Source organism: Lepidochelys kempii, chromosome 5 (genome assembly GCF_965140285.1).
Source record: "Lepidochelys kempii isolate rLepKem1 chromosome 5, rLepKem1.hap1, whole genome shotgun sequence".
NCBI classification, from domain to species: domain Eukaryota; kingdom Metazoa; phylum Chordata; order Testudines; family Cheloniidae; genus Lepidochelys; species Lepidochelys kempii.
In genome coordinates this window covers 120,304,384-120,592,741 of record NC_136384.1, presented here as the reverse complement: position 1 = coordinate 120,592,741, position 288,358 = coordinate 120,304,384, and the positions used below count along the sequence as shown (strand labels likewise).

The following is a 288,358-nucleotide window of genomic DNA, read 5'->3' as shown; positions in this document are numbered from 1 at the left end:
TACTTGCATAGGGTCTCCGCCAGGCTCAGACTTGGGGCAGCTAGCCCCTCCCACTAGCCACCGCCAGTACACGAGCTTGACTAGAGAGGGAATGTGTAAGTCTACATGAGCTTGGACTCACACCTCCCAACTGCTGTGTAGACATATCCATCGTCCATTCCCTGTGTAGTTCTGTCTTCGTGCTGAATCAGTACGTCGCCTATCTTCTGAGAGACAGCAACGGTGCACGTGCAGTGATGGTCTTTGTGAAGGCTGGCAAGGAAAAGTTGGTCCGAGTGCAGGAAAAGCAGATGCTCAAGACCCCTTTCATGCACTGGCACAGTGATGTTTTTGTGCTTCCCAGTTGCGATATTCCTGACACACAGCAGCAATGCAGCATAGTTGGAGGCTCCTTTGTCTGTCTGCTGAGCCCCAACTAATATCACAGCTGCATGCTCATCTGGGAGGGTCTTGCAAGGTGCACGCCTACTCATTGAGAACTGGACTGAGACTCTCGGCTCTTTCACACAGGGCACCAGCAGATGGGAATAAATATCAGTGACTGACCCCTTGGCTGAAATTTGAACCGTTGACCTGAGAGTGAGCATTCCTCTGTTCATTTTCATCTCACAGGCTGGCAAGGTGCAAAAGAGTGAAGGGTTGTCTTTTGGAAAAGTTTATGCTTCTCAGTCCCATAATTGTTTACATCATTGTTTTTTAAACATTAGCACATCTTGCAGCAAAACCACCAATGGGGCCTGATTTTGATTCATTAAGATGTTTCCATGCAGGGTGTCAGTTTAAGAGCTTTGCTAAAAGCCTGTTGTCTCTAATGGATTGAAACATTCTCCATCTAACTGTTACTGATTTCCAGTATTAGACATTTTCACTGTAGGTTATTATGAGCCCTTGGGTTCCTGGAGTCCTTAATGCACTTTCCAGTTGCTCTAAGTGATAAGAGTACTACACAGCTAAAACCAAGAGATTGATACAAGTGAGGGCCAAGTTCTTGCAATCAAATCTGTGTGAGAGGACGCCTGAACCAGTCTGTTGACTTCAGTGGGACTCTGCACAAGCACAGGGGTCTGCCTCTGCGGATCCTTTTGCAGAATCAGGGCATAGGATCAGAACAATTATATAGCACTGAAATGTAAATGTCACTAGAATAATATTACTATCTAGGATTTCATTTTCTGAGTTCTTGGTAAGCTCTGGTTAATTAATCCTCCCAGCACCCCAGAGAGATAGGCAAGTATGATTATCCCTGTTTGCCAGAGAAAGGGGTCCATGTCTCAACTGGATGTGGAACTCAGGAGTTCATAGATTTTTAAGGCCAGAAGGCACCAGGATGATTATCTAGTCTGACCTCCTGCATAGCACGGACCATACAATTCCACCCTGCATCAGGCCCACAACTTCCTGCCTTCCAGGTCTGCGCCTCTCTCTCATATTAAGGGCTATAAGCTACAACGTGCAGAAGGGTGTGTGCAAAGGTGCCCAGCTCCTGAAGGCATTGTGTCTGCAGGAGGCGTAGTACCTCTCCTCGGGGGGGAGGGGGGCACACAGCAGTGGTGGCTGCTGCTACACTCTTTTACCGTCTGACGCCATCCCAGCTGCGCTGGTCAGGACAGCAGGTGGGAGGTTCTACCTTTGTCCCACGATCCCTTACGGGATTTCTAGCACTGCTGTAGGCATTCAATTCCCCAGTCCTTGCTTGCACCGTGGGAACACAAGGCCAGAGACTGCACTTTGTCCCCATGCAGGGGCACAAGGAAAGTCAGGTTCATTTTGCACGCTTTCCCCATGTGTCGCCTATGCAGAACTAGGCACAATCTATCCCTAAGTGTTCCCTGGAAGAGAATTCCCCATGAATTCCGGTGGGAGACAGGGAATGCTGGTTCAAATTCAGAAATGGAGAGGACCCGGGAAGACAGTGAGGAGTGAGGATAGCAGCAGGTCTAGCCCCACTGCCCAAGTTTGACAGGACATAGTTTGAAGGAGAGCCAATCTTTTTACTTCCAGAAAGCAAGGTGGTTGTGCCTTTTCTCCTTATAAAAATTACTTGAAGACTCGGAGCATGTGTTTTATGTCCAAAGGATAATATAGGTGTCCCCTCCCCTGGATGTAGATCGTATATCCAGGATGCAATGGGGTGGCTAATGCCTTCCTTTCTAATTCAACACCTGGCCATTTCTGCAAAGAAAAGTAAAAGGGACACTCTATGAACTAGAGTTTCAGCTACACAGGTGTAAATCTTGAGTAACTTCATTAACCTCAATAGAATTGTTCTGGATTTACATTATTGTAACAAAGATCAGACTCTGACCTTGTGGGTTTTCCCCCATGCAATGTCAATTCCAGCACCCCATTCTGGGAGTGGCATGGGATGGCAACACTGTACTTACATGAATGACAGGACTGATCGTTTTGCAAGGTCCGCACCATTTTGCTGAAAAGTCAACAACAACGAGTTTGGAGCCTGCGGCCTTCAAAAAGTCATCAAATTCACTCTGAAATGAACACATTTGCGTGAAAAGGAAGAGTTCATGCATAGGCAGTGGCTAACATTTTAACAGCCTGAATATTGTTGGCAAATGCATGACAAACAAATATTTGCTCTACTGGAATCTTCTACTGTTTCACGAGAGAACTACACTTCAGCCCTGATTAACTTTAATTTGTGTTAAATTAAATTGAATAAATATATAAATACGGGAAGCGTCACAACAACACACTACATAATATGGTCGTGATAATCATAGAAACGCCTTTGTTTTCACAGACCATGGTGCAATGGTACAAGCTATGCTAATATAGATTGCAAACCATTATAAGAATTGGATGTTAGAAAGCCCCACTCATAGCAATGACATCACTGTTCCCATAGTAACTAGTACACTCCAAAGAGGAAAAAGCAGAGGGGGACTGCAAAAGAGGAAAAATATGAATGAAATAAGGCACATACAGCATGAAAATAAAAAGACATGATGGTCTGGGGTATTGCCAAGCTTTCATTGCCACATGTCTGGAAAAATCTATCTAACTTATTCAAAGCTCTTCCCTGTACACATGGCAATAAAGGCATTTTAGCTTTCCATAACCTCAACCAAGGAAAGAACCATATTCTCTGCTAGGGCAAACTGGTGCAATTCCAAAGATTCCAGCACAATTTACATCGGCAGAGAAATTGACTCAAAATCAATATATTAACAATGCATTACATTTTGCATTTCCGAACCATAGTAGGAACATTAACTGATTCAGTCCCACCACATTCATACAGTAAGATGAATCAAGCATTTTTATTCCCCGGAAATTTGGACAGAATGTTTAAGTGCTTTGATGAAGGTCATGCAACACAGCAGCAGCAGAAATTGGATGAGAACCTAGAAGAGCCTTGTCCCATGCCTCAATCTGCATCCCAATTACCAGTGGTCACAAAAAGATCATTTATTAAAGGGGTGGGTCATATGCCTGTTAAAGTCGGTGTTATTTTGCCATGCAAACTACAAATGGACAAACAAAATGGTACTGAACAGTAATATGCAAGTCAAGTTGGTTTTGGGGGGACTATCTCAATAAAAAACAGTTACTCATCTCTTGTAACTGTTGTTCTTCAAGATGAGTTGTTCATGTCCATTCCAATTAGGTGTGTGTGCGCCGCATGCATGGTCGTCGGAAAGTTTTTCCCCTAGCAGCACCCGTTGGGGTTGGCTGTGGAGCCCCCTGGAATGGTGCCTTCATGGCACTCAGTATATGACCCTGCTGACCTGGTGCCCCCTCAGTTCCTTCTTGCTGGTTACTCTGACAGAGGGGAAGGAGGGCAGGTTTGGAATGGGTATGAGCAACGCATCTTGAAGAACAACAGTTATGAGAGGTGAGTAACCGTTTTTTCTTCTTCGAGTGATCGCTCGTATCGATTCCAGTTAGGCGACTCCCAAGCCTTACCTAGGTGGAGGGGTGGGAGTTAAGGAAACGCTGATTGCAGTACTAGTCTGCAGAAAGCCGTGTCGTCTCTGGCGTGCTAGACGATGGTGTAGTACGAGGTGAAGGTATGCACCGAGGACCAAGTTGCTGCCCTGCAGATTTCTTGGATCAGGACTTGGGCCAGGAATGCTGCTGACAAGACCCAGGCCCTCGTGGAGTGTGCCATAAGAGCTGAGACCGGTACTTTGGCCAGCTCATAGCACGTGTGGATGCATGACGTGATCCAGGAGGATATTCTTTGAGATGAGACTGGGATGAGATGAGCCCACCGCTATGAACAACTGGTTCAATTTTCTGAACGGCTTAGAGTGCTCGATGTGGAAAGCTAGTGCTCGCCAAACATCGAGGGAGTGCAGCCTCTGCTCCCAGTTACTGGCATGAGGCTTAGGGTAAAAGACAGGCAGGAAAATGTCCTGGCTGGTGTGGAAGTGCGACACCACCTTGGGGAGAAAGGCTGGGTGTGGCCTGAGTTGCACCTTATTCTTGTGGAAAACCGTGTAAGGTGGATCAGAGGTCAGGGCCTTTAGCTCAGACACCCTCCCGCAGACGTAATGGCGATCAGGAAATCTACCTTCCAAGACAGATACAGGAGGGAGCAAGTTGCCAGTGGTTCAAATGGGGCTCCATGAGCCTGGAGAGGACGAGGTTAAGGTCCCACACAGGGACAGGCTGCTGGATCTGGGGATGTATGCAGTCCAGACCTTTGAGGAAGCAACCAAACCATAGGGTTGGCAAAGATGGATCTACCAGATGCTCCTGGGTGGAAGGCTGAGATAGAAACAAGGTGAACCCTTATGGAGGATGCTGCCAGGCTTTGCAGTTTCAGGTGTAGGAGGTACTCCAAAATGAGGGGTACTGGTGCCTGAGGGGGTGTGTGTATGATGCTGGTCACACCAGCACAAAAATCTCTTCCACTTTGCCAGATATGTGGCTCTAGTGGAGGGCTTCCTGCTGCCGCGGAGGACTTCCTTTACTTTACTTGTTCTGAGCACAGACGTTCCATGGGGTTCAGCCATGAAGCTTCCAAGCCGTGAGGTGGAGGAACCACAGGTTGGGGTGATGCAGGCAACCATGGTCCTGAGTGAGTAAGTTGGGGAGGAGAGGTAACGTGACCGGTCCATCCACCGACAGCTCCAGTAGGGTGGTGTACCAGTGCTGTCGAGGCCACACTGGAGCTATCAGAATTTGCCTACTTTGCCTTTGCCCACTCCCAGTGGACCTTGAGCAGGACCTTGTGCACGAGAGAGAATGGGGGAAAGGCGTAGAGCAGGCGACCTCTCCAGGGTAGCAGGAATGCGTCCGTGAGCGACTGGGCCTGTGACCCTGGAAGGAGCAGATCACTGGGCACTTCCTGTTGCATCAGGTGGCAAATAGGTCGACCTGGGGAAACCCACACCTTTGGAAAATGAGATGTATGACATCCGGCCGGATGGAGCACTCTTGTGTGTGGAAGGACCTGCTGAGGTGGTCTGCCAGCATGTTCTGAACTCCTGGTAGAAAGGATGCTTCCAGGTGAATGGAGTGGGCTCTGCAGAACTCCCACATAGGGGAGAGGAATGGGCTCCACCCTGCTTGTTGTTGTAAAACATGGCGGTGGCGTTGTCCATTAGAACTGCTATGCACTGGGCTTGTAGTCAGGCCTGGCAGGCTAGGCACACTGCCCTCAACTCCTTGATGTTGATATGTAAGGATATCTCATCTTGCAACCACAGGCCCTGTGTCTGGAGGTCCCCTAGATGCGCACGCCATCCCAGAGCCAATGCGTCAGTAACCAGGGACAAGGAAGGTTGAGGGTTGTGGAAGGGGACACCTCTGCACACCACTTGAGGGTTGAGCCACCAGAGGGAAGAGAGGACCTGCCCCGGCACCATGACTACTGAATTCAATCTGTTGTGTCCCGGGCGGTAGGCTGAGGCGAGCCATGCCTGCAAAGATCTGAGCTGCACCCTCGCATGCTGGGTCAAGTATGTGCAAGTAGCCATGTGGCCAAGGAGATTCAGGCACGCCCTTTCTGTTGTGGTTGGGAATTGTGGAGGCTTTGAATTATGTCCACGATGGCTTGGAATCGGGTCTCTGGCAGAAGAGCTCGTGCCTGAACTGAGTTTAACACTGCCCCAATGAATTCTATTCTTCGGGTTGGTTCCAAGGTTGACTTCCCCAAGTTGAGGAGGAGACCCGAACGTTCACCTGACCAAACGGCTTTGGGACTGCACCTGCCCGCTGGTGCGGCCCCTGAGCAGCCAGTTGTCGAGATAGGGGTATACTTGCACCTGCTGTCGATGGAGGAAAGCACCCACTACCAACATGCACTTGGGGGCTATTGGGAGGCTGAATGGTAGGACAGTGAATTGGTAATGCTTGTGGGTGACCACGAAGCATAGGAAGCGCCGGTGTACAGGACAAATCGCTATATGGAAGTACGCATCCTTCATGTTGAGGGCGGTGTACCAGTCTCCTGGATCCAGGGAGGGGATAATAGTGCCTGGGGAGACCATGCAGAATGTCAACTTTACCATGAATTTGTTGAGCCCATGCAGGTCAGGGATGGGTCTGAGACCCCCCTTGGCCTTGGGGATTAGGAAGTACTGGGAATAGAATCTCTTGCCCCTTAACTCCTTAGGAACCTCCTCCACCGCTCCCATGGTGAGGAGCACCTGCACCTCCTGGATAAGGAGTTGCTTGTGAGAGGGGTCGCTAAAGAGGGATGGGGAGGGTAGGAGCAGAACTAGAGAGAATATCCCACTTCCACCTTGCAGAAGACCCAGCGGTCTGAAATTATTTGGGACCAAGCACGGTAGAAGTGGGACAGATGATTAAAAAAAGACGGGGAAGGATCCGGAATCAAGGCTGGTGCACCATCCTTGGGTTCCCCCCCATCAAAAGGCCTGCTTGGAACCTGAAGATGGTTTAGTTGGGTCCTGGCCCTGTCTAGAAGCGGGCGTTGGAAGGCTTCCTTCTGGTGTTCCTGCCACTTCTCCTGTAGAAGTCCTGCCTTGGCCGAGGATAGGAGCGCTGCTGCTGTTGTTGGGGTTTGAAATGTTTGCGTTGGGTTGCCGGGGAGTGCATACCCAAGGATTTCATAGTAGCCCTTGAGTCTTTTAGGCTATGTAGCTGAGAGTCAGTCTGCTCCGTGAACAGGCCTGCTCCATCAAAAGGCGGGTCCTGCATTGTCTGTTGAACCTCAGGCGGAAGGCCTGAGGCCTGCAGCCATGAGCTATGCCTCATGGAGATACCAGAGGACAAGGTGCGCACTGCCACGTCCACAGCATCCAGTGAGGCCTGTTAAGAGGTCCGTGCCACCACTTTGCCCTCCTCCACTATGGCTCCAAACTCCTCCCTGGTCTTGATCAGGACCGCGATGGCCAGGGCGGTGCCGAGTGGAGCTATTGTGACGCCAGAGAGCGGTGCCATGAGGCTGGAGAGTGGTGCCATGACTTGGAGCGGTACTGCCATGTGGAGCTGCATGGGGTGGCTGAGAGGCGCCAGGACCGGTGCTGGGAGCGGGACCTGCTGAGCGACGGGGATTGACGGGCGGATTGGCGTCACGAGCAGGAGCCCTGGTGTGACCTTGAGCGGTGCCATGATTGCGAGTGGTGCTGGAACTCCAAGTGGTGCCGGGATGCTGAGTGGTGCCGCGATTCTATCAGCAGTGCCGAGGGACAGAGCATCGCCAGTTTGCCTTGAGATGGTGCCACACGATGCGGTACCGGAGGCTTGGCGTGAAGGGTGGGTGCCCTCAGCGCTGTCATGGTGATGAGGTCCCTCGCGGCCTCAAAGGTGTCCGGGGTGGATGGCAGTTCCACCTCCTCGATTACCTGGTCTGGGGAGTCCAATGACACGACGGTTCCCTTTGCGGGGGACGAAGTCAACAGTGCCATCTCCGCAGATTTGGGCGCATGGTGCTCCTCTCAAAGACGCGCCCAATTGGCCGGCTCCAGAGCGGTGGACCTCTGGGACAGAGAGCTACTTCTCCCTTGCTTCTGTGCCAGAGAGTGGGAGCGGTGCCAGGTTGATCCCACTGTTTTCAGCACCGGGGAGCGTCAGTACCGCGGGTCTCTGCCAGAGTCCTTCTGCAGTGCCGCTTCCACCACTGTCACCGGGGCACTACGCACCGATGAACTCGGGGCCGGGTCTTGCCACGCCGGCAGAGGCTGAGGTCTAAGGAGCTGCCTGAGGCGAAAGTCTCGCTCCTTTTTGGTTCTGGGGCGAAACCGCTTACAATTCCTGCACTGATCGACTTGGTGAGCCTCCCCCAGACACTTCAGACACATGTCGTGGGGGTCGACTGTTGGCATGGGCTTGCTACAGGACTTGAACCCTTGGGACTTGGGCATGAAAGCCCTCCCAAGAAAAAGCGGTTGGGATGGAGGGTAAACCCCCCAGCCCGACTGCTAACTACCAACTACCAACTAAGAACTAACTAATAAGTAAAGAGAACGCAAACAAACGAAGCTCGGGAAATGTGGTAGAACTTGCTGAGCAAGACGCCACAGTTCCAACGACCGTCACTGGCGGTCAGAAGGGACTGAGGATGTGCCTGGGTCGGCAGGGTCATATACTCAGCGCCATGAAGGCGCCACTCCAGGGAACTCCACAGCTGCCCCGACCGGCGCTGCTAGGGAGAAAACTTTCCGACAGTTGTGTATGCGGTGCGTACACACCGAATTGGAGTCGACATGAGCAACACATTGTGAAGAAGAATCTGTAATTCTGCTGGGGCTGAAAGAAATCGTGACCTCTATTGGAAGTCCATTTAGTTTTTGTTTAGAAAAAACACATGGTGTTAAGCTGTTTCTTTCCATTTTGCCTCTTTGGAATGTACTAATAAACTTGCAAGCCATTGGTTAATCCTCTGTAACCTTATAAAGGACCCTACAGGCAATTAATGGCCTGATCCAGCTACCATTAAAATGAATGGGAGTCTTTCCAGTGACTAAAATGGGAGTTGGATCGAGTCATTAAGACACTGCTGTAGCCCACAAAAGCTTATGCTCTAATAAATGTGTTAGTCTCTAAGGTGCCACAAGTCCTCCTGTTCTTTTTGTGGATACAGACTAACACGGCTGCTACTCTGAAACCTGCTTCTTATTTAAGGGCTCGCTCCAGCTCCCACTGAAACTGGCTAAAAAACTCCCATGGACGAAGTGGGAGCAGGATTATACAATGCTTTGTTCGAAAGACGCCATATAAACATGCATGGTGGCTTGTGTTATATTTGTTTGATTAGTCCTTCTCTTTTTCATGAGGTCTTCTATTCTCTCCATGAACCAGCTGCAGCCATACAGGTCAGATGTGGAATAAGCAACCTATCAGACTAGCTGCAGATATGATCTGTTATTAGGAGCTGTGTAAAGGTACATGATGTTTGACAAAGACATAGGGCCAAATTATGCTCTCATTTACTCTGGATTTACACCAGTATAACCCTATTGGAGTTACTCTGGATTTACATCCGTGCAACAAAGCAGAATATGTTTCATGTACCCAATTTACTACAAACAGAGATGAAACAACCGCCTAGCAATTCAAACACAAATTGATTAGGGGACATCATTGGTGTCGAGATCAAACTGAGACGGGATCGGAAAAGAAATGGGTTTTGTGAGTGGTATCTTCCCATAATTCCAGCAATGCTCTCCCACCAGTCCAGAGATTTGCAGTACAATCACCCGACAGTGTGACCAGAAAATCAAACTGTCCTGTTGCCCTGAGAAGAAAGGTTTTACCTGCTGAAAGCCATGGCTGAGGAGTGATTAGGGTGACCAGCTGTCCCAATTTTATAGGGACAGTCCCGCTTTTGGGGGCTTTTTCTTATATAGGCACCTATTACCCCACACCCCGATTTTTTACACTTGCTGTCTGGTCAACCTAATAGGGATATTTCTTTATTTGGGTTATGGGTTTTTTTAGCTCTAATGAAAGCCCTGGAGAATTTTGACCTTGAGACCACCACTAAACCCCTCACTTGTGGAGTCCCACAAGGATCAATTTTCTCTACTCCTATTCAACATTTACACACAGCCCCTAGATTGGGGTGGGCAAACTACAGACTGTGAGCTGGATCTGCCCCGTGAGCCGTTTTAAGCTGGCCAGCGAGCTCTTGCTGGGGAGTGGGGTCTCGGGCTTGCCCTGCTCCAGCCAGGGCGCAGGGTCTGGGGCTGCACCATGCGGCTCCCGGAAGCTGCGGCATGGCCCCGCTCCGGCTCCTATGCGCTCCAATGGCCCCCTTAAGTGCTCCAGTGGGAGCTGCAGGGGTGGTGCCTGCAGACGGGGCAGAATGTAGAACTGCCTGGCTGTGCCTCAGCAAAGGAGCCAGAGAAGGGACATGCCACTGCTTCCGGGAGCCGCTTGAGGTAAGCGCCGCTCAGAGCCTGCTCCCCGAGCCTCTCCCCATGCCCCAACTCCCTGCCCCAGCCCTGATCCCCCTCCCGCCCTCCAAACCCCTCGATCCCAGCCCAGAGCACTCTCCTGCACCCCAAAACCTCTCATCCCCAGCCCCACCCCAGAGCCCGCACCCCCAACAGGAACCTGCACCCCTTCCCACACCCCTGCCCCAGCCCTGATCCCCCTCCCACCCTCCAAACCCCTTGCTCCCAGCCCAGAGCACCCTCCTAAACCCAAACTCCTCATCCCCAGCCCCACCCCAGAGTCTTCACCCCCTCCTGCACCCCAACCCCAATTCTATGAGCATTCATGGCCTGCCGTACAATTTCTATTCCCCGATGTGGCCCTCGGGCCAAAAAGTTTGCCCACCCCTGCCCTAGATGAACTGGTCAGATGACATAGACTCAAGTGCCAGCAATATGCGGAGGACATACGGCTCTACTTATTCTTCACCACATATGGTCATACCAGTACCACCAAGATGGCCCAGTGCTTGGAGTAGATCAGCCCATGCATAAAGAACAGTGGGTTGAGCTGAACCTGAGCAAGACAGATGTGACACTGGTGGGCAGGGGAAAGCATTTTGAAAAGTCCTCAGCGGCAATTCAGTCTCCTCTGGTTGAAGGCATACACTGAAAATGGATCAATTCAGTGGGAGTTTAGGGGCCCTGCGATATTCCACACTGATGCTAAGCTCTAACATAGCAGCACCCACTAGTAATGCCTTCTACTGTCCCCGTTTGGCTAGGCGACTCTGTAACATCACGACACATGATGAGCTGACCTCAGTTATTCATGGCTTTGTCACCTTTCAGCAGGACTATAGCAAAGCAAAACACCCGGGCACGAAGCTTTCAGTAGCTTACGAAATTCCGACAAGTTCAGAACTACAGTGCTTCTCCTCAGCAACACTGACTACCATGAGTACGTCACAGCTGTCCTCTGCTCGCTACACGGGCTCCCCATAGAAGATAGAATCAAGTTCAAGTTCTCGGTCCTTATCTTCAAGGTACTCAATGGCTGGGGCCCAGTGTCTCTAAAAGATTGACTAAAGCGCCAGGGTGAAGACCGTAGTCGTCAACTCTGTTCCTCTGGCACAATGGAGCTCCCAATAATAAGAGTAAAGTTAATCCATACAGAAGGTTGAGCTTTCTGGTCCGAGACTGTGGAACGAACTCCCCCGGGAACTGTAAGCCATCACAAACCTCACCACCTTCCGCTCCAAGTGCATGGAGCACTTCTTCGCCTTGCCCTCTCTAACATGAACACATAGCAACATGTATATTAATCAGAAAACCAAAAAACCCCACAAAAGCAAAACACTCTACTGCACACACAATTCTCTCCCTGGGGAGAGGATGAGAACAGACCACACGTGAGAGCTGTTAGTCACAATGCTTGATACCTGTCTGGGAGGCACTCAGTTACTACAGAGCATGGTATAAGAACCTATATAGAACAGAACAGAATAGAATAGAATAATCGTGCATTCAGAGAACAGGCAGTACTTATCCTTTATGCTACGTCAGCTATGTGCCTTGACCCAGAGGTAGAGTCCTTCCTACCAGGACTGAAGGGTTATTTCTACTCTTCTCCTCTCCTGAGATTACCCACCAAGTGGTGGTTTGTGTGAGGTGGACACTTGTCCACTAGGAACTGAACTTAACCCACCCAAGGTCGTGCTATTCAGGGGAAAAAGAAATGGCCAGGCCAACAGCTGGTGGAAATGGGTAGCTTTCATAAAAGCAAATGGAGCAACACTGATTCATATCAGCGGAGGATCTGGCCCAAAGGGTTTTAAAAAGAAGCGCTCCTGGCTTTAGCTTCCTACAGCACTTTGCCTTCCTCTTTAAGCCCTTAGCTACTTGCCTGATTTTGTATAGTCTGCAGCATAATGCATGGAAGTGCCTGGGAACCACTGTGGAAAACAAGCTTCAGGTTCCTGCTAGCATCTTCTCTCTTCCCTGCCCCACACAAGATTGTGCAGCTCTGGCCATGATGCTAGGGAGGCTTTGTGACATAGTGAAATGAGTCATCTGAGCTAGGAACAATTTTTATTAACTTATTTCATTTCCCCAGGGGGAGGAGCAGGGATCTTATATTACTTGCTTCATCAGGGAGCGCTGTTTGCCTTCTGCCATGCTGATTGTTGTGATGGGAAACAGCCTCTCACTGCCCCAAGGTCCATCCCTCTGTTTCCTTCAGATTCTCTTTAAAGCATTCGTCTGCCAGGAACCCTATGTTCTTTCCTTATTCTCCTCACTCTGCCTTCCAGTTGACCCACATCTTTGTCTTGTCTACACCAGAAGCCCTTTGGAGCGGAGAACATGTCTTTCTTATAGGGTTTGATTCTGATCTCACATGTGCTGGAGTGAAGCTAGAGTAAGCCTACTGATCTCAAGGCAATCACACTGGTATAAAATTGGTCAGAGATCAGAATTGGAGCCTTGGAGCTCCAATCCTGCAAGCTACTCGACACAGGCAGCTCCCTGGTCCTGTCTGGGTCTCCAATAAAGTCAATGCTGGATTATACTGGCAAAAGATTGGGGGATGGATTTTGGTCTCAGAACAACTTTACTTACGGTAACTTCTTTGACTTCAGTGCAGCTACTCCTCCTTTACACCTGTGTAAGTGAGACCAGAATCATGCCCTGCATAAACACAGAGGGGGATTTTATATGTGTGTGCATGCGAGATTAAGAAACAATATATAACAAATAGCATATGCAGAACATTTCCCTTGGCTTTATATTCTGTGGAAATATTGTGTCACAGAATGTTTTATCCAATTGTATCATTCCACATGAGCACCAGTAAGAGAGATTCAAGATCTGTGATTATCAGAAGGCTTAAAGGCAGCTGAATCCTTTCACACACTGTTTTGCAGCATCTCAGAAAACGTACCCAGGAGCAAGTTCACGTTAACTGCATTTTTCACAAAAAGTATTTTTGTCTTTGTGTTTTTATGAGAACCTTGGGAGTCAAATCTTGCAGCACTTATGCAGGCAAACTGCCACTGAAGAGAAGGCAGTGTGGCTAAGGAAGAAGTGCGTAAAAACAGAGTAAAATCTGACAGCAGGATTTAGCCCAGTGAATGGAAACTCTGTGATCTCTTACTTTCAGCACAGGTGAGATTTTTTATGACCACAGTCTCCCAAATCTTCTTGTTCCAATAGTGAATGCCAGGGGTGAAAGTAACTTAAAGGACTTACCGGTACGCCAGAGTCCTGAGCATGGGGACTGGGCCTCAACCGTAAGGGGGCGGGGCCTCAACCAGAAGAGGCGGGGCCTTTAAAGTGAGATTTAAAGGGCCTGGGGCTCCGGCTGCGGTAGTGGTGGCTGGGAGCCTCGGACCCTTTAAATCACCGCGGGAGCCCCATGGTAGCTGTAGCTGCAGTAGCGGCTGGGAGCCCCAGGGCTCGGACGGCAATTTAAAGGGCCTGGGGCTCCGGCCACTGCTACCGCAGCGGAGCCCTGGGCCCTTTAAATCGCTGGCCTGGGGAAGCTGTCCCCTGCTGATATGGTCGGCTGTGTACCAGCTCTTGCCAGTACGCCGTACCGGTGGTACCTGCTTTCATTGGCCTCTGGTGAATGCTCATATCTCTCTCTCCTTGTGTGTGTAGCACAAATATTTGGTAAGTAACAAGATAAAAAGAAAACATTGGACTAACATGGGGTGGGGGGAAGAGAAGAGAGAGAGAGAGAACAAGTCTTGTGAATGGCCTCTATTGAGCATAGTATAATCATGGCTCAAATGTGGCATCTCTGGGCCTGTCATTGAGTCAATGGAAAAACTTCCATTTACTTTATTGGAATTTGGATCAGGCTCTTGAGGTGCATAAAACTCCTCTTGCCTTGTGTGCGAGTTACATGTGTGAGGCAAGACCAGTCCCTGAGCTTGTTTTTGATGCCTTTTACTAAGCATTTCAATAGAACCAGAAAGGGACCTGAATCAGTGCCTTAGATAATTTCTAATCAGTAATGATACCATCTTCTAAAAGATCAGCTATCTGGATAACAGCCTATTCATTGCTTGCTTCCAGGCTTCTACTTTTCCCTGAATGGACAAACTTCATTTTCATTTAAATCTTTTCTTATGTTCCACCCAAAAAATAGATAAGTATCCATAGATGAAAAATGATGCTAGTTGATAAAAATGAGCCTGTATTAGTCACAGGGACTGATCTGAACTGCAGAGATGTGAGTTCTGGGGGGGGGGGGGGTAGGAAAAAACAAGGGGAAATAGGTTACCTTGCATAATGACTTAGCCACTCCCAGTCTCTATTCAAGCCTAAGTTAATTGTATCCAATTTGCAAATGAATTCCAATTCAGCAGTCTCTCGCTGGAGTCTGGATTTGAAGTTTTTTTGTTGTAATATCACAACTTTCATGTCTGTAATTGCGTGACCAGAGAGATTGAAGTGTTCTCCGACTGGTTTATGAATGTTATAATTCTTGACATCTGATTTGTGTCCATTTATTCTTTTACGTAGAGACTGTCCAGTTTGACCAATGTACATGGCAGAGGGGCATTGCTGCCACATGATGGCATATATCACATCGGTGGATGTGCAGGTGAACGAGCCTCTGATAGTGTGGCTGATGTTATTAGGCCCTGTGACGGTGTCCCCTGAATAGATATGTGGGCACAGTTGGCAACGGGCTTTGTTGCAAGGATAGGTTCCTGGGTTAGTGGTTCTGTTGTGTGGTATGTGGTTGCTGGTGAGTATTTGCTTCAGGCTTGGGGGCTGTCTGTAGGCAAGGACTGGCCTGTCTCCCAAGATTTGTGAGAGTGTCAGGTCATCCTTCAGGATAGGTTGTAGATCCTTAATAATGCGTTGGAGGGGTTTTAGTTGGGGGCTGAAGGTGACGGCTAGTGGCGTTCTGTTATTTTGTTTGTTAGGCCTGTCCTGTAGTAGGTGACTTCTGGGAATCTTCTGGCTCTATCAATCTGTTTCTTCACTTCCGCAGGTAGAGAGTGATCACTTTAGATAAGCTATTACCAGCAGGAGAGTGGGGTGGGGGGAGGTATTTTTTCATGCTTTGTGTGTATAAAAAGATCTTCTACACTTTCCACAGTATGCATCTGATGAAGTGAGCTCTAGCTCACGAAAGCTTATGCTCAAATAAATTGGTTAGTCTCTAAGGTGCCACAAGTACTCCTTTTCTTTTTGTGAATACAGACTAACACGGCTGTTACTCTGAAACCTGTCATTATGCAAGGCACTGCATTTAGCCGTATGCAGTGGAAATCTATCAACTGCATGAAAAAACTTGTACAGATACAGACAGACATCATCATCCTTTCCAAATGCAAACAGATGGACATCGTACCAAAAGGATTGAAGGTAAAAAATCCATTACAATCTACATACCACACAGACTATGCTGACAGCTTGTGCGACACGCTCTCAAAGAAACTGCGGAACCACCTGATCAACATCCTCTACAGCAAACAGGGAAAGATAAAGAATGAGCTCTCAAAACTGGATACTCTCATAAAAAACCAACCTTCCACACAAACTTCCTCATGGCTGGACTTTACTAAAACTAGACAAGCCATTTACAACACATACTTTGCTTCTCTACAAAAGAAAAAGGACACTAAACTTTCTAAACTACTACATGCCACAAGGGGCCACAGCAATGGTTCCCTCAACCCACCCAGCAATATTGTTAACCTATCCAACTATACTCTTAGCCCAGCAGAAGCAGCTGTCCTATCTCGGGGCCTCTCCTTCTGCCCCTCCACCCCCACGAACATGATACAGTTCTGTGGTGACCTAGAATCCTATTTTCAACATCTCCGACTCAAGGAATATTTCCAGCATACCTCTGAACAACATACTAATCCACAGAGACCTCCCTACTAACACTACAAAAAGAAGGATGCTAGGTGGACTCCTCCTGAAGGTCGAGACAGCAGACTGGACTTCTACATCGAGTGCTTCCGCTGACGTGAACGGGCTGAAATTGTGGAAAAGCAGCATCACTTGTCCCATAACCTCAGCCGTGCGGAACACAATGCCATCCACAGCCTCAGAAACAACTCTGACATCATAATCAAAAAGGCTGACAAAGGAGGTGCTGTTGTCATCATGAATAGGTCGGAATATGAACAAGAGGCTGCTTGGCAGCTCTCCAACACCACTTTCTACAAGCCATTACCCTCTGATCCCTCTGAGAGTTACCAAAAGAAACTGCAGCATTTGCTCAAGAAACTCCCTGAAAAAGCACAAGATCAAATCCGCACAGACACACCCCTGGAACCCCGACCTGGGATATTCTGTCTACTACCTAAGATCCATAAACCTGGAAATCCTGGGCGCCCCATCATCTCAGGCATTGGCACCCTGACAGCAGGATTGTCTGGCTATGTAGACTCCCTCCTCAGGCCCTACGCTACCAGCACTCCCAGCTACCTTCAAGACACCACTGACTTCCTGAGGAAACTACAATCCATCGGTGAGCTTCCTGATAACACCATCCTGGCCACTATGGATGTAGAAGCCCTCTACACCAACATTCCACACAAAGATGGACTACAAGCCGTCAAGAACACTATCCCCGATAATGTCACGGCTAACCTGGTGGCTGAACTTTGTGACTTTGTCCTTACCCATAACTATTTTACATTTGGGGACAATGTATACCTTAAAATCAGCAGCACTGCTATGGGTACCCGCATGGCCCCACAGTATGCCAACATTTTTATGGCTGTCTTAGAACAACACTTCCTCAGCTCTCGTCCCCTAACGTCCCTACTCTACTTGCACTATATTGATGACATCTTCATCATCTGGACCCATGGAAAAGAAGCCCTTGAGGAATTCCACCATGATTTCAACAATTTCCATCCCACCATCAACCTCAGCCTGGTTCAGTCCACACAAGAGATCCACTTCCTGGACACTACAGTGCTAATAAATGATGGTCACATAAACACCACCCTATACCGGAAACCTACTGACTGCTATTCCTACCTACATGCCTCCAGCTTTCACCCTGACCACACCACACGATCCATCATCTACAGCCAAGCTCTGCGATACAACCGCATTTGCTCCAACCCCTCAGACAGAGACAAACACCTACAAGATCTCTGTCAAGCTTTCTTACAACTACAATACCCACCTGTGGAAGTGAAGAAACAGATTGATAGAGCCAGAAGAGTTCCCGGAAATCACCTACTACAGGACAGGCCTAACAAAGAAAACAACAGAACGCCACTAGCCGTCACCTTCAGCCCCCAACTAAAACCCCTCCAACGCATTATTAAGGATCTACAACCTATCCTGAAGGATGACCCAACACTCTCACAAATCTTGGGAGACAGGCCAGTCCTTGCCTACAGACAGCCCCCCAACCTGAAGCGAATACTCACCAGCAACCACATACCACACAACAGAACCACTAACCCAGGAACCTATCCTTGCAACAAAGCCCGTTGCCAACTGTGCCCACATATCTATTCAGGGGACACCGTCACAGGGCCTAATAACATCAGCCACACTATCAGAGGCTCGTTCACCTGCACATCCACCGATGTGATATATGCCATCATGTGGCAGCAATGCCCCTCTGCCATGTACATTGGTCAAACTGGACAGTCTCTACGTAAAAGAATAAATGGACACAAATCAGATGTCAAGAATTATAACATTCATAAACCAGTCGGAGAACACTTCAATCTCTCTGGTCACGCGATTACAGACATGAAAGTTGTGATATTACAACAAAAAAACTTCAAATCCAGACTCCAGCGAGAGACTGCTGAATTGGAATTCATTTGCAAATTGGATACAATTAACTTAGGCTTGAATAGAGACTGGGAGTGACTAAGTCATTATGCAAGGTAACCTATTTCCCCTTGTTTTTTCCTATCCCCCCCCCCAGACGTTCTTGTTAAACCCTGGATTTGTGCTGGAAATGGCCCACCTTGATTATCATACACATTGTAAGGAGAGTGGTCACTTTAGATAAGCTATTACCAACAGGAGAGTGGGTTTGTGTGTGGGGGCGGGGGTGGGGGGAAGAAAACCTGGATTTGTGCTGGAAATGGCCCAACTTGATTATCATACACATTGTAAGAAGAGTGATCACTTTAGATAAGCTATTACCAGCAGGAGAGTGGAGTGGGGGGAGGTATTTTTTCATGCTTTGTGTGTATAAAAAGATCTTCTACACTTTCCACAATATGCATCCGATGAAGTGAGCTGTAGGTCACGAAAGCTTATGCTCAAATAAATTGGTTAGTCTCTAAGGTGCCACAAGTACTCCTTTTCTTTTTGTGAATACAGACTAAAACGGCTGTTACTCTGAAACCTGAGAGCACAGTCAACTCCATGTACACAGATAATGAGAGAGAATGCCATGTGTTTGTTTTCAAAGCTAGAACTTCTTGGATTCTCAGGCCTATTATGAATGTAAAGAGATTAGAGCGAGGGACTCTTACATAGAAAACTCCTGGGCTAATACTTCTCTTCACGCGTTCCCAACAAGTTCAATGATAGCTACCCACAAACAGCCCTGGGAAGAATCTGACCCTTAGAATTTACACTGGGCAATTCAGCTTGCTCCACAAAGGTTCCTCACCGCTGACTCACATCCACAATAAGCCAAATAACCACTTCTCTAACTTCAGCTAATCTAAAATGGAAAGACACAGACAGTGTCTCTCTGCAGGAAGCTTTGATTAGTATCAGATGTATTCGGGATCTAGCCGACTTAATCACCAACAAATTAAACTGTCTCAGACGGATCCATGTAGAATTCCTGGAACTTTCCTTTCTGCTAGCAGGGACAGCCCGGGCCTACCAGGGTTTTGGTAACTGTCTTTCTCAGTCACATTTATTAATTCACACAGTGAAATATACTGGAGATAAGCCTAGTCAAAGATGTGGAAATGAGCTTTCTCAAAGCTTGGGGCTGCAGGTGCAGATCTGCAGGTTCAGTTCAGATTTAATCTAATTATAACATGATCATGAATATAAGAATAATATATTCGAGCTGGGTCTATGAAATATTCCACAAATATTCACTTGAATTTAAAAATTTATTGGTTTCATGCCCCTTTTGTATTTAATTTCTCTAAATATTGAGGCAACAGAGTTTTACTCACACAAACAGAAGAGGACAACAGGAGTTTCTGAGGAAGTGAAGGAGCTAGTCCCTAGATACAGATCTACTTACCCAGCTGTGATGGGCAGTGATAGACCAGTTATTGCAGCCCACAAAGGATGTGTCATGATCTATTTCTTGCCCAAAAAGAAAAGGAGTACTAGTGGCACCTTAGAGACTAGCCAATTTATTTGAGCATAAGCTTTCGTGAGCTACAGCTCACTTCATCGGATGCATTCAGTGGAAAATACAGTGAGGAGATTTATATACACACAGAACATGAAAAAATGGGTGTTACCATACACACTGTAAGGAGAGTGATTACTTAAGATGAGCTATTACCAGCAGGAGAGCGGGGGGGAGAAAACCTTCTTCCCATGAATGAAGTGCAAATTGACGGCTGCATTGGAGAAAAGGTTTTAGATCTTGAAGGGCTGCTATTGATCCTGCACAGCATCAGAGAGACTGAAGAGTATTTGGACAGCCAGACTTGGGTAGCACCACCACAGACCCAGCCAGAGAAGGAATTGATTTCAAGAGAACAAAAGAGAATAGAAATCAGAGAAGGACTGGCAATCTGTGACAGAGCAAAGAAAGAGAAGCAGAAGACAACCCCGCAACCTCACAATCACATAAGAAGGTATCTGTATTTTAAAAAGCCATCCTGGTTAAGAGGGGAAGTGGAAGTAGCAATTAAAAACAATATATAAGAAATGGAAAAATGGGGACATTGATAGGAAATACAGACAACTGATAAGGGAAACCAAATACATTAATAAAAAAATCTATAGCTAATAGGCATAAGGACAATAAGAAAGAATTATTTAAATATGCCAGGAACAAATGAATTCCTAACAATAGTATGGGTCTGATTCTAGATAAGGATGGTAAAATTGCCAATCGTGATTTAGAAATGACAGAAGTATGCACTACATATTTCTGTTCTCTATTTAGAAAGAAGCTGGATGATATATTTGTATCTTACAGAGATAAGGAAATATTTTCTATTCCAGCAGTAACATGGGAGGATGTTAAACAGCAACTACAAAAATTAAGCAGGGATATATCAAGTCAGAAGACTGAAGTGGTATTACCTCTGTCTACACCAACAGTGTGACATTCCCTTCTGGCGTTGTCTGGACCAGTGATCTGCTAGGTCATGCCAATCCTTGACTCTGGGAGTCAGCCTTACCCTGCTCTGCTATGAGAACCCCCACTCCTGTGTTGTTCACGCACAGCCTCTGGCATGTAAGCTGCTCCTAGCTACTTGCAAGAGAATGACACTAGCCAATATCTCCAGTCCCAGACACAACCCTAGGAACCTCCATCTTACAGTGTCCAGTTATGCCCGCTGGATGCTGCAAGCTTATATGAGTTCGTCAATTTAACAAAGAAATTGATATGTACCAGGCTTGTTCTCCCAAGGGGAGTCTCTGACACACTTCAAACCAAATGCATTGCTTCATGTAGAATAAACAAACAGATGTATTAACTAGATTTTAAGTGCTTGTAAGTGAAAGCATAACAAGTCAGATTTGGTCAAATGAAATAAAAGCAAAATGCATTCTAAGCTGATCTTAACACTTTCAATGCCCATACAAACGTAGATGTTTCTCACCACAGGCTGGCTGGTTGCTCTTCAGCCAGGCTCTCCCCTTTGATCAGTGCTTCAGTTGCTTGGTGGTGATGTCTGTAGATGGAGGTGGAAGAGAGAGGAAGAGCATGGCAAATGTCTTTCCCTTTTATCATGTCCTTTCTTCTCTCTTGGCTTTGTCGTCGTCCCCTCCCCGCATTCAGAGTCAGGTGAACATTACCTAATCACAGTTCCAAACTGGCCAAAGGAAGGGGGGTGACTCCTTCGAGAGTCCAACCGATTCTTTTGTTGCTGTCTAGGCAAACGTCCTTTGTTCCTGTGAGGCTGGGCTGGGTTTGTCCCATACATGCCCTGATGAGGTGTGAACTGCCTCTCAGCTCTTGGAGAGTTTTTGCCTGGGCTTATTTTAAGCCGTGAGGATAAATTTTCAGCCTCATAACTACATACATGAAATTATAACCTATAACCTTACTATAATATTACTGTAACCACAATGCTCAGTGCATCATGAGCCTTCCGAAGACACCCAACATGACAAACTTTGCATTGGATACCACACAATCATTTTACAAGGATGAACATGGGGGCGCTGGGTGTTCCTCTGAGGTACAGAGCATCACAATCAGTAAGCCTATTACTGGAATGCTGAGTCCAGTTTTGGTGTCCACATATCAAAAGCGATGTTGAAACATTGGAAAGGGTTCAGAAAAGAGCTACATAAATGACTTGAGGTCTGGAAAACATGACCAATTTACGAAGGACGATTTGAGCTTTGGAAAACATGAAAAAGTGAGTTTAGTTTACCCAAGAGTGGGTTAAGAGGAGACTAGATCATGTTCCACAAGTACTTACACGGGGAAGAGATTTTTAATCTAGTTTGCAGAAAAAGACACAATGAAATCCAGTGGTTGGAAACTGAAGCTAGACAAATTCAGACTAGAAATAAGGAGCAATTTTTTAACAGTGAGGGTAGTTAACCATTGGAAAGACTTACCTAGAGATGTGCTGAATTCTCCATTACTTGGAGTCTTTACATAAAGACTGGATATCTTCTGAAAGATCTGCTGTAGCTCACATAGAAGTTACTGGAAATTAGTGAGTGACATTCTGTGACCTATGTCATGTAGCTGGTCAGACTAGATGATTCTGGGCTCCAAATCTTTTAATCTATGGACATGCTCATGGAAAGGAAATGTTAAACTCGTACACATGAGATCGTACATTTTATGTGGGCTGAGACGCACTGTAGTATTATAGAGAGACACATGGTGAACAAACCCTCTAAGCAGCTCCCTGGCACAGGGACAATTCAGTGAGCCAGGCCAGGAACTGATCATGCCTTTCACAGCCAGGTCTGCACATGCTCGTGCAATTGCTGCATCTGTGGGTGTGGTGACAGGAATTAAATTACAGAGCAAGAAATACTATTGATGTCTATAGGATGAGACACCGCTTATTAACACAGCTGGAGGGCAGGGCCTCTGAAGCCTCCCCACTAGAACCCTGACCCAAAAGGGAAGAGATTTATTCCCCAGGTTGGTCCCCCCCGCAAGGCTGCTCCATTGCTCTGCAGAAATGGAAGATTGGGACAGGATCCAAACAAGTCATCACCCAGGTCAGCAGGTGGAGAGTTAATTTGTGGGTGCTTCCCACCTTTGTCAGTAGCCAGCCTTCCCAGGTCTGACCACCCTCAGGATTAGTTGGGCTGGCATGGAACCCCACCCAAAGGAGTAAATGGCTAACCTCTTGCTTGCTTTTGCATTCAAGAAGGAAACGATTGGCCCTGTGGTAAGACGATGTCCCTTGTGTTTCTAAAGCAGCAAGTAAAATCATACGACAGTTGTACAAATACTCTTTTAATTATTTAACTGCGTTTATCGTGGCTTCAGCAATTACATTCATTACATTAAAAAGGTCTACTGCATTGTATGCACTGTACTGAAATATTCATAACTGCACCCACTGATGCTGTAAAAGGCAAGGCTACATTTCACAGCGGTGTTGAAGGGAACAAAAATAAACTGCTTGGAAACTGGGACTTTTCCAGCTGACAGTAGCGAGCTCATTGCTGTCATGCCCATCTCTAGAGCAGATGAAGGCACTGTAATCAGGAGGAATCAGGTCTGTATTCTCAATTACAGTCATCACCCACTGGCTACATTGTGGCTGGCCCTGCCCTACCCAGAACCCTCATTGCACAACTGAAGAATCTAAGCTTTAATTTAAAAGCCAAACCACATTTCCAAACCTCATGGTTGTGGCGAAATGTGAACTGATGCAGTGATGTCCCCCAGAGTCTGCAAACAAACAGCTCAAAACAATAGCTCAGAGACCTGCCCTTCTGGTTGTAATTCTAAAGCCTAATGAAGATGCTTTAAAAGGCAACTTTATTTCACCGTTGATCATGTTAGTAGGTGAGATGAAGAAGGGGATGGGAGTGAAGAACTGAGAGTTGCTACAGGAATGGAAATATAGAAGGGAGAAAAGCAGGAAAATCACAAAGACAGGAAGGAGGAAGAAACAGAGAAAGCAGGATAATAAAGGAAGAAAAGCAAAGGGCAGTGATGGGCCTAAAGGGGAGAGGGCTTTCCCACGGATTGACAGTGGGTGAGACAATAGCAAATAACAGCATAGGGCCTAAATGGATTTGTAGAAGCTGAGCACCTGCAGGTCCTGAGGACTTTGGCTGAAGTCGTGGTCCTCAGCATCACAAAATCAGACCCTTACAAGTTAAATTATTACACAAGGGTGTGCAAATCTCCCATTGGAGATATGCTCTGGGTTGAGAGGAATATGTAGCCTTGAAAGTACATTTCAACCCACAGTTCATAGTTGAGCAGAATTTAGCCCCTTCCACAGAATGAGGTTGACACCCCTGTCCGATACAATCTATATATTCCCAGCATAAAGCCCTCCTGAGAAGGCTGATGCACACGGTTAATGCAACATCCTCCCTAGGGAAGCTGTAGGCTTACGCTGGCAGGCCTCAATGACTAACTCTGTTTTATGAATGGCAATATAATGGTTAATTTTAAGTATAATTTGGCAGGATGGGAAGGTGAATGGAATTTTGGACTTCAGTCAGTTCTGGGCACTAAGGAAGTAGGTGGCGTCATAAATTGTTCCCGATAAAGCTCCAGGTCTCAGGGCAAGTAATTATTTTGACAGGTGAATAAAACCTCATTAGTCTGGAATTATCATCAGCATCGTGGTGAAGGGCAGGCAAGTTATTTCTGGGGTAAATTTGCATGGCAATTTTTCCAAGACTGTGCTAAAATGGCATTGGCTTGCATATGTCTCAAGCCACCTATTTTTCCAGGGGAAACCGCCTGTGCTTTGTGCTGTAATAACAATTAGGTTGTGGTGAGCCAGGAGCTCTGATCAGTGCTATCAGACGTAGCACGTTTAGCACACAAGCTACCCGAGTGCACGACAGGAGAACGAGGCCCAGGGTTGAACCTATATCATGTGTTTCCTCTTCCTAGTTTCCTTTGGCAGTTATTTAGACTTATGTACATTTTTATACTTAACAAACGTCCTTGGTGCATATCTAATAGCACCTTTCATCCCTGGATCTCAAACTGCTACACATTGTCTCCATTTACACAGGCTCAGAAAGGTGACGCATCCTCTCTTATTATTACTCCTCATTTGTATTACAGCAGTGCCTGGGAGCCCCAGTTGTGGACTAGGACCCCATGTGCCAGGTGCTGTACAAACCCAGAACAAATCTGTTAATGATACGGTTGAAACTAGAGTTGGGTGAATACTGCAAAAACATTCTGTGAATTTCTGATTTTTTTAAATGAATTTGGTTTGAGGCAGGCACATGCCCCCTTTTATGGTCACTTCTGAGCAATCCATTTTGATTGCCATGAAGATTTGCAGAAAGTGAACCTTGGAGTCCGGTGAATGAGTAGCCAGAGGAAATCAAATTGGAAATGCGTATTCATAGAATCATAGAATATCAGAGTTGGAAGGGACCGCAGGAGGTCATCTAGTCCAATCCCAAGTATTCTGCCAGAATGGCTTGCTCACTCATCCAGTCAGGGCATATAAACAATGCCATGTGCTCTGTGTGACCCATCACAAGTAAACAACACAGCCTGCCTAGTGGATACTAGCAGATAATCCCTTACAATCAATCTGCAGGGCCATACCAAAATTCACAGATTAATGTTGACCAACAAGTAAATCTCAGGAAACACCAGTCTGCTCCTGGATAGCCTGAGCGCAGAAAGAGAAGCTGAATTCATTGAAAAAAAAAATGATTTGTAAGTAATTACTCACTCAGCTGCACCAGAAACGGTCATAGCAACAACTGTATTTAAACATGATTGTTGTTGGTAGGTTTCTCCCTGGTCACTTTATGTTTGGCCCCAACATTGAACTTTCTCTTTTCCTTGTATATTAAGAGAGCAGGGCTGAGGTTTTCAATTCACCTAGAGGATTTAGACTAACAATTCCCATTTAAACTATTGGGTTTTGGTATCTAATGCTCCTAGCCAGCTTTGAAAATCTCAGCACACTTCTATGTCTCTCCTGCAGGGGCAAATTTCCTCCCATTGTCACCGATGCAGTCCTTGGGCTTTGATTTCTTCCATGCGAGGACCAAGAAGTGCTTCACAGGCATTCACAAATTAAATCAGACAGCATCCCTGTCAGACAGGGATAGATTATCCCCATTTACCCCGAGGAGCGGGGCACAGTGATCCACACACTTGTTGCCTTCCAGCTGGGTTACTGTAATCCTCTGTATCTGAAACTGAATGTGAACACACTTCACAGGCTCTGGTACACTCCCTCCACCCCCACCAGGGTTTAGGCCTCTGTGAGCACATCAAGCTTGTGCCCCCACTTCTCCACTGGCTCCCAGTCAGCTTCCGCTACCATTTAAAGGCCTTAGTATTAATCTTCAAAGCAATTCATGGATCTAGCCCTGCTACATGAAAGACGGAGAGTCAATCTATGGACCACTGACAATCTGCTTCTCTGGGACAATACAGTCACAAAGCTGAGACTGAAACATGGTTTTAGCTTGGAAAGAAGTTATTGACTATTGCTTGGAAAGGAGCAAAGTGAAAAGGGAGAATGCAATGGGTCTGGCGCAGTGCGATCATGGATGAATTGTCTCCATTGCTGAGAAAGGTAAGACAGAAGAGAACACAGCATCCTATCGCTATTCCATAGTTATTCTGAGCAATCACATATTAGTGTTGCTACACCCACAGTCTGGAATATTCCTCCAATTCCCTGCAACCTGGGGTCCAGATCCCCTTCCTACTCCTGATTCCTCTCTCTTCCTCCCCTTTTATCTTTCTACCCACAATGTCTGTGAACTCCTGTGTTCCTCTCCACTTGTGCTCCCTCCTTATAGGAATGCTCTGTAGCTGTGCATAGTCACATCAGTTCTCACCAGCTCTCACTTTCTGCTGAAAGAAAAGGAGTACTTGTGGCACCTTAAACTAACAAATTTATTTGAGCATAAGCTTTCGTGAGCTACAGCTCACTTCATTGGATGCATTCCTTTCTGCTGGTATTTCCTGCACCTCCAGCCTAACCTCTGGGGGTTTTCCAGCTCCCCAGCCTGGATTCCTGGCTAGAGGCAGGAGTCATAAAAGGCAATCAGAAGCGGTTGTTTAAATACATTAGCAGCAAGAGAAAGCCCAAGGAAAGCATAGGTCCTCTACCCAGAGGGAAAGGAGAGCTGGTATCTGATGACTTCAAGGCGTGAGGTGTTTAATGCCTATTTTGCTTCAGTCTTCACTATAAAGGTTAATAATGATGTCATAAATATAAAGGGAAGGGTAAACCCCTTTGAAATCCCTCCTGGCCAGGGGAAAGCTCCTCTCACCTGTAAAGGGTTAAGAAGCTAAAGGTAACCTCGCTGGCACCTGACCAAAATGACCAATGAGGAGACAACATACTTTCAAAAGCTGGGAGGAGGGAGAGAAACAAAGGGTCTGTGTGTCTGTCTATATGCTGGTTTTCTGCCGGGGATAGACCAGGAATGGAGTCTTAGAACTTTTAGTAAGTAATCTAGCTAGGTATGTGTTAGATTATGATTTCTTTAAATGGCTGAGAAAAGAATTGTGCTGAATAGAATAACTATTTCTGTCTGTGTATCTTTTTTGTAACTTAAGGTTTTGCCTAGAGGGGTTCTCTATGTTTTTGAATCTAATTACCCTGTAAGATATCTACCATCCTGATTTTACAGGGGGGATTTCTTTATTTCTATTTACTTCTATTTTTATTAAAAGTCTTCTTGTAAGAAACTGAATGCTTTTTCTTTGTTCTCAGATCCAAGGGTTTGGGTCTGTGGTCACCTATGCAAATTGGTGAGGCTTTTTATCCAACATTTCCCAGGAAAGGGGAGGTGCAAGTGTTGGGAGGATTATTCATTGTTCTTAAGATCCAAGGGTCTGGGTCTGTAGCCACCTAGGCAAATTGGTAAGGCTTTTTACCAAACCTTGTCCAGGAAGTGGGGTGCAAGGTTTTGGGAAGTATTTTGGGGGGAAAGACGCGTCCAAACAACTCTTCCCCAGTAACCAGTATTAGTTTGGTGGTGGTAGCGGCCAATCCAAGGACAACGGGTGGAATATTTTGTACCTTGGGGAAGTTTTGACCTAAGCTGGTAAAGATAAGCTTAGGAGGTTTTTCATGCAGGTCCCCACATCTGTACCCTAGAGTTCAGAGTGGGGGAGGAACCTTGACAAATGATGACCAAATACTCATCACAATATTAAGAACAAGGGGGAAGAAACACTAGCCAGGATAGGGAAAGAACAGGTTAAAGAATTTAGATAAGTTAGATGTATTCAAGTTGGCAGGGGATTTACTCCTCAAGTATTTAAGGACCTAACTGAAGCAATCTCAGATCCGTTAGTGATTATCTTTGAGAACTCATGGAGGACAGGAGAGGTCCCAGAAGACTGGAGAAGGGCAAATATCGTACCTGTCTTTAAAAGGGGGAACAAAGAGGACCCAGGGAAGTATAGACCAATCAGCTTAACTTTGATACCTGGAAAGATACTGGAACAAATTATAAAACAATCAATTTGTGAGCATCTAGAGGATAATAGTGTTATAAGTGAATAGCCAGCATGGTGTTGTCAGAAACAAATCATGCCAAACCATTCTAATTTCCTTCTTTGACAGGATTACTGGTCTAATGGATGGGGGGTGGGGGGGGGGGGAGGGAAGCAGGAGGTGGGATATATCTTGATTTTAATAAGGCTTTTGATATACTTCCATATGACATTCTCATAACCAAATTAGGGAAATGTGGTCTAGATTAAATTACTATAAGGTGGGTGCACAACTGGCTGAAAGGTTGTACTCAAAGAGTATCCATCAATGGTTCACTGTCAAACTAGGAAGGGTATAGCGATTGGTGTTCCACAGGGGTCAGTCTACTAGTCAACATTTTCATTAATGACTTGGAGAAGGCAGTGGAAAGTATGCTTATAAAATGTGTGGATGACACCATGCTGGAAGGGGCAGCAAGCATTTTGGAGGATGGGATTAGAATTCAAAATGCCCTTGACAAACTGGAGAATTGGTCTGAAATCAACAAGATGAAATTTTAAAAAGGCAAGTGCTTCATTTAGGAAGGAAAAATCAAATACAGAACTATAAAATGGGGAATAACTGGCTAGGTGGTGGTACTGCTGAACAGGGTCTGGGGGCTATAGCAGATCACAAACTGATGTAGATGTGAAAAAAGCTAATATCATCCGGGGCTGCATTAACATGAGCATTATATGTAAGAGACAGGAGGTAATTGTCCCACTTTACTCAGTACTGGTGAGACCTCAGCTGGAGTACTGTGTCCACAATTTAGGAAAGATGTGGGCAAATTGGAGAGAGTTCAGATGAGAGCAACACAAATGATCAAAGGCTTAGAAAACCTGAGCTATGAGGAAAGGCTGAAAGAATTGGGTATGTTTAGTTTAGAGACGAGACAGCTGAGGGGGAACATGACAACATCTTCAAATATGTAAAAGGCATTATAAAGATGGTGACCAATTGTTCTCTATGTCCATCGATGGTAGGACAAGACGTAACTGGGTTAGTTTGCAGCAAGGGAGATTTATGCTGGTTATTAGGAAAAACTTTCCAACTATATGGATCATAAAGCACAGGCATAGTTTACCTAGGAAGGTTGTGGAATCCCCGTCATCAAAGGTTTTTAAGAACAGGTTAGACAACATCTGTTAGGGATGGTCTAGATATACTTGGTTCTGCCTAAGTGTAGGGGGCTGGACTAGATGTCATTTTGACGTCCCTTCCAGCCCGACATGTCTATGGTTCTATGAAACTGCACCCTTATACAAACACATTTCACAAGACTTTCTTGAGCCTTGTGCAACCAAAGTGTACATTTAAGGAGTAAGAAAGGGCAGGCAGCATATTTTGGGAATGACTAGCTATAGAATGCCTCAGGCCTGGTGCACGTTCTCTTTTGTCCTTCCCATTTTATTTAAGGGTCAGCTGTATGCCAAGGAGAGATCCACTTTTGGTGGGAGTCATTCAAAAGAAATCGTTTCCCTGAATTGTCCGCATGTCACTTGGGCTATTGCTATAGACAGCACTAAATTCATCCACTGACATTTCAATGGGAACTCTTATGTCCAAGAAACACACAGAAGACTCATTAGATGACTAATGAGCAATTAAAAAACTGTACTGATAGGGGAAAAAACCCTTTAAAATAAAGTTTCTTGCTTTTTAATGCAAACAAGTAAATAAATAAATGCCCCCCTCCCCCCAGAGCTGGGTCCAATCGTGCTCCCATTGAAATCACTTGCAAACTTCCCTCCCCTCATTGATTCCAATAGGAGGATTGGACCCATCTGTCACCATCTCACTTGCCACCCCCGGTGATCAAGGCTCAGGCAACAATAGCGCATCAATAAAATAAAACTGCTGGTGAACAATATTGTGGAGTGGCCTGGGGAGATGGGGGAGTCTTGGGCCCTCTCTCTTCTAGCCACCGGGGGAGCTGTCTGGGGACCTGCTTTTCCTACTGGTCTTGGAGATGACTAGGGTGACCAGACAGCAAGTATGAAAAATTGGGATGGGGGTGGGGTGTAATAGGTGCCTATATAGCACAAGCCCCAAATATCAGGACTGTCCCTATAAAATCGGGACATCTGGTAACCCTCGAGATGACCCCAGCGAATGGAACATGCTGGTCTCCCTCTGCTCAGAGAGATCACTGCCACAGATGAACAGGGCTCATCAGAGTCCATGTTCATCCATGTAAAAAATTTCACAGACCACTGCCCATTTATCTCTGAACACTTCTCTCCTTTGCCAGTCTGTGAGCTGTTCCAGGAACAGATGGGCTTCTATTAATATGGCCTCAACAGACAGCGTGGGAGCTGTTTGTTGCCTATTGATGTAAATTGCTCTTTATTTTCTTGGGCAAAACAAGTAAAAACAAAGAAAGGTCAGGTTTGAGAATGTCCTCTCCCCTCTCTGGCATTTTCCTAGCATGTAGGGAGGAAGAGGGGAAAAAAAAACAGAAACAGAGAAAGGAGAAGGGAAAATATTGCATGGGAATTTTAAAGAGACGTGTGAGAATGTGATGGTGACGAAGCTTAGTTAGAAGAAAGCTAGAAGAGAGACAGTGGGGGAATGTTTTAAAGGCTGGCAAATTGGTGTCACTGCCTGGAGGGGAGGGAGAAGGCAGTTCATGGAACCACAGTGAAAATCCTACCTGTACCCAGCAGCAAGAACCAGCAGAGGAGCATCCACTGTCTCAACCCGCCCGCCCCGCCTGTTTTCCCAGGGAAAAAAACACCTGTGCTTTGTGCTGTAATAACAATTAGGCTGTGGTGAGCCAGGAGCTCTGATCAGTGCTATCAGACGTAGCACGTTTAGGCTATGGGGGAACGACTGAGTACGGTTCTCAAAGAGCCAAAAGTCACTAGACAATCTGAACAGGAAGGACGGTTGGTTGGCTAAAGCCCTGGGGCCCAGGCAAGCTAGTTGTATCACCTGGCCCTGCCCCAGATGCTCTGTGAGACTTCAGGCAAGTCTCATTTTGCTTCTTTGTATGTAAAATGGGGATACTAATTGTGATGGGTTCTGTCACAGAGACCCCCTTGGGACTGTCACCTGATGTGCTGAGACTTCCTCGGAGCCCATTTTCCTTGCCAGCTTGGGACTCCAGAACCCTGCCTTGTTGAGCCAGACACGCTAGCCTGCTGCAACACAGACCCAGGGTCTGAACCACGTCTCCAAAGCTGCAGATTTAACTGAAAACAGCTTAAGAAGTGTTCCTGTCTCCAGCACCCAAACACTTAGCTCCCAATGGGATCCAAACCCCCAAAAAATCCACTTTACTCTGTATAAAGCTTATACAGGGTAAACTGATAAATTGTCCACACTCTATAACACTGATAGAGAGATATGTGTTTGCTCCCCCAGGTATTACTCTGGGTTAATTAATAAATAGAAGTGATTTTATTGAGTATAAAAAGTAGGATTTAAGTGGTTTCAAGTAATAACAGACAGAAGAAAGTAGGTCACCAAGTAAAATAAAGCAAAAACACGCAAGTCTAAGCCTAATACATTAGGAAACTGAATACGGGTAAATCTCACCCTCAGAGATGTTCCAATAAACTTCTTTCACAGACTAGAGTCATTCTTAGTCTGGGCCAAATCCTTTCCCCGATACAGTCCTCATTCCAGCTCAGGTGGTAGCAAGGGGATTTCTCATGACTGCCACCCCTTTGTTCTGTTCCACCCCCTTTTATAGCTTTGGCCTGGTCTACACTACGGGGTTAGGTCAAATTTAGGCACATTAGGTCAATTTAAAAATGACTGTGTCCACACAACCAACCCCGTTCCGTCAACCTAAAGGGCTCTTAAAATCTACTTCTGTACTCTTCCCCGACAAGGGGAGTAGCGCTAAAATTGACCTTGCTGGATCGAATCTGGGGTAGTGCGGACGCAAATCGACGGTATTGGCCTCCGGGAGCTATCCCAGAGTGCTCCATTGTGACCGGTCTGGACAGCACTTTGAACTCAGATGCACTAGCCAAGTACACAGGAAAAGCCTCGGAAACTTTTGAATTTCATTTCCTGTTTGGTCAGCGTGGCGAACTCAGCAGCACAGGTGATCATGCAGTCCTCCCAGAATCACAAACGAGCTCCAGCATGGACCAAAAGGGAGACACTGGATCTGATTGCTGTATGGGGAGAAGCATCTGTGCAGGCTGAACTCTGATCAAAAAGAAGAAATGCAAGTATATTTGCCAAAATCTCACAGGGCATGATGGAGAGAGGCTACACCAGGGACACACAGCAGTGTCGCATGAAAGTTAAGGAGCTCAGGCAAGCCTACCAAAAGACAAAGGAGGCAAATGGTTGCTCTGGGTCAGAGCCCTATACATGCTGCTTCTATGATCAGCTGCATGGCATTCAAGGCAGGGACCCTACCACTACCCCACCACTGTCCATGGACACCTGCAATGGGGGTGTCTCACACAATATGGAGGAGGATTGTGTGGATGAGGAAGAGGAAAAGGAGGAGGAGGAGAATGCGCAGCAGGCAAGCAGTGAATCCATTCTCCCTGGCAGCCACGACCTTTTCATCACCCTGGAGCCAATACCCTCCCAAGATGGGATCCCCGACCCTGAAGCTGGAAAAGGCACCTCTGGTGAGTGCACATTTGTAACTAGAGTACAGGGTTTAAAATCAATTGTGTTTAATGTTTGATTTGCCCTGAAGAATTGGGATGCTCTCCTGGAGGTACTCTGAAAGACTTTGCAGAAGGTTTCTGGGGAGGGCTGCCTTATTTCGTCCTCCACGGTAGGACACTTAACGTAGCTATGATGGATCCAGGAACCTTTACCTGCAAAGGAGTGGTGGCAGATGTTGGGAGTAATGTTTGTGGCTGTAAGGCATTGTTGGTATTTATACTTGCCTACAAGCACAGGTTCCAGCCTCTGGAATAAACCCACCCCACCACTTTACTTCACATTCCCAAGAATACATTTTGCAACTTTTTTTCTGCCAGTGTACAATGCTCCGTCTTTGCCATCAAGGCCAATTCTCAGTGTCTTTTGCAGTCAGGAATCCTTGGATTTTGGTAGTTTTAGCAGAGCAGGCGTTTCTTCTTTTTTTTTTTTTGGGAACAGTCATGGTTTTGCATTATACAGGGGAGAGGTTACTAGCACGTCACCCTGTAGTGCTTTGTTGTTTTTTTTTTTTTTAGCAAATACTGAATGCAGGTTAGCTTTGTCAGTGGACAAGGGAGAGGTTACTAGCACTTCACCTTGGTTTTTTTTTTTTTGCTGTTCAAAAGGAGGAAAGAAAAAAAAAAAACCCAGAAGGAGGGACAGGCTGATCAGTAGTCGAAGTGAAGTCATCTCGAGGTGGAGGGGTCTTTTTGCAGTAAGAAGCATGGGTCTAGGCAGTTAGTCCTTGGCACTTCACAGCGGTGTTGGTAGTTAGCAGGACTTAATAAGGGCCTTTTCAGCATGGGGCCAGAGTAGTCTTTTGTTGATGGACCTTTATGTAGACCCAGTCACCTGGTTTTAACAAATGGCAGGTTTGCTCAGGATTCTTGAAGCAGGACTTCTTTTACCTGTAAATACAGAGACCTAACACATTTCATTAATGTCTGGCAGTGTGTTGCAGATCTCACAGCTGCTTGGGCACATTTAAGCCCCCCTCTTTCTTGGCTATTAGCCAAATCCTAGCTGTGAGTGGTGTCCTTGGGCTGGCCAGTGTCTTATCTTTGGACCGAGCCTGCCAGCTACAGCTTTGAATTAGCTTGTCCTCCGTTTTATTTTTTTTTCCTTCTTGGCTTTTATTAACCTGCAAAGGAAACTTTTACTTTTTACTTATACACCTTTGTTTAAAAAGGAGCACATGTACATTGCCCATTATACAGCACTTTAGTCTTATTGTATAATGTATGCCACATACACCCTTTTAGGAAAATGACTTTATTACAGAGCTTTGGAGCAACAAACCAGGACAAGCACACCCACTTTTGAGGAGTCCACTTGGTACAACCTCTGGTGTTCAATAGCTTTCTTCCCTTCCCAGCCCTCTGGCTAGAAATGTGAGGTAGCCAGAAGGATCTCATGTATAATATGGGGAGTGGGTTAACCTTTCATGTCCTTGCTTTCAAAGACTGTTGGTGTGCAAATTTTAACAACAACTTTTTCAATTAAAAGATCTGGCCAATGAAATTTTTTTTTTTTACTTAAGCAAATGTATTAAAATTTTAGTATATCACATTTTTTGATATTATCCAAACACTTTGTATTCCAAGTTGAATAAAACAAGTATCTGCATTTTGATTTAACCCTTCTATTTAGTTTTAAACTAAACTGTTCTATGAAAAATTAAACACAGCAATTTTGGCCACAAGACAAACACCACAAGACAGGACATAGAACACAGAACAGAATTCCTATTGTGCCAGTAAATTCATGAGATGTTGAATTGCTTTTCAGCTGGCATCAGTTTTTTTTGATTTTCTGAAAGACAAAAAAAACCAAAAAACACAGATCTACCCCTTTTGGGCAGCCAGTCATTGCTTAAAATATTTCCGTTTTATACAAATACCTTTGTTAATTGCAGGCAAAACAGAGGAATTACCCATATTTTCTTGTATTTGTTTTATAGGCAGCCCAGGTTTCAGTGGCCTCTAGCTTATCAGTTAGGTAATTTACATTAAAACAAATGCTTTCTGGCTTGCTTTTGGATTCACAGATTAAAGATTCTTACTTTAAAAAGGGCACAATAAACTTTACCAGACTTTTGATTGCCTTTTACTTTTAACTCCTACTGTCAAACACACAGCGACCTGAAAAGGAAGACACCACCTATTGTAGCCCCTGGGAACCTAATAAGATATTAATTAAGTAGCACTGTATAATTGCATTTCTTTGGAAAAGGGCCCATTTTTTTTCCAAAATGGCTGCAAAGAAACCAAGAATTCTTTTTCTTTCCAGTATTTCACAAAGTTCAACTGCTTAATTCTTTCCAGCAACTAAAGAGTTAACTTCTTACTTTCCTTTCTTAAATCACTTGCTTATTTCCCAAAACGACACCCAATTAACTTAGATTTTACCATTTCAAGTATTATTCCGGGATTTACGTTTTCCATTCCTGTAATTATTTACTCCTCTTTTTTTACTATGACCTTCAAGTTTCCAACCTGTTTTCCAATCTCTTTATCTGTTGCCTGCCCGCTTGGGCCCGATTCTGTTTTTTTTTCTCTGAACTGTCCCTTCCATGAGCACCGGCTTTGTTTCACTACCAAATTAACAAGGAGGGTGGGCTTCTTAACTAACCCCCAGCCCTCCTGGTCTCTTTTCTTAAATATTTTCACTTACAAGGGCTACCTGAGTCCTCCCCACATGAGGCTTGTCACCTGGACAGAAAGCATGGCTAATTGGCAAGCAAGGAGGTGACGGGCATAAGTCAGAAAGCCAAAGGTAAGCCGGAGGAGGGGCAGAAGCAGGCATAGCACAGAGCGGGGCTGGAGACCCCTGAGATGAATAAGAAAAGGAGGAGGAAAGAGGATGTCCTTTCGCATGCGCATAAGCCCAGTTGTCCCATACATACCAATAATCCATCTGGGCTGGAGCTTTGTCCTCCAGCCTCCTAAGCACTGTTAATGTATCCCCAGCAAAGGACCCATCCGGTGGCCATTTAACAGATGTTTGAGTTGTTAGTGCTGGCCACTCAACCTTACATAAAATAACAGCTTTCTTCCTACCTAACCCATGGGTGCCAGAAATATTCCCCCAATTCTTGAGAATTTCAGCCAAAGGGGTCCCCTTACTTACACTCTGCCCAGAACCCATAATGGGCTACCAAAAGAACACAAAATGTGCCACCTTATCGCCTAAGCGATGGCTCATCCCCCCCGCCCTCGGAGTTCTCAAAGGTGAACTCACCCTGTGCCGGCTGGAGCTGTCCAAAAGGAGGAGTGTAGTCTCGCTTGTTGGGGCGAGCCTAGAGTCCCTTCGTGGTCGCCAAAACTGTTACGAATTACACCTGGTAGGACACGCATACAACTGCTGCGAATTATACCTTGTAGGACACGCACACAAATGCTACGAATTACACCTGGTAGGACACGCACACAAATGCTACGAATTACACCTGGTAGGACAAGCACACCAGTGCTATGAATTACACCTGATAGGACACGCACACCAATGCTACGAATTACACCTGATAGGACACGCACAGTTCGAATCTAGGCTGAGGCACAGAAACAAAGTCCACAACTGCAGAGTTCCCAAAAGACACTAAGTTTATTATGCTCGAGCGTGGTGCCCCCCTGCTAGCCAGGGGGAGACCCTGAATACAGATTATACAAAGGTTATATACTTTTTAGCAAAGCATGTTGCCCTCGTGCATCAGAAACCTTAGCCAATAAACAAACCCTTGTCTTATCTACCACCTATCCCTGCTTGGTGCATTCCTCGTGCTATACCAGTATGTTAATTACACAGCATGGTCCTAAAGCCATGCATCAGTAACTTTTATTATCAGAATGGGAGGCCTCACATCAAGGCCAAGAGACAGGGAGTTAGAGACTGACAAAAACCAGATACTGGGAGTCAAGGCAGGCTGGAGACAAGGAGGAGGATTTTCACAGGGATTCAGTATCTAAGAATCACTCCTCCTGGTGTATGATGTGCTGGCATTTAAACAATGGTGGGCCCCAAACCAAAATGGAGTCACATGTGCTAACTTTTCCTTAACAATGCCCAAGAACATGGAGGGGGAGGCTCCGGGCATCCAGCCACTCCACTCCAGAGGATGGCCCAAGCAACAGAAGGCTGTCATTCAAACAGTTTGATTTTTAGTGTGGCTACAATAAACAATGTGGCCTTGTCCTTTCCTCCTCCCCCACCCCACCTGGGCTACCTTGTCCATTATCTCATTTTTTTTTAATTAATAAAGAAAGAATGCATGGTTTCAAAACAACAGTTACTTTATTTTGAAGGGGGGAGGGTGGTTGGCTTACAGGCAATTAAAATCAACAAAAGGGGCAGGTTTGCATAAAGGAGAAACAGACGCAACTGTCACACCAAAGCCTGGCCAGTCATGAAACTGGTTTTCAAAGCCTCTCTGACGCGCAGCACGCCTTGCTGTGCTCTTCTAATTGCCCTGGTGTCTAGTTGCTCAAAATCGGATGCCAGGTGATTTGCCTCAACCTCCCACCCAGCCATAAACGTCTCCCCCTTACTCTCACAGATATTATGGAGCACACTGCAAGCAGCAATAACAATGGGAATGTTGGCTGTGCTGAGGTCTGACCTAGTCAGCAAGCAGCACCAGCGAGCTTTTAAACATCCAAATGCACATACTACCACCATTCTGCACTTGCTCAGCCTATAGTTGAACTGCTCCTTATTTACTGCCTGTGTAAGGCTTCATGAATCATGGGAGCAAGGGGTAGGCTGGGTCCCCAAGGATAACTATTGGCATTTCAGCATCCCCTATAGTAATTTTCTGGTCTGGGAAGTAAGTCCCTTCTTGCAGCTGCTTGAACAGGCCAGAGTTCCTAAATATGCGAATGTCATGCACCTTTCCTGGCCATCCCACATTGATGTCGGTGAAACGTCCCTTGTGACCCACCGGTGCTTGCAGCACCATTGAGAAGTACCGCTTGTGATTCACATACTGGTTGGCAAGGTGGTCCGGTGCCAAGATGGGGATATGCATTCTGTCTATCGCCCCTCCACAGTTAGGGAACCCCACTGCAGCAAAGCCATCCACTATGACCTGCACATTTCCCAGAGTCACTACCCTTGATAACAGAATGTCAATGATTGCATTGGCTGCTTGGATCACAGCAGCCCCCACAGTAGACTTGCCCACTCCAAACTGATTCCTGACTGACCGGTAGTCAAGCACTGCAAGCTTCCACAGGGCTATCACCACTCACTTCTCAACTGTCAGGGCAGCTCTCATCTTGGTATTCCTGCACTTCAGGGTGGGGGAAAGCAACTCGCAGAGTTCCAGGGAAGTGGCTTTATGCATGGAAAAGTTTTGCAGCCACTGTGACTCATTCCATACCTGCAACACTATGCAGTCCCACCAGTCTGTGCTTGTTTGCCTGGCCCAGAATCGGTGTTCCACTGTATCAACCAGCCCCACTGCCACCATGATGTCCCAATTGCCACAGCCCGTGCTTTCAGGAATGTCTGTGTCCATGTCCTCATCAAAATCCTCCTCATGCTGGCATCTCTTAGCCCGGTTCTGCATATGCTCCAGGATAATGCGTGAGGTGTTTACAATGCTCACAACAGCAGTGGTGTCGGTGAGCTGAGTGGGCTCCATGCTTGCTGTGGTATGGCGTTTGCATGGGTAACCCAGGAAAAAAGGCGCGAAACGATTGTCTGCCGTTGCTTTCACAGAGGGAGGGGCAACTGACGACATGTACCCGAAACCACCCGTGACAATATTTTTCACCCATCAGGCATTGGGAGCTTAATCCAGAATTCCAATGGGCAGTGAAGACTGTGGGAACTGTGGGATAGCTACCCACAGTGCACCACTCTGTAAGTCGATGCTAGCCACAGTAGTGAGGATGCACTCTGCCGGCTTAATGAGCTTAATGGGGACATATGCAATTGACTGTATAAAATCAATTTCTAAAAATCGACTTCTATAAAATTGACCTAATTTCGAGGTGTAGACATACCCTTTGGCGAGAATCCTTTGTCTCCCTCTGGGTTCTCCCCCCTACTTCTTAATGGAAAAGCACCAGGTTAAAGATGGATTCCAATTCAGGTGACATGATCACATGTCCTGTGAGACTTCATTACCCACTCACTGGCACACATGTATACAGGAAGTCTTACAAGTAACCAGAGCCATTTACAATCAGTTGTCCTGGTTAATGGGAGCCATCAAGAGTCCAAACCACCATTAACGGCTCACACTTTGCATAATTACAATAGGACCTCAGAGTTATATTTCATATTCCTAGTTTCAGATAAAAGAATGATACATTCACACAAATAGGATGACCACACTCAGTAGATTATAAGCTTTGTAATGATACCTTACAAGTGTCAAAGTTTGACTCAGACTCACAATTTATCAGACCACTCTGTTTTATTAGCAAAGCTGCTCTGCTAATACATTTAGAAGTGAGCCCCACGAGTGGGGCTTGTGTCTTTTAATTTATACAGTTTTTGGAGAACAAGTTACAGAGAAGTTACAGACAAAAGAAGAAAAAGATTTTAGTCACCACTCTTCGAGATCCCTGAGACCAGTCACGTATCTTCAATTACCTGCCACCCTTAACAATCTCCTTTAACAGCTTCCAGTTAACTTAACTAATTGCCCTTCACACCTTCCATTCTGATGCCTGCTTCTTAGACGTGCTGGCTCTATCTTAATTGCTTCTCCATTCAAAAGCTAACTGTCCCTACGTGTGCTCCCTCAGATACTTTGTAACATGTTTTGGCATGCCCTCTCATATACAATGTATCCAGCATGTCCCCTTATACAGTGTTATACTTCCACAATCCCCCCTTTTGGTCAAGGCTACGCCCATGACCAATGATTTACTGGATTCCATACATCAATTGTTCTTTTTCATTACTTTCACTGGTGACATTTAACAACATTAGATTAGCACTCTGGTTAGGGGTAACCTGATGGATACAACAAGAAATCAATTGAAAACACACAAAGATTATTAGAATTCCAAATAGGATAGTCAGGATTCCTTGAAACAACCAGTTTCCCAGACTAGAGAAATTGAATAAGTTACTTATCCATTTCCACAAAGAACTTGGTTCTTCGTGGGGAAGGTATGCAATTTGCTCCAGATGGCTAGCACGATTTATTACCTCATTAGTATTATCAGGTATTACACAGCATTCTGTTCCAATTAGAGCACAGGTCCCTCCTTTGGCTGTCAGTATTATATTTAATGTCTGACGGTTTTGGAGGGCCACTTGTCGGACCGCTCCTGCTTCTTTGGCTAGAGCTTTTAAGCTCTCTCCTGTTTCATTGGCCATGATCTCAACCACCGCTTGTAACCTTAAAAGCCTTTTTGCATGGTGGATTACCCCCCCTACTGGGACTAAAGAAATGCCAACAGCTTCTTCCCAAGTTAGGGGGCTTATGTTATCCACATACCATTTAGCATCTGGCAAGTCCCTCCTTTTTCGCCTGAAATTACGGAGGCGATTTCATGGGAGGGATTGAAGCACCCGGAATTGTGGGAAAAGCTGAGCAGGATAACAGATACCTGACCAATTTGTTGGTAACACAGTGTAAGCATTTTCCCCACAAACCCAATGATGTCCCATTAAAGCTGGGAAGGGTTGACTGCAACCCTTTGACATGTAAGAATTTACAAAGGAGGAATAGTATCCCCCAAAGGGCACAGGATGATTTTCACTGGGAGAAGAGGTAGCATTCACATGACATTTGTAGATGGTGCTGTTTTTCTCAGGGAGGCTGTAGGGGGAGCAAGAGATTGAATCTTTGGTTTGATCCCAGGCTGAGAGGAAGTTTATCTTTCCATACCTGGTTCGCCATTCTCCAACCTTGTTTGAATAGTCCCATACACCATGGGACACGATGTATTGGAGACAGCTGCTCCTCCCTAGATTCAGCCCTGTCCCATTACACACCCAGCACCAGTGGCCCTTTCCTTTCACCACACTTATAAGTTTAGGAACATATGTTTTTTCCCAGCCCCCAAGTGTCATTTTCCTTCCATGTCCTTTTAAGTGGATAGGGTTCTCCAGCAAGCTCTGAGGAATTCAAAGGGATTGCCATGGTGGGGATACTAGCTTGTGAGTGAGCTGGGATGTGGCTGCAGACTCAGCAATTAGAAATATTCAGGATCTGGGCTATCTGCACCTGTTGTTGGATGAAAGAATTGTCACTGTCACTCTGGATTCCCCAGACCCTCAGGACATAGTAGCTGAGGATTAAGCTTCTCAAAGGACACATGTTGGAAGCAGGACCCTTTCTGGTTCCGACAACCCCTTTCGAGGGAACCGCAGTCACGGTTTTACGTCCACCAGGCAGCAGGCGCTCGGCTCACTACTGCTTCTTGTTTGTTGGGTCCTGCTGTCTGCTTACCCTCTGCTTCTGGCAACCCTTATGAGAGCGCAGATTGTGAGGTATTGCAGGCTGTTCCTCTTTGTCTTCTGGGGTTGAAGCTGGTTCTGCGTGGTCTTGCAGAGGTGCTTGGTCCCCTTGAGGTGGCGTTGGCTTACACTGCGAGGCGTGGATCCAAGCAGCGATGCCGGATAATTTCACTGCTGTCTGGGTGGTGAGCAGTACCTGGTATGGACCCTCCCACCGGGGTTCCAAGGCGTGCTTCCGAAGGTGGTGCCGCAGGCAGACCCACTCACCAGGCTCAGGGGTGTGACAGGCAGCAGAGGTGGGTTCCGTCGGCCAAGCTGCTCGCACCTGCGAACGGAAGGAGCTCACAGCTTGCATTAACCCTTTGCAGTACTGGAGGAGCGTGCTGTGAGTTAGGTTTAGGTCTGGGGCTGGGGTAATAGTAGCCATTGTTCACATAGGGCATCCCATGATGATTTCAAGTGGACTCAATTTGTGTCTCTGGATGGGGATGACCGAATTTTCATAAGGGCCGGTGGTAAAGCAGCTGGCCAGTTTAACCCTGTGGAACTACAGATTTTTGCCAGCTTATTTTTAAGCACACCATTTCACCTTTCAACTGCCCCTGCACTCTGTGGATGGTAAGGGCAGTGCAACAGGTGGGTGACATGTAACACCTGGTTTAGATGTTGAACAATTTTTCCAGTAAAATGTGTTCCCCGGTCACTAGACAAAGTGGCAGGAATTCCCTTGGTAGGGATAATGTGGTTTAACAGACATTTTGCAACGGACAATGAATCAGCTTTGCGACAGGGAAAGGCTTCAATCCAACCCGAAAACAGACATATTATAACTAAAATGAATTCATATTTCTGACACTTTGGCATTTGTACAAAATCAAGTTGCCAGTGTAGGAAAGGTGCTTGAGGCAAACCCCGGAACCCTTGTGTTACTTTTACAGATTTGCCTACATTGTGGCTTTGACAAGTAACACAAGCGGCACAGTGGCGGGTTGTAAAGGAGCTGAAATGGGGAGCCCACCACCCCGCCTTACTCATAGCAGAGACCATCCCCTCCTTGCCGACATGCGAAACACCATGTAGCAGGGCGGCTAGAGACGGGTAGAGTGAGAGGGGGGCTACAAAGGTACCGGTGGGCGATCGCCAAAGGGAATCAGAATGCAAAGAGCAACCCAAAGCACTCCAGGAGTCTCTCTCTGTTTCTGGGGCAGAATCCTGGAGCTGAGTGAGATGAGACAGGGATGGTGGCATTACAGAGACAGAGAGGGGACCAAGAAACACTTCTGGTGAAGGTTTTATAGTGGCGGCATGTTTTGCAGCAGCATCAGCAAGTGCATTACCTTTTGCCACCTTGGTGTCTGCTGCTGAGTGGACAGTACACTTAACAATTGCCAAGGCAGACAGTAGTAAAACTGCATACAGGAGGGCGGCAATGTAGGGGCCATTCTTGATAGGGGTACCAGTAGAGGTAAGAAAATCTTGAGCTTGCCAGAGGGTGCCAAAGTCATGCACAACCCCAAAGGCATACCGAGAATCAGTAAAAATAGTGGCAGAGAGCCCCTCGGCTAGAAAGCAGGCACGGGTTAGAGCAATCAGTTCAGCCACCTGGGCAGAGGTCACAGAGGGTAAGGGTGCAGCTTCTATGGTCTCAGAGAGAGAGAGACCACAGCGTACCCTGCAAGAAGGTGGCCTTGGTCATTTCTATAACAGGACCCATCAGTGAATAATACCAGCTCAGAGTTAGGGAGAGGTACATCTGAAAGGTCGGGGCGCAGGACAGTGATAGCGGAGACAGTTGCAAGGCAGTAAGGAACCTGAGAGATTAGGTGCTCTAGGGACGGAGTTAAGGGACAGCAAGGGACTGGAGTGGAGAGGGAAGTTTCAGACAGCAGGGAGGCTACAGAATCACATAAGGAAGACTGAGGGATTTGCAGATAGACACCATCTGGGGAGCAGTAAATAGAACAGTCAAGTTTGCATAGCAAGTCCCGTCCCAGAAGGTTTGCAGGGATGGAATCAGAGAGGAGGAATGCATGCTCCTCAGAGAGGGGACCGACCTGAACAGACAAAGGTTTTGAGAGGGGAAAAGAGGTAGGGATCCCTGTAATGCCAACAGCAGACACAGATTTTCCAGATCGGGGAACCTCAGGCAAGTCAGTGGTGCGGATTGTAGAAAGAGAAGCTCCAGTATCAACAAGGAAAGGGAGAGAGAGATCATTTACAGTCAGGACACATTCTCCAGTAGGGGACAGAGGTAATAAGGGAGCTAAAACTTTGTGAGGTTCCCCAGCATCCCATCATTGTTGGGGTGAAAAATAGGGTTGGGGATCAGCTGGAGGAACCAGCGGGGGGTTCACTTGATTTCCCATACAATTATTAGGTCGTCTTGGACACTCTTTTTTCCAATGTCCAGGCTGTTTACAGTAGTTACAAACCCCAGTTAATCCAGCCCCCCGCCCCCTTCCGCAACCCCGTCCCTGTCCCCGGTGTGGTCTGCTTAGTCCTGAATAATGCTGTATCTGCAGAGCCATTAACTTTTGGGAGGACTGTTCCTCCTTTCCTTTTAAAGTGCGGTGGCAATGCTCTGCTACTGCCAGCAATTTGTCCATGGTTTCAGTCTCCCATCCCACACTTATTCGTTTTAACATGCTGCCTGTGGCAGGGAGAAGACCATCAACAAATGCATGTGCCAAGGCCCCCTGCCCATTTACATCAGGCTCTTGTATTCCTGAATGTTGTAGGAAAATATCAGTTAGCCGGGACCTAGAGTTGCCTGGGCTTTCTCCTTGCCCTTGCTTACAGCAACGTATTGCTGTCCAGTTTGTTTTAGGAGACCACACTTTGGGAATGGCTTGATGCAGGTGCTTCCAAAGAGCCATACACCGGTATCTGTATGCCGAATCTGGGCCAGTACTTTTTATGGTTGAGTGGCGTGCCTCAGCTGGCCAGTCTGTGGCAGCCAACCATTTTTCATAATAACTGGCAGGAGCTAACAATTTACACAGTTGGAGGAGATCTGTCTCAGAGGGTTCATAGGTTTCACAGATTAACAGAAACTCCTCAGCAAATTTGACAGAGTTTTCCTGTGGTTTGGGAAAACTTTTAACTATAGATAAAAGTTCCGTATGAGTCCAGGGCTTATAATCCCATATGAACTCACTTTCTCCCATTTTAAGGACTCGTAAGGGTGCCACAACAGTTTGATCAGAGTCTCTCATTAACCTCCCATCAGGTTCTCTTTTCCAAGAAGAGATGTCAATAGAATCTTTGCAGTCTGCTTTGGATTTCTTCTTCATAATATTTTGCAGAGCTGCGAGGCCAATGAGGGTATCTTCTTCACTTTCATTATCTGTAGTCACTGAAGATTTTTCCTTTTCTGATTTCTTATTTGCGCAGGAGTATGGTGGGGGTCGGGTTTGATCCGGATCATTGCACAGGACTGGGCAAAGGGGAGCGCTCAGACTAGTGGTGGGAGAGACTGCATCCAATTGAACTGTTAGTTTTTTGATAGAATTTTTAAGAGAGGTGAGTTTTGACTCAGTCCATCTACGATTTGCCTCTTCCCACCACTGCATGAAGCAGTCTACTTCTCCTCTCTCCAATTTGGTTTTTGGGAGGAGGAGTTTGCTTTTTAAAGCATCCACTCGATCCTTGTCCCAAGAACCTAACAGTGGCCACTGTAATTTGGGGTTCTCTAGAGCTAATTTGGACCATTTTTCAAGAAACCTACAAGAGTCCGGACCCCTCCTAAAATACATAAAATAAGCTGGAGTTCCCTTAGGGAACTGTTCTACCTTAGACTTCTGATTACCCATCCAGGAGGACTTCACATAGCACTCACACAAGAAGGAAATTCGGGCTCAGCAGAGCGGTACCCGGTGCAACTCACAGAAAGGAGCCCACAGGCTACTGCCTCAACTGCCCTTGCTTTCACACCAGGGGTTATACCCAAGGCGTGGTGCGGCTGCAGCTGTGCAGATTCCACTTATTCAGACTGTGGGGATGGGGACCCCTTGGTCAGCCAGTCTCCGGACAGAGATGGCTCCCAGATTCACACACACACCACGGGGAAGACGGATAGACACAAAGACAAGACAGTCCTCAAACCGGTTAAAGCACAAAAATAATAATTACCTGAGACGTCTGATTCCAGAAGCTGGATCCAAAGACCCCTACCCGAACAGAGTGGGAACCAACAAGTTCAATGGTGTAGACTGCGCTGCTGCTGTGTACCTTTGTGTCTTGTGGAGGATCGCTTGGACTAAGCGTCCAGGCGCCGGCTGCCACGATCGTCCTGCAAGGCAGTCAGGGATCACACAGCCTCAGTGAAGCCACTTGCCATCTCGGTGGAACCTCCAAATTGTCAAAGTTTGACTCAGACTCACAATTTATCAGACCACTCTGTTTTATTAGCAAAGCTGCTCTGCTAATACATTTAGAAGTGAGCCCCACGAGTGGGGCTTGTGTCTTTTAATTTATACAGTTTTTGGAGAACAAGTTACAGAGAAGTTACAGACAAAAGAAGAAAAAGATTTTAGTCACCACTCTTCGAGATCCCTGAGACCAGTCACGTATCTTCAATTACCTGCCACCCTTAACAATCTCCTTTAACAGCTTCCAGTTAACTTAACTAATTGCCCTTCACACCTTCCATTCTGATGCCTGCTTCTTAGACGTGCTGGCTCTATCTTAATTGCTTCTCCATTCAAAAGCTAACTGTCCCTACGTGTGCTCCCTCAGATACTTTGTAACATGTTTTGGCATGCCCTCTCGTATACAATGTATCCAGCATGTCCCCTTATACAATGTTATACTTCCACACAAGAGACCTTTTGCATAAAGCATATTCCAGTAACATCATAGCCACACTGATAAACATATTTGTATAAAAATATGGAGTGCAACGTCACACTAATATTTCCCCCATCCTCCAAGTCATGTGGTTAAACTCAAGGATGCTGAGCCCCTCTGAGGGAAGGTGTTCTTGGGGGTTGAGGGAATTGCTGTGATCACTACTTTCCCTTCCTGTTAATAGAATGGTGTGTCTGTGCTCAACGTGGGTAGGCAATGAATCCTGGCAGCTATTCCACAGGGCCTTGGCAGGAGACAGAGTGCCCGGAGGACACACACGCGGAGCAATGCTCAACAACACGTGAAGCACTGCAGTCTGGGATGACTACCTGAACAGCTCTAGTTCAAAGTTGTCACGCTGGCTGGGTCACAGGGCCAGCATGCTGCTGGCACGTGGATTATTGTCTAAATTCTGGTTTGTCCAGCTATGAGGCCAGCTGTCCCAGAATTCCCTTGTTTTATCACCATATATAAACCCCACCATTTTGCTGTGGAAAGCAAGGGGACTTTCACTTCTTCCTCACAATGGAAGTTTTGCAGGCAGGGTCCTGGGGGAGAAAGGAAATGGGCTTTTGGGCCTGGATCCTGTCCCACTGAAGTCAGAGGCAAAACTCCCACTGACTTCAACAGGTGCAGAAGCAGGGCCTCTAAGGAACGTTCGGCACAGGACAGCGAGAAGGCAATTTGAAATCTCACCTCTTCACTGCCCCGAGAGCCAAGTTTGATGGTGGACCGGCGTGGCAGGTGCCTGTGTGCTTTGTCTGTTGCTGCAAACATCCCGGGGGAGCTGGGTATTTGAGACAGCTGCCATGGAGATTCAGGCTTCCCAGGTGCTGAGGAATTAAACAGAAGGTTTAGACTTAGACCTAGGGGTTGATGCAAGAGATTGTAACTCCAGCTGAGCATCTCAGAGGGGACTTGGTTAAAATAGCAACAACCAAATAATAATAATACAATGTCACTGTAATACGAGAGCAAGGATCCCAGCAGGAATCCTCCCGGTGCCAACCCGCAAAGCCCTTTGTCAGGCTAACGTGAGCCCCTGTAGCACCAAGCTGCCAGCTTACAGCACAAAGCCAAGTCCCCACCTCTGCACAAGTACAGTGCTGGTTCAGTCAGAGATGAGGCCACATGCAAAGCCATCTGACTGGGCCCTGGCTGCAAGGCCCCCCACCCCCCCAGGATTCAGCGGACAATCTTCTCTCCTTGCCCCAAGCTGTTCTCCATGCTAGATGGGGAAGGCCAGTCTAATGGGCCATAACAGGAAGCATATGATGTGCCCCAGCCAGGGCAGTGATAAATGGGAAGTTAGCTAGATTCTCTTTGGGGACTCAATTGCGTATCACTCCACTGCTCAGCCACCATGGAGCAGCTTGTCCTCCAAAGCACGTGGGAGAGGTGCATGAGCAGTACACTTCACAGTGGCCCTTCAGGCCGTCCTGGGTGGGCTGGCGCCCTATGGATTGGGGGGACATGCCACTGCACGGTTGGGTGTATTGGCTCCATCAGCCCTGCAGCAGGACAAATGAGCTGCACCTACCATGTGAGTTTGAATGTAACCTTGCACCAGAATCACGCTATTGACGTCAGCGGGGTTAGTCCTGATCTATAAACTGACTTAAGTGAGCTTACATTTGGGCCCATATTTGTTGGAAGCCAGTGGATCAGCAGCCAGTTTAATGACACAACTCATGCTGTGCACCTTGCGGTCTCCTGCCTGCTGTCACATGGGAGTGTAGCATTATAGCTAGAGATGAGTGGAGAAAGACAGGTTTGGACTGGGATCCAGATTAGGATTAGGTTTGGAGTCAGGGTTAGGGTCCAGAATCCAGGGCACCGAAATTTCATAAATTTGTCTCCTTTGGTCAAATTTGACCAAATGGTCAAAATCCTGCAGGATCAGCTGGTCTCCAGAGATTTCCACCATCCATAAATTAGAGAAAGCCTACAGTGCCCAGTGTAATTAGCTAGCAACCATTGGTGTGTTGTGTGACTGGGGGTTGTGTCACAGGGGATGCAGAGCAGCACCGTCAGTGAGAGCTCCAAAAGTCATCATGCTACGGAGGCACTATTTCTCCCTGAACTCCCTGGTGCGCGGGGTAGCAGAGTACTTGCTGCATGCTCTTTGGATGGCCAGCCCCATAGACTTGTGCAGAGAGGGTAGGGCGATGGTCTCATGGTTTCCTTGCACTTGGGTGAGTGTGAGGACTATACACGTGACTGGCATCCTTGGGGATGCACAAGAAAACTCCTGGTGTCCTTCCCTGCTTGTGCACTGGCCACTTAGCAAATGTCCTGCTAAAACATGGACCAGGTTGTAAGTGGGGAAAATCAGAGGGCATCTAATGAAGCTTGAGGGCAGGGGAGAGAGAATGTGACCAGCTTCTTCTAACATGGGTGCCTAAAGTTAGGCAGCTCACTCCATATTTTGGACACCTAAATAAATGACAATGGTCAGAGGTGCTAAGCTTTCAGGAACCAGATGTACAAATTTTGCCCTGTGTCACCTCTATTTCGGATACTTAATGTGTGTTCTGTGGCTCAGGGGATTAATAAGAGGAAAAAAGGGCCTTTTACCTCCAGTCATTGCTTTGACTGTGGTGCAGGTTGGTTGTTAGTAAATGTTGTTACCATCTGAGTCTTCATGTGGCTAGGTGGGAGGAAGTGGGTTTAGTCTGACAAGGACATCTTCTCTGAAAAGGAGGGCACAAGGCATCTGATATAGGTTCTGTGTTGTCTGGAATGACCTATTGAAACAAACCTAGAAAGACTTTAAAGACTGGTTTCTCCAGCAGCTGTCTTCTCTAGCAGTGGTTACCAAGTTTCCTTGATTGTGATTCTTCCCTTCAGGTTGCAGCAGCATCACAAAACCAGCACACAGTGTGGCCGACTCAGCATGTCAAGGGAATGCTGAAGTGTGTAACATTTGGGCGTTGGCGGGCACTTCATGTCGTTCCGACCAGTTTTTTGAGCAGGTTGTTGCATGTTTTGACCTCAGTTGCTGTCTTTGTAAGATGGTTATGATATGTGAGAGTTCTATCCAATGTGATGCCTAGATCGACCGGGTGTGAATCATGCTTTATTCACTGATCATTGAGAACTAAGTTCAGTTCTCTGACCACTTGCGCATGATGTAAGTGGAAGACTTGCAACGACATGGTCTTACTTCCACTTGGTATTGGGTACCACCAACAACAATAATTGGCCATAGCTGCCATATCTGTGTTCAGAACACTATCAAGTGTGTCAAAGGAGTGTGATTGGGTGCCGAGGCATATGTCATCTGCATAAACAAACTTGTGAGACCCAGTATATGGTAGGTGATTGGAATATAAATTGAATAACATTGGAGATAATAGTGATCCTTGCATGAGGCCGTTTTTCTGGTGCCTCCAAACACTTGTTCTATCACCAATATGCACACGGAAATGGCAATTTCTCAAAAACAGAGCATTTGCACATACTAATCAACTTGGCAGAGTTCTAGATAATTTCACCAAAAGGCCTGTGTGCCAAACCATATTGTATGTCACGGTCAGGTCAAGGAAAATGGAACCAGTCTTCAAATTATGGTGCAATCCATTTTCGATGGAAGTTGTAAGTGCCTTTACTTGATCACATGCAGCAAAAACCAGCGTGCTCTGGTGCCAGCATGCCTTCCACCAGTGGTGAAATTCTTTGTGAAATCAGATGCTCAAGCACCTTAAAGCAGATGCTTAGAAGTGAAATTGGTCTGTAGCTTGAAGGCAAGTGTGGGTCTTTCCCAGGTTTCAGCAGGCAATGACCTTCGCTTGGAGCCAGATTCTAGGCAGTCTGGATTCCCGCAGAACTCCATTGAAAAACTGAAAGAGCCATTCCCGAGCACAAGAACCCAGATGTTTAATGAATTCCGGTGCAATTCTATCATATCTGGGAGCTGTACCCATTTTTAAATCATTTGGCACTTCATCCAATTCCAGATTAGTGAATGGCTCCACTCTGCTCAGGAAATGCGGCCACTCCCCAAGTACCTGTTGTTTGACAATGGCAGCAGGAACTTTGGCAACCTTCAACGGATGACTGGCAATCTGATTTGGAATAACTGCCAGGCTGCTTTGTGCGCATGGACATTGAACCACACCTAGTTGAAGAGTTAAGGAAGTATTTGGGAGGAGAGGCTTGAAAGCTCCCACCTATGGCTGCAGCCTTTGAAGCTTTGCCCTGAAGGGAGGACCTTTTGTCTGGGTGATTACCTGTTACCAGAGTGACTCACATCATCACGAGTGTGCTTGTTCTATGGAATTATGACCACAGGAAAACACCTTGGCTGGGGTTTGAAGGACTGTTCACCAGCCAGATCTCTGGTAAGCTTAGTCGTGTGTGGTCAGTTCTTTTATTGTTTTCTCTGTTGTGGTTTTACCATAAGACAAAATGTGCTTGTAATCTAAAAGCATGGGCAATCACAACAGTGTGTAACCTCTGATGAGAAAGCAAAGGGATGCTGGCCTGTTTAGGCAGTCTGACTCGCTAGGGAATAATACAGTGTGGGCAGGGAACTGTTCAACCTGGAAAAACCCCTGTCAGGAGGGAGAGAGATGTGGGTCTCCCCCAAGAGAGGGGACAGGGGTGGAGCCGGGAGCCTAGGGTGGATGCCCTTGCTAGACCGTGGAGGGAGAATACAGGTGCAGTTGCTCTGAGCTGTGACAAATGGAGTTCTTTCCTTCCTGTCCAATTATAGGGAACCTTGCTTATGTTCTCTGTGCCCTGGGGATGTAATGGCTGTGCAAGTGCCAATAAAGGAAATCAATCAAACCCATCAGTTGGAATGCAGATAATTAAGCACTCGTGGGGCTGAGGCCAACTCCCTTAGAGGATGTCTGCACAGCAAAGAAAACTCCTGGCCCGTGCCAGCTGGGCTCGTGGGGCGTGGGCTGCGGGGCTTTTTCATTGCTGTGTAGACTTCTGGGCTGGGGCTGGAATCCAGGCTCTGAGACCTCCTACCCTGCAGGGTCCTAGAGCCCAGGCTAAGTAGCCAGCACTCGGTTGACAGAAGAATTCTTCTGTCAACTTAGCTACCACCTACTGGGTAGGTGGATTACCTCCTCTGATCGCAGAATCCCTCCTGTAACATAATGCTGCTGTAACATTTTAAGTGTAGGTAAGCCCTGAAACGTTACTAAAATCACAAAGGTCTAAGCCAAAATCTCAGCTCTGAATACCCACTAACTCTGGAATGGTTTGGACCCAGTTCTGGATCTGAATGTAGTAATCAGAACCTTCCTGATGACAGGCCCAAAGCAAAACACCAAGTCTGATCAGTTTTTAACCGTGAGAAAGTTCTGATCCAGTTTTGGATCAGAACTGAAGTCTCGGGCCAGCACTAGTAAAATCAAGATAAAGTATAAATCTAGTTCGCTCAATTTCTCCTTTTACTTGTACCCATACTGTACATGAATCCCAATTCCTGACTTCCGCATGATCGCAGGGGAAGAGAGGCTGCAGCTACTTCTCATCCTATGCACAAGAACTGCCTTTAAAAAGATGGCACTGCCCAGAGTGACACCAATGGAGCTAGTCAAAACTCGGATTTTCCATTTTGCGGGAAATGTCGCCATTTCATAATTTCCTCTTGTTCCGATTCAGAACGAAAACAGATTTTCAGCAGTTCCCATGAAATGGAATATCCAACAAAAAAAGGTAACTCACCTTCTCGTCACTGTTGTTCTTCGAGCTGTGTTGTTCGTGTTCATTCCAAGCACACCCGCCAGAAGATTTTTCCCTTAGCAGCATCGGTAGGGTCGGCCTGGGTGCCCCCTGGAGTCGCACCTTCATGGCGCCCAATATAGCGCCCTGCCGACCTGCTACCCCCTCAGTTCCTTCTTGCCAGCTGCTCTGACAGAGGGGTAGGAGGGTGGGTATTGGAATGGACATGAACAACACATCTCGAAGAACAGTTACGAGAAGGTGAATAACCGTTTTTTCTTCTTCGAGTGCTTGTTCATGTCCATTCCAATCAGGTGACTCACAAGCCCAAGTTCAGGAGGTGGGGTTGGAGCTGTCCACCGATTAGAGCACAGCTCTTCTGAAGGCTGCATCATCTCTGGCCTGCTGGGTAATTGCATAGTGCGCATGGAAGTATGTATTGTGGACCACGTTGTTGCTTTGCAGATTTCCTGGGTGGGAACCTGTGGCAGGAATGCTGCTGAGGAGGCCCGAGTCCTGATGGAGCGTGTGGTGATCGGTGGACCGGGCACCTTTGCCAAGTTGTAGCACTCCCGAAGGCATGGCGTGATCCATGACGAGATACATTGGAGAGGAGACAGGAAGACCTTTCATTCTGTCTGCCACTGCCACAAATAACTGGACAGACTTTCGGAACGTCTTCGTTCTCTTGATATAGAAGGCTAGCGCCCTGCAGATATCCAATGAGTGAAGCCTTTGCTCCCTGGAGCGTGGCTGGAGTGAGGCTTAGGGTAGAATACCGGTAGGAAGATGTCCTGGTTGATGTGAAATTGGGAGACAACCTTTGGGAGAAAAGCTGAGTGAGGCCTGAGTTGAACCTTGGCTTTATGGACTATGGTGTAAGGGGGCTCTGATGTGAGGGCCCTGAGCTCAGACCCCCTCCTAGCTGAGGTTATTGCTACCAGAAACGTCACCTTGTATGAGAGATAGAGCAGGGAGCATGTCGCCAAAGGCTCAAATGGTGATCCTGTAAACCTGGAAAGGACCAGATTGAGGTTCCAAGCCGGGATAGGCTGTTGGACCTGCAGGTATAGCCTGTCGAGACCTTTAAGGAAACAGCTGACCATCGGATTCGCAAAGATCAAGCAGCCCTCTGCGCTGGGGTGGAAGGCGGAGATGGCGGCCAAGTGAACCCTGATTAACAACATGGACAGCCCCTGCTGCTTGAGATGGAGAAGATAGTCCAGTGTAAGTGGCACTGAGGAAAGCGTCGGGGATGGGAGGTGCTGCTCCGACCAGATTGAAAATCTCTTCTACTTGGCAAGGTATGTAGCTCTTGTGGGGGGTTTCCTGCTGCCAAGGAGAACTTGTCAGAGCAAGAGAGCAGCACTGCATTCAGCCACGGAGCTTCCACACTATGAGGTGGAGCGACATGAGGTTCGGATGCCAGAGGTGGCCATGATCCTGCATTATTAAGTCTGGGAAGACTGGCAGGGTGACTGGGGTTTCCATGGACATGTCCAGAAGTGATGTGTACCAGTGCTGGTGTGGCCAGGCCGGAGCTATCAATATCACCAAAGCTCGCTCCCTGCGAATCTTGAGGAGCACCTTGTGAACGAGAGGAACTGTCGGGAACACGTACAGGAGATGGCCTCCCCATGGGAGGAGGAATGCATCCACCATGGAGCCCGGGCTGTGACTCAGGAAGGAGCAGAATCGCTGACACTTCCTGTTGTGTTGTGTGGCAACCTAGTCTATTTGGGGAAAGCCCCAGTGTTGGAAGATTGAGTTTACTACGTCCGGGCGAAGAGACCACTCGTGGCTGTGAAAAGACCTGCTGAGATGGTCCGCCAGCTCGTTCTGTACCCCAGGGAGGTATGATGCCTGCAGGTGTATCGCGTGCTCTGCACAGAAGCCTCACTGCATGAGGAAAAGGAGGACTTGTGGCACCTTAGAGACTAACAAATTTATTTGAGCATGAGCTTTCGTGAGCTACAGCTCACTTCATCGGACGCATGTGTAACCCTTCTGCCTGTCAGAGTTGGCAGCAACAAGGGCCGGTTCAGTATCTAGGGGTTCCATTCCAATAACACAATGCAAACCGGCTCGAGCCCCCACCCAGTGACCTGGGACAAATATATACCACCCCCGCTGGGCGCCTCCAAGAGGCAATACTTCCCCTCTCGCAAGCACCTAGTCTGAGTGTAACAAAAAGCCTTTTAATAACAGAGAGAAACAATGTGGCATTATGTTGGGGAAACACCACCAACAGGATTCATAACACAACCCATGAGCAAAAGCCCACCCCAAGCAAATTGGGGCATGTCCTTTCCCTTTGGTTCTTGAGTCCAGCAACCCAAAATCACCCAAAGTCCCAAAAGTCTAACGACCCAAAAGTCTCTGTCCCTGATCAGGGCAGCCCCAGAGTCCAAAAGTTTATCTGCAGAGTTTTACTCCCCAGTCTGGATAAAAATGTGCCTGTGGGGAGAGGGGAAGAGGTAAGGGGCACCTTACGTGACCTGAAGCTGACTACCCCACAGCTCCACAGGGCTCCGCTCCGCTGTCTCACGAACGGCTTCGCTCCGCTCCACTCCGCTCCACACGGGATGGCTCTGCTCTCTCACGAACGGCTCTGCTCGCCGTCCCACGAACAGCTCCGCTCTGCTCCGCTCGCCGTCCCGCACACTGCCCCACCATATATTTCCAGGCTCCCCCACTACTTAACACAACACTCAGTGATTTCAGCTCTTAGTCAGTTCATGTATGTTGGTGAATTCAGCTCGTAGTAGGGGAGCCTCAGTGCTGGTGCACCCTTAGCCCAAAAAGAAAAGGAGTACTTGTGGCACCTTAGAGACTAACCAATTTATTTGAGCATGAGCTTTCGTGAGCTACAGCTCACTTCATCAGATGTTTACCGTGGAAACTGCAGCAGACTTTATATACACACAGAAATCATGAAACAATACCTCCTCCCACCCCACTGTCCTGCTGGTAATAGCTTATCTAAAGTGATCAACAGGTGGGCCATTTCCAGCACAAATCCAGGTTTTCTCACCCTCCACCCCCCCACACAAATTCACTCTCCTGCTGGTGCTAGCCCATCCAAAGTGACAACTCTTTACATAATCAAGTCGGGCTATTTCTTGCATAGATCAAGGTTTTCTCACATCCCCCCCACCCCCATACACACACAAACTCACTCTCCTGCTGGTAATAGCTCATCTAAACTGACCATTCTCCAGGTTTAAATCCAAGTTAAACCAGAACATCTGGGGGGGGGGGGGTAGGAAAAAACAAGAGGAAACAGGCTACCTTGCATAATGACTTAGCCACTCCCAGTCTCTATTTAAGCCTAAATTAATAGTATCCAATTTGCAAATGAATTCCAATTCAGCAGTTTCTCGCTGGAGTCTGGATTTGAAGTTTTTTTGTTTTAAGATAGCGACCTTCATGTCTGTGATTGCGTGACCAGAGAGATTGAAGTGTTCTCCGACTGGTTTATGAATGTTATAATTCTTGACATCTGATTTGTGTCCATTTATTCTTTTACGTAGAGACTGTCCAGTTTGACCAATGTACATGGCAGAGGGGCATTGCTGGCACATGATGGCATAGATCACATTGGTGGATGTGCAGGTGAACGAGCCTCTGATAGTGTGGCTGATGTTATTAGGCCCTGTGATGGTGTCCCCTGAATAGATATGTGGGCACAATTGGCAACGGGCTTTGTTGCAAGGATAAGTTCCTGGGTTAGTGGTTCTGTTGTGTGGTATGTGGTTGTTGGTGAGTATTTGCTTCAGGTTGCGGGGCTGTCTGTAGGCAAGGACTGGCCTGTCTCCCAAGACTTGTGAGAGTGTTGGGTCATCCTTTAGGATAGGTTGTAGATCCTTAATAATGCGTTGGAGGGGTTTTAGTTGGGGGCTGAAGGTGACGGCTAGTGGCGTTCTGTTATTTTCTTTGTTAGGCCTGTCCTGTAGTAGGTAACTTCTGGGAACTCTTCTGGCTCTATCAATCTGTTTCTTTACTTCTGCAGGTGGGTATTGTAGTTGTAAGAAAGCTTGACAGTGAGCTCAGCAGCCTGTAACTAGACTCCTAATGAAATCAAAATTAGCTCTGATATTCCACAGTGGAGAGAGGAGGAAGTGCAATTAGCATATAAGGCCCTCACCAGGGGGCCCATGCCACCAAGTATTAATACTTGTCCCCAGCCTCTCTCCATTCACAGAGTTTTGGAACCCATGTCCCTTGCCTAGATGTGCGAAAGAGATGACGAGAGAGCGTCTCGCTCTCGTGGTCATCTTAACGAACAGGGCAGGTGCTCAGAAACCACCTGGCGGGGTGCAGAGAGAGAACCTAGGCAGGAAGTGTAGCTAACAGAGGAACATTCATCTCAGTTACCTGCTCTGTAAAGCAGAGATGACAATGCAGAGGTCAGATAGGCGGCTACTGCCCACCAGTCCTTGAGGCTGCTGTGACACAGGCAGCATGACCTGGGTTCTGTTCTCATTGTGGCCGCAGGTGACTTTGGGCAAGTCATTTCCCAGCTCCCTTGCCTCAGTTTCCCCATCTGTAAAACAAGGACATATGATACTGGCCTTTGCAAAGTGATTTGAGATCCCTGGATGGAAAGTGCTATACAAGACCTGTTATGTTCTTGCAACCACAAGCTACAGACACTTCTACATATGCAGCAGCCCTGTAAAATCAGAAGTAAAAGTACGGGCAGTATGCAGGAGCTCACACAATCTGCATGATTCTTTCTGCAGATAAGAAGGTGATATAAAATTCCAGGGCTGTTGATTTAGCAGCTCATACCAGCGTTACATTCTCTAAAATCTAAAGGGAAAAAAACCTATAGGAAACAGCACCGGATTAAGGCACTGATGCTGTAAATCCATACCTGAAGAATCAGCTGCTGGAGTCATGTGATTACATCCACATCTCAGCTTTCATTTAAAAACAAGTCGGTGTTTATCCCTTGTGTTTGCATGAGGCAAATTAATGGATGGCTCTAAGTCTGCAGACAAGCTGAAACTCTTGCCCTGGTAGGGGTGACCTGCACCCCATGCACCTCGAGGAGTGCTAACTCCCCCTCCTCTGGGGGCCACCTGCAACACTACCTACCTCAGGACTCTTTGTCAGGAGGAGGAGAGTGTTGCAAGCCCAGCCCCTGCGCAGATACATCCCAGCTGCTGGGGTAAGTATTGGGGGTTCCCCTTGCTCCTGGTAGAGTTGGGGGAGAAGATGGCCCCCATGCTGCTTCCCCAGCCATCACCACTCCAAGTGGGGGTGGGGACGTAGATTGCCTGATGGGACATAACATTATGCATGGATGATATGAAAAGCACTATGGGACCCTCCCTCAGGGGCCCTGCTCCTGTTACTTTCCATGGAAGCAGGATCAGGCCCTCTCCTGTAGTAGCATCCCACTGTAAGAACATGAACAAGCAGATCCTAGAGTTCAAGTAGGGAACGGATTTGAGAACAGTGCACTGACCGGGAGGAGAGAGTTGCAATTGCTTTTGACACCCTGCAGTAAAAATTCAAAGGGCAGAAGGGTGAATCTAGGTGGGGCTGGTAACAGAAGGGTCAGGGCAGATGGCTCCTATTGCGAAGAAAGATGAATAGCCAGATGGGAATGGCAATGTTGTGCGTGGGTGGAGGGGTGTGCGTGTGTATGAAAAGGTTAATCGTCATCAAGGACACAGTCCTCTAGGCGAAATGGTGACCTTTCACTTTCAGTGTGGAAATGGTCTCTCTCTGGATGCTTTGGCCAATCCTCCCATTTAGTAATAATACTTCACTCATACTCTCATTTCCACCTGCAGAGCTCAAAACACTTCACAAAAGGAGGTTCGGCTCATTATCCTGGTTTTACAGATGGGGTTGCAAAGAGATGAAGGAACTTGCTCCAATCACCCAGCACTAGAATTCCAGGCTCTAGATAAAAAAGGGATGCAAAAGTGACCATACCCAGGAAGTTTAACAGCAAGGGTTGCCAGAAAACCTGCCGCAAACAAGCGCGATTGGTCTAAAAACGGATGGAAAAGGCAAGAAATAAGTGGGGAAAGGGATTGTATCTGTAGGTCATGCCACAGGGCACAGTTTGTGTCACAAGGCCATGTGGCTGGGCAGAGTTTGCATCACGATGCCATGCTGCTGGGTGGAGTTTGAGGAAAAAAAAACAGCATAGGGCATAATCCCCTTCCCCCCTAAAAAGCAGACTCCAGAGACAAGCAGAAAAAAACAGGCCACCACTGCATGAAAACAGCCGCTCAATACCACCAAACAAGCCAAATAATAAGCCCCATAATAAGCTTTCATCAAATCCAGTGCAATTTCTCATGTGACCTGCAACCAGTGGTGTGGTTTGCAAAAGATCGTTTGGCTGACCTGTTCTATACTTCCCTTGCATGGAATAGTGGTAACATCGGTTGTTGGGAATATCTTCTATTCTATCATATCTTCCATAATTTACTGGGATTTTCAAGAGAGTCTAAGGGAGTTTAGCTCCCAGCTCCCCTTCACTAGGGACCTGGATATCTTTGAAAATCCCCTCAGGGCTCCTCTGAAAATTATGCACTTACTCTCAGTGCATAATGCAAGGAGTCCAGATGAGCAGTTTGGGACAAATCCAGCTTGGTCACACGTAGCAAAGAGCAGATGTTGACTTTAATAGAGTTGTACTTGTTTACACCAGGCCTGAGTTTGGCCCACTCGCTTTTAACGTATCTTCAACCAGAGGAGAGGATTTTAAAAACACTGCTAATTGCACCTGCATCTAAAGCATGAAGTTTGGATGTACTGGATTAGTCCTTCAGAATGATTATTAATTATTTAAGTGGAGATCCACGTCTCTTAACAACCTGAAATCCTACATCAGGCCATGAAGAGCTGGGAGGAAACACAGGAAGCTGTTGTCAGGCATTAATGAAAGAGCGCAAAATTGTATTTACAGGTACTAAATAGGGTGCAACTTTATTTACAGTGTAAAGTGCATCACACAGAAGTCATTTAATACACACAACAAGCAGTGACATAAATGACAATACAGTATTTGCAAAAAGATTGTTCATCTGAGACTATATTATTGTAAATAGCAAAAGATCATTAACTAGAACAGCCTTTGTGCCTTGCCAGCAGCTCTGCTAATGACATGTTTTTTCCAGACTGGTCTTTGAGTCTTGTCTAACTCTTCATCCATGTGAATTTCCAGTGCTAGAGGCAGGCCATGTGGCTGTGCGGCTCCTCTTAAGCAGTCTCTTATCAACACAGAGTGCCTCCATACACAACATTGTTCTACTCCAAAGAGAGCATCAGGGCAAGACAGAATCAGGGCATCACGAGGAGAGAAAGTGCACACACTATACAGACACAGTAGAAAAGATACGGTTTGGTTTTTGTAAAGAAACAAGAACAATATATATATATATGTATGTATGTGTGTGTATATATATATGTGTGTGTGTATATATAAAAAGATAGCTCGGTTTTCTCCATCTACCCACTCCCTCTCCTGCAGTTTCTTGGTGGTGTACTGAAAACAGGTCATATGGACCAGAAAGCCTCCAGTAACACTCTGTGTGGGACAGCTAAGGCCCTTTGTTTTCAGTTTTACCAGATTTTTACTGAAAAATTCTTGGGTTTTAAAAAAGCAATTGTTCAGTTTTTACTGCTTTTCACCCAAATTTTGGACTCTCAAGTCCATGAAAATACGGATTGTGTTAAGCAAACCCAAGACATGACATTAGGTAGATGTGTTTATGTTAATAATGTTTGTCTAAGTGTAAATGTTAGGCTGCCTGTTAAAATAAGGTAACGTAGTGGAAGATACACTCATATGCAGATATGTAAGTGTTATTAATGTACAGTTCATGAAATTAACCACAGCATCAAAAAGCGTTTACTCTTCTCTATTTGTTGCTTTTTTCCTCCTATCCTCCCATCCCTCAGTATTTACCCACACAATTGTGAAGTTAATTTGTTGCACTGATTTTTACCAGTTTTTAAATGTTTGTAATAAACACTGCTAAATTCCCAGGACATTTTAAACAAAATAAAAAATGAAAATGAAGAGTTTTGCTGATAGCAAAGAGAAAGGCAAATTAAATGCGTATTGATAAATGGTGGTGACTCATTCCCCAGGACAGTATTTATTGACAGCATGCGCGCAACTATTTGGTGCAAACCTCTCCCAGACCTAAATTGCTATATCATTATTTCTTTCGGGGGAATTATAGTTCAGCACAATGTTATCATATTCTGATATTTTAGCAGTAATGATTAAATCAAAATGGTAAAGGAAACTCACTGTAGTGGAGTTGGGTGCTACAGTATAGTTGCCCTGTACTACCTCAGCTTGATAGGAAGAGAAGCTCCTTAACTCTTCTAATTGCTTTTGTTCAATTATAGCATGCTACAATCTGAATGGAAATCTCTATCAATTGGTTGCTGTGGTTGCAGGCTGAAGGCTGGAATTGAATTTGCATTAGAACTGAGATAAGAAAAGAAGACTCCGTTTTACAAAATTCCCTCCTTTTCTTCTCCAAGCCATGTTTTTTTTTTTTAAATTGACAGTTGCTACCCTTACAGAATCCACTTGTCATTTTTCTCTGCCTCTATAGTTGGCACCATAATAAATCAGATGTTTTCCTTTCACTGGTGCCCACAGCACACACATCATTAACTCCTCTTTGTTTCTGACTACATTTCCCTGGATGCGTTCCTAAGGGATACCTAAACATACAAGGGAAGGGTGGGGAACCAGAGTGTGCACACAGAGTGGTTTAAGAGTAAATAAAGCTCCATGAAATAAATTATTTCCTTCCTCTTCTTTCCTGACATTGATATTAATTTTACTTTATTACGTGAGCATTTTAACCTAGCAAGCACAGTGTTTGTAGAAAGGTGTGTCAGATAAGGTTTCTAAGCCAAATTCTTATACAGTAACTCCTTTCATACATCAGACGTTTGCTCTCTAATGCTAATACCAAACACACTCCGTCCCCCCCAAACATTCCTTTCACCCCCTGCTTTTACTTAGCAAGAGGTAAGCATCAGTGTCTTGAATCCCTAGTGTAAAATACTGAGGGGCATTTTTAACAAGGGCACTCAGGTGCATGTTTCGTAAGACGCTAATAAGTTCAGCAATAGGCGTGTCTGAGAGCACGCAACAGACTTTACGCATGACTTGGAATAGCTCACTCCTATGCAGATTGTGCACTTTGTAAGTTCTTAGTTGGCAAGGTGTATGTGTGTGAGAGCGACTATTTTTCTGGTTCACCGATGGTTCTGCATACTACAAATATCACCTGTTTCCATGGATGTGGCTACTGGAGTTGTCTGTCTATTTCATTCTGAGCTACACAACATTCTCCCACCTAGTCTACACTTTTGACTATTTCCCAAGTAAATCTATGGTAAATTTAACACAAACACCCTCTCAATAAAACATTTTCAAAGAAAATTAATTCCTTAGGGCAAAAACTATAGGGCTTGATTCTCCTCCTTCACCAGTTTGACACTGGTATAACTCCATTTTAGCAGAGCGTCAGCAGGTTGAGATTGATGTTAGTCAAATTACTCCCAGTTCTCATAGGTGTAAGTGAGATCAGGTGCAAAGTATCATGGAATGCTTCACAGCTCAGTTTAGCCTGCAGTAACTATTGTCTACAGTTTAATTGCTGAATTACAAAAAGAAAAGGAGTACTTGTGGCACCTTAGAGACTAACCAATTTATTAGAGCATAAGCTTTCGTGAGCTACAGCTCACTTCCTCAGACCAAGTACTCCTTTTCTTTTTGCAAATACAGACTAACACGGCTGTTACTCTGAAACCTGCTGAATTACAGTAAGGCTTTGGCAACTAGTACCCAGAAGTGCAACATCCTGTTTACTCTTGACTGGCAGTAAAGTGTATTTTAATTAACCAGTTGTATTCAAGGAATGGCAAGGACCAAAATGTACACAAGCTATTTCCTCACTGGACAGCAGAATTTGTAAATTTGTGTGTGTGTAGCAGCATATATTTGTTATACTTTTGTATATGAAAAAATACAGATGGTTTCTTTAAAAATGGAAAAGTAGAGGAAAAATATATCACAAAATAAAATACAAAGCAAAAACATCCTCCAGGGGAATAAAAGCACAGGGTTTGATTTACAATGCATTAGGTTTCAAGCCCCAGTGGCTATGCTGACGAAATATTTTCTTCTTATAAAATGGTTCCTCTGCTGTTAAAAGGGATAGAATCCAGCCTTCCTTTTCCTGCATTTACAAACAAACAAAACAACATTAGTGTTCTAGAATATGCAGAATGAACCAGCAGGGTGAGGCATCTCAAAATGAAAGCAGAAGTGATTACAGCCAGCAGGGCCGTCCCTAGACATTGTGGTGCCCTACGCAGCTCCCACAGGCTTCTGCAGGGAGTGGTGGGGGGTGTCTTTGCCCAAGGTCTGTGGGGGGCAGGCCAGGAGCAGGCTTGGGGCAAAACCGCCCCCCAGCACAAGCCGGTGGAGAGGAGCGCGTTAGAGCCGGGTCGTTCCACGTCCTGCTGCCCCATGAGTGCAGGGCGCGCCTGACCCCTGTCGCAGTCCCCTGGGCCGTAGCTCAGGGGAAGGGGTGGAGTGGGGGCGGGGTGCGAGCAGGGGCAGCTTTTTATTTAACTTTACCTTCCATTTAATGAGATCGTTAGAGTCAGACACAAACCTGATGTGAAAGACGGTTTGCCAGCACTTACCTCGTGCAGTCATGTCCAGTCCATGATGCGGGGCAATGGCACCGATTTGGTCGTATACATTTCCCACCATTTAAGCAGGGAGACTGGCACACAGCTGCATTCAAATACACACATGTATACATATGTACTCCAGTAGGGCTAGAATAGTTTTCATCTGGGAGATTAAGTTTTGAAAATCCATTTAGCCCTGTATGTATCATTCTGTTAGTCACAGAATGAGCCCAGTTAACCCCACCCAGCCATACTGAACCCAATAACCTGGTTTAGACAAAAGTACTAAAGCTCTTAGGAGACTAACCTCTTGTGTGCCACGGGCAGAGAACAGGAGGGGCCAAGGTGTTACATTTCCTTTTCTTAAAACCATAACATGAACCCCCACACAACCCTGAAAATGTGTTTGGATATGATTTGCTCTGGAAAGAATAAGCTCAGAAGTGGATCTTTGCTAAGTGTGAAGCCACCCTCTTCGCTATTTTTGCTAGCTGCTGTGATATGCCTAGCAGCATGAAACAGTCAATGAAATACTTTATGTTGGCTTTAAAACATGCGTTACTGCTCCAAGCTCAGGCAAGCAAAGTGGAAAGCAAATATAAGCAGTAGGAGGAGTTAACGTAGCACATCAAAGAGATCAATAGGAAAGAAGGCCTCATTTTCAGAGATGAAACAAGAGGTTTGCTCGGAATGGGAGACACAAATAACATCCAGAACTGAGTGTAGAAAAGCAGAAACTCAACATGGTCAGAAGTGGGGAAATACACCCGATGAAAAGGAGAAAGTGATGACAAAAGAGCCACTTAAAAACTAACTTCTGATGAGGAGTAATTCTCGGTAAAGCAACAGCTGAACATGGAAACGGGGGAAGCAGAGAATGACAACAGCTTCCTGAAAGAAACTTCACAGCCATGAGGTGTGTAAGTGAACGACACAGGGCACTTCAAGTCGTGAAGAAACACCAAGCCTATTTGGTGGAGTAGTGTCAGGACAGCATGATGCAGCTGCAGTTACTCTGCTGTGTCAGCCAAATGGACATCAGGCAAACAGAGAGAAAAAGACAAAACCCCAAGTCTTCCTGTCCACCCTGAGGCCATGAGATGAAGGGCGATACGATTACTAGGGTAGACTAGAAGACACAGTTAATGAGCTTCGTCTAATGGAAGAAATTTATAGCACAGGACAGCTGCAAAATGTGAAGTCTCTTAGGCAGGCGATACAGTCTTGGTGAGGAAAAGCAAACCACAGGGAGCAAGACAGCAGCTGGGGACAATACTTAGGCACCAAGAATGCCCCCCTATTCAGAAACCGATTAAAAAATGGAGCCACAGAAGACAGAAAGGGACTGCTTGGCAGGAATCGGCAAAAGCAGCTGGTGTTACACTACCCCAGTCCATTTAAAGGGAGGGATGGGGGTCAATACAGCACCAAAATTATGTCAGATGGTCACAGAAATGGACCATTCTCGGCACATTAAATATCATGAATGACATCACGCTGAAAACTACTTTAGATTCTTTAAAAAAATCCATGTAACTGTATTTAATTCTCTCTTTATCCACAGCACAGGTACAGTCAGGGCAGCGGTGGTACATACCGCCCCACACCTGACCTCACGTCACCCATGTGCCTCAAAACTCCAACCTTAACAGACTACTGAAAAGTGAGAGGCGAGTTCCGTATCTCCATAACGAATCTAACACTGGCCTTTCTGCTGAAAATGCCAATGAGGATGCCAGTTCTGATGATGGACTTTGTGATGGGCAGACCTGTCCACTAAAAATGACATATGGGTTGCAGAACAACCATTAGGTGATAACAATTTTGGGTTATTTCCAATCTGGCATGGATTCAAATGGCTGAAGAGAAATGCTGTGTATCCTGTCTCCAATCTCCTGAGTCATCCAGACATAACAGCAATAATTCCCACTGTGCTTTGTAAACTATCAGAGGGAATATTACTGCATACTGTCATACACAAATATCTCTTCAGAAAACATTACTTTTTTTTACTCTTAGATGTGTTGGAAATTTTTTACTTTAGCATCTTGATTTTCAGAAGAATGCTTAGGCCTGCAGCATATCACACGGCAATTCCCTCATATTTGCTGACCTGCTCTATTTATTAATTAATGGCGAAACACTGACTCTGACTTCCACCAGCACAAATTAGAGTAATGCTACTGCAGTCAGTCCAATTAACTGGTGTAACTATGTGGGGGCAGAATCAGGCCCTCTACTCCATTAAACTGTGTCACACTTAAGATTCCATTTAAAACCGTTTATAAAGGGATAAGTCATGATTAATACATCTTTTATTACAGGGCTAGTTGAGTGTTATCCAGTCCATCAAGTTACTTATAACCATCTATTACACCTTAAACTGATGATACTATAAACATTTACAACACATTCTGCTCACGTCTGCATTGTGTTCATGACAGCTCTCGTTTATTAAGCTTGGATAAATCATTTGTAAATAGAACATTCATATAAAGTGTGATCAACATGGCTATACAAACTGGGCCTGATTCTCCTTTCACTTACACTATTGGGTAACTCCACTGAAGTCTGAGTAATTATATCTAATTTACACCAGAGGGAGGGGATCGTCAGACTCACAATTCTTTAAAGTATTTCAAAAGTAGCAGTGCAGCTCAGTGAATCCAAGACATAGATTCCCCACCCCCTGAGCCGTTTGGAGGTTTAAAAATAGGGCCACTATTCTGTCCTTCGGATTGTCTAAACTAGATATTATGGGCTGGGATTCCGGGTATCCCTGCATGGGCACAAGCAAGGAGAGAAGCTGCAGGCGATGCTGCCTTCCTCTTGACACTCGCACAGGGCAGCCAGGATGGTAGCACGTATGCTCCTTGGATGACAGCGCAGGGGAGAGTGAGCAAGACCTGAGCTGCTGCACTCTAGAAGTACTCCAGAAGGCAAAGCTGGGGATATGGCCTGGTCCCAATACCATCCAAGCACCTCACTAGTGGCACAAGCTGAGGGGAGCTCATACTACATCATTTTAAAGAGGGCAGTTGTAGAGGTTTGTGCATATTGCTCCTCTGGGAAGGACTCTGACCTGAGCACCTAGCACACTGTTTGCATAATGAATAATAATTCAGTCTGCCTCTCTCCTCTGCCTTCCGAAGACAGAATGCCTCTGGCAACGTGCTGGACCTCTGCAGAGCACCGTTCGCTATCACAGCCAGAACACTGCTAAACATACCTTGGCCTACATACAGAACATGTAGTTAACACAGCTTACACCGAGAGGTGGGGATGGATGCTCAAGTATTCCAAAGGAATAAATAAACAAGAAGCAATAAGTATTGAAGGTCTGAGCTCTCTACTAATGTATTGTACACAAGGCACAAACTGCATCACTTGTGTTTAGAGTGTCTAACATACTAAGACACCCATCTCTTTTTCCCCAGACTCTTCTCCATGCTGTTAGTAGTCACCCACAAGTGACTACTGAATACTAAGTAACATGAAGGTCTTTAAAGGACCGAAACAACGAGGAGTCCGGTGGCACCTTAAAGACTAACAGATTTATTTGGGCATAAGCTTTCGTGGGTAAAACCTCACTTCTTCAGATGCAAAAATCTGTTAGTCTTTAAGGTGCCACCGGACTCCTCGTTGTTTTTGTGGATACAGACTAACACGGCGACCCCTCTGATTTAAAGGGCAGGTTCAAATTCTGCTCATAATTATTTGTTCTAGGTACAGTTTTCCTCACAAATGAACACTGGGCAGTGGGATAAATCAAAGTGACAAACACAAATGCAAAGGTTGGTGTTCACACAGATGTCTCAGCTAAAAGAGACGTGGAACACCAGCAGCCCCACGGAAGTCAGCGTGACCTGTGGATGCTCAGCAACTCTTACGCTCAGGCAATAGTTCAGATGCATGCTTTCTGCTCGTTCCTCGCTTGGGTGATATTGTAATATTACTTTCCTTGGAAATGGGCCGTGGGAATCCTCTCTTTTATCTGCATGTCCTTAACAGAAAGCTCCCTTGATAATGCTACATAATACTTTACGGGAGCAGGCTGCTTTGCAGACTAATCAAGAATAAGATTACTCTGAAAATGGCCGGCAGCAGTGGAGATCAAACCCTCCAGGAATATTAAGTAATTTTGTTTTTCCTGAGCCAGTCAGTGATTACCATAGAGCCCTGGGTAATGCCTCTATATTGCCTTGCTTGGCGCTGATGACAACAAACTCTGGAAAAGGAAACATAGGTGAGTAAAAGTAGTTTTACCCGTATGACAGCGTGATCCAGTCCACCCAGTTGGGCAATCACATTGGTATGGGGCCACACAGCGACCTCCGTTCAGGCAAGGCAGGATGCATATCGCTAAGAAAAAATAAAGGGAGAGGAAGGACAAAGAAGAAAACCATCAGTGCCAGAGAAGGAGGGAGGGAAGTTGCGATGAGCTGAACAAAACCTTCATTCCACCAAAAGCTCAGCTCATCTATTGTTTTGTACCCGCTATCAGGAGGTTTGCGTGTGGTCTGCTTACAAGGAGAATAAAACTCATCCATTGGCGGCAAATCTGCATTTGGCCTAACAGTGGGGAGTAAATCAAATACATCAGACCTATACTGGATCTTTCTTATCCTGTCCCCGCTGCAGGTTGCATTTGTGCACTGTGCACGGGAGGCCAAACGGAGTCAAAGAAATGTCGGACTGGAAGGGACCTCAGGAGGTCATCTAGTCCAGTCCCCTACGCTGAGGCAGGACCAAGTATTATCTAGACCATCCCTGACAGGTGTTTGTTTAACCCAGGGCTGGGCAAACTTTTTGGCCCGAGGGCCACATCTCAGTATGGAAATTGTATGGAGGGCTGGCTGGGGCAGGGGCGCGGGGGAGAAGGGGCATGAGGGCTCCGGCTGGGGCTGCAGACTCTGAGGTGGAGCTGGGGATGAGGGGTTTGGGGTGCAGGAGGGTGCTCTGGGCTGGGATCCCAGCCAATGGACGCTGCAGAGCTGGAGCTTGGGGCAGGGGCAGCATGCGTAACCCCGACTGCCCCTGCTTCTGGGAACTGCATGGAGTGAAGCACGGCAAGCCCCTGATCCCGCTCCCCGGTTGAAGCACCGGAGTGGGGAAAGCTCCTAACCCCGCTCCCTGGCAGGAGTTTGAGAGCTGGATTAAAAGGTCCAATGGGTGGATGCAGCCCGCGGGCAGTAGTTTGCCCACACCTGGTCTAACCCGTTCTTAAAAACCTCCAGTGATGGGGATTCCACAACCTCCCTAGGCAAGTACTTCCAGTGCTTAACTGCCCTTACTGTTAGGAAGTTTTCCCTAATGCCTAACCTAAATCTCCCTTGTTGTAATTTAAGCCCCTTGCTTCTTGTCCTGTCCTCAGTGGATAAGCTGAACAATTTATCACACTTCTCTTTATGTACCTTTTACATACTTGAAGACTATTACGTACAAGGGGAAGTGGGGAGAAGATGAGAGTGGAGGAGGAAGAGTAAAGGAGAAGGAAAAAACCTGAAGTAACAGTGGATAGATTAAAACAACAGATAGAGAGTGCTTTATGGAAAAACCTTTTGGTGATCAAGAGACACTGTATCTACACCTGCATACCACGGTGATAAGAAATAGATGATCGATCTATTATTGATCATCTATCCATTATCTTTTGAATGGTAGGTTGGTAGAAAGATACTGTCTGACATTATATCTATATACATATATCTACATCTATATGCAAGGGAAATTGCGGAAAATAATATGTACTTGTAACCATATACATATTAATAAAATATACACAATACAAGCTCCAAACCATAAAACAACAAACTAACCTGAAACCCCCAGTTTGGTTCAAGGGGAGTACACTCTAACAGCTGTCAGTGTGGTTTAAATCTCAGTTTGCTTGCTAATATCATGAGAGTAATATGAATGTCAGCAGAAGCAATTCAAGATGATGACTTTTAGGCAAAACCTGTGTTTGTTTGCAATTGTCCAAAAAACGTTTTGCAAAAACGTGTTTGTTGCAGTTGTCCAAATAAGACACAGCAGAGAGCTGTATTTTGATGACAAATAGTCTGAATCCTTGGAGTGTGCATTAAAAACCGGACTGGATTCCCTGCCCCACTACTGTAAGCAAGTCTGCCGCTGTTGTGCCAACTTTTACTCACACCGCCAAGCACTTACGCACATGAGTAATGCCATTACAATCCTTGCACGAGTGCTCACCAACGGGGTAAAGACTATAATGAGGCCCCAAATAAAGTCCTGCTCTACAGACCCCTTGAGGAGGAGAGCTCTGCAAAATGTCCCTAACAATGGGAATTCCTGTGTCCTAACTGGGTGAAGATTGGAACTCAGCAAACGCTGGTCAGAGATTTTACGAAAAGAAAGATTTAAGGCACATTTTCAGAGATTCAGCAGGCGATGCATGTTTATGGGCACTGGAGGGGAAAGCTGATGGCAGAAGAACACGAGGCAGCAAAAGAAGATCTTGGATGGATGATGTGGATCAAAAGGACTACTCATACACAAAGAGATTAGCAGAGGATTGTAGAGAATGGACTACCATGCTTGCAAACCTCCACTAATGGAGATGCCACAAGAGAAGAAGAACTGGGTGAAACCTGGTGGGCTTGGCTGCTGTAAGGCTTCTCAGTTGGTTCGGACGACAAACCCAGTGAAACTCTGTGGTGGACACTTAATTGTAACACATTGAAATTAACAGGTCAAATTCAGCAGTTCTTCAGCTTTGGTGGCATTCTCAACCGGGTGCTATCCCTGAAGAGGGAGCCAAGTGCCCTATCTGGGGGCTGAAAGGTCTGATCCCGTGTCCTTTACTGCATAGCAGAAGCAAAGCTGAAAATAGGCATGAGAAGGAATGGGAATTCCATGCTGCCATTGGATTACTCTTTTGTTTATACGGTTAAATTAGGGTCCCTCCACATTTCTCAGGGCAGCAGAGCTAGTCTCAGGAGGCAGGGCCAGTCACGCTATAAGCTTTTTCCGCCCCTTGAGTCAAATGTACCATGAAATATTAGGTGAGTGAATCCTGTCACAAGTGAATCTTGTAACCTCAGTTTTGTAACCGTGAGAGGTGGCTCAGCACTGGCATCTGTTGCTGAAGCTGAGGGGAGGTGCAGGTACTCAGCACCGATCAAGATTAGGTCCTTATGTATTAATTACTGACTCTCTTTATATGGCAAACAATGCCACAAAATGAGGTAAGACCGTTTAAAACCCATTGTATGTGGCTCCCCCTTCAGTTACTGTTTTTGTATAAACAAGAGAGAGGGCGCATGTATGTGTGGGAACTCTAATCTAACTAGTCAGCGGTCCGTTCCTTTGTGTATACAGGGAGACTGGCTATGAATTGGGATGGCAGATCAAAATGACCAGGAGCCTAACATTAGTCTTCCAAAGCTGAGGACTGGGTTAAGCATCGTTGTTACCAGGAAGGTAAGGAAATCATTTCTGACGTTTCATCGATTTTGCAAGGTACTGGGCACACTCACCTCACCCTGAATCTCTGGAGTAGAGGAAGTAAGTGTGTGTGTGTGTCGGAAGGGACACAGAGATTGCAGAAGAGAGACAACGTTACGTATGAAGGCACTATTCAGCTGGAGTTTATAACACCGAAGGCCAAACCATTTGTTTGCCAAATTTCTTCTCCTCACTTTCATGTAGCCAATTTGGTGGTGCCCAGCCCAGGCAGAGACTTAGCAGCAGCAGCTGCAGGAAGTAAGTGGATTTCATAGATTGTTTTTAAACATGGTGTACAGGCCATGACAAACAATATTCATACTTTAATCAAATTCACCTCTGTTAACTGTAAAGGGATCTGCCATTCTTTTCCATGGGTCTCCACTTACATGCAACACTCCTAAGTACAGTGACAATGTAATAACTAGAGATGGTCTCAAGCAGCAGGACTCAGATTGGGATTTCAAAACCCTGATGTCTGAGGGCGTTTGCCCTGGTTCAGGCTCATCTCTGAGTACTAACTGTAGATGGAAATATTTGCCTTTCTATCTATCCAGATATCTATGTATTCATGCAAAAAGAAAAGGAGGACTTGTGGCACCTTAGAGACTAACCAATTTATTTGAGCATAAGCTCAAAATGGGTGATTATCACTACAAAAGGTTTTCTCTCCCCCTACCCCACTCTCCTGCTGGTAATAGCTTATGTAAAGTGATTGTAAGGAGAGTGATCACTTTACATAAAATAGCTTATGTAAAGTGATTGTAAGGAGAGTGATCACTACCTTTTGTAGTGATAATCACCCATTTTTTCATGGTTTGTGCGTATAAAAACGTCTTCTGTACTTTCCACAGTATGCATCCGATGAAGTGAGCTGTAGCTCAGGAAAGCTTATGCTCAAATAAATTGGTTAGTCTCTAAGGTGCCACAAGTACTCCTTTTCTTTTTGCAAATACAGACTAACACGGCTGTTACTCTGAAACCTATGTATTTGTGGGCTCCAGAACTGTGTGTTTATCCTCCCAACACCCTTGTGAGGTTAGGCCGTGCTATTATCCCCATTTTACAGATGGGATACTGAGGCACGGAGAGACTAAGGCCCAGATCCACGAAGATATTAGGCTTCTAACTTCTACTGATTTTAATGGAAGTTAGGACCCTAAACACCTTTGTGGATCTGGGCCTAACTGACTTTCCCAAGGTCACACAGGGCATGTGTGGCAGATCCAAAATTCGAACCCAGCCCCTGTCCAGCCCCTTACTCACAAAATGATCCTTTGTACCTATAGGGGAAATCCAGCACCAGCTCCCTTGGGCGTAGGGCATGGCAGGCTGCAGAAAATCAGGACGTGGGTGTGGGTGGCAAAGGAGCCAGAGAGTCATCGCTTTATTATCCGACCACCAACATCTAACTATGCAAACTACTTGATATATTCTGTGAGTATATTAGTAAATAAAGGTGTGCGCATAATCCAAAGCATAAATCTCAGTCTTTTACGGTTGTAACTCCAGCTCTTCCCACAACACACCCACTACTCCTGGGGGTTTACTGCTATCCCACACTGAGTCATGTTGAAATTAGCCTGTAAACCTCCTGGGGCAGCGATCTGTCTGTTTTCTGTGTCTGTATAGCACCATGCACACTCTATGACCCTGTATAAATAATAATTACGGACAAAGTCCTAAAATCCCTATGTAGCTTTTATTCAGTATTGTATTTGGGCAAAACTCTCATAGAGTCGCTAGGAATTATGCCTCACAATCTGTGGGTGCTCCGGGGCTGGAGCACCCACAGGGGAAAAATGGTGGGTCCTGAGCACCCATTGGCAGCCCCCCTATCAGCCCCTCCCTCCCTCCCTTCCCCAGCACCTTCTGCCTACCCTGCCGATCAGTGCCTCCCGCTCCCTCCCTCCCTGTGTCTCTCACCATCTGTGATCAGCTCTTTTGTGCCATGCAAGGGGCTCTGGGGGGAGAGGAGGCGGAATGGGAATGGCTGGGGGGGGAGAGGAGGCGGAATGCTAGCTTTCCATTGCCTACTGCGGATATAAATAAAGGACGCAGATCTCCATGGCCTTGTGCAGCTGTTTACACCCAGACAAAATGAGAAAAAACTGGGTTTTTGCTGCAACCAAATCAGAATGGCAGAATTTTAAACCTATTTTTCACAGGTGTATATGACTACACCAGCTGCAAGATACTGAAGAATTAGGTCCAAAATTTCCTCCAATGGCAAGATGAACTTTCATGACCTAGGGGCTAATCCGGACAGGTGCTGGGCCCTCACAACTTTCAAAGTCAGTTGGAGTTGTGGGTGCTTAGTAACTCTCAGTATACTAGGGCTTGTTTGCATGCAGACTTGCGCTGGTTTAATGTCAGGAGTGATTTTAAACCAATGGAGTTAAACTGGTGCAAAAGGTTGTGTGGACATACTTATTCTGGTTTGGATCAGGCATATTTCCTTTTACGAGGAAGGTTTAAATTAAACTGAAACGAGACCTTCTTAAACCAAAACGAGAGACTGTGCAAATAGCGCTTTACATTGGTTCAACTAAACCAGTGCACGTTTGTGTGTAGATTTGTCCCCTGGATCTACACTTGCATGTTGCTGTTTTCTGTTTGGAACACTTTTATTCCACACAACCGAGCAAGATCATTTATGTCCTCTGTTGCAGTTCATATCTAATTTGCCAAACAGAACAGGTTATGGCCTTTGCCATTTTGAAACTTTAAGTCAATAACTGTCCCAGCACATCCATTGTGACATCCTGTAAATCCACATCTCTTATCTACTGCATATCTTCAAGCTACATTGTGAGATCATGTACATACGCTCTTCGCAGAGACGGCCCATCCAGCCTTCTGGACAGGAGCATGCGTTTGGTCGCTCACAGACTCCACCATTCTGACACGGGAATCGACAAATGGCTGGAAAATAATAACACAGTCCAGTCAGGGTCAGTTAGTATTCAGAAACTGTTCTGCCCAGAGCTCTGCATCTTACACAGTCCTTGTTATTAAGACAAATGAATTCAGCAAAACTCAAAGACAAGCTTTGCCTTGATTGCAAGGAATATATAGTGAGCTTGTGTGTGTATAATACTGCCCCTCTAATAGATGACTTGTTCAAGTTATTAAGGACTGCAATTATTTTAAATTATTATATTTATACTGAGGTGTTAAACCAACCAGCCTTGCAAAATTTTACTTGCTCAAATGTCTGGGTCAAATATGATTTTTGACACGAGAGTAAAATATTTTTTTCCACTGTCATTATCATGGTAAGAATGGGTAAGTAAATTTTTTGCCGAAGCTGGTAATTTTTTTTTTTTTTTTTACAATTTTGCAAGATGTCTCTCACCTGAATTTTCCTTCTCATTTCGTAAAACAAAAACCGAACAGTTCCCCATCCCCTCACTCCTGTAAAAAAAATTAAGTCCAATACACGGGGAAAAGGAAAATCAAGTTTGGCATAAAAACAAGGCAAAGCTGTCAGGTATAATCTACCTTCTGTCACTAAAATAAGATAAAACAAAATAGCAGCACCAATGATTTATTGCAGGAACACGACAGAAGAATGAAGAGTACTTTGTGATAATTTGGGATAATCTGTTGTAACACTGTACCATGTGTCTGTCTATTTACAAACACCACTGTCTGCAAAACTGTGTAACAAAGTAAATATAAGTCACTTAGACTGTAAGTTCTTCAGGGCAGAGACTGTTTTTATCATGTGTGTGAACAACACCTACCATAGTGGGGCCCCAATCGGAGATCAAGGCCTGTGGGTATTACTACAATGCAAATACAGAATCACAAGAAATTTTAATTAGTGGCAATTATAAGCACACAATGCATTGTAAATGTATCTCATATTTAACCACTATTAGAGCAAGTGAAATGTAGGTTTCGGGTTGAGAGAGCCCCAGATCTGGTTCGTTATTAGTCTAAATATGACGAACCATTAAATATATTAAAATACTTATGCGTTGCATGTTTCAACCAATCCAAAACTACCACTGAAATAGTCAAGTTTAACCAGGTTTTGCTGCAAGTTTTACAGTTTCAATGTGAAACCACAGTTTGGACTCATAGGTGCTGGAACTAGGGCTGCTGCCGTACCTCTTGGCTTGAAGTGGTTTCCATTGTACACAGGGTTTACAGTTTGGTTCAATGGCTCTCAGCACCCCCACTTTACAAATTGTTCCAGCAGCGCTGTTTGGATTCCCCTGAAACTGGGCCAAACGTTGTAAACCTTTAGAGTCAAACCCTGAACTGCCTGTTGCGTTTCTGAAGAAACCTGAATCAGAGTGTTGCACAACCTGGGATCTCGTGAAAAAAAGTTTCACACAGCTATGGTTCTAAGGAAGTTAACAACACAGTGATTCACCACTGTGTGTATATTATTGTGAAACAACAGGCAACCTCCATTTTCTGAATACTAGTTAAGTTATAGTACTAGTATGAGGCAGCATAAACAAAAAACATTTAAAAACTGGGGCACAATTTTTTAAGGATTGTAACTAAAGCGTAAAGCTTTGAAACTGCCTGTGATCCACACTTCGCCTGAGCGATGTCCCAGGTGTATATCCTATGAGCAGGTAAATAAAATAGGATGACATAAACAAGGCTGGCTTTATGCTACCAGGAGTTCCAAACTACCAGTAAGAGTTGGCTATGAGACGTGTCCCCACTCTGCCACTGGAAAAGGAGATAAAGTTGGTCTGTGAAATAAAGAGCTTGTTTGGTATGCAATGCCCCAGGTAAGCTCTGCAATTCAGGGCCCCAAGTAGAGGTTTCCTTTTCTTGTTCCTGTGGCCAGCCCTGATTGTGAAATTCTATATGCACAATAAGACAGTATTATTCCCATGTGGACTTGTTATATATAGCTCCAGGGAATGAGAGACTGTGTGCCTATGGCCTGGGAGATTACTGAACAGTAGAGCAGGCAAGAGAAGAGAAAGGTAGTCTTGAGCTTCAGAGATGGGGCTGGATGTTAGAAGACCTACAGCTTTATTCTCCTTTCACACTAGTGTAAATGAGGACTAACTCCATTGAAGTCAAAGAAGTTATCCTGGTGTAAAGCTAATATAAATAAGAAGAGAGCTGGGGGCTTCTGGCTTCTCTTCTCAGCTCTGCCACAGACTTACCATGTGACCTTGAGCAAGCCACTTACCCTCTTTTTGCCTCAGATTTGACACCACGTAATGTTTTTGTTAGCTGGCTGGGTACAAACTGTTTGGCAGCTCTGCACCCAGGGATGAGCCCAGTCCAAAAGTCTTGTGCAGAGGGGGCCAAATTCACTGCACAGCTTTTTAAAAAGAAACACAACATTTCTCCATGTACTTATACAGTCAGTTAAGCAGAATTAGTAAAATTATCTGTAACAATGCTATCGGGTGACTCCCAGTAATGTTATGACTGTGAAACTGGGATAATGCATTGAGATCACGGAAGTAACGGAATCTGTGACTTCCAGAGACCTCTGTGACTTGAGCCCGCAGCCCCTGGGAGCTGCAGGGTTCCTCCATCACTTGTGGTGGCTGAGAACTGTGGGGCCTCGAGCTGCCTACCAGCCACTGCGGGCAGGGGAGGGAGTGCCTCGGGCGCCCAGGAGCTCGGAGCTGCCGTGGGCGGGGCACCTGGGAGCTCAGAGCCAAGGCAGGCGGCCGGGTGCCCGGGAGTTGCCATGAGCGCCTGGGGTGCCCCACATCTCCTAGCTTGGCCCCCCAGGAGTGGTGTGGGGACCCTGCAGCTTCCCATTTTGTCATGCATATTTTTAGCAAAAGTCATGGAGAGGTCACCGGCTTCCGTGATTTTTTTCTTTGCTGCCCGTGACCTGTCTGTGAATTCTACTAGAAGTTTGCGTGACAAAATCTTAGCCTTCACTATTGCTAATCAAAAGTGATATGTAAATGCAAAATGTTATGAGGCTACAGAACGTAAGAGATACTACAGTGATGAGCACGGTACAAGATGCAGAACAGAACAGACTACAACGATAGCTCTCCACGACCTTTTTGAAAGAAGTCCCTTTCTTTAGAGCCAAAGGAAGCTCTAAACCACATATTTTTGGTGTTCTCATTGTTTTCTTGCAAATTAGTTGCATGAGAAATGCTCGCGAGAAAAACAAAAGATACGTAACATTGTTTTTTGCTCAGGAAAATCAGCCCATGTCCTTTAAAACGACATGCAGTGCCCTCTGGTTTTTCTTTTGGCTCTCCTACCGGCTCTTTGTCCTACATTTGGTGGTGGGCAGATCGTAAGCTCCATGGATACTGTCGCTGGCTTCCCAACTGGGAGCTTGACTGTGATCTCACTCACATTAGTTTATGCTGGTGTAACTCCACTGAATTCAATGGAGTTACTCCAGATTTACACCAGCGTCACTGAGATCAGAACCAGGAGTGTGATCTTTAACTAGATACAGTTCAGACAAGCGCAGCTGTGCACTCCCAATTAATATGCAGTCTGTATTTTTAATTATAATATTCACATTAATTACTTTGTTTAGTTGGGTTAGACATTTCTTGCAGGCTTGGGAGATTAATAACTAACCACTGGTGTCAAAAGCTACGTGACTCATTATGCTTCTTGCTTTCATGTTGCTTCTGATGTAGATCACAAAGCTTTAGATACTGTAGGCCTTTTGTTAGGAAAATATTCTGCCTTGTTTATAAAGCAGTTCTAAAAGATCACTTTCACATATATCAGGGAAACATAGGCCTTTTCTCTCATGAACATCTTTGGTCCTTTTTATTCTCATTTTAGGGGAAGGAGGCAGGAAACTATTAACATACGGCATTAATATCTAGGGTTGCCAGGTCTGGGATAGTGCTTTGTGCGTTAGTACATTAACCCCCTCATCTCCAAGACCACCTCAAGCCACTGGTATTTGGAGAAGGGAGGGAAGGAAAGCTGAGAGGCAGGGGACTGCTAAACAGTGAGCTGTAGAGATCCATATTCTTCTGAAGCAGGACTTCTAGGCTTTATTTTTTTAAAATGTCGGAATGTATGTGGTTTACATTACATTAGAACCATTAACATTTATTAAAAAAAAAAAAAGCAGAATCACGGAACTAACAAAGTGCGTGTCAGCCAGTATTGTTCAATATCTGGTTTCGTTATTATATCCCTTTCCTCATCCTTTGACTTTCAATGAAACTGAGCCCGTGTCTACACTACACAGCTGCTACAGTGGCACAGCCATGGTGGTGGAGCTGTACCAGTGTAGCACAGAAGGTAGATGTTTTCCACATCAACTGACGGGGTTTTCCTGTTGTAGTTAGTTCACCTCTCTGAGAGGCTGTAGCTAGGTCAATGGAACACCTAGCTGCATCACTCAGTGGGGATTAGGGTTTTCACATCCCTGAGTGAGGACACAGCTGGATTGATCTAATTTTTCAGGGTAGATGAGGCCTCTGGCTCCTACGGCCAAGCCCACTTTTTAAAATGCATTGTAAACTTCTCAGTCACTGAGGCCTTTTGGAAAATTTTACCCATAGTGCTTCTGGCTATGAACAGTCCCAGCAACTTCAGGGAGACTACTCATGGTAGTAAGTGCCATGAGCCTCATCCAAAGCCTATTCAAGCCAATGCAAAGTGTCCACTTGCAGGGGCCTCTGGATCAGGCTGCACATTTGGTCGTAGAATGCAGAATCAGACCCTCAGGCTGTAAGCTCTTTGTGGTAAGGACCTGCCATATCAGACACCTCCAAAGCCTTAACACACTTCAGGGCTGTGTGTAAATAGCAAACATTAAAGAAGAATGAAAAGTAATAACAGCTTGCAGCACTACACTACAATCAGGCTAGAACCCAAAGCTTTTGTGACAGATCAACAGTAAGATGTTAACACCACAAACTTACCCAAAACATCTTTGCTAGTTGATTCCCTAACTAATTCCAGAAACCACACACAGAGATCACTTCTACATCCTCACACCCACAATGATGGCGTTAATGTGATAGTGGGAAAAATTCTCAAAAAAAAGCGCCTCAGTGACTTAGAAGCCTAAATCTTTTATTGGGACTTGGGCTCCTAAGTCATGTAAGGCACCTTGGAAAAGTCACCCATCATCTTCACTTTGCTGTTGAGTCCTCCACTCTAGCAACCGTGATGGTGCTCCATTGCGATCACAAGGCAGCATTGTGATCTACATGGAAGCCCAGGAGTGGCTTTTTTAATCTGTGAAGTGCTTAGAAGTCACAAACCTTTTAGATTTGGACCTTGTCAAAGTGCTCTATCTAGGGTGACCATGGCAAACCATTACTGGAGAGCAGGGCAACATGACTTTTCAAGGGCCTTGACTCATAAGATTCACCATCACTGACAGGAGTTTTTGTATTACATTAGTGACTAGAGGTCACAGCAGAAATTGAGGCCCCATGGGGTTTGGCATTGTACAGAATCCCTGCCCCACAGTGCTTGCAGTCTAAACAGAAAAGGATTGTGAGGAATATTTTACAGACGGGGAATGAGTTACTTAAGGTCTCATAGAAAGAGCTGGGAACAGAACTCACGTCTCTGGTGTCCCAGACCAGTACATTAGCAACTGTAGGATTCATGCAGGGTTCATGCACTTGGCAACATTCAGGGCACACCCCGAGTGTTGTGCAGGAGCAGTGCACACACGGCTCCTCTCAAGGGCATGAACCTTGGAAACTCACCCAGATGACATGAACCGTGGGAAGCCTCCCAGGACTGGGCTCAAGGCCCAAGAGCAAGGAATGCGGTAGATAGAAATTGGTAAATAAGAATATTAAACGAAGCCAGTGTATTCCTTTTATCTGTTGGAGTATGTAATGCGCAGGAGGAGGGAGAGAAATAAAAGAGAGGGTGGAAAGCTGACAGGCAGACCAGCCCGTCAGCAGACCAGCCTGCTTGCTTGCTTAAAGCCTTGTTCTGTCTTGTATTTGAACCGCAACAAGCAACAAAACTGTTCTTCCCTGTGATGCAGGAGCGCTTGGGTAACCCACACACCTTCTGGGTGTGGTGTTCTCTCCCATCTAGTGGCACTGAGACCATTTAAAGAGAGAGATAAAATGAGTCTGCTCAACAGCCAGTTGGCTTTTAGCTCATCCGGTAGAGGCTCATGCACTGAGCTCCAGAGGTTTGATCCCGCCCGCTGACAACCGGGGTCTGTCAGCGTTACACTTGTGCCTTGAGACCTGCACTGTTTGTGACTGTCAGTGGATGTGCCTCCAGCCTTTTTCTTTTAATAAATAAACCTCTAAATAACATAGCACTAGTTGTTCTGATGTATTGCTTGCTGCTCTGTATCCAGCTACAGAATCTGAGACAGGCTGAACTGGGCTTGCTAACTGTCAACATAAACGGCCTGATTCAGGTCTCCGTTATAGTCGTGTCCATCAGGATTAGTTCCATTGAGGTAAGAGGAGCCAAACTGGTGTATAAACTCGGGGCACTGAGATCATAATCAACGCCATAATTTTGAAATGGCAGGAGGTAGTGCCCTGCCCACTGTGGCCCTACGCTTTTGGATATGTCTGCCCCTGGGCTTTCTGCTATACTTCATCTCTGGCATTAAGAAAGTCCAGCAGAATCCCTCTTTATATCTTATTTTTAATGGTTTAGTTTACTGCTGTTTTTGTGTTTTGTGGGTGTTTTCCTCCCCTGTCTGCTCCAGATTTTTGGTTATTTGGCTGTTTTGGCTGAGTTGTTGATTTTGTAATACAGTCTTTGAGAATGTGGCACTCCAAACCAAAATGAACAGTATTTCTAATGCCTAGTAGATCACGGCTGTCTGGAGGTGTGCTTCGTCGATATACAGGATACATGTATAAGATAAACAATGTATCCCAGAATTGCAGACTACCTTGTGGAGAGCTGGATGCAGGCAAGTTAGTAGGGGAGAAACAACAGCTGGGAACCATCTGGCGGCAGAAGAAGAGCTATAGAAGTCCGGCCTGGAGAAGAGCATCCTGTCACATCTGGGAAGCTCAGCCTTTGGGCTGACGGAGGAGAAGCTACATTTTCAAAATGTGACATACTAGTTGCTCCTGCAACTAATAAACTGCATGCACAGATATGTACCTACACCTGCTAAACACACAGATGCCCAGATAAACAACTGCCTGTACTTGCAACTACCAGTCTGGGGTGCACAGGTGAGAGTTTGTGCACATGCATATTTTTCAGGAGCAATTTTGGTGCAGAGATGTGAAAAATTAGCATTCAAGATTCTACAGGAATTCCATCCAGCGAAGACTTGTTACAACCAAAATAGCACACATTGCCAAACCACATCATCATTTGTACTGCTATGTCAGGCTGCAGTAGTTTATATACACTTAGTGCTAGACATAAATACATACACTCACAAGCACAGTGATTGCCAATGAAGTATCAACATTTGCTAATAGCCACAACGCAGTTATTTCCATTCTAAATAAAGGGAAGAACCGTGACATCTCACGTACCACTTTGTAGTAATTGCTGGTGAAAGCTAGCTTTTCAGTGGTGACATACTTTTTGATGTATATATGTTTATATTGTATACACATCTCTCTCTCTCTCTCTCTCACACACACACACTCTGACAAGATAGCTCTGAGACCCTGTTTATCTTCAAAACCACTTCTCCGGCCATTTAGGGACAGGTTTAAAAATAGAGAGGGAGCAAGAAACAGACACACACAGACTCTAGGTCTACATGCAAAATATGTGAGTTTGTGCACCCATGTATGTATGATTAATCACTGCAATTGTTGTGCAAATGGATGCATAGGTGTTTAAATACTAACTTTCATATTTGCTACAATTAGGATATATTTCCATGCAAATGCAGCTATGTAAATACATGCCCATTTGTCAATCAAATCTTGGGGATTTTAGAAAAATATCAATCTAGTCTTTACAGTTCTGTACTTAAACTGGCTAACACAGATGCTGTGATGCTTCCTCAGTGTGTATTACTTCAGTACAGCTGTATCAGTTTATCTCTGCACATCTTACCGCAGACAGTTGTTTTCAGCAACACACAGAAGCTAAACAACGACAGAATAAGCACCAGTTGTATCAGCCACCTTCCTTTCCTGTCGTGCTCTGTCTTAACAGTAAAAAGCTAAATTTCTTTAAGCATACGAATGTAACAGGCTGGTAGTATTTGTTTAGCGGGTGTTGTTCTGCCTGGGAAAGGATTAAGTGTATTCTGTAGATTCATAACGGTAGGAAACTTGTTCCCCCTGCTGATTATAACTGATGTGTGAATGACTCTCTGGAGAGAGGGGATCTAGGGCAGGAGTTCTCACAATACATTTTTTGGTGGTCTCAGAGTGCGGCTACCAACTCTTGCTGGTGGCCGCGCTCACATTTTTTCCTAAAATACTTACTTAACTTTAGGAAAAACAAATAAATATGCCCATATACATGTCCAAATCATTGTAATTTATTTATGTAGGATTTTTTCAGACTCAATAATAAAAATAATGTACAGTTGTCTCTATTCTTTAGTGGACCTAAACAGAACAGAAACATAAATCAGGTGCTTTGCATGTTCTTATCTTTTTGTTGTTATTTCTTTTGCTTTTTTTTGGTTGCTTTTAAAAAAAATTGCTAGCTAGTAAGTCTGCTGCTGTGAAAAGTGATATTTGTATGTTTGTTAATAACACTTTTCACAGCAGACTTACTCAGCCCCAGCAAGCCCTGGGATAAATTAAGCCCTGGATGGGGAGGTGGCCAGGGAAGCGGTGGGATCCAGGAATGATGGCGGGGGTGATGAGCCTGGGACCAGAGCCTGGAAACAGAGCCTGCTACCACGGGGATGGAACCCGAAGCCCCACAGCCACCAAAGCCTGCTGCCCCATCCCTGGGAAAGCGTGGAATTCACCAGCTGCTGACACCTCCAACATTTGTATCTCCGGAGAGGGGCAGGGACCTGGGGCCACTGCTTCTCCCCCTTCCCCCCGATCACAGGAGGCTGTGGCTGCAAGAAAAGCCCCTGGTGGCCACATTTGAGAAATGCTGATCTAGGGTATGAGACATGTAGCCTTTGAAAGAGGAACCCTAGAAGCAGCCAAGGTTAGGGAGAAGGTTTAAGCTAGTCTTTATTTGTTTGTTTGTTTGGGTGTTTGTTTATTTTAAAGCAGAAAGGGCGTGAGTTTGTACTTTATGTGCTATGGGTTAAATTGTGGCTACAGTGAAGTCATATGGGAACTTCTCCTTGTGTGTTTGTACAGCAGGTTAGGAAAAGCACCAGCGCACAGTTAAGAAAATGACTCTGACCTTTGCAGGCAGGTGGTTTTGTCCAGGTTCCATTTTCTAAACACACACTTCTCAGCGACCCCTCCAGCACGTACCCGCTGTAGCACGAGTAGGTGATCATGTCTCCGTACTGATAAAATGTGCCACGGGCCAAGGCGTTTTCGATGTGAGCAGGGGGCCCACAAGAAATCTCTAAAGAAAAAGAAGAAGCCACCATGGGCTGATAAGCTGCAGCATCTGGGAACTCGTTGACAATACAGTACATAATGTCCCTGTCTGTTTAGGGGGCGAGCCTGCAGGATGCTGAGCACTGCCAAGAAGAGTGTGGGGAGCAAAGCTCTGCAGAGAGAGGCTTCTGCATGGTGAAAAGAAACGCACACAGTGTCCAGCAATGAAGACAGACCTCGCCACTAGCACCAAGTTTAACACTGGTGAGAAGGGGGAAACTCGGCATGATGGGGACAGAGAAAGGGGGTGACCAGGAGATAGGGCTTAATTGTAGCAGACACAACATTGTGCATAGCAAATCAAAGAATGAATGTGCATAACGTGCATGGCAGCCATTTCCAGGGCATTCCCCACACTCCTCTCCAACTGCCAGCCAGGGGCAATGGCGTACGTATTGGTGCTTAAAAGTTGTAAGTAGAAGAGAGTGACATTAGGCCTTGTTGTTAGGGCTGCCCACCAACAAAGAAATATGCTGGAAGGGTATAAGAACACGGTGCATCTCCCAGCCATCTTCTCACAACGGCCGCCCTGAATTCAGTTTGTACACTTACTTTCACATTTAGCTCTTGCTGGTGTCCAAGTCTCGTCAGGGTTACAGGTCATTGCAGCTTGTCCTTTAAGTTGATAGCCCTCCCTGCACTTGATTGATACTTTCTGGCCAACATAAAATTCTGTCTCAGACAGGCGGGCATTCTCTGGGATTATGAAAGGCACAGGACAAGGATTTGCTGTTCAAGTGGGGGAGAGGGGAGAAAAAATATTTGTAAAGCATGTCTGCAAACTCTCTCCTCTTTTCATCATCAAATTGCAAAACCAGCAGAAGGAATGGACTGATTGATCCCAATTTTAATCTTTAAACAGGTGTAAAGTTGTGAGGCTTGGGGTCACAAAATAAAGATAATGGGCCTGATTCTCATTTATACTAATGTTACTTTACACCATGTTCTGGGGATGAAAACCTGGCTCTGCTGAAACCAATGGCAAAACTCCCATTGCCCTCCATGGGTTCAGGATTTCACCCTGGCTGCAGAAGCGGGCATTGAAGAGGATGTCAATGTAATTTACGTTGCTTTAAGATCCCCTTCCACTGCTAGAGCAACGTGAAGAGGTTTTAGTGTAAACAAGAAGCAGAGCCTTTGGGTTCAGTCGGATTTACAGCGGCTTAACGGCTCCGGAACAGGGTAAAGAAGCAGCAGAGTGCCAGGAAATCTGTCCCTAAGGGTGTGCACCGTGAAGAGTATTAATATTCAACAATTTACAGGTTACCTATTGTTCCTGCACACTGTAATTTTGTGCTAAACCCTCCTGGCCTTCCTCATGGGAGCATTTCCATTGATTTAAATAGGACGGGTTGCATGACAAATGTGATGAGGATACAGCACGATGTGTACACCAGCAGAGGGGAGGCTTCTTCTATGAAGCTAGAGACACACTTGTCTCTTGTTTAAAAAAAAGAGATGATCCACCTAGTGCAATGCAAGACAGATCTAAGATCAGTTACAGCCAAATAAGATTAAATTGGGGGTAGAGGGGCAGATTTAAATCCTTTTAAAGCCCTTTTCCAAATAAAGTCACCTGCTACTGAACAGTTTAGTCTCTCATTTTCACAAACATTTGTAGGCGGATGTTGTTATTTTTAATGTGCCTCAGTACTACTCAGTTCTTTCCCATGCACATAGGTGTCTCCCAGAACCCGCAGAATAGCGGAAGATTAAATTTCGCTATGCAAGGGAAGTTTCACTTAAGTTACAGAATTTCACTAAGTGAGGAAAAACTGGGATAGGCAAATATATTTGATTTTGAACTTGACCAATTCTGCTCAGTCACACCAGTATAAAGCTGGGTTGGCTCCAGCAAAGCCAATGGATTTACTCTCAATTAACAATGGTTTAAACAAAGAGCAGGACGTGTCCTTTAATGCTTAAAAATCTTCCTTATCGACCAAACACTCACGTTTGCACAGCGGTATCGGGTGACTCCAGCTTCCAGTTCCTGTGCACTCTGCTATGGGCTCCCCTTCCAAGCTGTACCCTCTGTCGCAGTAATACGCGGCTCGGCTGCCAACTGTATCATTTTCATACAGAGCCTTCCCATTTGCCAAGGAAACCAGAGCTTTGCATCTGGTCTCTGCAAGGAAATAAAGTCATTAATTTAAACTATATTAAGCCCATACCTTATTCTTTGATTATCGTGATGCGGTGTTTATAATAGCAACTGGAGAACAATAAAACCTAGTAAGCAGTAACAGAAAAATCGGTAGCTGGGTTGGTGGCTGAACTCCTCCTAGTGATGGAGAAAGGGCGAACATCCAGGCATGTTTTTAACAAATCACAGAGAGTTTAACAATGTTGGCCCTGGGGCTTTGGACCCCGGTTAGTTGCAGGGGATTGAGCTTCAGTGGTTCCTTCCTTTCCACTTAGAGAGATCCCAGAGCGTACTGTTCTGCCTCCGCAACAGCGGGTACTCGCCAGATGGGATACTGGACTAGAGGCATCACCGGCCTGATGGGGTGTGACCATTCCTGGCTCCCAAACGGCACACAGCCAGTGGGAGAAGCTGTCAGATGATCTGGGCTGCGCTGCCATCACTACTCAAATGACAGGCAGCCGCATGTCTCACCTTCCATTTGATTCAGATGGTGCAGCTTCCCTGCTACCCAAGAGTCTAGATGAGCTAGAGGCCTGGACAAGAGAAAGTTGATGGGACCTTAAGCCACGTAAGACAGAGGTGATGCCAGCTGACAGGCAGGAGAGAGCATCTAGAGCGGTGGTAGGGTTCATGTGGATACAGTAATATCTACTCCGTTACTGAGGGGCTATGCCCACTCTCTGTCAAGGAGGTTTGCAATTTTGGGGTGGTTCCGGGCCCTTGATTGTTCTTGCACTTTGTTCATCTCCATCTGGCTAGATGCCTGTGATCTTTTCTTTCTGATGTGGGTCATCCAGATCCCAGGCCAAATTATCACAATATGCTCCGCAAGTCACTACCCTTGAGATCTGTGGGATGGATGGTTGCTAATGCAGCATCTGAATATCTTTTCCACCTGCCAATGAGCTGAAGGTCCTACTTCCTGTGCCTCAGGATGATCTGCCTGCAGCGGGGCTGTGAAGTGATCTCTCGGCCCTGCCCCTTCACACGGAAGGGAGTCACTGGCATGCCCTGAAGGCTTACCCTCCAGGTGCTGCTGTTTCACTGGCTCTGGGGAGGGCAGTCCCACACCGGTCTGAGTGGCAGACCATCAGCCTTGGCAGCCAAGTGAAACTCGTAGTCCTGTTGTGACACTGACCCCTGGGGATTGTGCCGCTGGGTGTGGAAAGGCATCAAAGAGATCAGTTAGCAAACTGCCCTGGCTGCACTGCTGACACCTCCCTCTCTCATCTCCTCTGCCCTGTGTACACTAGCTGGCCTCTCTGTTCTGCTCCGCACCCAAGTATTCCTGGTGCAGCTGTGAAGGGGTCAGATCCTCCCTAAATCTGTGTGAGAGGCTGGATGTAGGGAAACTGTAATTTCCACTTCACAGGCGGGGAGGGTGAATGAGGATGTCAGCAGCAAATAATGAGGGTAAAGGCGGCTGAAGGGTGCTAGGGTCCAGTACAGAGGACAAAGGGTATCTGTGTCAGGGGCAGGAACTGTATGAAAAGAAGTGTCGGGGCAGGAACTGAGCTCAAGAGTGCGCCTCTGTGTGCGTCATGAGAAGGCGCTAAGGACACAAAGAGGCCAGAAAACACAGAGGGGCTTTTCCAAGGAAAAGAGGAGTACGGAAAGGGGAAAGTTTATATTTAAAGTTTAATGCACATTATAAAGTTTATAATGTACTTTTGTTTGATCTACTCCCATGTATGCTGATTTTGGCCAGTGTCATCTGAGGGAAAAAAACTGTATGTCCATACATATTTGGAATCTTGTCAATTACTTGTTCCCCTTTTTTGTTTACAGCTCTGCCTCCTGGTTATAAACACAAACAATTCATGCTTATAATTTATTCTGGTTTGGGGCAGGAATAACAGGACATATTTAAGCAGTCTTTGAATTGAGTAATTTGCAGAAAGGTGGTGTGTGTAAGCTAAATTTGTTGTGACAATTATTTTTAAGTTCTTACTGCGTGGTACCAACCTGACTAAAATAATAAAAAATAATTAATAAATAAACAAATAAATTAATAATAATTAAAAATGGCTCTTCAAATGGATTTTCTGAGCCACTGGGAGAAAAGTCATTTATTCTCATTGTCCATAGTCTTTGGTAAAATGGTGAGTGCCCTTAGCTCTCATTGATGTTTATAAAGCTATCATGGTATCTTGCAGATTCAGACCCTAAAGGAAAATCCTTCCTGTCTGATAAGCCTTCTGGTCTTAATAGCAACTCTCTACTCTAGGAACCATTTCCTGTAATACTTTTAGCTGATTGGGTACCAGTTACATAGCAATATAAAAAGAACTACTGCACCTCATTGTTCCATGGAAGAACATTTCCAGAAAGAGGTTTGATTCTCTGGCTGTAGGATATACATACTGGTATGCCAACAAGAACGATAACGATTGCTTTTCCTATATCAATAGGTATTGGGGCATAAAACTTAACAGTTACCTTCACATGATGGGAGGGGTTTACTCCAGGTCCCATTGGCAAGACATGTGATATTCTGGGGCCCAACGAGATGGTATCCAAAATTGCATACATAGGTAACGTTACTTCTGTAAGCACTTCCTGAGGTCACGGACACTGCATTTTCTATAGAGGGATGTGGCTCGCAAGTTATCCCTAGAAGAGAAGTCTCTGAGTTTATCATCTTTACAGTATTTATACAAAGCTGTTTGTTTTTATTTCTTCTCTTTTGTACACAGTATCATACCCTACTTCATAAAATGAGTTAAAGGAGGACAAAGGGGAGGAAACGGAGGCTGCAAAAGCAAGATAGAAAGAAACGTGACTATGTCTCAGAGGGAGAGAATCACAGATAGGTGGGGCAGCATTAGAGGACAGGCATTCACTCATTTTGTACAGTGGTGAAGTGGAAAGGGGACCTAAAAATTAGCACACATTGCAGCAGCGCAATGTGGAGGTAGAGGAGTAAAAAGTGAGGGAGAAAGGCTGGACAGAATTCCTTGCAAGAGGCTATGATGCCCCTAGAACACGTTTATGAAATGCACAAAGCAATTACGTCTACTTTGTCCCCCACCCCAAAACAAGTCACACCTCACTGCTCTGACAGCAAAACAACCAGCCTGCAGTGATTTGAGTTCCACACCCTCAAACAACCCAGCTGGGTCAGCATTGGCACCCTTACGACAAATCACTGCAGTGTGATATTCAATGATACAATAAAATTCAGACATTACAGGCCAAGCTTTCCCGTCATTTACCCCTGGGCAGCCACAAGTCATGCCATTTCCATATGCAACTGGGTGGAGAATTTGCTGCAGCATCTTTCAGACCAAAGCCTCCATCAGAGTCAAAGAGGAAACGCAAACTATAACTCCTCATTTAGGCTTTGTCTGCAGTGGCATTTTCCCTGATATTTCCCACCAATGCGCTCCTGCTGGTGCAGCTCCACGGGTGGCAGCACTGGGGGAGCGCTTGCGTAAACCACCAGTGGCTTTTTACCCCTAGGTGGTCTAGCCCTGCTCTAGAATGGCACTCACCTTGCTCTGGTCTGTACTTACGCATGCACGAAGGGGCTGAGGGACTCCACCGTCTGTTAACATGACAGATTCTTCGGCTGGGTCCCTGTAGTTCAAAGCCTTGATTACAGCTGTAGAGAACTTCATCCCCAAATAGGAACTCCTCCCCATGAACGGATCCATTCTCTATCGATTCTGGTGGTCCACAGGAGATCCCTATACCACAAAATATGCTGTTTTAATCAGATGCCTTTACAAACTGCCTGTCTCAGCCACAAGCCCTTCTCAATCTTCTCCTGAGAGTCCCCAGCAGAGCAATTAGAATGGAGGAAATGTAATTTTCATATATGCAGTATGTATGCAAATATTCCCAGATTATTCCATTCACTGGCAAAGACATCCTATAACAGCTAGCCCAGAATGCTGTCTGGGGCTTGCCAGGTACCCCTAAAAACAAATCTGATGTAGGTTGGCTTTAGCTGAAGGCATTAGAAAATCTTTTTATAGCCACATGAATGATGTTAAACTTGAAAAGGAAAACAAAAAGCAAAATTAAGATTCAGGGTAAGTGTCTCAGGGTTGGTTTACACTTAAAAGTTATGTCAGCATAGCTACATCAGTCAGGGATGTGAAAAAACCCACACCTTTGACTAATACAGCTATGCCAACAAAACCGCCAGTGTTCACACAGCTATGCGGATAGAAGAGTTGATGTAGCTAACTCTGTTTGGGAGGTGGTGTTCCTCCACTACCAGACAAACTCCTTCGGTTGGTGTATGCTGTATCTACAACAGGTAGCTACTAGGACTGTCAAATGATTAAAAAAAATAATTGTGAGAGATTAAAAAATAGTCACTGGTAATCACAGTTTTAATCGCACTGTTAAACAATAACAGACTGCCATTTATTGAAATATTTTTGGATGTCTTCTACATTTTCAAATATATTGATTTCAATTACAACACAGAATACGAAGTGCTCAGTGCTCACTTTATATTATTATTTTTGATTACAAATATTTGCACTGTAAAAAAGATAAACAAAAGAAATAGTATTTTTCAATTCACCTCATAAAACTTTATCGTGAAAGTGCAACTTACAAACATAGATTTTTTTCATAACTTTTTTATTTTTGAGTGCAATGTAAAACTTTAGAGCCTACCAGTCCACTCAGTCCTACTTCTTGTTCAGTCAATCACTAAGACAAACAAGTTTGTTCACATTTATGGGAGATAAAACTGCCTGCTTCTTCTTTACAATGTCACCTGAAAGTGAGAACAGGCATTCTCATGGCATCTTTGTAGCCGGCATTGCAAGGTATTTACATACCAGATATGCTAAACATTTGTATGCCCCTTCATGCTTTGACCATCATTGCAGAGCCCATGCTTCCATGCTGAAGACGGGTTCCACTCAATAACAATCGGAAGCAGTGCAGCCTGAAGCATGTTCATTTTCATCATCTGAGTCATGTCATCACCAGAAGGTTGATTTTCTTTTTTGGTGGTTCGGGTTCTGTAGTTTCCACGTTGGAGTGTTGCTCTTTTAAGACTGCTGACAGCATGTTCCACACCTCATCCCTCTCAGATTTTGGAAGGCACTTCAGATTCTTAAACCTTGGGTCGAGAGCTGTAGCTATCTTTAGAAATCTCACACTGGTACCTTCTCTGTGTTTTGTCAAATCTGCAGTGAAAGTGTTCTTAAAATGAACAACATGTGCTGTATCATCATCCGAGACTGCTATAACATGAAATATATGACTATGGAGCAGGAGACATACAATTCTCCTCCAAGGAGTTTAGTCACAAATTTAATTAACACATTTTTTTTTAAACAAGCGTTATCAGCGTGGAAGCATGTCTTCCAGAATGGTGGTCAAAGCATGAAGGGACAAATGAATGGTTAACATATCTGTCATGTAAATACCTTGCAATGCCAGCTATAACAGTGCCATGCGAACACCTGTTCTCACTTTCAGGTGACAATGTAAATAAGAAAGGGACAGCATTATCTCTTGTAAATGTAAACAAACTTGTTTGTCTTAGCGATTCACTGAACAAGAAGTAGGACTGAGTGGAATTGTAGGTGCTAAAGTTTTACATTGTTTTGGTTTTGAGTGCAGTTATGTAAAAAAAATAATTCTACGTTTGTAAGTTGCACTTTCTCGATAAAAAGTTAGCACTCCAGTACTTGTATGAGGTGAAATAAATAATACTATTTATTTTGTTTATCTTTTTTACAGTGCAAATATTTGCAATAAAAAATAATAATATAAAGCGAGCAGTGTACATTTTGTATGCTGTGTTGTAACTGAAATCAATATATTTGAAAATGTAGAAAAACATCCAAAAATATTTATAATAAATTTAAACTGGTATTCTATTATTGTTTAACAGTGCGATTAAAAGTGGGATTAATCACAACTAATTTTTTTAATCTAGTTAATTTGTTTTGCGTTAATCGCTTGAGTTAACTGAGACTAATTGATAGCCCTAGTAGCTAACTACAATAGTACAACAGCTATGCCGACACAGGCTCAGTAATGTAGACATAACCTTTGTAAATGAAAGACATTCAGGGCCTAATTTTCACACTGCTGAGCACCCACAATTCCCATTGACTTCATGTGACGCCACGAGGTCAGCAACTGCCCTGAATGTTGCCTTAAATTGTAAAAGTGTTTACGTTTGGGGCGTGCCCTTAAGATTGAACAGTTTCTGGTTACATTAACCCAAGCTTTATCCAAGCACACTGGTCTTCCTATCTATGATTGGATATCTTTTTCTTGGAGTTTTAGAAAGGGCCCTGGACTGGTCTCACGGTTAAATAATAGGTTTCAGAGTAACAGCCGTGTTAGTCTGTATTCGCAAAAAGAAAAGGAGTATTTGTGGCACCTTAGAGACTAACCAATTTATTTGAGCATGAGCTTTCGTGAGCTACAGCTCACTTCATTGGATACATACCGTGGAAACTGCAGCAGACTTTATATACACACAGAGATCATGAAACAATACCTCCTCCCACCCCACTGACCTGCTGGTAATAGCTTATCTAAAGTGATCATCAAGTTGGGCCATTTCCAGCACAAATCCAGGTTTTCTCACCCTCCACCCCCCCACACAAATTCACTCTCCTGCTGGTGATAGCCCATCCAAAGTGACAACTCTCTACACAATGTGCATGATAATCAAGTTGGGCCATTTCCTGCACAAATCCAGGTTCTCTCATCCTCTCACCCCCATACACACACAAACTCACTCTCCTTAAATAATAAATAATAGTTAAATAATAGTTACCCAAAGCTTCACTCAGTTAAACTGCAGAGAGGAGGTGTCAAAATATAACAATCAGGTCCCATTAACCAAACAAACCCTTTAAGGTGTCTCAAGTTGGGAACCCAAAAATTAAGGCACCAAAAATCACTGGTCACCTTTTGAAAAGCTTTGTCCAGAAGTACTGTTTTCTTGGAGAAAACAACCTCCTTATCTTCAGACGATAGCAATTTTGCAAGGAGATGTGTCATAATAGTCGCATTAAAGTTTTATGTGCGTTGTAACAGTTTAAGTAACAGACAAAGCAAACTGAACATTAATACTTATCTGCCATATAAAAATATTCCCAAGCCACACTAGACATATAACACACTAATTTAGAACTCACTTCTGCACACTGGTGCGGCTCCACTCCATAGTTTGTTTCCTTGGCAGATACGTTCTGCATCACCCTATCACACAAAAGGAAAAGGATCATGAAACAGCATAAAATCATTAGGATTATGTCATTACTGCACTGCAGGAGAAGAGCATCAAAGCTGCTCTCATTTTTTCAGGTTTCAGAGTAGCAGCCATGTTAGTCTGTATTCGCAAAAAGAAAAGGAGGACTTGTGGCACCTTAGAAACTAACATTTTTTTGAGCCTAAGCTTTCGTGAGCTACAGCTCACTTCATCAGATGCATTCAGTGTAAAATACAGTGGGGAGATTTATATACATAGAGAACATGAAACAATGGGTGTTACCATACACACTGTAACGAGAGTGATCACTTAAGGTGAGCTATTACCAGCAGGAGAGCGGGGGGAAGGAGGGGAGGAAGTGAAACCTTTTGTAGTGATAATCAAGGTGGGCCATTTTCAGCAGTTGACAAGAACGTCTGAGGAACAGTAGGGGGTGGTGGGGGGGAATAAACATGGGGAAATAGTTTTACTTTGTATAATGACCCATCCACTCCCAGTCTTTATTCAAGCCTAAGTTAATTGTATCCAGTTTGCAAATTAATTCCAATTCAGCAGTCTCTCGTTGGAGTCTGTTTTTGAAGTTTTTTGTTGAAGAATTGCCACTTTTAGGTCTGTAATCGAGTGACCAAAGAGATTGAAGTGTTCTCTGACTGGTTTTTGAATGTTATAATTCTTGATGTCTGATTTGTGTCCATTTATTCTTTTACGTAGAGGCTGTCCAGTCTGACCAATGTACATGGCAGAGGGGCATTGCTGGCACACGATGGCATATATCACACTGGTAGATGTGCAGGTGAACGAGCCTCTGATAGTGTGGCTGATGTGATTAGGCCCTGTGACGGTGTCCCCTGAATAGATGTGTGGTCTATTTTTTCATGACCAGTCTTGACTCCTTTATTCTGCTATCCCTGTACATGTTCCCTCCTATAGAAATCTGTGTACCGAGGGAGAGCAGAATGCTTTAAAATCTTTGTGCCTTGCTGCGACCCCTTGACTGCTCTACGCTTGCACTAGTTTGTCACCGTCCTCAAGGGGAAGAAATGGGGAAAAACAAATGTGCCATGACATTCTCAGCCCTGGAGAGAGGAATTCAGAAGGTCAGCGGATGTTGCATCACTACCACCACCCGCCATGAACTGGGTAGGAATGCAGGATTTAGGGTGGGATCCAATATAGCTCCCACAGAAAGAAGCAGGTGAAATCCAATGAGCTGAGCATCCTGTGCACGTTCCGGGGTTCAGACCTTGGTAGATGAGAAGGGGCAGCAAGCACTTAGATTCCTGGGTTTCTTACGTCTAATAATTACAAAATAATTACAAAATACTACTTAGCACGTTAAAGCACTTTTCATCTTCAAAGCACTTTACAAACGTTCACTAATTAACTCTCACAAGACCCCTTAGAGCCAGGTCAGAATCTCCACTGTACGGATGGGGGAAACAGAGGCAGGGGATAAGTGTCTTTCTCAAATCCGTAGAGTGAGTCAATGTCAAAGACAGGATCAGGATTTAGTGTCTGATGTCTCCCAGACATGTACTGTGAGCAGTGGATAGTGTCCTGCTCTGTAGAGGTTATTTATGGTGAAAGAAACAAACTAGGAGAGTAAAATTGCCAGGTTGGTGGGCCTGAGTCTCTGCTCACACACACCTCATTTTACATCTGTGCTACTCTATTGAGTCCAGTGGACTTTCTCCTGGTTTACATCAGTGCAGCTGTGGTGAGAATCTGTGCCACAGTGTAGTCATTGCACCGGCTTCTCTCCCATTTTCACTCATTTTTGTGTAAATCAGGAGTAACTCCACTGAAGTTGATGGAACCACATTGGTGTAAAACCAGAGTGTCTGAGGGGAAAATCAGACCCTGTGAGTTCAGTCAGTCACTAGAAATTGGGGCAGACTCTACTCAGTTATACCAGCGTAAATTGGGAGTGACTCCAGTGGAATCAATGGAATTAATCCAGATTTGCACTTGTAACTGAGAGCAGACTTTGGCCCACACAGCTCTGGTTAAGGTCTTTAATAAAAAAGCACTGACCGAGATTGTATCTGTAATTGTTTATAAGCATTCCAACAGTGTTTATCGCCGTAGCAGCATTCCACAAACACTGACATAGTTAGCCAGCCAGCACCCCTGTGAAGCAGGGAAATGGTGTCCCCATTTTGCAGCGGAGGAAACTGGAGAACAGAGAGGTCAAATGACTTGCCCATGGCTACACAGGAAGTCAGTGGGAGAGCTAAAGTGAGACTCTAGATCTCTTGATTCCCAGTCCTGTGGTCTTTGTGCTCTAAACACAGGGTTGGGAATCCAAGACCATTCTGCATTCTCCTTGCCAGCAGTGTCTCACCTGTTTCCAAGAAGGTTTAGATGGGTCCTCACTCCAATACTCATTTTATGATGCAGGAAAAATGGCCTAACTTACTCCTTTCAAAAGCAGCTGGGCAGAGGTGAGCGCTGCAATTAAATAATACTGTACTTCTATCCCATCCCATTCACGTGTTCTAGGCTATGTCACTTGTCCTCTTGCCTACATACTGTAGTACACTCTAATAGTTACGAGCACTTTTTCAGGACATGGCAATTAAACAGTCTCTTTGGTCACAGGACATTAAGTCCACCCTCTAGGTTTGGGTTTTATTTCTTTCACAAGTTATGTCCATATGAACAGCCCCTATTACCAAGGGCAGGTGTTTACTTTAAAGTATGCTTGTAGTTAGGGCATCATGCCACGGCAGAGCATTTCAGAGGAGTGTAGGGGACTTCTGTTTTAACAGCAGGGAGGCAAGACTGACACTAGGGGGTGTCGGTGGAATAATTCCTAGGAGCTGTACTATTTTTCATTTGGAAGAATTTTACAGTGGGTTTCTTCTGTCTCTGTCAGAGAGGTAGCCTCTGTCTTAAAATCAGTCCATTACTGCAGTTTGATCCAACTATCACCATAAAATATGCCTTCAGTATTTACACGTTGTTATTGTAGGGTTCCATTTTTTGCTAGCCTCACAATATCTTGAACAGATTTACAAAAGCATCCTTGTCTATCTTCTCCAGATCAATGAGACTACTCACATCCTTAACGTAAAGCAGGTGTGTAAATATTTGGCTGGGGCAGGACTAGAATATTCAGCACCTTGCAGGATTGAGCCCTAGCAGGCTGACTTAAATATTGTATTATTTTCATCATTATTATTTGTATTGCAGTAAAGCCTAGGACCAGGACCCCTCTGTGCTAGGCGCTGTACAAATACAGAATGACGACGAAAAGGTCACTGCCTCACAACGTTCACAATCTAAGTATTTTCTGTTTCAGAACTGTTCCCTACCTTACCTTCGCTGTTCCTCACGTTACCATCACAACACCTGCCAGGCTCAGTGCAGGATTGGGCAAGGTTAAAAGGCCACTTTTCATAATTTATGGAAGAATCAGAAGGAGGTAAGTTTTCTAACTTGTGATAGGTTAAGACTTGCAATTATCTTTTCAGTAACTGTTCCTTTGTTAAGACAGAATGGGCTAATTATAAAAGCACAGGACAGAGCCAGAAGCATTGGACTCTGTGCCCTACCCTGCCCCGCCCCGAAGTAAATCCGAGCAAGCTGCTGCAACCACTTTGTCTTAGTTTCCTTATCTGTAAAACTGAGATACTATTTATCTCCATTGAGGAATATCTGAGGCTGAGATCACTAATGTTTGTGAAGTGCTTTGAGATAGTCAGGTGGAAGGTGCACGAAGGGAGCTGTGGAGTCATAGCAGGAGTGCTGAACTGAGCTGGGGTTGAGGAATCTGAGAAATAAGTCTATGCTTTCACTCAGTAGATCCAAGGGTGAGAAAATAACTCTCCATTCTGGTTTCTCTTTGCAACACCTTAATAGAATCCACCGATTAATAAAAAGCTGCATTTGCTGAGGGCCAAAACAAACTTGTCTTCTTACAACTCCCTCCCCTCCCTCCACCCACTTCTTGCATATGAATTGCTGACCAGTATTTTATATTTGTCTGAATTGTAACCTGCTCAAGAAAGGGCAGTGGTCTTTTGAAGTGTTTTGTAAAGCCCCATCCATATGTGCACCATTCTATAGGCAACAGCACCAACAGCAAGAAAAAGGCATAAATGTTCAGCAGAAGTTAAGAAAATAATCAGTAAGGAACTGCCATAATACATTCTACTAAACAAAGCGTATAAGCAAGAATAATAAAGATGATAATACAAGGGCTAAACTTAATAGTATTGGTACATATACTGTGGATTCAGTTGATTTACCTGTAATTCATAGCCAGCATTGCATTGATAAAGAACCGCATCCTTGTAGCTGTAACTAGCACCAACCACAGTTCCATGTTCTGGGGTTTCTGGTTTCCCACAAGACACAGGAACACAGATATCATCAGAAAATGATGGCGCCCAGCTGCCATTGTGCTAAAAAGCAAGAGAAAAAATATTTGTAGAGCTTGTTAGCAAATGTAAAAATAATGAAAAGAATTTATCATTTTATACGAGAAATAACTATTAAATGAGCAAATCAGAGAACATGTGGGAGAGAGATCTACCAGTACAGAGATGGGCAATAACTCTCATTTATTATTATTTGCACTAATGTAACGTTCAGAGGCCCCAACCTAAACTGGGGACCCATTGTGCTAGGCACTGAACGCTCACATAGAGGTGCTTACAGAGAAAGGGCAGAAGGGGAAACAAGCTCAGCGAGGTGTGAAGGGAATTGCTCAAAGTCGCACAGCAGGTCTGTGACTGAACCAGGAATGGAACCCAGCTCTTTAGACTCCTAATCCAATGCACTACCCGCTAGACAACAATGCTGCCTCTCCAATGTACCGATCAACAGCTTCAGCTACGCATCTGAATGCCCAAAGAACTGTTCAGCAAACAGAGGGGAGTAGAATTGTTTTTTTCACCCGTTTACATTTTTATGTTAAGTTTTTGTCTGTTGTGGGATGGAAAGCAGGAGCGAATGGACCCTGCAAACTGACTCAACAGAAATACAAAAAAATAGCACAAGCAGGGAGAGTTTATAAATTCTTCCAGTTTTAACTCTGGAAGGCCCTGAACTTACACATGCCTGTAGGCATGCTGACCTTGGCTCACATGAGTAGTCTCCCTGACTCTAATGGAACTACTCCCAAGCCTGAAGTTAAACAGATGGGCAGATACTTGCAGGATTGAGGCCTGAGGTGTTATTGGCAACATAACTGAAGAAGTTTGTTTTTTACAAATACACCAAGGCTTGAGGCTTTTAAAGGTGCCAAGGGATTAAGATGCATGATCCCCATTAATTTCAGTGGGAGCTGAAACAGAATTAAGAGTTAAAACAGAATCAAGTAAGTGAAAAATAATGTTTAGTCACAGTACAGTACTGTGGTTAAGTAGTAATAGGAGAGGACTGTTTCCCAAATCTGGAAGTCTGTGTCTTTTTCTTAAGGGAGGAGCAGGACCTGCTGTATATTTTACAGTGCATTACACCTGTATTGTGTGCAATCAGGAAGCAGGGCCACATTCTACCCACAGATGAGTACACACCTCCAAGGATAGGGTTCTGCACCTATAAGAAAAGAAAAGGCCAACACTCTTTACCTGGCATGTAGATGTGCTTGCTCCCGACAAAGTAAAGCCTTCTGTGCATGACAACGTGATGCTCTTATTCACAGTAAACTCATCACCAGAAATAATTACATTGGTTATATTTGTGGGCACGGGACATTTTGTGAGGCAACAGGAAATGCTCTTCGGAGACCAGTGTCCATCTTCCTGACAAGTGCATGTATCCATTTCTGTTTCCATCACGTAGCCCTCCAGACATCTGCAATGTATCAGAATCACTGGACAGCTATGGTACACACGCGGACGATGTTTTAATCCTCAAGGTACAAAACCTATCATGTGGCTCAATAGTCAATATTTGTTTCTTATTAGCAGTGTTCTAGACTTCTGTATCAGTTCAGGGCATCCTGCTGTGATAGGGTTGAGGCATTTTTGTTGTGTGTTTATAAATCTGGTGGCAGAAGTTTGAATGCTCTGGCCAGATCCTGAGTCCATCCCTGGCTGCGTCACCCTGCTCCAGCAGGACAACGTAAACGGGGTGGATTCATCACCCTGATGATTCCTTGTGCCTAGGGGAATCCCCATGTGATATAAAGCCACAGGAACAGCTCCTACAGTTTGGGCAGAGAGAGTATGGCTGGGTGAAAGGGGTATGGTCACAGTGTTATGTTCTGGGGATTGCCAGCTGCTGGATCTGTCCCTGGGGGCCATTGGCAACCTTAGGGCTGCTCTTGCTTGCACCAGGAATTGGGCAAATCCCAGGCAGACCCCAAGATTGGGAGACTGCAAAGCTAACTTAAAGACATATTTGCTTTACCCCACACAGTCCTGCATTGAGTGCAATCCAATTGGACTGGAGAATTTGGCCCTCCATGGGGTCTGTCTGTATGTACACATGCACACAAACATACACACACCAGTTAAGTGTGCTTAAGTGAAAATCCATCCACCCAAACTCTTAAAAGTAGGGAAGCGACCTGTTCAGGTACCTTCATTTACACGCTGTCCCACCCACCCATCCGTCCCTCATTTTAGCCACTCTCACTGATCGAATCCACCCCTCTGCTAATACACTCACTTCAGCCTCATAGAAACACAGACACACACATACCTGGAAACTGTAACACAAAGTTTTTACCACAACCTCAATAATATTAACGTATACTGTGCACTCTCCATGGCTTAAATGCATGATAGGCTATGTGTTTGCGGGTAAAGTATGAGGCTGGAGTGAGGCGTTACATGGCAGCAGGAACCCCAAGAGTGTGTGTTAACCTCCCCGTGAGGTCCGCTCCACAGCCTTTCACTAATTGAATTTATTTGTTTGCTTTAAAGGTCCTCATAGACTTTAAGGTAGAAGGGACCATTTTGATCATCTAGTCTGACCTCCTGCACAACGCAGGCCACAGAATCTCACCCACCAACTCCTGCAATAAACCTCTCACCTATGTCTGAGCTACTGAAGTCCTCAAATCATGGTTTAAAGACTTCAAGGTGCAGAGAATCCTCCAGCAGGTGACCCATGTCCCACGCTGCAGGGGAAGGCGAAACCCCCCCCAGGGCCTCTACCAATCTGCCCTGGAGGAAAATTCCTTCCTGACTCCAAATATGGCGATCAGCTGAACCCTGAGCATGTGGGCAGACTCACCAGCCAGATACCCAGGAAAGAATTCTCTGTAGTAACTCAGATCCCACCCCATCTTCCTATGTTCATTCCATTGACATTTCAGGGAGATGTAATTACAGCAGCCTTCTTACCTGTACTGGACTCTGCTTCCATAGGTATGGGCCTCTCCGACAGCCACTGCATTAGGAATGGAAGGTGGGGGTCCACAGGACAACTGCTCGCAGAGTGGATACGGCTCACTCCAAACGCCCTTATCTGTACAAGTCAGCTCTGGCTTCCCTTGTATGACAAAGCCCGTTATGCAGTTATATATTACAGCGTTCTCATCCACAGAGCTGCTTCCACTGATAAAGGCATTGGGGATTGTTGGTGGGGAGCCACATGAAATCCCCCTGCAGTGTGGAAAAGCAGAACTCCATTTGCCGGCTGCCTCACAGGAGAGTTCAGAAGGTCCTAGCAGTTTAAAGCCCTCCAAGCACTGAAATTGTGCACTTTTCCCACAGCGGAAATCTTGCCCAATAACAACCCCGTTCTGGATCAGTGGCGTGGGGCATTCACAGGGGAGGCAAGAGGGGAGGCTTCCCCCCCATGAGCCGTTGGACAAACACTGCCGCAGTGGATTTCCACGTAACTCATAACCGGGAAAACACACGTACTGTGTGTATTCCCCATAACTGAAACCTGAACTATTCAGGAAGCCATGAGAGATGTCTTCTGGGGGTCCGCAATTGACTGGCTCACAGTATGGAGCTTCTCTATCCCAGGTGCCATCAGCCTGACAGGTAAGTATGGATGCTCCATGCAACGTGTAGCCTTCACTGCAGCGATACTGAATTTCCTTCCCAACGCCATATTCTGATCCAATAATTTCCCCATTGGGAAGAGGTAGTGGTATTGTGCACTTGATGGATTTACAAACTGGACTGATTCCACTCCAGCTTCCATTTGCAAGGCAGACTCTGCTCCTGTCCCCATGCAGCTGGAAACCTTCATTACAGCTGTACTCCATGTGTTTTTGGAATGTGTATTCGTCTCCAGACACTTGGCCATTTTCTAAAACTGCTGGTTGCCCACAAGAAACGGGGATGCAAATAGGCTCATTCCCATCCCATTTTTGGTTATCCTGGCATGTCCTCTTATCTGAGCCATTTAACTGGTACCCAGGATCACATTCATAATGGACCACACTCCTGTAAGTGTAGTTTTCTCCCTTTATATTTCCATTCATGAGTTTGTTAGGTGTGGTACACAATACCACCTCACAATATGGAGCAGCATTACTCCACTGTCGGTTAGGCAAACACAGCCTTGTGTCGGAACCAATTAGCTTATACCCTGGTTTACAGGCATATTGCACTACGCTACCAAGTGTATTCTCAGTAAAATGTAAAAAGCCATTCTCTAGGGGTGAGAGTAAGTCACATTCTATTGATATGCAGACAGGGGCACTACCATTCCACGTCCCATCCTCTTGGCAAGCTAGTATGGGGTTTCCCAATAGCTCATAACCAGAGCAGCATGTGTACATAACTGTGGTTCCATATAAAAAGTTTGTTAACTGTACTGCATTAGTTTCCTTCAAAGGACTTTTTATCTCTTTCCAGTTACTACCAACTAACGTGTGGGAAAGAGGAGGGCTCTCAGTAAGATGTATTCTTTCTTGGTCAAAATGTCCTTCTTCGCTTCTAACCTGCACATATTCCCCAAAGTCAATATGGGGAGGCAGGCCACAGTCTGTTGGTAGGCAGACTGGAGTAAAGCTAGACCATCCCAACTCTTCACAAGTCTGCATGGCAAGACCAGCCAGCTGGAAACCTGGAAAGCAGCTATAGATGATCATAGCACCATAGCTGTAGTCTGCACCTTCCACAAAACCGTTCTCAATGGGCCGAGGGGGGTCACAGTTTATGGCTTTGCAAGACGGAACATCGGCGTCCCAGTCTCCTGTCTCTAAGCAGCTCAGTACATTCAGCCCTTTGAGCTGGAATCCTCTGTCACACGAATATGTAACAGTATGCCCATAATGAAAGTTTGTGTATGAATATTTGCCATTCTGAATCTCCTTCGGTTTTGGGCATTCAACAGGCTTGCAAGCTGGCTTTCCACCTAGCCAATGACCATCTTCTCCACAGAGAATAGTCGTGTTCCCCAGTAATTCAAAGCCTGGTTTACAAGTGTACAGTGCTGTGCTGAGGTAAGTAAGACCCTGCACATCTACAATGCCATTCTGAATTTCTTCAGGCTGGGGGCATTCTACTGGAATACATTCTGGCAATGGAAAGCTCCAGGAGCCATCAGCTTGGCATCCAATTGTAGATTCTCCCTTCAGTAAAAACCCATCCATGCAGGTGTATGTCACGGTGCTACCAAAATGAAGAGATGATGCCACAGGCTCACCAAAGGGAATGTATGGAGGCCCATGGCACAGTACAACCTTGCAGACTGGAAAGGAATCATTCCACTGTTGTGATGGCAAACATTTCAGCACCGAGGAACCATGCAAGACATAGCCCTCTTTGCAGGAAAACTGTACAACGCCTACTTGGTGAACCATCTCTTTCAAGACGAGCTGATTTTCAATCAGTGGTGGTTCTGGGCACTTTGTTGGCACACACTTTTGGCTTTGTTTTTTGTTCCACTTCCCAGACTTCTGGCACGTCCAAGAGGCATCTCCCATCAGCTCATAGCCCTCATTGCAGAAAAACTCAACCTTGGATCCCACATCAAAGCTTTCTCCCTTGGCATATCCGTGCTGGATAGGAGGTGGTTTGCCACAACTGAGAGGAACACAAGAAGGTGGCGATTCACTATGCCACTGACGATTTGCTTGGCAGACTGCAACTGAACTGCCAACTAGCTTGTAGCCAGCATTACACTGGTAGTACACCTCGTTCTCAAAGAAACGGCCAGTCGTACTCTGTAAAATGGGTGAGACAAATGGTAAGTAGAATGTAAAAACTCTTGACCCTGGCAAATGAATTTTGATTTTATTAGTCCTTCTGTATCTAACTGCGAACCAGACACAAGGATTGATTGCAAAGAAATAAATGTCTGCACTAGAAATATAGGGGGGCAAGTTCTGCCTTGACTTGCACCCGCTGAAGTCAATGGAGTTGCACTGAATGAAACATTAAAAAGTTTTAAAACTTAATGTTCAAAATTTAAAGATAGAAAATCTTTTCCTGGCCATATATGCAAAAAAATCTGTACACAAAAAGGGAGAAGAGCAACAGAAGGTTGGAAGTAGCCAGAGGCGACCTCTGCAAATGACATGGCTCTTTAATTGAAAGCTTTATCCAGTGTAGAGCAGTGGTTCTCAAACTTTTTTTTCCCGCAGACCACTTGAAAATTGCTGAGGGTCTCGGTGGACCACTTAATAATCTTTCCAAATGTTGTTTGTACTGTTAGCTAACTATTGTAAAGTGCTTTGGATAAAATAATAACCATAATAATTAACACAGTCTGAGAACCTCTGCTGTAGAGCTAGAACACCTGAGATTGCAAGTACAATACTGCAAAGAAAACTTTATAGGTACAATGAATACTTATGATAGAAAAACAGTATACATGATAATACATAATAATAATTGAGCAAACGGAAATAAGAATGCACTAGTGAGGGAGTTTCATTTTTTCAGCTGATTTAGCCACTCTCTATAACTGGCCTTCATAAGAGAAAGAAAACAAGTAATTATAATAAGAAGAGTTTGTTCCCTTAAGGAAGCAGTTAAAATGGCTCCAGGTACATTATGCACTCTCAACTTCTCCTAGTGGAACTGTCCTACCATTATCAACCTAATTACATGGGAGCCACTGTGTTACAATCATAGTTCAGGGGTAAAAGGCAGTTTCATGTTTGGTTTCACTCTTGGAATCTTGAATCCCACACTTGGAATCCCACTCTTCCTATAACTTATTACTGCAGCCTCACCCCTCGAGAGAGGATGTTTGTTCCCCCTCTGGCCTCAATTCTAATTGAAGCTAGACCTTTAAAATAAAAAATAAATTTGATCTCGCCTCTCCCCTCCATACCCCATGAAGTTTAGCATGAAAACATTTCTTTGTACAGCAGAGTAGAGCACGGGTCCAGCAATAAGAGAAAAGCTGCATTCATTACACCTTTTAGCTCTGATGATGTTATTGACTTCTAGCTTTTATTCATTTCAATTTAATTCGACAGTTTGGCCAAATTCTACCCTCAGCGGGAGCGGTGTGTACAAGGAAGAATTCATCCCAGAGTTATCTGTTTATTTCAGATCAGACGTTTCTGGTAGTATGCACAAAAAGAGTAAGGTTTATGAGCTAGCTGTAGCAGCTGGATAGATCTCTAGGGAGCAGTGGGAACTGGCCCACAGACTGGAGAGGACAAACATGTAGCGAGACATTAGGAAAAGCAATTGGCAGAGTCTCCTACATCAAATCCTTGCTCATAATAGGAAATTCTGTTAATGGGCTTGTGTTTTTGAGAAGCCTAAGTCACAAGATACAAGGCCATCCCCATCATCCTTTTGATTATCAGTTCTAGTTGCATCCTACTTCAACTTTAGTGGGCTAGCCAGTTGGAATCTTTAAGACACCTCAACTTTGCCAGCGCAGCAAGCAGCTTGGAAAACCCTTATCATACCTCAATGACTCCATTTTCAAGCTTGGGTGGTTCTCCACAAGACACCGGATGGCAGGTAGGTAGGGTACCGCTCCAGTCTCCTGTGGCCTCACATGTCCTTTTCTTTTCTCCTTTGATATAGAACCCTTTGTTGCAGCTGTAAGCCACCACTGCTCCAAACCTGTAGTTGGCTCCACTCTTATAGCCATTTCTAATACTCGGCGGTTCCCCACAGCGAACTGGGATGCATTGGATGGTCAAAGGAGACGGAGTCCACTGGCCACCTCTGTTGCACTCAATCTTAGCAGATGTGTTTAGGACAAAACCTTCCATACACTTGAAGCTCACGGCTGAACCAGCAGGAAACTTTACTTTATTAACTGATTCCAGGATGGTGTACGACACCGTGGGCGGCCTCTCACAAAAATCAGCGACGCAGTGGGGCATCTTCATGCCAGCAGGAGGCACCCACTTCCCTTGAGCATTGCAAAACAGCTTGGAATTGTCCTCCAAGCTGTAGCCATCTGAGCAGTAGTAATAAGCTATATCGCCAAACAACCGATGGGCGCTCTCTGGAGAAGCATGTTCCACATGGGGAGGTTCATCACAGGAAACAGCCAGGCACTGCTGGCGACTCATGCTCCACTCACCACTGGCTAAGCATTCTACCGTGTCAGGGCCACTTAACGTGTAGCTGTGGATCAGGAAAAAACCAACGACATATGGAGTTAGACTGATAACTGAAGTGTTAAGCCACCCCACATCCCCCGGACAACTCTACAAGTGGAGCTTCCTAGAACGGTGAAGCGTCCACTTTAGACAATAGTCACAACTCTCGTGTGACTGTTTACTGCTTAGATACTATGCCAAAGGCTGCTATAGAAAAACCTATTATCTATGGAGAAACAGGTTAGGTAGTCTGGCTCTCTGGACACACAGCAAGACTTTACCTTTTGGTAAAGCTTTTCCACCACAGTCAGAACAACATTTACAATAACAATCAACCTTCCGCACCAAATGGAAACAAACCACAAACTTCTACCCAAAGCAGAGCTGCTTATAACTAGAGAAGGAAGAAGAGTTGAAGACTCTATGAAATCCAGTGGGTTTGCTATGCCAATCTAATTGACCTATGAAGTACTCAGATACTATGGAAAGAGATATCAGTACAAAATCCTAAGCTAGTTAGCTAAAAATATTGTTGTTAATGGATATATTGTCATTTGGTAATGACTCCTCCATAAGAAACCACCAACATATATAAAAAGAAATACTTTTAAAATTCAGTATGACATGTAATTTGTTCCCAATCCTTCACAAATACTGCAATTTTAATATGTAGTCAGTGGGTAATATTATATTTAGCAAATCTGTCTCTGGGATTTGATCATAAGCAGCACGTCATGCTGCCAAATATCCCACTTAAACTGCAGTTGTTTCAACACAAAATGTGTTGTCTGTTTATTTAAAGCCTTACATTTTCTGTGGTGTGTTCATACAAAAAGACAATGAACAACAACCCACTGTGAAAGTCTCTGATGAATCTTTGCAGCTGAGGGCTGGAAATGAACTGTTTAGATTTTGTTGGCCACATCTGTAAAAGTACTCTTGACTTTCTGCAGTATTTATTTTCAGACACTGTTGGCTGGGATTCCATGAAAAAAAAGCATATATAAGTGCCAGTTTTTAATATGACCCATCATTAGATTCATTGCTATAGAGGTGACAGCTGTTTTCTCCAAATGCTTTTAAGCCGACCTGTTTAAAATACTTGTACCATAAGTACCAAAGCATTTTGAGTCGAAGCACATTTAAGAAAACGAAGAATTTAATGTAATGATATCAGACACAATGTTGAAGATTTCAGCTTGGAAGGAGAATGATTGTACATTTATTTTGTTCCTTTCATCAGGAAGGAGAACAAAATGCTTTATGAACTTAGACCCTGACCTTGCAAAGACTTAACGTGTGTGCTTAACTTTATGCACTGAGTAGCTCTAATGACTTCCGCAGGACTACTCCCAGTGTGTAAAATTAAGCAAGTGTGAGAACGTCTTTGCAGGACTTTGCAACCTCCTCTGGGATGAAATATGGCGTAAAGTACAGACCCCTTTACGCGCGAAGCCGCTTAATGTGCAGTAGTGCCAGGCCTCCCTGTGCTACCTATTTAACATGTGAGACTCGTTAACACACAGTACAGGAACTTGCTCTGTTGTGCTACAGATTTGCTCACTAACTCGCTGACATAGAAATCAACGGGAAGTGCGGAGTGGAAACATGTTGTACGTCTTTTCCGCCGATGGTGGGGGAAGGGGCAGCACTGTTAAAGCGCTGCTGCGGCAAGGGACTGTCCTTTAACGTTGCTGCCCCTTTCCCCCGGCGGCCCTGCCGGTAGGGACCCTGCCAGCAGGCTGCCGACGTGGCAGGTAGCGCTTTAAGGATGGTCCTTTGCCGCGGCAGAGCTGGACCACTGACGGGGGGACACAGCAACGTTAACGCACTGCCACAGCAAAGGAGCCTGCAGCACTTTAAGGTCCCTGCCCCTTTTGCCCCCCCATGGCGGCCGACGGGTGGGGGGGTGGGTGGGGCGCCGGCGACCTAAAACGGCCCGGGGCTCCGGACGCCGCTACCACAGCAGCAGCATCCAGAGCTCTGGGCCCTTTAAATTGCCACGGGAACCCCGGGTGGTGCAGACCAGGCGGCCTGGAAGGGCTGGCTGGGGCGTGCTGACCCCCCTAGCCCCACCCCTTCCGGGGGCCAGAGCCACCCCAGCCCTGTACTGGTAAGTGTCGAGTTACTTTCACCCCTGTGTAGTAATAATAATGTTTGATTAGATTACACATTTGAATTGATATTCTTGCAAAGCGCCGTTAACAGATAGGCCTGCAGTATTTGGGACACTGTGAATACGTATGTAATCCTAGATAATTATACATGTATATATAGATATCTTAAGATATTTCAGCATGGCCCTCTTAACCTGCAGTCCGTTAACACGCGGTCCTGATGGCTTGATTCCTAACATCTGCGCGCAAACAGGTCTGTACTGTATGTTTAAAAATGCACAGAAGTACTACACAGACAGAAAATGAAGGACACTGCATAGCTGAAACTGCAGATAGATGTTCATGAAGGCAGAATGTAATTCACCCAAATTAGAATCTGGCCTTGACACCAGGATTAATATCTCTGTTCTCTAGTGGGAGGAAGGAGGTCCAGTGGTTAGGGCACAGCCTAGGATGTGGGAGACCTGAGTACAATTCCCTGCTCCACCATGGACTTCCTGTGTGACTTTGGGCAAGTCACTTAGCATCTCTGAGCCTCAGTTCCCCATCTGTTAAATGAGGACAATAGCACTGCCCTGCCTCCCAGGGTGTTGAGAGGATAAACACATTAAAAGATTGTGAAGCGCCTTGAGATCTACTGATGAAATAGTCACTATTCATTTTATTATTACTCTAATGAAAAGAGCCATGGGATCCTTGATTTTACAAAATGTCTCCTCTCAAATATGGCACGGCCAGCATCACACCATGCTGGGGCTCTGTTTCAACAGTGACTAGAGGGAAAGGGGCTCCAATTGAATTATCAGTATCACTGCCTTCAGCAACTGGACTTCCCTGTAGCTCTCCCATTCAAGTATGTATCCCATCTAACTTTAGCTGGCTTGTGAAACCTGACAAATGGCCTGGGGAAATGGGCTATTTGTAACATATACAAACTTTCCATGTCACAAAAACTGTCAAATCACCTTTCATTTCCATCTAGTTACAACCGAACCAATAATTAATGATTGAGCATCAACAAAACAGTCATGTTCTTACGAGCATGTGACATCAAAGCATAGCATTAAGACACAGCCTTACAGCGAGCGAGCGGCTGTGTGGCTTGACAATTTTCACTCATCGTGGGCTTTATTCTAATCGTGCTAATGTACATACCCTTCCTTACACGTGTAAGTGACTGTGCTGCCGAAAGTAAAGTTATTCCCACTGATCATGGCATCTTTGATGGCAGGAGGGGATCCACAAGAGACAATTTTGCAGACTGGTGGTGTGCTGTTCCAGTTAGCCGAAGCTTCACACACAAGTACTGGGGGACCCTGTAGGCTAAGAGAATTAAAGGTTATTATTAATCTGTAACCACAGTTTGTATGGGGGTGGGGACAGAAGCTGGGAGCTCCTTGAAAATACCTTCTAGCTATAATCCTAGCCCCAGTGAAGTCATGGGGAAGTTTGCCATTAATTTAATTGGGGCCAGGATTTTACCCTCTGTTCACAAAATATATGGCTAACTTCGTCAGAACAGCAGTTGATCAGAACTACTAGAGGAGAAAGCTGACAGAGTCTGTTCTGGCCTAGATCGCTCTACTGACCCATATAAAACTCCCATTGAAGAAAATGGAACTTTTGCCCACCTATGGACTGCAAGATTGGGCCATCAGTGTTTGAATTAGGTTATTCATTTATACACCACCACAATGTGCATCTGTAGAACTCTGAAACTTGATTCACCCAAAAGGCTAAGGGACATGTTGATGTTTAGATTACTTTTCAAAAAGTCATTCATTCCCTGTAGGATGTTAAAGGTTTTTGCTGGCTGAGGAAAGGCCTAAGCTATTAGAAGTTAGCTGATCTTTTGGTTTCTTTAGCTACAGTGACACCAAGGGATATGCACAAAATGGCAGGGTATAATTCACCGGTGAAAGGCCATCTCCAGTGCTGAGCCATGGCACATAAGGGATGTGGCACTGCCAAGGAGGTGGGCTCTGCACGGGCTTGGAACATGCCGGTGTGAAAAAGAGCATGTGGGGTGGACTACAGAAGGGACTGGATCCATGCTTGCACAGATGCCACGACACTCAGCGGAGTGGTGACTACCAAAAGGGATGGTGGAGTTCATCTCCCAAACATCCAGGGAGGATGGCCCCAAAAAGCTCAATTATTTAGGCATTGTGCAGGAATTAAAAAAAAAAAAAAATTAACCCATACTATTCAAAAGAGCCTTCAAAATACATTGATGCAACTGGTATTTGTGAAACAACACTATACATTAACTGTAATTTTCATGTAATAGATTTCATCTATAAAAGAAGCCATGATCTATATGATATGTATTGTCTGGTTGGCCTAATTCTGCAGTCGTACACAAAGCTTCCATTTACTTTAGTAGGAATTATGCCCAAATTAGGAGTGCAGGATTGAGCCTGGACTGTAGCTATAGGGCCCAATTCAACCCTGCCTTGTAGTTTAAGTAGTCATTTACACCAATTGAAAGTGAGCACAAAGTATGTGTAAAAACACTACTAAATCAGAATCCTCCATTCACTTACACCTGTGTTATCATTTCACACCGCTTTGCGCTCATTTGGACAGATGTGAATAATTGCACAAGGTAAACGGCAGAGGAGAATTAGGCCTAGAGTATGTATATATGTCAGTATAGGTGTGTGTTTGCAATGGATATAGATAATATTAAGGATTTTTTAATTTGCACAGTAGGTAACATGATTAAAACTATTTCTTTTAATATAATGGGGGTTATTTATTTTTAATTGTCTGCTAAAAATCTGTTTACAAAAGGCTCAATCCACAAATGTAAAATGAAAACGCCAGCTTAAAATAAATCACTATTTTACTGATTTTATTCATTCATTAGAATGGCTATAAAGGTCACTTTAATTTACAGAACATCCTTTTTAGCTGGCATTTTAAGAGCACTGCAAAATAATAATAAAAATAATTTTGCATAAACAGATAAAAGCTAATTAAGTGTACTGCAGCCTTTCAGATGTAAAGAAGAACTTTTAAATATGGTTCTGATATTGGGTTAATTTCCATATGTTTGAAATGTGCTTCACAGCTTGGTGATAAAGAGAATGAATTAAACATTAATAGGATGACTGATGCTACATGAGCGCCCCCCAAATGTTGGCATGTTGTGTGAAACACAGAAAGTATCTCAAAGATGAAAAAAATCCTTAAATCTATTATTGTGTTCCTCTGACACTCTCTACATCAGATATGAATTAGCCATTCCAGCAAGTCTTTACGTTTTATCAGCATCTTCACAGCACTTAAGAGTGCCTGTGACTTGATTCTACAGCTTTTACCTGTATCCACTGTTACATTTATATGATGCAGTAGAAAGGTATGTCATGCCGCTCAGTGTGTATTTTCCATTGTTTATGTCCTGTGGGCTAGGACATGTTACTATTTCACAGGCAGGAGGAGCATGATTCCAAGCACCACTAGCAAGGCACGATGTTTCCTTTTCACCCATCAGATTGTATCCTTTGTTACATCTGCATTAAAAGAAGAAAATCAGTATAAAATACATACATCTTGTTTGTATAGGATTCTCCCCAAGCAACCCTTTCATCCCCCCCACCCACATACATTACAGAGTGCACAGGATTAGTGCCATTACAAAAATTTGGCTCCACTGATGAACAGCCAAGTTTTCACCAGATTTATGCAAAGGAGAATACTTGTGGCTTCAACTTAAATATTCTCAGAGATCTAAAACGGCTTTGTAGGCTCAGGATTTCTCGCCCCCCTGTAGCTAGGGAAATGCTCTCTCACCCCACTAAAAATCAATGCGATTCCGAGGCATCAAATTTTCAACAGCACCTAAGTGACTTAGGAGCCCAAGTCCCATTTACAAAAGTGACCGAGACACTGAGGAGCCCAAGTCCCATATGCTTCCAATGAGATTTAGGCTCTGAAGTGCTCAGCTCATTTTTCAAAATAGGACTTAGACTCCTAAGTCGCCTGGCCTCTTTTGAGAAATTGAGCCTAGGTCCGTTAGGTCAGGTAGGCTCAGGCCTGAACAGAATGCAAAGGCCAAAACCACAGAGGGACATTGTGGCTTCAGTCTTTAACTAGCCCCTATGTTGTGGATGTGTCCTCAAGTCCCTTCACCATCCTTCTGGCCAGTGGGTGGAAGGATAGAGTTATACTGCATACCCCAGGAGACAGTATGGATGGAATAGTATTTGAGCTAGGGCTGAATATTTTATTCAGAATTTGAAGAAATGCCAAACAAAGAGATTTCACTAAAAAAAGCTGTTTCTTTGGGAAAACAGAAAAAATTTACCTGGGCCCAACTTGCCAAATTTTCACAAAAAATGTAGGTTTTTGTACCCAGCTCTGCAAAGCAAAAGGGACTATTCCACAGGTCTGGTTAGTATTTATGTGTCTTTTACAGTATGCACAGTGGACACCATTAAAAACGCAACATTTCCTACTCTGCAGTGACTTCTGTGATATCCTGGCTATTCAAAGACCCTCTTAAACTCTTCTTTGACATGATGCTGAGAAAATACTTGGCAATCATTAGGCAGCTAGTGTGCTGAGACCACAGCCTATCATGCTGGCTAGTATTGTCTCGTTGTTTCCTCTTGCTCTCCCATCTGTCTGACTGTATTCACCTGTCGATTTTTGTCTTATACTTAGACTATAAGCACTTTGAGGCAGGGCCCTATTTTTGTTCGGTGTTTGTACTGCACCTAGAGCAATGAGGTCTAGGTCTGTGACCAGGGATCATAGGTGCTACCTCGATACATATAAAAATAATAATACAGGCTGATACCGGGGTAACTGGGTTTTTGGGGTGATGAATGGGGAGAGAGTAATAGGCCCACTACACTGTACTAGCATTATTTCAAGGGTTTTGTTAATATACAGCCCATTACGTGGAATAAGTAAAACATCATATGCTAACTACAGAATGATTGTCCAGGTACAGTGCTCTGCAATATTCGTTTTCTACCCTGTATATTAAAATAAATGCAACCTAGTATTGTATAATTTGTGAACCCATGAAAGGATTAATGGGTGAGGTTTTGGGTGGATTCTGTTCATTGTTCCATTACTTTCCCCCCACTTTGTGCAGGTCAATTACTCTCTTATTAAATCCAGTTGTTGTTTTTCTCATTTGCTTCCAGACTCTTACTACAGTACTGCTCCAAATACAATGAATCTCCTACCTGTACAGCACCTTCTTGCCATATGTAAAATTTGAGCCCTCAATGGCACCATTTTCTGGAATAACTGGACTACCACAGGATACAGCTTTAAAAAGAGAACATCAAAAATAATTGTTTAGACAGCACAGGTCCAAGTTGCAAACAAGAAAATTCCGTTTTCTGTGGAAATGCCAACTAGGGCTGAATCCCGTTGGCCTTACTCACACAAGTACTTGCAATGAGGACATAGTGGGGACTTGCCTGAGTCAGGGAAGCGGGATTTGCTCTTCCAGGAGTAACTGATTTTGCTACAGCTTTATTTGTTAATTATTGGAAACATCTTGGTTGCTTTCATGTCGCACTTTTCTCCTAATTGAGGAACAAGGAGCTGGGAGGACCTTTGTCGTCCTATGAGAAGATATCATCTAGGCAAGCAGATGCTTCATTGCCTAAAATGGAACCTTGCTATGTGCTACTGTCCAGAGTGTCTGCTTTGGCACACTAACAGACTTTTGTAGTCAGCAGTTTGGGCGACAATTCAGAAAAGCACTTTGTCTCTATTAAGCAAAATGCTTACACATGTGCTTAACTTCAAATACATGCTCTGCCGGATAAGGATGGGACTAATCAGCTGCTTAAAGTTAATACATGCTTACATGCTTTGCTGAATTAGGGCCCTAGTATCTGTGAAACGTCTGATCAAGATAAATTATTTTTAAAAGGGTAAATCTTTTGTGTCAAGGGGCACGATCGCTTAACAATGAAACTGCACATCCCTTTACCGATTTTACTAATATCACTGTCTAGTATAACAGGTGAGAGAATTTTAGACTGTCTACTCTACTCATCACTATTTATGCTCTTTGAGTTTTGGACAGCTTGGACAATGAAAATCAATGAAGTCAGTTTCACCTTTGTTTATAGTTAGTTTCATGCAGAGGTTTTCAGGGTTAGGATTAGGGTTAAAAGCACTGCAGGGGAATGTTCATTTAAAGACAGCCATTTCCACTGGATTTTTTATTTTATTTTAAAATTTGCATCAAATTCAATTTGACAATGTCGTTTTACAAAACAACATTTCAGAAAAAGTAGCAAGCCCTTAGGGATGTGGAAGCAGAGGAGGAATGGTACACGGATGCTTCACATTGCTCAAGAGGTCCCTTGGATAAAGGTAAAGCACTGATGGGCTTCTTTGTGCTAGTTGGTCACTGCGCCACGGGACCTCCAGGAGTACAGTGTGGGGGTGGGGGTTAAAACAAGGGAAAAAATGACCAGAAAAGCAGGCATCTTTTCATAGAAGCTTTGTGCCTACTGTGTCATAACGAGCTTGCTCTTTTGTTGAAATAGGGGGGTAATTGCCATTTTAGCAACCAGAAGAAGATGGTTAGTAGTTGCCAAAGTTTCTGCACCTCTGTAAATCCAATATGATTATGCTGTACTACAATTCTGGACCAATATATGATCCAGCTCCTTCCACATCCAGCCATCATTGTATATCCAGGTTTCCCAATGGATGTCCCAGTGCTTGAACCAACTGCCAGTGATGGTCATATTATGAGAAGCACAACAGGAGAGAAATATAACAGAGCTATCATTACTGTTCCAGAGCAAAATAGCCTGAGAATAAGCTCAAAGCCATTTCTGGGACAACTTGGTGTGGCATCCATATCTGAAAGTATAATTTCATTGTGTGGCAGAACAGATTGCATCTCTGCTGCTAGGTGCTGAGAAAATGTGTCTTTATTAGCATCTGTTGTTTCCTCAGTGGGAGTGTAGGCTACAGCGATGCACAGTTGCCCATGGCAATGCATCAGCCTTGCATATAGTGGTCGATCAGAAATATGGAGCCACATTGTGAGTGCACATGGCGTTCTCCTGGATAATGTAGAATAAACTTGGACTGTCATAAGTACAGTCATTTGAGAAGCCGTAGATGTCATTCCAAAACTGAAATGCTACATCTGATGAGACATTTCAAATTTTGCCAAAGAAATCTGAGGCCAGAGTGTGCCATGACAACACTGTATGTAAATGTTTACCAGTTATTTTTCAGGTGAGAGCAAAAGGGGACTGTGAAGCTTAGTTTGAGAACTTGGCAAAAGAGGCAAATGAGGGAATAAGATCTAATAAATTACAACCTGCATTCAAAGCTATGAAATAACTTTGATCCAAAATTGGACTTTGGGCAGAGTTTATGCTGCTAAATAAGTCTGATGGTAAAACATGCTCAACCAAGGAAGAAGTCCTCAAAGACAGAAAGAATACTCAGAAGAAACATGGAAAATTATAGACAAAAGAAGAAAACAAAAGGCTCTAGTACTACAACATGTGACTGAAGAAACAAAACACACCTACAGGAACTTTGACAAAGTAGTAAAGAAATGATGCAAAAAAGAGAAGCAAAGTTGGCTAGAATGTAAGGCTAGTGAAGCTGAAGAAGCAGGGGAAAGAAACGATGCAAGAACAGTCTACACGATCCTGAAACAGTTAACAGGATATGGATCAAAATTGAGAAGTGTCCCAGTGAAAGGGAAACCAGGAGAAATGTTGAAAACACAGGAGGAATAAGAAAATAGATGGGTGCAACACTTCAAAGAAGTGCTAAACCAACCAGAAACAACTACAAGACTCATTTCAGAGGAACAGCCGTGTTAGTCTGTATTCGCAAAAAGAAAAGGAGTACTTGTGGCACCTTAGAGACTAACCAATTTATTTGAGCATGAGCTTTCGTGAGCTACAGCTCACTTCATCAGATGAAGTGAGCTGTAGCTCACGAAAGCTCATGCTCAAATAAATTGGTTAGTCTCTAAGGTGCCACAAGTACTCCTTTTCTAACTACAAGACTGGAATTTAACAATGATAAATCATTAGATCTAGATATAGATGTACTGAGGTAAAAATGTAGATGTATCTATGACGGAAGAGGTCCACTCTGCCATAAAGAAACTGGGAAGTGGGCATGCTACTGGACTATGATGAAAACACAGGAGGAATAAGAAAATAGATGGGTGCAACACTTCAAAGAAGTGCTAAACCAACCAGAAACAACTACAAGACTGGAATTTAACAATGATAAATCATTAGATCTAGATATAGATGTACTGAGGTAAAAATGTAGATGTATCTATGACGGAAGAGGTCCACTCTGCCATAAAGAAACTGGGAAGTGGGCATGCTACTGGACTATGATGAAAACACAGGAGGAATAAGAAAATAGATGGGTGCAACACTTCAAAGAAGTGCTAAACCAACCAGAAACAACTACAAGACTGGAATTTAACAATGATAAATCATTAGATCTAGATATAGATGTACTGAGGTAAAAATGTAGATGTATCTATGACGGAAGAGGTCCACTCTGCCAAAAAGAAACTGGGAAGTGGGCATGCTACTGGACTATGATGGCATAACACCCAAACTCCTCAGGTGCACCACAGAGCCCGTAAGTGTAACATTATACCAACCTTTTGTCTGGGCTTTGACTACTGGGCAGATATCAGCAGAGTAGATGAAAAGGATTGTCATCCCACTGGGGAAAGGCACTGAGTGCTATCACTACATGCCAATAACTCTGCTTGCTGTTCCCAGAAAAGTTTTTACACTTGTCCTACTTGTCCCAGCCCCAGCCTCTTCTTGTGAAATGCCACTGCCCCGAGCAATCAGGTTTCACTGCTGGACGATCTACAATGGTATACTTGCTCTTCATCTTTTATCTGAGATCCATTGCAAATTCAATTGTCCTTTGACAGCAGCATATGTAGACCTAAAGGCAGCCTTCGATCCTGTTGACAGAGCTACCCGGTGGAAGGCCCTAGTGGCATTCCTGACATCCACATGAAGTTAATTTAAGACCTACATAATGACTATGGGGCATGGATGTGATGGGAGACCCATAGATCTAACAGGTCTTATTCTAGATCTGGGATGAAGCAGGGCTGTGTCCTCGCCCTAGGCCTATTCTGCCGCACAGCACATTGGCTCCTTGAACATGTCTCTGCAAATACCAGTGTAATTGCCGGTTCAACTTCTTTTACAGACTTGGACTATGCAGATGATCTCGCCCTCTTCGACCAGGATGCAAATGACCTTAAAGATGCACGAGGGAGCTTCCAGCTCATGGCAGCTGCCCTTGGACTAAGGATTTATTGGGTAAAAACAAAAATTCAGAGTATCAGCACAAAAGTTGTGAGACAAGACATCTGTGCTGCCAGACAAACTGTGTAAGTAGTGGATGATTTCATCTATTGAGGCAGTAACATTGTCATTGATTGATGGACATGCTAAGAAGAATCAGTTCAGAAACCTCAGCCATAAAGGACCTGCATAGTGTTTGGAGCCAAAAGAAGGTGAAATTACATATAAAGTATGGATTTATCAAACCTCCATGCTTCCGATCCTCTTATATGGATCTGAAACATGGATATGGCTTAAACAAGACATCCGGAGGCTGGAGGCATTTCATATGCACTGCCAGTGGCAACTACTGTGCATAAGATGGTTTTATTTTATCAGTAATAGGGATGTATCATTGAGAACGGGCCTCGAGAGGACTGAAGTCATCATCAGTCACTGCCAGTTGGCACTTGTTGGACATATAGCCCGCTGTGGAGATAAAGTCTCTACACATCAAGCCCTAGATCAGACTTGAGATCAGGTGGGGACACCGGCCAGCCACAGATTAGTGTCAGCCACACAGTCTTCCGCACACAGTCTTCCTGGTTGCACTGGATCAGTAATAACCCTGTGGAGCTTTCAGATGCCTGAAATAAAACCATACAATGTGGCCATGAATGTTCAACGCTATGGACCTTTGCTGTATAAGCGTATTGTTGTCGTAGTTAAGCAGAAATAGACATATTGCTTCTGGGGACACCACCCACCTTCAGTTAACCAAAAGTTTGATTAACTGGAGGTAAATAATTGGGACTGTGCCCCATAGATATGCCTGATGTGAAGTGGTTTTTCTGGTGCTCCATCCATCTCTACATAGAAAGCCATTTCGATTCCTTCTTTTCCTCCACTGTGCTTTAACATCAACTGTTGAATTTCCTTTCAGTAAACACACAGTAGCGCTCCAAGACAATACCTTCACAGTATGGTATAAGGTGGCTCCATCCTCCAGACTGCAAACATGTGACTCTAGTTGCTCCTATCAACTGGAAACCCTCTTCACAGGAGAAAGTAACTTCACTACCAACACTGTAATTGTCACCATAAGAATGACCATGTTCTGGATTTCCTGGATTCTTGCATTTTACTGGTTCTGTGAAAGCAGGCATACCATCAACAGAGCGTACTAACAACAGGCAGTGTGACATCACTAAATGTGAGTGCTTACAAACAAGCTGAGTGACATTTGTCTAGGCATTTTGTGAAAATCAGACAAAAAAAGAATGGGGAAAAATATCTGTATGTATTTTTAAGAATCTCCTCAGCTTTTCTCTGTTTCTCATGTAAGCTGGGTCCACTATAAGCTTGTGCAACTGAATTAATTTCAGTGCAGTTGACCCTTCTCGCACTGGGACTGAACTAGTATCATTAACCAGCTCCAACCTCATGTTTTCCCTCCACGGGATACAGTGTGGTCCAGGCATATAGGGCACTGGACTGCGAGTCAGGTGACATATCTATTTCCAAATCTTCCACTGTGCTGGCATTTGACCATAGCAAGTTAGTTTGGTCAAAATTTTCAAACTTCAGTGCCTAATGTTAGGCATCCCGATCCATATTTAGGCACTTACATTTTACATATTTCTTTGTGCATTTGAAAGCGCAGGTCTACTTTGAAGAGTGATGCTACAAAAATGGCAATGTGGGGGATCCAAATTTACTGTCTCGTGATTTCTAAAGTAAATGTGCTCAGGTTACAAGAAAGAAGTTTGTTGTTGGTTTTCTTTTTACCCGCTATCCCTTTACCACAAAGAGGCACTTAATCTACGAAGCGAGAGTAGGCCTCCTTTGCCATCCCTGTATGGTAGCTGAAAATTTGATCTCATTACCTGCACATTTTTTGCCATCGCCTGTATGAGGAGGGATACAAGTACATACATAGGACCCATTTGTATTAAGGCAAGAAGCATGCTCATCGCAATCTGATCCAACAGCACATTCATCGACATCTGCAAAAATACATGTCCTGAGGGCAGTGTTTGTAAAGAACATTGTTTTCAATTTACATCACTCGAAATGTCTGGCAGAATCATTTTAAAAGGTATCCTTAAAAACCCACCATTAACTGAATCACTTCTCTGATGCATTGTAACAGTGGAAATAAAAACAGAATAATAAAATGGAATATCTATACGAACAGTTAATTTAGTGTAAAATAAAAGATTGCCAACATTAGGGGAAACTGGAAACAGTCTGTTACTCCACATTCAGGGAATATTCTCATTGAGCCCAGGAAATGTCCTATTATGCCAGTTATTTTGTTTCCAGGAAGGCAAATGAATAGGTGTTTTAGTTCATACTGAGAGAGGGGTGTACCCTAGTGGTTTGGGCAAAAGGATAGGAGTGAGGACTCTTTCACTCTAAACTCTACTCAGATCCTCTTTATGTCTCAGCTTTCTCATCTGTAAAATGGGGGACATGACTGCTTAGCTCACAAGGTAAGCACTTTGATCAGAAAACACAGAAACAGCCCTTTCTGTGCTGAGCAGACTGTTACTACATTAGAAGCCTGCTAAGATGTTTGGAGTTGTCTGATATTGGAAAGGTTAAAATGAGGTAGAAATCTATAATTACTATTATTAATTATGTGAATGACGCTAGTGCCTAAGAACCTCTACCAAAGATCTAGGCCCCCTTATGCTAGGTGCTCTACTGACAATTCAACAAAAGAGACCGTCCCTGCCCCGTTTGTTTCATTTCATATTCTAATCACTGGCTTTCTACTGTGGAGAAGCAAGCTCGGTATGTATACGAGTTACCTATTGTAGGGAACGGTTCAAAACTATCTCATTGAAAAATCCCAGCATCAGGGATTATTTCTTATATAACCAGATCCTTTTGGGGCAGGAAAATTCTTCATTAAGAACTACTCAACAGAACGATGTTGTACGGGCTCCATAATGCAAACACACTGCTGTGGTTATTGTCAGCAAAGCATTTATCCCAGTCTCTGCAAACAATGCAGAAATACTGGAGTGACTGGGCAAACAAACAAACAAACGTAGTCTACTCCTTAGGCAAGTAGTGTCTACTCCTTAGGAGTGTGTACTTATTCTCAACCATATAACCAAACAATCCAATACAAACAATAATTCTAAAGGGAAAAGGTTTTTCACATTGGTGCATGGCGACGAAAAATGTTAAGAGATAAAACATATGGGGAGTCTAATTCCCCACTGCCTTGCACGCACTTTAACCAGCTTACACCTGTTTCAAGAGAGCTCAAAGTGATATAAAATGCTATCAAATCAGAATGGTAGGGACTGACCCTCCAACGCTCTGCACTTTGTGCAGTCATTTACGCTATAGCAAGGGGCATGTAAATCATTACTATTCTGATCTTGTCACATTTTACATCCACTTTAGACTGGTGTAAATAACTGCATAAAGTGCAGGGCCATGAGGAATCAGGCACGTTGTGTTTCCCACCCAATGCACACTCACTTTTCACCCGTGTAAATGACTACACAATGTGCTAGGCAGTGGAGACTCAGGCTCCTGGCATATAGTGCAAGGTCTTGGCTTCTAACATCCTATGGCTTGGGTTCCGAGTCCTCCAGAAACCATGCAAGGTTTGGCAGGGCCCAGATATGGTGAACTTAAGACCTGTTATAAAATGGACCTGTTTTTACAAGCTTTTTCTGTGAGGGAGAGAATAGTGAGAAGGTAGAACAACAGATGGGGTGAGATCAGCTTTGAGGTTGTAACGGAGACTGTTGGAGGCTGTGCTATGCAATGGAGGTCATGTATAAAGGGAGATTATGTTGGATTGGAAGATCTTCGGCTTCATGTTTTCTGATGACTTAATGAGCCTAGAGTGTGAGATGAGCGCTACAAAAGTTAAAATAAAATAAACACAATTCAAATGCAAATCACATTGGGCCCTATCTTGCAAGTCTTACCAATGTCACTCTCCCACTGGAGTCAATGGGAGTTTTGGGAGAGAAAGAGGAGCAGGATTTAGCCTGTAACATCAATAATACAGCCACGTAAGTGACATATCTCACCAAGGCAAGACGGCGAGATGCCATTCCAGCTTCCATTGTCAGTGCAGAACATCCTTGAATCCCCCAACAAATAATAGCCATTATTGCACTGGTAGCTAACCGTGCTACCCGCAAAGAAGTCCTCAGCAGAATAAAATCCATTTTCTAAAGGTGGAGGGACTCCACAGCTGATTCCTACACACCAGAGACAAGGAGAGTAAAAACACGTTAGCCGATCAGACACATTCCGTGAATCACCTCCTGGCACCAGTGCAGTTAGCGCGAGATTGAACTCCTGAAGAAATCTCAGAGCCAACTACATGCCTGGTGTAGCTCCACTGAAGTCAAAGAAGCTTTATCAGGGATGATTTTGGCCCTTAAAGTTTAGCTTTTACAGCTAGGATTTTCTAATGATGGGCTCTGAATGGAAATGCACAGTGAAGACTGCAGTGAAAGAGCCTCTGAGGATTAATACACTGTCTCTGCAGCTGAAAACATGTGTATGTGAATAGACTGTTCATAAAGGTGAAGGCCTGACAGCCCTAGAGACTGACGCCCTCTGTTTGTCCACAGAAAAGGTTCAGCACCACCAGCAAAAAGGCAAGTTTCTCCACACATCCCTAGTCAATGTGTCTCAACTCAGGTGCACAAGGGACATGTCTCAAAGTGAGCGGGAATCTCAGGCTCTATGCCTCAGGCTGCCAACAAGGCTGCTAATCAGTTTCAGGTATGGGGATGGTTTTTTTTTTACCTGAATTCAATTCCCTGCTCTGCCACAGACTGTGTGACCTCGGACAAGACACGTAGGACCAGAGTGCAATGGGAGCTAAGTGCCTATAAATACCTTTAAAAATCTGGCACATAAGTCTCTCTATGGTTCAGTTCCCCACCTGTAAAATGGGCATAACAGCACTTCCCTACCTCACAGGGATATCGTGAGGATAAAAACACCACAGATTGCGAGATGCTTGATATCATGGTAATGGAGGCCATATAACTACCAGTTAGACAGAACTACTGTCAATTTCATGAATGACAATACCAACGGATAAATGTCAGGGGAAGAAGACACAAACCCTTGACAGCAGTATGGAAGGAAAGACTCCCAATGGATCAAGCTAATAGTAATAACCCAGCACTCATAGACCCTGATTCAAAGCTCACTGAAGTCAGTAGAAAGCTCCTTATGGACTCCTATAGGTTTTGGATCAGGGCTATATTGTGCTTTTCATCCATAGATCTCAAAGTATTTTACAAAGAAAGGAAGTATAATTATCCCCATCTTACAGATGGGGAAAATCGAGGTCACACAGTAAGTCAGTGACAGGGCTGGGAATCAAACCCACGCTGCTGAGTACCAGTCCAATGCCCTATCTACTGCACCACACCACCTCCCTAAATAGTATGAAATCAGAAGGAGCTGGAGGAGAATTTTGCTACCTGGCTGCCTCAATCTCACCATTGCTGAAAGAAAAGTCAGATACAGTCGATTTTTTAAGCTTTTCTCCAGATTTGCTTATGATCTAAGGGGCAAGACTTGGGAGGCTGTGAGGCGCTGGATAAATCATCAGGTCTGTGTTACGTTCTCAGGAGTCCTTGTTTTAATTGCATCCAAACAAAGAAACCAAGATTTCCTAAGCGTGGCTTGTGACTGATACAGCAGCCTGCAAATGCAGGCTGCTACGCTAACACAGTCTACTCACTTTCACAGCGGGGAAGAGGTCGAGTCCATTGTCCCAAATTTAGACAGTGCTGGACAGAGTTCCCCACTATTTGGAAGCCTGGATCACAGGAAAGGCTCACTTTTGACCCTGGCTTTAAATTGGTTGATGAGGTCCGCAGATGAGGTATGGATCCTTCTAAGGACTGGCAATCTGAGGACAAAACGCACACACAACAGACTTAGCCCTGAATCAAAACAAATGTATTTGTTTTTAAATATCCGTGATGCTGTGCATGTTTATCTGGGAATGATATTACTGGAAAGTGTTATACTATAAGATGTATATATTATTTCCAGATTCAAAGAGCTTCCCTATATCAACATATATGAACTAAAATATATTTCCAAGCAAAAGGAGGAAACAAAAAGATACCACAATATATTCAAACTATTGTGAGCATGAATGAGTAGAAAAATCCTCCATTTGATCCAATATCATCAATCATCACTCTTTCAACATCTCAATACAGGAAGCCATAAATCTCTGTTTGAGATTCCAATGAACTTTTGTTACAAAACACTGGAATTTTAGGAATGAAGACTGAATGTACCAACCATTAAATTATCAAAATAGCGTATTCAAGGCTAGTAGGACAGGGGTCACATTATACCACATTTAACCTTATAAAAAGTCTTACTGTGTTATTACTCGGAACAAAAACACTTCTAGGAGATAAAGTTCTAACCGGCACAAAATATGCTCCTGTAATCTATCTTCACTCTTCCAATAACCCCAGGCAGGAAATCTGGCCAGGCCAATACATTTCCTTTTCGCAATTCTTCTGGACAGGAAGTAGCTAGGGATTTTACCTAAGGTTCAAAACACATGGTTAGATAGAGTTTGCTAACTAACAGACATCTTTGTAAGAAAAGATCACAAACAAAATTTTCCTCTCACATCTGCAGTACTGAACCTAGAATCTGATTCAAAGCCCATTGAGTCAGTGAGAGTCTTACCATGACTTTAGTGGGCTTTTTGAGCAAGCTCATAGGTATTCTGCTCTTCTTATTTGTCTGGATCACTTATTGTCATCAGTGCAATGGTGGAACACTGAAGCAATTTACTACTGGGTGGATCTGACAGAAGAGTATTGTCCTACAGGTGATGTAGGAAACATGCTAATTTAAAACCCTCTATGTATGCCTATTTGGCAGAACAGTGTATTTACCCCACAGATTAAAAACAGGTGAGGGGAAAGAATCTGAGCAGATTCTCAAGTATTTGTAAAGGGAAACTTTTACCACTAGAAATAATGAAATATGAATTTAGAAGAGCAATAGTTCTGAAATAGTTTTATTTCTTGATACCTAATTTTAAGGACAGTAAACACAACATGAAGCTTTAAAAAAAGATGTATCCTGGAAACCAGGAATTAAGTTTTCTGAATTCCTTAAATAAACCAGGCTGTTATGTGACTTTGCAAAACATGATAGGCCAGATTTTGGACACACCACAGTTAACGGGAATTAACTAGAAGCAGGATTGGGCCCTATTATAAGTGAGCACTGAATGTGAAATTGGGATGCATGAGGATAGGATAAAAGAACTGCTATGTTGTTAGATTAATGGATGGCTAGATAGCCTGAACTGGATGAAACTTGTTTGATGGAATAGTTTTTCCATACAAAAATGCAGTTTAGTCAAAATTGCAATCTTTTGTGGGACCATGTCGATTTTTACAAAATTTTCAATGGGAAAAAGTCAAATCATTTTGACTTTCTCATTTAATTTTGACAAGATTAAAAACATTTAGATTTTCTCCCTTTGAAACCTTTTATTTAGACTTTCAGATTCTATTAACATACTGATCTTATTATATGTATTATTATATTTTATATTACATTATGTTCACTACATTTAATATTTTACAATATATTATGTTCTGACAAGTATTAACACTTAACATTTTGATAGTTCTGAATCAAAATGATGGGAAACTGCAGTATTTCTTTCTGATCTAGAATGAAAACTAATTTTGAAATGTCAGATTTTCCAGTTCCAAGCATTTGTACCTGAGGGCAGCAAAGTCATGTACCATAACTCAATCACACAATGAGACAATAACTCATTGTATATCCAGAATGTATATCCAATAGATTAAACCTCATTAATGAGAATCAGTCATCGTTTTCCTGAGGAAGATGTAGCCATGACAGTATTTTGAGCCATATACTATAGTTATGACCATCAGGAAATATGGGATGGAGATATATAGAAAGAATGCACAGATGGTGCACTTCAGTATTCCCACCATCACTCAGCAATGGGAGCGTGCGGTTCACAGTGTCAAGCCAAAAAGCATAAAAAAACGAGTAGTGGACTGCTTTTGATGGGAAGATTTGTTATGCAACAGCAATGGAATGTAGAAGACCTTTACGCCTCACCGTGGTAGAGTTGCCATAACTGCAGTGGTGCATTGCAAACCTGAGCAAATTGCCTTTCTGCAGGAGATGGCAAGACATCGCAACTGGGTGATACAAGGGGGAAATCACAATGCTTTCCTGTGCACAGTGAAATGGAGTGGATTGTCTCATTTGTCTCAAATGGAGTGGATTGTCTGATTGTCTCAAAAACTCTTCATGCAAGTTTTGTTCTCTTCATTGATGGATTTACGTTAATAACGCACTAATACTAGACATTTATTTTCTCCTCGCAGTTCAAGTAGAAATATACAGCCCTGAGTAAAGCCCTGTGTCAGTACCTGAGCCCTGCATCCTTGTACTGTGTGGGAGAAGGATATATGTTGGTTTAATGGGGGTTTTCCTCAAGAGACATGGACACTCAAAAAAGTTAAAATTTGCTGCTGTGACCTGTCCATGCCTGGTAAATGTTGGACAGGGGACTGATTTATTTTCTGTGTCCTTTCCTTTCAATAAAATTCTAAATACAGGGCGTTAGTCACCAAGCAGAAGTGATCTGGGGCAAAAGCCGAGGTTGCACAGTATGCAGTCCCTGAGCTTAAATGTTCAGTAGAAAAAAATGTAGATAGGTTTGTGACCGCGGGATGTCACATTAGACATTGAGCAATGACCCCAAGCATGGTCCTAGTGCGCTGACTGCATCATCTTGCAGGAGAGGCTAAGGTTCTGTTGGACACACAGAAAGATTTTTAACTCTCTTGAAAAGTGAGGGTATTTATGGGCTTTTTTAAAAAATACATAAAACCTGGGATGATTAGACAGTTGAGTGAAGAAAGTGGAAAGGAAGGTCTTGGAATCAGCCTTCCCCAATTTTGCAGGAAAAGAAAGTAAAAGAGCTCCTGGAATAGAGTCCAAAAGCTCTTATATAAACTGTAATGCCATAACCTCACTGCAAAGGTCCTATTGAGTATATTACAGCTCTCCCTAGCTGGCCTAAGACAGAAGCATTGCTCTCAGCCAAGCAACTGCTTAAAGTGATAAATGCCCTACAGAAGACAAATGTGCAGTAAAAGAAGATTAAGGGCTTCCATCCCTCTAATAGGAAGGGCAGAAGTACCCCTCTGAAGGAAAATGGTTATTTAATTAAAAAAACATGTTGATATCTGAACTAGTGCATTCCATGGCTGTGCTGAAGAGCGACTCTAGTAATTCCCCGGTGCAAAAAGGAATGTTTTCTATGGCCACATGCAAAGTTGGATTAAAAATTGCGAAGAATAAGGAAGAGCAGCCCAAGGAGGAAAGCGTTGGTGTGGTTTAACCCCCTCTCTCATCGCACACAGCAATTTGCCTGGAAGGGGATTGGCCTGGTTAGGAGAACAGATATGCAAATCTGTGCGGAAGCTGTGGAATATTTCATGCGGGATGGAAAAAAAAAAAAAGCAGTGGCCTGCATGAAATGGGTGGCTGGTCTCTGTCCTGTTTCTGATGGATAAGTATCCATATCACAAACACATGTCACAGGTAGCATCTTGTTGTCAGCCTCAGTGAGGAGGGCAGGTATTTAATGATTATTGCAACCAAACTACTCTCACCTCCTCCCACCCTGTTTGGCCTGATCTACACGGAAGTATAAAAGATTGTACAACTGGATGGAGCTGGTACATGGACCAGGCACCAGCAGCCTGACCTATTTTTACTGAAGCATCTTCAAAAAAAACTCCTTCCTGCAGCCCGGGCTGCTGAAAAATGGTCCAGGCTAAGGCACCCAACTGTTTTAAACCATTTGGAATTGTGGGGGAGATCTCCCTAGTGCAGACACAAGGTAAGAGGATATTGGATGGGGAAAGGGAAGGGACCTTCCCCCGACTGACGTACAGAGAACTTCATTTTCCACTGCTGTCAAGTCAGCATCTTTTATTGAGTGTTAAGCTCACTCACAAACCAAAACAAATCAAACCAAAAAAAAACCCCAACCCAGACTACAGCAAAAATGAAAGAGCACTGGGTTTGACCTGAAGATGATGAACATGTCAATGGACAGCTAATAGTACATCTAAAGAAGTCTTAAAGAATTTATTTAGTCTCTCTTTTATTCAATTGGCAACGTATTCTGTACATCATTATTCCGTTCCGTTTCATGGAGGCTTGTAGGAAGAAAAGGCTTACCAATAATCTCAGTGGGCTAAAGCTCTAGCGTATAAAATAACTTTGAAATAAACACAGACAAAGAAGATGATTTACTATTTCAAGCTCTAATAACAAGAGAGGTAAAAAGTTTATGGGAAATTTACTTGGCTAGTTTTCCTGTTGTGGTCTCACATCTGTTTTTTAGCATTAAGACCATGGATTATGGGACATACCATAATTGAAGGATAGGATTTTCAAAAGCACTTTTCATTGGATTAACTCTGCTCCTGTTGAAGTTAGTGGGGGGAGGGTGTTCTGCATTCTTAGCAATGGGACTGGAGTTAGGCCAGGGCTGAGAGTGCTTTTGGAAATCCCACTTGAATGGCACAGCAGTGAAGACTTCAAGCACAGGAAATGAGCACTTCTTCAAACTCACATCCACATTATCGTGATGCACCAAAATCCCTGTGATTCAAGATGAGAATACAACTCTCAGCAACACACAAAGTGCAGAAAATCTGTGGCAGAACTTATGGGTAATGTTGAATAAAGGACAACAGAAGAAAGGCATAAGGTAAAGCAGACATGAACACTCTGTCAGAACAGGGTCAGTCAGATGCTGGATTGAAAGATTTCTTTTCTTATCTCTTGAACCTTTAAAATGTATTATTGTTTTTTAAAAAACAAAATGGAGAAAATTAAAAAAAGTACTATCAGATGAAGAGCAGGTACTTGTTTTCTTCTGAGGGGAAAAACAGCCAGAAATCTGTTCTTGTGAGTCCCAGCTCATGTTGAGCACTGATCCTTCGACTTTACTTTCCAACAGCAAGATCTACATTTCTGAACCTCGGGGCCTAAAATCAGGCACCTAAATCCATATTTTTGGTAGCTAAATAAAAGTGGCCTGGTTGTCAGAGGTACTGAGCATTCACAGCTTCCATTCTATCTACTTACCTGGGGGTTTCCATGCACCTAGCACTGTAGTTCTTTGACTTGGATCATCTGCCACTGAAGTTAACTGGTGTTTTGTCAATGACTTCAGTAGAAGCAGGATCAAGCCCTTAGCGCTTCCCACGTAAATGAGACCTGCCGAGCAAATTCTCTAGTAGATTTCATGGAGTTTCCTCCCTTCTCTGGTAGAGAGGGCTCTACTATGGTCACAATATATTTTGTGTATGTTTTCTCCTTCCCTTTTGCTCTCCTGCATCGAGTTGGTTATTGAGGAATGGCCAAAAGCTTCAGTTTTAATCTTACTCCATATACATTGACATACAGCTATAAAAGTATCACCTCAACACAGGGCCCAATGAGATTCCCATTAACTTCAGTGGGAGTTGGATCATGCCCATTTGGCAAAAATGCATTAAAACTAGTTTAAGTTTGGAAACTGAGCAAATGAATGAAAACTATTAAGTAAATATTCACCTCCTGTGGGGATAGGACATGGTCCCAGATGTTGAGCTGGCTAAGAGAGCCCACAAAAGATTCTGCTGGATTGAATCCTTCTCCTCTCTGGTCTTGCTCTTGTCCAAGTATTAGTGCACCACCACCTAAACACAAAGTAAAATGAAGATGTTACTGCTCTGTACAGTTGTTGATGATGGTAAATACCTTAGAGCAAAAACTGTCAAATACCCAAAGTACCCACAAAAATTGGTTACCTAGTAGCAGTGATCTTTAAAGGTTAAGCTAACCTTGACTGGAAACTGGGGATACTTTTAAGTGGTTGTTTAAGAAAGGCCTTTTCTTTTTAGAGTTACCCTTAAACTAGGTTTTATTGTGAATCATATTACAACATAACTAATAATGTAATTATGAATTATTAATTGGCATAGCATATTTCACAGTAACAGTTGGTTAACTGTTGCTTTAAATTATCCCTTATCAATGTTTCAAAACTTATACAAAGAGTTAAAATACCATGTAGAAAAAAGGAGCATTTGATTCCAAACAACGGAACCACTTGGAAGACTTGATGGTAAACACTGTAACACCCCACACAAGTAAATTCTGTTTTATCTCATCTAATATTAGCAGTAACATTGGAGACCAGTTTGTGCCTGGCACCACATGAGGCCAGAGGTGCCAGATGCCTTCCTGCCTTGTGCCCAGGTTTTGGAGAGAGCCACAGTGTGGTTGGGAATGGAGGGAGGGAGCACAGAACCCTGCAGGAACTTCACCATTAAAAACAGAAACCATGCTATGTTTCTGAGAAGACTGTTCTAAAATGGTATATTCATTAAAGATTTTAAATGACCAGTACTCGTCTCTGGAAAGCATGGACCTTCCACTGCTCTTCGGCTCTCCCATGAAATAACATATTGCATGTCTTCTTTTAACACTACAATGCAACAGTTGCTCTGAATGGAAAACACTCCAAATACTGTATGTCATGCAACCTGTTAAGTGTCCTTCATTTTCAAGCAGGTAGTTAAGGGCTTGATCATCCTCCCGTTGCAATCATGGGGGGTTTTGCCACTGATTTCAGGGGGAAAGTGTCAAGTTCTAACAATAAACGAATCTTAATTTCTTCCTCATATCAAAGGAAACAATGAAAGAAGTGGACATAAAACAGTTCTGTCATTCATATTCTAGTGGATGTAAAAACATGTCATATACTGTGAGGAAGAGGTGTTCCTGAAACTAAACTCCAAAAATAGGCCTGAAAATTATGAGAAAAAAACCCTCTAAGTACATGCTTCCAAACCAAAATCGCTCCTGAGTTTAACACAGGCATCCAGCTGTGAGATCAATTCTTACTAAAATATTCTCTAGTCAATTTAGTCAATGCATTTCTTCTATGGGCAGGATTCTGCCATCCTTAAGCAGCTTCTATGAGACCTTACTCCATGATATTCCCATTGTTTGAGTGAGAGACTACTCATGAACTAAGGTACTACCCAGCCTGACGAAGGATGAAATAATTCAGTTCTACATAAATGTTGAACACAGAAATAAACAAAACCTTCCAAACCTTGCAAGCCCTACAATAACAAGAGAAAAGAGAAAACAGAGCCAAACAAATGTTAACAAGATATACCAGGGATTTTTGATCCTACAGATAGACCTCTGCCTCCATCAGACAACTTCCCATCAATATACACATTCCAGGCTCCATTCATGCATGTCCAGGTGACTGCAATGTGATGCCAGTTGCCGTCGTTCACAGAGGGACAATCCGTGATCCTCTCTTTCCCATTCACATAAAGAACCCAGCTGCATAAAAAGCAAATACCAAGGCACATTCAATCACATGCAGAGTTTTAATAAATATAACATTCTCTTTCAAGAAAATAAAGTTTTCTTTCTGCTTGCTACTCCCTACACAGGAAAAGTAATTTACTGAAGGAGGTTAAGTTTCCCCAGCTCACACAGGAAGTCCCTGCTGCCATACTTGTTCCCAAAGAGAAGACTTGGGAGTCATCATGATCATACTCACAGACAGTGAGATAAGGGGCTATTTCCACATGTTTAGCTCTGTAAATACTACCAAAAAAAAAAAAAAGGGAATTTCAGTCATGTTTTTCAGTGGATTCCTAAACTTGAGTTGTTCTTGGTGTCTCACAGCCCATTGGCCAGAGGGTCACAGCAATCAATATGCCTGCTGATAAGCTCCTTTTTTATGTACATGTTACTTTAAATACATCTTTTTTATTCTGTGTAAAAAAAGACAGGAAGAAATATTCTGCCTTCTGAGCATTGCTACTTTGTTGCAGACACCAATGCCCCAAAATTTTGGGGGTTTTGGAATTAATCACAGGGAAAAAATCAGCAAGAAAGGGCAACTCCAGCTACACAGTTTTGATTCAGATTCAGCTATGAACTTCCCCAAAGACAGGCGTCATTGGAATTTGGTGTTTTAGTTTAGACTCCTCTCTATCAATTAAAATGCAGTTATAATCTAGGAAGAAAGATAATAAGACTGTTGATTGATTTACCCATTGTAATCTGTTAGCAGAAATGAATTGTCACTTCCATTCTCCACTGCGTAAGAAATTGGAGTCCCATAATTAGTAGTGTCAGTTGATCTCATCCAGAATGCACAGGTGATGTCACCAAGTGACGGGAAAATATTGTCAAGCATGACATAGCCATAGATACCAGACACTTCAAAATCCAGGTTAAAACCAGAGGACTGTTCTGTAACAAACAAGAATAATTTTCAGATCTACATTCTTGCAACTGTATCAACAAATTAAATGAAGCTTAATCAAATGCAATAAAACATAACCAGGCTAAAAGTATTTGCTTTCAACTGGACTGAACTAGAAATATTCTATTTCTAGCCTACAAGGTGTTCACATACCTAGAAGAGATGCAGGGTTTAAGAAGCACAACAAAAAAAAATTGTAATTTTCTGGTAGATAATGAACATGAACCTTTCACAACATTGGATGTGCCTTTCAGCCCTCTGTCAGACAACTAACATGTCCATCTGGCCATCCTAAATCCAAAAGTGCCTGATTGGACCTGTGTATAAAATGGGACCAAATGGAGACATGGTTCTTTATGGAATTAAGATATTATACATTTATGGAATAGAATTGGTGTCTTTCATGTTCAAGGTATTGCAAGGTGCTTTACAAAGAAGTAAAATGCATGTTCTGTGCAAATGCAGCAACCATTATGCATTCAGTAGTAGTTCTCATAAAGCCCTGGACATTAGAATCTGTTCTACTGAGAGAGGGGATGATGCATAGATGACCAGCACATCTCCTGCCCCTTCATAAAAATTGCCAGTGGATCTTTAACTTCCATCTGAAGATCCACCACATATGAACAGAAGGTATCACAGATTAACATCTTGTTTAAAACAGAAATGTTATTGAGACAAATTTATCTCTGCTGTAACCTCGCTGAAGTCAAAGGAATCTCACCAGGTTGGAATTTGACCAGTCATCTTTAAGACTGTATAGCCCTTTGTTACCACAATATCTGTGACTTTCTGATGACAGCATCACGAGTAGTATGTGAAGTTGTGACGATGTGACGCAGCAGGGAGGGGGGAGTGTTGACCTGGGAATGTGCCCTGGGGATGGGAGACCTGAGAGCCTGTCACCTGAGCCAGGAGGGGGAGGTAACACCTCTGCCCAGGAATGTGGACGGAGGCTGCGGCAGGGAACCTGCTGGGTTTAGTTTCAGTTTGGGGCTGGGTGGAGGAACGCAGGGAACCCCAGGGCTGGGGTCTAAGCTCCCTGCTCCCCCAGAAGGACTTGACTGAGGGGTCCTGGGTGCACCCACAAACTCCGTTTTGGACTGTGTTCCTGTTGTCCAATAAACCTTCTGTTTTACTGGCTGGCTGAGAGTCTCAGTGAATCCCAGGAAGAGGAGTGCAGGGCCTGGACTCCCCCACACTCCGTGACAACTGGTGGCAGAGGTGGGATGTACTGCACCCTGTGAACGGCGCTTCCTGCAGTAAGTGACTGGGGAACAGTAAAATGAAGGGGGATTGACGGGGACCAGGCGTGCTGAAGATTCAGAGAGAGAGAGAGTTTCAGGAGGCGGTTAACCCCTGGGAGCGTGTGACCAGAGAGAAGGACTTTTGCAGTAACAGGGCCCCCCGGGGGATTGCAGCGAGCGGTCCCGGGGTGGAGGAGTCTGCAGCTCGACCCTGGTAAAGAGGTGGTGACCTCAAGAAGGACTGGCACCCTAGGGGTTTTTCCTGGAAACCGTGGAAAGCTGCCCGGCCTGTGCGTGGCCAGCAGGGAGATGTACGCTAAATGCCTTAAGAGTGACCTGGTGGAGCTGTGCAGGCAGAGGGGGCTGCGCATCGGGAGGTCCACCAAGGAACAGCTGATTGCCCAGTAGGAGGAGAGGGATCGCTTGGATGACCCAATCGCTGTCCCTGAGCGAAGCTGCCCGGCGGATGCAGCGTGGGCCCTGGGGCCTAACCGGGCTGGGAGGGGTCAGACTGCTGTAGAGGACATCCCGAGACCCTTCCTACCTAGGCCTGGGGGAGGGGTTGGGAGAAGCCCAGCGAATACCGAGGGCACCCTGACCCCGGCAGCCAGCAGGGGATCCTCCCGGCAGAGCTCCCCATCCCTGGAGCGGATGCGGCTGGAATGGGAGAGGGAGATGAAAATGAGGGAGCTGGAGGATCATGAAAAACAACATCAACATGAACATCAGAAGAAGGAGAGGGAACGTCAGGAGAAGGAGAAACAAAGACAGCACGAACTGGAGCTGGCCAGGCTGAGGAGCAGTGGGGCCCCGGCTGCGGTGAGTGCAGGGGGATCCAAGACTGCAAGGAACTTTGATAAGTGCTTCCTGGCCCAGCGGAAGAAGGGGGAGGACATAGATAGCTTCCTGACGGCCTTTGAGAATGCCTGCAAGCTGCACAGGGTTGACTCTGCAGACAGGCTCCAGTTTCTCACCCCCTTACTGGACCCCAAGGCCACGGAGGTGTACAGCCGAATGACAGGGGCGGAGGCAGGGGACTATGAACTGTTCAAACAGGCCCTGCTCCGTGAGTTTGGGCTGACCCCCGAGATGTACCGGAGAAGGTTCCGGAGTCAGCATAAAACTCCTGAGGTTACCTACCTACAACTGGCCAACCGGATGCAGGGATATGCCCACAAGTGGACAGCTGGGGCCCAAGCTAAAGAGAACCTGCTTGACCTAATCGTACTGGAGCAACTGTATGAACAGTGCCCATCCGACCTGAGGCTGTGGTTGGTGGACAAAAAGCTAGAGAACCCCCAGCACGCAGGGCAGCTGGCCGACGAGTTTGTGAACAGTCGGTCAGCGGGTAGCAGGGAGGAGTCCCAAAAGAACAGGCCCCCCCGATGCAGAGAGAGAGTCACCAGGGGACCTCCCAGCGGGGAAATAGGGAGAACCCCCTCCAAAGGGGAACGGCTGGCATCGGGCCCCTCTGACCCGCTCGAGGGGACCAACGTGACCTGAGCTGCTATCACTGTGGCCAGAGAGGCCACGTACGGACCCAGTGCCCCAGGCTCAGGGACAGACTGAGCAGACCCAACCTACCCAGGGTTAACTGGGTAGGGACCCAGGTGGACGAGGGGCAGACGACCCAGGCAAGGGGGGCTGCCAGTTTACCACCTGCCCAGGAGGGAAGAGTACCCCCGGCCAGCCCCGCCAGAGGGCTGGAGGCTCTGGGCTCAGGGTGCTCGGTTTACAGGGTGGGCGCGGGGCTGTCCCTCCGGAGAGAGTGCCTTGTTCCCCTGGAGGTGGATGGGAGGAAGGTCAATGGATACTGGGATACGGGCGCGGAGGTGACACTGGCCCGGCCCGAGGTGGTGGCCCCAGATCGGGTGGTGCCCAACACCTACCTGACCCTGACGGGGGTGGGCAGGACCCCATTTAAGGTGCCCGTGGCAAGGGTACACCTGAAATGGGGGGCCAGGGAGGGCCCCAAGGATGTGGGGATACACCACCATTTGCCCACTGAGGTTTTGATGGGGGGGGGACCTAGAGGACTGGCCAAGCAACCCCCAGACCGCCCTGGTTGTGACCCGTAGCCAGAGCCAGCGAGGGGCACTGCGCCCTGACCTTGGGGAGGGTACCACACCAGAGGTGCAGGACCCTACCCTGGTGGGGAGGGAGCGCCGAGGGGCACGGCTTGGAGAGGCTGTGGCCTCAGACCCGGCCAGTGAGAGGGAACCGGTCCCCATCCCTTCCCCAGCCGCTGAATTCCAGGCCGAGTTGAGGAAAGATCCCTCCTTGCGGAAGCTCAGGGACCTGGCCGACCTCAGTGTGGGACGGACCACGAGGAGAGGTTGCCAGGAGAGGTTCCTGTGGGAGAAGGGGTTCCTGTACCGAGAATGGGCTCCCACAAGGGAAGTAGAGTCCTGTGGGATCAGGAGGCAGCTGGTGGTCCCCCAGAAGTATCGCCGCAAGCTCCTGTACCTGGCCCATGATGTCCCCCTCGCAGGGCACCAGGGAATCCGGTGCACCCAGCAGAGGTTGCTACAGAACTTTTACTGGCCCGGGGTCTTTACCACGGTCCGGCAGTATTGCCGATCCTGTGACCCCTGTCAGAGGGTGGGGAAGGCCCGGGACAAGGGGAAAGCGGCTTTGAGACCTTTGCCCATCATAGAAGAACCTTTCCAGAAGGTGGCCATGGACATAGTGGGACCTCTCAGCAAGACGATCCGGTCGGGGAAGAAATACATTCTGGTGGCGGTAGATTTTGCCACCCGCTACCCCGAGGCAGTGCCATTAGCTTCCATTGAAGCAGACACCGTGGCAGATGTGCTCCTGACCATTTTCAGCCGAGTGGGGTTCCCCAAGGAAGTCTTGACAGACCAAGGGTCCAACTTCATGTCGGCCCTGCTCCGGTGCTTGTGGGAGAAATGTGGGGTCCGGCACAACTGGGCCTCAGCTTATCACCCCCAGTCCAATGGGCTGGTGGACAGGTTCAATGGGACATTAAAGATGATGCTGAAAACCTTTATGAACCAGCACCCGCAGGATTGGGACAAGTACTTACCTCACCTGCTGCTCGCATACAGGGAGGTGCCCCAGGAGTCTACCGGATTTTCGCCTTTCGAACTGTTATATGGAAGGAGGGTAAGGGGCCCCCTGGACCTGATGAGAGACGAGTGGGAGGGGAAGGCCACTCCCGATGGAGAGTCAGTGGTGGAGTATGTCCTGATCTTCCGAGAGAGACTAGCTGAACTCATGGGCCAGGCCAGGGAGAATCTGGCCAGAGCCCAGAAGAAGCAGAAGATCTGGTATGACCGCACGGCGCGGGCCCGCGCCTACGCCACCGGGGATCAGGTGATGGTTCTCATCCCCGTGAGAAAGAACAAACTACAGGCCGTCTGAGATGGCCCTTTCAAGGTTGTCAAGCAGCTCAATGAGGTAAACTATGTGGTGGAGCTGTCTAACCGGGCGCACCACCGCCGGGTGTACCATGTGAATATGATGAAGCCATATCATACCGGGGGAATGTGGTGTTGGCCGTGTGTGGACAGTGGGAGGAGCAGGGAGATGACCCTTTAGTAGATCTATTCCCTGGGACCAGAGCTGGTTCCCACCTGGAAACAATTCCCCTCTCGGATCAGCTAACCCCTGCCCAGCAAGCTGAGGTCAGGGGGGTACTGCATCCGTACCGACAGCTGTTTTCCATCCAGCCTGGACACACTAATCTGACTGTCCACCGGGTGCAGACAGGGTCGCACCCGCCGATAAGATGCTCCCCCTTCCGAGTCACAGGGAAAACTGCTCAGGACCTGGAAAGAGAAGTCCGGGACATGCTGGCTTTGGGGGTGATCCAGCCATCTGCCAGCCCTTGGGCCTCGCCGGTGGTGCTGGTCCCCAAAAAGGATGGGTCGGTCCGGTTCTGTGTGGACTATCAGAAGCTCAATGCCATCACAGTATCTGATGCCTACCCCATGCCCAGGCCTGACGAGCTCCTAGACAAGCTGGGAGGAGCTCAGTACCTTACCACCATGGACCTTACAAAGGGCTACTGGCAAGTGCCGCTGGATGCAGATGCCCAGCTGAAATCGGCCTTTATCACCCCTCTGGGGCTCTATGAGTTCCTGACCCTGCCTTTCGGTTTCAAGGGAGCACCGGCCACCTTCCAACACCTGGTGGACCAGCTACTGAGGGGGATGGAGAGTTTTGCTGTGGCGTATATTGATGACATCTGTGTCTTTAGCCAGACCTGGGAAGACCACGTGTCCCAGGTTAGACAAGTGCTGGACCAACTCCAGGGGGCTGGGCTGACTGTAAAAGCAGAGAAGTGCAAGGTGGGGATGGCTGAAGTATCTTACCTGGGCCATCGGGTGGGGAGTGGCCGCCTAAAGCCAGAACCAGCCAAGGTGGAGGTGATCAGAGACTGACCCGCTCCCCACACCAAAAAGCAGGTCCAAGCCTTTATTGGGATGGCAGGATACTACCGAAGATTTGTGCCCCACTTTAGCGCCATAGCCACCCCCATCACTGAGCTATGCAAGAAGAGGAAGCGAGACAAGGTGGTCTGGACCGAGCAGTGCCAGGAGGCTTTCCGGGAGCTGAAGGAGGCTCTGGTCAGTGGCCCAGTTCTGGCAAACCCAGACTTTGACAAGCCCTTTATGGTGTTCACCGACGCCTCAGACACAGGACTGGGGGCGGTGTTAATGCAGGAGGATGGAAAGGGGGAGAGACACCCCATCGTGTACCTGAGCAAGAAGTTGCTACCCCGGGAGCAACACTACGGGGCCATCGAGAAGGAGTGCCTGGCCATGGTGTGGGCCCTCAAGAAACTAGAGCCCTATCTCTTCGGGCAACACTTCACCGTCTACACCGACCACTCTCCCCTGACCTGGCTGCATCAGATGAAAGGAGCAAATGCCAAGCTCCTGAGATGGAGCCTGCTCCTGCAGGATTATGACGTGGACGTGGTCAACGTGAAGGGAAGTGCCAACCCGATAGCGGATGCGCTGTCCCGGAGAGGGGGCCCCGAACTTCCCCAGGTCACTGGTCAGAGTGACCCCGCTCAGTTCAGTCTCGAAGGGGGGAGAGATGTGACAATGTGACGCAGCAGGGAGGGGGGAGTGTTGACCTGGGAATGTGCCCTGGGGATGGGAGACCTGAGAGCCTGTCACCTGAGCCAGGAGGGGGAGGGGGAGGTAACACCTCTGCCCAGGAACGTGGACGGAGGCTGCGGCAGGGAACCAGTTGGGTGGGTTTAGTTTCAGTTTGGGGCTGGGTGGAGGAATGCAGGGAACTCCAGGGCTGGGGTCTAAGCTCCCTGCTCCCCCAGAAGAACTTGACTGAGGGGTCCTGGGTGCACCCACAAGCTCTGTTTTGGACTGTGTTCCTGTTGTCCAATAAACCTGCTGTTTTACTGGCTGGCTGAGAGTCTCAGTGAATCCTAGGAAGAGGGGTGCAGGGCCAGGACTCCCCCACACTCCGTGACAGAAGTACAAAGAGCTAAATAACTAGGACATGTGAAAGAGGCTGAAATTGAACTTCACAGGTCTATAGTGCATGACAAAAAGGGTAGTGTGCTTTTAAGCAAAGAAAAACATTTACCAAAATATCGTTTGCTAGCATGCATGCATGCTGTTACTTGGTATTTACAGGCTACATTTGAAATTAATTATTATTATATTATTATTTGAACTGCTGTAGCTCGCAACGGCTTTGCTCAGGGTTGAGACCCCACCCTGCCAGCCGCTGTGCAGAGAAACCATACGGTATTAATTCAGCTAGCATAATTCTTGCCCGGAGGCTTTGTCAAGCCACCTTTTGCTGACACTCTGGTCCCGTGTACCTGTTTCACACCTGCTGCCCGTAAAGCCAGGGGGACATTTACAAACGTACGAGTTCAAGGCATCCACACAGGCTGCTTGGTTTAAACAAGGATTGGGTTCACACTCATTGATGTTCACTTCACAGTGCAGTCCCGTGTACCCTGTCACACACTGACACCTGAGGATGAAAACAAAAACACTCTTCTATTGTGGCCACTTTTAAAGCTCACACATCTGTGGACTGGAGGCACTCTTTGTTTCCGCTAGAGATCCAGTTACATTACAAAAAGCCAGAACATTAGAGAGGCACCCCAATATTATGGAACCTCGAAATTCACAACTGGTCCTTTTCTGTAAAATGGGCCAGAGCAGAGCACCCCATAAACATCAGAGAAGTTCTGATCTGGATCCAGAAATAAACTTTTTGGTCCAAGTTCATCTTGATGAAACATAAAAATAGAAGACAGGAGGAAGGGCTGAGGTCCATCAATGCCCATATCTTCCCCCGGGCCCAACAATCACAGGAAACTTGGTCATGTGGGATACACAAATGGATGAAAATTGTTCAATGCTATAATAGAAGGCTAAAAAATACCAAGGGTCCCCCCTCCTTCCCCATGACTGGGGAAAACTGATTCAGGAAAACAGTACTCTGTAGGTTTCTGCCCACTGTAAGGGTGGCAACCCTACCGCACTCTCACTTTCTACCCCTCCCCCGCCACATTCTCCTCACTATCTATCACGCCCTTAACAAAAGCTAAAATAACACCATCACGGTTTTTTTTCTTTTTAAATATCCACCTTTCTCCCACACTGGGGTGCGTGTTGAGATCACTTGACAGATTAGCCTACCGCCTTTGCTAAAATCTTTGGGGAAACCCAGACACTGCAGCACATCTGGCTTTGTGTATTACAGGAAGTCCGTCAGCAGTTTTTCACCTGAAGTTGTTGATACCATCTTTGCATTTGGCCCCATTCTTACAGGGTCTGCTGAGACACTCATCAATGTTTTTTTCACACAAGACACCAGTAAACCCAGGAAGGCACTTGCAGTGGAAACTCCTGAGCCGATCCTCACAAATGCCCTTGTTTAGACACGGGTTTGAAAGGCATTCATTCACCTCTGTTTCACAGCGAGTGCCTGGGAAGAGAGAGACCAAAGCAAAGGTTTACATTCAATTTTAAAAGATTCAAAATCTGTTAGGAACAATCAGGAACCAATTTCTATGATTTGGTGTCTCTGACAAATCCAGAAGACAATTAAAATTATACAGAATTCTTTGGGGAATGGCAAACAACAGATTAGCTGAATGGCTGGCTTTTTTCCTCAGCATAAAATATATTGCATTGATTGGATGCAACTGTAGAGGAGATGCAGGAATCAGCTTCACAGTTATAGAAATAAAACCCTCATTACACGTTTGTCAACATTTGAAAAAAACAAACTTTTACTGGGAATGTACAGAAGTGAGTGTTACCAACTTTGTTAGTAAGTTGGGCTCTTCAAATAAGAAGTACGTCTCATCTGTCAGGGCTTGTCTACATTACCCGCTGGATCAGCGGGCAGTGATAGATCCAGCAGGGGTTGATTTATCGTGTCTAGTCTAGAGACGATAAATTGACCGCCAAGTGCTCTCCCATCGAGTCCGGTACTCCACCAGGGCAAGAGGCGCAGGCGGAGTCGACAGGAGAGCATCAGCCGTTCACTTACCGCAGTGAAGACACCGTGGTAAGTAGATCTAAGTACACTGACTTCAGCTACGTTATTCGCGTAGCTGAAGTTGCATAACTTAGATCGATACCCGCCCCGGGGTAGACCAGGCCTCAGTTTGTAAGTGGTAAAGTAATGATATTCAGGTGTCAATATGGGTTAAGGGCTGGATCTTTCATCACGAACTTTCCCATGAACTCATACATTCTCAGAAAGTTGTGTGTGTGAAGAGTGCAGGATGGGCCCCAAGGATATATTAGAAACACACACACAATCAGAAGCTGAGACACCATTCTGAGTAAATGATGAGAGATACAAAGGAGAGAAAGTATTGCTACAATAGAAGTGAGGTTGGAACCTTTTCATTTTTTAAGAAAACCATCCAGGAGTTTAGTTGTGCATAAAGTTCCACGTTGTGAGATATGCAAAGTTGCAGAAACTGCATAAGATTTAAAGTCAAAGCTTTGCGGCAATCTGGAAACCCAGGAGAAGAAAATCATTCTTTAACATGACGCAAAACAACAGAAAGCTGCAGAGCTAAATGGGATGGGAAGCAACTTCTAATAGCGATGGGGAGGATTTGGCCCATGGATATGCTCTAAAAATAATAAATAAAACAACAACAATAGCATTTAACACTCGTATATCAACTCTGAAATATTTCATCAAGGTGAATATTATTATTCTTTGCTCAAGGTCATACAAAGTTGGGAATAGACCCCAGATCTCCTGACTCCCAGTCATGTGCTTGAAGCCACCAGACCACACCTTCTCATCTAAATATTACACATGCCTAGATCAATGCATACCTATAGCAAATATATGAAGATAATCTTGAATTACACTTAGTGAGCATAAAGGTACATATTTTCTGGTTAATATAAATAAAAACTAAATCAATCAAGAAATACAGCTTACCTGTGAATCCTTCTGCACATGTGCAGTGATAAGCATTGATGCCATCAACACAAAGTGCTCCGTTCACACATGGGTTGGACCTGCATTCATTTATATCTTCCTCACACAGTAAACCTTCAAGCAAGAATAGTTACAAGCCATGATTTACACAGTATTTTAAAACATACATGGTACGTATCCTGTAGTGATTGGTTTTGAAGGCCATAATGGCAAAATATTTCTTGTGTCATAAAAGGTTATTGAGAGCAGGAGATAAAATCTCTCAAGGATGCAATTCAGTGTGAACTGTTGCCCATCCATACACGTAGTTACTGAGACTTTGGAGCTCAACGTTTAAAAAGTAGTCAGCCGCACATGTATAATTTTAATTCATATTGATATAAAAAGCTTTTATAGGGCTAATGTGATATAGGGTAGGGACTGCTTAGGTGGAAAGATCTGGGCATAGGAGTAGGAGGGTACCTATTCAATAATCAACAATTTAATGATAAAATAAGTGAAGACCTCGATTCAGCAAGGTACAAAAGCAGGTGCCAGACTTTAAGCATGTGAAGAGTGCCGTTCAGAGAGAGAGAGAGAGAGTGGGTGTGTGTACGCGCGTGCACGTCTGTATGTGTGTGTATTTTCAATAACGTTTCTGTTCGAAGAGAAAAGATGAAAAAATATCAATTAGGCATCCATAGGATTACTCACATGCTTGAAGTTAGGCATCTGTCTTGCTGAAACAAGGCCTTACAATATTAGGTTTCATTAGCATTTTTCCACAAAAGTGCCTCGTTAATATTTCTTCACTGTTATTCCTTTTTTTTTTTAAGAACAGAAGTGTTACTACCCACACACAGACACAGAGTACATCTTGAATATTGATCCTTTTACTTCACAAAGTATTCACCTACACCAAAAGTTTTCTCTGTCTAACGGGCCAGATTCACCACTGTTATAATTCCATGGAAGTCACTGAAGAAATAAGCGTAACCCTAATAGGTCTGTTTTATTTATGCAACATGTAACTGATACCCTTATGAAGAGGAGTTATAAAGCAATTAAATCACTTCTGTCACCTGTATAGCCTGGTTGGCACTGGCAAATGAACACCCCAATACCATCTTTGCAAACTCCATTGTTGAGGCAAGGGGTTGACTTGCACTCATCAATCTCCTTTTCACACTTTAAGCCTAAATTGAAAAACAAAGCAGGATCACAACTAAGAACACAGAAAGAAAGTATAATTAAATCACTCAGAAACAGGGAGGGCATTACAGACCATTATCTTTGCTTTAAAACACAGCAGTTTACCAGAGACCTGTGACAATTGCTATCAGAAAGGTACAGTGCAGATCAGGAAATAATAAAATACAAGCTGATCAGCTCCAGATCTTCAAACTTAGTACATGTCTATCCTTAAAAAAAAACAATCATTGGGGAATATAACATACCCAGTTGCTCTGGAGCAACTGCAGAGCTCACAATGGATACATGCAAAGGCAGACCTACTGGGATTAATGGACTGCAGTGTGAGTTTCTCGGTCCTTGCTGATCACAGTTGTGGTCAAGGGGTGGGATTTTCAAATATATTCAGTCTTGGTCTGATGCTGCTCCCATTAAAGTCAATGGGGATGTTACCATTAACTCCAATAGGAGCATAGTATAGGCCAACATGAGCTTTTTGAAAATCTCTCTTAGAGAACAAACACTGAGATAAACCATACAACAAGAAAGGGAACAGTTCTTCATTTTTTTAAAAAATGTGAAGAATAATGAATAACCTGTGTCAGCAATAGTGATTTCCATTAATTATATTATGTGCTTTTTCTGCTGGGAGTGTCAAGTTCTTTTATAATTTCTCCTCGGAACAGAACTTTCTAACTACCTCATACGATGAAACAATGTCCTCCCAACATACACACACTTTACCTGTGTATCCAGGTGGGCACATGCAAATGTACCCACTTCCAAGTTGTTTGCATGTGCCATTATTATGGCATGGTTCCAGGAAACACTCATGAAAAACCTGTCACAGATCAGAACAGTAGAGTTATCAAAGAGGTGGAGAGACAACCATGTGTATTACACAGACAAATATCAAACAGTGACTGACATGTAACAGCATTTTTAAAAAATGTCTTTATGCCACAGTTCTCTAGCATTTCTTTTCCACTCCATTCCTCTCCACAGAGGCTGGTAATGTATCCCTGCCATCAGCCATCTGCAATGGCTGGGAGAGGTGAGTCAGGGCACACTGTGGAGTGCATTAGGCCTACAGGCTGTATTTTAGGCACCCCAATCTAAAGAATACAGAAATAAATACCCAGAGCTAGTGACATGAAAGGGACTTTTTCAGAGGTTAGTATTCTAGTTATTGTTATTTATTTGTACTTTGATAGCAGGCCGCACTTCAGCAAAGCACTCAAGCATGTGCTTAACTAAGTACATGAATAGTCCTATTGACTTAAATGGGAAAACTCAGCTGCTTGCTGTACTGGGGCCTGAGTTTGTGGACTGCACGTATTATAAGCTAATAGTTCAGGTCTAATTTATCACTTACCAACTTTATTCATGTAATGTAGATTCTCACAACCTGATTCTGAGACTGAGTGCTCTTTTCTGAGTTACAACAATGGGGGCCTTTCATGCAAACCCATAGTCCTGGGAATAGTCTCCACTCACGTGAGTGATCCCATGTATTTTGAGGGCTAATCACAGGAGAAAGGATTTGCAGAATTGGGTCATACCTGACTAGTCTGACATCTCTTCTTAAATTTATATAAATCAAAACAAATAAATGAAAATAAATACTTCAGAACCAGAACCTGGAAGCCAGAAGTAATCTCCTAGAAGACTAAAATGAAAAAGAAACCAAATAAAAGAGACACTGATCGACAGTATAGGAGCTACTGATCAGATGAGGAGTTGGGGGTTTTATGCAAGGAGTTGGGGGTTTTATGTTTTTTTAAAAATAAAAGTTTAGTGACATTTTTATGTCAGGCTAATGTTATCATGCTTCCAAATCTAAGACTGCCTTTTACTGGATCAAATCTCCTTCTCCCAAATACTACTGTTCTATTATTGTAGTAGAATTTTAAAATACAATATTTTAGTGAATCACTATTAAATTACCCTTGAGTGGAAGAGCTTATTAGAAAACGCAAACACAGTTTTTTTATTTCTGCTGCATAAGGCCGTTAATTAAGGACTTATATATATATATATATATATATGCCAGCTATGGAGTTATAAGGCACGATGTTTGATCACTTTAATCAAATAAAGGTAGCCCCCATGGTAACTACAGCTGCCTAGTTTGGCAAATAAACTCATTATCACAATTATATTATGGAAGGCATTAGCCATTTAATATTGGCATCCGACACTCTGTGTCTTCCATTAGAGCTAGCATCATTAAAAAAATAAATAAATCTTGTCCTTGCCTGACTGCTGACTTTGTATTGCTTGCTGATATTTTCTGGAGAGACTGGTACCATTACACTCTCCTCGGCCGCTGTGAAAGTAGAGCCAAAACCTAAACAGGATTATTATGAAAGCAGCTGTTAATGCAGCTTGACAAGACCCTAACTGCATTGCATTGATGCATTTAAAAAATGCTATGAGGGAAGTGGATTTGTGGGAATAAATACCACACTTACAGTAAAAACTTATTCAATTCCAAAACACGAACATCAATAATAAATGAAGAAAGGGTGGGGCACTGTGGTGAATTCACTCTTTAGACTTATTCCTCTCCAGTCCTGACTTAGAGCTTAGATGGTCACGTAAATCATGTTAGTCTGTCTACTGCAAGGTAGTTTTTATAGGCCAAAGGCAAAACTTTCATTGTTTCCAGTGGGGTTACTATCTAGGCTCTGTCAGGGAACCTTAATCCATATTACACAGTCATCCACAATTTTGTGTGACTGGCAGCGTCTGGTAACTCAGAGATAATCCAGGAAAGGAATAGCAGGAGTGATGCATTGGTAGAAATGTGCGGCGAACATTGTGGAAGGAGAATGGTGTATTCTTCCTTTGAATGGACCCAATTTTCACTAAGGGCCAGATCCTGCCCCCCTCAGTCACATTCTCTGGAGGAAATTAATCAACTTACTTGAACAGTCTGTGATGGATCTGGCGCCAATGATCGTAGTTGTCCCATAAAAGGGACAAGATAAGCAGTAGGACTTTCCTGGGTCGGGCTGATAGTAGTCCCGGGGGCAGGGGTAGCAAGGCATTAAGCCAGAGCGAGAGAATTCCCCTGCTGCACAAGGTACTGCAAAGTGCAAAACAAACTCTAATGACTGCTGGCTCCCAGTGCATGGTCTTTTCCCCACCATCATAGGGCAGTTTTTGCCTCAGTCCTACAAGACTAGGCCAATAATCACGAGAATTTCACAACCAAAGTGTGTGCTTATTTAAAGGGTCACTCAGGTTAACTCTGGCCCCAAATAAGCTCTTTTTCAAACCTAAGACCAGAGAAATGTTTCCATGTAATCTTTGTCCTATGGAGACAGTTCTCAAATTCAACCAAACACCCCACACTGCAGTCCTTGCAATGCACAAACATATTTTCAACAAGGTCAGCACCTGGAGACAGATTCTCTTCCCTGATCCACTCTCACTGTGGACTGTTCTCCCCATCAGCCCTTGGGGTGCAATTGCCCCAAAGGGGTCTGTGCCAAGACAGAACCCATTGACGGTAGTTTATTTTGAAAGCAGACTCAGTAAAAACTGAGCAAGGACCTCAGGATTTTGACCCACAAAAATGATTGGCTATTGCCTGGATGATTGTTACAAAACATCGAGTAGTGCTTTCTATAAATAAAAAAAGGAAGTTTTTATTATCACATAACCATCTGGATATCTGACATAGGGCCTACAATAGAATTCTATGTGCATACAGCACAGCTTCGTCTCTGAAATCTTTCAGAAAAACTGGTGTTTGATATGCAGCAAAAAATTATGTACACTGCTGCTGGGTGACATAACTTCACTGCAGTCAGCCAGGAGCTGCAGGTTACCTGAGGTCAGATAAATGGGGCAATAGTGGATGGTATTTAGCAACATTTTGTTTTCAGGAATTTCACTGGCCTTAGTCCTCACAAACCTCCACATGCTGAGATATCCACAGCTCCTCTTTTCACTGTTGACAGGTTTTCTGGACAGGCGATGCAGTTCTTAGATCCAAACATAGGTTGATATGTGCCAAGAGGACATGACTCACAGGTTTCAAGACCATTAGGTGAATACGTTCCCTGCTGGCACTGAGCTAAAAGGCAAAATAATACATAAAGATTAGGCATAAGGCTAAGCGATATCTAACAGAAAGTATGTCTCCTGTCCCCTAAAAATAAAGGTAACACTTTATAATATATTGACAAGCAACCCTTGAAAGAAAGAGCTACCAGGACATTTGTAAACCAGAAGATAGTGCTCTATGTAACGTTTCGCAAAGTACAGACAGCACATAGCATCCATCCCCTCTCCAAATGCATTTAATTTATTCTGAGGGTTGTTTATTTCACTATAATTTCATGGACACATCTAAACCACAGGCTGTACAATGAAATGTGCAAGGCACAGAATAAAAAAATGCAATTCTATTGCAGCCCACTGGCTATCAATTACTGATAGTGTATTTACAAGACATAAACTCGCTATAGTTTATTATATTCCAATCGGCTGCAGATTGTTTATTGTTAGCAATTCATATTTTAACTAACAAAGCCAATTAAACAACAGTAACTAGAAAATACCAATCCTTATAATCATAAACAAGCTGCAAAGTGAGAGCTCTCTTCCGGCTTCGAGGCAGAACGGTGCAAGGTGGGACACAAAAGTGACAGTGGCAAGAGGTAGAGGATGTTGGCAGGGAGAAGTACTAAGATGTGGCACTATGTGTACACTTCCCTTTCAGTGCTGCAACATACACTCTCTCTGGCCTTAACAGCCTGTTCCACTGACACTTCAGAGGTACAAGCAATGGCATTCTAGATATCTTCTCCCCTCTCCACATGTACCCACACAGAGGCAGCCAGGATCTAGGCAAAAGCCGTAAAGTAACACAGCCATCCATTTAATTTTCTATGGTGCTATTCTAGTTACATTTTGCAGTGCTCAGTAGTTTCAAGCACTAGAAGTAAACTTTAAAGGTGATTATTTTCTGAATGCTGAGCTCGCACCTTTACACTCAGAGATACTCCTGGAGTGGAGGTATTCGGTATAGCTGCCAGATGGGCAACTTTTGCATTCCAGCTGCCCTTCCTCATCTTGATAGGATCCAGTCCAGCAGCTTTCACAAGTGCGATGCTCCAGAGAATAATAGGTACCCAAAGGGCAGTTAACTGGGATTTCAGAGAAGGAAAAATAAAACACACGTTAACCATGGAATACCTGACAATAAGCAGATGCTCTTCTTGGTATTTCAGGGCAACTCCATTTAGCCTAACTCACTTTATCTCAATCTTGGCTATGTGGATTCAGTGACATCTGTGCAACCTCACTGACCTGACTGGGTTTGCATAGGGGGAACTGATTGGAACTTTGTAAACATTTGTATTCATGATGAATAGGAAGGAATGGACTGTCTCCCTCTGCCTGAGGAAAGAGCGGGTGATTCCCTGACTCCATCTCCATCCTCAGAGGATTTTAAGGCCTGGCTTGACCAAGCCCTGGCTGGGATGATTTAGCTGGGGTTGGTCCTGCTTTGAGCAGGGGGTTGGACTAGATGACCTCCCGAGGTCCCTTCCAATCCTGATCGTCTATGATTCTTCTATGATTCTATGAATAGCATCCAGCTCATGCTCTCTCTCTCAGCTATGCTGGAATGGCAGGGCTGACAGTAGATAGGCTGTGAGTTACCTTTTCATCAGCAGTGAAAGTCAATGTGACCAAGTTCATATAGGGAGCAGAACTGTTAGGTAAGGTGTACTTTTTACATAGCCATTTTTTGGAGCAGCCCACCCTTCAGAAAGCAGACTGCACAAAGCATTAGACAATAAATTGCTTTGGCAGGTCTCAGCTACTGCAACCCTGTGATGCCTGTGCCAATAGCCCACCCGAAACAAATATCTCCCCCAAACCTTTTTTTTTTTTTTTTTTTTTAAAGTCACATATACAGGATATAAGGCCCAGGAGGTACAGAACTTTTGGCTTACCACACATTCGCCCTCTCAGAACTGAACCAGGTCTGCAGAACAGAAAGGCTTTCTCAGTTTCCAGTGAGTTGCTGTCAGCTACAACCAGTTCTGATGCAAACTGAAAAGAATACATGGGTTCCTTATTGAGTGTCCTTTTCAGCCTGTTTGTGATAGTCTCTAGAGTTTTAAGAAGTCGCTGCTGGTTTTCTGATTCCACAGTATCATTCCTTTCACTGGGCAATGGCACACTAGCTAGAATATAAAAAGAAAACACATGCATACACAGTGTGTTACAGATTTTATTGCTATTCAGGCCGCAGTAGTCTATACGAGTGGACCAAAAAAGCAGTGATCATTGTTACTATGGTCAACGGGAATTGACCACACAAACCCATGCTGTACCAAATACAGTGCTGACCACACAAATCTGCTACCCAAGAAATGAGCTAGTGAGAAACTGTGGCTATAAACTCAGTGAGAAACCTGTGATCTGCATTTCCTGCTGGCTTCATGAACTGCAAACAATGTAATATTTTGTTAAGAATAAATTTTAAAAAGGAGGCACAGGAAGGGGAAGTTTTTCCTCACCAGTGATGTTAAATATTAACTTAATTTTGTGATCTGTCATTGGAATGTTGAGTTTTTTGTGTCTCTTGACCCGGGACGGTGCTGTTTTCACAGAGCCAGAGAGAGGCGTTTGTAGCTGTTCTTCCTGCACTATGTCAAGGAAGTCATCGTAGGAATAATCCAGACGGTTTGCTGCACTCCAGCCACCGGGTCCTGCAAGAAAAAGCAAAAGTGGTAGGAAGGGAGTTCTGTCTGTATGCTCACTCAGGCCTGTGGTTCATTCCCAAGAGTGCTAACAAGTACTATCCCATAGTAGTTTCTGAGATGTGGGCATCTGTCCAGGAGGAACTAGACTCTCACACTCATTTTATGTAGCAGCCTGAACAGCTGGGAGATTAACACATTTGGTCACTGCTGAACTGGGTCTCACGCATATAAATCCTCTAGTGGCAATAGGCCCACATCCAATCCCCTTACCTATCCAGTCCATATTAAGCATATTGGGTCAAATTTATACCTGGTGTTACACCCCTAAAGTTATAAATTGTACCATGTATTCATTTGGCCTGGACTGTTTAAATAAGTGTTTCTGTACGTAATGTGTCTTTGTATAATGATTGGAATTGAAGAACTTTTGCCTGTTCCATTCAACATCTCTTTTTAGAAAAAAATGGAAGTATAAATAATCTTTGCATATAACTGAGCATCTTTATTTAGATTTTAAATAACTAATGGCAAATTAACCCCAGAACCTTGGAATTATGTTCTCTGAAACTATCATCTCTAAAGAACATGAGCCAAATTCTGATCTCAGCTACACAGACGTAAATTTGGAGAAATTCCAGAGACATCAGTGGAGATTTCATCATTGTTTCCTCCTAACCACTTTCAGTCACTAACCAAGGCTCCAACCACGCAGTCTTAAGCACATGGTTATCCTTACTCACTGCTAATATGTAAACTTGTGCACATATCTCAGGCTCGATTTAAACCAGTGACAAAAATGAAAGACTCCCTCAGTTACATTAACAATTCCCAGAGTCATCCTGTCTCCTTCGTCACTGTTTTGGTTTCAAAACGTATGTTTTTTGAAAACCCCTTTGCTTTCAAGACTAGCCAAACAGTTTCATAGTTTTATTGTTCTTGTATACTGAGACACCTTAGTCATCTTTTCCCCTACAGGTGCAGTGTATGAGACAGGCAGGCAGGCTAGTGTAATATGTTTAATTGTTTAGTATCTCAAGGGCTCTGTAATTATTTTCTTTAAATCTTCCACACAGCATACTTAAATCTACCAGAGCTAAATGTACCCACCATATTATGACTTAGCAGAGCTAAATGTATTTAAACCACACTAAACCTCTATGGCTAGCAAGCTACACCGTAATTAAATTACCAATTGCAAATCCATTTTCATAGTCATAATTATATTCTAGGCAATGTTTCAGTGGCAAATCCTCCAATCTGCAGTCAATGTCATCGACATCATTACAGAACGATGGGACCTGTAAATAGAAATAGACAAGCCATTAAACAAACAAACAAATATATAATCTAATCTCAGGACAAAGCACCCAGCCTTGCCTGCTCTCTGACATCAGATTTCATCCTGCATAGCTATTACAATCAAACCGTTCAAATATTGTGCATTCAGGATTTCCTTCCACCTTTGTGGGAACTTGTGCAGTGTCAGAATTCTTGCAACAGTATATGCACAATAAGGAAAATCACTTGAGAGGAAGGATAGTTTTGTATTAAAGCACAAAATGGAATGTCAGCGATCGAGGTCCCAGTCCCAGCTCTAGCACTGTGCGTCTTTGGATAATTCATTTAACTTCACTGTGCCTCTATTTTACAAAATAAGGATAACAGTACTTTCCAATGCCACCCTGGTGCAGGTGCTTAACTCGTTAATGTTTGTAAAGCTCTGTAAGATCCTCAGAAGGAAGGTGCTATAAAAGTGCAGAACTATTTGCTTTTAGACTGGGCAACTGATTGTTCAAAAGCTTCATTTCCCCACTGGAGTCTGTTTAAGTGGGTTTATAAGATTATAGACAGAGGTCTTACTGAAATCCTGCTGAACATAGTAGGTTGCAGATGAAGAAAGCTTTCCTGTGAAACCAATGGAAATTTACAGTAATTTGATCCTACTGGGAGATTTTATTAGTCCTAAACAAAACCGTAAGTCTCTCCTCAATAAAACCTGACAATAAAAGATGGTGTTACAGGGAAAGTAGATTGTAACATGTGATATCATCAGACTGTACAAAAGAAAATAGGCTATAAAAGTAAAGAGGAAAATATTTTCTGCGCTACAGTGAATTCACTGTACCCATTTGGTATAATTCCACAGCAGGGTAACAGATGGGAGAAGAACGGAGATGATATGATATATCTCCATAGTTTACATGCAGTCTGAAGCCTGACTATTTGGACTGAATGTGGATTGAGCATGGAGGGGACGCAGAGGTAAAATCCACCTGCACTGTGAGGCCAAGTCTGAGCTGCTCTGCAGCTTTTCCGGTTGGTTTAGCAGCCGTAGCCTCTTCAGGCGAGTTGCCTGGGTATTGTATCGGTCTAAGCCCCACCGAAAGACACAGAAGAGGCAAAGGCCTCATTGCACAGCTGTTCCACCTGCAATCCCCTTGTGCAACTCCTACCTGGTGCTGAAGCAGTGCAGAGAACTTGGCACAGCACTCCCATGGCTAAGGGAGAATTGCCCCCTCAGTGAAGGGAGCGGTGACCACATCAGAGCTGAATAAAGGGGCAGTCGAGCTTTCTTTGATTTAACCCAGTCTGTTGTTTTTCAGGATATCCTTCCTGCAGGATGTGTTCTAGGAAGTGGCTTTTGTTAGCGTTTACTTTCTCCCCCTCGCCTCTCCCTTGGAGTTTATCCCTGTGTCTTGTGTGTTTGGAAGCTGGTGATTTTTTTTCCGTTGGATCACTGCTGGGATTCCAAGAGTCTTTGGAAATGGACTGGACATATTTAATTGGACTTTTGGATTTGCTTTTTCCAGCTTATTGCACTTTAATATAAATGCTTGGGCAGATCTTCAAGTGTTTTTCACCAGTAAACTTATGTTCTTATGTTCAGTATTCAATGCATATCATTTTTGCTAATGTTTTTACTCTGCACTTTGGGCTCACTCACAATTGATAATATGCTATCAAAGAGAAGGAATGGAAGGAAAACCAGCCAGGATCTTCCACAGAAAGAAAATAAAGCTGAGCCAATAGGAGGGAAAGACACAGATGTCTTCAATCAGAAAATGACTCTGAAGTCTTGTGTCTGTCCTGCACCATTCAGAGTGTAGCATAAGGTGACTGCAGTGACTCAGAAGTCTTTGCGGTTTGTGATCCAAATAAAATTGTATGACAATGAGGGCTGCTGGGCTGGGGGGGTTGATGATGCTTCTGTGGGGAGAAGATATTTTTGTTGGTGATGCTTTTCTCTTCTCCCCTCTGTGTTGTCCTCTGCCTGCACAGCACAGCCCTCAGTTCTGGGACAGCACTGCTTCAATAGGCAGGGAAGCTGATTCCAAAGCCCCTCGAAGTACTGCTTCTTCTGCCCTGGAGCCATGCAGTGGACAAGTGTGGGGAAGAAAGGGGCTGAGGATCTGCTCTGGGTTGATGGCTGGGAGGGAGGCAGGAGCCACAGAGGGATAAAGGGAGCATGCTACTCCTTTGCATCCAGCATACCACTGGGTCCTAATGAGTTTGCTGCTTTTTCAGATGGTACAGTGCAACTTGCAACCCTCTCATAACCCGCTTCAAGACTGTGTCCCACTGGTTGTGAGCTACTGGCCTGAGCACAGATCAGGACCCAGCAGCACCAGACCTGACAACAGTGTGCTCTGTGGCTTGAGCAGGTCACCCAGGCATTCAGTATACAAGTTCAAAGAAAGTTCAGTAGCTAAATTGGTCTTTAGGTGGCCAGGTTTTCAAAGGCATTGAGCACCGGGAGCTCTTATTGATTATAATATCAGCGATCAGGATGCCACAACTCGGAACAGAAGGTTAATAATTTAGGTACCGACTTATAGGTTTAGGTGCCTAAATTTAGGCTCCAGATTTGAATATTTTGCCATAGTCCCTGAATGTCAAGAAACGTGCTATAGTGGGGGTGCAGGGTGAGGTTTGCAAAAGCATCAAAGGGTGCATCAACACAGCCCAGGGCAGCGCGCCTCCCAGCCTGGGTCAACAAATGTGGGTTAGCGGGGCTAGCGGCCTACTGTGCAGACGGCCCTTTGAAGTTGTGGCTTAGGCTGGGCTAAGGTTCTCAAGCCCACCCCCCTCCCTACACTTCAGAGCCCAAGTGGCAACTTTAAAGCACTATCTACCAAGCTGTTTTCAGAACCCCATTGAGTTATTCCTGCGTGCTGTGCAGACACCCTAAATGACTTAGGAGCACAAATCCCATTGTAAATCCATAGGATTTGGGCTCCTAAGGGCTCATCTATTCAAACACTTAGTATGCAGCAATCTGGGGTTTAAAGAGGAGTAGATCAAAGCGCACAGGAGCTCAAAGTGGAGCCTTTATCATGCAGCAGCAGGATCCACACGGACACTTAGTGCAGGGTAGACATACGCCCAGGGTTCAAACAGACAAGCCCTAAGTCACAAGGCACTTTTGAAAATCTTACCACAACTCCAAGACAAAGACTGCAGTTAACTCCCCGATTTATGGATACAAACAACGGTACAAGGGTTTGCACAGCAACCCCTACAATAACAAACCAGTGTACTTTGCCTATAATGGAGACATTTCATATTTTGAAATGGAACAGACTTCCCTTTCAAGTTTCTAAGGTATATAGTAAAAGAACAAAAAGAAAAGGAGTTCTTGTGGCACCTTAGAGACTAACAAATTTATTTGAGCATAAGCTTTCGTGAGCTACTGAATGCATCTGATGAAGTGAGCTGTAGCTCACAAAAGTTTATGCTCAAATAAATTGGTTAGTCTCTAAGGTGCCACAAGTACTCCTTTTCTTTTTGCAAATACAGACTAACACGGCTGCTACTCTGAAACAAGTAAAAGAACAGTTAGGGAAAAAATGACAACATATTGGTAAAGAAAAAGGTTTATGAAAAGTGAAAGAGTATTACTAACCTACCATTTTACCAAGCGCACTCTGAAAAGCCTCAGCAAAGCTTTTTAGAAGGTTGTTGTCATCACATCGCGTTGCTTTGTAGAGCATCTCAAAAGACTTGAACCCATGATTTGCAAAACGATTTACTGAAAAGAGTTGGGGAAGGACGCTTTTATGGTTTGTGATTTTAGAGTAACAGTTTCAAAAGAAATACTATGGACAGGATTATACTAAAATTATCTGAACTCAACAGGATATCTTTAAATATAGATCACAACAAAAGAATATAAGGAAGAAGCAAAAGCTGGTAAACTTGACTGTTACAATAAAAATATATCCAACTACTTCAATCAGATAGAGCACAGTGTGGCAACAACTAAAATCCATGGATAGTAATTACATTTCCAATACACACACAGTATTGAACAACTTAGTATAGAAGATCCCAGCTATTAAATATCTGTTGTTGACCTAATTCAGCATTTTCTTAATGGAAAAGAACCTGTTAGTTTCATGGCATTTTTTTTTAAACCATCAAATCTTTTAGCATGTATTTTTGAATACATCTGAGAGGGAGAAATTAATGCTTATTACTAATACAGCTTGGCTCCAAATGCAAAATTCTGATTCAGATTTCAAGCAACCCCAAACTCTGGGGTACTCAGATCAAGAATCTTGGGTTGACCCATAATGAGAACACCCTGACTTGTGTTGATGTTTATGGGGGCTACTTGTGTGAGAAAGGTCTACTCAGGGAGTGTACAATCTATCACAAATATGGGCTTCATTTGAAGTATCTGGATCTATATTCAGATTTGGATTTCCTATGACCCCAGAGTTTGGGGCTGTCCAAGCTGAGGTTTTGACTGGACACGTCTCAGATTAGAAACTTCTAATAAATGCTGGTTGGATCACAATTGGTTATGTTCAAGGGACTATTTTTTGTGAAGTTATTTTGCACAATTGCACTGGAATTTTGGCTGGGTTTAGAGAGTCTGGCTTGCGATACATCAAAAAACTTTTGAGAACAGCTTACTAAAGCTTTGTTATCCATTCCTCCAGTTGTAACAACACTGGTCGTCTAGACCAGGGGTTCTCAAACTGTGGGTCGGGACCCCAAAGTGGGTCACAGGGTCGCCATGGCTGGTGTTAGACTTGTTAGGGTTCAGGTCTGAAGCCAAAGCCTGAGCCCCACCGCCCAGGGCTGAAGCTGAAACCCAAGGTTTTCAGCCTTGAGCAGCGGCCCTCAGGAGCTCAGGTTACAGGCCCCCCGCCAGGGGCTGAAGCCCTTGGGCTTTGGCCCCCCAACACAGAGTGGAGGGGCTTGGGTGGGCTCAGGCTTCGGTGCCCCAACCTGGGGTTATGTGGTAATTGTTGCTGTCAGAAGGGAGTCACGATGCAATGAAGTTTGAGAACCACTGGTCTAGACAAATTATTTCAACCTGCTTTTTTTAACCAACATGCCATACAGATTTTGTTTCCATTGCTATTTTGTAAATCCCAAGGACTCAAATTTTTTATTATATTTTATCCAGTTTATGAAACAATATATTGTAATCCTAAAACCCTTTTTGTACAAGGCCCTTAACAGTTCAGGGGAAGGGACAATAGAAAATCTATAATGTAAAATGGTTATAATTGCTAGTTATTGAATCATGTTCCTAGCTATACAGCAGAAAAACAAAGGTTAATAATCAAAGTAAAACTCACAAGAGCAGTCAGGCCATTCAGTAGAATATGGTGGTTTCCAGATACCATCCTCATAGGCACAATAGTAGTTTTCAGTTGATGCTGCTGTAAAGTTATAACCATCCATGCAGCGTAATGTGCAGTTAACACCTGCTTCGTCTTCTATGCATATAAAATCCCCATGCACTGGGGTGAAGGAAATTTCACAGGGAGAACCTGTGAAAAAATATATTCAGTTCACATATGGATAGCTTGTAGATTAATATAAACAAGTACACAGGAAACCCTGAGGGATAGGATTTTCAAAGCACTTGGTCTAATTCTGCTTCCCCTGAAAGCAACAGCAGTATGACTATTGACTTCAATGGAAGGAAAATTAGGCTAATGTTAAGCACTTTTGAAAATCCCAACCTGGGAGTTTAAAATCCAGAAATGCAAAGGTTGAGAAAAAAAAATGAAGCACCAAAAGTGTGGAAATGCAAAACTGAAAGCCCTGTATGCTTTTGCTTAAAACTGGGGTCTCTCTTTAGAGCATGCTAAATTATTCATCTATTAATATAATATTAACTAGAACTTTTTACACAACCTTATACACAGTAAGTTACAGTACATTACATACAGTACCTGATTCTGATGCCAATCAGCTTTACACTAGTGGAATTCTATTGACTTCAGTGGAGTCACTCCTGATTTATGATGGTGTATAAGTGATCAAAATTAGGCCTATAATCTTCAGACTTGGGCAGACAAGTGTGAAGAAAATAGGATCATGGTAATTTTAAAATTGTTAGTGTTTGACGTTCAGTGGCCCAGAGTTTGCGATGATATTGAGTTTGAAATATCCAAGAACTTGAAATAAAGCCAAGTCAGAGAACAAGTAAGCCTAATGTTCTAAATCCCAGTATCTTTGAATCAATTTAAAAATTGAATTAAGTTCACCTTGAAGTTTCTCAATATTTATAATTTTAAAACAACCAAAATTGTATTATTCAAACTTGTCTTGTTCTGTAGATCTCATTGAGACTTAAAAATCATGCCAAATCTGACGACTGTATCTACTCCTGTAACTTACTGTTTCTAAGGATATGCACAAAATTCCAGTTTATACAATATTAAATATTGTATTAATTAAATAAATTTACCATGATGTAAAAGCAGGGGTAGGCAACCTATGGCACACGTGCTAAAGGCGGCACGTGAGCTGATTTTCAGTGGCACTCACACTGCCCAGGTCCTGGCCACTGGTCCGGGGGGCTCTGCATTTTAATTTAATTTTAAATGAAGCTTCTTAAACATTTTAAAAACCTTATTTACCTTACATACAACAATAGTTTAGTTATATATTATAGACTCATAGAAAGAGACTTTCTAAAAACGTTAAAATATATTACTGGCAAGTAAAACCTTAAATTAGAGTGAATAAATGAAGACTCGACACACCACTTCTGAAAGGTTGTCGACCCCTGTGTAAAAGTTAGACCCTGTTTTAAGGCATAACCAGTAGGGGGCAGAGTTAAAGTTGAATGTTCAACCATAAATCTGTATTTACTAACTTCTGAGTGACTGATTTTCCTAACTAATTGTTAGCCTGCTGGTTGGGACATTCTTTTTCCTCCTTCCCCGCCTCTTTTTTTTTTTTTTTAAATATAATACATACCCCCATACTTATGTACATCTAGATATGTGTAAACCCAATTGTAAAGGGTAGAAAGTGTTCCATTTCCTGTTAGGATATTAGCAGTTTATTAAAAAATCTCTCCAGAGAAATCTTCCATTCCGGTGAACAGAAAGTAGACCACATTTTAGGCTATGCTTCTTGTTGACGAATAATTGGACAATTGTCTGAAGTTTTATTGGACTACTGAGTAAAACCTTTAGTGCTTTTTATACCTATTTTGGATGTACGGAGTACACTACTCGGTTACTCCAGAGTTTTGCCATATAACTCAGCTGATTTTATTGATGGACCTGATTTCACTGGAGTTACACTGGTGTAAAACAGTGACACTGAAATGCAAAAGCACATTGGTGCTGTATACATATACGCATTTATAACAAGTATTATATTACACACACACTTGTTACTTATCAGTGAATTATTCATAGCACTGAACATTAAACTGACTGATGGTGACCGATATGTATAACTGCATTTTTATTAGTACTAAATAATTTTGTGTCTATGGCCAGAAGATGATCAAATAACAAACCTTTGATGACAATGTGGATCTCACATGTCCTGTTATTTCCTGAGGAGTCGGTAGCAGTATATTGAACTGTTGTCTCTCCTTTGAGGAAGAGATCTCCAGGTGAATGACTTTTAGTGATTGTCAGGGCAGCTCCTAGAGTAGTTTTAAAAAAAAATAAATGAAAAGGTTTTTCTGGCCTTGTGTATTGCAGCTATCCCTACAGAGGCTGACTACACAATGGACAATTTAGGCTTATTAATTTTCTTGGTAACAGATGTGCTCAACCATGGTAAGCACTGAATCATAGAAGATTAGGGTTGGAAGAGACCTCAGGAGGTCCTCTAGTCCAACCTCCTACTCAAAGCAGGGCCAACACCAACTAAATCATCCCAGCCAGGGCTTTGTCAAGCCTGACCTTAAAAATCTCTAAGGAAGGAGATTCCACCACCTCCTAGGTAACCCATTCCAGTGCTTCACCACCCTCCTAGTGAAATAGTATTTCCTAATATCCAACCTAGACCTCCCCATACTGCAACTTGAGACCATTGCTCCTTGTTCTGTCATCTGCCACCACTGAGAACAGCCGAGCTCCATCCTCTTTGGAACCCCCCTTCAGGTAGTTGAAGGCTGCTATCAAATCATAGAATCATAGAATATCAGGGTTGGAAGGGACCTCAGCAGGTCATCTAGTCCAACCCCCTGCTCAAAGCAGGACCGATCCCCAATTAAATCACCCCAGCCAGGGCTTTGTCAAGCCTGACCTTAAAAACTTCTAAGGAAGGAGATTCTACCACCTCCCTAGGTAATGCATTCCAGTGTTTCACCACCCTCCTAGTGAAGAAGTTTTTCCTAATATCCAACCTAAACCTCCCCCACTGCAACTTGAGACCATTACTCCTTGTCCTGTCCTCTTCCACCACTGAGAATAGTCTAGAACCATCCTCTCTGGAACCATCTCTCAGGTAGTTGAAAGCAGCTATCAAATCCTCTCTCATTCTTCTCTTCTGCAGACTAAACAATCCCAGTTCCCTCAGCCTCTCCTCATAAGTCATGTGTTCCAGACCCCTAATCATTTTTGTTGCCCTTTGCTGGACTCTCTCCAATTTATCCACATCATTCTTGTAGTGTGGGGCCCAAAACTGGACACAGTACTCCAGATGAGGCCTCACCAATGTCGAATAGAGGGGAACGATCACGTCCCTTGATCTGCTCGCTATGCCCCTACTTATATATCCCAAAATGCCATTGGCCTTCTTGGCAACATGGGCACACTGCTGACTCATATCCAGCTTCTCGTCGACTGTAACCCCCAGGTCCTTTTCTGCAGAACTGCTGCCTAGCCATTCGGCCCCTAGTCTGTAGTGGTGCATGGGATTCTTCCATCCTAAGTGCAGGATTCTGCACTTGTCCTTATTGAACCTCATCAAATTTCTTTTGGCCGAATCCTCCAATTTGTCTGGGTTGCTCTGGACCCTATCTCTACCCTCCAGCTTATCTACTTCTGTCCCCAGTTTAGTGTAATCTGCGAACTTGCTGAGGGTGCAATCCATCCCATCAAACCTGTTCAAAGTGGTAAGTTGCTAAAAAATGATATCCTCATCCCAGGGGTGCCATGTAGGAACTGTATGGACGTAACCACTCTTTGGCTGGTTCATCTATACATGAGCTGCATTATCTCACCTGAGTTGTCCGAGAACTGAGGCTCCTCCCATGTTGCTCTGTACTCGTTCTCCGATACGTGAATTGGAGGCGGAGATCTGCATCTATCGATTACAGGGGATTCTACATCTAGAGAAGTTGAAGAGACAGCATGAAATTTGATCACAGAACAATAGACAAGTTGTGGGTCAAACTCAGAGGTGATGTGAAGGGTGTTTTAGGTTTCACATCTGTAAATCTGTATAAGTGGGTGTGCGTTTGAGAGTAAGTTGCTGTAATATATATGCCAAAAGAATGGAAGTGCAGGGTTACAGCAGGAAAAGCACCAGAAGATAAATTATGGAGAGTGGCTTTATTTTAAACTCTCGGGTTGGTTATCTTTCTTGCACAGTCCCACACATGGGCCTCCTTGTTGAGCAATGTAAACTAACTTACGCCCACTAAATAATGTATAATTTACTCCACTGTTTATTGTGCCTCTGAGGTTGGTCCATTGTCATGAAAATTTACCAACAGTCTCCAATTGACCAACAAGACTTTGGCTCAAGCGACATAAACAGCCACTTAAGTTTCCTAAAGCAGTGGTTTTCAACCTGTGGATCAGGGACACCAGGAGGTCCGCAGACCCCCTGTCTAAAATTTCCAAAGGGTCCATACCCCCATTTAAAATTTTTTAGGGGTCGGCAAATGAAAAAAGCTTGAAAACCCATTGTCCTAAAACAACTGAGCTATCCTTGGTAAAACACAGATAGCCACCAATTCATAATACCTAACTCACTGAATTTAACTGAGCGCTGGCTCTGACTGAGTTTAGTGATTAAAAATAACAGCAGACAACAAGGTATCAAGCCAATGCATACCAGAATGAGCAGATGCCATTCCAATAGAACGGTGGGCAAAATTCAGGAAGTGCCATAAATATCATTTAAGTTTGACATCAGGTATGTATCCCAGAAAATGGGTGTAAGTGGGAAAGCAGTGTAATTTATGCTGATTTGGCACTGAGCCAATATATGAAGTAAATGTAATTCATATGTAGAAGTGGCAGGAGAGAGTGGTGTATCAGAAAAAGCAATGAACAGGACGGGTGTTATATAAACAGCCACCCTTTTACTGTAGCTTACATTGAAGTATCCCCATCACAATGAAGACTAAATCCAGTCCAGGTCTAACAGGAACAATACCCACTCAAGTCAATGGGAAAGGAGTTACATACACTGATGGAAGTCTGAATCTGGTCCCCAGAATAATAAACTGGTATAAGTAACACTTGCTTTGCATACAACTAAATGTCAAATTGGTACAAGTTGCATACATCTGCTAACCAACAGGCATCGGATGTGTAACTTAAACTATCGCCTACATTATCATTGCTAAATATATCCCACCAAGTTTGAATTGCCTAAGTATATGACTACAAAAGTGAACAAGAAATACATCAGTCAGATTGCTCGTTAAATGCATAATTACAAATACAAGGGCTAGACTCTACTGTCACGTGCGGTTGTGTGTTTCAGGTGTAACTCTGCTTGAACTTGGTGGAAAACTGGTGTGAGAGAAGAATTAGGCTCAACAGAGAACAACACTGCCATCACAACATGCCTCACCTCATATTTATCCATCAAAACCATCTAATGTTATGTACTTATCCAACAATTTCTTTAAACTCATCAACCAAGCCATATTGCAGAAGGCAGAAAGTTGCCTTTCCCTTTATAAAGCTAAGATAGGGTCCTGCCACCGATAACCTCCCAGCTAACTCGACAGAGAAATATACCCTCTCACCTCTATGCAGCAGCATCACTAGAACTAAGTTGATACTGCAAAAAAGGATTCAAGGACATTTTCTCAAATACAAAAATTGCACATTGGCGTCAACTGTATTCACCATCCATTTTATTTGCATTCTGTAAACTTTTCAAAGAGTGAATTTTGTTCATAAGACAGTTCACTGAAAGAGACAGCATGTCTCAAATACTTGGACAAACAAATACTTGCATGATTTATCTCATTGGAAATATGTGGTCATCTTGAAAGCTCTTTGTGGGTTTGGGAAGACATTCAGTCAGGAATTAAAACCAATGGTCTGTGAGTAAACACAGCACGCATGCCATATAACTAACCCTAATGCTTGTTTATGTTTTGACAGATTAATGCGCTTTATTTACGAAATGTGGGGAAGCCCCAAAAAAAGAACAAATGCTTTAGCTGCAGCCAATCCAAATAGAGCATTTGACAATCCAGGATCTGACAGCAAATACCATATATTATGCAAATGATGGCTTCCATTCAGCCAGGCACTTATGCATGTGAATTCAACAGGACTATTCACATGCTTAAAATTAGGTGTGTGCTTAAATGCCATGGTGAATCAGAACCGCCTCCTGCACAAATGAAACAGTTTTATCTTTGTCAGAATCGTTCCCAGGTACTTCTGAAAAGCACTTACCAATAACCTTGACACTGAATGTGCAGCTTGCTTGATTGTCGGACTTGTCCACTGCTATGTAAGTGATTGCAACTTCTCCAATGGGGAAAAGAGAAGGTGGTATGAAGGCTGGAGTAACGTGAATGGAGACCTTTTAGAGGAACAGATGTTTGTTATTTAAATGCAAACATGGGTCTGTAATCACATATCTGTATTTTACAAAATGTGCACGTAATGTAATGCTTTAAAATTAAACCTCTACGTGTTTGGATGCATGTAGATTTGATTCTTATTTACATTAAGAATTCTTTATACCCTTTAGCTGTTTAGAAGAGCCACAAATTGGGCATAAATTACATTTACACCCTCTTATAGGCTTCTTTATATGGCCAAAGTAATGGAAGGGACCTTAGTATAAATGAGAATCAGGCCCACACGAATGTAAGTGACTCAGCTGGGAATCAAAGTTTTCACAGGCCAGACTTGTAACTCAAAGAACATTACTCTTTACAAAACAGTTTGGGGAAAAATTCTGTCATTGGATACGCACATAGACCTCCCATTGTTGTAATCATTGGGCTACAAATTTACCCCAATTGTGAGCTCAACTGTAAAAAGCACACAAAAGTTCATAAATTGTTACAATAATCCCTAATAACAAACATTGATGGGAAAAGGTATGAAAGGGAGACAAAAAAGACTGAGTTAGTCCCAACAAAAAGACCTACTGATATAATTCAAGGACTGTGCTAAGAGCATGCTTGGTAAACAAGAAAAGCATAGAACCAGAAATCAGTGAACCAAAATTATTGTGTCTGAAAGTAGGCCTAATTGGTGGACAAAATAATGAGGAGATGATCTATTCCTCCCACCATTCCCTTGTGGGGTCCTTAAAGAAAGAGACTTGGGGAGAAAAATTGGCTACTGGAGTGAGCTTCACGCTCATGGCAGCCACCCTCACCATCTCCATGAAGACCCCAGGCCTTTGTCATCCTCATCCTGACCAGATTGGGCTAGAGAGAGGGACCCAGATGAAATCGCCACCTCCCCTAGCTACAGCTGAATTCCACCCAGGATGAAACAGGATCAGACTTTAAGAACAGCTCCAGCCCATCTCAACTAACTTCTTCTCTTGACTCCAAAAGGACAGTTATCACCATCTTTGAGACCACCTAAGACAGTGATTCTCAACCAGGGGTGTGGGTACCAATGGGGCTACGCAGAGGTCTTCCAGTGGGTACATCAACTCATCTAGATATTTGCCTAGTTTTACAACAGGTACATAAAAAGCACTAGTGAAGTCAGTACAAACTAAAATTTCATATAGACAACAACTTGTTTATACTGCTCTATACACTATACATAGAAATGCAAGTACAATATTTATATTTCAATTTATTTTATAATTATATGGTAAAAATGAAAAAAAGCAATTTTTCATTAATAGCGTGCTGTGACACTTTTGTATTTTTGTGTCTGTTTTTGTAAATAAGTGGTTTTCAAGCAAGGTGAAACTTGGGGGTACGCAAGACAAATCGGACTCCTGAAAGGGAGTACAGTAGTCTGGAAAGGTTGAGAGCCACTGAATAAGAGACTGTCAGACAAAGGGGTTTTTCCTTCTAAAAACTCTCCCCAGCGAAAGGGAACAAGGGATGTTGTTAAAACTAAAGCCTTACTTAATACTTCACATTTCAAATGCTTTTTCCTTCTTTTCTTTACCTTCAATAAAAAAGTCAAAAGGATTTTAATGGTGTGTTTGCCATGTTACTAAGCAGGCTGAAATCTCAGTTTACCAGCCTTGGTCCTTGTTTAAATCTGTTTAACATTGGACAGTGATTCAACTATGTTAGCACCTTTGGCCTATACATTCCATCAAAATTAATACACCACCAACTACTTCAGCGGAAGTCACTGGCCTGTATCTGAAGCTTGATCATGAGAATAAGAAATGGGATCATATTATTTCTTGTATGGTGCTGTGGTGAGTTTTCACTTATCACATTGGGCTCCTTTTAGCCTTTGAACGTTATGAGTTGGTTTACTTCCTTGAGGAAGGACTGGATTTTATGGAAGGCAGATCACTAAACTCCTTCATAGTCTGAGATCTCCTTTTTAAAGTGCCATTCTGTATTTTATAAACAAGGACGCATTCTTTCTTTTGACTGCATAAATTAACTGTACAGAACTGTATGCATATAAAACACCATACAGGGTATTCAGTAACCACATAAATCGAACAGAGAAAATGCTGAATTCTGAAGACTCTGGTTTACAACAGATCTCTCTGCTTCTTCTCACCAAGAAACAAGACATTCTAATGGCTTAGACACATTTCAGAGCTCTAAAACAGCTACCTGAAAAGGGATTGCATCAAAATAAAATGTATATGTTTTAGCTCTACCTCATCTCCAGAGTTATCCTTTGTTATTGGAACCTGCCAGCTAATATTAGCAGAGTTATGATGTTCCAGAGTCCTGGCCTCAATATTGTCTGGACAGCTGATTTGAGGAGCTTCAATATCTAATTGAGAGAGAGAAAAAATCATAATGGTTACTCAGCTGGCTTGCTGTGTGCACTGTTCATCAAGGTGACTAGTATCATCTCATTATTTCATTTTGCACCTGTTTGCTTTCTCCACCTCTTACCTATATTCTTACACTTTGATTGCAAGCTCTTCAGGGTAAGGACTCTCTCTTCATTATACTTTTGTACAGTGCCCAGCACAGTGGGCCCTTGGCCTCTAGGAGTTATACTACAAATAATACTAATAGAATGAGTGTTTATTTTAACACTGCAGTTGCCTTTTATTAAAACAACACATCTATTCTTCCATGAGGAATGGCTACTTTATTCCCCTACTTCTTGACAACAAGTGTAACCCATACAGTTAGGAACTCATAGCAAAAGTTACTGACCTTTAATTACCCTGAAAATACACAATTTTTTAATGCCATGGCACAAAAATGTGATTTATGTGGATTCTGGTGGGAAGGTGGGACAATCAAAATGACACCTACAGTTTTGCTTACAATCATTTGCAAAGTCAGTGTAATTCTTTGCGTGTTTTTTGTTTATAAATACTATGGGAAGCGGCGGCCAGCACATCCCTGTGGCCCGCCGCTTCCCGCAGCTCCCGTTGGCTGGGAATGGCGAACCACAGCCACTGGGAGCTGCGGGGCCGTGCCTGCGGACGGTCAATGTAAACAACATGTCTCGTGGCCCGCCACTGGATTATCCTGATGGGCTGCGTGCCGAAGGTTGCTGACCTCTGATCTGGCCTACTGTCATCAAGAGTTCTTTCACATGATCCTGAAAAATCAAGTGAAACTCCAGTAAATCCTGTTGAAACTTGCCTATTTCATCACTAAATCAGTGACTCATCCCAGCTATTCCCCACTCAAAAATCTCCTATTCCCACCACAGGTCCCACCTTTTATTCCAATAGCTCTCAGGAGTTCCCTATTAGTGAGGAGCATTCTAGAGACTCTCAGTTTAAGAATGAGGAAAACTACCTAAAACGGCAGCATTGAGACCAGAATAGTCTCCATCCTGCTGATGTGGAATGCAAGGGGTGGGTTTTCTGCATCATCACCGAAGACATTTCATTTGGATGCAGAGGTGGGTGGAAAACTAGCTCGGGGTCTGCCTCCACAATCTGAACCACCAAAAAAAGTGGATGAGGAAATAGGTCAGCAGGCCATCCCTGAACACATTAGTAGGGAAGAAGCAATGCAGGTGTAATACTGACAGACCCCGGTCATCAGCGGGTGGGATTGAACCTGGGACCTCGAGCTAAATGTAGGAGCCTCTACTGCATGAGGTAAAAGCCACAAGGCCATTAGCGAAGGCTGGAGAGCAGACTCATTAATCTCTCTCGAAGTGATCTCGGTGCCACGACCTGGGACCGAGCACCAAACCCAGGAGGTGTGGGGATTACACGGGGTCTCCCGTGAGCTAAGGTCCCAGGATATGTTATAGAGAGTGTGTGTGCATGCACGTGTATATGTTTGTGAGCGAGTGTGCATGCATGAGGGAGATGGTGGGATTGCTACTGGAGAGGGAAATAATTCAGACCAGCACAAGTCTTCTCTGAGGTTTGCCAGACCTTGACATGTTTCACAGTATGAATTAATATGCGCCATAATTAGGTCCCCTCTAAAGAGAAGGTAGCCAAAGACAAGGGGAAAGAACTGGAGGCATGTTGGGAATGGGCTGGTGGAGATGAGAGAGTGAGAGGTGGACAGAAATAATTTGGTATTCCAACTATTTATTATAATAACTTTTCATCTGAAAAACTCACGCATCTTTATAAAAATGGCTTCCAATCCCTGTTCCCACTGAAGTCAATGACTAAACTCCAATGGAGTTCTGCATGACAAGGATGGAATCTATTAACTAGTTAAGCTCACAACATCCCTGAGAGACAGATCACTTAAGCTACCACTGAAAGGCAGCACCCTCTTGGCCAGAACTTGAAAAGTTGTTTAATATTATTAACAGTACACAACAACATTATTTTAAGATAGGAGCGTAGAAGAACATTGTGCCTAACTGAAACTGCATGAGGCAACTTAAACAGACAGAATGTAAATACCAAAGTAAAAATTTGATTAATGTAAAAGATCAACACCTCTCCTCTTACAACAAGTGCCATGGGATCTTTCATGTCCACAGGTGTGAGAGACCTTAACTTTACATCTAATCAGCGCAAGAGAACAGTGCTTTCTAGCGCCATGCTGGGGCATGGTCTAGAACTGACTCCAAGGGAAGAGTGCTTTGACTGAACGACTGCTCTGACTGACTTATTTCTGCTGCTAAACAAAGGTTCTACATGTGACAAATGGTCTCCTCCAGTTTCAAAGAGTTTCTGTTTCATTAGCATGGGGTACAATCTGTGCTGCATGGCCAACAACAGTTAAGCCTCCAGTTATTCTGACAAAACCTAAAGCACTTTGTTATCCCCCCAGCATAGAGCCTTTCCAAACACTGCAGCAGGATTATTTCATTATTGGAGTGCTCTTTGATAAATAGTCTTCAGTCTCACTAGGAAAGGACAACAACATTCACCTCTGAACTCTTTTATGCCCAAGAGGCCTTAAACCAGCTAAAGAACTGACACCATTTATTACTTTGCTAGAGATATTTACATTTCAAAATATAACTGCGGTAATTAAAATTCCATGATGAAGACTGCATGAACAATAAATACAAGCCACTTTGCCTTCCTCGGAAGTAAGTTTTCATAGCAAGCACACTCTTTGAAACAACTTCCAATTGTGTTTCATACTCCCGGGACCATGGACTTTCAGCTGTAGCAAGTTCCAGTTAAAAGTGAAGTTCTGAAGAAAGGCTAATCATTGGCAGTGAGCGAACAGATTATTTTGGATAAGTGAAGTATTTTGGCTACATAATACATATAAACAACAAAGAGAACTAAGCAGGGACTTGTTTTCTTTATATAAAATTCAACAGATTGCAACCACCCTCATTAGAGACATGCAGCCTTCAGAGACTACAGATATCTCTTATTTTAGGGTTTTATATTGTTGCCCATCACAGTAGACCCTGGGTGCCTGGTCTCAATACATACAGCTTCATCTTGATCCAAACAGCTTGGCCTGCAGCCTTATCACCTTGTGGTGTGATTCCATCAGATATTATAAGTAGGGCTGTCAAGCAATTAAAAAAATGAATTGTGATTAATCATGCAATTTAATTGCATTATTAAATAATAATACAATACCATTTATTTAAATATTTTTGGATGTTTTCTACATTTTCCAATATATTGATTTCAATTACAACACAGAAAAAGAAGTGTACCGTGCTCATTTTATATTCATTTTTTATTACAAGTATTTGCACTGTAGAAAAACAAAAGAAATAGTATTTTTCAATTAACCTAATACAAGTACTATAGTGCAATCTCTTTATCATGAAAGTTGATCTTGCAAATGAAGAATTATGTACAAAAAACTGCATTCAAAAATAAAACAACGTAGAATTTTTGAACCTGCAGGTCCACTCAGTCCTACTTCTTGGTCAGCCAGTCGCTCAGACAAAAAAGTTGGTTTACATTTGCAGGAGATAATGCTGTCTGCTTCTTGTTTATAATGTCACCTGAAAGTGAGAACAGGCATTCTCATGGTACTGTTGTAGCCGGCATTGCAAGATATTTACTTGCCAGATGTGTTAAAGATTCATATGTCCCTTCATACTTCAGCCACCATTCCAGGGGACATGCGTCCATGCTGATGACAGGTTCTGCTTGATAACAATCCAAAGCAGTGCGGACCGACGCACGTTCATTTTCATTAACTGAGTCAGATGCCACCAGCAGAAGGTTGATTTTATTTTTTGGTGGTTTGGGTTCTGTAGTTTCCGCATCAGAGCATTCCTCTTTAAGACTTCTGAAAGTATGCTCCGCACCTCATCCCTCTCAGATTTTGGAGAGCACTTCACATTTTTAAACGTTGAGTCAAGTGCTGTAGCTATCTTTAGAAATCTCATATTGGTGCTGTTTTTGCATTTTATGAAATCGGCTGTGAAAGCGTTCTTAAAATGAACAACATGTGCTGAGTCATCATGCGAAACTTCTATAACATGAAATATATGGCAGAATGTGGGTAAAACAGAGGAGGAGACATACAATTCTCCCCCAAGGAGTTCAGTCACAAATTTAATGAACGCGTTATTTTTTTAACGAGCGTCATCACCATGGAAGCACGTCCTCTGGAATAGTGGCCGAAGCATGAAGGGGCATGCAAATGTTTAGCATATCTGGCACGTAAATACCTTGCAATGCCGGCTACAAAAGTACCATGCAAATGCCTGTTCTCACTTTCTGGTGACATTGTAAATAAGAAGAGGGCACCATTATCTCCTGTAAATGTGAACAAACTTGTTTGTCCTAGCGAGTGGCTGAACAAGAAGTAGGACTGAGTGGACTTGTAGGCTCTGAAGTTTTACATTGTTTTGTTTTTGAGCGCAGTTATGTAACGAACAAAAGCCCCCCTACATTTGTAAATTGCACTTTCACGACAAAGATATTGCACTACGGTACCTGTATGAGGTGAATTTAAAAACATTATTTCTTTTGTTTATCATTTTTACAGTGCAAATATTTGTAATAAAAATAATATTCACTTTGATTTCAATTACAACACAGAATACAATATATACGAAAAAGTAGAAAATCATCCAAAATATTTAATAAATTTAAATTGGTATTCTATTGTTTAACAGTGCGATTAAAACTGTGATTAATTGCGATTAATTTTTTAAATCGTGATTAATTTTTTTGAGTGTGAGTTAACTGTGATTAATCGACAGCCCTAATTATAAATTATGCCTCATCCATATTTGCATAGAAGAACTTCCACGAGCAGGGAGGCTGCTGCTGATTCAGTAGGGGGGACTCTACCCTCCAAGTCAATACGGAAATAATGCACTAGGGATCATTATGCTGCTGGAGGTGCTGTGTTTAGGATAAGTAGTAATATGGAGGTCCTCACAACAGAAATCCTGTGGCACTTTCTGTAGTGATGTGCTAAATAACTTATAATTCTGTTTTTCGTAACGCACCTTTTCATTTCTAAAGAGTCTGCCTGCCTCTCTGCTGTGAGGCCCTCCATTCTGTTTCAGGTGCAGAATGTCATAGAGAAATATACCCTATGCTTTCTCAATGAGACTTTACTTTTGTTCTTTCTTGGGGTTTTCCCTTAATCTAGAGTTAAAGGCATTCAAACTGAAAGTATATTTGTGTACAAAAAAATTTAATATCCTATGAAAGAGTTGGGTGTTCATACCAGAGCTCTGGCCAAACTCAAACGAATGTAATTACGTTTTCCCCATCTACACTTCCTGTGTAGCTTCAGTTAATTGCGGCATTCTTCATTGTGTGCCCTAAAGTTTTGAGTAGAAAGCTGTTAAACAGAGTTAGTTCCTCTCCCCGGAGGGTGCTGTGAAAAACTGGGATAAAACACCTTAATATATCTTGCATATTAGTATAAGTTTCCATAGCACTTAAGGAACCTTGAGATAAAAGGAACTATATAAATGCATGATATACCATTGATATTATTACTGTTATTATATTGTTTGGTTTCTCTTTGGCCACCTCTACAGCCTAGGTTTTTCTCACCTTCATTCTTCAAATTTATAATTTAACTTTTTCTCCCAGGCCTTAAAGTCACACAGTACCGTGAACCCCAACAAAACAGGACACCTGGGAGGGGTCTCCAGAGGGCTGACTGATGGTGAGGTGCATCATAAATGTACTGGAACAATCTTGCTGAGCCACAAAATTGTAATGAACTAATAAATATTAAATTCTATTGTCAGGCAACGGTAGAAGCAGTACATTTTGGAAATCACTTTAATCAGGCTTTGCCTCAGGTTCCAACACATCTTTATCTCTCTCTCTCTGCAATCCCCTTCCCTCGGAACCCACATCTACTTGCAAGTGGAAATTATTGTTCAGGTCTATACCTTTACATAGAGACTTCTGGACATTTTCACTCCATTTCCCAGAAGGAGTGCATCTCAGTTCTTCTCTAACACCAGACAAGGTGAATCCCTGGGGGCAGCTCAACTGGCACACTGTTCCAGATTTTGATGGTTCCTTTCCACAACTTGATGGATGTACTGTCACACTCTCAGGTTTCTGGAAGATGGGGCAATGCACCTCTACATGAAGTAAACACACAAATGTCAGCTGACACAGAAAATATACACTTCCAAAGTTATCAGCAATTAAGAACCTTTTGAAATGGGTGCTGGAAGTCAGGTGAGTTCTTATGGTTGCAGGAGTTCTCTTTCAGTAAATTACAACCATTGGCAATATCCTCATGAGACAAATCAGGTTTGGCCCCACCCCCTTGTATCAGATCTGCTCCTTTTTCTTAAATTCACTAGTTACCATTTTTTTTTGTTGCTGCTGGAATCACACCACAGCTTTGTACAAGAACCTATTAATTTCACCTGCTCCTATTTTGTTGTCTCATTGTCACAATACAGATATTGGAGTGGCACTGTGAGCAGTTTGCTGCATGCTAACTACAAAGAACTGTTTATACAATGCCATGAAATGAGAACTAAGAGGTACAACAATTTTACTAAAACAAAAAAGTCATTACAATTTGTTTATTTCAGGGTTCATTACATGCTCAATCACCTTCTGTTTGTGAAATGGCTCGTAAGTGAACCTACATCCAGTTTCAAATTATTATAGGCTGATATCTGATTTTGTTCAAACCTAAAATACGAACCAGAACTCAGGGAACTATACATGGCAACCAAAAGAACAATTTGCTGGTTTCCATGTAAACCTAAACTTCCAAGTTTAGCAAATGTTGACTGTGGATTTGCAGGGACCAAAAATGTACCTTAATGTTATGAAATGTTTTATGACTAGGGCAGGTCAAATATTTTCAAATTGTGAAGAAAAACTTAATCAAAATTTGAAATTTCTAAAACTACAATGGGATGGGAGGAAGGAGAGAGGGAGGGAAATGACTACATTTTTACCAACACTTTATCCTGTTTTTCAACCAGCCATATTTATTATTTCGGGCAGTTACTGCAAATTTTTACTGTTGTCATGTAGAGCTGAGCAAATACGGTAAAAGGTGGATACCGAATTTGTACAATAAATGTATTTTCAATAATGTGCCTTGAAATATTAATATGCTTTCCAAAGCAAATGCCTCAGGAAAATGTTAAGTATTAAATGGAATGAATGTATAGCACCGAGATTCATCATAGAGTTCAACAACTTATCATCGCCAAAGCTATCCAGAAAAGAAGATGGAAATATCTGGGACATGTGTTAAGACATGTATGCAGCAAGAGTTTGCCATGGCAGGTCTCTCATTAGGTAGTTGGTCAAACACGTAAAAAGAGCTGACTGAAAGACTCCGTCTGTTAAACACTACTCAGAGAGGGAAAACCTATGATACTTAACATAGCGGATATGTAAAAAGCTTCCAGGACAGATTGGGATGGTGGAGCCTTGTTCATTCCTTACCTGATGTTTCAGGGTGTAGAAAAGATTCAGATTCAGAACAGTTAATATTGAGACAAAAATTTTTTTTTGTAAAGTACTTGAAAAGCTGGCAGTTCTACAAAACTTATTTTAAAGAAAGAATCTAAGTATTATAAATATTTCCTCCCCTTGAAAGTCTTGCTTTTGAAAAATTAAGAGTAAAGCTTAAACTATTAATAATAATACTTCATATCTTGTCGTTATTTTGACAGTCTGCAGAGGCCTTGAGTGTATACACATTCATTTTAGACAGAATAATTGTCTTAAAACTTAAAACTATTTCCATTAGTTAAAAATGGTGTTCATTTCTGGACACCTCTTTATGGGAAAGCTATTGACAAATTGGAGGGAGTTCAGAGAGCAGCAACAAAAATGATTAGGGAATCAAAATTAAAAGACCTAATTATGAGCTCGTTGGATAAGTGACAATTTAGGGAAAAAGAAAAGGAGGACTTGTGGCACCTTAGAGACTAACAAATTTATTTGCGCATAAGCTTTCGTGAGCTACAGCTCACTTCATCGGATGTAATGACAGGCACAAACACAAAGAGAAGAAGAACTATGTAGGGTGGTACAAAGGGATATATAACTAGGAGTGAAGAGAAGAAACTGAGAAAGGGAAAATTTAGGTTGAATACAAGGAAAAGTGGAATAGTCTTCTGGGGAAGTGGTGATAGTCCAAGCACTTAGGACATATATTACTGAACCAGACAAAACACTAGACTGTACAAGGAGCAGCCTTGCATTATTAGAGAAAAGGTCTGGATGGCCTAATAGAATTTTTTCATCTCTGACTCCTACAAATCTACAGGTCTTCTGCTCTCAGTGGGCCAGATCCTCAGCTGGTATAAACTGTCGTAGCTCCATTGACTTCAGCTGAGCTACAATGATTTACACAGGTTTAGGATCTGACCCAATAAGTCTGGATTTAAAAGGGTGTATACAGGAGAGGAATTCCGTCCCATCAATCTCTGATTCTGTAAATGTATATAAATATTAGACAAATTAGCACTGGATGGGTCAGAATTTGATCTCAGTTACTCATGCCAATGGAAATACAGGGTGAAAATCCAGCATGAGAGAAAGCAAAATCTGTCCCATGTCTGTAAAACAGTGCATCACATGAAGCTGACTGAAACCAAGGGAGTAGGAGTATAGTACGCAGTTCATAAACTAACAAGTGAATCTCAGTCTAATGGACAAAAAGAATACTGCACAGCAGGGCACTAATTGACCTCTCTCTCTCTCTCGCCTCTTCCTTTTAAACATAAACTTTGGGGACGAAGCCTGACCAAAATACATTTAAAAAGTGGGCACACTAATTCTTTCAACACTAGATGGCATCAGTGCCCTTGGCATTAATGCCAATGAATTATGTACTCCTGCAGTAATCATGTGCACTGTACAGAGCATTGTAATACGAGGAGACTAACATTTCCTGATGTATACTAAATCTAAGATGTTGGCTATAAACCAGTCTTCAGTGGAATACAAAAGGGAAAGAGATAAAAGAGTTTAGCGGTGGGGAAATATTAACTTTTTTTTTTGCAAGTTAGAAAAAAAAGAAAGACGTTTTCATGCCTATCAAATATTTTAATTTTAGACAACAGAATATAATGTAACAATAATACAAGACAATTCATTACAACAGCATCTTCAATGAAAAGTTGTTTGAATTAAAAATACACGTAACATACATCCCCTTGTAGGAAAAAAACCTAAAGCATGTGGCAGGTAAAACTAATTGGGCCCTACCTAACTACGCAGATCCGATGAAGTGAGCTGTAGCTCACGAAAGCTTATGCTCAAATAAATTGGTTAGTCTCTAAGGTGCCACAAGTACTCCTTTTCTTTTTGCGAATACAGACTAACACGGCTGTTACTCTGAAACATGTTTTATAGCGAAAGACATAGGAGCAAAATCTTTTTAATTTACTAAGAGAAGGTTAACAGATCACAGCCTACAAGTACCTACACTGGGAAGCATTTGGTGTGGCTGTCCCAGGAGCCAGCTGCTTTGGGTGGCCTCTGAGCCTGCCGGACCATCCCCTGCAGAAGTTGTGGAAAGTCACGGAATCCATGACTTTCGCGACCTCTGTGACAGACACGGAGCCCTACCGATAGTACATGCTTCTTTCATCTAGCGGTAAAAAGCATAATGAGACCTAATGGTTGGAAACTGAAGCTAGACAAATTCAGACTAGAAGCGAGGTGCGCATTTTTAACAGAGAGAGTAATAATTTAGAACATCTGTAAGGAGAACCATTTTTTTAAATGTGCTATTAGGACTCCGGTTAGCATTTTCATGATCCTGCAATCATTCCATGAGTGGAATTTCACATCTGCTTTCCTTGCGTGGGGGTGGGGTGTCTATACAAGTTACTTTTGTGTGCAGTCATGGCAAGAGCGAGTCCAGATTTTTCAGCTACTGCTTTTTGCAATGGGACAATCAAAGGAAATTCTTACACTGGATTTTTGGAACCAACAAGAACAAAGCCTTGCCATGGGTGACTCAGAAATCCAGCAACAACTCTCATATAACCTACTTGATTATGAAAAAAGAATCAAATAATAATATCAAACAGCATGAGGCAGCCTTTTGATATATAATGGAACTGAATTATAATAATTAAAAATTAAGAAATGACAGACTAAAGTAAATCCTCCAATAATAATCCTCCAATGGCATTTCAGGGCCCAGGCTTGCTCTTTTGAAGTTAAATAAAATGTTCCCATTGATCTGGGAGCAAGATCGGGCTCTTAATGTACTTAGTGTAAATAATCCAAAATTTATGAATTTATCTTCATGATGTTTTTAAAGCATGTATCTATATCAAGGGCTGAATGTTCAGCCTTGCCCTCACAGGGTCCCCATTTTTGTCCCCGTAGTTTTTGAATTACAAATAATTATAGGCATAATGTAGGTCATTTGGACATGTAGGTACAAAATTTACCAATGACATTAACTGCACCCACAATTTTCAGGAGCATCAAACCAGCCCAGCTTCTGAAAAGTCAGGCCCTATGTTCACGATTTCTGTATTTCACTGGGTTTTAAAAATTATTATTATTATTAACAACATTTTCCAGTGAAGTCAGCACACTCATGAAAAGTGCTGGACTGGTCATCCTGGAGTCTAAAGTCCTCTACTTATTCACATAGCAGCTTCTGTGCAGGCATCAGCAGTGGATGCTTCCCCGCACTGCTCCACCGATGTGCTTCACATATGACCAGCAAGTTTCCTTCCTCAGCATCAACCCTTTCAAGCCTTGGCCTCTGTGCTGGGAATTCCAACAAAGGAGTCAGCGGTAGTTTAAGCTTCCTCCACACTGCCAACATGCCTCAATCTTTGCTGGAGGGAGCATCTCTAGCTCCGAAAGGGTAATTGAGACTCCCCAGAGATTCACTCTTGCCTCTGCTGTCTGAAAGCCATGTTTACCAGGAACTGGACTGTGATCACTAATTCATTTCATACAGGTTACCAAACAGCCACAGGAGAGGAGTGACTTTTAGATATTACCTATGGGGGCTGGATTTCAACCAGCAATCTAGAGGTCAAGGTTTTCTTATCCCATTACCAATCCCTCCTCAAGATATGGTTCTATATGAACAGTCATGTAACGACAAAAAACATACCCACACAGGTTGGCTCCTTTCCATCCCACTGAGAGTTTCCTTGACAGGTAAGTTTGGAGTTTCCTTCCAGTTCATAGCCCTCATCACAGGTCACAAAACACACTGTCTTGTATGAGATATCACCGGATGAACAATTCATTTGTCCATTTTCAGGTGCGTGAAGTTTTGGACACGTTCGAACTGCAAATGGTAAAACAATCATGTTACGTTTTCACGATAAACAAGAGGAACAACAGACTGTTTAAAGGTCACTTCTAAAACCCTTTGTCATTCAAATGGATATAGTGAAAATAACATTCTGGTAATCTGGGTTTATAAATAAAGCTAATATTTTCAAAACTGACCAGTGATTTTGGGTGCTCATATTAAGACACCTTACAGGGGCCTAATTTTCACAGGGTGGGTGCTTACCCCTTTCTGAAAACCAGGCCTCTTTAAGATGTCACACTGGGAAATCTGGGTCCATTATCTAGTCAATGAACTTAAAGGAAGTGTAACTAAGAAGATTTGTTTAGTTAGCTCTGGGAGGAGTTGCGGAATGATGCTGAATGGGAAGACAGGGTTAGCTTTGGCTGAGAATACAGGGTATATTTTTTTTTTAAACTTGCTGAATTCCTAATGCTGCATCTTGACACCAATTTATTACATAACTAAAATCAACTCCAGAAGAACATGGAATTAAATGTAATCTTGTGCATCAGTTTGTCTAACAAATTAAGCAGTAGCACAACTGAATAGTAATAAAAAAAAAAGGGGGGGGGGAAGCTGCAGTTCTCCAATCTACTGTCTTTTTAAGAGCTAGATCCTGCTTCCATGCCTTCCATCAACTTGGTTGGAGAAGGGTCAAGGCCTGAATGAGTCATGACTGCAGTGGCCTGGGTAACTTCTATGTTGTGGTTAAGAATGTAGATTTTACGAAGTGACCCCCTGCCAATGTAGGAGTCAAACTACTAGCTTTCTTTCCAAATAAGTTCAAAGTTAAGCAAACTTGGCAGCTTTCTTTCCTTTTTCCAGTAGTCTATTGCACATACTGATGAGAAAACATGCGTGTATAATTGTACATATTGACCCAACAGACTACATGTCTTCCGAAAGATAGTAAGAGAACAAAGTTAATCAGTTATCAATCAAATGAAATCCAGCTGTACCAACAGCCAGGATTACAAGTCTTGAGTAATTAAAAAAAATTAGTTCCTTTCGGATGGAGTTTGATATAAACACATCAGGAAAAAACCTGCATGATTTGTATCAACCATTGACCAAAAAACAAGGAGTGGCAACCCAGTTAGCTGCCTAACATCTAGGCATTATGACGGCCTTGTGTTCACTCAGGTCCAGAGCTCTGCCACTCCTCCCTGCCGCCCCCAATTCATGTGTATGCACAGGCTTTTCTAGAATGAGAGAGATCAGGAAACTTACTTTCGACTAGAGTCACTAGACTCTTAATGAATTAAAGGAAGTGTTGCTCTTCAGACTCGTTTTGTATTATTCTTTACCTTAACTGCACTAAGAAAAACATATTACAACTCTAATGCAAATTTGTCATGCAAAGGAGAATAGGCTCCTAGGGTATTATGATTTCTACTGTGGCCTTTAATGCCACAGCTGTGGTAGTGTGTGTAGTGGGAATTGCAAACTATTAGGTCCTGGAGGCATTATGGAGGCAGCGGGAATAAATCTGGAAGCACTGGGGAAATGCTCAGCAGGTGACCACTGCTACACACCTTCACAGGTGGTAGCATGTGCCTCTTTGCACCTGTTATTAGGTCCTGCTCACCTGCAGGCATGGAAAGAATGCATGGCCATTGTTCTGTTCCTTTCAGGGTGATGGAGCTATGATTCACTATCAGCAACACTGCTAACCGTGTGTTCCAGGGTGGAAGGACCGGAACCACGGCTACTTCTCCCACTGGTGTCCTAGGCAGGAGGGAGGGAGCTCCATCTGAAACATCATCCCAGGGAGCAGCAAAGCACGGGGATTTGCCACTGCTGAACTTCTAGCCCTCACCCCTCTAAGGGGGCACACTTGGGAAGTGGAGACCTCTGTTTCCATCCCAGTGAGTATGAGCACGAGCATAGAAGATCTATTGGTCTTCAGGGCTATAGCCCACCTAACATTTGGACTTACTGCTCATACATATGCCAAAACCTGAACAAAACACTTATGTCAGTCTCCCCATGAACACTAAGCTTTTGAATAAAATGGGATCCAGACAAAACCCCAAACCAAAACCCAGCCGACAAGATTTGACAAAACTTAAATAAACTATCCCCCGTCCCTAGTCTCTCTCTCTCTCTCTCTCTCTCTCACACACACACACACAGAATGCTTAAAGGCCCAGAGACCTGATCCCACATTTCTTGAGCACCCCACTGAAGTCAGAGGGAGTACTGGGTGTGTAGGCCATGCAGGATCTAGGCTTCTCAAAGGCTAATGGATTACTTACTCTTCACAAGACCCCTGTGAGGTAGGGAAATACTGTTAGCTCCATCAGCAGATGGGGAACTGAGGCACAGGCAAGTAACTTAGCCTCTGTAAATTTACAGCAGGAATGTGTAGAAGAACCAGAAATAGAATCCAGACCTTCCAAATTGTAGCCTAGTGCCTTAACCACAAGACCATCCTCTTGACTTGAGGACTATCAATCTAGCACTTTCCACAATCACTAAAAGTTCCCATAAATGTACATTAAAATATATTCTGTTGGCCTTTATAATTTTGTTATAGTATATTTTTCTGGATTAAATGGGTGTTTTGCAGTTGGACAGTATTTAGCTTAATTCTATATTAGCTGCTGCTAACTGCAGAAGGTACGCTGATGGGTCTAAGCATCACTTATCACAGCCATGACACATTTTAGCTAAGTAGTGCAAAAATGATAAAACATTGAATGTTTAATGTCGAAACCTAAAGCAGTGTGAAGGGATTAAAATCCTTTGGGGTCCTTTCATAATTGATGTGATAAAATACTGTTGGGATTAATGAGACAGCCCCATAAACTGTGCCTTTGATCTTGCTCTCTTCTACAGCATTGTTTCTTGTATGAATGGAGAACAGCAGACACAGCGTATGCTAAGGTTGGATTTTTTTTTTATTAGGAACTTCAACATGATGTATTATGAGAGGGAAAAAAAGAAAGGATCTCCTCTAGATGCTTCAAAGAAAAATTAATACCACATGAAGATAACAGCTCAAAGCAGAGGGCTAACTTCTTTTTCCATGTTAAAGCCAAATGCTTCATTAAAAGGAAAACTGCGAAACTTTGCAGAAAAAAGAAACCATCCCTCACCAAAAAACCAGAAGACAGAGTAGCTTCTCCCCTAAAAGTGTGTGTGGGGAGGGGGGCCGGACTCTCTAAATTTTACATGCTTAAAATTGTTCCACTTCTCTGTGTGGAGACTATAATACTGTAGATGATTAGAGTGGAAACTGATCAGTCCTTCCTTTATGCTCCAGTGCAGGGGCTCTCCAGCCTTTTCATTCTGGAGGACCCCTTTGTAAGAGAGAGAGTCTCATGGAGACCTGCTCTCCCAATAATCCAATCAGCCTGCAGTTGGTTTTTCAAACTATTTCACTCTGTAGCCTGCCTAGGGGAATGACCTGGCCAAATCCCACGGATCTTGCTTCTCTGTCCCAAAGTACTAGCAACATATTTTTTCCATTGCAAGCTCTCACCCGTTCCAGGGTCACTGGGAGTTGCAGAGGGACAGTAAATTCAGCAACATTCAGCATTAGACTATGCAGCAATTTGTTATGCACATTCAGGTGGGTTGCCAGGTGAGCATGTCTCAAAGAGTGACTGTTCTCTGGCTCTGTCCATTCCCCTTGTCTCCATCACGCATCCTTTCCCTAAGTGAAACCTGACCTGCATACCAGCCAGTGTGTGGCTGCAAGCTTCCTTTCTCCAAACGGGCTGTGAAAGGTGGAAGAGGAGCCTCAGTCCATAAGTGCCTGTAGGAGGTCAGAAAGGAATCCCACATCCCTTGTAGAACTGCACAACTGGTTAAGGTGTCCTGCCAGCGCACTGGTAGAACTGGAAGGTGGATACCTTCTTCTGAAACATCATGTTCTAAGCCAGAGGCAAGATGGAATTGTGATCTGATCCACTAAAGCAATATTCAAATGTAGTTATTAGGACGCCAGGAGGCCCTCTTTGGATAAATACTTTTTTTCAGCCCCTCTCCCTATTCCCAGTCGTGTCATCTTCGATCACTCCTTCTGATTATCTCCTTTCTAGTTAATATATCCTCACATTCAGCCTCCAGGAAATAGTCACTGTCCAATGGAATCACACTCAAAACTCTTCTGAGATTATACATGTGGCCTGGAACTTTCCATTTTTTTTTCATTCACATGATAAACCCAAGGATCATACATCAGAAATTTGGAAGCAATATTCTTTGTTGAAGTTTATGCCCCCGGGTTCCAATGCCAACGTGCATCTAATCCACCAGATGGATCCCTCATGGGTATTCTGAAACCCCCATCCTGCAAATCCTTATTTACTAACCATAACTTTATTTACAACCCTAACTTTACTCTAGCAATTCCACTGGTGTCTCGTGAATAAAGTTAGTAATCGACAGGATAGGTGTGTAAAAGAGGACAATGCGGAATGTTTACCAGGGTTTGGCTCTCTAACAGATGATACCCACTCTGCATTTCTTACTGAAGGTTTTCTTCCTCCATTTTAGTAAACCAGGAGATAAAATACTCATCATGGGGTTTTCCTTTTGAATGTTCCTTCATTTGGAATTTACTCTCAGCAAAACCAACAAATCTCAAACCATCATTAACAACTAAACAACTTGTGTCAAAAGCTTTTTCCAAAGAAATGGCTTTCATACCTCTGCACGTGGTCTCTGAACCAGACCAGAGGCCATTTGGCTGACAGAGCCGTATGCTGCTTCCCACTAGATCAAATCCTGCTTTACATCGGATTCCACAGGCAGCGTTGAAGTAGTTGTTGCAGATGTTCTGGATAAAGTAACCATTTTCAGGGGGCTGCAGCTCAGGGCAGTGGACAACTAATTAATCATACAACAACAAAAGGGTTAGAGATTCCAGAAGCATGATTTTCATTTCATTTCCCACCCAGTTAGTTTATGTCTTTAATTTGGCAGGTTTGAGTTTTTAATTTATAGCATCTATACTTTTGCGGGCATGCATATGAAACACTATAATAAACCCCACAGATGCGTGACCATCTCATTTACAGCGAAACAGTCCAAGAAGGGCTAAGGTTACACTGCCTATGCATCCTAATGTGCCTTTCATCTCTATACATCTTCGCTGTTTGGAAAGACTTACGTTCACAAGCCTGTCCTGCAGCACGATACCCATCCTTGCAGACACAGTCCTCGATGGAGGTACTTCCAGGGGGAGAGGTGTGGTTGTCATCAGGACAAGAGATGCAAGTGCTGATACCACCAGGCGAACCTTCAGGTTTATATGTTCCTGATGGGCAAGCTATCAAATGAAAAAGAGGACTTTTAGAAGAAGAAAAGGCGAGACTCCATCCTTTCTGAAAGTTCACTGGACTACCAATTTTTGTAAGGATTTTTTAATGCACACTTCTTTTTTAGTGTACCTTGAGGCGTGGGGATGACCAAGTTGCGTGTTTAATTGCTGTGCTTTAGTTGCTCCCCTTCCTCCATTTATATGTCATTTATTCAAATTCAAAGCAGGACCCAGGTGTGTCTATAAAGTTATTAGTGAGTATAGGGTCTGAACCAAAGCCCACTGAACTCAGTGGAGGTCTTTCCATTGACTTCAGTGGGTTTTGGATCAATGCCATAATTTACTTTCTACATAAGGAGCCTCACTCTGGTTTTACATTTGTGTAACTCCACTGACATTATGGAGTTATTCGTGGATTATACTTGTATAAATGAGATCCGAATCAAGCCAAAGATTTTCAAAACATGCGAAAATTAGGATCAGGCTCAATAAATAAAAATTCTTGGCATACTGAATTCGCAGAATCCAGCATCTGACTTCATGATTTAGAAGCTATGCTATATATAGGTGTGAATCATAGCACATGGAGCAATTAATCAAAACAATTACTCCCCAAAGCCTTTAAAGTAGTTTATACCCTACTCTAGAATTTTAACTCTGTGTGCGCGTGAATGTGTGTGAGGAATATTTAAGAGATGTTGTCAAGAGACAGAGAATAGACACAGAAAATATGGGCTAACAGAGGCAGAAACAGGAGACAGGATAGTCCAATTATTAGGGCATTAGTCTGGGACTTAGGAGACCAGGATTTAATTCCTTACTCTACCATAGACTACTTGTGTGACATTGGACAAGTCACTTAATCTTTCTCTCTCTCTCTGTCTCAATTCACCAATCTGTAAAATGGGGTAACAGCACTGCCCTACGTCACAAGGATGTTGTGAGGATGAATACACTAAAGATTGTGAGGCACCCACAACTACGGTAATGGGGGGCCATAAGTACCTTAGACTGCATTCCCTCTAAGATGCTGATGCCTAAGTAATTATTTCCTGAGCTATGAGACTCATGAAATTTGCAACAAGCCTAAAGAAAGCTGAAGTTCAGACAGAAGTCTGTTAGTTTAAATGCTTACTACTTATTATTCTGTTTAAACTTCTCTTATAGACTGTGGGCCAGATTCTCCATTGTCCTGCATTATGTGCAGTCATTACATCAGTGCAAAGTGGATGCAAAACATACCAGTCTGATTTAGTAGTGTTTTACAGCCCCTTTGCACTGATGTAAATGGCTGCATACAGTACAGGACAATGGAGAATCCGGCTCTGTAGCTTCCAGAGAACTGTGTCCAGAAAACTCTGTCCAATCTTAAATTCTTTAAAATGTCCTTTGTTTCCAGCACCAAATATTTCCTAGCTCTTTCAAGTATTAGAGGACTAATTCCTGAAGGTCTCAGATTATGACTATATCTTTCTTTTTTATTTTGACAGAATTGGACCAATTCTATATTTTGTGTGAGTTTAAAAGTAAATACTTTGACATTTGTCTTATTAAGACAAATAGATTTCTATTCTCCCCTGGCCCGCCCCACAAAGCCCATCACCATCCAGTCAGCCATATCTGGTGAATTATGCATTGAAAAATATAGTTTAGGATATTTAGAGCTTTATTTTCTTGAACATGGTCGCGTCTTGAATATTTTCCACAGATCATATTTTTTCTGTCTCTCTTTGGAAGTTCGCAGCTTCAGTTTCAAACTAGGTGATAAAATGATTGAATGGTGCAAAATATTAAGTGATGTAACACAGTGTGTTGGAAGCTGGCTTGCTGGTTCTACATTGTAGAATGGCTCTTTAAAATTCCAAATGAAAGCTCCTAAATAAGAAAGGAAGTAATTAAAGATCAAAACATTTTAGAAGGTCAATTTGTGTCTTGCTAAGGGAAGACCGGAAGGCAAATTTATTCACAACTACAGCAGGAATTCTTTTTTAAGTGACTTTTAAAAAAAACACTTGCAAAAATGCCATTTAATTACACCATATTTTTGCAGTCAGCTGCTTCTAGTCCTCTTGTGACTTCATTAAAAGTAACATGCTCTTTTATGAGAGCATAAAAATAAGTGAGAAAGTGCCAACCACTCTATATTCAGGATTCTTATTGATATTGCATAGAAATAGTTTTAATAAACATTAAACTGTTTTTTCTCCTGAATGACAAAGGATACCTGCCCAGATTAAGCTTTTAAGAACAATGAAATCTTTATCACTGAAAGTGAACAATTTTGTAGTACAATTACCCACAACTGTGAAAGTCACTTCAATTAAACTGCCTTTACTGCAGTATTCATGGCACAGTCAACCTATTGTAATGGAAATTGCACTACTTTGTGCAATAACAACAGCAACACAACGATTCTCTTAATAGGCTTCCTGGCAGGTGCAAGTGAATAGCCCAATATCCAGATGATTTTTGTACTTTGGAGTTTTAACAGACCCAAATTTTTAACAGTGAGAGAAGTTAACCCATTGGAACAGATCATGGAGGGATGTGGTAGCTTCTCCATAAGTGGGAGTCTCTAAATCAAGACTGGAGGACTTTCTAAAAGATATGTTCTAGTCTAGTTCCACCACATCCTTGACTGGACTCCATGCAGGATTCGCTGGGTGACGTTCTCTGGCCTGTGTTCTACAGGAGGTCAGACTAGATGCTCATAATGGTCCTTTCTGGCCTTGAATCTATAAACAACATTCCAATCTGAATGTCTTTAAAAGGATCCTCCTTTTACAATCTCTGGGCAACCCCCTTTTACACTTTGGGTGGGGGCGTGTTGTTCCAGTGACTGTTTTATTATTCTCTAATGTCTTCAGAAGGCAGCCATCTGGCCTGAGCAATTCAGGGGACGGCTTGTTAGCTGGCTCTCCCACCCAGTTTGTTTGAATGGCTGGCCAATATATCTATCTGGACAGTGACCTCCAAGTTGGTGACCTACCCTTCCCCTTAATCTTAGAGTAGAACACTCCTCCTGTGCCCCTTACTGATTCTTTCCATCCCCATTAAGCTGGAGATAAGACTTGAGAATACCAGATCACTGGGAAACCTGTTCTCCCATGATTCAGATGATGGTATCCAGTCAGGCTAAGTACGGCTACTGCTGCTTCACCTCTGGGTTCAAAGCGAATTGTGTTTTGTAGCTGGTAATTTCAGTTCAGTCCTAGCTCTGTAACTATCTAAGGATTCTGTTACTTTTGCAGCTGTCACCCACAGCAACTAGATAGGTGAAATGATGAATATCTGCCAATTTGTGTGTGTGTGTGTACATGGGCCTGCATGTATGTATGTATTTAAACCCATCCTTGGGAATAACCTATTATTACAATAGCCATAGCACCATTACTGTGAAAAGAGTTATGGAAAAACATCAGCCAGACTGGCCTCTGCATTCTCCCCCTCACATATTCTTTCCTTGGATAAACAACTCCCACAAAGAAAGTCCCATATGCCTCTTATGTTCGTGAATCCCCTACATCTTGCTGATGACATTCAAGGTCATAAATGGACTGCCTACTTTTATTCCACATCCATCTGTGGGTTTTTTCCTGGTAAAGAAATTACTAGAAAGCAACTTTGACATAGGATTGCGAGACAGAAGCATACACTTAAGTAGGCAGAATTATAGGCTAAAACACTGCCTGAACCTGAACTAGAGACAAAGAAACCTAGTAAGGTCTGCAAAAACCAAAGGGAAGACTTTAATATAAACTATCCTTCTCTGGCTGCATGCAGAGATCTGCTATAATTACTAACTTAATATTTTAAATCATCCATCTGGAACAATTTAACACGGTCAAGTGAAAATATAAAATTACATAGATTTCACAGATTTCACTGAATATTTAAGGATGCAGTATTGAGTCACTTTTTATTACCTATGAAAAATAAAAATAGTGACAAATTAAAGCCAATTTGTAAAAGGTAACATTCCAGCACGCACAGGATAGTATGGAAGCTTGTCTGGATTTTAATGCACAAGACTATAGGGGAGAATATATCTTCTCTATTTATTAGCATCAAAGTTTTCCATTTGCATATACGAATAAAAATTGTAGATGAGTAATTTTGCTTTAAAAATTCAAATCTACTCAACTCCTGAGAGAGACAGGGCCTTATTTCCTTCTCAGTAACACCAGTGTAATTTAGCAATTTCAGTGAGTTAGTCGTGATTTACTCCAGTGTAAGAGAGGAAAATCAGATTCAGTGATTAAAAGATTAATTTAATACATTTCACATGGTTAAAATGCATAATTTCTTCAGTTAACTAAATTACATTTCGTAAGTAATCCCTATAACTAACTACTTTCCACATTTGATGCTAATAATGGATCAAATTAAAGGCTTATCTATTAGTGGGTTTGACATCTGCTTTGCGCTATCCTATAGGAACTGAGGAACTTACTAATATACACTCATCTGTCAAGAATGAACCTGAGCCATGTAGACACTGAAATGGGAATGCTCTGCATACATGATGTAGCTCCAACCACTTTTAGTTCTCGACTCCACTGCGCTGAGCTGAGAATCAGTGGGCAATGTAAAAACTCGCTTTTGCCCAAAGACCTGAATTAAAGGAATGAAATTATTTTGATCATTGCGGGTCCAAATCTGCAACCTTAATTCATTCTGGGATTCCCTACGTTACATCTGTGCAATTCCACTACCTTCAGTTGAGTTACTCCTGATTTACACCAATGTAAGTGAGAGCAGAATCAGGCCCATCGAGTACAACCTTTCTGTCACAAGTAGTATAATAAAACCAGTGGGACTAAGAATTACTAATATTAATTTGTGACAGCAAATAATCGTAAGAATTGCACCATCCAGCCTTATGTGAGTAGTTAGTTTGCTGTCTCACCCCAAAATTCTCCTTGTGCCTTGGCATCAGCAAATTAAAGGCAAAAACTTCTAGAACAATAAATCTCACTGTCACGCCATCTGGAATGGTTCACAACCATGAATGCCAGCCTCAGGGCAAACTGCTGAAAAGCAGGGTAGAGACCTCAAACTGATTGTATGTTCTAGAATTAGATTTCACCAACCCAGTAACAAATGTGAACTCCTGAAGCACTGTAACAGTCTTACCAGGGAGTCACAGACAGTCCCCTTGGGCATTCCAGTCTATCTTGCCACCCAGACAAACTGGACTTAGTGATAGCTGGCTGCCATACACCAAAGATCATAAAAGATTTGGGTTGTTCCCAGTCTCAAGGGACCAGTCACTTACCCCAGGTCAATTTGTACCTCAGATCTCACACCAAAGATAATACTTGTAGCCAAACCTATAGTAAAACTAACTAAAGATTTTATTAAATAGGAAAAAGAAAAGAGAGTTCTTTAGAGGTTAAAGCAGGTAATATATGTTAGGATATAGATATTCAGGCCTGTCTGTAAAGGCCTATACTCTAAGAATTTAGGTGTATTCTTATCACTTGGCTAGTGATAGAGGTATAAAAGAAAGAATCAAAATCACTGTCTGCTGGTGTAAGGGCCTTCTCCTACTGTGACAGCCTGAGGCCCTCTTCTTAGGCTAAGGCCTTTGGCTAAGCAGCAGAGGCAGCCATAAGCTGGGAAGCGAACAGTCACATCCTCACATTCCAAACTAGTCACATTGAAATAAGGTGCTATTGGGCTGTTAGGCACTATCAGGACAGGATTGTATTCCTATCACCTCCAGAGAAAGGGAAGTGCCTAGAAAATGTAAAAGGAAACTTAGTTTGATAGCATCCTGTCTGGCAAGAACTCACTTATCAATAGCTGGGATGTGAAATCCTCACTTCTGTATTGTTTTGTCATTATAGTTCCCACTTTGCTGTTGTTTGTCTGTATAATCTCTGTCTGGTTCTGTGATTGTTCCTGTCTGCTGTATAATTAATTTTGCTGGGTGTAAACTAATTGAGGTGGTGGGATATAATTGGTTACACAATCATGTTACAATATGTTAGGATTGGTTAGTTAAATTTCAGGAAAATGATTGGTTAAGGTATAGCTAAGCAGAACTCAAGTTTTACTATATAATCTGTAGTCAATGAGGAAGTGACTGGGGTGTGGGTGGGGGTGGGCATGTGGGTGTGTGAGATGGGAACAGGGAATGGGGGTAAGAAAATTGGAATCATGTTTTGCTAAAGGGGGAGATGGGAACAGGGAATGGGGGTAAGAAAATTGGAATCATGTTTTGCTAAAGGGGGAAATGGGAACAGGGAATGGGAGTAAGGAAGTTGGGATCATGTTTGGCTAAGGGTAGGAATGGGAACAGGGACACAGGTGTAAGGCTCTGTGGTGTCAGAGCTGGGAAGGAGGATACTAAGGAAGGAAACTGGAATCATGCTTGCTGGAAGTTCACCCCAATAAACATCGAATTGTTTGCACCTTTGGACTTCGGGTATTGTTGCTCTCTGTTCATGCGAGAAGGACCAGGGAAGTAAGTGGGTGAAGGAATAAGCCCCCTAACAATATATACACACAAATGAATTACATACAGTCTACGGTTTGAAAAGGTGACAGAGTTGTAGCAATCTGTCGGCAATTAATGCCTTTTAGGGCTAACCCAGGTTGACCCTTGTGACCTCTGCTTCTGTTTCCTAACTCCAGCTCTGTGAGAGTCCAAACAGCAAGAGAAAGAAAAAATTTCCATGTCCCTATTTTATCCCTCTTCTTCCAGCATTCAAGCTCATGGGATACATGTGCTTTCTTTCACATAGCACCTCCATGGCTGTGAGAGGGCCATTAACCAAGTCTTTGTATCATAATGTTCCACAAAAGCCCATTTAATTTTGATAGTTGTTCTTAATGGGCAGTGGACCATTCCCTTCCTGATAGGGTTCACAGGTTCAGAGCAGGCATTTTTGCAGTAAAAAACCAAAACTTACATATCACCTTATTGCATGGGATACAGGCATTCCAAGTAAGATTACAACTTACAGCAACTTACAAGCATTCCATAGAGTCTAAACACCAGAACACATTCTTACAAGTCTAACATCTATGTTGAACAATACTAGCATACCAGGTGAGCTGGGCTGGTTTCCAGCTATGAATTTGTTAGTGCTCAGCTGACACTTACAGCTTTGGCAAGAACTGGCACTTGGTCTGCCAGTGTCATACTCATCATGACCTCGCTGCTAGTAAAAGTTGGCAAGTATTGGCAGGTTTAGTCTTTTTAGCTGCTCTGTTTTGAAATCATTCACATTTTAAATGGCATTTGGACATTATTTTGGACCTGACTTCCTACTTTAAACTGAGTGATTGTACTAAGTGGAAAGCAAAACCTTCATTAGAAAGAGAATATTAATAAATTACAGTATATTATGATTTGCTAGCATTTCCATATTTACATTTGTATTCCTAGCTGTTACAAAGTCTGGCTTTAGAATTTTAGAAGCCAAATTCAGGCCCTCAGTAAGCTTAACACAGACAAGAGCAAAAGCAGTACTAAATATGGGGCCTTAGGCATATTAGCAATGGTCCCAAATACTATATTTTGTCTGCCACACAAAATACTCTTGTCAGGGATCTGAATCATTTGCATCAGATGTGGAGCACCCAGGGCAGTGGGCATGTTTGTTAAACCACACGTACCAAACTCCCTGACCCCAAGCCTTCCCCATGACTTCTGGTGAGGACATGGCTTTCAGGAGGCATAGCTTTTGTATTTCAGCTGTGTGCCCAGGGCGCAGCCTGAGTACATGAAAATTCTAGGAAATCCCTAATATGAAGGCCTATCCCACAGGTCCTTGTTAAATAAATAAATAAAGAAAGAAAGAAACAAACCAACAATCTGCAGCCTGGCTCCCTAAAAGTGTAATGAATTAGCAGAGCTAGTAAAACTGACAGGAGATTGGCTGTGCATGTGTGCCTCAAGGACCATTTTCTACATGGTTTCTTACACCTTGTCACCCTGCTCTCCCTTCCCTTCCATTGGTCCTCGTTTTTATATTTTCATTTATGGCTTCTGTTTTTTGTCTCCTAAAAGGCCGTTTGTAGGAATGGAATTATGCTTCATCAAAATTTGAAATATTATAATGTTAGAAAAAAAATCCTTGTCATATTTTGTAACCTACCTTTCCGCACTATGGAAAATATACAGTACTGTAAAGAAAATACCACATAGGCACATACTAGGATTGCAAGAACGTGGATTTAGTTAAAGATTTGATATATAGGAGTTGCAGAAAGATTGCAAAGGAAAACATCTAGCATGTCTATAAGTGCAAGAATCAGAAGAGGATTTATGCTAAGTCCCAGCATGTGGTGTAACTCTTCAATATTTCCCGTTATACCCAGCATGTGTTTTGCATTAATTTCAGACAGAAATGAATTTGCTCACCAGTCTGTCTTTTATCATTTTTTCTTGAAATAACTCCTCATTCAGCATTATTATGAGTGACTTAAAAAGCCAGATGTATGTTACAGTCTTATTTACTATATTTACACATTACGTCCCAATAAGAGGCATTGGCTGAACTGAAACAGAAGTTTAGATAATTCCATACATAGAAGCACCCATCTACCCTTCCACGATACACAGACACCACACCAACTATCAACCGCTAACAAGTGAACTGCAGCACTTTGAATAACCCCTCCACAGATCAAACTAGTTGTCATTTTTCTCAATGCGGCTGAAATGGTAAAAATCAACTTTCAACGTATTTAAATTGTTCATCATTAAAATGCAGGTCAAGATACCCTCCCCACCACTCCCATGGTGCAGAGGGGCTAGAGTGGGGTAGATTCCCCATCTGGTTCAGAAGCAGATAGGACAGCTATAGCCCACCAAGTCCTGGTGTCCCAGGCATAAGGGGTGTGGATGGAGCTCCTTGCTCTCTAGTGATTGTGGACTGGCAGAATGGGCCCAGAGAACATTAGAGCTGGTGTAAATTAGAGCAACCTAAGGGTTGCTCTAACCTATGCTAGGGATTGAACTAGCTTTTGGCTGCCCCTGGATTGAGGAGGTGGCCTTAAGTCATATTTGAGCTGAGTGTAATTTGACTAGCACTAGCATGTATTTAGTTGCAGTTAGTATTATTGAAAAGCTGAAAGTGAAAACATTATTAATATTAACAATATAGGGAATACAGCCAAACCCATTTGTATTCTGTATTAATACTAATTTAAAAATCAGAAGAGTATTAATGCAGTACTTGACTTAAAAGTATAAATACTTTAATAATAAAAACACTTTGTGGAGATGACAGGTTTCAGAATAGCAGCCGTGTTAGTCTGTATCCGCAAAAAGAAAAGGAGGACTTGTGGCACCTTAGAGATTAACAAATTTATTTGAGTATAAGCTTTCCTGAGCTACAGCTCACTTAATCGGATGCATTCACTGAATTTTTCCACTGAGTGCATCCGATGAAGTGAGCTGTAGCTCAGGAAAGCTTATACTCAAATAAATTTGTTAATCTCTAAGGTGCCACAAGTCCTCCTTTTCTTTTTGTGGAGATGTAGAACCTCTAATCAGGATGTAAAAGAATTTGAAAAACATTAAGACTCACAATCCCACTGGGTTAGGAAAATAAATACTATTATAGCCATGTTATAGCTAGGTATACTGAGGCACAGATAAAATAAGGTAAGTGTGTTGTTTGCCAGGAGCTAGGATTCACGATGTGATGGAGAGACTGCCGAAACTCATCAAGCCCTCGGATCGCTACCCCTTCCTGCTTCTCCAAGTGGGCGCCAATGATACTGCCAAGAATGACCTTGAGCGGATCACTGCAGACTACGTAGCTCTGGGAAGAAGAATAAAGGAGTTTGAGGAGCAAGTGGTGTTCTCATCCATCCTCCCTGTGGAAGGAAAAGGCCCAGGTAGAGACTGTCAAATCGTGGAAGTCAATGAATGGCTATGCAGGTGGTGTCGGAGAAAAGGCTTTGGATTCTTTGACCATAGGATGGTGTTCCAAGAAGAAGGATTGCTAGGCAGAGATGGGCTCCACCTAACTAAGAGAGGGAAGAGCATCTTCGCAAGCAGGCTGGCTAACCTAGTGAGGAGGGCTTTAAACTAGGTTCACCGGGGGAAGGAGACCAAAGCCCTGAGGTAAGTGGGGAAGTGGGATACCAGGAGGAAGCCTCACCAATGCTGAATTGAGGGGAAAGATCATGTCCCTCGATCTGCTGGCAATGCTCCTACTTATACAGCCCAAAATGCTGTTAGCCTTCTTGGCAACAAGGGCATACTGTTGACTCATATCCTGCTTCTCGTCGACTGTAACCCCTAGGTCCTTTTCTGCAGAACTGCTGCCTAGCCACTCGGTCCCTAGTCTGTAGCAGTGCATGGGATTCTTCCATCCTAAGTGCAGGACTCTGCACTTGTCCTTGTTGAACCTCATCAGATTTATTTTGGCCCAATCCTCTAATTTTGGGCCCCACATTACAAGAAGGATGTGGAAAAATTGAAAAGAGTCCAGCGGAGGGCAACAAAATGATTAGGGGGCTGGAGCACATGATTTATAAGAAGAGGCTGAGGGAGCTGGGATTATTTAGTCTGCAGAAGAGAAGAATGAGGGAGGATTTGATAGCTGCTTTCAACTACCTGAAGGGAGGTTCCAAAGAAGATGGATCTAGACTGTTCTCAGTGGTAGCAGATGACAGAACGAGGAGTAATGGTCTCAAGTTGCAGTGGGGGAGGTTAAGGTTGGATATTAAAAAAAAAAAACATTTTCACAAGGAGCGTGGAGAAGCACTGGAATGGGTTACCTAGAGAGGTGGTAGAATCTCCTTTCTTAGAGGTTTTTAAGGTTAGGCTTGACAAAGCCCTAGCTGTGATGATTTAGTTGGGGATTGGTCCTGCTTTGAGCAGGGGCTTGGACTAGATGACCTCCTGAGGTCCCTTCCAGCTCTGATATTCTAGGATTCTATGACTGCCCACAGTCAGAAATGGAAAACAGAAATCCTGATTCCTGTTGTCATTGCTAGACAGCATAATATTAAAAAGTTTATCATTCAAAAGGACCCTATATGTCACTTTATTGTTGTGAAGAAAAGTCCTAAATACAAGCTGATATCAGCAAATATGTACATTTTACTTTGCACAATATTCCACTTGCATACTTTAGTTGTTCACAAAAACAAAGGTGTATTCCAGCTGTTTTTTGGAAATATACAGTAGGGAAGGGCAAAGAAAGCAACAGAGACTGTTAGAAATATCCATATTTTGATATAATAGCGTATTTGTGCACTTATGTTCAGTAATACAAGGATTTAGCTACCACTTTGGTACACATTTAAACCAAAAGTGAATAAGGCATGGCACTGCAGAAAAATTAGCCCTTATTTAAGGCCTAAACTAACAAATGGGGGAAAAATCCTGATCACAATGAAAATAATGACAAAACTCCCATTGACTTCAATGGAGCCAGAATGTCACTTCTGGACTTCATGGAGGTCTAACCTGTGGGGATTAATATAAAGCACATCAAATCAGGTCCTCAACTGGTGTATACTGGGATAGCCTAATTGACTTTTATGGAGCAACATCAATTTACACTAGCTGAGGAACAGGAATATGCCGTTTTCCCAATTCATACCGTAGTCTGATTTCAGTAACATCTCTTTGTGTCCTAATTCCATGGTTTCCCACACATTCTTATGGCACGGAAATTGTGCATAGCAAATTCTGAGCTTATCAAATGGTCACGCTAGGAAATTACATCATTTTAGTGTGTAAAGTCATTGTTTTAGGTAAGTTTGGCTATTCTGACATATAAAAAGCCTTTTCAAAAACAGGCATTTGTGTTCAAATCCTTGCTTACTGTTCAATCCTTACTCATCAGTGGTGAACAGAAACAATGCTGCTTTTGCTTCAGATGTGTAGCTGTTAGAGAAGGTTTTTCTGGTCATGAGTCTTTACATAATTACACACTTTAGTTCCTTACTAAATCTTGCATCATTCATGGTATGACAGCACTTGGCACTAAGCACTGTAAATAATCCTGTTTTAAGAGCACTGGATCTGTGGGCTGCTTCCTGGAATTTAAATATATAAACATGCAAAAGGAACATCTCTACGTCCCCTATGTGCACTCAGTTCCCACTTTGCTGTTCCTGTAGTAAAATAAAATGTTTGCTCTGTTATCCTGTCTGTTGTTTTATATTTTTGTACCTTAAACAGATTCAATAAATACAAAACTTCCCATGTATTAACACTTACAGAAGGATGAATTGAGACAGGAAACCCAGTTCTTTTCAGAACTGGTCTAACAGCTGTATAGTGCATCAACCAACTCTACTTTTCTTTTTTTGTTTACGGAAAGAGCCCTGGGTTGGGAGTGAACAGGTAGGAAGGAGAGGGGGGCAGCTGCAAAGGAGATGCAGATCAGAAACAGCAAACTCACGGAGTACCACTCGTCACCAGCAACATGTGGCTTTTCCAGCTGTACATCAAGAAATCTATCAATAAGTAAGCTAACAAGACAGCTTGAAAAATAACTAGAAACCTACCAGTGGACAAATTCATCCTTGGAGTAACTCCACTGACTTTCAGTGAATTAAACCAAAGATAAATTTGGTCAAAAATTCCGAATTGGGGATCAAGCTTTACCTCTGGATGGATGATAATCATCTCCCATTAACTTGCATTACCTTAGTGAAAGCCACATGAATACATATGAAGGAAGAATTTGGCTGTTTATTACACACAACCAACCCCCCACAACTTCTCACAAAACTGTGCTGAGGCTCAGGAAGGGGCAATGAAACATAGGCTCCATAAGCAAACCCGATTAGCTGTCAGTTGGATGCCGCAGAGAATCTGTCCCACAGTCTAGAACCCTCACTGCAAACAGTATGGTCACCATCATGTAACTCAGACATGCATTCTGAGACACTTCTTTCAAGCCTTGAAATTCAAGGGAGCTGAATTTAAGGTTCAAAGCATGTACCACAAACTCTCCCGTTAACCCAAGTTAGGAAATTGGCATTGATGGCCACTTCACCAACAGCACAGAAGATCCACAATAGCTTAAGGGATTCCTGATTTGGGGGTTTCCTGCTCCTTCCTTGGGCAAATGTTCCACTGATGTCACTGAGAATTTTGCATGAATAATGAATTGCAGGCCACCATTATTCCATTCCTTTGGGATATTTCTCCTTTCTGCATTCTCTGTAAATCCCATGGACAATTACAGAAGTTATGCACCACAAAAATTGAAGAAAAAAAAACAACAACCCAGACCCTCTTAGTTTGCAGATCAGAGAAGCTCCAGCTGCTGAATCACAATTTGGGAATGTAACAACTTAAACTATTAGCAGGACAGTTAAAGTCACTAAGTCATTTCTGCCAGATCCTCAACAAACTGCTACTCCAAATTAGCGCCAAACTTGGCCTCCCCGCAATGTCCATTATTTTTGTTTTATCACTTAGATATACTTTTCAACAATAATGTTTATAACCCTATGAAGCAATATCTCCAAGCACTAGAGACCTAGCACATGACTCTGCAGATTGAGAACATATGCCATTATTTCCATGTTTATTTACTAAGCAGCTGAGGACAGGAGTCAGACAGTTTTTGGTTAACTCGAGAGCACTGAGGCACATGCAGCAGGTTTAGGCCAGTAATTATAAAATAGAAGTGGTGCCTTTGCCAATTGTTTTGCACAATACCGTGAAACTGTTTTGATTCATTTTAAGTTTTTCCTCTGTGCAGAGTTCAATAAACTTCTGTAATCCTGATTTTACAGCCTTCTCTAGATTTTCTGAATATTTGCCATCCCCTGTTGATTATGGTGACTATATACCATACTCGCCCTTGTCTGCTAGCTATGAAAAAAATTCTGTGGAATCCGGTAGCACTGAGTTCTTTTTAAATGATCGGAATAATGCAGTTCCAAAAAAAAAATTGGGGATTTTGTTTTATAAAGGGACCTGGAGGGAGCAATGAGACCCACTACTGTCTGAAGTAATGGTGGGTTGGTTAGAAAATATTTGAGAGAGGCCACCACCTTCTTAGCACCAAAAGAGGTTCTAGCTTCTAGTTTTGTTTGTCATTCTTGTTTTTTCTCAATTTTTGTTTGTAAAATATCGATCTAAGGAAGGATCTGGCTATCAGTAAAGCAATGTGAATTGCATGACAACACAATGATTGACTGGGATTTGAACTCACTTCGCCTAGCCCTGTGACATTCTGCTAGCCTACATTACCCTCACCACAACGAGGCTTAATTAATTCAGACAAGTTTTAGACAGAACAATGCGGGCTTGATACTTGGCCTCGCCAATCTATGCACCATGGAGAACCAGCAGAGGGTACACACAGAAAAAGAGTAGCATGACCTTAATACTCTCACAGCCCTAAGGACAGTACTGACCCCATGGGGTTGATACACTAGTTAGAAATCATCAGGATATAGCAACAACTGCCAGAACCTATGAACTAAAGATATCCCAATGCAATTGTAATGTCCAGAGTATTAAATCCCCAAACACAGATTTTAAAATGGAAATTAATAGACTGATGCCTCAAAAAGCTAAGCAGCCAAGCAGAAGATAGTGAAGATTTTATAAGACTTTTTGATGTTCGCTATCTCATGCTGTACATGGTGAAACGATACACTGTCTCCCTTAACCCCAATCCTACCCTTTGGCTTTAAGGGGGATTTTGCCTATTTAAAGACTCCAGGATCAGGCACTCGGCATGTCCTCTTTTCAAATGAGAGCTGTACATTACTGAAGGCAGCAGGCTCATCACACTTCTGTCTGCATCCGCCTATCTGAATGACCTCCTCTTTATGAGATCTTTCCCTACAGAGATGGACAAATAAGGGTATGTCTACATTGCACACTCCTTAGAGTGGTGTGTAGAGTACACACATTACATGTCCCCCTAGCTTGGGTATAAATATCAGTGTAGACGCTGCTTAGGAGAATAAAGACACGTCTGAACCCTGTGGGTATGTTCCCTACATGGCTCTCTACATGCCCAAGCAGTGCCTGCCCTGTCTACTTGTAGCTTCCTGCTGCTGGAGCCTTGTCCCTGCTGCAGCAGCTCCCCAGTGACACCTATAGCTACACAACACAGTGTGGGCATAGCCTGCCTTTCACTGCAATGTGTAGCTACACGTACACACTGGTGCAAGAGCAAGAACATTTTTGCATGGCCCATAGTATACACTCTCTGAGCATTAGTCACGATTAAATGTCAATTTAATGCCTTTACTAGTGCTTATAATTATTCAGTCTTTGATTCTGAGCCAAAATGTCTGTTACTAAGAAACACTTTCTTCCAATTAGTTAGGTTCATGAGGCAATTAATTAATGCTGTCCTTGTGTGCTGGAAGCGTGCCACTGTTATTTCTGAGCAGGGTCCAAATATTTCTGCACTACTCTGGACCATAAATTAGTAAAGGATGCAAGCAAAAGTTTGCTAAACTGCCTCAGAGACCTACAGGCAGATGAAGTGCTGTGTGTTGTGTCTCATTATATGACAGTAGACTGCAGAAGTTCTGTAAAAGTAGTAAGAATAAATCAATTTACAACATCATTAATGGGGAAAGTTAAGAATTTATAGACTGTTTTGTACAAGTAGAACATTAGCACATAATATCTTTAATACTTGAGTATGCTTTGTCCTAATGTGCAAAAGGTTATTGGCAAGATTACAGCTTTAAACCACTACTTGTGTTGGGGAAATGGGTAGTAAGAGATTATGTGCACCAGCGAAGGACTCCACAACTCAGAACACTGCAGGAACAAACAACAGGGCCTGATACATTTTCTAAAGGGTGTAGGGAGTACTCTCACCCCACTAGCTGGTGTGGAGAGGACAGGGATGTTAATTTCTTTCCCACTGGAGCATAAGGACTTCCCCTCCAGAGGTCTGGAACCCCTTTAGCTCTTAAATTCCTGTTAAGAGGTAGGTAAGGTAATCCAGGACCACCTACTCCACTGGGTGCCAGCTCAGGGTCCTTAACCCAGGCAGACAGAATCAATCCTCCCTCAGTCCCTGGGGAGCTTAGCCTAAGCAGAGACTGCAAAATTTGACCCTCAAAGTGTTGTGAAAGTGAAAGGCTTGACCTCTGAGGGTAAAGAATTGGAGTATTCACATTTCAGTATTTCCTCTGTTATGCAGGTCAGACCAGAGGATTGTAAGGCAGCCAGGCAGCGGCACAGACAGCCGCAGCGGCACAGGAGCCAGCAAACAGAGCTGTAAACAAGGGAGTTTGAGGGGGGAGTTCGAAAAGGGAGTTTGTGTTGCGGTGCTTGTTTGGTTTTTTGTTTTGCTGTGGAGGGTGGTGTTTTGGGTGTGGTTTGTGTTTCCCAGATTAACAGGTCTAGGTGGGAAGGCTGTGACAGATACAGAGGCAGCAGTGGGAGTGACCCATGTCGTGGAAGACACACTGAGGATGACTGGATGTGGAAGCTGTGGTATGTACATGATCCTGGAGGGGGCACCTGGTAAGAGTTTTGTCTGTATGAAATGCCGTCTGATAGAGCTGATGGAGGAAAATATCCGAGGTTTGGAGATGCAGGTGGAAAGTCTGGTTGAGTTTAGGAAGGGGTTTGAGCAGATTATGGAGCAAAGACATGAGGTATCTGAAGGGAAAAGCTCAGACTTGCAGATGGAAGCAGGGCTGGGGAATTCTGAGGGGAGACTGGGTGAGGATAGTGGTCAGTGGAAGCATGTGACTAAAAGAACAAGGCAGAGGAAAAGATGGGCTAGTGAAGGAGAAATAGAGCTCAAGAATAGGTTTGCAGAGTTGGAAAATGAAGAAGGGGCTCAGCAGGTAGTCACTGAAGGTGGAAGGACAAGGAAGAAGAGCGGCTAGTCCTATAGGAAAAGGGGAAGAGTCAATGGAGACTACACCAAATATGAGCCCCAGGAGGATATAGGATGGGTTGAAGAGGATTACAAGGGAGAATAGGAATGGAAAGAACTTGCAGCCAGATGGAACAGGGGATACACTGGAGAATAGCACCATCACCAGAAAAAGGCAGGTGTATGTGATTGGGGACTCTTTACTGAGAAGAATAGACAGGCCTGTAACCAGAGCTGATCCAGAGAATAGGAGGGTGTGCTATCTTCCAGGTGCTAAGATACGGGATGTAGACCTGAGGTTGAAAAGGATCCTAAAGGGAGCAGGAAAGAATCCCCTAATTATCCTTCATGTGAGAACAAATGATACGGCTAGATTCTTGCTGGAAAGTATTAAGGGAGACTATGCTAGGCTGGGGAAGACGCTTAAGGAAATCGAGGCTCAGGCAATCTTTAGTGGGATTCTAGAGAAGGGCAACGAAGATGTGACAAGATTATGACTCTCAACAGATGGCTTAGGCAGTGGTGCTATAAGGAGGGTTTTGGGATGTATGGCCACTGGGAGGCATTCATGGACAGAGGACAGTTCTCTGAGGACAGAGGGATGGAGTTCATCTGAGTAGGGAAGGAAATAGACTTCAGGATGGAGGCTGGCACAACTGATTAAGAGAGCTTTAAACTAGGAATTGGGGGGAGATGGTTGGGAGATGTCCAGGTAATCTCCACACTGGATTTTAGCATTGAGAGGGAAGAAAACAAAGTAAGAAAGGATACAGCCGTGGGTAGGAGAATGTATATAAGGAGGAAGGGCAGTGTGGATACCAGTCTAATAGGTCATACTGGCTGTAGAATGACCGTGCCTCATAGGGTACAGAATGTGAGCGAGGCCAAACAGCAAAAATTAAGATGTTTGTACACCAATGCGAGGAGCCTGGGTAACAAAATGGAGGAACTAGAGCTACTGGTGCAGGAAGTGAAACCAGGGATAACAGAAACATGGCGGAATAGTCGTCATGACTGGACTACAGGGATTGAAGGGTCTGTGCTGTTTAGGAAAGACCGAAATAAAGGTAAAGGTGGTGGAGTAGCACTGTATATCAATGATGAGATAGAATGTAAAGAAATAAGAAGCGATGAAATGGATATGACTGAGTCTGTCTGGGAAATAATTAAATTGGGGAAGAAAACTATTAGAGCCTCCCCTGGGATAGTGCTTGGCGTGTGCTATAGACCGCCGGGATCTAATTTGGGTATGGATAGAGCCCTTTTTAATGTTTTTAATAAATACTAATGGAAACTGTGTGATCATGGGAGACTTTAACTTCCCAGATATAGACTGGAGGACGAGTGCTAGTAATAATAATAGGGCTCAGATTTTCCTAGATGCGATAGCTGATGGATTCCTTCATCAAGTAGTTGCTGAACCGACTAGAGGGGATGCCATTTTAGATTTGGTTTTGGTGAGTAGTGAGGACCTCATAGAAGAAATGGTTGCAGGGGATAACCTTGGTTCAAGTGATCATGAGCTAATTCAGTTCAAACTGAACAGAAGGATTAACAAAAATAAATCTGCAACTAGGATTTTTGATTTCAAAAGGGCTGACTTTCAAAAATTAAGGAAATTAGTTAGGGAAGTGAATTGGACTGAAGAATTTATGGATCTAAAGGTAGAGGAGGCCTGGGATTACTTTAAATCAAAGCTGCAGAAGCTATCGGAAGCCTGCATCCCAAGAAAGGGGAAAAAATTCATAGGCAGGAGTTGTAGACCAAGCTGGATGAGCAAGCATCTCAGAGAGGTGATTAAGAAAAAGCAGAAAGCATACAGGGAGTGGAAGATGGGAGGGATCAGCAAGGAAAGCTACCTTATTGAGGTCAGAACATGTAGGGATAAAGTGAGACAGGCTAAAAGTCAAGTAGAGTTGGACCTTGCAAAGGGAATTAAAACCAATAGTAAAAGGTTCTATAGCCATATAAATAAGAAGAAAACAAAGAAAGAAGAAGTGGGACCGCTAAACACTGAAGATGGAGTGGAGGTCAAGGATAATCTAGGCATGGCCCAATATCTAAACAAATACTTTGCCTCAGTCTTTAATAAGGCTAAAGAGGATCTTAGGGATAATGGTTGCATGACAAATGGGAATGAGGATATGGAGGTAGATATTACCATATCTGAGGTAGAAGTGAAACTCAAACAGCTTAATTGGACTAAATCGGGGGGGCCAGATAATCTTCATCCAAGAATATTAAAGGAATTGGCATCTAAAATTGCAAGTCCATTAGCAGGAATTTTTAATGAATCTGTAAACTCAGGGGTTGTACCGTATGATTGGAGAATTGCTAACATAGTTCCTATTTTTAAGAAAGGGAAAAAAAGTGATCCGGGTAACTACAGGCCTGTCAGTTTGACATCTGTAGTATGCAAGGTCTTGGGAAAAATTTTGAAGGAGAAAGTAGTTAAGGACACTGAAGTCAATGGCAAATGGGACAAAATACAACATGGTTTTACAAAGGGTAGATCGTGCCCAACCAACCTAATCTCCTTCTTTGAGAAAGTAACAGATTTTTTAGACAAAGGAAACGCAGTGGATCTAATTTACCTAGATTTCAGTAAGGCGTTTGATACCGTGCCACATGGGGAATTATGAGTTAAATTGGAATAAGATGGGGATCAATATGAACATTGAAAGGTGGATAAGGAATTGGTTAAAGGGGAGACTACAACAGATCCTACTGAAAGGTGAACTGTCAGGCTGGAAGGAGGTTACCAGTGGAGTTCCTCAAGGATCAGTTTTGGGACCAATCTTTTTATTACTGACCTTGGCACAAAAAGTGAGAGTGTGCTAATAAAGTTTGTGGATGATACAAAGCAGGGAGGTATTGCCAATTTAGAGAAGGACCAGGAAATCATACAGGAGGATCTGGATGACCTTGTAAACTGGAGTAATAGTAACAGGATTTAATAGCGAGAAGTGTAAGGTTATGCATTTAGGGATTAATAACAAGAATTTTAGTTATAAGCTGGGGACGCATCAATTAGAAGTAACGGAGGAGGAGAAGGACCTTGGAGTATTGGTTGATCATAGGATGACTATGAGCCACCAATGTGATATGGCTGTGAAAAAGCTAATGCGGTCTTGGGATGCATCAGGAGAGGTATTTCCAGTAGGGATAAGGAGGTTTTAGTACCGTTATACAAGGCACTGGTGAGACCTCACCTGGAATACTGTGTGCAGGTCTGGTCTCCCATGTTTAAGAAGGATGAATTCAAACTGGAACAGGTACAGAGAAGGGCTACTAAGATGATCTGAGGAATGGAAAACGTGTCTTATGAAAGGAGACTCAAGGAGCTTGGCTTGTTTAGCCTAACTAAAAGAAGGTTGAGCGGAGATATGATTGCTCTCTATAAATATATCAGAGGGATAAATTCCGGAGAGGGAGAGGAATTCTTTAAGCTCAGTACCAATGTGGACACAAGAACAAATGGATATAAACTGGCCACCAGGAAGTTTAGACTTGAAATTAGACAAAGGTTTCTAACCATCAGAGGAGTGAAGTTTTGGAATAGCCTTCCAAGGGAAGCAGTGGGGGCAAAAGATCTATCTGGCTTTAAGATTAAACTTGATAAGTTTATGGAGGAGATGGTATGATAGGATAACATGGTTTTGGTAATTAACTGATCTTTAAATATTCATGGTAAATAGGCCTAATGGCCTGTGATGGGATGTTAGATGGGGTGGGATCTGAGTTACTAAGGAAAGAATTTTCTGTAGTATCTGGCTGGTGAATCTTGCCCATATGCTCAGGGTTTAGCTGATCGCCATATTTGGGGTCGGGAAGGAATTTTCCTCCAGGGCAGATTGGGAGAGGCCATGGAGGTTTTTTGCCTTCCTCTGTAGCATGGGGCACGGGTCACTTGCTGGAGGATTCTGTGCTCCTTGAAGTCTTTAAACCACGATTTGAGGACTTCAATAGCTCAGATATAGGTGAGGTTTTTCGCAGGAGTGGGTGGGTGAGATTCTGTGGCCTGCATTGTGCAGGAGGTCAGACTAGATGATCATAATGGTCCCTTCTGACCTTAGTATCTATGAATTTATGAATAATGGTCCCTTCTGGCATTAAAACTATGAAAGACAGCTGGAAGTGCAGAAAAAGCCACTCATCTAATTTTCTCCAAAGACCCAGTTAAAATGTACCTACCTTCCACAGTGTGGAATCACAGAGGTGATGGTTTTCCCCAGTTTCTGTCACAATGAACCATTCCTCTCAACTGCCCCTCATTCTAGAACAATAAGGTATGTCACTCATTCTGGTCCTCATATTGCCCATGTTCCACAAAAATCTGGTGTCCTCTCACTTTCATTCTTGAAAATTATTTACACCAGAAATACAGGATCATATTATGCACACTAAAAGAATTAATCTCACAGCATTTTAAGCTTCCTGCATGAAGAACTTTCGTGTGTCTCTTGTTTTAACTCTGGGCCTGGGTGGGTTGAGAGGTCTGGTTATTACAATGGATTTTAACAAAGAGAAGGTTCCAGAGTTACATAGGTTTGATGGGATAGAGTGAGGGGCAGTGGCTAGGAGAGGAAAACGTAGTAAGTGGTCAGTTATGTTTTCCAGAAAGGATGTGGACAAACTGGAGAGTCCAACAGAGAGCAACAAAAATGATTAGAGGACTGGGGCACGACTTACGAGGAGAGGCTGAGGGAACTGGGCTTATTTAGTCTGCAAAAGAGAAGTGTGAAGGGGGATTTGATATCAGCCTTCAACTATCTGAATGGGGGGTTCCAAAGAGGATGGAGCTCGGCTGTTCTCAGTGGTACCAGATGACAGAACAAGAAGCGATGGTCTCAAGTTGCAGTGCGGGAGGTCTAGGTTGGATATTAGGAAACACTATTTCACTATGCGGGTGGTGAAGCACTGGAATGGGTTACCTAGGGAGGTGGTGGAATCTCTGTCCTTAGAGGTTTTTAAGGCCAGGCTTGACAAAGCCCTGGCTGGGATGATTTAGTTGGAGCTGGTCCTGCTTTGAGCAGGGGGTTGGACTAGATGACCTCCTGAGATCCCTTCCAACCCTGATCTTCTATGATTCTATGAAGCTGGGCACTTCTACTCAGAAATTAAAAACAGAAGTCTTTAAAATATCATGGCAGTCCTATTAATTTAAAGTACCCACATGCTATGTGTGTAGGTGTTTCTATGTTCCACCCACAACTGTGACTTTTTCTGCTTTTATTTTTTTATTAGTGCTACTGAACATTTCTGTTTATATAGCATTTTGTGGCATCGATACACCTAAATCATGATAATAAAATAAAATAAAGTAAAAATAAAAGTGCTCTGTTGTTATTGTCCACACAGACATGAACCTGAGAGGAAGTCTGGAGTATTGCCCTGACAATGCAGATGGAAATGCAACCCCCAACCGCAAGGCAAGAAGGCTTTGTCTGGACTGGTGGGAACACAAGGATCATAGCTCCCTGAAGAGCCTCCCCCCACTGGGAATTGAGAGGGGATTAACCAGGAGGAAGGAATGGGAGGTTTCACCTGAGCCGGTGGGCAGGCCAATGTGGCTCAGGGTAAGCCATTGGCCCTTGTGCACCTGAGAGAGGTTTATTAACCCCCTTTCAGGCCTGTCTTTCTTTCCGTGCATCTGGGGCAATGTTATGCTGCTTGCTGCTTTGTATTGATCCCTCCAACAATCACCTATGCAAAAAATCAGTTTGAAAAGGGAGACATCTGCAAAATTAACAGCCAGAATAATGAAGGAAAATCCTCGTTCTTTATCTTCTCACATTGTTGTTGCAGAAGCAAACTGCACACTAAATTAATATGGAAATTTTGCATGGATGTTTATCGTGGCATTTATAAGGGAACACCCTTTGCTTGAACTTTATGGGCCTTATAACCAATTTTTTTTTTTTAGTTATTCTCAGTAGGTTTCTTTCGAGCTCATGGAAAAATATGCGAATTGCCTGGTGGTGAAAACAGTGAGCCAAACCCTTAGCTGCTGTAAGTAGGTGCAGCTCCATATAAATCAATGGAGCTACACCCATTTACGCCAGCTGAGGATTTGACCTCGTCCCTCTAATCTCCACACATGTTAACCAAACACTCTCTCCTTGTGAGTAAAGATGTTGACTTTTGTTTTAAAGGGGACAAGTTCAAATTGTAATAAGGTTCTATACAGTTCCACAAAAAATATCTGTCCATTCTTAACTTTTCCTATCAATGGTGACACATATACACTTATTTTTACAGAGCAAAAACATTTCACAGTTAATAAAAGTCATGGGAGGGGGAGGAGAGAAGGGGAATATAGAACAGTTGTGTTTTAAACATTAAAGAAGCCAAGTGCTGCAGTGTACAATTAGAGAAAGAAGGGGAATGAGTCACTCATTTCAAAGGGCCTGATCCAAAGCCCATTAAAGTTAACAGAAAGATTATCGCTGACTTCTAATCAGGCCTAATATCTCTATCATAACAAGGCCATGGACAAAAACATGGCTCAATTGTTCTACTAAAAATAAAGGTGGGGCACAGAATGGGGACCACAGCAGATGGACATGATATCTAATTTCTCTCTTTACATTCATGCAGGCCAAGTACTAAGCTGTGTTTAAACTATCACATTGCCAGTTTATGGCGTTAATTCATTATCTGGTTCCAGAGGTTGTTATTTTAGTGTGTCTAAAGAACTGAGTCTGGATATAAATTCTGTTTTGAAGATGATGAGATCCGCATGTCTTTCTCTTCTGCATGGAGTCTGTGTGGCCAACCCCACCTCTGAGTTGTGGTAATCACATCACTAATAAAAAAACCAACAACCTTCCATTCCTTCTTAAATCTGTATTCATACAAAGCTTTAGTTTTGCTACAGTCTTCTTTTCACAAAGTTTATGCGGCAATGTCTGATCACTTGGGATTTATTTTGGCATAAGCAACTTTTCCCAGAAATCTGTCAAACCCTCCCCTTTAACCACCACACATACACAGTGCCATATGAACCTCCTTTTGTATTACTGGGTAAATATAAGGAGGCAGGACTCAAGAGAAAATAAGCTTTCATCAAGAACTCCCCATCTTCGTGAAAGAAGTGACACGTGTGGCTCATAATTTACTTCAATGCCAGGAACCATTTATAATATATGCAAAATCATTACTGTAATAGAGTACAAGATACCACTCATCTGACTTCATAATCTGAATCAGAGCCATTCCTGCCATATCAAAGCATACAATAATGAAAAACATAATTAAGGCTCCCACACTGTTGCTTTAAACTAATATTTACTAGTAAATGATCTCCTGAAATCAAGGATTTACCGGCATATATTTGTTATTGCCAAAACAAAGGAATATTTCTAATATTTGCTACATTACAGTAAACCTGGTAGCATTCCACACCAGTTCAGTGTGGCCTTTCCTTTGCTTCCTAATCTGACAAGTAGTGTGAAGCATTATTAAATGAGTTTCCAAAGACAAATCAGGAAAAGTTGGGTTTATATGGGCAAGTGTTTCTTTAAAACAAAAATACCTCTATATTTTTTAGCACATAAGTCGAAAAAAACCAACCTCCCCCAAACAAATATCGTATAACTTTTATCTCTATCCCTTTCAAGCCAAAATGGCTATCACCTTATTATTTTCAAACATAACAGTAAAGATTATAAATATTTTTCTAATTCTCTTTTAAATTCCTAAAATTATTATTTTTAAATGGAAATTACCTTTCTATTATCTAAGCCAAATCCATGCATACCCTTGTCTGCATCGTTTGTCAATTTCCCACACATGTCTTCCCTTCAGTTTATCAGTGTCTCTGTGCTTAATCTTCAATATCCTCAGGATTTCACACCTCCATTTACATCTTTCTGCACTTTAATTCATAATGCCATGTTCAAACCACTGTCTTGAAAATGTCAGACAGTATAAAGAACCAAAGAATGATGACAATGAACATTTGTGCTGATGAAAAGCAGGCACGGATCCCTAGCTGATTAGCTGGGGAAATCCTACATCCCTCTCTCATTTAGGTCAGTATATTTCTCTCCTCTCTTTCTGTTACAGTTGGTCATTTAGTATAGTATATTAATGTGTAAGCCAAAGTGCACTATTATAAAATGTATAAACCGAAAAGCTAAAGAAAATAATCCATAGCATGATAAAATTCCACTACAGAGGAGCATTTTTAAATAAGTAAATGCACCCAGAATTTATTGCCAAGGATGCTGGGAAGTTAAATTCACTGTTTGTAAAACTGTCTGAGCCAATTTGAGCGTCCAAGTGTAGAATTTGGATGTCAAAGCACAGAACTGGATGTAGACATTTTTCAGCTCTTTTTGATTTATTAAAACTGATTTACTGCATTTTTTTGTTACCAAGAATTACAGCACAAGATAACACACCACCATTTGTAGCACTCAGGCATTTAAAATTTTTCCTAAACAGATTTTCCTTTTTCCATCTACCAATTCGTGTCCTCAGCAGAAATTCTTTTTTTACCAAGGTCCAAACTAGAGATGACCAAACCATTTGGACAAAACAGGAATCAAGTCACACCTTTGTCCAACCAGCAAAATGAGCCAGAAATTTCACTGAGATGAAGGCAAAGTATCTTACAATCCATTTCTCCACTCTCCCCTTCTTGAACCTCTTTCCTCACCCACCTTTTACTGGTGGGATCTCAGCCAGCTGCTGATGCTTCTCCAGTGTGATTTTCATGGTTGTCACAAAGCAAAATGCACAGCACACCTTGGAGGCCTCAAATCCCATGCACTCTCTGACTTCCCAAGCATACGGTACACTCTGGGACGTTACTCCAGAGTATGAAAAAACGGACAGTGGCTGGCCCAGCCCCACCACTTGCTACCACTGCAGGGAGAAATGTTACAGAACCTCTTCCTGAAAACTACAGTGGTCAGAGAAAGGGCTACCTAGATTCCAAAGAGGAGCAGAATCCTCCCTACAGCAAAAGATACCAGAGTAGCTGCCCTAGCATTCTTTGGATAGCTTATTGGAATCTTGATTGGTATCAAGGTTCTTCCTGTCCTACTGAGTAAACAATTAGTAATAGGACATATACATTAAATTTCGTAAAAATCACCAGGAGCCCCACAAAAAAAAAGTTGTTTTTTTTTTAAATCTTGTTCACCGCCCCCAGCTCCCACACACCCACACCAAGTTTTCCTTTGTATTTCCAAGTTAGAACAACCTTGAAAATCTCATAACAAAGCTCAGTTGAAATCACCACATTTGGGTCCAAACCTTGAAAAACCAAGAGTTTTGCCCACTGACAACACAAAGTTATAACTCTGCTCAAGCTCACTCATGCTGGGCCCAGATGTTCTCAAAAAACTCTCACAAATCTTTCAACAGACTTGGTCTGGATTTCAAGCTTGTAATAAAGCCAAAATTTCATGAGGTTTCGTGTTTCATTGCAAAGGCTTTGCACAGCTCTAATTAACATACTATTTGCTTGCAAAACTGATCTGTCATATAGTCGGATGATAATGGCTTTATTGCATCCCTGTTAGAAATATGTTAGAAGCCTGGACAGCTTCTTAAACTGTTCATCCAGATGGTACTATTTAAATTCCACACTGCCGCAATTATTCACATTCCATTCTCATGCAGCAAAGTTAAAAAAAACAAAACAAAAAACCATCATGTCTACATTTAACATATGCACTTAAATTAGCATTGTTATAAAATCTTCTGTATACTAATTTGTGCTTTGCCAACCACACATTTTCTTCATAAATGGCATGTGCTGTAAAAAATGAAGTCCATATTTTTCAATTAAAGAAACCATAGAAGGAATTTGTCTTATTGATGGAAGACGACTGTCATGTCAGAGACAACAGGACAATGTTTAGGGGCATGATTAGATTTAACTGGTAAAGTGGCCACCTAGGGCACCACATTTCAGGCGGCATCATGTCTTTGAGAGGAGATCCAATCCATGAAGAGCTCGGTTGCCAAAGAACTCTGCTTCTGAGAGCCTAACCTTAAAGAACATCATTACAGGTGAAGGCAGGCTGTGAAGAAGATGCATTCCCTAACCTAGCAAGAAAGAGAGGCTGAAGCAGATAAAGAGGTTATATTTTAGCATTCTGTGTGGTTTGGAATAGAATGAACTTTAACAGGCTATCTTAAAAATGACAGAATGGCGGCAACATCTTAGGTCTATCTCTGTACAACGGCAGAGTATAAAGGCAGTTTTTTTTTTTTGCTGACCGGCAGCTGCTGTGTTTTCGTCTGAGAGTCTACATAAGTTTGAAATGTGATAGGTGCACCCAATGGAAGAGGAAGGAAACGTAAAATATCTGCTTTGTTCATCTGGGGATGTTTGTAGGGGAGAAACCAAAATATTCTTCACTGGGCTGCACAACACGTAGGGCCACCCATGATATTAGCAGCTTCCCATGTATGTACATCTCCAAGTACAATTTAACACTCTGATATTTCTCCGAGTACCTCTTTCTTCCATCATTCTGTCTCATATTTTGCTTTCCATGGACTTCCTTTGTCACAGCTGCCATGGAAATCTCTGAATGTGTGTGATTCCTGTGTGGGCAATGACTCACTTAACTTTGTTTGTTTTTATAAAGCAGAGAACACTTGGTCTGCTCCTCTTTATATGGCAAATCATTCACAATACTGGAGGAGGTTTAGGGCCAATTTCTACTGTCTGATGTTGAGCATGTGGCTCTCATTTTATTTTATGGAGACTTTCTAGAGGCCATTTTTGGGTAATTAGGGAAGTAACTGACTTTACACAGTTATTTTGTTGCTTCATATATAATGCTATAAACCACGTGTCTAACCACGGGCATAAATAGAATAATTTTAATTAAAAGAGCACGTTGTTACCAAAAGCACTCCTGTATTCACACCCTACACACTACTGTAATAATCTTTGTACAAAATACGTGAGCTATTTGTGAGATATCATTCGAAATTTGTGAGATATCTTAAAACTAATAACTCACTGGTCAATATTATCACGGTGAAATGTAGGTAGCAACATTATATGTAAAGTTAGAAAATCCTGCTATGATGTTGTTAGCACATGTTCAGAACCACTCAGCCCTGCCTAGGCAAAGGTTATTAAACAGATCTATCCTATCCAGAGAAATGTGTGTTTACCTCAATTTACAGGTAAGTAGTAAACAGGTCCTCAAGACAGCAAGGGGAGGAAGTGAGAGGAGACAAATCAAATTTGCATTTCAGCAAACACAGGTGAGAAGAAAAAGCATAGAGACTCCATCACCACCAGACTCCATGTCACCTCCTTTACAGTTTGAATAATCTTTGCTTTGAAGAGGTAACCTTCAGAAGAACCCACTTTCAAAGTTCACTGGACTATAAAAGAAAGGGGGCAGATAACCCCAAGTTCTCTCTCTTGCTCTTTCACCTAAGACGACAAATGCACCAGCAACCTCTGGGAAAGATCCTGACCAAGGAAAGGGTCACTCACCATCTTGCTGGAAGACTGCAGGTGAGAAAGACCATCTTGAACAAAAGCCCAGAACCAAAACTTGGCAGATTAAGTTTTAGACTTTTAAATGCTTTCACTTTTATTTACTCGTAACCATTTCTAACTTTCTCACTTACACCTGAACTCACTTAAAATACCATCTTCTTTTGTTAATAAACTTGTTTTATTTTTTAATATAAACCAATCCAATGCTATGTTTAGGCTGAACTATTTGGTGACTCCAGTCAAAGTAGCAAACTGTTGAATATTGACTCTTTACAGGAACAACAAACCTTTAATATCTGAACTTTCCAAGAGAAGGCTGGACAGCACAGAACACATGTTTTTGGGATAATCTGGGACTGGGAGTGTGTTGGGGTCCTGCTGCAAGTAGTAACCAAGGCTGGTGGAAGCCAGAGTGTGGCTGGTGTGTTGCTGACAGGCTGCTGGGGTCAGAGTGGCTAAACAAGGCTGCAGCTATACAGAGACACTGAGCGTGCAACCTGCACGCTGGTAGGCTGTTTGTGAGGAGCCCACATTGGGAACTACAACAGCAAACCATTGTGAGGCACCCAATGTTGTGGGGCAGGTAGTGACACAGTCTGTCACTGGTCTGGATTGCATCCCGGAATGTGACATGTATATACATTAGAGGAGGAGAACAATTTCCTTTCTTGATGAAAACTCTATGCGCAAGTCATATTCTTTGAATTACAATGGTATCCACAAGCTTAAAAAATTGAAAACTAAAGACAGCACAATTAATCACAGTCCATCATTAAGTCCCACCAAAGCAAACTTGCCAGCAGCATTCCCGCGCGTTATACCATGAATAAGAGCTAGCATGCAGTCTGCAAATTCCTCATGCTTTACAAAACCATACTTATGCTCACCAGGGGAAAGTTCAATAAAAAATGCTGGAATCTATTTCGGAAAACAAGATTTCGAAATACGTTTTTCTTTTAAGGAATACATGTGGCCTTTTGTCTCTCTCTCTTTCCTAAGAGGCAATACAACACTTCAGCAGATTAAGTTTTATTTGCAAGAATAGGCCAATTCTATCCAAAAATACAAGTGTGCAACTTTCATTAACTTTGCCAGATGATGCACATGAAAAGCAGATGGCAGAACTTCGCTTCACTGGCATTGCATATAATACAGGATATCTTGTAAAACTTCGATTTAACAGATGATTGCTGATGTACTATTGAAATAACACTTTGTTCTTCAGTTGCCAAATGCACATTTAAAGAAGTTATGGGTTTACACTGTTTTTGTTCAGGGGCATGTTCATGCTAGAGCAGACCCTTTTTAACAGAAGAGACGAAGTGCAGGATCTGGTGATAGTTCTGTAATGACAGGTCAACTGGAAAACGCATTTGACTTCTGCAGTAGTTAATAAAAAACAATATTTAACTATACAAACTACTGAGAGGTATCAATGTTGAATACATTTGCCATATTTTGCCATAGGAATGCTCCTTCTTGCGAAGCTGAGCCCGAAGAAATCAGATGAAAAAAAACAACACCTTTTTAAATTGAGTTAGGATTGAGAATATATTTCACTTAAAATAACTGGTAGAATGAAATATTCTTGAAAGCAAAGAAATTTGAAGTTAAAGCGTGACATGCTCAGCTCCCTGCAGCTCCCATTGACTGGGAACGGCGAACCACGGCCATTGGGAGCTGTGGGGGGCCGTGCCGGCAGACGGTCAACGTAAACACAATGTCTCGCAGCCCGCCAGCGGATTACCCTGATGGGCCACGTGCTGAAGGTTGCCGACCCCTGCGCTATACCTTACTCATCCTTCTCACAGAGATCTGAGAAGATACCCTCCACGCTTAGGTCCCAGATCTATCGGTGTCCTTTCCACTCTACCCTTTGAGCAAATAGCCTGAGAACAGTTACAAATGATAGTGAACAACCACATAACCTTATTTTAAAAAACAAAAATTATGAAACATCATGAAAGGCCATAATGTTGTTGTAATTCATACACTCAGCAGAGCAGGCTTACATTTCATGAGGCAGCTGGTGAAAATTTTGATTACACATGTGAGAGCTTGGAGACAGAATTAAGATTGGTATAAATCAGTATTAACTTTATCTTACATTTCTTTTTCTGGTGATATTTCATTACAACAATTTCTTTTAACTATCTTATAAACTAAGTAGAAAAAAAGTGAAGAAGTGTTTTGATTATTGTGATATTTCTCTCCCATAAAAGTTAATGCAATTGGACACAACTTGTATATCCTTTTTACAAGCATATTTTCCCTTCACTTATTGTAATCATTCCATTATGTTTAAAAAGCATTTCCTTCGATGATCTTCCAATGGCAAGAAAACTTTAATTTGAATTTGGTTTTGTTTGTAAAAAGGGATTTTATAGTGACAAAATGGCTGATATCCATCCATCCATATTTTCATAATAGCTCTTATCACTGTAGCATCTAGTGCTTCCCAGAATTGAAAGCCAATTCCACAAAAGACCAGTGTAATCATTTCCCTCCTTATTTCCCTTCAAGCAGTTCAGGCTATATACGTGAAAATTAAGTAATAAATGAATGTCTACTGTGAAGCTGTATATTGAATCTGACTATTTCATCGTTGTTCATGGACAATGCTATATGGAATCCAGGAATTCAAAAATACGGCCGTCAATAAATGTCTCTATTTCAGTTGGAGGACTGTCTTTCTATCAGCACTACTAAGGGGCAGTTCACAAAAACAGTCACACAAAAGTCTTACTGAAATGTGATACGTTTCTGCTTAGCATCTGGAACTTTTTTCTTCTCTAGCAAGTGAAAGCCAATTTGGGAGAATCCAAGAACATTCAGTCTATCATGAGTTTAATGTAAGAACCGCTTGCATTAAGATTAATGTACAAGGGCCGGATCCAAAACGGACTAAGGCAGTGGGAGTTTTTCCATTGACTTTGGATCAGGCCCATAGTCGTACATCTGCAAGCAGAACAGCATATTACTTCGTGTGAGCTGAATTAGATTTACATTTAGGATATGTAGATAAATCGGGGGATCTGAAAAATGGAGACTGACCTGTGCACTCATGCTGTAGTCCTTTACCATAGTACCCTTTTTCACAGATACACTCGAACTGCCCTGTGTGAGTGCCACATTTGCAGCTTGCCATGATGTCACAGCAGTTCTCATTTGCCTCGCAGAGATATGAACAATAGGATATATCTTCTTGAATGTAACTGCCAGAAGGCAGATCTGTAATACAAATTAATTACAAAGGCCGCAAAAGTTAATAATTAGTGAAATGTTGCCGAAAACCTTACAGTTCCAATATTCACTTGTGGTGGTAACGATGTGAAGCAATGCTTCAGTTCTTTGAAATGTACGGCTCAAATTCTGAAGTTCTTAACTCGGGAAACACTGAAGTCTACGAAGCAAAAATCCTGAAGTCTTTACTCAGTTTCTTTTTAGTTCTTACTAAGGCAAAATTATCATTGACCTCAAAGCAAGAATTAAAAGGAAAACAAGGGCCTAAATTAGGTTCCACCAAAATCACAGGACTGAATTTGAGTTTGATGACCCTATGAGATCAATCTGTCATTGAACATGTAACTGTTAAAATAAGTAGATTCTCCGCCTCCACAAAAAAAGGTCTAATTAAACATCCTTCATAATAGAAAAAAACATCATGCACCAAAAGAATTTGGTGGTACATATGTACCATATTCATGTTAAATCAGAATGTTTACTTAAATCAAAACTACAAAAATACTCATGGATAGATCCTTAGTTGATGTGCAGCTGCATAGCTCCCGCTTCAAGCAAGTGTAGATACACTTATTTACACCAGGTGAAGATTCAGCCCTACATTCTTAACAGCTACTCTCATCCTGTTTTTTTTTTTGTTCAGTGACAATTCTTCATAAAGGTAAACATCAGAAACCAGTTCCGTTTTATAGAATTTTTATACCTAAAGAAATGTCACATTTACAAGAGGTAGTTTTAGGAATTTCTGAAATATTCTAAATCTGTGTTATGTGCCCACAGCGTATAAAGGCTTTTATTAATACTGAGACAAATCCTGAAGTCCTTCTTAGGGCCGGTCTGCCTCTTTAGGTGCCTAAATACCTTTGAAAACTAGACCAAAGTTCTTATTTAGGCAAAATCTCCATTGGGTCAACGCTGACATTCTTACCCAGTTCTTACTCAGGTAAAATGAAGCCTTGAAACTGGTCCAAAGGGCAATGTACATGCACACCAAAGAGAAGAATTTGGCTCAATCTGTTGACTTTGAAAGAGCTACTATTTACCTTAATTCCTGAAATCTGCAGGTTTCTGTTGAATGTAATACAAATGAATGCAAGAAAAATACAGAAGGAAAGAGACTACAACACACATATGAAACATTTCACAAGGCCTGTTATTTCCAGCCAGGCCCTATGCTCTCTCTGGCATCTGAAATGATACTTCCAGGGTTACTAAATGTAATACCTTCATGAAGAGCTCTGCGAGCTAAAGCCTCAAACTCGGCAAAGCTGTGAAGCAGGTAACAGTGTTCCTCCTTTGGATGGGAAGACATGTCATTCAGTTCTCGGATGTTGCCCTGCCATATTCCAAATGTGAAGATCTCTACTCCAGATTCACGTAAGGATGCTGCGATGGGTCTAGGATCACCTCCATTGGAATATCCATCAGTAATTAGAAATATCACTTTTGTAGCATTTTCACGGGAGTGATGAAGTATTTGCTGCAATAGATTATAAAACAGTACATCTCAGGCAAAGGGTTAACAGTGGCTGACCTGCATGTAGTACTTTCTTCCACAGTGCATCTCCTTTTATTTGACTTGTTTTCTGACTTAATCCAGTTTTGCTGGACCACCCAGTACTAACACAAGAAGATCAACAATCTTTAATCAGAGACTGTGGTTATCAAGCCAAATATTGACTCATTTTTATATGCTCAGACTCCTGGCATGATACAGATACTGTGAATTTGTGATGCTGGGCCAATGAGCCACTTTTCACAGCGATGAATAAAATCATCTGCTCTGGCAGAGGGCAAAAATAAAAATAAAATTCAAACACACAGTTCTTATGGTGGTGAAAAGACCTTCATTAGTGTTTCATCAACTCTGACTAGGTAACAATTAGGATGGATAGTACACTGTAGATGCAACTTAAGACCCATTGGTCCAGATTCTCAGATGGTGTAAACTAGGAAAGTGGCAACGGAGTTATGGTGACTTACAGCAACTGAGGATCTGGCCCTTGTCCTTTGCAGTTTATCATAGTGGGCCACACGTTTTACAACTGAAATCATTGTCCAGAGCAAAACCGTTTACCTGATCCCTTTAACACAGTGGTGGGCAATGGCCCGTCAAGGTAATCTACTGGTGGACCGCGAGACAATTTGTTTACATTGACCGTCCGCAGGCATGTCTGCCTGCAGCTCCCAGTGGCCGCGGTTCACTGTTCCCAGCCAATGGGAGCTGCAGGAAGTGGTGGCACTGAGTACGTCAGTAAAGCTGGCAAAAAAAAGCATTGAGTACTTCAGCTTTTGCACATAATCTGTCACTAGGTTGCCTCCCCCATTCCCTGACCACCTTCTTGTTGCTAACATACCTGTAAAAACCCTTTCTTGTTACCTTCACATCCCTTGCTAGCTGCAACTCCTTTACTGGAATGGTCCAGGGAAACTGTACTTGGAAGTATCCAAGGGGACAATCCTCAAAATTATAATTTCAAGTGTGTAAAAATAAAAACTTAACTTCTACAAATACCGCGAAAGCTACAGTTTTAAATGTCACTGCATCACCCATTCAATGATTGTGAACCTGCTAGCTCACCTGCTGTCAACACACAGATGTCAAAGCTAACCAGGAGTAGTAATACCCAGTGTGGGATAGGACATTAGTGAGCATTTTGCCTGAGCAAAGATTGCAGGATCAGGCCTCATATCAGTTACACATATAGCACAGACTGATTGAGGGTGCAAGTATACTGGTCGTTACCTCTGACAGAGCCTAATCCAAAACTCATTAAAATCAGTAGAAAGCCTCTGATTGATTGTGGTGGGGTTTGGATCAGGTCCATGCTGAATTGTGGTTTGTGAAGCATTATGGCATGATTATGCTTTCTTTTGGAATTCATAAATTTCAGATCACAAATTAATTACCATGGAAGCAGCACATCATATTTTATATGTGTAGTGTATGTGTATATATATGCATTAAATAAGCATGCTTTTAGCATCATGATTTTAGTGTCAGAAAGAAAATGTAAAATCTTTTTTTGAAGGAAAGTGGGCATCATGGCCACCTGCTGTCATTAGCACATTTAATGGAAACCTAGAAAACACACAGTTAGTTACACAAGATCATTCTCCAAGATCACCCTTTAAAATTATTACACACTGATCTAGCACTTTACTGAAAAACAGTTGATCAAGATCTAATCTCCAAAAATGATTTTCTGGATAAAGAGCATTTCATTAAAAGGAAAGTGACACCAATCGTATGCCAGCCTAACAAACAGCTGCTTCAGACAAGAGATCATGAAGTTACCTGGTGTGCATTCAAAACATGCAGGCAACAGTGGAAACTGCCAAAGAGATAATCAGACAGCTAAATGTTGCTCCTGGAACAACAAAATTTAATAGCTTGGCCCTTAAGTCTTGCAGCTGTAATCTTAGATATAGAATCCCTGTTGTATAAGGAAGAAGACTAAAAGAACAAAATGGAGAGACATGAAGCGTTTGAGCAAAGAAAGTAGACAAGTCTATTTTTAAATTATATGCATATGGTAGACACTCCAATTAGTTGCTTTGCTTCTTTTTATGAACATAGCATTAAATACAGGCTACTTGAAGGAATGCTTGATATTCCAGTGTGGGTCTACAACTGTTGGATGTTTTCTGGTAAATTGTACCCTAATCTATGGTCACTAATGGAGCTGAGGCCAAATGGATTCCATTTTTCCCCACAAACATTTGTCAGACATTTTTCATCAGTTTTATTTAATGAAAATCTGTATCACCTTCCTCTCCCTGCAACCCTCCCAGAAAACTCTTGTAAAAGCCACTTTTGTTCTAAACATTTCAACCTTAATTTATATAAGTAGAATGACTCAAACCCCACCCCTCACCCTACGAATATTTATGTACAAGTAACTTTATTCGTGTCACTAGTCCCCATTAACTCAATGGGGCTACCCACATGCGTAAAGTTAAGTATGAGTATTTTTTCAGGATCAGGTCTTGAGTTTTTATGGACTGAGCATAAGAACCCATGAGTTATACTGGAGATTTGGATAGGACCTATTTCTCAGAGGCACTGAAAACACACAGCTGCCCGGGACTTCACACTCAGCATTACTGAAAATTAGGCCCTGAATTACTTGTTTAATTGAAAATGAGGTCCATACCATAATTACAGTAAAGTAATTTTAATAACAGACCAACCGAAAATACAATTAAATGGTCACAGTGCTGGTTAGCTATTGTAGAGAGTCAGTAGTAAGCTTTTCTCTTTATCCCTCTTTCAGGTTTTAAGCATTGATTGGATGCGTTAGACTGTTTCAACATACAATCCTTTTACTCCTACGACAAAATTCAACATTCTTTTCACATTAGCAAAAAGTTATAACCATCTGCATTGTATTCAGTCTCAGTTCAGTGTGTACAAGTATCTGGCAGACTAGCCATCTCCCCTGTGCCAGGAATAGCCCTCAGAATTATAAAAATGTAGTCTTGTGTAACAAAGTTAGTACACAAAATCCAGCTCGAGAAATTCAGCAGTTAGGACAGATAATTCTTATAAGAATTCCAGGGCTAGTTGCCTTTCTATGTTTTCAATATTAATTTAGGGTTTGTGAAAGGTATGGGATTGGCAGCATCTGAGACTGAAGACTCCTTATCCACTGAACAGGTACAGCACAGGAACTGCTGTTATTATTTGCCTTGCCTCTGAAGAGAGAGAGTAGCTTAGTGTCTGTGCCCGTTCAATATTTGGCCTTTGGAGAGGCTGCCAACTAAAATGCCATTTGTGATTAAAAAGAAAAGGAGGACCTGTGGCACCTTACAGACTAACACATTTATATGAGCATAAGCTTTTGTGAGCTACACGAAAGCTTATGCTCAAATAAATTTGTTAGTCTCTAAGGTGCCACAAGTCCTCCTTTTCGTTTTGCGGATACAGACTAACACGGCTGCTACTCTGAAATTTGTGATTAAGACACCCTGTCCATGAAGAACTGAACTGAGATGGACTAATTCAGCTCAGATAATCATCAGATAACATCTCTCAGCCCCTGACATTCCAGGATGAAGTCATGCTAGCACAGTGGTCATCCTTAAAAAGTTTCAGTGTTATTTTAGATGCCAAAATAATGTTACCGCAGCATTTAAAGCATTCCCTGAGTATTCTCTTATGACAACATTTACAGGACTCCTTAAAGGTAGTGTAAGGAATACCTAGGAAATACTGAGCTAGCACTATCAGCTGCAGTAACTGTGAAGCGTTTTAGAGAGTGATCACTATAACTTCTTTCAGAGTAGCAGCCGCGTTAGTCTGTATCCACAAAAAGAACAGGAGGACTTGTGGCAAGTGGGCTGTAGCCCACGAAAGCTTATGCTCAAATAAATTTGTTAGTCTCTAAGGTGCCACAAATACTTCTCCTCTTATAACTTCTTTGCATTTCATTACCAACCCACAGAGCCATTTGTCCTTTCTGTACCAACAGCTTGTTTATGTTTACCTAGTTTGTAACCTGTGCGCAATGAGAAGATGCAAAAACCCTTGGTCTAATTCAGAGTAGTCTCAAAATCCCTATCATGAGAGACATTAATGCCACTGCCTTATGTGTGGAGGGGGTGGAGGGGTAGAGCCTAACCTTTCTGTGACTCAGCTATTCATCCTTGAATTAGGAATAATACTTCTGAACCTCACAAGATGGCCAGGAGGCTCAAGGATGTTTGCTGAAGTGCTCTGAAGCTGTTAGATGGAAGAGGCAATAAAAGCTCAAAGTATTATCACCTGATTTTACCACCTCTTCTTTGGTTCCCTCCTCACTGTTGTTTTGCCCGTTACATTCAGATGCATCCTCTACTCTTTTAGGTTTTTCCCATTCAAAAGAGGAGCTAATGTTGATAGCTAGCGGTTCTGACCTCTGGTTGAAATTTTGTTTTAAGACCTCAGACAGACTGCTGCTCTTCACACATGTGGGTGGACAGGAATGGTGGGAATAAATGCAATCAGCAAGTCTGTTTTATTTTGATTTTCTCGAGATATTTTCCCTGAATTATCCAGGGAGAGATTTACTCTAATGAATACCGTTCCTTTCCAATACGTAATTGCAGACACACTGCTCCGTTTCCACAATGAGAGCTGCATGCACAAAATTAAGGACGTTACATTGCTCTAAATGCCCACAGATTAGAACATCAGTGCCATAAGAAACAGGCTCTTGCTACTACATAAAAGCCAAGCACGACTATTACTTTCAGAGCAGGACAGGCTAATCCTGTTGCAGTGTTCTATTACAGGGATGTTATTTCAGTTAAACCAAATCACTTATGTAGATTTAATCAATTGATCTGACACATGTTGTTACAGTAATTCTGAATGACTGAATTTTCAGAAGTACGTGCTTACCATATGCAGGCAAAATGCGTACCTACACATGCATTGTCCTTCATCATTCTATTTTCGTCTTTTTGCTTTCTTCCATGTCATCTCATCTCCCTCTCTTCAGTCAAATCTCTTCTTAAAACACACTTCTGCACTGTTTTCAGCTTGTAATCATATTTGGGGCTGGAAAGAAATATTGCCCCAGGTAAGATTGGCGGAGACCCTGGAGAGTTTTCGCCTTCACCTGGACGGACCAAATGGGATGGATCAAACTAGAAATGGCCTCTGTACTACACATGAAAAGTGAACTTCAGGCAACTAGATGGCTAATTTCCAATACCTCAGCAAGATGTCTAGTGCAGTGGTTCTCAAAGCCGGTCTGCCGCTTGTTCAGGGAAAGCCCCTGGCGGGCCGAACTGTTTGTTTACCTGCTGCATCCACAGGTTCGGCTGATCGCAGCTCCCACTGAACGTGGTTCGCTGCTCCAGGCCAATGGGGGCTGTGGGAAGCGGTGCGGGCCAAGGGACGTGCTGGCCGCCCTTCCCGCAGCCCCCATTGGCCTGGAACCGCGAACTGCGGCCAGTGGGAGCTGCGATCGGCTGAACCTGCGGACGCGACAGGTAAACAAACTGGTCTGGCCTGCCAGGGACTTTCCCTGAACAAGCAACGGACCGGCTATGAGAACCACTGGTCTAGTGTATTAAAATCTTTGGCAATATTCCAGAAACCCAAACACACATTTTAGGTATGATGTTTATTGTAATGATCTCTCATTTTCAAATGCTGGAAGTGCAGATAGCACTCCTTATCCCGGCAGTGCAAAGCAAGTGGAAAATCAGCTTAGTCACGAAAGCCCAAGCCTGAACATTATTTTTAGCCCTGTAGCATGAGCCCTGGTCAATTGACCAGGGCGCTGAGACCCGCTGCCATGTGGGGTTTTTTGCTGTGCACACATACCCATAGACCCTCAACTCGGTTTGCGTGGTCTACGAGTATGTCTGGGGACATACCAGGGGATGTGACTGTAGCATACACAGGAATACCTGAGAACTTAATTTAGCTAGCCTGGGTACCAACAGTAGTGAAACCACAATACCACCTTCAGTGCAGGCTGTTCAAGCCTACCTGGGGCCCTGGTTACTTACTCTGGCAACAAGCCCACACTAAATACTGAGCTGTTATAGCTTCAGTGCTCCTGGTATTGTTACCTGGGCTTCTTTCAACCAAAACTCTTGGTAACTTTTACTCTGTGCGAGGTGGTGTCGGGAAATAAATCAGGGGAGACACAGCCATCCGAGCGAAAGATGGCTGGCACAAGCAGGTCAACACGAGAGGCACTTTACTGGTTTGCCAAAATCTCCCCATACAGTATCTGAGCTAGCTAGATTAAACTTAGTTCAGATATCTCTACATGTGCTATAATCACAACCCAGACTGCAGCATAGATGTACCTGGTATGTCTACACTACAGCTAAAAGATGTAGATTCCAGTTTGAGGAGACATACCCATTCTAGCTCTGATTGAACTAGCGTTCTAAAAATAGAAGTGTAGCCACGGTGGCATGAATGGCGGGAGAGACTAACCACCCCAAGTACAATCCCATCTGGGACACAGGTATATATTCAGGACAGTTAGCAGCTCACTCCACCATGGCTACACTGCTATTTTTATGGAATAGCTTAATCAGACCGAGTGTGAGTAAGTCTCCTCGAGCTGGAATTTACATCTTCCAGCTCCAGTGCAGACATGCCCTAGGAGAGGACCAGGCAATGTGAGCCAAGCACCTATCAGCTTCAAGTTTTGCATGTGCTGAAAGGGAAGCTTCTGAGCATCTGGCTGGCCCTGCAATGTATGTGAAGTGTGTGGGAGGGCAGCTGCTAAATTTGCATATTTGTTGTATTATGCAAATTTTGGCATTTTAAGTTATTCACAAACCAAAAGGAACTTTAAAAAAGTGGATGATGCTAAATACCTGATTTTTCTTCTTCTGAACCAAATGCTTGTGATAGATATATAATATCAGGGCGTTAACACACTGATTCCTAATGAACGGGTGTCCACATTACACAATCTAGCCTCACAAAGGATGCTGAACAGCTCACTTGTTGCCAGTCTCAGCAGGAAGGTTAAGGATCTGAATTGACAAGAAGCCCGAATTACCCTTTCACTCCTAGAGTCGGTCCCTCCATCACAGTACTTAGGATCATTAATGAATAGCGTGGAGACGTGTGAGTGGCCACTGATCACGCTGTATGTATTTTGTGAATAGGTACCACAGAGAACTTCAGTATCCAGGGCTCTCAATCACAGCACTAAATTAACTTTGCGTGTGGTTGTATTCTGAAAAGTGACTCTGTAATGGTGGCATTGTGAGCGCATTGTAGGGTTCCTTGCTTATTGTCTCTCAAGGATTCCGTATAAAATTTGCTCGGTTCACAAGTAAACAAATATGTACTTTTAAAAACTGCTAGCCCTGCAATCTGAACCTGGAGTTAAACTGGGTTCCCTCTCCCACTTTTTCTATCACAACCATCATAAGACATTCTCCTAGCCAAGTAAGGCTCACAGTGAGATCTGTGCAGCCTTCAGAGAGTTTGCACAGTTGTAACCGATGGGAGGTTTTAGTGAACATCCTGTTGATGATACACAAGATGGAAAAGAATCCACTCGCTCATTCTATATTAGCTATGTTAATTCTGCAGGAATAAAAAAAGAGATTACTCATCTGCTGTCAATAAAGTCCACAAATATGACTCTAAATGCACACAGGGAGCAGATCTGATGAATAAGAGTGCACCATTTTTTAAGTTGTCAATTTTCAGAGCAGAACTGCACTTTAAAAATACAATACAAAAATGTTTGAAACTAAACTGGAAAAGAATTATCTTTATAATGTGCTGTAATTGAAATCAGATCATCAAGGATAGCCCAATGGATAATAATTCTGTACTTTGTAAGTTTATGCTTTTGACATCAAGAAGAAACAAAAGCAGCATAACTTATTTAAACAAACACTAAATAAGCATTAAAATTGTTTACGCTAATATATGTGCTTACATTCTTTTGTAAGCCACTGTTTGTCATGTTTGTTAATTGGGTAACAACAGAACACTGGATCTGACATACTGGCTTGTTATACACTATCAAGATCAGGGTAGAAGATAAAAGCCAGATTAAAAAAAAAAAAGACCAGATGCATTTAAAAATAGATAGGGTGCGTTGTCTAATTCTGCAGATTTGGGGCCAGATCTTCAACTGGTGTAAAGCTGCGTATCTCCATTGAAGTCAAGGGAGCTATACTGATTGACCACAGCTGAGGATCCGACCTTTTTTAGTTTAATAATTAGTAGCATAAAATACTTCTAAATAACTCCCTTAACTATTGTTGTACAATGCCCCTTGTAATAGTCTGACCTGCCTTTTAAAGTCGACCTTTACATTAACTCTTACTTTAACTCAGCAACAGTGCACAGCTACATTTCTTTCTTCCATTTTCGACAGTAATTAATTGCACCTTCATGTGAAGAGGAAAAAAACCACCTGTGCCTATCACTATTTCTAATGAATGATTTCTCAAGTGGCTACTGCCAACGAGTCTTTCAATTAATCCGTAACTTCAGAGTGTTTTATCCGTAATGATTAATTGCTCACACTATTTTCTATAAATAAATCTTTGCAGCATAACTTCAAGACAAACAAAAACGATCACAAATTGTTCACTGCTTAGCACTGACAAAGAGGAAGCACTGTTTCCTTGTGTGTCAGTGCTCCCTTCACCGCACGTGTTTAGCGTCCATTAACGTTTCTATGTATGCACAATGAGAAGAGAATATACCTCTGACCCTTTCACATGGTTACCATGCTAACATGTCAGGAGCTGTATAATTTTTCATGAGTCATGTACCAGAGTATTCAGATTCTAATATCTAAATTTCAGTTACTGAGAGTCAGGAAGGTTATGTTGTCTAGACAAAGTTTTAAGATTTAAAAACTATATTTTCGTAAAAATAGATCATCAGCGCATGGAATGTGCTTTCATCAACACAACTTGAAACATGTTTCAATATACAAAAAACCCCAACTAACTAAATACTATCAAAGATGATTGTCATAAGCTGACCTTGAAAAAATCCTCTCATTTGTGGAAAGGGTTCCCTGGCAAACATGGCAGCCTAAATCATCAATTTCTTCAGATTTTAGACTATCATTTAAAACACAAAAGAAGTTTCTAGCCCATACGGTTGCAAAGAACACCTTCTGAAAGTAATGTGAATGTAAGATGATGGTGTTATCTTCCTGAGTCTGCAGTCACTGTCAGCTTCAGTACCTCCCTCTCTGAATGCCCAAAGTGTTATCTAGTGAAATAAACAAAACTGGTTATTTCTGTCACAGGCTAGATTCACCTCAGTTTCACATGGTGACTGCTTGACAAAGTAGCACCAAGAGGCTCTTGGGCCCTTTCCTTTTCAGCAGCTAGAGGGTATGGATCTTCAAATGTACCAAACACTTGCTAGATAAGGGCGGATATGAAACAGACTCAGACTCATAGACTTTAAGGCCAGAAGGGACCATCATGATCATGTAGTCTAATCTCCTGCACATTGCAGGCCATTGAACCTCGCTCACCCACTCTTGTAACAGACCCAGAACCTCTGGCTGAGTTACTGATGTCCTCAAATCATGATATAAAGACTTCAAGTTACAGAGAACCTACCATTTAAACACTAGTTTAAACCTGCAAGTGACCCGTGCCCCACACTGCAGAGGAAGGTGAAAACCCTCCAGGGTCTCTGCCAAACTGACCTGAGGAGAAATTCCTTCCCCACCCCAAATATGGCAATCAATTAGACCTGGAGCATATGGGCAAGACCCACCAGCCACACACCTGGCAAATATGGACCAGGATCCAGAAACAGCACTTTAGTAGAAATCCCAGCAGCTGAGGATGATGATAGGGGTGAACTTCTCACCAGGGCTTTGTCCCAGGACCTCACTGGTGGCTCACGCTAATACACATCTTTCATATTTCCATATGTCTAGAAGGCTGAGTCCTCCATCTGCTAGATGTCTAGTAAATGTTTCTTAAGTCATTTTAAACATGCAGGAGGATAGCACTGAGGAGAGACAGGAACTCTGCAGTAACAATCTTCCAAAGATCCTTCCATAGATAGTGCTAATCTTTAAGGAGCAGAAGAGAACCCTTTCACTTTTAGTATGAGGAAGAGTCAGCATCTGTGGATGCAGCATTACATAACATACAGTATATTAAAAGGTGCAGCACTCCTTACAGGGGATTGTAAAGCAATGCTTCAGTTACTGTACTTGTTGGGGCAGACAAGTGAAGTTAGTGACAATTATGTCATGCCATGGTTCATTTATCTTCTAATCTAGAGTATTTACACATAATACCACACATGACTTGTAACTATTACAGTGAGCCTGGAATGGTTTACCTGGGACTCATCAATTATTTCAAGGGCTCTTGGTTTTATTTGTTTAATATACTCTGCAAACTGGAAAAGAAGATGAGGATTCTGGATTTTGTTTTATTAAACTTATTGGGAATAGAAGAAATTGGGCCAACAAGGGGAAAAAAAAAGAAAAAAAAATCAAAGCTATAAAAAAAAAAAGCAGTTAAAAATAGAGAACAGGAGCACAATAGTTCAGAGAAAGAAAAGAAAGCTGATTGTTACACTGATCTGTATTTTGTTAAGTTCCCTTCCACAGCGGTATTCTAAACATAGTAAAGTCTTCTTTTTCAAGTTCTCGGAAAAGAGAGTATTCCCAAACTTGTAATTTGTCTGACAAAAAGACATACAATACAGAACCTCAGCACAGTCCCGACGTTTTTAACTGAGAGAGGGGATGCTGCTAATTCAGTGAACATGTAGTAGTGTCATTCCTTCTCAGTACCCTGCCATAACATGAAGTGATACTTCCCAAGTTATCAAACCCCAATAAAGAAAACGTAGATGACAGCAATACTATTGTGCCCACGGGATACATTATTTAGCTGTGCTTGTACAACTAAATCATCTATGTCTAACCTTGCTTGTTTTTAAAAGTAGATTTAGTCAGGATTACATGTCAAGGAAAACTTACTACATCATTTCTGTGGAGTTGTAACCGACTTACATTTTGTTTATAACACAATTACTTCAAGATTAATTCTTTAAACTTTTTAGAAAATTCTCATGATATTGAGCCTATAACAGAGCTTAATTTCACAACCACAGAATTACCGAACGGATTTGTCTTTTTAAAGGGTGATTTCCATATACAACACTAAAGCACACTAGAAAGTGAACATCATTTTTGGTTATCAAACATGGGGAGCAGGAGGAGGGAATAATTTAACCTGTCCTGAGTCCTGAGCCCCACCCTGGGTGAAATCCTTATTCATTTCCTATTAAAGCAAAACTCCTACTGAAATCACTAAGAATTCTGTCTAAATACAGAATGCATATGAACTATTTAGAGAATCTGTCAAATGTCCAGGTGCAGGAAACAGAGCAGCTATTAAGTCTTACCTGCTCTTCAATAATGAAAGTATTTACCTACATACAGTATAGAAATATGTTTTGCTTTATGTATCTAGACAGATATAGATATAGGACAAATTCTTCGGAGCATCCAAGTCCCATTTTCAAAAATAACGTAGACAACTTAGGCACTTAGCATACTTCTACACTGCAAAACAAACAAAAACACACCGTGGCAGTTGTTTGGGTGGGTGTGCATGTGTGCATATAGGTGGGAGCCCGGTAGGTGTGAGCCTGCTGGCTGTGTTCACAGGGGTGCGCCCAGTAGGTGGGTCCCCGGTGAGGTAGGAGGGTCTCAGATCTCGGGCACTAGCCAAGAGGGAATGTCCACACAACTATTTTTCACTCTGTAGACTGAGTCAGTTGACTCAGACTCTGAGACTCACTGCCCTGGGGGATTTTTTTCCCCCAGTGTAGATGTATCCTTAGATGCCTAAGTCACCTCCTAAATGGGACTTAGAAGCCTAAGGTGCTCAGCTAGGTGCTTTTGAAAATTTTATTCATGATGTGTATTTAAACATAACAGAAAATCAGAGTTATGTACGTGTAAATGGTAATATACATATGTAGATATATGTAATTATGGATACTATTTACACAGTATGCTGTATTATTTATTTTGCAGTAGTATCTATGAGCCCCAGTTATGGTCCAGAGCCCCTTACACAAATGATAGCACATGCTTCAAATCAATGAGTTAATACACACAGAGACATTCATACTTGTGCAAACCATATCATGATTAGTCCGAAATGAGGGCAGAATTACTGTCATGGTGGGTATATATATATATATATATATATATACACACACACACACCCATGTTCACTCATGCATGCACACACATGGGAAATCGTAGCCCTACTGAAGCCCACGAGAGTTTTGCCATTCCCTTCAGTGGGTCAAAGATTTCATCCATAACATTTTAGATAGTTTACAAACATGACGAGTTATATGAACAAGTTATATTTTACATAAGAATAAATTAGTTCTATGTATAATAACACATGAACAGCATCTTCTGAGGAAGAAAACATGTACCTATGTTAACTGATGGTAGATTTCCTAGGGTGTGGAGGTGCATAATGACAGGTTTCAGAGTAGCAGCTGTGTTAGTCTGTAGCTGAAGCGAGCTGTAGCTCAGGAAAGCTCACGCTCAGATAAATTTGTTAGTCTCTAAGGTGCCACAAGTCCTCCTTTTCGATGTGCACAATGTATCTGTGTATATACAACCTCCAATGAGTTTATATTGAATATAGTGTCTGCAGCGTGTGCAGGTGTGTACACATTGAAGGTGGGTGGGCCCAAAAGAGATGCGCCCAGTACCTATGTGCACAGGTGGGTGGATGTAGGTGTGTCTAGTGGGGGTGCACACAGGTAAGTGGGTGAGCGTGTACCCGTGAGTGGGTGCCTGCTGGCTGTGCGCCCAGGGGGTGGGTGCCTGGTAGGTGCGCCCAGGGGGTGGATGCCCACTGGCTGTGCGCCCAGGGGGCGGGTGCCCGCCCGGCGGGTATGCGCCCAGGGGGCGGGCGGGTGGGTGCCCGGCGGGTGTGCGCCCAGGGGGCGGGCGGGTGGGTGCCCGGCGGGTTTGCGCCCAGGGGGCGGGCGGGTGGGTGCCCGGCGGGTGTGCGCCCAGGGGGCGGGCGGGTGGGTGCCCGGCGGGTGTGCGCCCAGGGGGTGGGTGCCCGGCGGGTGTGCGCCCAGGGGGTGGGTGCCCGGCGGGTGTGCGCCCAGGGGGCGGGCGGGTGAGTGCCCGGCGGGTGTGCGCCCAGGGGGCGGGCGGGTGAGTGCCCGGCGGGTGTGCGCCCAGGGGGCGGGCGGGTGAGTGCCCGGCGGGTGTGCGCCCAGGGGGCGGGCGGGTGCCTGGCGGGTGTGCGCCCAGGGGAGGGTGGGTGCCTGGTAGGTGCGCCCAGGGGGCGGGCGGGTGCCCGGCGGGTGTGCGCCCAGGGGGCGGGTGGGTGGTAGGTGTGCCCAGGGGCGGGTGAGTGCCCGGCGGGTGTGCGCCCAGGGGGTGGGTGCCCGGCGGGTGTGCACCCAGGGGGCGGGCGTGCGCCCAGGGGGCGGGTGGGTGGTAGGTGCGCCCAGGGGGTGGGTGCCCGGCGGGTGTGCGCCCAGGGGGCGGGCGGGTGGGTGCCCGGCGGGTGTGCGCCCAGGGGGCGGGCGGGTGCCCGGCGGGTGTGCGCCCAGGGGGCGGGCGGGTGGGTGCCCGGCGGGTGTGCGCCCAGGGGGCGGGCGGGTGGTAGGTGTGCCCAGGGGCGGGTGAGTGCCCGGCGGGTGTGCGCCCAGGGGGCGGGCGTGCGCCCAGGGGGCGGGTGGGTGGTAGGTGCGCCCAGGGGGTGGGTGCCCGGCGGGTGTGCGCCCAGGGGGCGGGCGGGTGGGTGCCCGGCGGGTGTGCGCCCAGGGGGCGGGCGGGTGAGTGCCCGGCGGGTGTGCGCCCAGGGGGCGGGCGGGTGGTAGGTGTGCCCAGGGGCGGGTGAGTGCCCGGCGGGTGTGCGCCCAGGGGGCGGGCGTGCGCCCAGGGGGCGGGTGGGTGGTAGGTGCGCCCAGGGGGTGGGTGCCCGGCGGGTGTGCGCCCAGGGGGCGGGCGGGTGCCCGGCGGGTGTGCGCCCAGGGGGCGGGCGGGTGAGTGCCCGGCGGGTGTGCGCCCAGGGGGCGGGCGGGTGAGTGCCCGGCGGGTGGGTGGGTGCCCGGCGGGTGTGCGCCCAGGGGGCGGGCGGGTGCCCGGCGGGTGTGCGCCCAGGGGGCGGGTGGGTGGTAGGTGTGCCCAGGGGCGGGTGGGTGCCCGGCGGGTGTGCGCCCAGGGGGCGGGCGGGGGCGTGCCCGGCGGGTGTGCGCCCAGGGGGCGGGTGCCTGGTAGGTGTGCCCAGGGGGTGGGTGCCCGGCGGGTGTGCGCCCAGGGGGCGGGCGGGTGAGTGCCCGGCGGGTGTGCGCCCAGGGGGCGGGTGCCTGGTAGGTGTGCCCAGGGGGTGGGTGCCCGGCGGGTGTGCGCCCAGGGGGCGGGCGGGTGCCCGGCGGGTGTGCGCCCGGCGGGTGTGCGCCCAGGGGGCGGGCGGGTGGGTGCCCGGCGGGTGTGCGCCCAGGGGGCGGGTGCCTGGTAGGTGTGCCCGGCGGGTGAGTGCCCGGCGGGTGTGCGCCCAGGGGGCGGGTGCCTGGTAGGTGTGCCCGGCGGGTGAGTGCCCGGCGGGTGTGCGCCCAGGGGGCGGGTGCCTGGTAGGTGTGCCCGGCGGGTGAGTGCCCAGCGGGTGTGCGCCCAGGGGGCGGGTGCCTGGTAGGTGTGCCCGGCGGGTGAGTGCCCGGCGGGTGTGCGCCCAGGGGGCGGGTGCCTGGTAGGTGTGCCCGGCGGGTGAGTGCCCGGCGGGTGTGCGCCCAGGGGGCGGGTGGGTGGTAGGTGTGCCCAGGGGCGGGTGGGTGCCCGGCGGGTGTGCGCCCAGGGGGCGGGCGGGTGCGTGCCCGGCGGGTGTGCGCCCAGGGGGCGGGTGCCTGGTAGGTGTGCCCAGGGGGTGGGTGCCCGGCGGGTGTGCGCCCAGGGGGCGGGCGGGTGAGTGCCCGGCGGGTGTGCGCCCAGGGGGCGGGTGCCTGGTAGGTGTGCCCGGCGGGTGAGTGCCCGGCGGGTGTGCGCCCAGGGGGCGGGTGCCTGGTAGGTGTGCCCGGCGGGTGAGTGCCCGGCGGGTGTGCGCCCAGGGGGCGGGTGCCTGGTAGGTGTGCCCGGCGGGTGAGTGCCCGGCGGGTGTGCGCCCAGGGGGCGGGTGCCTGGTAGGTGTGCCCGGCGGGTGAGTGCCCGGCGGGTGTGCGCCCAGGGGGCGGGTGCCTGGTAGGTGTGCCCGGCGGGTGAGTGCCCGGCGGGTGTGCGCCCAGGGGGCGGGTGCCTGGTAGGTGTGCCCGGCGGGTGAGTGCCCGGCGGGTGTGCGCCCAGGGGGCGGGTGCCTGGTAGGTGTGCCCGGCGGGCGGGTGCCCGGCAGGTGTGCGCCCAGGGGGCAGGTGGGTGGTAGGTGTGCCCAGGGGCGGGTGGGTGCCCGGCGGGTGTGGGCCCAGGGGGCGGGCGGGTGCGTGCCCGGCGGGTGTGCGCCCAGGGGGCGGGTGCCTGGTAGGTGTGCCCAGGGGGTGGGTGCCCGGCGGGTGTGCGCCCAGGGGGCGGGCGGGTGAGTGCCCGGCGGGTGTGCGCCCAGGGGGCGGGTGCCTGGTAGGTGTGCCCAGGGGGTGGGTGCCCGGCGGGTGTGCGCCCAGGGGGCGGGCGGGTGCCCGGCGGGTGTGCGCCCGGCGGGTGTGCGCCCAGGGGGCGGGCGGGTGGGTGCCCGGCGGGTGTGCGCCCAGGGGGCGGGTGCCTGGTAGGTGTGCCCGGCGGGTGAGCGCCCGGCGGGTGTGCGCCCAGGGGGCGGGTGCCTGGTAGGTGTGCCCAGGGGCGGGTGAGTGCCCGGCGGGTGTGCGCCCAGGGGGCGGGCGGGTGCCCGGCGGGTGTGCGCCCGGCGGGTGTGCGCCCAGGGGGCGGGTGCCTGGTAGGTGTGCCCGGCGGGTGAGTGCCCGGCGGGTGTGCGCCCAGGGGGCGGGTGCCCGGCGGGTGTGCGCCCGGCGGGTGTGCGCCCACGGGGCGGGCGGGTGGGTGCCCGGCGGGTGTGCGCCCAGGGGGCGGGTGCCTGGTAGGTGTGCCCGGCGGGTGAGTGCCCGGCGGGTGTGCGCCCAGGGGGCGGGTGCCTGGTAGGTGTGCCCGGCGGGTGAGTGCCCGGCGGGTGTGCGCCCAGGGGGCGGGCGAGTGCCCGGCGCCGCGCGCGCGCGCCCCTTACCGCCGCCTGCTGGAAGGCGCCCTTGGTGTAGGTGCCGCCGCCGCGGTAGGCGATGGCCGGGATCTCGCGGCCGAGCAGCGCGCACTTGTGCTGGCGCGCCCGGCGCCGGGAGATGTAGTCCACGCGCGGCACCACGCTGCTCTTGGAGGCGAAGGTGACGATGGCCACGCGCGTGGCGGCCGGCACCACGGGGAAGTCGGAGAGCAGCTTCTTGACGAAGCGCAGCTCGCTGAGGAAGTTGGCGGGCCCCACGCTCGAGGACTCGTCCACCAGGAAGACCAGCTCCAGCCGCCCGCCGCGCTCCCGCAGCCGCCGCACCTGGCGCTTGAAGGAGCGGCCCAGCCGCTCCACCTTGGCGGCCGCGGCGGGCGGGGGCGGCGGGGGCGGCGGCGGGGCCCCCCGCGCGGCGGCCAGGGCCAGGGCGGTGAAGTTGAGCGGGGGCGGCGGGGCGCCCGCCCAGCCCAGCGCCAGGCCCCCCCAGCAGCAGAGCGCCAGCAGCGGCCACATGGCCCCGGGCAGAGCGCCGCGGCTCGCCCCTCCGCCGGCGGAGACTCCGCGCTCAAGCCCGCGGGGCTGCGGGCGCCGCGCCCTGGCCGGGGATCAGCGCCCCGCGCGCTGCCCCATTCACCGCGGGACGCGCGGCTGCCCAGGGACCGCTCCCGCGGCGGTGCTCGCTCGCCGCCGCTCGCCGCCTACTGCGGGGTGGAAGGGAAAGGGGCAGGCGAGAGCAGCGGCTCCTCTCCGGTCTCTCCCCTCCCCTGGGCTCAAGTTCTTGCTGACTGGATTCCAGGGCACCAGAGCCCCCAGCGCGCTCAGCCTGTCCGCCTTCCCAAAGCAAACACAGCGGCACCGAGAGCCCTGATTGATCCCATCTGTCTGGCGTGCAGCGGCGCAGGCAGGCGCGGGGGGGGTGGGGATGAATCCGGATCCCAGGAGTGCCACGCTAATTGGAAACACGGTGTGGAGAAATAACGCCCAGCCAGCGGGACGGGAGGGAACACGTTTCAGGCAGCCTTCAGGCTTTCAACCCTTTACAGGCAGGAGCGCTGCTGTTGGCACCCGTTCAGAAAATGTGTTGTGAAAGGTGGATGGTTGGCCAGCCGCTGGACTTGAACCTAGACCTCCTAAATCCAGTTCTTGGCACTGCTACAGCTACTCTTTGACCTTGAGCAAGTCATTTAAATCGGTCTGTGACTCAGTTTCCCCATCAATACTATGGGAATAAATACTCCATTTATGGTTGTGGGGTCCTCAGATACTAGGGGTTATGGGACCAAAAACATACCTAGACAGACATACCTTCAGAACATCATCTTAATCTATTTGAAGTGGAAAAGATTGCCATGGGGTAAGCAGGAAGCCAATAACAGGTTGCAGGGGTTTTGCAGCTTTTCTAGTCTGTGGACCAGTTTGTTAGAGAGAGACACTCCCTCTACTGCCCCTGCCAGACCCAATACCCCACTGCACAGATTTCATTCTTGGGACCGCCTGTGGGCACAGATTAGTTTTAAAACCACTGACTCAGAGAATTGTTCTTTGCTACATCCAATAAGCTTCCATAGATTGTTGGAATCTTGCGTTGGTTCTCATGGTTCATTTATTTAGTCTCCTCACTTTCACTTTCCATTAGGTGCAATTAAATATGAGCATGGACCTGGTTCTTTTACAACTCAACTTCCTCATTTAAATTTAGACATTATCGACTGCAGTATTCTAGTGGTAATACTGTCCAGTCCCTGGTGGCTCTACTGATGGGAAATGGATGCCACTGATGCTCTCTTGAGATTGGATTGGACAAATTCTTTTGCAAATGGGAAGGGAGACTGCACTGACAGAGGTTATCACTGGATTAGAAAAACTTATTGGAATAAAAGTGCCCCATACATGCAAATATGTGTTACTCTTAAATTCATACAGTGCTTTTCAACCTAAAATGCTTCACAAACACACAGTTTGTACATACAGCCACCTCTGTAACAGCTACCAGACAGACATTTGCCATACAGCATGCTATATACCAAAAGTATTGGCTTCTAGCAGTGTTTGTTGACTTGCTTCAGCAGGCAGAGGTCCGCACTGCCTGAAAACTCACAATGGGCAATAAGGGCTTGTCTATACAGTATGGTTAATCTACAGGTTTTTGAGTTAATCCACTTTTAAAAGACTTATCTACACACAATGAAATTAATTGTAGTGCATGGACTCTGCATTTATCACAAACTATGGCATTCTCTTTCAAAGTGAACTAACTTTGCTGCAAAGCGAGTTAGTCTGTTCTACCATTTGTGTGTACACAATGCTGCTGTGAACTACTTTGGCAGTCTTCCAGCAGTTCCCCCCCAACTGCTTTGCAGGAGACTGTTACTGACCTGTTTGTTTACCTGTGTGCCCTCCCCTACTCAGGGGTCAAGTTGACTGAATATCCCCCTCCCCCGTTTATAAGCAGGCACACAAGCCAGATTTTGTCCATTCACTCCTGAATTCCAGATGATCACAATAGCTGTACTAATACTCCAGAAGTCCTACAAAGTGCCTCAAGCAGCCACTTGGAGCCATGCCGAGAACCTGGATCTTATCACTATCTGGAGAGAAGCATTAGTGCAAGAAGCTCTTGGGGTGAGCCCCTGGAATAAAGACCTTTTGTGGACATTGCTAGGCAGATGTCTGGTAAGGGCTGAGACTGGGATACTGAACAGTGCTGGATAAAGAGCAAACTGCTCAGGAGCATCTACATTAAAGTAAGGGACAACCAGAAAAAAATCCCTCAGGGGACATGTATTTGATGCATCTTCCCAGGAACTGGACAGGATTTTACACAACTACATGACCACCCAACCCAGGCACTTGTGGCTGCCTTCCACACCCAAGGATGAGCAGCAAGATCCATCAAGGGATGAGCACAAGTTGGCCAGTGAAGACACCTCCCCAAAAGGCCAGGATCTCTTTGAGACTCTGGCCCCTGATGGTGGTGACGTAGAAGGCAAGTTGGATTTCTGCCCTGCAGCAACCAACCACAATTCCCAGACCAGTATGGCTTAGCCAGTCGGTCCCCAGCCTGTAGCGATGCATGGGATTCTTCCATCCTAAGTGCAGGATTCTGCACTTGTCCTTGTTGAACCTCATCAGATTTCTTTTGGCCCAATCCTCCAATTTGTCTAGGTCACTCTGGACCCTATCCCTACCCACCAGTTTATCTACCTCTCCCCCCAGCTTAGTATCATCTGTGAACTTGCTGAGGGTGCAATCCATCCCATCATCCAGCTCATCAATAAAGATATTGAATAAAACCGGCCACAGAGGTACTCCGATTGATACCAGCTGCCAACTAGACATTGAGCCGTTGATCACTACCTGTTGAGCTCGACAATCTAGCCAGCTTTCTATTCACCTTATAGTCCATTTATCCAATCCATACTTTTTTAACTTGCTCGCAAGAATACTGTGGGAGACCGTATCAAAAGCTTTGCTAAAGTTAAGATATATCACCTCCCCATATCCACAGAGCCAGTTGTCTCATCATAGAAGGCAATCAGGTTGGTCAGGCATGACTTGCCCTTGGTGAATCCATGTTGACTGTTCCTGATCACCTTCTACTTTGTTGTTGCCTAGGCCACTGTCCTTTGTTCCTGTGAGGCTGGGCTGGGTTTGTCCCATACATGCCCTGATGAGGTGTGAGCTGCCCCTCTGCTTCTGGAGAGTTTTTGCCTGGGCTTGCTTTAAGCCATGAGGACACATTTTCAGCCTCATAACTATATACAACAAATTACAACCTGTGACATTACTATAACAACAATGCTCAGTACATCATGAGCCTTCCAAAGACACCCGACATGACAAACTTTGCATTGGATACCACACAATCATAAGGATGAACATGGGGATGTAGGGTATTCCCCCGAGGTACAGAGCGTCACATGAGCGTTCTGACTTTACATGAGGTAGAGAGACTCTGCAGGCACATAAAGCCACAGAGAGTACAGCACCCGATAAATGCCCTGTAACATGGATTCTTGCAGATGGTAACAGCGAATGCTTCAGGCAATCATTACAGACCCCTATCTATTTTTCTCTGCAATTTAAATATGTCTGCAGGGGAGATAAAGCAAAATCGAAGGCTGAGAAATTGTTCAATTTTTGTTTGAAGATCATGAGGAATATCTGCCTGGCCTTCCTCACTGGCAGAGCTGGCAACTCCCTTCTACTCCTGCAACACTGGGGGCGGGGGGGGGGAGGGGGACCATGTTGGTGAAGAACTTCACAGTGTATCTCATTGGTCTGCCCTTTGCCTTTTTGAATAAAGCTGTTCTGTGTCTCCTAGTCACCAACCTCAGTGTATCATCCAGAGTTAGGACAGTCTAAAGGGGATGAAAAAGGAATTACTACCTAGATTTCCCCCAATTAACTCTGCTATCCCCTCCAGCATCATATAAGCATCTCCAAGGCAAAGAAAACTTCAAAGCGAGACTGGGAATGTAATTCCCAACCCTATCTCCACCCCCAACCTCCCAGGCACAATGACAAAGCCACACAGCTGATACTGCACAGACAAAAATCCCAGTGCGCACACCACTTATCTCAAAGGTTTCCCAACACTGGGAAGAATCTCAGTGAGGTAAAGCCAGAAATGCATGTCAAAAAAAAATAAAAATAATCAGCCTCCCAAGAACATGAACAACTGCTTGTTATTTTTTAATATACCCCTACAGCACCGGCACTGGCCAGACCCTCGATGACAGGGCCCTTATCAATGGCCAAGTGACTGGCAGACCCAAGGGAGAGAAAACGCAAGATCTGTGATGAAATGTTTGCGGTCACCATTACGAAGTCCCCAAACCCCCTCAAAAATATGGAGAGGTGGAGGCGATATCTGAGGACAGAGGGAAATCTGACAAGGAGCTCTCTGGGGAGATCATTGCACTGGCAAAGGACAGTGTGGCAGTTGCCAGGGAAAGCATTACCATGGCCAAAGATAGTACGGAAAAAGTCAGGGAGATGCAGAGGCAACTCCTGGAGGCAATACAAAGCCAAAATGCCCTGTAGCAGCACGTTACTATTAGGGCAGCAGCCAGCCATACTATGCAGCCCCTAGGCTACTGGGAACAACTCCTCCTCCTCCCTGCTGTACTCCCAGATGCCATTCCTCTCCCAGAGCACAGCTCAGGACCCTGAGAACAGTGGTACCTGGGACCACGGCTCTTTTGAGCCCTCTGTAGCTCCTCTTATCTTTGACCGCCTCAGCACTAAGTGCCAAAATGCCCATGAACCAAGAGAGGCAGAGCAGAGCCAAGACACACCTCACCTGACTTTAAGCCCCCCCCACCCCTTTCATGGTGTCCTGCACTATTGCACTTTGCTGTTTTGTTTCACCGCTGGTTTAATGGAAGAGTTCGTTGTAGTTCGAGAGCAGATTTGAAATATGTTGTATGCTAATTAAAAGCCATTTTTTCATGTTCATTTCAGTTGAAGGGTTTTTCTGTTTTTTACATCATAGATTAAGAATAAAAGCCTTTAAAAGGGTCATAAGGAGTTGACAATTCATTTTTAACAGAAAATATTTACATTTGCTCTAATTCAGAACACATGTAGGCAAAGACAAGATGCAGTAGGGATTGCCAGTACCCAACGATTGGCACCACCACCAGTTAAACGACACTGAAAAGCACAAAAAACTCCCCCCCATCTCCTCTCCACAGATTAATAGCTGGATGAACAGCTGCCCAATTTCAGACCTGAGACGCAGAATAGGCATCCCTGACAACCTTGCCCCAGCGGTTTGCATTTTGTATTGAACACCTTGTGGGCTGCTCAAACCGCTGAACAAGTCTCAGCACCTCAGTCTTCCACCCATCACTAAAGCTCTCTCTCTTTCTCTCTCAAATATTGTGCAAAACACAACATACTGCTATAACCTTTGGGGTGTCTTTTTCTGCTGCTTCCAACCTATTCCACAAACAGTCCATCGCCCTTTCAAACAGCCACATGCACACTCCACTGTCATTCTGCAGCTATGGAAGCAGTAGTTAGACAGTTTCTTCCCTCTGTTCAAGAGGACTGAGAATGGCTTCATTAATCAGGGAAGCAGAGGTTAAGCCAGGTCCCCCAGGATAACTGGAGCAATGTCTGCACCATTAATATCTGGTGTCCCTGGGGGCAAACAGTCCTTTCTCCATTCATTCAAACAGAGCTCAGTTCCAAACGATCCTAGCATCATGGACCCTTCCAGAGCACCAGCATTTATGTCCATAAATTTGCCATGGTGGTGTACAAACTGTCGGAGCACCGTGGAGAAACATCCCGTTCTGTTTATGAATTCTGAGCCCTCGTGTTGGGGAGGGAGGAACTGAACAGTAGGCACATGACTGGCATCGGTTGCCCCAGTACAGTAGGGGAATCCCATGCGTGCAAAGCCGTCGATCACCTCCTCAGAATTACCAAATTTTAAAAACTGGCGCAATGGTACCTTTTCCATGGCATCGCAGGCCTGCATGCCAATGGCCCGATGGTCTGTTGATCTCATGCCAAATCTGCACTGGTTTCCCAAGCCCAGAAGTGGCATTGCATGCCGTGAAGCTGATCCAGCAACCAGTCCTCTACGATCAGTTGCTCGGAGTTCTCCTCCTCCTCCCCCTCTGTATTCTGGTTCTCCCATTGCTAGAGGAGCTGCTGTTGCTGCCAAGCCATCTGTGCAATGGTGCAGCAGGCAAAGTCCCAAACCAAAACCACCCAGCTCTCAGAGCTCAAACACAGCCCAAGTAGCCCCTGCATGTTCGAGGTTGCCAATATAGTGGCGCTGAACATTGCTGAGTCCACGCTGTCCGACAGCAATTCAAAAATGGCCCAAGCCCGCCCAAAAAGGATATACTGGATGGAAACAGATAATCGTGATTTTGTAAAAAATTTGAACTAGCTTGGCTTCCGCTATGTGTCCCCATGATGCTCAGCCAGAAAAATCCCAGAATGCACACTGCTCAGCAGCGAAGCAAAGGAGCATGGGATGTTGTACCAATAAAATAAAAACCAGCAGGATCTTATTAAAGGGAAAAGGCAAAATACCACATTTATTGTAAATACAGAAAGAATCATAGTAAGCAGTTAGTTATAGCTATAACATTCCATTCAATCTCATATTTATTCACACATTCATTCATACAAACACACACCCACACACATACAGGTTCTGCAAGGTTGTTATCATAGTTACCAGCCTTAGAGTTGCTCATGCCAAGCCACTGGCCAGGTGGCCTGGACATGAGGAGGGAGCAGGGCCTTGTCAGATGCTCATCTGATGCTCCTGGAAGTTGGTTTGCAGAATCAGACCCCAAAGTTCTCACTTTTTAGAGTCTATTTTTATAGGAATTTCTTCCTATGCCAGTCTATGGGAATTGCTTCATCATGCTGTTGCTGAATCAATCAGCAGATAGCACATTCCTGACAGCTCCAAGATGTTATCTTGTTCTTTGGTTCTCCCATCCTTGAGGCTGTTGGGTGGATTCCAGTCTGCCCTCCGGGGGGTCCTCTGGTTATTTCCACTTGACGCCTTCTTCAGCCGATGGACACTGGATTCTTAGGCTGGCACCTCCCTGATCATTCAGTTATTATCCACACCAAGCATCCATCCACATACATCCTCTATCTCTATTTTAATCACAATTGTTAATACAACAAAAGGGCATGAAAGTCTCTGGGTGCTGTTTCTGTTGTTAGAGTATTGCTTTGAGTCTCTCTCTGTGAATTGCTTTGAGAACAGACTCTGTCTTAGAATGTACTAACACAATTAGCAGCTTGCAAGTTTCACACATAGAGGGAGAGAAACAGTACCAAAAACCAAGAGACCTCTTAATCAGTAATACCCTGGAATTTAAACTCTGGGGAATCAAACTCATTTGTGATTTTAATACAGAACTTCTTTAATATGATCCAACATAATACCCTCTGAGAACACCACACCCTCAGTTCACAGCAAGTGATGCGTGTTGACAAATGGCACACCAACCCATGTGCACGCTATTACCGCGGCTTGCATAATGTGCATTATTGGACATGTAGAAAAAAGCTGTGGGTTAACTCCTCCACTCCCCCCAGACCTAAGGCCCTGATTCAACAAAGCACATTTATGTGCCATACTTAAAGTACTGTACTTAACTCTCTTAAGTGTTTTGCTGAATAGGGATGGACATAAACCACATGCTTAAAAGTGCTTTGCTGAATCGGGTTTTATTGCTGAAATTCTCAGCAGAGGCCAAAGACTGAATGGCAAAGGAGAGCAAGTTTCCTTCTGACTCTCTGGTAGGTAGTCTGGAGATCGTCCTTCCAGATCACACTGGTAGAGCACTGCACCTGTTCTCTGTGGATGGAGAGGGCTCCACTTCCAGGACTGTAATTTTCAAATTTGTTTTTAAATAGATAAAAACTTTAGCATCTGACATAAGTGTCAAAAGTACCAAATATGTTAGATGCATTTGGAGAAGCATGAAATTCATGTAAAAACGTATTGTCTCCCTCATGTAACAGGATTGTTGCACATATTTGTTTTGGAAACAAAGCAAAGTGGAACCCACTGGTCAGTGTGTGTTACAAATCCTCCTCTGTGCTGATCCACAGAAGATATGAGTTGTTATGGGGCCCAACTAGGGAGGTTTGACTTTTTAGCGTGTGTTTTTAGCTCTGCAGGTCCCCTGTTCAATTCTCAGTGGCAATGTCTACACCGCACACCATTGGCAGCAGTCTGTAGGGTATGTGCAGCTACATGCATAGTGACAAGCAGGCTGCATCCACACTGTGGTGTGTAGTTACATGACTCAGTGAAAGGCTCTGGCAGGGCCTCTGCCAAAGCCTTTCCGCTGCCAGAATCTTTCACTGTGGTGGGAGAAAGTTCCAGGAGCAGGGAGCTGCCAGAATCTTTCCCCACGGCTTCAGTCTTTTCCTGTGGCAGGGAAAGACTTCAGCTGCTGGCAGGCAGCAGTACATGACACACTAAAAATAGCAGCCATTGCTTGGGTATGTAGGGTGCCATATAGGGTTCAAACCCTAAGTGTCCAGGTGTATCTCTACTTGCCTAAACAGTGCCTCATCAGCTACACTTGTATTTATACCCATGCTGGCAGCCATGCAATGTATATAATCACATTGCTGTAGGGAGTGTGCAGTGTAGACGTACCCAATGTGTTGCCCAAGAGGATGGCAATCAGCAAAGCAACACCGACAAAAAGAGGATAGGGAGGTATCAGGCAAGTAGAAATGCTTTCAGAATTACTTTGACAAACTTTTCTGCAAAAATGCAGGACCAAAGGGAGATGGCAGGCCAGATCTCAATCCCATTGAAGAAAGTGGCAGTTTTCTCCCTTATTTCAAGGGGAGCAGGAGCAGGTACACAGCATGTGCTTTCACCTCCCTCAATAGAGTTCTGAACTACTCTGAGATTAAATCAGTTCACATTACAGAACAAACTAGTCTACCCCGTCATAATCTCTCCCACACAGGACAGGTCTACACTGCAATCGGGTGGTGTCTTCTTCTTTCGTATGGCTGGTGTAGAGCACCACCTGCAATTTCACCTGAAGTTGATTGAGCCAAATGGCTACATCAGGAGCAGCCAAATTGACTGCAGTAATGCCTCCTTCATATTTACAAATTGGGCAGTAGGTAGTAATATGTTCGATGGTCTGTGATGGGGAACCACACTTGCACGCCGGGGAGTCCTTGATTTTGCATTTGTGCATTAGATGTCTGTATCTACCAGGGTTGGTTTGAATTCAGCTCAGAGTTGACCAAGATGACCGTGGAAGGTCAAACCCAGGAACCTTCTGTGTGGGATCTGGCACAAGGTGCTTATTTTTAAAGTCTTGTTTAGCCCAATCTGCTTTCCGAACCTCCTTCTGGAGTGGAAGATGGCAGCCTTCACGGCGCCCACTCTGTTAAGTGAGAATTCACAACAAATGCCATCAACTCAGCGACTAAACATTGCTCGGCAATCTCCCAGTCATCAGAGTAACAACTCAACAAATCGGGTGGTGTGACTGCAGCACATAGATGTACCTGAGCTTGCTAAAAATAACAGGGAAGCTGTAGAAGCATAGGCTGGCTGCTCAAGTTCAAGCCTGCTCGGGACTCTGGGGACATATTCAAGCAACTGGCCCATGCCAAGCTAGCTCACATGCTGCAATCACACCTCCCAATTGCAGTGTAGACGTAACCACAGTGACATGCTATAGGTCTGGTCCTCCCATTCTCCTGTCTGTAGGTAGCCTGATATACCAGGTACAATATAAACGTCTATGTAGCCTCTGAAAGAGAGAGAACCCCTCAGATAGCTGTCAGAAGTTGTGAAGACCTAGGACAGGAACATAAACTGTGTTGGTTCAGTGTCTGTTTGTCAGCAGTGTTGCACACATTTGAAATCAAGCTAAAAGTTTGTTTTGTTTTTAATAGGAAAGTTGGAAAATTATTGTAAAGAAACAGTAACTCTCAAGGCAGGGGACTTGTCAATTTGACCCCTTTATTTTGTGTGTCTTCTCTCTCCCTCCATTTCTGTCTGAACTTACACTTGTTTGAAAGATGTGCAGTTATCACATGTACAGCCTGAAGTGTCTCCTTTTCATGCACAATTAACTATAGCTAAATAACATTAAGATTTCAACAAAAAACAAGTGTCAGAAATTCAAACCTGAGATTGAACATATGGCCCAGCTCTGCAGGGCATACTCACAAAATTCCCATTCTTATCAAATGGGAGTTGTCAAGGTTCCTTCCCCACTCTGATCTCTGCATACAGATGTGGGGACCTGCATAAAACCCCCCCTAAGCTTATTTTTACCAGCTTAGGCTAAAACTTCCCCAAGGTACAAACTATTTTACCTTTTGTCCCTGGACTTTATTGCTGCCACCACCAAGCATCTACAAATATAACAGGGAAAGAGCCCACCTGGAAACATCTTTCCCCCCAAAATCCCCCCAAGCCCTACACCCCCTTTCCTGGGGAAGGCTTGATAAAAATCCTCACCAATTTGCATAGGTGAACACAGACCCAAACCCTTGGATCTTAAGAACAATGAAAAAGCAATCAGGTTCTTAAAAGAAGAATTTTAATTGAAGAAAAAGTAAAAGAATCACCTCTGTAAAATCAGGATGGTAAATACCTTACAGGGTAATCAGATTCAAAACCTAGAGAATCCCTCTAGGCAAAACCTTAAGTTACAAAAAGACAAAAACAGGAATATACATTCCATTCAGCACAACTTATTTCATCAGCCATTTAAACAAAACAGAATCTAATGCATATCTAACTAGATTGCTTACTGACTTTTTACAGGAGTTCTGACCTGCATTCCTGCTCTGGTCCCGGCAAAAGCAACACACAGACAGAGAGAACCTTTGTTCCCCCGCCCACTCCAGCTTTGAAAGTACCTTGTCTCCTCATTGGTCCCTTTGGTCAGGTGCCAGTGAGGTTGTCTTAGCTTCTTAACCCTTTACAGGTGAAAGGGTTTTTCCTCTGGTCAGGAGGGATTTAAAGGTGTTTACCCTTCCCTTTATATTTATGACAGGAGTTTTGCCAGAGTAAGGACTCCATGTGAACCCTTTTTTAAAAAAGAGGGCCAGTATTCATTCAGGACCAAGTCTCCATTTGGTGGAAATGGATGAAGCCAATGAAGCCATGTCAATTTACACTACCTGAGGATCTGGTCTTTGATTATGAATCCAAATTTTGTACTTATATTCCTCTAGCTATACCACTAAGAGTAACCTCTCTTTATACACACACAAAACACCTTGTATGTGTTCCTACCACTCAGATAGTCAATGAATATGGCGATTTCCCCTCTATGGCCTTGTTTAAACCTATTTGTTTCACTGGCATCTGAAGAATGTCCTTATGCTCTTTATCTTTCCTCGTGATCTTGATTTTTCAGGATTCATGAACCTATTTTCATCCCTTCTCATTAGAATGCAGGGAATTAGGGGTATTACAGCCAGGAAAGCAAACAAACAATTTTAATATTCACCAGTACGTCTTCAGAAGATAACATAAGTGCTGCAAAGCTAAACAGCTATTAATGTCAAAGAGCATCTCATAGCTAAAACCTCATGCATTCCTTTGAAAATTTAGGATAATTGTGAAACAAACAGTAACCTATATAAAAGGTAAGGAAAAAATAATCCAGAATAAATATGGTGTCTAATTTGACTGTATTCAGTCTATCAAATGCTTTCCTCATGCACATGGAAATAAATCAAGAGTCTCTGCATTGAACTGAGTGGAGTTACATAGATATTAAATTAGTGTGGAAAATCAGGTCTACGGGTTCCTGTGTTTTTGAAGCATTTACACTATTGTTTCACAAAGCAGTGCTACCTAAATATATCGTGATACTCACCCAAGCCGGTCACTGTTCGGGGCACCGTGAGCAAAACAGCTTTTGAGGAACTACATTTTCATTTTGGGCCCAGCCCTGTTCTCGCTGAAATCCATCAGAGTTTAGCCACTGATTTCCATGGGAGTAGGAACAGGCCCTATAAAGCAGATTTAGTTTGAGTATTTACACAAGTGCTATGACAGCGAGGTGTTATGTCACATAGCATATGCCTGAATTATGTAATTTATCTAGAACCTATTGTACTTAAAGATATGTAAGAATATTATTGGGGTTATACAACTCCATCTGAACATAACAAGATGTAATACCATCCATGCAGAATTCTGGAGACAAAGTTCATTGGTTTCAGTGGGTGTCTTTCCACTGACTTCAAATGGGCTTTGGATCAGACCCACCTAAACTATAAGAATGAAGTTTAAGCGTATGCCTGTATTAGCAAGACCCCAAGATTGAGACAGAGCCTCAAGTAATGTAGAGTGGTTGTATGCTATTTACTATAACAAATGATTTATCAAATCTACTCAAATTTTGGGAGTGGGAAGAAAGTAGAGTTATTATTCTGATTGGTATTAGGCGTGATAGCATTGCAGTAAAGGTTAGGCACCCCAGTCATGGACCAGACCCCATTGTACTAAACACAGAACTAAGAGACCATTGTCCCGTGTCTTCGTCCCCACCCTCCCATCATCCTTCACATACATTTGCAGTTTGACTTTTTTTCTTTCAGCTACACAAATTTATAATACACACATTACATATAAACATAACTCTGCCATTTTTTGGACACTCATGTTGAACCCTGACATCAGCATTGAATAATTAGAATGTGAATGCACCTATTTTAGAAGCTTGTTGCAGACTCCTAGATATTAGATGGACAGAAAATCTACTAGTAAGTTCAAATCAGAAAAAAAAAACCAAACTATGTTTAATTTATACCAAGCAACTTTGAATTTAACTTTGTGGTATTTTGGCAGGATGGCATCACCATACATTAAACAGAAGATACATCAAAGTAGTAACATACAGTATTAACTGCTGTTGCTCTAAAGTCTTATTGGAAGTCAATATAAACAAATATATTGTGAAAGACTAACAGGTTTAAATCAGGTTTCATTCATCTTCATGAGTGAGAACAAATGTTTATTTCATCTTGATTTAAACTATGCATCACAATCACACCTGTTTATAGACTAAAGGTTTTGTATAAGTTTTGTTTCATTTTTTTGAAAAATTACTTAACAAGGAACAGATTTCAGAGTATTACTAAGAGTGGCTAAGTCATTATGCAAGGTAACCTATTTCCCCTTGTTTTTTCCTACCCCGCCCCCCCTCCCCCAGACGTTCTTGTTAAACCCTGGATTTGTGCTGGAAATGGCCCACCTTGATTATCATACACATTGTAAGGAGAGCGATCACTTTAGATAAGCTATTACCAGCAGGAGAGTGGGGTGGGGGGAGGTATTTTTTCATGCTTTGTGTGCATATAAAAAGATCTTCTACATTTTCCACAGTACGCATCCGATGAAGTGAGCTGTAGCTCACGAAAGCTCATGCTCAAATAAATTGGTTAGTCTCTAAGGTGCCACAAGTCCTCCTTTTCTTTTAACAAGGAACATTTTTTCTTCTGTGCTGCTGCTATTGCTGTTGCTATGTTGTTTGTTGTGTGTTTGTGCATGTGCCAGGACATGAGTCTTTGTCCACCACTCTTTCTGGTTGAGATGTTCGCATGGCGAATCACATAATGGCATTGCCCTGGTGGATTTCAGAAGCAATTATTTATCTTTACATTTGTAACCAGGCTGGCTCCAGTCAAGCACCCCTCATGGCCAGGGGAACTTCTGCAGTGCCCTGCCCCTGTCTTCCCTTCTTCAGGCTCCTTCAACAGACTCCACACAGTCTCTCTTCCAATCACAGCCCTTCTTGGGGTCTGGCTTTTTTATTAAATTAACAAAGTTCTCAAAGTACTCACAAAAACAATCTTCCATCCAGGCTTCAGCTGAGCTGAGCACAGCCCCTCCATGCCTCCCTCCCTCCCTGAGGGGCCATTCCTTCTTCCAGGACTCACTGCAGCTTCATTCTGCCGTCCCTTTCTGGGTCTGCCTTCATTGAACGCCCTCTGACCATTTATAGCCCAGCCCCACCCCCATAACTTGCTGTACTCAGAGCATCTGATCCAGGTGTGGCTCTTCCTGAAATGAAGGGACATGCTTAAGTCCCTTTGACTTCAGTTGGAAGTAATAATGTATGAGCCTAAAGTTAAGCATGTTCTTAAATATTTTGCTGAATTGGAGCCTGGCAGGATAAGCTCTTTGCCATTAGTCTCTAGCATATCCTTATCTTTCAGCAGTGACATGTCCGCTTACCTCTCTGCACTGGGCCTGATGGGGAGCTCAGGAATCAGCTGCTTCTGGGGAAATCTCTGTTTACAAGGCATGAAGGAAATAAACAAATACCAAGGAAGTTAAATATATGTATATCAAATCAGGCACAATTCACACTCCTAGACCCATTTCTGCAACACCTGCAAGTCTTTCCTTTCCCAGACTGACTTTCCCCTAGTTACTTGTTTGGTTCCCTGAAAAATGTTCTTAACCTGCCTTGCTCTTGGTGGGAGAGCAGCCTGTCATATTTCCATGAGTAAATCCAATTCCCCCGCTGAGGAGAATTTACCACAACTTCTCTGATCAGGAACTCACTGGGCTTCCTGCCTCTAATGCCGTAGAGAATTAGATGCATAACATTAAGATATTGAAACAAACGTATAGGAATAGAAAATACTACACATTTTGCAACATAGCAAAGATGGTGTAGCTTTAGGAACTTTCAACTTTTGTGCGCTTAATTTTTTAACATTAACATTACATTCACATACTTGTTTTGTGTTTAAGTGTACCTGGTCTTTAAAGAAAAAGAAAAAACGAAAGAAAGTTTAGCTCCGAGTCAGCTTTGAAAGCACAGTTTACCAATTTGGTGGCCTTGAAACAGAGGCATTCTACTGCATTGTAGTTTTTCTTAAACCTTCTATATATAATTTTATAAATACAAACACCATATATCCTTTTTTCCATGTTGCTTCTTCCATGAGGACTAGAACCATGGACATCTCAAACTGACAGCTTCAGGATTTTGTTTATTAATTTTTGAGTTAGAGAGATACATTATATATAAATTCTTCCCAGCTTTTTGTGTGCGCGCACCCTTTTCTTCCCCCACTTTTCTCTCTTAAGGAAAGCCTCCTTATTCAGGACGGGCGCTAAAGCATATGCTTAAATTTAAGCACTTGATGAAGTGATTTCCTGAATCAGGGCCCAATTCAGTGACAGCTGAGCATATTTATCCTGAACTTTCAGAAAAAGTTACCCCAAGAATGGAAAATTTCATCCCCTAAGCAACATTCTGTGCCACTGAAAAATGGAGGCTATAATGGAAACTGTTTTTCAACCTTAATAAAAGCAGTCAGTAATACAGTAATGTGCCCTTGAACAAAGTTTTAGTTTGATGGTTAATTTGTGCAATTTTTTTAAAGTAATGAAAACAAGAAGTTTTTATCAGCTGCAGTCTGTACAAAGTACGGAACAGCAGCCATTTAAAATAAAAAGATTAGCTCAAACAAACATCTGGCAGTAGTGCAAGCTTTATTATTTCTTTCCACATATGTCCTTTATTTTTCTTTCATTCTTTGCTTTTATTTTATTTTATGTTCACCAGTGGGAAAACTGAAGGCAAGAGAGCTTAAGCAGAGTGTGTACTAACTTACAAAGTCAGCTCAGAGAACAGCACCTGTAGAAGGTTAAAACTTGGGGTGTGGCGGAGATTTCCACAAAAGGAGGAGTGGGAAAATAATGAATAAAAGAGACCTGATGAAATCTTAAGAAAACAGACGAGGAAGAATGGAAACAGTAACCTGCTGGGTTTGGGGTTGAGCATCTTACTACAGAAAACAAGAGTAGCGAGGTAGCGTTTCAGTTTTAAGTGCTAGCTTCTGCCAACTTTATTTGTGTTGAATAGTACCATTTTTGTGACCTTTTCTGCTGAAATCAAAGGGCCCAATCGTGGACTGAAATCAGTGGGACCAATCACAAATACGGGTGGCAGAATAAGAACCTGAGAATCTATAAAAAAAAGTATTGGCACATTTGAAAAATGGGTTTACACATTTGTTCTCTTGCAGTTTCATCTGCAGGTCTCACTGGATAAAGTCCTCTCCACAGCCCTCGACAGGAGTAAATAGCCTGTGCACAATGGAATGGAATTCTTCCTCGACAGCCTCAGTAGACCCAGGACCACTACACCCACCTACCTTGCAGGTGGGGGAATGGCAGTGTCACCAATTCATTGGCTAGACTCCCTCGAAGTGATTGTGAGGCAATCAGTACGGAACTACACAGTGTCATTTTTCAGAGTGGTGCCACGCTTTAAAGGAGTCTAAAAAACAGTGTGAAGGGCACTAGTAAAAGAAGAAGTAATACTACATGTAAGTCACAGGCAGTTGGGAGAAAGGAGTGGAATTTCCCAAGTGCAGAGGCAATAAATGCAATAGAAGAGGCCTCCTTGTAAGCTTAGCCAAACTAGACTAATTACCAATACAATACATGACTTCAGTTATCTGAACGAATGAATGGGAGACAGGTAATTTATCAGGATAAATAGGATTCTGATGTGCATCACTTAAATCTACATTTGGATAAAGGGGGCTTTGGATAGAAGGAGTTATTTACAGACATCATGATCTAACGGATAGAACATTGGCCTTTCTTATGCTTAGCTCAGACAGTAAGATGCTATGTGATCTTGTCAAATCACTTCACTTCACTGTGCCCGTTTCTCCTTTAGCTCTGTGTCTGTCTTGTCTATGTGGATTGTTAGCTTTTTGGGACAGGGATGGTCTCTTATTAAGTATATCTTGCCCTAAATCTTTAGGTGCTACTCTCATACATGTAATAATCCTAATACACATAAGAATTCTAAATACTCATGAGGCCTGATGGAAAGAGTCACTGAGTTCAGTGGGCTATGTATTAAGGTCCACTTAGCATTTTTTCTACATAAAGTTGATCACTTTCACCACATACCACTAGAAAGTTTAGAAAAATTTAAGTTGCACATACCACAATAGACAATTCTATGGGACAATTGTGTCATAAAGGAAATGGAGGCTGGCTAAGGATCTGGCCCAGTTTGAATATTTATGGACACAGACACAATACATACATTTATCGTTCATCATATATTCAAAGAGGCGCATACATTCATACAGAGCAGCATGTGTTTCATCTTCTCACATGACTGTCCCATCTGATGGTCTATTACTGGTATGCAGTATACATTTTTTCTAAACTTCCTAGCTGTGTGATTAGTTTTATTTAGGAAAAATCCTGTATGGACCTTAATCCATAGCCCACTGAAGTCAGTAGGTGTCTTTCCATTGACTCCAGTGGCCGTTGGATCAGGCCTTATGTGAAAAGGAATGTTACGGATCAATCCATCAGCTCACACCAGCTGAAAATCTAGTGCATTGTGTTTATAAAGTAAAAGTGCTATAGTAAAGAACAAAACTGTAAGACACATAGATGAACATAATTTCTTGGGGAAGAGTCAACATGGTTTCTGTAAAGGAAAATCATGCCTCACCAATCTTCTAGAATTCTTTGAAGGGATCAACAAGCATGTGGACAAGGGGAATCCAGTGGATATACTCAGAAAGCCTTTGTGATAAATGAAAGGGAGGCAGATAGCTCCCTTCTATGGACACCCAGCCAGCCAGTAGCTATAAAATCCCTCTTAGTAGCTGTTCTCTAATTGCGCTACCTGTAAAGGGTTAAAAAGTCTCACTGCTATGCATAGGTAAAAGGAAGTGAGTGGGCATCTGGCCAAAAGAGCCAATGGGAAGGCTAGAACTTTTAAAAATTGAAAAAAGACTCCCCTTTTGTCTGTCTGTTGTTGTTCTCCCAGGGAGAGGCAGACAGGACAGCAACCATGCTGTAAGAAGTTTGGGCCAGGTATGAAAAAATCATCAATATCATACCTAGAAACTACTCTTTTAAAACCCCAGAGATGTAAGTAGATCAGGAAATGTCTAGGAAGACACGATTAAGTTTATCCCTTTTATTTCGTTATGGCTTGTGGATTCCTCTGTGCTAACCCCAGGTGCCTTTGTTTTCCTTGTAACCTTTGTAACCCAAGAAAGCTATTCTTGGTGCTTAATCCTTGTAGTTGTTCTTTTAAAATCTAGCAATAGCCTGAGTTCCCAGATGTATTTTCTGTCTTTTTTTTATTAATAAAATTTTACCTTTTTAAAGAACCAAATTGGATTTTTGTGTCTTAAGAGGTCTGGGCACATGTTTAATTAGCTGGTGGCAACAGCTGATTTTCTTTCTGTTTTCTTTCTCAGCTCTTCCCCAGAGGGAGCAGGGGGTGAAGGACTTGAGGGTACCCCACAGGAAGGAATTCCCAAGTGCACCTTCCTAGTCTCTCAAAGGGGTTCTGCACTTGGGTGGTGGCAGCATCTACCAATACAAGGTCAGAGAAAAGCTGTAACCTTCGGAGTTTAATACAAGCCTGGACTGGCCAGTATAAATTTTTAGAATCCTTGCGCTCCCCCTCCTTCTGCACTCGAAGTGCCAGAGTGGGGAATTAGCCTGGGACAGCCGTTGACAAGGTCCCTCACCAAATGCTCTTAAGCAAAGTAAGCTGTCATGGGGTAAGAGAGAAGCTCCTTTCATGGATTGGTAACTGGTTAAAAGATAGGAAACAAAGAGTGGAACAAATGGTCAGTTTTCAGAATGGAGAGAGGTAAATAGTGGTGTCCCCCAGGGGTCTGTACTGGGCCCAGTCCTATTCAACATATTCATAAATGATCTGGAAAAAGGGGTAAAGGGTGAGGTGGAATAATTTGCAGACCATACAAAACTACTCAAGATAGTTAAGTCCCAGGAAGACTGCAAAAAGCTACAAAAGGATCTCCCAAAACTGGGAGACTGGGCAACAAAATGGCAGATGAAAATCAAGGTTGATAAATGCAAATTAATGCACATTGGAAAACATAATCCTAAGTATACATATAAAATGATGGGGTCTAAATTAGCTGTTACCGCTCAAGAAAGATCTTGGAGTCATTGTGGATAGTTCTCTGAAAACATGCACTCAATGTGCAGCAACAGTCAAAAAAGCGAACAGAATGTTGGGAATCATTAAGGGAGGGACAGAGAATAAGACCAAAAATATCATATTGCCTCGATATAAATCCATGGTACGCCCACATCTTGAATACTGTGTGCAGATGAGGTCGCCCCATCTCAAAGAAGATATATTGGAATTGGTAAAGGTTCAGAAAAGGGCAACCAAAATGATACGGGTATGGAACGGCTTGAGGACTAAGATGACTAAGGGGGGATATAATTGAGGTCCATAAAATCATGACTGGTGTGGAGAAAGTGAATAAGGAAATGTTATTTACTCCTTCTCATAACACAAGAACTAGAGGCCACCAAATGAAATTAATAGGCAACAGGTTTAAAACAAACAAAAGGAAGTATTTCTTCACTCAACGCAAAGTCAACCTGTGGAACTCTTTGCCAGAGGATGTTGTGAAGGCCAAGATTATAACAGGGTTCAAAAAAAGAACTAGATAAATTCATGGAGTCTAGGTCCATCAATGGCTATTAGCCAGGATGAGCGGGATGGTGTTCCGTTTGCCAGAAGCTGTGAATGCGTGACAGGGGATGGATCGCTTAATGATTACCTGTTCTGTTCATTCCCTCTGGGGCACCTGGCATTGGCCACTGTTGGAAGACAGGATACTGGGCTAGATGGACCTTTGGTCTGACCAGTATGGCTGTTCTTATGAAAACAAGTTACAATGAGAAGGATATCCAATCAAAAGAAACCACCCAAATCTAAAAAATAGAATGTGTTTTTTAAAAAACATATCTTGCATGAAAGCAGCCATATGGATAACTTCAAAACACACAACTAATTCTGTATGATATCTTGTGTGTGTAGAGCCTTCCATTTAGTATTTAGTACATTATTAGGGTCAACTGCAATCACGTAAATAATTCACACATCCCTTTCCCCCATACAAGCTAAATGCATTCAAATCCAACAGAAGAAATATGCACCGGGAGGTCTAGAGCCATCAGGCCAGGTTTATACTTCAGCATGTTTTATGCAATAATCTTTTAGAGCTGGATGGAACTTGTTGACAAAGTATAATTTCATCAAAATATGCTGTTTCATATAAACTGAAAAATTTTGTGGAACTGTAACTGTTTGGACAAAGTTTTCATCAGGAAGGCTTCTGCTGTGTAGGGCTCTCTGGTCACTTCTGACCTGGAAGAGACCCCTGAATTGAAACCCTGAGCTTTTTGATCTGAAAACAGACATTCCATCGCAATTCCATTTTGTAAAAATGCTTGAAAGGTTTTGTTTTCATTCCGCATTGGAATGAAAACAAATGTGGAAACCTCAAAAGTTGTTGCAAAATAGAACGGTCATCCTCCAGCCTGCTCTATTAGTTTTGTTTTCCAAATATATTATTTGCACAATGCTAGGCATAAAAGAGTCTCCCTACACCAACTGGTGTCTGTCTGCTTCTGCAATATAAACCTTGAGGTACCTTTAGGGAAAAAATACTAAGTAAAATAGTGCCTGTTGAAGTTGACACAGCTCTTGCAGTGCCTGTTTCTTTTATTTTGGTGTCCCTGTGGTGTTTCAGAGGGTCTTCTTTTTCCTGCATAATTTGGAGAATGTCCCAAGAGTCCACCAATTCCAAAGGAAGCAACCCAGAACATTGCATGGATCTGTTTATTATTCTGGGATGTGCATTGAGCCTCAGTTGCAGGGTGATCTTCCCTATCTCTAGCAATCAGAGGTAGTCTTCCTCTGAGATTGATTAATTGATGAGTAGGACTCTCTCTCATAAGAATCTTGGACAGAACACAGGACAAGGTGAAGGATTCACAGTCAAATTTAGAAGTCCATCATTTATTTATTAGCAGCACCAATGCTGAATTTCAGAAGCTGAAGAACTTGCAAGCTTATATAGCATCACTAGCATACATAGTAAAGGGTGCAGCTATCTTTTAACAGATTGCCAAAACTCATGAACTAGACTTAAAATGGGATTGGTTGGAACATATATTACTGGCGATGTTCATGAATGGTTGGTGAAAAAAAAGAGAGCTTCATCGCCTACAAGAGATGTAAAGCTGAACAACTCAGCCTGATTCCCATCTCCATGTTGGGCATCATAAGTAACTTCACTGAAGTCAGTCCCTGATGTGACAAACACAGAAGGCGCATAAATGAGAAGAGTCAGGCCCCATTATGCATTATATGTAATGGAGTGTGGTGCTTAAAGAGTTTTGAGTGACAGAGTGGTCACAGGTAGCAAACAAACAACAAGTTCCTCACATAAAAATAAAACTTTTAGGGTGCCACACCGTTATACATTTTACTTATGGCAATTTTTTTTGAGAAAAAGGTTGTTATGTAACTTTTTCAAAAGTGTCTTGCTGTGAATCACTAGAGCCTGAAATCCCAGTGTTTCGGTTTCTTCAAGCAGTTCAGGGCTTTGACGAGTTAGAGGGTTTTTGGTGGCTATGGATTAGAAGGTAGAGTGCAAGTGAGGAGGTTAAAGCTGCAAAAATAAAAACCAAACCCATCTGATTCTAGAATGTCAGAAATAACGCAATTTACTCCCTGATAATCCACATGTCTATTGAGTACCACTATTTACAGCTTTGGAATTACGTTGATGTTATGTCTACATGTTGCGGAAGGAGGTTCATATCTCTATCACTGCATCCACAGAATCATGTTGATGGTTTAAATCTTCTTTCCATGGCCCTCAGATAACGCAGGGTTTTGGAGCACTTGACAAAGCAGTGCTCCAATTTTTGTCTCAAAGGAGGAAACCACTGCTCCAGCAGGAGACAGTCTGTGATAAGCTTTATCCAGCTGGTCACCATGGGAGTCATGTGCTTTGTGCAGCCCGGCAGGGTGCACTTACATGACAGAGTCAGCAAGAACAAGAGGCAAGAGATGTTGGAGATCTGAATTTCTGTGTTTCCCAGATGTCCCAAGAGAAGCAGGGCAGAGAGAAATCTCTCTCTCAAAAAGGTTTGTTTAAACATTTGCAGTTACTGAACTGGAACATCTGAGTGATGGGCAAGCTCAGAGAGAGGACTGGGGAGATGAACAGCCCGGGAACAATTTACCAAGAGCCAAACAGATTGGGAGACATCAGATGTAAAGTCTTCAGAGAAAGAAACAGGAACGAACAAATAAACAATATCCCGCCCCCCGCCCATCCTCCCAAAAAAACAGAGGGGAAAAAACAGAACAAAATCAAAACTAAAAACCAATCACTCTGTATGAGCAAAGTACTGAGTCTGAGTGAAACTATTGCATACAAGTTCCTGGTAATTATTTGAAATAGTTGTCAGCCTTGCAGTGACATTTCTAGCTCAATTCTCTCCCCCCCCACATTTTAATGAGCTCTGTGTACCAGTCTTATTGATTTCAAAACTACATAACCTCTCCTTCAAATCCTTTAAATGAGTTCCCAGTCAAAAATATTTACCCTAACTGAAAAGTGAATGCAAGTTCCTCTTCCAAGAAATAATTCTTAATATAGGTCCTGATCCAGCAAAGCCTTTAAGCATATGCTTAATTTTTAGTACATGGGTAGTCCCGCTGAAGTCAGCTGGACAACTCGTGGGCTTAAAGGTAAGCACATGCTTTAATACCTAGCTGAATCAGAGCTGTAATATTTGACTTAGATGCTGAAAGTTAAATTTCTCACTAAGTTCACATAAGAACGGCCATAGTGGGTCAGACCAAAGGTCTATCTAGCCCAGTATCCTGTCTTCTGACAGAGGCCAATGCCAGGTGCCCCAGAGGGAATGAACGGAAAAGGTAATCATCAAATGATCCGTTCCCTGTAGCTCATTCCCAGCTTCTGCGAGGGACACCATCCCTGCCCATCCTGGCTAATAGCCATTGAAATAGTCATATTCTCTCTAGGTCTTCAAAGTGCTTAACTTCAGACAATCTGAAGAGGTTTTTTAACCCATAGTTATAGCCAGTTATGCAGGCTGGCCAGGCTTTTCTGTAAATGCAGCCTCAAATCCTTAGCAGTGCTGAGATTAGGAAAGACTGTGCAAAGTTATGGTATTTTTAAATTTGTGTCTAGATTTTCCATTTTTGGATATTAGTAGGCAAGCCAGAGCCATTGAATACGACTTGGTGGAACCAGTTCATTGGTGACAGGTAAGGATATGCAAGTGCCATGCTGGTAAGAGGGTGTGAATTTAATGAAGATCAGTTGAGTGTAAGTTAATGTAACTTGCACGCTGACATGGCTGGAAGAAGCTACACAATCTTTGACTGCCTTAGAGCCATTTAAAATCATCTCTGACGGTGGCATTATATGTTGTTCATTCCCACAGTTTACTACCTCCTTTAACTTATCTGTCAAACCTTTAATTTTCATTTCTGCCTTTTAGCCCATGTTCACTCATTGCTGTTCTATTCCCCAAGGGAAAGTCTAAATAACACTCTTTTTCAACCCAAGGCGTGAGGGTGAGAGTGAGGTAATCAATCACATCCTTCTGATGCAGTGACAAGTCACATTTCAGCCGTTTGTGACACAGCTGCATTAGATTAATTATCCCGTTTTCTATCATTTCAAGGAGTTAATGTGAGGATATTGTTTTACTCAGAGAGGGCACAGTATAATCTAATATTAGGCAGCATAAGACAGCTTTCAAAAGCAGATTACATTGCCATCTCACTGCCCTCCTTCACATACACACACGTGCCAACACCGGTACTGTACCCATAACTGTGTTGTGTTTCCCACATCTTTCTTTTCATATGTTGACGGCAGCAGCTTTGAAGATCAGACCATTTGTACTTAGGTACTCAACAGCAGGCACTCAGGTTTGAAAAGTATAGCGTTAAACACTGTATTTTATTAGTATTAATTATATTGCGCACAATGACACCTATAGCATTGCAACACAGGAAAGAGTAGCCAAACAACTGGGTTTTAGAAAAACAAAACTTTTTTTAGCCCACTTGTTTGTACTTGGCCCAAGAACACGCAGCTCATAGAAAGCATTTACTTCCTCACATAGTTTTATAGCTGATCTTAACTGAAGCATGAAGAGGTCAAGTGACTTGCTTCAGGTCTCAATGAATCAGTGGTTTAGCTGGACTGGCCAGCCAGGATCTTCATCCCTTCTGCTTCTTTTGCATTAGTCACTAGACCACACATCCTCTTACATAAATTACTTTCAGCTTTTGCAAATCTCACCCTAAGTGTTGGCCCAACTCCACTCCTGTGGAGGTCACAAGCAGTTTTAGGCCAATGGAGAGAACTTTTGGAAACCACATACTTAATGTATATCCATATTTACACAGTATCAAATGTTTTGAGGGATGACATGTAAAGAGAAAAATTAGAAATTGGACTGAGGTATTTCATGAGAGTCAGATGTTTGATGGAATAATGTTATAGGATCAGGCCCTTAGAACATATCTAGAAAGACAGAAGCAGTATCCGTGGGGTGGTTTTGTATGTTTTGTTTCATTTTACCTTTGGTCAGATCAAAGTTCTCTGTTTATTGTAACTAAGCTGGTGGTGTCAGGGCCTAAGTTAGGAGAGATTGTAAAAAGAATATGCCAAGGAAGAGAAACAAATGCACTTCACAAAACGACCCAAAGGCTGAAATTTGTTTTTCTAGATTGTCTAGAATGACCAGGAACGTACAGATCTGCAAGACTCAATGTTTCTTGACCTACACCCCAATCTGGCATGCATGTAACATATATTTAACTTTGCTCACTTGATTAGCTTCAATGACTTCAGTAGGACTTCTTATGTGTACAAAGTTAACCATGCTCCTTATATGTTGGCAGGATTGGGAATCAAGCAGAAAACTGGACTAGAATCACCAGTCAGGTCTGAAAGACTTGCCCTGCTAAAAGAATGGGAGCAGTGCAGCACTTTGAAATTGAGGACACAATATAAGAGTGTGCAGAAAGAAAACAGCGAGGGGCTGTGTGGAAGGGGTTGGGCTAGTCAAAAGTTGAATGTTGGGTATTCAGAAGAGCTGGAGAGGTCTCTCTCTCTGGGAGACTGGGGAGAGCACAGCAGCTCAAGTGAGACAACCAAGGCACACAGCTGGGTTTCTGCAACAGGGTCGGGAGAAAGGAGTAGATTTCAGAAATGATGCCCACAGAGAAGCTGTAAGTTTCAGTGAAAGCCTGGATGTTGGGACAGAAGGAAAATGCGGTGTGGCATATTAAGGACTATCCTGGAATTGCAACTATCGCTTTAGGAGTGGCTGGGCATATCGGGGATGGGCAGGTTCCTGATTCTGTTTGCAGGTGAGGGCTCTGTCGCAAAGTATGTGGTTAGATTCTGCCTGGAAAGAGCCATCAGAAAGCAAAGTAGGGCGAGCTGTATCTTGCTTCCTTCTCTGTCTCTCTGTATTTGGGTTCTTGTGTGTTAGTGTTCTGAAGCCTAAGAAATTTTCCTGAACAATTTGGTCCATTGGAGATAAAAGGCTAACACCCTTCTGATGTCTAGCGTGTGGAAAATCGCTTCTTGTCTCTCCCTGTGAGGTTTAGGGAAGAACATGGGAAGATGGATAGGCTGGTTGACGTGGAGGGAAGAAGGGACCTTAGGCAAAAATTTGGGATGAGATCTGAGAGTGACCTTATTTTTGAGCAAAACTGTATAGGGTGGTCTAGCCATAAGAGCACCAATTTCTCCCATGCATCTCGCAGACGTGATAGCAACTCGGAAGGCCACTTTCATGGAAAGATGTAGAAGGGAACATGTGGCCAGAGGTTCGTATGGTGCCATTGTGAGAGATCGAAGCACTGAAGTCCCATGGTGGCATTGGGACTCTGGGTTCTGGGTACAGATTGCGCGCTACGTGGAGGAACCTTTGGTAACTGGGTGAGCAAAGACCAAAACGCCATCCACTTTGTCATAGAATGTTGTAATACCTGCCAGATGTACCCACAGTGAACTCACTGAAAGGCCGGATTTCTTAAGGTAGAGCACGTAGTACAGGACCACTGGTATAGTTGAGATGGTGGTGTCAATTTGTTTGTTTAGGCACCACATGTGGAATCTCTTCCATTTATGTAGGTACATAGCCCATGTAGTGGGCCTCCTGCTGTTTTGCAGGATGTCTTTAATGTCATCAGAGCAAGTTATCTCCTCACCCTGGAACCATTGAGGAGCCAGGCTGTGAGGTGAAACGACTCCAGATTTGGATGCAGAATCTGTCCTGTGTCTTGAGTGAGGAGATTTGGAAGAAGTGGGAGGAGATGCAGGGGGCATGATGGCATCTGTTTCAGGTATGGGTACCTGGTTTGTGTAGGCCATGCTGGTGCTATCAGGATGACTTTGGCTTGATAGATTCTGATCTTGTGCAGGACCCTGGACAGCAATGGGGTGGAAGGGAAGGCTTAAAAGGAGGGGTGCATCACCCCAGACCTGCTCTGGAGCAAAAGGCTTGGCATTTGCTGTTCTTTTCTGTGGCGAATAGGTCTATAGCAGGGAACCTCCATCGGTGGAATATGCTCTGGATCACGCAGGTATTGAGTTCGCACTAGTGATAGTTAGAGAACCTCCAGCTTAGGGCGTTAGTCGTGACATTCTGAGACCCCAGTACATATGTGGCTGATATGGTGATTTATACACCATGTCCATAGTTTTATGGCCTCCATCCATAGGGAGTGTGACCTCGCTCCTCCCTGTTCACTTATGTGGAACATTCAGGCTATATTGTCTGTCATGATCTGTATGTTTTTGTCTTTGATCAGAGGCATGAAATGTTCACAGGCATTGCGGACTGTGTGTAGTTCCAGTACTTTGATGTGAAGGGTTGATTTGGAAGGATACCATCTTCCCTGTACTTTGAGGTTGCCTAGGTGGGCCACCCACCCCAGTAAAGAGGCATCTGTTGTGATGATCAATTTGGGAGGAGGTTGAAGGGGACACTTGCGCAGATGTTGTGTGGGTGAGTACACAATTGTAGTGAGTCCTTGACCTTCATTTGAATTCTTAGAAGTTTGTTGAAGTTGTGCTCGTGTGGTGCGAACACCGACTTGAGGCAACCCTGCAAGCTGCGCATGTGCAGCCTGGCCTGTTTCACCACGTATGTGGTCGCCGCCATGTGATCTAGTAGTTGGAGACAGGTCCTGGCAGATATCCTGGGGCTGTGCACTGAGGTATTGATGAGGTTCAATAGAACGGTAAATCTGAGGAGGTAATGATGCTGTTGCTTCTAGAGAATTAGGTGCATGCCGATGAAGTCCAGTTTCTGGACTGGTGTTAATGTGGACTTTTGGAGGTGTATTTGTAGACTTAGACTGGTAAAAAGCAATATAGTCTGTTGCATGACTGTGACGGCGTCTTCCCAATGTGAGCCTTGATTAGACAGTTGTTTAAGTAGGGGTATATCGTGAACCCATGCTTGCAAAGGTGGGCCACCACCACAGCAAGAATGTTAGAAAATACGTGGGGGGCCACAGAAAGGCCAAAAGGTAGTACTGTATATTGGAAATGATCCTGTCCCAGTACAAATCAAAAATTTCCTGTGCATTGGGCGTATGGCAATGTGAAAATATGCATCTTGCAGGTCAAGGACAGCAAACCATTCCCCCCCCTGTTTCAGTGCTGGAATGATTGTGGCTAACGTAACCATCCTGAATCACTGAGTTCTGAAGAATTTGTTTAACTTCCTGAGATCGAGGATGGGTCTCCATCCTCCAGATTTCTTCTGCGTTAAAAAAATAACAGGAATAGAAACCCTTCTCTCTGTGATGTACCAAAACTGGCTCTACTGCTCCCAGTTGTAGGAGATGCTCCACTTCTTGTCTCAGTAGAGGCATGTGAGAGGGGTCCCCAAAGAGGGACGGGGAGGGAGCGTAGGTAGATGGGATGGAGAGGAACTGGATGGCATAGCCAGTCCTGATAATTTCCAGACCCCATCTGTCAGAAGTGATGGTTCGCCAGGTTGGATAGAATGATATCAGGTGGTTGGTGAAGGGATGGCTGGTGGGATGTAATGTTGGCAGCAATAGATGGGGGAGGTCTGACAAACCCTCGACCAAACTTTAAAATCTGCTGTTTGGATGTTGATTGTTGAGAGATGGTGCATTGGGAGGAGTTTGGGCCATGTCTGGGCTCTGTCTACGTTGCTGGGTATTGTCTCAGTTGCTGCATGTATGGGATTTGTCTGGATTGCTGCGATGTACAATACCTGCCTTGTTTGCGTTTTGTTGCAGGTGTATAAATGCCAAGAGATCTGAGAGTGCCCCTCAAGTCTTTCAACGAGTGGAGTGACTCAGTCTTGCTGGCGAAGTTTTGGACCCTCCAATGGAAGATCCTCTACTATGGCTTGGACTTCCTGGGGAAATCTCGACAGGTGAAGCCAGGAGGCCCAGCGCATTACTACGGCAGTAGTGATGGTCCTTGCAACCATGTCAGCAGAGTCCAAAGATGCCTGGAGGGTTGTCCTAGCCAAGAGATGAACCTCAGAAATGAGCGATGTAAATTGCTCCCTTTTGTCCTCTGGTATGCAGTCAATAAAGTCAGAAAATTTGGAATAGTTTATGTAGTCATACTTTGCCATAAGGGCTTCTTAATTGGCGGTTTGGAAGTGAAGTGTTGCTGGTATGTAGGTCTTACACCCGAGTAAGTCTAGTCATTTCCACTCCTTATCAGAAGGGGTGGTTTTGGAAGAATATTGTTTTCCCTTTTTGTTAACTGCATCAATTACCAATGAATTTGGCTAAGTGTGTGAATAGAAAGTCCATCCCTTTTGGAGGGATGTAGTATTTTTTGTCCACTTTCTTAGATGTGGGCGGGATGGTAGCAGGGGTCAGCCATACGTTCTTGGCAGGTTCAATGAGTGCTGAATTAATTAATTAAACTGTAACAGCATGTAGCAAACCTGTAACAAAGAAGAAGGCAACCTGTAACAAACCCCATTGCCTTCTCTGTCCCCATATCTACTCTAGTGACACCATCATAGAACCCAGCCACACCATCAGAGGCTCGTTCACCTGCACATCTACTAATGTGGTATATGCCAGCATGTGCCAGCAATGCCCCTCTGCCATGGGCCAAACCAGACAGTCTCTATGTAAAAGGATAAATGGATACAAATCAGATGTCAGGAACGGTAACATACAAAAGCCAGTAGGAGAACGCTTCAATCTCCCTGGACATTCAATAACAGATTTAAAAGCAGTCATCCTGCAACAAAAAAAACTTAAAAAAAAAAAGACTTCAAAGAGAAACTACAGAGCTACAATTCATTTGAAAACTTAACACAATTAATTTGGGCTTGAATAGGGACTGGGAGTGGCTGGCTCACTATAAGAGCAACTTTCCTCTCTTGGTAATGACACCTCCTCCTCAATTATTGGGCGTGGACTACGTCCACCCAGGCTGAATTGGCCCTGTCAACACTGGTTGTCCACTTGTACGGTAACTCCTTTCTCTTCATGTGCCAGTATATTTATGCCTGTATCTGTAATTTTCACTCCATGCATCTGAAGTAGCGGGGGTTTACCCACGAAAGCTTATGCCCAAATAAATCTGTTAGTCTTTAAGGTGCCACCGGACTCCTCGTAGTTCTTGTGGATACAGACTAACATGGCTCCCCCCTGATACTTGAGGGAAACAACATCCCTTAAGGGGATGAAATAAAGGTTTTTTTTAAAAGGGGAAGAAAAAAGTAAAGGGGCTCACTCAGCTAACCTACCTGCTCTAAACTATGTGACTAATCTAGCTAAGCTAATTCTGAGGGAAACAGGTGAGCGCATTGCTGCGGACCAAGGGTGCTAGAGAGGGAACTGGGGGGTCTGGGGGCCCCCACAGGGCGAGTCAGCTGCCGACACAGGCACAAGATGGGGAGAGGGCATCCATGGCCCAACCAGGTACTGCTGTCAAATTCTCTGACTAGAGGAGCAGGGTACACAATCACCTAAAGTGGAGCACCCACAGGGACACTCCTCAAAGAACAGGTTGCTGCATAAGGCAGGGAGACAGAACTCACTCCACCTTGCTTTAAGCTGCTCTTTCCAGCCTGACTCTGGTAATTGCACGCTTTGCACCAGAGGCCCCCTGGCCTGCGAACAGGATCAGAAGCCGTACTCACCATCCCAACACACTTAATGTGACAGCTTTCAATTCCAACAGAGTCCTCAGGAATATTGCTCTAAAAGATAAAAGCACTGATGATACAAAGCTAGTAAGAGCTCTGCAGTCAGAGAGGAATAAAGAGGACTGGGAAATACAGAGATGCAGGTTTCTAAAGCAGAACCAATGACACACTTGGTGCTGGAGGGAAGCAGAGAGACATCGTCGACAGCTCTGGATGCTAGGAAGCTGCTTGGGAGAAATGGCTAATACCATCATCTGGGCAGAGACCCAGCTTAAGTTTTCAGGGGCAGGGGGAAGAGGGGGAGCAGCAACATAATAGTCTGAGAATTGCAAGCCCAATGAAATTGGGCAGCTCCCCTCTTCCCCGAAAATCATTTCTTTACTATAAATAGGCCACTCCAAAGTTGTGTGTGTGTAGATGGCAGATTCTTTAGAGAGCATGAGAATCCCATGGCCACTTCCCCACCCATCATCCCAGCCATGATCTCACATCCCCTCCGACAGCCTTAGCACTAACTGAATTTGTACGTGTGTGGTTAACATTGAAATCAAAGCCTGTCTCTGATCTCATGGGTGAGTGAACTCTTACTAAGCTTTAAAAATCAAATTATTTCCCTTTCCAAATCCCACTGTCTCCTGTTTCTCTTTATTACAGATGCCACCCCCTTACATCTGTCTAACCCAGTCTCTCCCAACTCTTTTGCCCATTCTCTGCTCCTCTTTGCCCTTCCCCCCCCCAAACAACCTGAATGAGGATGCTCTTGACTCCTACCCAGCAGCAATTTAAGGGCTTGTTTTCCACTAAAAAAAAACATCTAGGGTATATCTTCATTGCAGAGCTAGCCTGGGGTAGCCTAGCCTGCATGGGGCATCTCCACTGCAAAGCCCTCCCTGTGCCAGACCCGTGTCCACAGTGGTGGTCCACTAGCCCACATGTGAGGGACAGGGTTCTGGTGGGATATCTACTGGTTCTCAGCAGTGTCTTAAACTGGGTTGCTCTATGAATTCATTTGCAGGGTGCTCTTGTGCTCTCCCCTGCCCCCCTTCTCCTAGCGTGGAGCTAACATCTGTGGCAGTGACTTGAGAACAAGACTTTTTGTAACTATCTCCCTAATGAAGTGTCTCATTATTGGATACGTCTATGCTACAAAACCATCCAACCAAGAAAAAAAACCCCAGTGGCAGCAAGCGTCAGAGCCCCTGTGAACTGACTGGGACTTGTGCTATGGAGCTGAAAATAGCAGTGTAGACTTTCCCGCCAGGGTGAGTGGGACAGGGGCAGGCGGCAGGCTTTGAAACCCAAGGGAAGAGGGTCTCAGAGCCTGAGCTCCCCCCCCGCACTCCGCTGAGACCAAGGCTCTGAGACTGACTGTGGCTTGGGGCGGGGGGCCTGGGGAAGAGGGCGGCATAGATATGCCCGTTAATGCAGACAGTTCTGAAGATCATAGGAAACAACACTTGGCAGCAAGAAGTTTTAATGAGAATGTCATGGAAGAATTCAGTCTGCCAGCCACAGAGTAATTTGTAGTGCACCCAGCTGACTTCTCCCTCTCCAATTCTTTCCTGGCCTCTAAACATAAAGGTGTCATTATGGGTTTTATTGTTGTCACGCCAGTTTTACTAGAAGGCTGGTATCAGCTTCCAGCCAACTGGCAGCATAGGAAGATTTCTTGGGCAGCATCTTTGTTCAAATGCTCTAGAAGTGCAGCAAAAAGAGCAGAAGGGAGGAGGTAGACTAGAAAGTACAGCCCAGCAAGAATATGTTTGAAGGACTAACAGCATCTTGGCTTGATAAGCCTGAAGGAAACTCAAGCTCAAGCCTATACCCTCAACCCTGCCAGCTAGCCCAGGCTTAGAGCACCCTCAAACCAGGGTTAGAAGGTTTTTTGTGTGGACAGGAGGGTTGGGGCAATACTTCTGCCGTAATGCCTAACCCTTAGTCTGTTCCTGTTGGCAGTTATGGGCTCCCCTACCTCATAGGGCTGCAGCATCACCTAGTGATTATTTGTGTGGTCCCTATCACTGTGCTATCCAAGTGCCTCAGACATTAATGAATTCATCCTCACAACATTCCTGTGGGGCAGGGAGCTATTCTTTCCTTTTCTGACAGGGGAGAAAGCTGGAGCAGACTAAGGGCACACGGGAAGTGTGACACAGCTAGGAATTAATCCCAGACCTCACAAGACCAATCCAGTGTTGTCACTGCAACACCATCTTTCCATCTCTCCTCAAGTTGCTCCTCTCCTCGCATACACTGCTTCTTCAGACATCCAGATTCTAAGCCTGTAAAATCAGCAGTAAAGGTGGGGTCAGCACCCAATGCTCTCTGGGCCACAATTTGAGAATTGCTGCTACAAAAGAAACCAAACAAGAGTCACTGCTCAGAGGGTACTCATATTAGTGGCTCTGTGGCGAAGAGATTTTTGGGCTCCTTTAATTTTCTGACTCTGCAGGAGGGTGGAAAAGTGATCAGATGCACAGAAAGAATCTGTAGAAAGATCAGAAGAATGGTACTGCTGATAGCTTTGCCCTAGGTTAGGAAGCAGTGAGGCTCCGTGGTTGCTGAAGCAACTCTGCCTCAGCGTAGAAGGGTCTGTCTATCTTTTTGTGGATCAACTATTACTGGGATAACTAGAGGTTTAGAGCTTGGGAATTGGGAGACCTGGATTCAATTTCCTGCTCCACACAGAGTTTCTGTGTATCCTCTTTGTGCCTGAGTTTCCCCATCTTTTAAAATAGGGATTTAGCACTCCCCTATCTCACAGGAATGTTGTGAGGATAAATATGTTAAAAATTGTGAGGCATTCAAATATTTATATAGTCCCAGTTACCACAGTAACTAAGATAGGTAGATGGATTACCTGTATGTGCATGTGTGTACCATGACCATTGCCCCTAGAAACGGATCTGGCTTTCTGGGAAGTTCTTCTTTTTCCCCGCAGATATAGGGCCCTATACTCCACAGCCTTGCACACTCAACAAGATGAGTAGAAAATAGCTGTAAAATGCCAAGAGTGCAACCTTTTACTTCCCACTTTGCACGGATGTGACTCCAAAATACATGGCAGTGGAGATTCAGACCCAGATATTTTCTTCCTGTTATTTTCAAAGCTTTGGCACCCACAGAAAAATCAAATAGATTAACAACAATTGCTACTGCAAATATGGTAATACATGCCATGGGGCAGATGATCCAGCAGTTTGAACTCTGAAATGCAGGGCTTGTCCCAAACAGTAGCGAGATGTTTGAAGAGCTAAAGGTTGTGCTGATAGGGGGACTGAAAAAAAACCAACCTATCTTAACAGGAATTTTGAATGAGTAAAGACTCAAAGGTCATTTTTTGATTCAAGAGACCAGTAGTATCTCCTATGAAGCATTACCATCCATTTCCTCCCCCCAAGGACATCTAAATTAGACCTATCAGGTTTAGGCATACAAAGCTGCAGCAACTGACCCACGTGAATGAGAACGCTGATTCTGGCTACCCTCCAGTGGTGCTTTGGTATAACTGCAGGAGTTTCCTTTGGAAAACAAGCACTTGAACAACAAACTGTTGTTGAAAGCCCAAAATAAGCACAAGCCCACTCTTATAAGCACTCTCCAACGATGGTCATTCTCTTAAAATATATATTATTGCAAGCCGGAAGCATATTTCACTGTGAGGACTTCCCCCTAAGTCTTCATGGAGTTACCCCTCTATATCCAGTTCATTTTAAGCACACTGCATTCTGGGGTTGGTCCAAAGTAAGGGGGCAGGCCTTGGTTATGCTCTGCAGGTGCCCAACGCTCAATGTGCCGCGGAAATGCTGCTGTCTGAGGCATCAAGACCAAGCCGCAGAGAGCATCAGCTAGGTAGACGCAACACCCTGTGTGTGCTACAGATAGTAGACGCAAGTGAGTCAGGGTCATGAAAATGGGGTGTTTGTGCAGCAGAACTCCCCTGTAATTATGATATATCATGTGTACTGAAGTAGTGCCCAGAGGTCCCAGTCAGCGACAGGGCCCCGCTTTGGTGGGCACTGTAGACTGTGCCCCAAAGAGTTTGCAAGCTTATCTAAAGCAAGATGCAGCAGAACACACTGTGACAACAGGAGAAGAGGAGATGGTAATCAACCAAGTGGTCACCTAGGAAAGCAATGTGCATAACTAAATGGCTCTGAGTCATTTCAAAGGTTTATTTTAAAATAAAGATACATGAACCAATGTCACTGGCTCCTGACTGCACCTCAGTCTGGCCATCATTAGGCAGCTGACCCCTCACACCAGAAGCAACGTTTGATGGAGTGGCTTTATAGAGAAGTTTTGGGGTGCGTCACGGTGCAGCACTCACCCCTGCGGTGCCTCCTGCTGGTCGCGGTGGATTAGCTCTTCCAGCCTCCGGAGCACCCTCTGAAGGTCAGTGTCCCTCCCGGACCGCAGTGCCTCTTTATCCAGCATGGTGCCCCCTGGCAGTACCTCCCCCAGTCTCTGGATTTCCCCTCCCTGGGGAACCCCCACCCACTATCCCCACCTCACCTCACTCTTTGGCTACTGCCAGTCACCATTGAGCCCCTACACACTGGGGTGGGCTGCAGTGTCTAAGCCAATCATCACAGGCAAGGGGGGTTTGGACCTGCTGCCTCTGCCTACCCGTGGGATGCCCCCTGCAACTCCAGTACCCCTTTTTTAGGCCATCTGCCAGGCCTGCAGCCTGGGGCTTTCCCAGTCTGGAGCCTCCCAACTCCTCTGGCCTTCCCCAGCCCCGCTCCGCTCCGCTCCGCTCCATGTACCTTCTCAAGCAGCCAGGCCTGTCTCCCTCCACAGCTAGAGGAAACTCTCTGCTCCTGGCCCACTGCCCTCTTATAAGGGCCAGCTGAGCCCTGATTGGGGTGTGGCCACAGCTGAGCCTGCTTCCCCAATCAGCCTGGGAGCTACCTGCCCCCAGCTACAGCCCTCTCCTGGGCTGGTTTAAGCCCCTCCAGGCAGGAGCAGGTGACCACCCCACTACAGGGTGGCAGCCCCAGAAAGTGGAAGTGTGTGTGGAAACAGCTGTGGGAAAAGCAAACAAGTGTGTATTCAAGGTTAGCAGCACTGATGGAGCTGAGAGGTCAGGGCATGATGCAGTAAGCAACATGGGTAGATAGGGTAGATAAGTAGGAAAGGGCATAGTCATGAGGAGCCTTGAAGGGGAGGACACGAGGCCGAATCTGACTGTGTCCACTTCACAGATGCCATGGCCATTCCCTATCCTCCCCACAGCACAGCCCTTGACTATACACTATGTATTATCAAAACATACAAAGGAAACAAGCTGAAAACTAGAGAAGTCAGCGGTGGTTTTGGTAACCTTAGCAGACAAGGAGATATTCAAACAACAACATAGTCTGAATATCTCAGTCTAAGATATTTCAACAACCAACTCCCATTAAAATTAATGGGGCCTGAGCAACCAAATCCTGTATGAGGCTTTGGAAAATCTCATCCATAAGTGACAACCTTTATCTGTCAGCCTGTGTCACTCAGGTGACAGGTACACAGTTATTTGTGTTTATCTGCTCTAGGCATTTTGTTTCTAAAGGGTAGTTAGAGAGGGAAGATATCAACATGTGTCACAACTGACACTAAACCCTGATGGCTTGTTTAAGTGCGGTGCTGGTCTGCTGTGTAAGAGCTAATGGATTTTTATAATTCCCCTTAGTAAGAGAAAAGAGAAACTCTCATTTATATGCAACACTTATCTATTGTTGAAACACCTAGGGCTTATCTTATAAAAAGCAGTGCAGCTTTAACTATACTCATGTAGTGAAGCAGCAAAAAGTCCCCTATTGTGGAGAGATAAGCCTTGTCTCTCTAATATCCTGGAACCAACACGATTACAACCCTATTGTGGATGCAGTCACACCAGTATCAGAGTGCTCATAGCTTATTCCACCTAATGAACACCAGTACAACTGTGTCTATACCAGAGCTTTTACCACTGTAATTTTGTCAGGAAAAACCACACACAAAAATAAGACAAACCAAACCCAAACACTCCTAACTAAGGCTTTGTCTACACTGCACTTTCACGGTTAAAACTTTTGTCGCTCAAGGCTGTGGAAACACCTCCCTCCCCGAACGACAAACGTTTTAATGATGAAAAGAGCCCGTGTGGACAGCGCTTCACTGGTAGGAGCTGCTCTCCCGTCGATGAAGCTACTGCCTCTCGTTGGGGTTGGTTTTATTTTGTTGCCGGGAGAGCTCTCTTACAATGCACACCTTACAATGGCGAGGCTGCATTGGCACAGCCATGCCGGTTTAAGGTGAGCGATGTAGACACAGCCTAATACAGTTATGCCAGGAAAACTTAAGTGTAGACCAGCCCTTAGGCCTTGTCTTTACTAGGTGAGGAAAGAAAACAGGTGTGTTTTTAACTCCAGTTAGCTAACTTAAGGTAAAATCCTAGCGAATACAAGGTAATTTTCACATGTTAGCATGGTTCCCTATAGTCTTTACCTCAAACTGCATTGTCTTCACTGCAGTTTCTGCCTTGAATTAGTTAACTTGAGTTAAGAGCACACTTCTTCCTCTTAGTCAAGGCCCAGCCTCTGAGATTAAAGAATGAGGGGCCAAATTTTCACTTCATTTACACTGGTGTAAATCCAGCATACCTACATTGACTTAAGTGGACCTATTCTGGATTTACACTGGTGTAACAGAAGTCAGCATCTGGCCAGAGAAGTATAAGCTCAAGACACAGAACCTGTCCCTACTTCCACATAAGCATGCCAGTAGACTTGAAAAACCAAAATCCAAGAACCCTACATTGAATAGCTAATGCATTCCCATATTAAAATACCCCTCCTCCCCCATTGAAGAGCTACCGGCCTTAGCCCATGCGATATGGAATGTTGCAAGTCATGAGTCTAGGAACAGAAAAAAGGTTTAACCTGTATGCCCATTCACATGTTGTAGTTTTAAGAGAGAAAAGATAGACACATTTCCCTGCAATGTGCAAAAATAATCTGGACTGGGTTTTCAAAGGAAAATAAGGGAGTTAGGATCCCAACTCCCATAGGCTTCTTTGGAAATTCCATCCTTTGCTGTAAGGTAGAGCTTGATCCAGCAAAGCACTTAAGCATGTGCTTAACTGATTCCTATGGGACTATTCACAAGCAGGTGCTTAACTTTAAGCATCAGTGTTTCGGTGGATTGGGGCCTTAGTAAATAATTTTTAGCCTGGTGTAAGCTTTGTATCACTTAGTGAATCGATTGTTGCAATGAACTTGTTTCATTGGGGGTGTTCTCTGTGTTAATCTCTCTCAGGCTGCATACCTCATTCTGGTAAGGTCAGAGTTTTATTTATTATGCCATATCTTGTTTTGTTCAGATTATAAATATTGTTGAGTGACAAACGTCAAATTTTTTTCATTCTTTTCTGAAAGACTGCCTGGTAACTTGGGGCACAGCTAGAGAGACTTTACAAGTTATCATTACTATGGCAATTCAAAGTGCTAATGTACAGGCAATGGGCAGTATACATCCAAAGCATGAGTCACTTCTTGCTACCAATAGCAGCAGATACAATGACTGAGGTGTGCTCTGAAGGGGAGTTGGTGATGAGAAGGGGTAGCAGTGTTACTAAAAAAGCGTTACAACTTGTTGCAATGTGCAACGAATTAGCATTTGCACAGAGTGTATTCATTCATAAAACGATGATGATGACTTTAGGCCATAGTCACAGTATGGTTGTAACAATGACTGAAAACAGTTACAGGCCAGTTTTAGCACCGTATGCAGCCGTGCACAGAAGTGCGTGCGCCCCAATCCTGCATTCCTTGTGCATCCATAATTGCCATTGATGGCAGTGGGAGTTTAGGGTGGGCAAGGAATGTGTGTCTTCCAATGGTGGTAAGAAACTGTGCTCTAGACTTCCTAAGGGGTAGGCTGTAACATGGTTTTTGGAGGAGTGATGGTTTAGAAAAAAGAAAATACTTGTCTATCTATACTGGATAAGATTTTCCAACTCAGGTGCCTAAATAAGTGACCTGACTTTCAAAAGCATTAAGCAGCTCTCGCCAAAGTCATTGGTTGCTGCTCAGTGCGTTAGAAAATCAGGTCACTTTTCAAGCACTTCAATTGGAAGTTTGGAGCCTAACTTGTAGCACCCAGTTTGAACATTTTCTTTTTAAATTAAGAAACAAGTCACTTTCAAAGTGAACAGTGCTATAGGATTTCTATCCTGACCCTCCTTGCTTTATAGAGGGTCAAGCTAAAGCCCACTGAAGTTGATGGGAACATTTCCGTTGACTCTGATAGGCTTTAGATCAGGTCCTAATTTTGTGCTACCTAAAATATTTGAGAGACTTAGTTTTCACCTTTGCATGAACTTTGTGGTTTCAAACAAAGCAAAGACAGTAATTTATTGTAGTTATACTCTATGAAGATAAGATGCTACAGTGATAGGAATGATTATAGGCTATATTATCTAGCTAGAAGAGAGTTCAGAATCCCACATGCCCACTTTAGAAGTCTGAAAGGGTCAAATTTTGCAGCATATCCTCAGTGTAGCATTATCAATCCTTTCCCCACAATGTTTCTTTACAGCCAGAGCTGTTGACAGCAGCATTTGAAGTTTGCCTGCATTGCTTCCACCCCTCTCAGCACATCTCGTCGTCTGCTCCCCATCACGTAGATCAAAAGAGCCCACCCAATGAGGCCATCTTAGCTGTGGGTGGCCTGGTGACCTGCCAATCCCTCCCATGTGTGGGCACTGCTGTGAAGTAACTAGATGGGAGTAAGAGCACAGGAGGGGCTGACACATCTCTAAGTGTGTCAAGCTGCAATATATTATAAATGCCGGGTGTGAACAGAGTGATTTTCTTCCCTTATATTGTCTGACAGAACCCCCTCTCCAATGGCTACCCATGTCTCCTTTCCAGTTGTGTGAGTTCTTGCGTAACTCTAGAAACCTGTAGCTTCTTCCTTAACTATTTCTTTTTTGAAGTTTTAGTCCAGAGTTTCATTTTGCCTCAAGACACAGCCTGATCTGTGAGCAAGATCTCAGCTAAATATATTGAGTATTATTAAGGAGCTAAGTAGAGCTGGTCAGAAAAAACCTGGATGGAACTATTTTCTGGCAGAAAAGGGACAGTTCCACTGAAATTGACATGCTTCTCGAAATTGGTCAGTTTCTCAGAAATTCAGTTTTGGAGAAAGAAAAAAACAAGTCCTGACAATGTCAAAACCTCCTGTGTTGACATTTTCAGAATGAAAAATGTTTCCATTTTTCATTTGGAAGTGATGTTTCATTTTGAATTGTTTTTATTTTGTAATATAGTATAATAGAATAAAAAAGTTAAAAATCAAAACAATTTGAGTTTTCCATCTGGGAGAATTCTAAAATGTTCAGGTTTTGTTCCAGTTTGAAATGAAGTCAAATTTTCAAAATCCCCAACTCCCTCTGCAAAGTGGAATTTCCATCCTCTGCCCAGCTCTACTACTAGGCCTATTTTATCATATTCTGTGGAAATGCTTTTGAGATATGAACATGCCTTTCTAGATGACACGCTTTAGTCAAACAAGTTATTGAGCTCAATACAGAGTAACTGGTGAAGTTTTGTGGCCTACATTATACAGGTGGCATGACAAGATGATCTTAAATGGTCCCCTCGGGCCTTAAAAATCTAGAGAATATCTTTTGAGCCGTGCAATAAAGTATTTCAAACCAACTAATCTCCTCAGCTCAAAGCTCTATTTTCCTGAAATAACAGGAGACACTGGCAGGCTTAGATAAAACAATTTTATCTTTATAAAACAATCTTACTATTCAAAATTCTGTTGTCTTCTGCATCTGAGATACTGGCCTTGCTTAAGAAAAAATATTCCTTCAGTAAAGTTTCATATGCAACCAGAAGATGTCAGTGTTGACACAAACAACAGTGCTGGAGTTTTTAAAAATAGAGCAGATTACACACTAAAGACGACATTTAGCCTTACCTTAGAGGCTAATACATTGGATGACATCACATGTGACTGTTACATGATTTAGCAAGAAAAAGTTTGCTGAAAAATTAAAATACTTCAGTATTTGCTGGGGGGAAACACTGAAGGACTCCTGCATCTGTGTTTTACTCTATGGATAAGGTCAAAATTACTGCTGCGTTTTCCAAATAAACAATCAGTTCAGTATTAGAGCAAACATCCATTCAAATGACTGTATGAAAATATTTCCAACAAGCCAAAAGACAGACTGGATAATAATGAGATATGATGCTTTTCACTTCTAGGTCACTGGCTCTGATCTGGCCTAAGTTTTATGACTGAAAGTTGTTAGCATTTGACAGCTGTTTTGTGGCCTTTCTGAGTTAGTGATCTCAGTGCTGTTGCTAGTGGATTGATGTCCCCAGCACGTAAATCAGCTCAAGAACTGGCATCTTCATGGACAGTGTCATCAGTGGTGTCAATGGAGAAAGAACTGTTCTCTTACCCCTAGAGATTGCCCCTCTAGGTCAGGGTACTGGCCCGCTGATGGGGCAGTTTGGGAAACTTGCACACTACTTGTACTCTATTTTTCAAAGTTGTCAATTCAGCAGATCTTTCAAATGCATGCAGATTTGGTAGTGATCAGAACAAGTTAGGTAGCCAAGGCTTGGTCCTGCTCCTATTCAAGTATATGGGTAATTTCCCATTAACTTGTATGGTGCCGGATCAACCCCCAGAAAGCTTTTCATACTCAATTCAGTAAAGACTTATTGTTTGGAAAGCAAGCAAGCATCCAAGTGGGAGCCATAGTGAAGTCATTAGAAAGGAAGGCTTCCAGAGGCTTCAGGAATTCTCTAGGACTCCAAGAGTTTGGAATTCCTTGCTTGTATCTTTATTAATGACAAACTTCCTGTGGGTCTGGCAGAGGCAGGAAGCACAAATAGTTTGTGTTCCTTGGTGCATTTCTTCAGGGCCAAATCCTGCCTATGGGCATGTACCTGCAATTCACAGACAAGTTATAGTCAAAATCATATATAGATCTGAGGTCAGAATTTGGCTATTATGTATAAGCACATCCACCTGAGTAGGTACTTATATGGCCTCTACCACGGGAGTATTTGAGTGCATACATGTGAGGTGTCCACATGCCATTGGATCAGCTTTGGTTGCTTCCTATATTTTTTTATAAGTATTTATATAAATATATGTAAATAAAATATAAACATTGTTCAGATTTGTGGCATTCAATACTTCAAATATACTCAACTAAAGGTTTATGAAAAACACGCTATTTTCAAGTCTACTTTTGATGGTTAGCATCTGATTGACCAGATCTGTATCTTGTAAATATTGCCTGAGGTCCCACCATGTGCTTGTGGCCAATGTAACTGCCGTAGGATGTACGTTGACAGTTGGATCATGGAACTGTTCTCCTGGCTAGGGAAAGTGGGATGCACACTGCTCCATCTGTGTGATTTTCTAGAAAAAAAACCACATCATTGTTTTATTGGTGATATCTAAGAGGAGAGATGAACCTGAACCAAAACCCCAGACCTAAATATCCTGAGTCTTTAGGGAAGCTCAGACAGGGACCTGAAGTTGCTATCAACTTTGCAGTGGGCCAAACAATAAACCCAGCTGCAAACACCCTCAAACATTCAATGTGTTCCAATCCACATTATGCTTGGGCCCATCTCTGCTGAAATTGCTTCGTCTGGTGATACGAAAGTTTTAGTGTCCTACCCAACTAAATATTGTTAAGAGTGCAGTACATTAAAGGGTTTTAGGTGTTTGTATTACAGCAGTGCTTAAATGAAGCCAGACTTTCAAAGTAAGATATGTAGAATGGTGTCACTTTAACAGTGTTGTGAGGGGGGTATTGAATTGTTTACGGAGAAATTACTTACAGAATATGCATCAGGCTCCCATGAAGCCCTTCGCACATGGTCACATTGTAGGGTCTAATTTCAAGAGCTAAAATTTCCCCTAAAAATGCAGAGATGTATAACCCATTGTCATTTCCTCTACCCAGGTGCTTCAGCAATGTGCTGCATCCTGACATGATGCATTTGCACATTAAGATGTGGTCTGAGCAATGAAAATAAGCTTCTAGCTTATTCACTCTTCTCAGATGCACTCCACCCCCTGGTTTAAATAGTTTGATGCCAGTCTGAAGGGATCAGATGATCCAGCGCACACAGGCCCCAGTCCTGTTCCCTTAAAATCCATGGCAAGACTCCCATTGACTTCAAAGGAGAAGGGCCAGTCTCTGGTGCAGCGGAGATGTACTAATGGGGCAAGTTAGATTTCAGTACATTTGGGTAGATTCCTTACATTCAGTAAGGAGTCCTTTCACCTAACTACTAGAGCTTGCTGACTCTTTTCACACACAAAAAATTAACTTTCAAAGAGGATGTGTGTGTGTGTGTGTCGAAAAATGTACAGAAATTTCCATAAAAAAACATTACAAACATCAGAGTAGTTATCAACTTTGTGTTTACCAAAATCCCAGGTTTCAGTAAATGAAACATTGTGGTAATCAATTCAATCATGGTTTGGCAGGTCTTATATAAAGAAATTGATTTCATAAGCGGAAAATGGGCCCATTGCAAACCATGCAAAATGGGAACAGCTTTGAAATTTCTCTCTCATATATATAAAAAGCTTGTGATTAGCTCCGCTAGTTATCCCTGTTGTGAAAGAAAGTGAAAAGTAGTCTCACAAGCCAGGGCAGGAAACTGTCAGAAGATATATGTTAGATTTGGGACTGGCTGACTTTAATATGCATCACTGAAAAATGCAGATCTCTGAGCTGTTTTAGGATTAACAGTGGTACCCGCAACTGTCTGCAGCCAGAGTTTATGGATTTTTGGATGCATTGTATGATGGGTTGGGTTCATTCATAGCCATGGTGAAAATCACAATTTGAGCAATGACTGAGGGCAATAGGAGCATGGAAAAAATACAATGGGACAAATTCTGCCTTCATCTTAAGGGGACTTGCAAGTGTAAAAATGAAAGCAGGTTTCCAGATGACGAGTGTTAAGTAGAGGCTAAGACTAGAAGTACCTGGCAGCAGTTTAAGAGTAAAAACCCTTAAAAAAACATTCCACTTTATATTTATTGAAAAAATCCATTACGTAACTAGGAAATTCATTTAACGTTACAAGACAGTCACAGATTGGAAGCTATGTTTGGGTGGGTTAACTGTGAACTTCCAACCTTAATGCTGCTCCTCCAGCAATGCCAGAGAAAGCAGTAATACCTAATTCTCATGCAGTACTTTTCATGAGCCAATCTCAAAGCACTTTACAAAGGAGATATCATTTCCCCTACTTTGCAGATGGAGAAACTGAGGCACAGAGCAGCAGAGTGACTTGCCCACAGTCACCCAGCTGGCCAGTGGCATAGCTGGGAATAGAATCCAGATCACCCGAGTCTTGTGCTATAACCACTAGGCCACTCTGTCAAACTATCTTATCTAAAAATCAGCAGTTTCATCTTTGCATTAATCACACACCCGAGAGTTTTCTTTTCCTTACAGAAAGAAATTCATCGCTGTGCAGAGGACCAGCACAAGATTTATGCATTATGAAGTTCTCAAAACAGTGCATAATGGAACTCACAAAGGCCTTTTGATAGCATTGTGCAGAGATGAATTTCACTACAAGTAGTGTACCTCTTCCAAAGCCGACTCAAGTCTATGGAAATCATTCCATTGACTGCAATGGGCTTTGGATCAGGCCTTCAGTTTGTATATTTCTGTTTCATTCCCTTATCATATTAATTTGCATTACACTGTACATCCAAATATGTTGGTCACAGGAAAGGTATGTAGGAGAATTTTCAAATGTGACTCTGGTTTATTACATTGCAGGAGATAAACGTAAAAAAAGGAAAACTGGATTATATTAAGAAAAAAAAAGACCTACGGCCAGGACACAAATGAATTTCCATCCGTCATTATGACTCACGAGACAGCGTGCCGGCAACATTGCACAAAAAAAGGCCATTGAAGTAGTAGTAATTATTTCCATTGCTAATGGTTACACTGGCTCAACAATATTTACAGGTTTTGTTAAGCTGCCGTAAAAAAAACACTGCAGGGAAATAAACATGGCTATTTTACCAATATAATCAGATCCTTCTCTGTTTAGAAAACAAAATGGATTTTTTTTGCTATCCTTGCACATGAGATGTCAGGATGTCTAGTGAACAAAGTCAGATTTAGGCAGACTTTCAAATCAATTTGCAAAAAATTCTTGCTGTGGTACATGCAAGCTTATTATTCCAGCAGCACCTAATTGCACCTGGAAGAGTGAAGCGCAGTGACACTCAGGTCTGGCTTAGCTGCCCCTAACAGCCAGGTGCCATCCTTCCATAATGGAGGGGTGGCTGGGTCAAACTTTGGTTCGAGTGTGCTAGGCGCTGTAAAAGACAGTCCTTTCCCCTTAGTCTTTATTTAGAAAACAAGGCTTACAGAAAACAAAAGGCTTTTTTAAAATGGATCAGAATCTCAGCTGTTGCAAATCAACATGATGCCACCAAAACTAATTATACCAGCTGAGGATCTTCCCCTTTATTTTCCTATGAGATGCAGTACTGTCTAGTGGTTAGAGTTGGGGACCAGGGGCACAAGAGAATTGGGTGCCTAAGCACCTAATTATTTTTTTACAATCCAATACTCAAAAGTGCACCACTGCTTGTGACACTGTGCCTCACCAAGGAAGGTTCTCTCCTGCCACGGTAAGAGCATGTTCTCTGTCAGAATGCAGATGGATTTTTGTGTAGTTTCAAACCAGAGCATTGATAATAATTCAGTGAGCCAACTGAAACAGGACATATCCTGACAGAGAGATTGTCCCAGCCAAAACTGATTTTTGATGAAGTTTTACAATGGTAATTATTAACTGCATGATTACGGTAATTCAGCTGTACAGCAAAAACCTTAGACTCTACATGTAACAAATAAGCTTGTTGACAACACAAACTATATAATTAAAACACTATTTTAAAACACCTTCCAGACTGATCAGTAACTGAGGGCTTGTAACAGAGAGAACCACTACACAACCCCTCGTAGCATCACAACTCTCTCATTAGAAGAGAGCTGCCAGATTCTCGTTAGGAGAGTGCTCACTTGCTTTTTCTGTCAGCCCTGCACCCCTTCAAGGGTCACCACTGTCCAAACTAAGTGTCCAAAGAGGTCTTTAACAGAAAAGAAATTATTCCACCCTCTCTGGGGCCCTGCCTTTGGCTCAATCTACAGCCCCCTTGCTAGACTTCAGAACCCTTACAGTGGGCTTGTAGGCCCCCTTCCTTGGGGCGGGTAGAGGAACCCAGTCCCATCCGCAACTCTAGGCTCTGGCCTAGAGCCCTACACCAGAAAGTTAGCCCTGCTCCTTTACTTGTGCTTTGTTTTTTCCAGGTCACTTGCTATCTCTCCTTATATTCCCAGCCCTTTGGTCTTCCAGTAACTTTCCTGGTTATTCAGGATCTCTCCTGGGCCTCCCTGCTGAGAGAACTTTCCCACCTGCTGAGTCTATCGCCTTCCCAGATGGGCTTTATCAACACTTTACCCTGGCTCTCTCTGGGGAAGTGCCTGGTTCCCTTCAGGTGGGGCTCATTCTGTCATCAGGTAGGCTCTCCAGCCCATGGGGGAAAGTCACTCTGTTACAGGGCCATGTGGTTATGTTACCATCTGCCCTCTATAAAGGGCCAGGTGTGGCCATACTGCCTTAGGAGAGGAGCAGAGAATTAAATTCCCTGGTTCCTCCTGGTGAAAAGTAATGTACTATTGGTCTATACCAGTAGCAGGTTACATCCCCCACCTAACCAGGTCAGCTGTGCTGGCCGGTATGAGGGGGGAAGGAGGGGTTGAAGAGCCAAGTCCTCACCCATTACTCCCCCATTCTCTGCTCTCCTTCATAGGGAAGTGTACTGGCAAGGTCTTAGGGGCTGCTTCCCACTCACTTGCTTTGTGTTCACAGCAAAGTTAACTTGAGTGTTTCCTTAACTAGAGCCCTGTCCAACAAAAACCTTTAACTCATGTGAGGTGGTGCTTTTCGCTCAGGCTAGCCCGTCATAGGGTCGAGGCTACAGCTTGAGTGAGTACAACTCCTCAGTTGCTAACGCGACCATTCTGCAGCATGGACACAGGCTAACTCCACTTTAATGCTACTAGTCCTCCAGTGCCTTCCCACCTTCCCCACCATCCCCAGAAAGGACAGGCAAGGTCTCCCACAGTTCACTGGGAGAGAATTCATACAGTCGCTCAGCTCAGTGCAGTGCAAAGAGCCATGGGCTCAGCCCCCAGACATCTAAGTGTCAGACAGGAATGAGTGTGGTGTGGACACCGCAGCTTGAGTTCATTTCACAGTGTGGCTGCTCTCACTCGAGATAACCTGAGTTAACTCTACAGTGAAGACATACCCTGTTCTGTGACTCAATGTTGCTATCCCACACAATGGAGTAAGAGAGCACCTCCGCTGTGCAGCATTATATGGCCAGGTCACAATCCTGACCCTAATAATAATAATAATATTTATAGATACAGATAAAGTTGTGTTTGTATCATTTCCTTATATGCACTTCTATGGCACTTGTGCAATAGTATCTCAGCACCTCTCTAGGCCTAATCTCAATCTAATTCTTTAGACGTATACCCAGCTAGAAACACTGCAAGCACAGAGCTCTGCAAAATGAATATGGCTGAGATCTTAAAGAAAATGAGAACAAAATATTTCAACGCTGCATTCAAAAGGAAAAGGATGAGATCATAATTCGAAGAGTCTTGCCAAAGGTGAAGTCAGCAACAATTGCTGAAGCACTTACAGGAATGGAAACCAGCTATCAGAAGTCAATATGAAAACCTGAGGTATGCAACCATGACTAATACTTCACATGAAGTTTAAGACTAAAGCAGGGGGTTTTTAGTAGGGGTTCATGGACCCAATTGCACCCACAGTGGCTCCTGTTCTGTGGGGCCCAGCTCTCTGCTCCAGGCCCTGAGATCTGGTGCAAAGGGTTAGAGTGCTACTCAGGTTTGGCCCAGTCACCCCTCTGTAATGAAAGAGGGATGGCTGGGCCAAACCTGGGAGGTGCTGTGACCCTTCATGCCAGGTCACAGAGCTGGGAGCTGAGCCCACACCTGCGGGACAGGAGCCGCCGCTGCAGTGTGAGTGTGGCAAGCTCGCTCTCCAGTCCCTCCCCCCTTCACTGGGATGGCATCCCCCTCCCCAGGGTGGGATTAGGGCTTTGGTACTGGGACACAGGGTGCTGCTGCAGGTGGTTGGTAGCCCCTTGGCAGGTGAGGTGGCAGCAGCGAAGTGCACCCTTTGGATCAGGAAGCTGCATCTATCACTGGATTGAAGATGTGGCCTGCAGAGCCAACTCCAACTGCCTGTCCCTGTGAAGAGGAGTCAGAGAAGAGGTGTTTCTGTGGCTGGGAGTTAGTCTGTTTATTAACAATGTGATGAGCAAGGCCCTAATCTTGCCCTTTTGAGGGCACAAGCGAAACATTTTGCAGTATCTCTGTCCATTGTTAGGGTGGGAAAGATTTATATACTGTATCCTGGCCTTTTCTGGACACGTTTCCGAATGAGGTGGCTGGGGGAGAGCAGATGCAGTATATGCAGCTGTGGGAGGATTCTTCTGTAATCCAAACAGCACGACTAGTGTTCTCACCTTCTTTTGCCCTTATACAATGCCCCTGCCTCCTGTCAACCCCTCTTGGCTTGCCTTTATGTTTTCGATACAATATGCCTTGTACTTCTCTAATGTATTGACCTGGATTCACTCTCTCATCTGCCTCGGGTGCCAACCCTGCCCATCTCTCTGCAAGCTGCAATTCCATCGTCTGAAGCACAGTTATAACTGTGATGAAAAAGCAGGGCCTCCATGGGATAATCTGATATATTCTCAGATGTATCATTCCAGATGTGTGAAAATGTCTCATGTCACAATAAAGCCAGTCAAGTAGCTTCTGTGCTGCACTCTGTTGACTCACACTTACTATCACCATCAGGTTAAATTTCAAAACAAAGCCACGAGGGCTGCAGCATTTTGTGGCATGTACCAGTGGCACTCATGTCAGCAAAGTGACACACCACAGAATTCCAACCATCACAATGCACATTGTGTATGTGCAGTTACCAATTTGTTGTGTTCTCTTAGAGGGTGTTCTAAAACCATTCAATAAAATCAAGACTATTTTTAGCTCATATTAGTAATTTGAAATCAGTCAGACTTGGATTAAATCATAAATGAAGATTATCTATATCAGACACCTCAGAGACTGATAAACTATCGATGCATATATATTGCTGCTGTGTACACCAAAAAGGTGTGTAAGATTTTTTGGTCCCTGAGTATGATTTCTATTCTTTACATCTCCGAATATTTTTCTGATCTTTTAGGAAAGTTTCTCTAATATTTAGCCTGAAAATGCCTATTGCTCTTCAGTATATGATTCCTAATTGTCTGTGAACTATGCAACTTGAACCACAAAAGTATTCAAAATCATCTTAGGACTGAGTTTGAACTGAAACCAGTAACCAGAAGAGGTTTGCTTGCATATTTATCCATTGCTGATGCCTGCATTTTCTTGTTTCAGGAATCCGAGGTGCACTGTATTTTGCATTTACAAAAACTTGCACACAGAAAGTATTCCCAAAACGTTTGGGATTGATCCAGAGCCCACCAAGGTTAATGGGAGTTTTTGCATTGACTTCTGTGGGCTTTGGATCAGGTCCTTAGAGACCACTCTTGAATAAGTGACCCTTTCGGGCATTTTATAACTCAACTGTTGCTTTATTTTTTAAAAACATTTTCACATATGTAATAACTGAAAGCTGTGGAACCAATCTATCTGACTGTACAGAGATCTTGGAGTCCTACTGGCAAATTTAAAACCATTCAGTCATCCCAAAGAAATCTGAAAATGCAAAAGCATCGTAGGAGCTTCCAGATGGTGACTGCATTTCAATTTTCGTAGTTTTCTCCTTCCTCTTTGTTCAAGATCTAAATGGGAGACAGTGTCAGAGATGTGAAAAAAGTGCCTAAGGAAACTATTTTGGTGCATCCCTCTTCTTTTTCAGAGCAGCAAGGTTTATACCATATCCTGGGCTTTTTTTTTCACATTTCATTTGCTGAGGATTTGAATGTGTAACACATGGCTCCTTATGTGCCATTAATAACAATACATTACACCGTAGAAGGCCAAACTGTAGACACAGCACCACTGAAATGCAGCTACCTCTGGAGTGGAGGGTGACAATGAACTCTTGCACTGACTACTGTGCAATAGGGAAATTTTGGGCAAGAACACTGGGGCAAACTTTCTCTGTTTTGGTGGATGGATGTTCCCTCTCAGTTACTGTTGCTTTGGGTCTTGGGACATACGGTCCATAAATTAACACGTCACTGCTTGTGTTACTATGCACGTCTGTGTTGTTAAATTACTCAGCGTGGAGCCATACATATACTCCAGTGCTTGAATGCCAAAAACCACTCAGATTTGCTTGACCATAGCACTTATGCTATGTGATCTATCCATCTAGTACTAACATGTCTACTTGCAGCAAAACTTACAGAACATCTGCTAAAAAACATACAATTCATGCACTTTGGATCAAATAATTTTGCAAGGTTTAAATCCTGATACAACTTTGTGGATTCAAAATTAAACAGCCTTACACGGACTTTAAATCTGCATTAGAAAACCTCTTGGCTGCAACTGTATAAAAGTCAAATTACAGTTCTAGAACCCTAATTTATCAATTTATTTCAGCACCTCTGCCTTTCAAACCACATCTTTATTACATGAAAAGAGTAGGTATCTCTGCAACTTCCTCTGACCATTTTACCAGGAGGAACAGGACTGAGAAACAGCTAATTCTTTTCAGATAGGACACTGAACAGACAATATATAGTAACGGCTTCTGGTGACTACCAATCTGGGCTGGATTAGAATGGGTGGAGTAATGACGAAAGACAGTATAACATCTTCCCCAACCCAGGAGCCATCCTGTCCTCATTTAAACACTAATTTGATGCCAGATTGTGACTGGGCCCTGCAAGGGTGCACGGTAGGGTGGATACAAAAAGTCTTCCCCACCTTTTTACCTCAGACTAGGATCAGCCACGGTTGCAGTCTCTGGATTTGAGAGCACACAGGAAGTACTGTCATCGGGCTCCCTAAAGAGAATATGTAGGGCCAAAGCTCAGCCCACCTGTATATCAGCCCTCCAGAGCAGACTGGGAACACAGGGAAGATGGTGCTGCATACAATCGTCCTTCAGATTTAAGTAGCACAATCCCTCCCTAAACTCCCTGCTGGGGCAGTGCAGCTCTACACCAGACCTCAGTCACGGCTGTGCTTACTTGGCACGGTCTAGGTCTTTGAGAGTAAAATCCTAACATCTTGCTCAGCCAACACACAAGGCTAATACAATTTCATATTGTGACACATCAGGGTATAATCCAGACTAATGAGCAGCTGTGTCACCCCTGACCTACAACCTTGGGTGCCTTACAATGCCTTGCTGAAGTAGCTCCCACCTGGCCCACTCACAAACAACCTTCCAGCATGCAAGCCACACCCTGAGTATCTGTATGTAACGGCAACCTGCCAGCCACACTTGGCCTACCCTCTGGTTCTCACCAGCCTTGGTTATACTGCGGGGTGACCCCAGCACTCCTTCAGTCCCAGATTTCTCTCCAGAAATGTATGTCCTGTACTGACCAGATCTCTCTTGGACAGTACAAAATATTGTAAGTCTGTTATTTCTTTAAAGGAATAATATGCCAGCTAATCCTCTCAAATAGTTATTCAGACACTTCAATTTAAACACACTGGATTAGATAAAACAGCAAATCAAGTTAATTAACTACAAAGAGATAGATTTTAAGTGAGTACAAGTAATGAGACATAAAATTCAGAAATGGTTACAGGAAAAATAAAGATAAGACATTTGCTAGTGCCGAATTTAACAAACGATATCAGATTCAAGCCAAGCCAAGCCAAGTTTCTCACCACATGTTTTCATCAGTCTTACTGACCACACCTGTAGGTCAGGACCCCTCCCCCAATGCGTCCTTTGTCACTTCAGGTGCAGTGAATGCAATGGGCAGAGAGAGAGAGAGATGGATGCTGTGGGGTGTTTGTCCCTCCTTTTTATAGTTTCAGTCCCTCTCTTGAAAAACATTTCCAGCTGGGTGCTAGGAGACAAAGAGACTGTGTGGAAGAATGTTCCCTGCTGGCTTTTCTCACCTGTTTGAGCTTCCTTTGTTTCCCTTCCTGCTTGATGACTCTGTTTATTGCTTAAATGCAAATTAGGCAGAGCACACATTCCTTTGTTTGCCAACCTCGTTTAGGCAGGGCCGTGGGATTTGGAACATGTGTTAATAATATCGTACAGGGAAATGTTATAAATTTACATATGATGTTGCCACATATTTTATCAGGATGATACTGACCAACAAATTATGAGTTTTCAAAGGATAATTTACAAGGCATGCCTTGTACAAAAAATATTACAACAGCCTCTAGGGCAGGAGTCTCAAACTCAATGTACCTTAGGGCCAGTGCCAGTCCTCAAATCTTTCCAGGGGGCCAATAATGTCACTGAAGACGGTGTTCAGAAAAGAAAATGTTCCTATTGTATTTTTTATTTCGAATTTCTTAGAAATAATAAAACTGGTGTACAACTTTATACAGTTCTTTGCCTGCCAGAGAGTTTTTAGTGTTTGCCAGACACCTGGCAACACTTCAGTTCTGTCAGTTTGTTGATGTTTGGCCTCAGTGACTGAGCAGTTGAAACCTTCAGGACTGCAGCAAGGAGGGCATCAGATAGTTGTGTTTGGTATTTTGACTTGTTTACATTCATTGTGGAAAAAAGTGACACTGCCTCCATGGCTGACTCTGCCCGGCGACAAGTGATGGTATGTCTGTCCCTCTCCCCCGGCCTATAGGAGCTGCAGGGGGCGGTGCCTGCAGAAGACATTGCCAGCAGCTCTCCTCCATGCGCTGCAGTGGGGAGGTTCTCGGGCCGCAGATGGCCCATGGGCCAGGACTTTGAGACCCCTGCTCTAGGGTGTGAACACGGGTACATTATGTCTCACATATAAACTCTTAGATGACAACATTGGACACAAGGCTTTACAGAGAGGGTCTACCAATATTTCATTAAAAGGGGGGTCCAAACAATCTGGAATGTTGAAGGAAATCTAGAATCTATTCACTCTTTCCCATAATATATCCCACGCTAGAAGCAGCACCACTTGGCAAAGAAACCACTATGAAGTGCACTTGCTGGAAATGTTGATGCTTGCTTTCTGAAAAACGCACTGTATACATTGACAGCGTGGTGTGGTGTGCAACTTGTGGTGTCTAACCTGGCATGTGGAGAGGGGAGATTTTGCAGGTGATCATGCATATTTATCCTTCACCAGGAAAATACTTAGGGAGGACGTGATACTTGGTGTGATCTGGTGCTTCCCAGAGGCAAAACCATTTGCTCATTAGAAGCTTGTCTCAGGATGGATAATTTATCAGTATCTAGAGAGGGGGTGACACCCTCAAAGGACAGGAACTCATCATAACCCTCTCTTCAGTCTGGTGGGGAGATTCTATGGCCCCCAGGAGCCCTCTCAAGCTCAGCACTGGGGTTAGAGAAGCAGACCTGAAAGTTAAATCACAGAGCCCCAGAAGACCTCAGTGTCAATTAGCTGGCAGTAATAGTAGCTCGAATCCACACCAGGGACCGTGCTAGTGGCTGTAACTATTAGTGGCAGTATCAGGAACAGGATAACTGACCCCTTCTCTTACTTATATAAAGAATTTTGTTACATTAAAAACCAAGTTGTTTCCATATATACACACACGATTAATCTGAATGCCACCCCACACATAAATATCACAACATGAAGATCTGAAGGGAATGACATGCCTAAGAGATTTAGGAGCACAAGTCCCCATGAAAGTCAATGGAACTCATGGTCCTAAACCTCTTAGGTACTTTTGAAAATCTGTCCCTTAAGCTGCGTTAACTTTTTCATTGTAGAGTTATATCAAATTCCCATTAAATTCAATGGGAGTTGTTCCATTGATTCGACCTGGCGATCAGTTGCTAGGTAATTTTAAGTGAATCCACCACCTAAGATCACTATCATGCAATAATTAATCACACAAGTAACTCCACTGAAATTAATGAGATGACTAACATGCGTAATGACCACTTGTGTGAATGAGAATTGCAGGAGTGTTGCCAGCTCTTGTGATTTCATTGTGAGTCTTGTGATATTTGGTGTTTTGCTTAATGCCCCAGCTCCTGGAGCCATGTGATTAGGAGAGCATCTCAGCTTTACTTAAAATATAATTAAGTAAGTTTCTAGCCCTTATGGTTGTGGAGAAAAGCTTGAAAATGTGACCTTAAAGGCTCAAACACCGGAAGGAAAATAAAAAGACCTCAACTTATTGTATTTTTTCAAAGGCCTGGCATGCGATGTTTGAATATTTGGAATTGGTAATACTGTGGTTAACCATACATTTTGACCAAGAATGCTCAAAAATTTATTTATTTTGTTAAAAATGTGTTTCAGTTTCTAGATGAGTTTTTTAGGACTGGCGCCATTGCTTAATTCAGGGATTTCTTCTTCTCTAATGTTTCATTCAGTGTCTTATTATATTCCCCAAACATCCACTCCTCCCCCATAAAAGCCTGAGTCACCCATCAGGCGAAGTTCCTTAATGAACACATTTCCTAAAGTGTTTTTTGGTTTCAAAACATCACTCTTTCACAAGAAAACACGCTGCTAAAAAGGTCAGTTTTAACTAGTTTTCCATGAAGTATCCTTGGTTAGGTTGCAATACAGCTATTAGAGAAATGATGTTTCCTTTCTCAGTATCTGGGATCATAGGCACAACCATGGTGGAGGTAACAAGGGGGCAGCAGGGGACATGTCATTCCCTACTTCCCCTCCTCACACACAATAATTTGCTTGCCTGATGGCTGGGAAGGAAAGGAAGTCTCTCTGTAAGCATAACATCCTCCTACCGGAGATCTCCATTCCATGGCCCCATGCAACAAACAATTCTGTCTCCCCCATTCACCCTAACCTTGATGCAGCCATGCAGGGAGGGGACACAGTGCTGGAGGGGTCCACTGGGGGACACAGAACACGGGGGGCGGGGTGGGCGGAGGGAGAGACGCAGACGACAATGGGACATAGAGCATGCTGGGAAGGGGGAAGTATCCTGGGGCCCTCTACCTACTCAACTGACATAGGCTGGAGTAGCCCCAGGGCTAGGGCTAGGGTGGAGTTGTGAAGAGAATCAGGGAACTGAAGACCGTTGCCTAATAGTTCCCCTGTCTCTGCTGGTTGCAGAATAGAATTTGACACTCATTTGCTGGGCAGAGTTTGTCATGAATGAGTGGACCAGCTCTGGGGGCTGGACACGTAGGAGAGGAGCATGACCACTTGTGACCTGTTGCATCCCTTGGGCTTTTTGAAAAGCTCGGGCGCTAAGTTGTTCTGGTCACAGTAGATTCCCCCTTGTGATTTCAGGGGCACATTATATTCTGCCTTTCATTCTGTCCTACATGACTATGAACCGTTAAAACCGTTGTCACATTGCACCTTAGAGATGGTTGCATTTTAATGATTCCTGACTTCACTGACAGCTTCAAATACACAGCAAGGACAGAATTTGGCCCATAGTTTGTAGTCTGCTTAGGGTGAGGCCAATATATGCACCAAAGGTCCCCTGAAGTAGTACTTAGCCTCAGTGATATGAATCTCAAAAGTGAACAGTGCTTTCATTTACAGCTTCCTTCACACATGGTTTTAATGTCAATCAGCTACAGCTTTAACTGAATATAATAAGTTTTATAGTTTTGTTGCATTGCTCTTGATCCAGAATAGGTCTAATATCTTGGTTTGAGGGCTTCTTAGCTGCTAGATATTTAGAGGTACTGGCTGATTAGATTTCCAACCATCTGCATCTCTTTCCTTTTCCCCCATGAAACATATTCAAGGAATTTGGAAGAAATATATTGCTGTCATGACTTAAGGCTTGTCTACATGGGGAAATATCCTGGAACAGCTATTCAGTACTTTGGAAGTAGATTAAGCTAAGCCAACCAAGGCACTCAGGGTATGTCTACACTACGGAATAAGGTCGAATTTATAGAAGTGGGTTTTTTAGAAATCGGTTTTATATATTCGAGTGTGTGTGCCCCACAGAAAATGCTCTAAGTGCATTAAGTGCATTAACTCAGCGGCGTGCTTCCACAGTACCGAGGCTAGAGTCGACTTCCGGAGCGTTGCACTGTGGGTAGCTATCCCACAATTCCCGCAGTCTCCGCTGCCCATTGGAATTCTGGGTTGAGATCCCAACGCCTGATGGGGCTAAAACATTGTCGCGGGTGGTTCTGGGTACATATCGTCAGGCCCCCCTTCCCTCCCTCCCTCCGTGAAAGCAAGGGCAGACAACATTTCGCACCTTTTTTCCTGAGTTACCTGTGCAGACGCCATACCATGGCAAGCATGGAGCCCACTCACGTAACCGTCACCGTATGTCTCCTGGGTGCTGACAGACGTGGTACTGCATTGCTACACAGTAGCAGCAACCCATTGCCTTCTGGCAGCAGACGGTGCAATAAGACTGGTAGCCGTCCTCGTTGTGTCCGAGGTGCTCCTGGCCACGTCGGCTGGGAGCGCCTGGGCAGACATGGGCGCAGGGACTAAATTTGGAGTGACTTGACCAGGTCATTCTCTTTAGTCCTGCAGTCAGTCCTATTGAACCATCTTATGGTGATCAGGCAGGCGATACGGATTGCTAGCAGTCATACTGTACCATCTTCTGCCGGGCAGGCAAGAGATGAGGATGGCTAGCAGTCGTACTGTACCATCTTCTGCCGAGCAGCCATGAGATGTGGATGGCATGCAGTCCTTCTGCACCGTCTGCTGCCAGCCAAAGATGTAAAAGATAGATGGAGTGGATCAAAACAAGAAATAGACCAGATTTGTTTTGTACTCATTTGCTTCCCCCCTCCCCTGTCTAGGGGACTCATTCCTCTAGGTCACACTGCAGTCACTCACAGAGAAGGTGCAGCGAGGTAAATCTAGCCATGAATCAATCAGAGGCCAGTTATTGTTCCAATAAGAACAATAACTTAGGTGCACCATTTCTTATTGGAACCCTCCGTGAAGTCCTGCCTGAAATACTCCTTGATGTAAAGCCACCCCCTTTGCTGATTTTAGCTCCCTGAAGCCAGCCCTGCAAGCCGTGTCGTCAGTCGCCCCTCCCTCCGTCAGAGCAATGGTAGACAATCGTTCCGCGCCTTTTTTCTGTGCGGATGCCATACCAAGGCAAGCATGGAGGCCGCTCAGCTCACTTTGGCAATTAGGAGCACATTAAACACCACACGCATTATCCAGCAGGAATGCAGGACCAGAACCTGGCAAAGCGATACCGGGCGAGGAGGCGACGTCAGCGCGGTCACGTGAGTGATCAGGACATGGACACAGATTTCTCTGAAAGCATGAGCCCTGCCAATGCATGCATCATGGTGCTAATGGGGCAGGTTCATGCTGTGGAACGCCGATTCTGGGCTCGGGAAACAAGCACAGACTGGTGGGACTGCATAGTGTTGCAGGTCTGGGACGATTCCCAGTGGCTGCGAAACTTTCGCATGCGTAAGGGCACTTTCATGGAACTTTGTGACTTGCTTTCCCCTGCCCTGAGGCGCATGAATACCAAGATGAGAGCAGCCCTCACAGTTGAGAAGCGAGTGGCGATAGCCCTGTGGAAGCTTGCAACACCAGACAGCTACCGGTCAGTTGGGAATCAATTTGGAGTGGGCAAATCTACTGTTGGGGCTGCTGTGATGCAAGTAGCCCACGCAATCAAAGATCCACTGATATCAAGGGTAGTGACCTTGGGAAATGTGCAGGTCATAGTGGATGGCTTTGCTGCAATGGGATTCCCTAACTGTGGTGGGGCCATAGACGGAACCCATATCCCTATCTTGGCACCGGAGCACCAAGCCGCCGAGTACATAAACCGCAAGGGGTTCTTTTCAATAGTGCTGCAAGCTCTGGTGGATCACAAGGGACGTTTCACCAACATCAACGTGGGATGGCCGGGAAAGGTACATGACGCTCGCATCTTCAGGAACTCTGGTCTGTTTCAAAAGCTGCAGGAAGGGACTTTATTTCCAGACCAGAAAATAACTGTTGGGGATGTTGAAATGCCTATATGTATCCTTGGGGACCCAGCCTACCCCTTAATGCCATGGCTCATGAAGCTGTACACAGGCAGCCTGGACAGTAGTCAGGAGCTGTTCAACTACAGGCTGAGCAAGTGCAGAATGGTGGTAGAATGTGCATTTGGACGTTTAAAGGCGCGCTGGCGCAGTTTACTGACTCGCTTAGACCTCAGCGAAACCAATATTCCCACTGTTATTACTGCTTGCTGTGTGCTGCACAATATCTGTGAGAGTAAGGGGGAGACGTTTATGGCGGGGTGGGAGGTTGAGGCAAATCGCCTGGCTGCTGGTTACGCGCAGCCAGACACCAGGGCGGTTAGAAGAGCACAGGAGGGCGCGGTACGCATCAGAGAAGCTTTGAAAACCAGTTTCATGACTGGCCAGGCTATGGTGTGAACGTTCTCTTTGTTTCTCCTTGATGAAACCCCCCGCCCCTTGGTTCACTCTACTTCCCTGTAAGCTAACCACCCTCCCATCCTCCCTTCAATCACCGCTTGCAGAGGCAATAAAGTCATTGTTGCTTCACATTCATGCATTCTTTATTCATTCATCACACAAATAGGGGGATGACTACCAAGGTAGCCCAAGAGGGGTGGTGGAGGAGGGAAGGAAAATGCCACACAGCACTTTAAAAGTTTACAACTTTAAAATTTATTGAATGCCAGCCTTCTTTTTTTTGGGCAATCCTCTGTGGCGGAGTGGCTGGTTGGCTGGTGGCTCGCCCACCGCGTTCTTGGGCGTCTGGGTGTGGAGGCTATGGAACTTGGGGAGGAGGGCGGTTGGTTACACAGGGGCTGTAGTGGCAGTCTGTGCTCCAGCTGCCTTTGCTGCAGCTCAACCATACACTGGAGCATACTGGTTTGGTCCTCCAGCAGCCTCAGCATTGAATCCTGCCTCCTCTCATCATGCTGCTGCCACATTTGAGCTTCAGCCCTGTCTTCAGCCCGCCACTTACTCTCTTCAGCCCGCCACTTACTCTCTTCAGCCCACCACCTCACCTCCTGGTCATTTTGTGCTTTCCTGCACTCTGACATTATTTGCCTCCACGCATTCGTCTGTGCTCTGTCAGTGTGGGAGGACAGCATGACCTCGGAGAACATTTCATCTCAAGTGCGTTTTTTTTTCTTTCTAAGCTTCACTAGCCTCTGGGAAGGAGAAGATCCTGTGATCATTGAAACACATGCAGCTGGTGGAGAAAAAAAAAGGGACAGCGGTATTGAAAAAGACACATTTTATAAAACAGTGGCTACACTCTTTCAGGGTAAACCTTGCTGTTAACATTACATACATCGCACATGTGCTTTCGTTACAAGGTCGCATTTTGCCTCCCCCCACCGCGTGGCTACCCCCTCAACCCTCCCCCCTCCCTGTGGCTAACAGCAGGGAACATTTCTGTTTAGCCACAGGCAAACAGCCCAGCACGAATGGGCTCCTCTGAGTGTCCCCTGAAGAAAAGCACTCTATTTCAACCAGGTGACCATGAATTATATCTCACTCTCCTGAGGATAACACAGAGAGATAAAGAACGGATGTTGTTTGAACACCAGCAAACATACACTGCAATGTTTGTTGTACAATGATTCCCGAGTACGTGTTACTGGCCTGGAGTGGTAAAGTGTCCTACCATGAAGGACGAAATAAGGCTGCCCTCCCCAGAAACCTTTTGCAAAGGCTTTGGGAGTACATCCAGGAGAGCCGCAAATGCCAGGGCAAAGTAATCCTTTCACATGCTTGCTTTTAAACCATGTATAGTATTTTAAAAGGTACACTCACCGGAGGTCCCTTCTCCGCCTTCTGGGTCCAGGAGGCAGCCTTGGGTG

The 288,358-nt window shown here is 44.0% G+C and overlaps 1 protein-coding gene across 1 annotated transcript; it reads right to left on the bottom strand.

Annotated features, from left to right (window-relative positions):
* Window positions 1-58,648: 58,648 nt before the first annotated feature.
* On the bottom strand, window positions 58,649-229,002 carry SVEP1 (sushi, von Willebrand factor type A, EGF and pentraxin domain containing 1). The gene is made up of 50 exons (XM_078852948.1): window positions 228,747-229,002; window positions 212,289-212,544; window positions 210,876-211,052; window positions 179,376-179,534; window positions 178,913-179,092; window positions 174,065-174,244; window positions 168,873-169,070; window positions 162,784-162,902; window positions 160,404-160,533; window positions 157,976-158,083; window positions 156,317-156,448; window positions 154,128-154,322; window positions 152,442-152,563; window positions 148,724-148,832; window positions 147,349-147,540; window positions 146,779-147,012; window positions 145,804-145,965; window positions 144,729-144,890; window positions 143,733-143,894; window positions 143,062-143,153; window positions 141,548-141,644; window positions 140,695-140,808; window positions 139,634-139,747; window positions 137,944-138,145; window positions 137,025-137,182; window positions 129,739-129,940; window positions 128,841-129,016; window positions 127,226-127,350; window positions 121,999-122,122; window positions 121,293-121,463; window positions 119,611-119,784; window positions 117,433-117,552; window positions 116,520-116,696; window positions 111,455-111,539; window positions 109,577-109,768; window positions 107,406-107,573; window positions 103,486-104,158; window positions 98,993-101,778; window positions 97,268-97,493; window positions 95,942-96,097; window positions 91,615-91,678; window positions 87,997-88,170; window positions 86,921-87,094; window positions 84,287-84,460; window positions 82,885-83,061; window positions 82,127-82,297; window positions 72,713-72,808; window positions 66,683-66,778; window positions 62,426-62,519; window positions 58,649-61,953 (listed from the first exon to the last, which is right to left on the bottom strand). Exons 2-50 carry the CDS (start codon window positions 212,374-212,376, stop codon window positions 61,923-61,925), a joined length of 10,392 nt encoding a protein of 3,463 aa, XP_078709074.1. The 5' UTR covers window positions 212,377-212,544; window positions 228,747-229,002; the 3' UTR covers window positions 58,649-61,922.
* Between the last annotated feature and the right edge of the window lie 59,356 nt (window positions 229,003-288,358).

Coding starts and splice junctions, on each gene's coding strand:
- SVEP1 (XM_078852948.1), bottom strand. CDS start 212,376: ATGTCTTCCCATCCAAAGGAGGAACACTGTTACCTGCTTCACAGCTTT. Junction 138,146..139,633: donor ATGTGCAGAAGGATTCACAG/GTAAGCTGTATT, acceptor CTCTCTTCCCAG/GCACTCGCTGTGAAACAGAG. Junction 127,351..128,840: donor TGTAGGATCAAAAATCCCTG/GTATATCTTGTT, acceptor CTTTGTGTTTAG/GTGGTGGTGCACTAATACTT.